Source organism: Schistocerca gregaria, chromosome 5, assembly GCF_023897955.1.
Source record: "Schistocerca gregaria isolate iqSchGreg1 chromosome 5, iqSchGreg1.2, whole genome shotgun sequence".
Taxonomy (NCBI): Eukaryota; Metazoa; Arthropoda; class Insecta; order Orthoptera; family Acrididae; genus Schistocerca; species Schistocerca gregaria.
This window is the reverse complement of record NC_064924.1, coordinates 81439990-81728347: the sequence shown is the minus strand read 5'-3', so window position 1 is coordinate 81728347 and position 288358 is coordinate 81439990. Positions and strand designations below refer to the sequence as shown.

The 288358-nt window shown below is 42.7% G+C and overlaps 1 protein-coding gene across 1 annotated transcript; it reads left to right on the top strand.

The window, feature by feature from the left end:
• Positions 1-76225: 76225 nt before the first annotated feature.
• On the top strand, positions 76226-203959 carry LOC126272560 (UDP-glycosyltransferase UGT5-like). Its single transcript, XM_049975482.1, has 7 exons — positions 76226-76557; positions 121418-121682; positions 138620-138874; positions 150037-150357; positions 165175-165397; positions 172802-173021; positions 200086-203959. The coding sequence occupies exons 2-7, from the start codon at positions 121431-121433 to the stop codon at positions 200372-200374; spliced, it is 1560 nt and encodes a 519-aa protein (XP_049831439.1). The 5' UTR covers positions 76226-76557; positions 121418-121430; the 3' UTR covers positions 200375-203959.
• The last annotated feature ends 84399 nt before the right edge of the window (positions 203960-288358 follow it).

Genomic DNA, 288358 nt, shown 5'->3' with positions numbered 1-288358 from the left:
AAGGAAATGGGAAAGGCCAGGCGAGGAGCAAGTCTGTTAAACGATACCTTTTACAATCGAGTAGCGAAAGGTCTGATAGTGAAGAGGACAGTTTTAGAGTATTATTGTCTAGTGTGCTGTGGCAGTTACTCTAATTCACTTTCTGAGGAAGAATGGTTTCAGTCTCAAGAATGTAAGAACTGGGCCCATTCCAGATGTAGGCAGAATCAATCCTTTTTAACCTACCTAAGACCGAACTGTGATTGTGATATATCTTCTGATCATTAATTAATTATAAGCATGTATTTTTTCTGCCTATAACGGCAATATGATAATTTTCAGCCTAAGACAAGGCCTACATGATTGAAGACTGAATTATCAAGGCTGAGTAGTTACAAGTTATTTGATAAGCTGTTAATTACTAAAGGGTTAATAACTCTTTAACTACTAATTATAGTTACTTATCATATAACAAACAAATGTTTACCTGATGATTCGTACGACATTGCTGATTATTACTTAAATATACAGACATGGTTTAATCATTTATTTTTACTTATTTCACAAATAATAGCTTTAAAAATATGGTAACAACCTACCACAGCTGATTAACAATTTGCCCCAAGTTGGGGTAAGTTGTTATTTAACGACTTTAGACATAAGAACATTATTACTTCAAAAATCTCACAACAAATGATCCAAATAACTGTCTTAACATCAAAGTTACATATACAAGTTAATTTTGATTGCATCGCATGAATACTAAAATCAAGTACCCTTAACGAATTTTGAGGTTAACTAAAAATCGATATATATATATATATATATATATATATATATATATATATATATATATATTTTCAACTATTTCTCAGAAAAGAAAGAAAGAGTGAGAAACAGATTTATTCATAATTCATACTGTTGCAGTACTTTCCACGAATTCCATCCTGTGCTAACATCTACACCTCAGAGTAGCAATTACAACCTACGTTCTCAATTATTTGCTGGATATATTCTAATCTCTGTCTCCCTCTACACTTTTTATCCTCTACAGCTCCGACTAGTACCATGTAAATTATTCCGTGACGTCTCAACATATGTCCTATCATGCTGTCCCTCTTTCTTGTCAGTGTCTTCCGTATACTCCTTCTCTCGCCGATTCTCCGGAGAACCTCTTCATTCCTTACGTTACCAGTCCACCTAATTTTCAGGATTCTTCTGCAGCGTCACATCTCAAATGCTTCGGGTTTCTTCTATTCCGTTTTTCCCACAGTTCATGTATCACTACTGTATAAGGCTGTGCTCCAAATGTACATTCCCAAAGCCAAAATGATCGTCATCTAACAGGTCTTCTATTTTCTTTTCCATTCTTCTGCACATTATTTTCCTCAGAAACGTGGATGCGTGAGCTGTTAAACTGATGAGGGATAATTCTTCCACTTGTCAGCTCTTACAATCATTGATATTGTGTGTATGATGCTTTTTCCGAAAGTCAGATAGTATATCGCCAGACTCATACATTCCACAAAGCAACGTGAGCAGTCGTTTTGTCACCACTTCTCCCCATGATTTTAGAAATGCTGATGGTAAGTTGTCTGTCCCTTCAGCCTTGTTGTTCTTGTGGTCTTCAGCCCTGAGACTGGTTTGATGCAGCTCTCCATGCTACTCTACCCTGTGCAAGCTCCTTCATCTCCCAATACCTACTGCAACCTATATCCTTCTGAATCTGCTTAGAGTATTCATCTTTCGGTCTCCCTCTGCGATTTTTACCCTCCACACTGCCCTCCAATACTAAATTGGTGATCCCTTGATGCCTCAGAACATGTCCTAACAACCGATCCCTTCTTTTAGTCAAGTTGTGCCACAAAATCCTCTTCTTCCCAATTCTATTCAATACCTCCTCATTAGTTATGTGATCTACCCTTCTAATCTTCAGCATTCTTTTGTAGCACCACATTTCGAAAGCTTCTATTCTCTTCTTGTCCAAACTATTTATCGTCCATGTTTCACTTCCATACAAGGCTACACTCCATACAAATAATTTCAGAAACGACTTCCTGACAGTTAAATCTATACTCGATATTAAGGAATTTCTCTTCTTTAGAAACCCTTTCCTTGCTATTGCCAGTTTACATTTTATATCCTCTCTACTTCGACCATCATCAGTTATTTTGCTCCCCAAATAGCGAAACTCCTTTACTACTTTAAGTATCTCATTTCCTAATCTAATTCCCTGAGCATCACCCGACTTAATTCGACTACATTCCATAATCCTCGTTTTGCTTTTGTTGATGTTAATCTTATATCCTATCTACTGTTCAATACCAATAGAATGTGGTCAGAATCCACATCTGCCCCTGGAAATGTCTTACAATATAAAACCTGGTTCCTAAATCTCTGTCTTACCATTATATAATCTATTTGATACCTTCTAGTAATTCCAGGATCCTTCCATGTATACAACCTTCTTTCATGATTCTTGAACCAAGTGTTAGCTATGATTAAGTTGTGCTCTGTGCAAAATTCTACCAGGAAGCTTCCTCTGTCATTTCTTACCCCCAATCCATATTCACCTACTATGTTTCCTTCTCTCCCTTTTCCTACTCTCGAATTCCAGTCACCCATGACTATTAAATATTCGTTTCCCTTCACTATCTGAATAATTGCTTTTATCTCATCATACATTTCATCAATTTCTTCGTCGTCTACAGAGCTAGTTGGCATATGAACTTTTACTACTGTAGTAGGCTTGGGCTTCATGTCTATCTTGGCCACAATAATGCGCTCACTATGCTGCTTGAAGTAGCTCACCCGCACTCCTATTTTTTATTCATGATTAAACCTACTCCTGCAGTACCCCTATTTGATTTTGTGTTTATAACCCTGTATTCACCTGACCAAAAGTCTTGTTCGTCCTGCCACCGAACTTCACTAATTCCCACTATATTCAACTTTAAACTATCCATGTCCCTTTTTAAATTTTCTAGCCTACCTTCCCGATTAAGGGATCTGACATTTCACGCTCCGATCCGTAGAACGCCAGCTTTCTTTCTCCCGATAATCACGTCCTCTTGAGTTGTCCCCGCCCGGAGATCCGAATGGGGGCTACTTTGCCTCCGGAATATTTTACCGAAGAGGACGCCATCATCATTTAACCATACAGTAAATTTCCAAGCCCTCGGGAAAAATTACGGCTGTAGTTTCCCCTTGCTTTCAGCCGTTCGCAGTACAAGCACGCAAGGCCGTTTTGGTTAGTGTTACAAGGCCAGATCAGTCTGAAAAGGCTGCAGCCCCTCTTCAGGAGGGCCTTTCAACACGTACCCCTCCGTTGTGGTTGCAGTTACGGTACGGCTATCTGTATCGCTGAGGCACGCGAGCCTCCCCACCAATGGCAAGGTCCATGGTTCATGGGGGGGGGGGGGGGGGGGGGCGGGGGGGGGGGGCTTATTCGATCTTAAATCTACCAAAGCCCTTTTAAATTCTAGTACTGGATTCCCTATCCCTTCTATGGCGACTCTTCTTTCTCCTTCTGTGACGTCATCAGACAAGTCTTCACCCTCATTGAGGCCTTCAATGTATTATTTTCACCTACCCGCTGTCTCCTCTGTATTTAACAATGGAAGCCCCATTTCACTCTTAATGCTACCACCGTTGCTTTTAGTTTCACCGAAGTCTGTTTTGATTTTTCTATTTAGTGAGACAATTCTTCGACAGTCATTTCTTTTTCTATTTCCTTAAATTTTTCTAGCAGCCATTTCGCCTTAGCTCCCCTGCACTTCTTCCTAATTGTTTCATTACTAAGTAACTCGTGTTTCCGTATCTATGAATTTCCGTGGACATTTTTGTACTTCCTTCTTTCGTCGACTAACTGAAGTTAAATATCTTCAACATTTCGCGGCCCTGTCAGCAACTATATGAATATTAATTTTAATTATGAACAGCCTCAGTTGCACCGTTTACCTAGAATTTACCTAGGTTTCAGTCGGGATAACCCAACCTTCTTCAGAATAACAGTATCTATCGTCAAGATAAAACCACATCTCCTTGTCACTCTGTAAAACTTATCTGGCACTGCCTCGGCCCCACTTCGCGACTTCAGCACTCGTGGCTTCCGCAAAGTGAGGCCGAGGCAGTGCAAGTTTTACAGTCTGACGATAATTTATGGAGATGTGGTTTTAGCTTGACGATAGATACTGTTATTCTGAAGAAGGTTGGGGTATTCCGACTGAAACCTAAGTAAATTCTAGGTAAACGGTGCAACTGAGGCTGTTCATTATTAAAATTAAAATTAAAATTAATTAACTGAAGTATTTCTCCTGATACCTATCGTCTTTCGTCAATGATCTTCTTTATGCCTGAGTTTTTCTTTTCAACTTCCGTGGTTGACCCCTTAAGAGACGTCCATTTCTCTTCAGCTGAACAGCCTGCTATTCCTTATCGCAGTATCTATAGCCTCAGACCTTCAAGGGTATCTTTTGATTTCATTGTTGTTTCGTATTGTACTTCTTTGCAAATTGATTCTTCCTTGCTAATGTCTTAACTTCACCATAATTTCATCACTATTATATTGTGATCTCAGTGTATATCTGTTGCTGGGTTCGCCTTACAACCTAGTATCTGACTTCGGAATCTCTGCCTGACCGAGATTAACCAAGGATGCCTTCTCCTCTTGTGATTATTGAACATATTATTCGCAATTACTAGCTGTAATTTGTTGTAGAAAATTAGTATTTCTTCTCTCACATCCCTTGTAACAATCTCATATTCTCCGGTGACGTTTGTTTTCTACTCCTTCCCCTAGAGCCGCATTCCAGTTCCGCACGACTATTAGATTACCCGTTCAGTATCCTCATATACCTTCTCTTGTGCCGTCGACAGGTATACCTGAACTATCGTTGTCGGTGTTGCTTTTCCGTCGATTCTCATGAGAATAACTCTATCACTGAACTGTTCACAGAATTCACATCCTGCCCTGCTTTCCAGTTCATAATAAATCCTACTCCCCTTGTACCATTTTCTGCTGCTATACTCATCTGACCAGAAATCCTTGTCTTCTTTCATTTCACTTCACTGACCCCCCACTGTACACAGACTGAGCCTTATCATTTCCGTTTTCAGGTTTTCTAGCTTCCCTACCATTTTCAAACTTGTGACATTCCACACCCCGACTCGTAGAGCGTTATCCTTTCGTTGCTTTCCATCTCCTTCTCATGATCACCTTGCCCACGGTAGTCCTCTGCCACAGATCCGAATGGGGGCTAGTCCAAAATCTTTATGCCAATGGAGAGATCATCATGACTGAAGCGTGATTTATTTTCAAAGAATATTCTTAAGAATTTATTTTCTTTACTAGCATGGAAGTAGTGGCCAGGGAGTAACTGATGAAATCATAACCAAATTCCTTTTTAAAAATGGGAATTTTATTCACCTAAATAGTGCCTAAAAGCAATTTTTTAAAAAAAGAAACAGATTTAAAATTATAACCAAAAGCACCCTCTAAATATTAAAGTTACAATTTATTCAGAGGCAGAAAGAAACAAGTTTTGACTGTATGAGCTTTCGGGTAGAGAACCTTGCCGCTCCCTTTTGACACGGCCGTAGTTACGACCGCTCACAACAGCCTCTGAATGACTACACTGGTGCAAATCTGCAACACACCAGATTACCTTAAAGTAAAAGTTTTAACAATTCACACAAGCACAAAAACTGTGCACCCCGTAGGACGGATGGGAATGGTACAAAACACTAAAATTAAAGTATTAACCTTGACACTGAATGTGCAACTTGATTTTAACTTCTAAGAAAAGTCTTATAGTGAAAGGGTGGCAACTTTATATACTAAAGTGATCATTTAAATAAAAGCCCACGTAATGCAATCTCATATAAAATTCTACAAGGTAGGCCAAACAATAATTAAGATGCTCTACAGTACACGGAGACATCCACTCGAGATCATGGGCAATAACATAAAAGTTTCCAAAGATCAAAACATATTACACATATTAGGCCGTTACACTCCAAGCAATAAATTCGTTAACACACCAAATCCGACAAACATGACAGAGGCAGCTACTAACGTACGGTAGATTGATAGGGATATTACCGAACAACCCGAACCGCAGGTTGCTCTAACCCGCCCTTACTCCACACCACCCAATTTATAAACAACCATCTTCCCGCGGCTGGGCAAGAAGAGGAGAATGGTGGGACGACCCCAAAGCAAAACGGCTGCTGACCTCACCAAGAAAACAAGTAGAATTCAACAAGAGTAAATCAAACAACATGTACCAATCACTTAACTTCTGATAAACTGATATTTCTCGAGAAGACCTGGCGCAGCACCCCCAAATCGCTCTCCCGAACCGTCCGCTGCCAGTCGCTTCAACGGACGCAGGAATGCGCGCCGATCTCCCGGTTCACGGCGTCGCAGCTCGCACCGGCCACGATGATGTCGAGGGTTGACTCCTGTTGCTCTCGTGTCGAACGCGAAGTCACTACCCCTCGCTATACGCCGCGGGCCACTGACTCACGTGGCGACCTCACATGCTCCGACGCTCAAGACAGACGAGTCATCTTGTGTCTCAGTGCGCGACCGACCCACCGATCGATCCAACCGCCAACGACCATCGCCTGAGCGAATTCGAGCAGATTGATGGCCTAACGCGCAGACTCAGATGCAGGAAATATGCCCCGACCGGGCGACCACTTTCCGAGTTCTCTTACTGGCGGAGTGGAAAGACTCATGTTACCGGCTTTAAAGGTTTATCCGAACGACAGACATACTAGCACTCCGAACGACAGACAGACCCTAACTGTCTAACAAATGCGGACGAGAGACAGACTAGCAAGCTACGGACGAGAGACTGACCCAGACTGACCGACTGGCGAGCTCATAGCGCCCCTTAAATGCACGTGAACAGGCAACCTTTCCCCTTTCCCACCAGAGGGAGACACCAAAGCTGCGATTGCCACAGCGGCGCCAACGCCAGAAACGGAGGGCGACTGCTTCACACTACGCGCTGCGGCGCGCTCTTCAAAACAGTAATTTTTACCACGTCTCAATGACAAATCTTAAACTACAGGCCACCTGTTCTGTGGATACACATTATGTGTCTTTAATGCAATGGGTGGCATTGCCTTCTGCATCCTCTTGCCATCGATCATTGCCCACTCTTCCACGTTTAGGGGCAGTTTCCCATCCCAAGGGTAAGAGAGTGCACCAAACCTTTGTGGCTTATTATGCCAGAAGTGTTCGGCCGTCATTACCGATGATTTTTCTTCGAAATTATAGCGATGACAGGGTTCTAACCCGGGACCGATGATATTTTAATTACTAATCAAAGACTCAACCCCCCTTTCTTTCTACGGCACGCCACTTCGGTGATTTGTGTGGCGCTAACCTGACCCAATTATCCAGCTAGTGAAGGGGGACTTTGAGGAAGAATCCCAACTGTGAGTGGTTTATGGCGAGTATTCACATCGTTGAGATGTCAAAGCAAGGTTAAAAGGGTGACCGAAAGACTGGTGAACCGCGTGCCCTTGGTTTCCAGGCACGCCCTTTACTGCTCCTTTTATAATAAAGGAAACGCTTGTATTGGCAGGAAAGGACAGTAAGCTTCAGGCTGGGCGGCGATAAGGCGGTCAGGATTCGAATACCAAGGCCTGGCCACGATGTTTCCCCCTCCACCCTCATCCCCGACGCCTTTCGCTGTGCTGGTCCTACACACAGGACTGACCTTTTTTCCAATTTTTTTCTTTTTCTTATACTTTTTTTCTTTTTTGAATCCTTACAGCTTGCAACGCAAAAAAAGACCAGAGTTCGTTCCACAGGGCTTCCGCCACTTAAAAAAAAAGTCGTTACCTGCAGTAAATTTTTGTTATATTTTCTTTCTGTTAATTTAAAAAGAAAGACAAGGCAAACAGGGCCATAAAAATGAAATAAGCTGCGTAGCAATACTCTTGAAAAGTGACCATGAGCAGAATACCACAAGGACTGCTTGACAACCTACACCTTCACGACGAGATACAAGGTACAACATACTGGAGAATATATACTTATATGAATATGACCTGCAGCCGTCTAGAACGAAATTAGAATTACATATTAATACCTTCAGCTGCTGACGGGAACTGATATACATCAACGGCGAAAGGTGAAAATCTTTACCCCGACCGGGCCTCGAACCTGGGACCCCTGGCTACACGACAGACGTTCTATCCATCTAAGCCACCGAGGCCACAAAGGATACTGTCACTGCGGGGACTATCTCACGCATGCCTTCCGCGAAACCTACATTCTCTTCTTATATGTCCACACACTACATTCGTAGTGTCCCTACCCAACACACTCATTACTCGTGGAAGACGTTCTTACCAAGTCACGTAAGAGTTCGGGTAATATGTGTGCATTCGGACAGAAGAGGAAGGTCGTGGCCGCTGTTGCCAGAACTATGTACTTACCTGGATATTATGTCTGTTCTTTCGGACATGTGGGTCTCGCGGGATGCGTGAGCGAGATAGTCCCTGCAGTCGCGGTATCGTGTGTGCCCTCGGTGGCTCAGATGAATAGAGCGTCTGCCATGTAAACAGGAGTTCCTCAGTTCGAGTATCTGACGGGGCACTCATTTTAACCTGTACCTGTTGATATATATCAACACCCGTCAGCAGCTGGAGAATAAGTCGCGATACCTTGGCAGGCACAAATACTTCCAATACATAGCGGCCATATAGTGGTGAAAGGCAAATGGGTCACTATCGCCCCCTCCGTCTACAATGTAAGTGACATTTCACTTACCTATCGGAAACGTAGGCGGAGTCTGGGTGCAACAGGATATCAGCTGGAAAGGCAGTCACATCAGATCGAGTTAGAAATGCTAATAGTTTTTTAAGCCAGTGTCAGTTCTGTTCGTGTCCTTGACAGGTAAATCTGTAACGTGTTGTAGCGTGTCGATGGTGGGACACGAACTACACCGATCCGCTAGGCAAGGGCCAGTACGAAATAGGCGCTCACCGGTGGGCAACAGAGTGTCTGCCGCGTGATAGCACGAGGATGCAACCGCCGTTGGTTAAAGAGGAAAGCTACGATGAAACACGACCGTCTTCCGAGAAGTTTGCGCTGATGTCCGTTCAAACGCGGCCGTACAGTCAGTCGCTCTCCACCTCATTAACAAAACTGTGGTAGTTAGATGCTGCCCCTGCAGAATATCAGCTCCCAAATAACTGACAGCAATTTAAAATACATGCATTTGTTTTAACTGGAAGATTACTTGGCCAACTCCGATAGGCGGATCAAGACTGCCCCTCCGCAAACAGTAAAATAATCGAGGTGTGAATGTGTGGATTGCATGAGAGACAGTAAACACGGTGCAGCGAGCAAACAACACGGATGCTTCCCTTTGAATATCGGAAAGTGCCAAGCCCAGAGAGAACACGAACACGCCACCACCTCGTATCGTAGTCTGAAAATGTGATACTTCCATAAAAAAAACGACTGGACACCTTAGCGATGTAATACGCTTTGTACAAAACATAGCTATCCAGAATTCGAAGTTCCTGGAGCTCGTTAAGGGAACGCCGTTCAAGTTCCAGGATTGCTCCTTGTATCTTCTCCGTAACAGAGTTTCAATTAAGTGTAGCCACTCAGAGAGGAGAACGGCCATTTATGACACACAAAGATTTATGTCTACCGACCAACGTCACCCATGAAATGACAACTTTATCACAACGCTGTAATTTCATTAATCTACATTTGCATTTGTTGATGCGGGTACCATTACGAGGCAAAAGACATCAATCGTAAACAATGGAATCGCAGAGGGAGAACGGAGTAACGCAGTGACATCATCCTCTTATGAGCACATTGAGATTGTCTCTCCCCACGAGTGTCCATCCCTGTAACTGAGTGACGATTCTTCGAAGAAGGGACTAAAGTGAGACAAACTGTGACATGGAAAGAGAACTTTCCTGTGAGAAGGTAACAGGGGGTGTCAGATGGCCAGTGACAGCCACCGATGCTAGGATAACCGTAAATAAATGATACGAGATCCTGCAAACGTCAATTGTGAACCCAACTGCTTCCAGTACCTGCAACAGGAAGCCTTGACTGTCACAGTCGAACGCTTTCTCAAAATTCAAAAATCCCAGGCTGCCAGGGACAGACGTAAGAGCGGCTACCGATATGACATCACGAAATTCATCTACCGGGGTCAGAACAGTCTGATCAGAAATACAGCTTTGAGGGTCATCAACAACTTTCCCCAGCAACGTAGACAGCCGTCTATTTGTCGCATTCACCACATTCTTATAATTAAAATTTAATAAGGTAATCGGGCGAAATTTATCAGTTGCTGCGTCACCAGACCTTATAGGAATTGACACAATTTTGACAACTTTAAAAGAGTCAGGTACAGACACACATTTTTAAAATGTTGTCCAAAAGGAAAGTAAAAGTAGTGCCCAACAAAGGCCAGAAACGCACATGAAACTCTTTAGACAGTCCATCCAACCCTGGTAACTTGCAAGAAGGCGGTCTAACAATAAGGTCATAGATATCGTCACGTTGAAATGATTCTAAGAACGCAGCATTATGAGCAGGTGTATCGATAGCCCTAATAAATAAATCGGATAACGTGTCAACAGGAACGGGTACGTCATACAGGCCAACATAGTACTGGCGCAGAGCATGCAATATGCCGTTTTGTACCATTACAACTTTACCGTCATCTGTCTTGACAAACGTGATACACGAACGTCGACGATGTGCCTGATGTCGAATTACATGACGTAAAGATGTCAATTCATCTGCTGCAATGGAGCGTGGTTTGGATCGCATCATTACCCCTTCCGTTTGAAGCTGCATCAACCGTTACTATTGCGCCTTTACACGCCTGATCTCTGCATTCCGTAGTGGAACCTGATGCGCATTTCATAAAGATCACATAAGACAGAATAGTACAATTCTTGCCTCCTCCGAAACTCTCGCACCCTATCAGCTCAGATCGTATAAACGTTTGTCTTAGCCTCAGCTCTGCCAGCTGATCCCCCCATTCCAAAATAGAGGCGTATCAAAAAGTGGTTCAAATGGTTCTCAACACTATGGGACTCAACATCTTAGGTCATAAGTCCCCTAGAACTTAGAACTAACCTAAGCCCGAGGCAGGATTCGAACCTGCGACTGTAGCAGTTCCGCGGTTCCGGGCTGCAGCGCCAGAACCGCACGGCCACCGCGGCCGGCAGAGGCGTATCGCGCAGTTGAACAGAGACTACGATATCACACTTCCCGCCTCACGTCATCGAGAGAAATATCCTCGAAGTGAGCCATATTCAGCATCCAGGGTGATAGAAACAATTTCACCTACTGTCGCGTGTCATTTAAAGTAACAGTCACCACACAGTGGTCAGTGAAGCTGAGGGTCTGACATCGACAGTCAAAATCATGTCACACATCCTATCAGATAAATAGTATCTGCCAAGCCTAGTGCGAGAAGTAGCAGTGAAATAGATATACACTATGCGATCGTAAGTATCGGGACATCTGGCTGAAAATGACTCACAAGTTCGTGGCACCCTCCATCGGTAATGCTGGAATTCAATATGGTGTTGGCCCACCCTTAGCCTTGATGACAGCTTCCACTCTCGCAATCATACGTTCAATCAGGTGCTCGAATGTTTCTTAGGGAAAGCCAGACCATTATTCACGGAGTGCTGCACTGAGGTATCGATGTCGGTCGGTGAGGCCTGGCACGAAGTCAGCGTTCCAAAACATCACAGACGTTTTCCATAGGATTCAGGTCAGGACCCTATTGCAGGTCTGCCCATTATGGGGATGTTATTGTCGTGCAACCACTCCGACACTGGGCGTGCATTATGAACTCGTGCTCGGTCGTGTTGAAAGATCAGTCGCCGTCCCCGAATTGATCTCGAACAGTGGGTAGCAAGAAGGCGCTTAAGACATCAATGTAGATTAGATTAGATTAGATTAATACTTGTTCCATAGATCATGAATACGACACTTCGTAATGATGTGGAACGTGTCAGGTTAATAAAAGATGTCTGTACAAGAAATTACATTACACAAAATATTGCATGACACTAATGATTAAGTTTTTTTTTTTTTTTTTTTTTTTTTTTTTTTTTTTACTTACTTTATATCTAAAAATTCAGCCAATGAGTAGAAGGAGTTGTCATCTAGAAATTCTTTTAATTTATTTTTAAATGTTAGTTGGCTATCTGTCAGGCTTTTGATGCTGTTTGGTAGGTGCCCAAAGACTTTTGTGGCAGCATAATTTACCCCTTTCTGTGCCAAAGTCAGATTTAACCCTGCATAGTGAAGATCATCCTTTCTCCTGGTGTTATAGGTATGCACACTGCTATTACTTTTGAAATGGGTTGGATTATTATCAACAAATTTCATAAGGGAATATATATACTGTGAGGTTACTGTGAGGATCCCTAGATCCTTAAATAGATGTCTGCAGGATGACCGTGGGTGGGCTCCAGCAATTATTCTGATTACACGTTTTTGTGCAATGAATACTTTTCTACTCAACGATGAATTACCCCAGAATATGATGCCATACGAAAGCAGTGAATGAAAGTAGGCATAGTAAGCTAATTTACTGAGATTCTTATCACCAAAATTTGCAATAACCCTAATAGCATACGTAGCTGAACTCAGACGTTTCAGCAGACCATCAATGTGTTGCTTCCAGTTTAACCTCTCATCAATGGACACACCTAAAAATTTTGAAAATTCTACCTTAGCTACAGACTTCTGTTCAAATTCTATATTTATTACTGGAGTTGTGCCATTTACTGTACGGAACTGTATATACTGTGTTTTATCAAAATTTAAAGAGAGTCCGTTTGCTCAGAACCACTTAATAATTTTGTGAAAAACATCATTTACAATTACATCACTTAGTTCTTGGTTTTTGGATGTTATTACTATACTTGTATCATCAGCAAAAAGAACTAACTTTGCATCTTCATCAATGTGGAATGGTAAGTCATTAATGTATATCAAGAACAGTAAAGGACCTAAGACCGAACCCTGTGGGACCCCGTGCTTGATAGCACCCCAGTTTGAGGAATCAGCTGTTTTAACATTACACGAACCACTTATTTCAACTTTCTGCATTCTTCCAGTTAAGTATGAATTAAACCATTTGTGCACTGCCCCACTCAAACCATAATGATTTAGCTTATCTAAAAGAATTCCATGATTTACACAATCAAAGGCCTTTGAGAGATCACAAAAAATACCAATGGGTGATGTCCGGTTATTCAGAGCATTTAATATTTGATCAGTGAAAGCATATATAGCATTTTCTGTTGAAAAGCCTTTCTGAAAACCAAACTGACATTTTGTTAGTACTTTATTTTTACAAATATGGGAGGCTACTCTTGAATACATTACTTTCTCAAAAATTTTTGATAGAGCTGTCAGAAGAGAGATTGGGCGGTAGTTGTTGACATCCGACATATCCCCCTTTTTATGCAATGGTTTTACAATGGCATATTTCAGTCTATCAGGGAAAACACCCTGCTCCAAAGAGCTATTACATACGTGGCTGAGAATTCTACTTATCTGTGGGGAACAAGCTTTAAGTACTTTGCTGGAAATGCCATCAATTCCGTAAGAGCTTTTACTTTTCAGTGAGTTTATTATTTTACTGATTTCAGAGGGAGAGGTTGGTGGAATTACAGCTGTTTCAAACTGTGCAGGTATGGCCTCTTCTATTAATAGCCTTGCCTCTTCTAGTGAAGATCTAGATCCTATTTTCTCCACAACATTTAAAAAATGATTATTCAAAATATTTTCAATTTCTGATTGTTTGTTAGTGCACTTGTCATTCAATTTTATTGCACTAAAGTCTTCCTGTGCTCTTGGTTGCCCTGTTTCCCTTTCAATAATATTCCAAATTGCTTTAATTTTATTATCAGAGTTACTGATCTCAGACATGATACACATGCTTCTGGACTTTTTAATAACTTTTCTTAGTACCGCACAATAGTTTTTATAATATTGAACAATTTCGGGGTCAGTACTCCATCTTGCTGTTAGATACAGTTCTCTTTTGCGGTTGCAAGATATTCTTATTCCTTTAGTTAGCCAAGGTTTTTTATATGTTTTCTTGGAATTATGTTTAACTATTTTCTTGGGAAAACAATTTTCAAATACCCTTAAAAATGTATTGTGAAATAAGTTATATTTCAAGTTTGCATCGGGTTCCTTATACACTTCATCCCAGTCTAGCTGCTGTAGGCTTTCCCTAAAGTTTGCAGTATTTATATTGTTAATTGAACGCACTGCTTTGAAAGTCTGATTTATTATACTGCATGGAGCTATGTCATGTACTGTAACAAGCTGTGCACTATGATCTGTAGGCCTGTGCTGAGATAGTACCACGCAAAACGGCAAGGGATGCAAGCCCCCTCCATGGAAAACACGACCACACCATACCAACGGTTCCGAATTTTACTGTTGGCACTATACACGCTGGCAGACGACGTTTACCGGGCATTCAGCATACCCACACCCTCCCATCGGATCGCCGCATTGTGTACGGTGATTCGTCAATCCACACAAAGTTTTCCCACTGTTAAATCGTCCTATTTTTACATTCCTTGCGTTGTGTTCAAATGGTTCAAATGGCTCTGAGCACTATGTGAGTTAACATCTATGGTCATCAGTCCCCTAGAACTTAGAACTACTTATACCTAACTAACCTAAGCACATCACACAACACCCAGTAATCACGAGGCAGAGAACCCGGGTACGTTCTGTTATGTCATGTGTTATGGCATGCTATGTTATGTGTTGCTGGTCTGGATCTCTTGCGTGTTGATCGCTTCTGAGTCATGTTCACTTGTGTGTTAGTTCCTACCTCGGTTTTGAAATCTGTGATTGTGCTTGAGTCCTCCCATGTGGTTTGTTTGTTCTTGTGTGCGCCTCCTTCCTAACGGGTTTTCTCAATAGTTTTCTTCGTGTAGTGTTCGACTCATTATCGACTATGCCATTTATTGTGTTTCATTCATTGGGACTTCGTATTTTTCTAGGAATTTCAATGTCGTTCTGTCCGCCCCTGGTAACTGAGTGGTTAGCGCGACAGAATGTCATACCTAACGGACCGGGTTCGATTCCCGGCTGGGACGGAGATTTTCTCCGCTCCGGACTTGGGTGTTGTGTTGTCCTTATCATCATTATTTCATCCACATCCACACTCAAATCGCCGAAGTGGTGTCAACTAGAAAGACTTGCACCAGGCGAACGGTCTACCCGACGGGAGGCCCAAGCCATAGGCATTTCCGTTTTCGTTCTCTATTGGTTTCACATGTGATAGCGTGTTGCATTGTAGCCTGACATGTTGTGGTATCCCAGTTTCTCCGAAAACGCATACGTCATCGTTAGTTAGTCGCATGCAGTTTAAATGTACCAGATGCGGCTCGTGGCCTGTCAGGAATTGGACCTTCACTCAATTTGGGTCGACACGCTTCAGTTGCAATCTTTCACGTACGCCAGGGAAGAAAAAGTGTACTTGGCGACCCTCGTTGTATGCCTCCCACTCTCTCTGCCATGTCTGGATCCGCTATTGCTTCATATGTGTTTTGTTTATAATATTGGTACCTGTAACCTCGGTTACTATCGAGACTGTCCTTCTCAAGTCAGTAAAGTGCAGCTCTATAAAGTATTGTTATGTCTGTGGGACAAGTCCCCATCACAGTGCAAAGTGCGTCTAGTGACGTGATGTTGAAGGCTCCGCTCATTTTCAGCAATACACTACGTTGACCTCGTCTTGCAATTGTCCTATTAGTCTATATCTTCAGTCTGTGAGCAAAATCACCTGCAGCAAAGAACACGATGGATTCAGATATCGCAATGTTGTAGGTCCTTATCGTCTTAACAGGTAATACGTACTGCGTTGTTTTGAGTCTTGCTAGTTTGTACAGAGTTTTGGAGGCTTTTACACTTATCAGTTTGAGATGTTGGTTGAAAGTCAGTTTTTCGTCCAGATACAGTCCTAGATAGCGTATGGCCTGCGTGCTCTGTAAGCTGATATTGTGTAATTTTAGAATTGGTTTCATCTGCAGTATCCCTCTGAGCAGTAAATATACAGATTTGACGAGTGCTATTTTTATTTTCTCAACACCAACATTGTCATTTTCTGAAGCATTTGCGTCCATCTTGTCTCTAGTGCTGTTCTCGAGCTGGCTAACACCACTACGAGCAGGTCATCTGCGTACGCCACCACAGCTCTTACTCTGTCATCACCGTCCAGGGTGTTCAGCAAGGGTCCGATTGCGATATCCCAAAATATAGGCCCATAGATCGAGCCTTGTGGACAGCCTTTTGTAATTCTCTTGTCAATCTTCCGTGTACTAACCCTCCACTCCACCACTCTGTCTCTGCAGAAGTCGAGGAGGCTATTTTACAGGGAAGCTGATAGCCTGGGGAAGAGGGACGGCCACCACACTTTGTCAAAAGCCCCAGCTATGTCGATTAGTATGGCAGCCGCGTATTTGTCGCTGACGAAATTTGTTACTGTTGACGGCGTCTTCTATTTACGTACCTTCCCTGAAACCGTATTGATGGAGTGTAAGGCCGAAGAGGTGTCTGTGCGATAGTATGCGGTTATACAGGAGCTCTTCCTGTACATTGCCTAGAGTGTTTAAGAGGCGTTTTGGGGTTTGTTGGCTCTTTGTCTTTTGATATCCTGATTATTACTACATTAGCAGTTTTCCAGAGGTTTTGAATTCTGTCTGTTGGTAATGGTTCGTTGAACATGTTCATAACAAAAGGTGTGATTTGTGTTTGTTTTAGTGTTTCTGAAAGGTTTTTTTTTTCTGAGACGGCTGTTTTCGGTTTTCGGTTTTCAAGCCTGCTGATTACCATCACGATCTCTTCGCGTGAGAACGGTGTGCTTACACTGTCACTGCTGTATATTTCCACCAACCTGCCTCTTAGGTTAGTGTGTTGTCGCTCGTCTTGTGTGGGGTCGTCATCTGGGAGGAGCCTGTTCAGGAGATATTCTGCTGTGATTCTCCATACTTTGTACATTGTGCCATCAACCTATTTTAGTGTCGACAGGACTGTCGGTATCAAAACTCCTTCTGTTTTTATCTTGAGTGGTTGTCCCCAAATGTCGTTTTGTAATTGAGCTGTGACGAAATTGGTCCAGTAGTCTTGACTTGTCTTTAGTTGTTTTTGTTATTTCTGTTTAGCGTCACGATACAGATCGAGTCTTATCTGTCTTTCAGAAGATGTTTTTGCTTGTTGGTAGTACTTTCTTTTGCCCATTGAATCCTTCCTACATCTTGTCCTGTTGACCACGGTTGTTTCTGTCCCCAACCCAGTTTCTGCCCGTGGTAAAACCGCTCCCTGTGTTCTTTGTAGTCAGAACATGCGTTTCGTAATATAGACTGCACTGAAAAGTGCACAGCGATGATGTCTCAACAACGCCTCGGACTTTTTACCAGTTGTCCCTTCCTATGAGTAGATGCTGCTGTTCATGGTCGATATTTGTCTGTGGTTATGACGATCGCGGTGTGGTCACCGTGTGGCTCTATCTAATATCCTCTAAATGTTAACTGGTGAAAGAGGTTTTGAGTTCGCTAGAGAAAGGTGTTACTTGCACCACCGGCGTCTCCGCGGTAGGTGCCTGTCGCTCCCAAATCAGTATGGAGAAGTTGTATTCATTTACCACGTCAGACATTAGTTGTACTCTGTCGTCAGATATATTTGAGTTCCACAAGGGGTGTTTTGCGTTGATATCGGTTACTAGGACAAGCTTTTTTCTTTATGAGTGTCGTGAAATGCGCTTTATTTACTCTAAGTAAGGGTCTATATCTAACGAATATTGAGCGTATATGGACGACATGAGCCATACATCCTGTCCGTCTCTTATTTCTGATGTGGCGATGTGTTCAGAGCAAAACTGGGTGATCTGTCTTACTATGAGATTTTCTTTAACTACTGTTATCGAGGCTTTCGCATCCAGTGTGCCTGCTATTGTGATATAACGTAAGTCAAGCCTCGAAATCTTTCCGCCTCGATGAAAAGGTTCTTGAATGCAGGCGATGTCTAATTTTGTTTCAAACAAGTTGCATGCTTACTATGATACTAGCCTGGTAATTTTGTTGTATTACTTCGGGAGGGGTATCTAGTAAAGCTAAAACGTTTGGGTATGGTTTCTCTAAAATTCAGAAACACAAGGCCATGTGCTTTCAAGAAGTCCTCATATACTTTTCCTACGTTTCGACCCTCACTCCTTTGCGCACATGCCTCCCCTGAAAGCTTACATTGTTCTTTGGGGTTCTTTGGGAGAGTTTCAGCTCTTAGGATCATCTTGTCAGTTTGCTCTGCAGTTGGCAAGAATATTTTATCCCCATTTTCGTGCTTAGTTCGTACTACATACTGAAGAGCTGTTTGAAATATATCCACGTTCTCTAGTCCTCTAACCGCAGGTTATCTTATATGTTGTCACAGTTTGTGTGATTAACGGTATTCGTCTTGGCGACCTCGGCTGTGTCTGGTTGGTATTCTTGAGTCCGTTTCTTGCTGCGATTTGGAATGATTTTGCAGTTTAGCATGTTTTCCCTGCTTTATGGTTTCTGGTAGCGTGGAGTTTGATGTATTTTCGTTGAGCGCTTCCCTCGATAGTAACTTTTTGTTTTTGATCTCGACTGGGGACTTTTTCATGAAAGCTGACTGTTTTATGTGCGTCTGGTGCGGCGCCGGTGCAGGAAATGTCTTTTTGCTAGCTACTTTACTACTTCGTTTTTATAGTGACTGCATGTGCTAACCCTGTAGACAAAACGAAATGGTGTAATACAGGGTCTAAATTCTGTTTATCATACTCTACTTGTTGTGATAGACAAAACGAACAGCTATAATACAGGGTTTACATTCGGTTCTATCATACTCTACTTGTTGTGATGATAGTGCGCAACTATCTTTCTTTGTATTTGGCTGTGGTGTTGCATTTCTGGTGAAGTCTGTGACATCTTAATCCTCAACATGTTCAAAGGTGTCGTTACATTTCTCTGTATTATATCGTAGTATTTCGTCTTCCAGTTCGTGAAGTTGTAAAAGAAGACCAGTCTGGAAGATGGCCCAACGAACCATGTCACGTTTTAGGTGCTTGGCCACTTCAATATTCAGTTGCACCCTGCATGCCCATATCGTCTGTATAATCGGTAATGCTGAAATACCTATTGTCTCCGAGAAGTGAGGCATTACATTAGTATTAGTATCTACATTTGAGGGTTGTAATATCCTCATGTGTTGCTGCCAGGCAACGGTTCGCCGCCAGCCTCTCATCCTAGTCGACTGCGACTTGTACCTTTGACTGTTTGTGTTATTATTTACGTCTGTTTCTGCGTGTGGTATGAGACTGGGTTTATGACAGTTATGGTAGCACTCCTTGTTAACGAACGTTGCCGAGTACATTGTACTCGGTGTCCTCTATTTGTCTTTCGTAGAGCTGCTTATAAGTGGGATAGTCTGCCCCCCCCCCCCCCCCCTGCCTTATCGCATGTTCTATTTCTGTGTTTGCATGATATACAACCTAGAGGATTTTCCTCCCTGCACTCAGACCGCTTGTGTCACGGTTTTGCAAATCTCCCGCATACTGGATCTCTGTCACAATGCTTCGATGGGTGACCGAAGCCTCAACAGTTAAAACATTTTTGTACAGCAACAAAGTCGTTGATACACAAAAATTCAAACCGAATAAAAACCCTTTCTTTTCGAAGCAGCAGTACTCGTACTCTTGGTGATTCTTCTAAAATATTGTTTACTGTGTTTTTGCATTTTGATTCTGTTTTAAATTTTATTGTAACCTCGTTATCGAATCGTCTTTAGCAATTTGTTCACTCAGTTTTATTTCGTGTAGTCCTTCTAAGAATTCCTGCTCAGTTAAATATGTTGAGCCATGGTGCACTGCCAGCAGGTGTCTAAGCTTCTTGGGTTCTTCACACCTAATGTCCTTAAGCTGTGCCGTTTTTTCTATTATCTTTTTCTTGTCTACTTGTGATTCAGTTTCAATTGTTACAGTGTTTGCTGCCGATGTGACTGATTTTATTTTTAATTTGTCTTGCTTGCGATTATTTGTTTTAGTGATGGTTTCTCCGATGGTTTCGGCATCTTGGTTATTTTTTGATTTAAAGAAAAGCGTACTGGACTGTTTAGCTTTTGTAGTGGTACTAGTACCTGCAATCATCCATAGATCTCTTTCTACAAGGATATAGGACATGTCAAAGTATTTACAAGTGTAGACCAATTTAAAATAAGCTAATTCCTATACTCATACATTTACGGACTTCTAGTTAAAGACAGTCATTAAATTTACTGCTGGTATACAATACGTTTTTTACAAATAAATTATTAAGTAATGTAATGCCACACTGTTCACTCATATCCCACCATTAGTCACTGTACACACTATACACACATTGTTTCATAACACTTGACTCACTACACACACACACACACACACACACACACACACACACACACACAGACACTGAGATCTCTGGGCCATTTTCTGTACCACAACTTCTCATTTGCTATCCTGAAAAACTGAGTCAGCATCCCTCTATAATCAATGAGATGTTGTGCTTAGAAAGAGGAAGAGTAATTAGTGCTGTGCTGTGCATAGCTTGGTGTAAGTTTTTCTAGAAAAGGAAAAATACTGAAAAAACATAGTGTGAAGGTGTTATGTGGAATGTTGGATGTTTTATAATCATTATTATTATTTATTTGTTTGACTTTTTTCACCAAACCCCTACTCTGATTTATCTAAGTAATCCTTCAAGGTATAAAATGTATTGCATAACAGGTGCTTTTCAGCTGACTTTTTAAATAAGTGTATTTTTGCAATTTCTTTAATCTCTTTTGTTAATTTATTGTACTTTTTTATTCCTTGGTAGAAAATGCTATTTTGAGTTTTTTTTATTTTGTAAATATAAGTTGAGCCTAGCTCTTGTTCCATGGTCGTGAACAGAGCTATTTGTGCTATAATTACCAATGTTATTTTTGATGTGTGCAACTGACTGGTAAATGTATTCACACAGAGCAGTTAAAATCCCCAGTGTTTTAAACAGATCTTTACAATGAGCTCGACTGCTATTTTTGGTTATTATTCTTACGGCTCTTTTCTGGAGTTGGAAAATTGTGTTCACATTTTGTGCATTTGTCCCCCAAACAAGAATGCCATAGCTAAGAACTGAGTGTACATATGAGTAGTGTATAACTAAAAGACACTGCACGTTACACACCGATGATAGGAGTCTAAGGGCATAACATGCTGATGACATTTTGTTTGCAAGTACCTTTATGTGTGTACACCACTTCAACTGAGAATCAATATTCATTCCTAGAAATTCTCCATTTGTTACACAGTCTGTAGAGGTGCCATCTACATTTAATTTAACACTGTTATTTTCCCTCTTCAAACTGAAATTCCTGTCATTAGTTTTCTTTATGTTCAATGTCATTTTATTTAGTATTGAGATATCGTAAACGTCCTTGAGAGTTTTGATTTGCTTTCTCTGCAAGGAGTTCTCTTATTTTTTCAGTGACTATAATGTTGCTGTCATTAGCGAAGAGAGTAACACTATTGAGAAAGTCATTGAAGTACATCAGGAATAATATTGGTCCTAATGTGCTACCTTGTGGACCCCTATATTAATGTATTTTGGTTCTAATAAAATTTTACTAAATATTTAGATCTATTTTAAGTTTGTGTTACTCTTTGTACCATATCTGTTAGGTATGATCGAAACCAGTCATTAGCTACTCCTCTTATGCTTCTAATTTATTTAATAGAATCTTGTGGTCGACTGTATCAAAGGCCTTAGAAACATCCAAAAATATGCCTGTGACACACTCATCTTTGTCAAGAGCATCAGGTAAAAATTTTGTGAATTCTACTGTGGCTGAGTCCGTATTTTTGACACTTCGGAAACCAAACTTTGATTCGCTTAAAAGATTGTATTTATTCAGGTAATTCATTAATCTGTCTTTCATAATTGGTTGTATTATTTTTGAGAATGTTGACAGCAGGGACATGGGCCAGTAATTTTCTATGTCTTCTGCATTACCTTTCTTATGCAAAGGTACAACTCTTGCCTGTTTCTACAGCTCTGGAAAGGTCCCTGACGTGAAGGATTCATTTATTATATTTGTTAAGGGGCCTTGTATAATCTCTATGCATTGTTTCAGCACACCCATTGGTACTTCATCTAAGCTTTCTGACTGTTTATTTTTTAGTTTTTGAACAATTTCATTGAATTCATTCTCTGTGGTTGGAAGTAACATCAATGAATTTTGTGCAACATTATTTACAGGTGTCATGTTTGTTTTGGGGAATTTTTGCTGTGACTTCTCTGCAATGCTTGAAAAATGCTCGTTTACATAGTTTGCTAAGTGTTGTGGATCATTTGTTAACTTATCCCCTTCCCTTAGTAGTATGTTATTCTGCGTTTGTTTGTCTTTCCCCGTTTCCTTTTTCATAACATCCCAGAGTTCTTTGCTTTTATTCCCTGCATTATATATTATGTTTGACTTATTTGCAGCAAGCAGCACCTTTTTGTACCTATGATAGAAATTTAACAATTGTGGATCATTGCGACTCTTTTTCATGGAACTGAGGTATTGAAGTGTTTGGGCGGACTTCTTAATACCTCCTATTATCCATCCGTTTTTGTGAGATGTTGATACAGACATGCATACTTTTGGAAATGCCTTTTCAAAGTTCAGTTTAAAAGATGTGGAGAACTTAAAGAAATTCATATTCACATTGGTTTCCTTATACACTACAACCCAGCTTTGCTTTGCTATTCCTTTTGAAAAATCTTTCATTTTTAGTTCTGATAGATATCGTTTGTAGGATTTTAGTTTATGAAATGATGATTTTTACTGTTGTTATTTGACAGAGATGGTCTGATAGTGCGAGATCTTTTACAGCTACACATTTTTCCCTGTCCATATTTGTGGCCACATGGTCATTTACTGATGTAGTCATTGCAGTAACCCTTCTTGCACTATTTACCAATACGTACATGCCAAATCTTGGAAGGATATTTATGAGGACGCAGCTGGATTCATTTATGATATTAGTATTGATGTTAATGTCCCGACATAGAAATATGTTGACGTTTGTACCTGAGACCTTATCAATAACCTCTGTTAATTTATTGATGCAAATGTCTACAATACCACTGGGAGATCTATACACACACAAAATGAGTAATATAATTATGAAAAATTCTCCTCGATTTCATAAACTACCTGGTGTTTCCATAGGTTTCGGCGTGGGTAGCCACGCCTTCTTCAGAACAAATATAAAACAGCTTGCCTAAATAGGCATAGTCAAAGGCTAAAATCAACACCTACAGCGGCAAGACCCCATAAAATATTTTTACAAATGCACGGTACATACGTAACAGGACAAGAATATTACTCATGTCAACCCTGTGTGTGCTGCCACGCCCAGCCAACGTACAAAAGGTTGAGATAAGTAATATTATTGACTTGGTACATATGTACCGTGTATTTGTAACCAACGTACAAAAGGTTGAGATAAGTAATATTATTGACTTGGTACATATGTACCGTGTAATTGTAAAAGTATTTTATGGGGTCTTGTCGCTGTAGGCGTTGATTTTAGCCTTTGACTATGCCTATTTTGGCAAGCTATTTTATATTTGTTCTGAAGAAGGTGTGGTTACCCACGCTGAAACCTAGGTAAACACCAGGTAGTTTATGCAGTCGAGGCGGATTTTTCATAATTATTTCGATACTTACGATTGCTGACGCTCTGCAGTGCTGAACGAATTCACAAAATGAATAATTTATTGGTGATATCAAGCCCTGTTAATTCAATAGCTGATATTTCAAAGTGTTTGATAGTTGAATGTGTTGTTGTACGTTGCTTTTAGGTTTTCCGATCGGGCCGGCAGCCGCGTCCGCTGCAAATGGAAGTGAGATTGGGTTATTTTCTGTCTATAGTCTCTGATTTTCGGTTTTGAGTTCCGCTGTTTGCTGCTCCAGGGACTGAAGGCGTTCCTGGGCATCTGGTGCATTTGCAACCGCTAGTTCTTTTCTGAGTGCGGCGTTTTCAATTCTGAACGCTTCATTTTGTCTATAATGCCTTGCGTGACGTAGAGCGATTGCCCATATTTTATCTATAACCTGCGATGTAATTGCAGTTTTAATTCATTCTGGAATTCCGCCAAGATCTCATCTACAGCGTTAATCATTGTGGTTTCCAATTTCTTTTATTTGCGAATGAACTCTTCGTTGGATACCACTCGTCTTGTTGCCCCCGTACTCCTAGTCGTCGGAGTTGCGTCACTGTTTCGATCTCATCCGACTGACGTGTAGCTCACATTGATTCCGGGAGCACGTTCGGCGTTTTCTAAAGTAGCAGCGGCTGCCGCCAGCGTGGACCAGGTTGTATGCTTTAGTATCCGCGTAGAACTTCACTTAGTCAATAGCCCGATGCACACGTCCCAATGCTTCACAAAGTGAGGCAAAGGCAGCGCGCATCGGACTAAATTTGCTGTACGGCAGCCAGTTCCCAAAGTCTCCAACCGTTGCCCGTGTAATTCGTCTCTAAACCGAGTGCAACCACTTCCGATAAGCGCTGTACGCTCTGTGATCCGTTCCACAGTTTTCCGGTCTGTTACCAGCGCGAGGCAATAGCAGCCACACGCCGGTTGAAAATACCTGCAGCCAACTGAATCGGCCGCTGCAACCTGGGACACCTGGCGCAACGAACAGCTGCGGCTCGCGCAGTCAATCCCACTGCAAACCCACTGCACGCTCCGCCGTCAGGACAATGGCCTCCCGCTCCGCCGATGAGACTTGCCATACCGTGCACAACAGTATATTCACTGGCACGGAATAACTTCTCACGGCAAAACTGCAGTCCCCTAACTAGTATTTATTCCGTAAAGCGACAGATTACACCCTAAACTATACGCGCAGGAACTGCACACCGACAACTTCTTCCCACCACACACGCAAAAATAAGCGGGAAGCTTCCCGGACACGTCCGCACGCCACGCCAGGCTACGGAGGAATGCAACATTGTCAATTGGGGACGTAGGGGGTTCTTGAACATGAAGCAAAATAGGTGACAAACGAGGAGCCGCAGAGGTCAGCGCCGTAGGGTCGGATCCTTGCAGTTCAGATCAACACACGAAATAAGGGTCAGGCATTACAACATCTCGGTCCGCATGTAGGATTTCATGGCCACCAATTGCCTGCACTGAAGTAGCAGGTGTTGGACTTTCAGATGTCACCTGAATGGGAGACAAGGGAACAAGTAATTCAGGGGCTTCTCAGTTAGCTGCTGAAGAACCATTGGAACATCGGAAGGCTCAACGACTTCCCCATCCTTGGGTGATTTCGGAGGAGTTACCTCAGTCGCGGGAGGAATACTAGGAGAAACACTGTGATTGCAGTATTGACCCCATCAGGAATGCACGACTCACCACTACAAGATACACCAACCGACACAGTTACTTCGCCGGCAGTGGTGGTCGAGCGGTTCTAGGCGCCACAGTCTGGTACCGCGAGACCGCTACGGTCGCAAGTTCGAATCCTGCCTCGGGTATGGATGTGTGTGATGTCCTTAGGTTAGTTAGATTTAAGCATTTGTAAGTTCTAGGGGACTGATCACCTTAGAAGTTAAGTGCCATAGTCCTCAGAGCCATTTGAACCATTTTTGAAAGTTACTTCAGGGGAAGGTGGGTGGGGAGTAGTATCAGACGCCTCACCATCCTGCATATGACGTCTCTTATGCTGCACTGCGGACACTGCCGGCTTCGCACCAATATTTTCAGGACGGTGCAGCGAGGGTAAAGTCGAGAGCAGTAAGCTGCGCGTCTCTGTTGTTCCATCGCACCTGGGGAAGACGTGGTGCCAGCCTCTTGAGCAGCACAAACGAGATCAGCTAACGTAAGTTTTCTACGCTGTTCAGATGAGGACTTCAATACAAATAGCCGCTGCAGGAAGTTAGATCTAAGATGCCTGCTTTCATCACAGAGAGAGCATGTCCACACTTGCCCACTATAAGTGATATGAATGCCGTAACCACAGACCTGTAGATGGAGAGGAATCTCACGTTAGGCTACCATCTCCGTTCAACATATTCCGCTGTAACATTGCAACCGATGTTGAGTGGACCAGCTTTCGTGTCTTATACCTCACAGATCGCCGTAAGGGAGCAACAGCTCCTTAAGCAAACTGTCGTGAAGTCACGGCGGGAGACTGAACACTCTGACATTGATACAATCTTGTTCCGCGTTATCCAGAAGCACCATACTTATGGAACCATCATGATACTTAAAAGGAACTTGAGAACCATAACGCAGAAGTAACCCACACTATGTCATCAAAAGTATCCAGACCACCGACAGTTGAAGAGGGTCGTAATGTGTAATAGACATAGTTCTAAGTAGTTCTAAGCTCTAGGGGACTGATGACCTCAGACGTTAAGTCCCATAGTGCTCAGAGCCATTTGAACCACTTTGAACTACCGACAATGCATGTGCGAACATTATGGAAGGCAAACTACTCGCTGTTGAGAGGAATGTCGTTACACGTATTGCTAAATGCATTGCGGTTGACGGACATCATTTTGAGCATTTATTAATGTGATATTTACAGGTGCAAAAATGGATCAAATGTCTCTGAGCACTATGGGACATCTGTGGTTATCAGTCCCGTAGAACTTAGAACTACTTAAACCTAACCAACCTAAGGACATCAGACACATCCATGCCCGAGGCAGGATCCGAACCGGCAACCGTAACGGCCGCGCGGTTCCAGACTGTAGAACCGCTTGGCCACCCCTGCCGCCGCACCATCTGGTTTCCCCATTCAAGCTAGTCAAGTTTCGTTCTTTGTAGTTTTTTCGTTTGACGCTTATTTCGCGAGATATTTGGCCCGGTCACGATAAATGGACCACGCTGTATAAAGTATGAACCTGATCAGATGTTACATGAATTGTATGTACTAGCCAATCATGCATCTCCGAAGATCCTGGTTGTACGGAAAGCGTGCATTTATCGTAACTAAAGCTGACTGAACATATTCTTGGCATACTCTTGGAACCCATGGTGGTCATCGTCAGCTAACTTCGGCGCTGCTAACCGACACACACAACAACTGACGCTACGGACCAAACAATGACGCGACACGCACGAAGAGCCAAACAAGTTTAAGTAAGAGCTGTCCTGACGCGTGGTGACACTGTGGTGGCGCGGTAAACTAACAACTTTCCCTCTCGGCGCACGAGGCGGAACTCACATCACTGTTCTTTTTCCGCGCATTTACTGTGTTTCAGGACGTGCCCATGTCGCCATGTCAATAGTGTAATGTAAATTATGCCGATACAAGCGTGAGCACAGCGCACACCCAGTTCCCGATCGGAGGAAATCTCCGATCCGGTCGGGAATCGAACGCAGTCCCCTGCGGTTTGCAGCCCGTCGCGCTGGCCGGACAGCTACCTACGCAGGCCTTCCTAGGCCACGTGTGCTGCCAAGGATGATACTATTTCTCGCGAGGTAGTTTATCGCACTGGAAAATGATAATGATTTATTACGATACATCAGAAGACTCCTTAAAGGTATCGTTTAACTTCCACCTAAGCTAATGCGAGGTTAATATGTTTATGAGTTAAGTAGAATTTTGCAGGACTCATATTCCATCCGAGATCTTTATGTCAGCTTAGATTCCAATATTAGGCATTAAGCTGTAATACGCCTCTACGAGTGACGTAAGATTTTGAGTTTTCGAAAGTCGGTTTCTGCTTGCACAGAAACAGTACCAAGTCTTACTGTTAGAGAAGTTAAGTAGAAAATACTTTTCGTCGTATAGGTTCGTGTCGTACATTCTTCCACTCATTCGATTTTGAATAATAATTAGGATCAAAACACGCTTGGAACTTTTTGAGACTAGTTTTGCCTTAAGAATAAATAACATATGCTTCAATATAAACACTGTACTTTTAACCATTTCTGGTGTGCCGGACGGTGAGTGTAACTAAGCATCAGCGCAGCAGCAAGTCCAATAGAAAGCACCGTGATGTTAGAACAGTGGCTCACTCTGTCTTTTCTACCCAAAAGTAAAGCGTACTCGGATTAACACGCTACCACAGTACAAGCGTGGTAAGAACACATTAACGAATTGTGCACAAAGGTTGTGGTCATTATGAGTTGAGCGATAGTCTAATACTGTGGCGCTAAAACAATTGAGGGGCAAGAGGGGCGTGGCACAGGGAACAGGGGCCGCTGTCAGTGAAGCCGCCACAGTCGCAGGTAGGGCGTGACGTCACACGGTGGCTGGTTTCAGGTAACAACTGCTTCACAAATAGGAGTTACGCGTCCTCAAGACTAGAATTACGTTGTGGACAAACGTATACATCGCAAATCTAGAAAGCTTTCCACCATAACTTCGATCAATCTGAATACGCCATTTTACAATTCGTAAAGAGAAGCTACTGATTAATTTCTTGCAGAAAATTCCATCATCATCGAGCATTTTTCGTTCAGTGCTAGCTGTAGGCTTCTTACAGGCCTGTCCGAACATTCCGATCTTCGGTTTTTCGAATCTAAGTTAGTTTCGGTAGCTTCTTCATGTGTTCAATCCACTTTTGTAATCTTGTAGGTATTTCCTCATAAGGAGGAATTCAACACATTATATCATTGCTCCATCTTCTATACCAAGCTCAACTCAGTTTCAGTTTCGAAACTGTCGCTGCCACATTTTCAATACTGGTCCTTCTTTTTCTTTTTGTTATGCCCAACATATGCCTTTCCACTGCTCGTTGGACAATCCTCAACTTTTGAGCTGTTTGACGCTTTACACCCATGTTTGACTCTGGATGTTAGTACTGGCAGTCTACACAAATTATGCATATATTTTTTTATTTTATGGAACGTTGGCCATTTGTTTCTGAAAACGCCCTCCAATCTCCCAGATGCCTTAAAGAAATTTTTATCCTCCTGCTTACTTCTTCAAGTATCCATCAATTTGACGTTTTTGTCCGAAGTATACAGATTCGTGAACTGTTTCTATGACCATGTCATTAATCTTTGGGATTTTCCTATTGGTATTCCTATTTTACATTATTTTGGTCTTACGGTAATTACTAGTTAGTCCTGTCGTCGTACTTCCTGTGTTCACTTTGTGTCGGAGATTGTTTTCCATTGGAAATTAGTATAGCGTCTTTCGAGCTGTGGAGAGTGTTTTAATACTGATTTAATGTACTTTTAATGCATACGTTATTGATACTTTGTTATGTGCACAAATTCTAAAATTAAAATGTTACCTGCAAATACCGTATGTGGTTCTGTTGCGTTTTATCTTGAGTTAATACAAATTATATGTAGTATTAATGGAATAGAAAATGCTATGGTCCTGTAGGGTAAAAATTGTCTTTTTAATTTTAAAAAAAAAGTGAGAACAGACAGCGAGGGAGTCGCATTTGTGGGAGTTTTCGCAGGCGTTCATTACGGAAGGAATAAATTTCTTCGAGCTTGACTCGGACAGTGAGGAGCGGAGTGAAGCAAGAGAGAAAGGGTGACTTGAAGAAGCGATTCGACTGACGCAGTTCTTAGAACATCAGCATGAGAGGGACGAAGAATTTGCTGCAAACTGATTATGGCATAAAAATATTGTTGGACAGGTATTTGCAATTTAGTGTGTGTGTATATAGAATATGAAAACCCTGAAGAAGCGGAACAAAGACTGAAGATCGGGAAAAGATGGAAGAGCGAGCAGATTGAACTAGAATTTCTGAACGCAGAAGATTTATCAAGAGAACAAACATTTGTGGACACAAATGATGTATCAAGAGAAAAGGGACGTAATCGAGACATTTGAAGGGTAAAATACCCTCCTGGAAATGGAAAAAAGAACACATTGACACCGGTGTGTCAGACCCACCATACTTGCTCCGGACACTGCGAGAGGGCTGTACAAGCATTGATCACACGCACGGCACAACGGACACACCAGGAACCGCGGTGTTGGCCGTTGAATGGCGCTAGCTGCGCAGCATTTGTGCACCGCCGCCGTCAGTGTCAGCCAGTTTGCCGTGGCATACGGAGCTCCATCGCAGTCTTTAACACTGGTAGCATGCCGCGACAGCGTGGACGTGAACCGTATGTGCAGTTGACGGACTTTGAGCGAGGGCGTATAGTGGGCATGTGGGAGGCCGGGTGGACGTACCGCCGAATTGCTCAACACGTGGGGCGTGAGGTCTCCACAGTACATCGATGTTGTCGCCAGTGGTTGGCGGAAGGTGCACGTGCCCGTCGACCTGGGACCGGACCGCAGCGACGCACGGATGCACGCCAAGACCGTAGGATCCTACGCAGTGCCGTAGGGGACCGCACCGCCACTTCCCAGCAAATTAGGGACACTGTTGCTCCTGGGGTATCGGCGAGGACCATTCGCAACCGTCTCCATGAAGCTGGGCTACGGTCCCGCACACCATTAGGCCGTCTTCCGCTCACGCCCCAACATCGTGCAGCCCGCCTCCAGCGGTGTCGTGACAGGCGTGAATGGAGGGACGAATGGAGACGTGTCGTCTTCAGCGATGAGAGTCGCTTCTGCCTTGGTGCCAATGATGGTCGTATGCGTGTTTGGCGCCGTGCAGGTGAGCGCCACAATCAGGACTGCATACGACCGAGGCACACAGGGCCAACATGGTGTGGGGAGCGATCTCCTACACTGGCCGTACACCTCTGGTGATCGTCGAGGGGACACTGAATAGTGCACGGTACATCCAAACCGTCATCGAACCCATCGTTCTACCATTCCGAGACCGGCAAGGAAACTTGCTGTTCCAATAGGACAATGCACGTCCGCATGTATCCCGTGCCACACAACGTGCTCTAGAAGGTGTAAGTCAACTACCCTGGCCAGCAAGATCTCCGGATCTGTCCCCCATTGAGCATGTTTGGGACTGGATGAAGCGTCGTCTCACGCGGTCTGCACGTCCAGCACGAACGCTTGTCCAACTGAGGTGCCAGGTGGAAATGGCATGGCAAGCCGTTCCACGGGACTACATCCAGCATCTCTACGATCGTCTCCATGGGAGAATAGCAGCCTGCATTGCTGCGAAAGGTGGATATATACTGTACTAGTGCCGACATTGTGCATGCTCTGTTGCCTGTGTCTATGTGCCTGTGGTTCTGGCAGTGTGATCATGTGATGTATCTGACCCCAGGAATGTGTCAATAAAGTTTCCCCTTCCTGGGACAATGAATTCACGGTGTTCTTATTTCAATTTCCAGGAGTGTATTTGACTGAGGGAAGAAAAAAGACGGTACACTATGGAGAATAAATGCAGGGTGTAAATAGATACAAATAATTAAGTGAATGTTTGTGCTAATGAGATGGTGGTGGTGGTTAGTGTTTTACGTCCCGTCGACAACGAGGTCATTACAGACGGAGCAGAAGCTCGGGTTAGGGAAGGAAATCGGCCGTGCCCTTTCAAAGGAACCATCCCGGCATTTGCCTGAAACGATTCAGTGAAATCACGGAAAACCTAAATCAGGATGGCCGGAGACGGGATTGAACCGTCGTCCTCCCGAATGCGAGTCCAGTGTGCTAATGAGAGGCAACTTGGATTGGTTCAGTTGTTGTAAGAGTCATTTACTGTCAGGGCGTAGAACTGATTGGGTTTGAGGGAGAAACCATTGAAATAAACAGATGGCATGCGACTTATATAAGCTATTGATGGGTATTTATTATTGCTATTAATAAGTACATGTGTTTACAGGATAACAAAGTTGTTGCACCACTACCGTGCTTTGCCTTAGCGGAAGAGAACTTTGACCGACGGAGCAGACAGATGTCGCAACAGGATGGTGTAAGATCCCTGAGTGGTAGGTGTGGATGCGAAAGGAGCCGCATTCATACCACCCACATGGTGGAAGGACTGGGCCATCGGCCTGGTCCTCCTACGGAAAAAGAGCTGCTGGTTCAGAACTAGCGACAGACCGAGCGCACATGAAGAGCATGGACACAAATATTGAAACACCGCGAGAAACATGTGCTTGAACATAAATGCACATGTCAGGCGAGCCTGCAGGTTTCGCTGTTGTAAGCGACCACGAACGGCGACTGTGTAATGTCCTCAATACCTTCCAAGTGCATGCCATGGTCAGAACTGTTCTTTGCAGTTGTGAGCGCGTTATGTCGGAGTGAAGTGAATTACAACATGGGGAAATTGTTGGTGCTGGTATATTTGGTGTTTCCGTAGCCAAGGGAGCTGAAGTATTTGAAACACAAGAGGCACCGCGTCGAAGACTTGTGCCACATAGAGAAAATGCCGAGAAACATTATCCGCTACGTCACAACGTGTACGAAAGTGTCTGTTGAGTGACTGTTACACACGGCCATTGAGGAGGATTTCAACGAACAATAGCAGGACGACAGCTGAAAAAGTCAGTACAAAACTGAATGACGCATTCGTGAACCCTGTCAACACGAAAACAACACTACGCGGAGCTCCACAAGTTGGGAATTGCAGGGCGAGATACAACTCCAAAACCACTCCTCAAATTACGAATGATTACGAATGCTTGTAAGAGGAAAACTGGTGCCGAGAGTATAGAACTGGAACTGTGGAGCAACGTGTAAGTAGGCTATTTAGGTTTCTATGTTGGCAACGCCACGTAGCGCTCTGTATGAAAATCACTAACTGTGCTGTGTGCAGTGTGTGGCTGGTTGGCATTGTTGAAGTATTCTCTATTGTAGTGTTGGGCAGTTGGATGTGAACAGCGCATAGCGTTGCGCAGTTGGAGGTGAGCCACCAGCAGTGGTGGATGTGGGGAGAGAGATGGCAGAATCTTAAGAGCGGACGATCTGCACGTGTGTCCATTAGAAAGAGTAAATTTGTAATAACGAATATCGGTAAATACATTGTTTGTTCTCTATCAAAATCTTTCATTTGCTAACTATGCCTATCAGTAGTTAGTGACTTCAGTAGTTAGAATCTTTTATTTAGCTGGCAGTATTGGCGCTCGCTGTATTGGACTTGTCTGAGTAAGTAAGATTTTTGTGAGGTAAGTGATTCATGAAAGGTATAGGTTATTGTTAATCAGGGCCATTCTTTTGTAGGGATTATTAAAAGTCAGATTGCGTTGCGCTAAATATATTGTGTGTCACTTTAAGCACAGTCATTTATCATTTTTCTAAGGGGACTTTTCAAGTGTTGTTTCACACTGTTCCCGACTTCTGGCCGAGTTTATGTCCGACAAGTGTTACATGGCGGATTTCGGCTATGATTTGGACAGCCATATCGCGGTATTCCATGGGCCCCACGAGCACTCTGCAATGTCGTATCACTGACACGAACTGCGTGATCATTTTGGCTGTTTATGTCATCCTATGGTACAATGTTTGTCCTCCAATGGTGATGCTGCGTTCCAAGCCCACAGGACTCTTGTTCACCTGGCTCGCATAATTCAGGACTGGTTTTGCGAGCACGAGGACGAATTTTCCCATCTCCCCTGTCCACCATACTCAGCAGATCGCTGTATTATTAAACCTTTGTTGTCCACATTCGAGAGGAGGATGGGTGATCGCTATCCAACTGCATCATCGTTACCTGAATATGCCTATCTTTTGCAGGAAGAATTGTATACGTTTCCATTTAAAAATATAAAGGACCTTTGTTTATCCACTACGGAACACCTCGAATGTGTTTTAAATGCCAGCACTCTTGATACACTGCATTATTCGTGTTTCCATATTTTTGTCTAACCCCTTGCAACGTAGCAAGTTATTCCACGTTATCACAGGTGCAGTAAAGTATGGAGACGTGAACGCCTCCGGTCCACAAGCTGCAGGAGATCCGTTCGTTGTTTTTTTCTTTTTTTTTCTGGCGCACCTGTTATCAGATGGTGCCTTTGGCGGTGACCAACCCTGCCAGCAGAACGTTACGAAATACATACTCCCCATGAATCTAAAGAACCTAATTAGTTATTCTCTGATTTTGTTCAAACTTAACAAATTGCATTTTGCTATTGTTAAAATTGTACTGTCCAAATTTAATTTCCTTGTTTATCGCAGTTTCTAAGGCTGAAAATTTTGTCTATAAATCACAAAAAACCATTCTGGTATTTCGAAATTGATCTAGTAATGACAATAGACGAACTGTCAACATAATATAGGGCCATTATTCAAAATTCAGTCGTTAAAATCGATTAAATAGAGTATTCCATTTTATAACACTTAATTTTTATTTGACGGAGTATTGAGAACTTTTAAAATTAATATTCAGATATATTTTGTTATGTGAGTGCGTGGTAGCGATTGACACAGTGAATGACGGCCATATCAGACTTAGAAATGTTTTATTTTGTCAAGATTTGTATGAAATCCAAACCGTGGGGAAAATTCCTGCGGAGAACCACAGGATGGGTTTTGTGACCAAGCAGTTCTAGGCGCTTCAGTCTGGAACTGCGCGACCGCTACGGTCGCAGGTTCGAATCCTGCCTCAGGCATGGATGTGTATGATGTCCTTAGGTTAGTTAGGTTTAAGTAGTTCTAACTTCTAGGGGACTGATGACTTTAGCAGGAGAGTCCCATAGTGCTCAGAGCAATTTGAACCATTTTTTTTGAACAACCACAAATCATGTGACATACGAGGATTGCCCAGAAAGTAAAGCCCCGCATTTTTTCTCTCTCACCGAAAACAATGCTACGAATGCGAAACGTTACGCCTGTATTATTTTAAGTCTCCTGAGTGAGCGTACCAAGTTTCCGTCACTTCCGATAGATAGCGTAGCTGCAGCACAGCTCCAAAATGGTGTCTGTGGGTGATGTACGTTACAAGCAATGTGCCTTCATTGAATTTCTCACTGCAGAGAAACTGTGGGAGGTTTTCACAACCGCTTTTGCAAAGTCTATGGAGCATCTTCCGTCGGCAGGAGTACAGTTAGTCGCTGGGAACGGAGGTCGAGGTCATCAAAAGGCGGTCCGACGCTGTTCCACAATTTTCAGCGGTCGTGGAGGTCATCCACGGCTTTTACACCTGACATGTTGCAGTGAGCTGATGCTGTGATTTCACCTGTTTGGGTCATTAAAGGTGGCCATTCGTGGAAGACATTTTGAGGACGATGAGGTGATTCACGTAGTGAAGCACTGGCTCCGCCACCAGGACAAGAGTGGTACCGACAGGGCATACCCGACCTTGTCTCGAGCTGGAGGAAGGCTATAGAATGGGATGGAGATTATGTGAAAAAATAGGATATGTAGATAAAGCACCATTCTTTCATGTGCGTGATTCTCATTGTGAACAATAAAGAATTGTTGAAGAAAAAAAATGCGGTTCATTGTTTTCTGGGCAATCCTCGTATGTCTTAGAGAGCATGTTGTTGTAAAAGACAGCCAGAAAAGAAATTAGGAACAGAATGGGTTTGTTATATTTTTTGTCATTATTTCAGACTTTATTCGGTTTATAATTAAATCTAATCCAAGAAATTGATGTTTTGCTTATGTAAAATTACTAAGTTGTGATTGGGTAAGAGAGGATTTTGTCGTGAGAATCATCTAGAAAGAATATTTAGATTGGTCATTCAGATCAACAATCAGAACTGAGAACTTCCGGCGTTGAGAGTTGGGTGCTACCTATATGAGGACACAGCCTAGGGGAGTCGCTTCCGAACCACTATACAGAACACATCTTGTTAGATCGCTCTTCGGAAATAGTACGTAAACGATGAATTAGAGACGTAAATTCTGGTCGGTTAAAGCTAACAGAAAGCCACTTGATTGGGGAATCATTTTAGTGAACGTTTGGTAACTTTATGTGCCCTGTGGAAGATAATCACCCTTGAAATATTCTGGTCGAACTTTGAAAATCAGTGTGGCATGTTTCGCATTCGTGATGTAATAGTGTGGCGAGCACTTATATAAAGGAGGACCACTCAGTCGACCAAATGCTTATCTCGCGTAAAGTTGTGGTTCAATGGCTGCTTAGAGCGTAAAAATTCTGGCTGCTTTCGTGTGACTATGCGTAGCACATCTTTATAACTGTAAACTTGCAGGTACAATATTTGTGTAGACTTAAATACGAACTCGCTTTTTATTAGCGGCAATAAATAGTTAAGTGAAATTTACAAATGTTGCTACAGAAAGATGGAATCCGAACGCCCGATATTGATCGTGAACTTTCAGCAACTTATTTTATAACTACAGTTTTGCGGGCTCTAGGTATTAGGTGGTAATTGCTTTAACACTGCTTTGCACCCACCGTTTCTTAGACCATTACACCAGCGTGTAATTAGACATCAGCTGGTATCCCCATCCTTCCCCCTGCAATCTGTTGCTCTCCCCACCCTCCTCACGCATATTAGCAGCAATTTTAGCACCTAAGTAAACTATAGACTAAAAGACTTTTCTTGGAACACTTTTATTTTTAGTATTATGAAAAAATATGTAGTGTGTGTGTGTGTGTGTGTGTGTGTGTGTGTGTGTGTGAAGTATTCGTGGTACATCGCAAGTACCACCCACGACTCCTTCTCAGATTACAAAGCTAACTATCTACAGTGAAGGTAGGCGCCTGTCACGAAACATATTTCCCTTGTATTTCTTCTCTCCATTGCGGCATTTGCTTGACCTGCACACTGCACCCAACTCAAAACCAACCAAGTTAAAATGTGTGCACTTTACGTTCGTAAATCGCCTGATTGCTGCAATCCTTACTTCTGAACTGGCAGGGATTGGAACACTTCAGGTTGTAAATGCTTTGTGTATGATCACAGCCACTAACAGTAACAATAATAATAATAATAATAATAATGATAATAACCAAACTGTGCAGTAGCCCTTATACTAAAATGTAGACTTTCACGGCGGGAAATGTCATGTCCATTACAATTATCCGGCCTGTTAAGCCGTGGTCGATTGGTGAATTCTTCTTGAAATCCCAACGTTTCGTCCCCGTCTGCGGGAGACATCTTCAAGGGGGTCTGTAGCTCGATGGAAGGTCCAACACACCCAGAAGCGAGCCAGTGCGTGTGTTGGACCTTCCATCGAGCTACAGATCCCCTTGAAGATGTCTCCCGCAGACGGGGACGAAACGTTGGGATTTGACAAAGAATTCACCAACCGACCACGGCATAACATCCCGGATAATTATAATGGATAGGAGTAGCCCTTATTTAGTACTGATGAGTCGTGCTGTGAGTTAATTCATTTATGTGTTTCGAAGTGAGTAATGAAGCAATTTCTGGACTATTGCAGGTACTGTCTAGAAGTTGGAGAAGACGTTTTCTTGACATATTTAGCATTTGTTATGTATGTGTCTCACTTTTATCATCAGCGATGTACGGGACAAAGCACAACATGTATGTGTAGTGGTGGACTACGTGAGGAAACTGTAACCTCCACCGCATTAATGTTACTAATCGAGAAAAACTAATTTAAATAATGAGGATTAGTGTCTTATAAAACTGTGTGAATAGTAATGAGATTCTGAATATAATTTAGTTTCGTAACTAAAACAGAATCGAATCGCTTAACTTTTACCCCTCAGAAAATTTCATTATACCCCTATGTCAGAGGCAGCAAAGGACTTGGAAAAGCAGTTGCACGGAATGGATAGAGTCTTGAAAGGAGGGTATAAGATAAACATCAACAAAAGCAAATCGAGGATAATGGAATGTAGTCGAATTAAGTCGGGTGATGCTGAGGGAGTTAGATTAGGAAACGAGACACTTAAAGTAGTAAAGGAGTTTGCTATTTGGTGAGCAAGATAATTGATGATAGTCGAAGTAGAGAGGATATAAAATGTAGACTGGCAATGGCAAGGAAAGCGTTTGTGAAGAAGAGAAATTTGTTAACATCGAGTATAGATTTAAGTGTCAGGAAGTCGTTTGTGAAAGTATTTGTATGGAGTGTGGCCATGTATGGAAGTGAAACATGGACGATAAATAGTTTGGACGAGAACAGAATAGAAGCTTTCGAAATGTGGTGCTACGGTAGAATGCTGAAGATTAGATGGGTTGATCACATAACTAATGAGGAGGTATTGAATAGAATTGGGGAGAAGAGGAGTTTGTGGTACAACTTGACTAGAAGAAGGGATCGGTTGGTAGGGCATATTCTGAGGCATCATGGGATCACCAGTTTAGTATTGGAGGGGAGCACGGAGGGTAAAAATCGTAGAGATGAATACACTAAGCAGATTCAGAAAGATGTAGACTGCAATAGGTACTGGGACATGAAGAAGCTTGCACAGGACAGAGTAGCATAAAACCAGTCTCAGGACTGAAGACCACAACAGCAACACCTCTCAATGGGTTGGGAACCACAGACCTAGGCAGTACGTGCCACGACAGAGTGAAGGGTCAATGAGCACACAAGAAGCCTATCGAGGCAGGTGGGCTGAGATGTGTGACTGTGAAAACAGCACGAAGAAACTCCCACCGGTTGTTCCAGTCCTCCCTCGGGCATGGCTGTATGTGTTGTTCTTAGCACAGGTTAGTTTAAGTTAGTTTAAGTAGTGTGTAAGTCTAGGGACCGATGACCTCTGCAGTTTGGTCCCTTAAGAACTCACACACATTTGAAAATTTTGAAAGCCGAAACACAACCCGCTGGCCCCTGTAAAGATCGTCCATTGAGGAGAGGTAGTACCAGTCTGCACCAGAAGCCAGCTCCAAGCAAAATACTATGCCAGACGTCGTTAAGAAATGGGTCATCGAGCTGCCATCGCTAGCTGAAGGTCTGCTGTGCGTGCTAAGTCCGAATGCTGCTGACTTGTTACACTAATGGCCATTAAAATTGCTACACCACGAAGATGACGTGCTGCAGACGCGAAATTTAACCGATAGGAAGAAGATGCTGTGATATGCAAATGATTAGCCTTTCAGAGCATTCATACAATGTTGGCGCCGGTGGCGACACCTAGAACGGGCTGACATGAGGAAAGTCCCCAACCGATTTCTCATGCACAAACAGCAGTTGACCTGCGTTGCCTGGTGAAATGTTGTTGTCATGCCACGTGTAAGGGGGAGAAATGCGCACATCACGTTTACGACTTTGATAAAGGTCGGATTGTAGCTTATCACGATTGTGGTTTATCGTATCGCGACATTGCTGCTCGCGTTGGTCGAGTTTCACTGACTGTTAGCAAAATATGGAATCGGTGGGTTCAGGAGAGTGATACGGAACGCCGTGCTTGATCCCAACGGCCTCATATCACAGTCGAGATGGCATTCATTTTATCCGCATGGCTGTAACGGATCGTGCAGCCACGTCCCAATCCCTGAGTCAACAGATGGAGACGTTTGCAAGACAACAACCATCTGCAAGAACAGTTCGAAGACGTTTGCAACAGCATGGACTATCAGCTCGGAGACCATGGGTGCGGTTACCCTTGACGCTGCATCAAAGACAGGAGAGCCTGCGATGGTGTACTCAACGACGAACCTTGGTGCACGAGTGGCAAGTCGTCATTTTTTCGGATGAATCCAGGTTCTGTTTACATCATGATGGTCCCATCCGTGTTCGGCGACATCGTGCTGAATGCACATTGGAAGCGTGTATTCGTCATCGCCATACTGGCGTATCACCCGGCGTGATGGTATTGGCTGCCATTCGCTACACGTCTCGGTCACCTGTAGTTCGCATTGACGACACTTTTAACAGTGGACGTTACATTTCAGATGTGTTGCGACCCGTGGCTCTACCCTTCATTCGATCCCTGTGAAACCCTATATTTCAGCAGGATAATGCAAGACCGCATGTTGCAGGTCTTGTACGGGCCTTTCTGAAAACAGAAAATCTTCGCCTGCAGCTCTGACCAGCAATGGTGGCCGAGCATCTGGCTCGCCACAATACGACAGTCACTACTCCTGATGAACTGTGGTATAGTGATGAAGCTGCATGGGGGAGCTGTACCTGTACACGCCATCCAAGCTCTGTTTGACTCAACGCCCAGGCGTATCAAGGCCGTCATTACGGCCAGGTGTGGTTGTTCTGGGTAGGCCAGAGGTGGTTTCTCAGGGTACTGATTTCTCAGGATCTATGCACCCAAATTGCGTGAAAATGTAATCACATGTCAGTTCTAGTATAATATATTCGTCCAATGAAAACCCGTTTATCATCTGCATTTCTTCTTGGTATAGCAATTTTAATGGCCAGTAGTGTACTTTCACCTGTTGGGTTAACTTCCATCCACTGAAGGCCTCCTGCAATGTTGGGTCTGCAGTTTGTGCCGGGGTCATATCACACAGTAGCTTGCACGTCAGTACTGGTAGCCGCGGCGGCCTCGTCCAGCCACCCCACGCCTCCCTAGCTCAGGGCTGAGTCAGCATCACACACTCATTAAAGTAAGCTCGCGCTAGTCAGGGAAGTCGTGTTCCGGGTAAGGCAGAGGAGGATAGTATTCATAGATTACCTATTGTCAGCTACAAGTCGGGTTTCTGGGTGGATGGGAAGTTGCTGCAGATGACCAGCTTCCGCCTGACTGGGGATGAAATGACGTATGTATCACAAAGATTTAACAAATGGACTTACATTCTAGGGTCTGGTGCAGCGTCATAAGAAACACAACAGCTGCAGATTCTTTCGTGAACATTTAAATGGGGTATTGCACAACCGTTATGAGTCAGTAGAAAATTTTGTCGATTGAATAAGAAAGATTGACACCAATACCTATGAGCCGACCGGTCAGTACGAAGTGAGCATAATTATACTGCAGTCACGGAAACATGGGGCATCAGATTCGTTCCTAATAGGGCTGCTGCCTGTTACGTGGACAAGTGTGCTCGGAGAATCCCTGGTACCTTTTGTTATCGATATGGACGTCCACATCACATTAGAGAGAATGTCGCCAAACACAGTGTAAAAATTATGGAGTAGTTGGACGCCGAGAGTTGGACCGATGGAGTAAGAAGCAAAAGGGGCAGAGACAGAGTACTGGTGATTCGTCATCAAACATCAACGGATGGAATGCACCGGATGGCGTTTCCACTTAGTTTCGAAGCTACGAAAAAGTGCTGCTTAACTTGTGTAGTAGACGATAGAGAGCATGGTTGATTGTTAGACACAAGCGTTCACCTATCTATATTATTGGTTACGTGGATTTGAAGGTAGTGATTTGGGGTCGGTTGGTTCAGCAGTATTAAGTTTTCAGGTTCGAGCAAAACAGTTCGGAGAGAGCACGGAAGTTTTGCCTCATGTAAGTGTGATACTAGGGTTGGGTTTAGTGTATAAAACAATTGAACTTCGTCCATCCATGGTGGAACTCAATGGGACTTTGTTGCAACTGTGGGAACATTTTGCCAACCAAGCACTGTCGCAAGGTTAGCTTCTCGTGAAGGACAAACCGGATAAACTGTGTAAGATGTCATTAAGACTCCATTCGCATGCTAAAATGCCGCAAGGCACAGGGTAGTTACTCTGTGTCAACATGGCAATGGAACTACCTGTACATGTAATGTGAATGGTAGAAAAATTGAAAAATTGTAGGAATATGACGAATTAGTTGCAGCACAATTTTTTGTTTCCAGGAGTTTTCTACGCATACAGGAAATGTATAGTGAATGAGTGGTTCTGATCAGTGTGGATAATTTTGGCGCCAATGAAATGAATTTGTCAAAAGGATTGTTAGTAGCCAATTTAGAAGTTCTAAATTGGAAATTTGTGTTAAGTTCCTATGGGACCGAATTGCTGAGGTCATCGGTCACTGTGCCTACACTCTACTTAATCTATCTTAGACTATTACGCTAAGGACGATGCAGGCACCCATGCCCGAGGGAGTACTCGAACCTCCGTCGGGGGACCTGCGCCCTAGATCATGCGCCTACCCCGCGCTTCTAGATCAGTATGATCTAGATAGGTCTAATTTGGACATAAGCCGTAAGCAAACCGCCAGAACGACTAGATTACGTGTAAGTATGGAACATTTGGAAGTAGTTGAGAAAGTAGCATTGGAGTTGCTCTTCTTAGAAGCTGAGGACCTATTTATTCCTTGTGGTCCATTCCTGGCAACCCTACCACCACAACACAGGATTCTAACTGGAGTTAAAACACAAATGTATCCTACCCGTATAGAGTGCCGCATCATTTGAACCAGTAATGAAATAATTCATTATCTAGCATTTTAAGTATGGCATTATTGAGGGAATTACTAGACCATGAGCAGCACTGATCACAATAGCACCAAACAAATTATCAGATTATATGAAGAAATATAGGTTCTGTTGTGACTTTTCGTACTTGAACATCAGGACAGCTACAGGTGCATATCCAATATGAAATATTGTAGAAATCCTGGATATCTTGGAAGAGTGTAAATAATTTCCGACAATAGACCTGAAGTGGTGCTGTAGCACTGACGGAAGATTGTCTTTAAAGTTCCTTTCGGTCACTACCGGTGTCGGTGAATGCTGTTTGGTTTAAAAATTGTACCAGATACATTTCAACGGTTGCTGGAATAAGTTTTAAAGGATTTAAAGCTGAGGTATTGCTTGGTGTAAATGTATGATACTATTGTGTTTGCAAAAGATGTCGAGAAACACTGGTGCCAGTTACAAGAAGTTTGAATGAGGCTGCATTCAGCACACTTGAGTCTAAGTGTTGAAAAATGCCGGCCGGTGTGGTCGAGCGATTCGAGGCGCTTCAGTCTGGAACCGTGCGACCGCTACGGTCGCAGGTTCTTATCCTGCCTCGGGCATGGATGTGTCTGATGTCCTTAGTTTAGTTAGGTTTAAGTAGTTCTAAGTTCTAGGGACTGATGACCTCAGATGTTAATCCCATAGTGCTCAGAACCATTTGAACCATTTTTGTGGCAAAATACCATTCTGCATTAAGGAAAGTGAAATATTTAAGACCCCTGATTAGCCAGGATGGTGCGAGAAAAGAGCTCAAATCTGTACGCACAGTGCAAAGTTTCCAAAAATCACAGACAATTAATGAATTACACTCATTCTTGGGATAAAGTAATTATTATAGGAAGTTAATAATGGAATCTGCAGATATGACAAACAGGACATGTATGGTAAGGCGACCTCTCGTACCAAGCGGAAAATCCGTTTCTGGTCCCGGGCCGGTCGCAGTGGCCGTGCGGTTCTAGGCGCTAGAATCTGGAACCGAGCGACCGTCACGGTCGCGGGTTCAACTTCTGCCTCGGGCATGTATGTGTGTGATGTCCTTAGGTTAGTTAGGTTTAATTAGTTCTAAGTTCTAGGCGACTGATGACCTCAGAAGTTAACTCGCATAGTGCTCAGAGCCATTTTTTTTCTAGTCCAGGGTCGGCACAAATTTTCATTAACATCATTCCATTCTACAGCTGATGGTAGCCATTATTCGCAATTGCGAGTTCAACTGATGTGTTTAGTAATGGCTGTAGTCGCCGAAGTGCATCCTCATCAGAATAACACAGCCACTGCAATATCGTATTTATCTACCGATACCGGGCAAACGACTTTGAAGCACAACGTCTGATCCGTACGGAATACACATAAGGGATGTGCGAGTACAGATCGTAGACGTATGGTTGACGACATGTGGAAGTTTAGGTCTGGCTGTGAGTCGTGCACGGATAGCCGAATGTTTCGCCAGCACAGTAGTTCGGCGTGTTCGGTCAGAGGGTTAGCTGCCCACTGTAATAAAAAAAACTGAGTGAATGGATCAACGATGAACTTCAATGGTGTCACTGGACATCCGCCTCGAACATACCCAACGAACAATTGTTGTTGTTGTCTTCAGTCCTGAGACTGGTTTGATGCAGCTCTCCATGCTACTCTATCCTGTGCAAGCTTCTTCATCTCCCAGTACCTACTGCAACCTACATCCCTCTGAATCGGCTTAGTGTATTCATCTCTTGATCTCCCTCTACGATTTTTACCCTCCACACTGCCCTCCAATGCTAAATTTGTGATCCCTTGATGCCTCAAAACATGTCCTCAAACAAAATAAGATTTTTAAAAAAATGATAAAGCGCCCGCTCGCGATAAGCGGGAAATCCGGGTTCGAGTCCTGGTCTGGGACAAATTTTGATTGTCTTCATTCCATTCTACAGCTGATGGTAGCCATTATTCGCAATTGCGAATTCACCTGATGTGTTTAGCTGAGTGGTGCCTCACGGCTGCAGTAACTCCTGAGGGCTGGCAAACGGGGTGTCGAATGCGTAGCCTGTCCTCAGGCGCAAGCGTCGGCCACGAGCTACCACTCAGCTAAATGGTTGTCGAAGGCCCCGACAGTACATTTGAAACGTGCTCAACAAAGGTGCATCGGTACATCGAGGATGACGCCGAATTGGGTGGTCTTAGAGGGAGCCTACTGTTCTATTCACACACATATCAATGTTACACCCCTCCTGATCTCGCCACAGGAGGATGTGAACCAGGAAGGTTAAAACAGCGTAAGAAACCTTTGCTGCTTCGTATCACATTCAAATTTCGTCTAATGGTTTGGACTGTTCCTAGCTGTTTCACCCTGTTTGCAAGAGTAAAAATTGCCGTCGCAGTATACTTCAAAGGCGCCAGACGACGCTCAGTGGGTTGAATCGTCCGGGCCGTGTTGGCAGTGTAAGGCATTGTCATGTACTTAGTAACTGTTCTCACTACAATGCAAACCGTCGTTTCCGACCGTGAAGCGTGTGAGAATCGCCCCAAGGGAACCGCTGGTTTCACTGACGCGTTTAATGCTACCTCTTGAGGTCTTTACGTGTCCATTTTGAGCGGCGGTGTGACTCAAATGTTTTTCCTCTGCCACCCGTAAGAAAACGTGAGATTTTAACGCTGGTTGTTGCGGTTCTGGCCTCCATCGCAGAAACCGAAAGAAGGGGTGAAATGTGTGTAAGAGGGGTGAAATTTGGTACCAGTGTGACACCTCTAACACACCTTACACCTCACACGAACTTTTGGGCTCCGGCCTTTATTCAGCACGTGTCGACACCTTGCTGTCCGAGACGTCGCAGGGCGCCACGTTCAGAGGAAGGCTGCAGCCACTACTGCGCCTAATTTCACACGCATGCTTCGCAGTGGGAGACGATTTTTTTGTGCTTTTCCTCTTACGGCTGTCTTGTGTATTTATGGAAAATTGTTGACTTAATTTATGAAGAAAAATAGTGAATAGTTGGTTCAAATGGCTCTGAGCACTATGGGACTTAACATCTGTGGTCATCAGTCCCCTAGAACCTAGAACTACTTAAACCTAACTAACCTAAGGACATCACACACATCCATGCCCGAGACAGGATTCGAACCTGCGACCGTAGCAGTCACCCGGTTCCGGACTGAGCGCCTTAACCGCGAGACCACCGCGGCCGGCGTGAATAGTTGTATCAAACCAATCTTCACACAGTAGACTTCTTTTTTTAAAAAAAATTCTTTATTTCCAGAAAGAATGTAAATTATACATCTAGCCTACTGCCTTATGTGATTAGTGGGCCAAAATATTTATACAAAGATATTAGTTGCAGCTAATTCAAAGTCCTATTTAGTAACTAGTTAGTAGGTAAGCTATTAGGAGTGAGCAATGGGCAAAAATTAATGTTAGTCTACTACAATCATGTAATCTTAAGACTACTCACTAAGTCCTACAGCGTTACAAATGTGTCAGCTGAATAGTATAAACCTACTATAGAGCCTTGCTCATTGAGCTAAACCCAATGAGCGTGCCCCTGACACTGGGCAGGCCAAGATGTTAATCGCTGCAGGTTTCTAAGAATAATATTTAAAAACTAAGTCCTACAACTAACTTATCCTAAGGTCAAGTCCGGTGCGATTTCTAGTTCAGTTAGGCTGCACCCCACTCCCCCCAAAATCCTGTGGCGCAGCGGATTCAGACTGAAGAAGTCGGCGGTTTGGGAGTAGGGTATCGAACTCTATTTGTTTTTTGGTTTGTCTCCTATTTGTGCTAGTATAGTTCTCTCAAGTAGTCCTTTAAGACTTTCTGAGATACCGCGTTAGCCAGTTTATTGATGGTAGACCTTAAGAAAAACATTTACTGAAGTACTATCGGAGTTTCGCTGCTATCAGTACTACGAGGGTTGTCCAGAAAGTAAGTTTCGATCGGTCGCGAAATGGAAACCACAGTGAAAACCAGAAACGTTTTATTTGCAACAGTTAGGTACACCTTCCACCTACTTCTCTACATAGTCGCAGCTCCAACTTCAAGTTTTGTCATAGTGTTGTATCAACTTTCCAATATTCTGGTCATAGAAAGCAGCCGCCTGTGTCTTCGGCCAGTTATCTGCACTGGTCTGCAGCTCGTTGTCCGTGGAAAATTTTTGTCTTCATAGCCAGCGGTTGTTGTGAGCAGAGATGAGACTCAGGGGGAGCCAATTAAAAACTGTATTGTGGATGATCAAACACTTATCATCGGAAACGCTGCAGTAGCGTCGTCATTGCTTCTGCAGTGAGCGGCCGAGAACTGGCATGAAGAAGGAACTGCTCGCCCATTGTGTTATGTGGGCTGCAATAAACAGGCGAAATCTCTAACCAGGCCCTCATACTTTGCGGCAGACGCCATTCCCTATGCATTTTTACGCGCTCACTGTTCACTCAAAACTGAAAAGAGCGACGCGACACGATCGACGTGCATACTAGAGACACTGCGCAATACATCGTTGCAAAGCGTTACCGAATTTTCCCAGTAGTTTCCATTTCGCGAGCGATCGGAACTAACTTTCTGGACAACCCCCGTATAAAAATATTTCATACGCTACCCGTAGAAATGTTGGAACACGTGATGCAATACTGAGCCTACGACTCATCTTAGAAGAAAGATACAGGAAAGGCCAACCTACGGTTCTAGCATTTGTAGACTTAGAGAAAGCTTTTTACAATGTTGACTGGAATACTCTCTTTCCAATTCTGAAGGTGGCTGGGGTAAAATACAAGGAGCGAAAGGCTATGTACAATTTGTACAGAAACCAGATGGCAGTTATAAGAGTCGAGAGACATGAAAGGGAAGTAGTGGTTGGGAAGGGAGTGAGACAGGGTTGCAGCGTCTACCCGATGCTATTCAATCTGTATATTGAGCAAGCAGTAAAGGAAACAAAAGAAAAGTTCGGAGTGGGCATTAAAATCCATGAAGAAGAAATAAAAACTTTGAGGTTCGCTGATGACATTGTAATTATGTCAGACACGGCAAAGGACTTGGAAGAGCAGTTGAACGTAATGGACAGTGTCTTGAAAGGAGGGTATAAGATAAATGTCAACAAAAGCAAAACGAGGATAATGGAATGTAGTCGAATTAAGTCGGGTGATGCTGAGGAAATTAGATTAGGAAATGAGACACTTAAAGTAATAAAGGAGTTTTGCTAACTGGGGAGCAAAATAAGTGATGATTGTCGAAGCAGAGAGGATATAAATTGTAGACTGGCAATGGCAAAGAAAGAGTTTCTGAAGAAGAGAAATTTCTTAAGATCGAGTATTGATTTAAGCGTCAGGAAGTCGTTTCTGAAAGTATTTGTATGGAGTGTAGCTATGTGTGGAAGTCAAACATGGACGATAAATAGTTTGGACATAAGAGAATAGAAGCTTTAGAAATGTGGTGCTACAGAAGAACGCTGAAGATTAGATGGGTAGGTCACATAACTAACAAGGAGGTATTTAATAGAATTGGGGAGAAGAGGAGTTTGTGGTACAACTTGACTAGAAGAAGGGATCGGTTGGTAGGGCATATTCTGAGGCATCATAGGATCACCAATTTAGTATTGGAGGGGAGCGTGGAGGGTAAAAATCGGAGAGGGAGACCAAGAGATGAATACACTAAGCAGATTCAGAAGGATGTAGACTGCAGTAGGTACTGGGACATGAAGAAGCTTTCACAGGATAGAGTAGCATAAAACCAGTCTCAGGACTGAAGACCACAACAACAACAACAACCCATTCCATAGGAAAATAGGTGCTATGAAAAACATTGCTTATCTGTTCACTGGAAAGACTAGTAGAAGCTGATATTGGGGAAGATCAATTTCCATTCTGGAGAAAAGAAGGAATGCAGGAGGCAATATGGACCCTACATCTTATCTTGGAAGACAGATTATACACCGGGAAATCAACGTTTATAGCACCGGTAAATTTACATAAAGTTTTTGACACTGTTGACACTGTTTGACAGTCTTCCGCATTCAGAAACTAGCCGCCTTAAAGTATAAGATTATTCGTAAGTACGTCCAGGATTTCAGAATATGACTGTGCAAAATGTACAAAGCATTAACAAAATTTTTAGTTAATGTAAATATTGTAATGTTTTTCTATGAAATCATTTCTTTCATCTTAGTATGTTCGGTACAAATAGTATCTGAGGAAATCTTACATCACGTTTATCTGTGTTTGCAACATAAAGTTGTCACCTGCAGACGGCCTGAGAAGCCGAAATCCAGTCCGTGACCAAATAAATATAATTTCGCAGAACAGTAGACAGTGTTTTCCTTTTTAATATGATTAGGAAGTCTTTTCTGAACGTATTTGTAGGAAATGTGGCCTCGGACGGTAGTGAAACGTGGAAGATAAGCAATTTAGACAAAAAGATAACAGAAGCTTTCAAAATGTCGTGCTTCAGAAAGAAGCTCGAGGTTAAATAGGTAGATCGAACAGTTAATGCGTAGGTACAGGATCGAGCTGAGAAGAAAGTAAATTTATGGCACAGATTGAATAAGAGAAGAAATCGGTTGACAGGACACATCATGAAGCTTCAACGAACAGGCAGTTACCTAGTTTGGTGGTAGCAGGAAGTATGAAGGTTAAAACTGTAGAGGGAGATGTAGGCAAGTATTCAGTAAGCAGCTTCAAATGGACGTAGCCCGCGGTAGTTATTCAAAGATGAAAAGAGGCTTGCACAGTATAAACTAGCTTGGAGAATTGCATATGGACAACTCTGGACTGAAGACCACAACATCAGCAACATCCGTGTAATCACTATCGGCTGTAACTGCCGTATTTTGAAAATGTACGACTTCATAAAGAGGAATCTTCTAAACGAAATCCTTTCAAGAAAGAAAGAATGAAAGATTAGGTTTAACGTCCTGACAACATCGAGGTCGTTAGAGACGGAACACAAGCTCTGATGATGCCCCTTCACAGGAACCATCCCGGCATTTAGGGAAATCACAGAAAACCTAAACTGGATGGCGGGACGCGGCTTTGAACCGTCGTCGTTCCGAGCACGAGTACAGTGTGCTAAACACTGCTGCTTTCCTTTCAAACAGGAGGGCAATGACTCGTTTGCAAAATCGAAGTAGGAAGTAACGTCACTGATTTTAGTCGCCAGTTTTCGCTGATACTGTACATCATTGCCACTTCATTTGTCTCAGCCACCGTGACCCCATATTCATTTTATCACAGAGCTCAATTCAATCCGGGATGTCCATGGGGCAGTGTATGCCACGGTTGTAAACCGTCTCCGTTCCATCTGTGGTGCTATTGTATTCTGTTCCCACGTACTCCATGGCCGGAACTCTACTTGCAGTGTTCGGAAACCAAAGCTGCAAACTTTAGTAAGAATCATAGTTTCGGATAGGTCTGGAGTAGCGGTCGGGTAGCATAAGAGGAAATAAACTTTTCTTTGAAAGTAAATCACAGGAAAGACACGTTATGTAAACTATTTTAACAGAAGAGTAATCACAAAATATTTCATGAAGTACTGGAGCTAGAGTCGTGGGCAAGAAGCAGTGTCTTAAGTTAAAGACTATTTATGTGTTGCCCTTTTATAGGAACCATCCCTGCATTTAGGGAAATCACTGAAAACCTAAACTGGATGGCCGGAGGTGGGTTTGAACCGTTAAATTAGTATAGTCACAGAGAGCAAAACTTGTGCTGCCTGAGGCGAAAAAAAATCATCCATGTCGAGAGAACATCACTCTACTGTTCCAAATAGTAAGTATCTGCGAAGAAAGTGAAACGTCCCCTTACAAAAATGTGCTTAAACTGACACACAATATTTTTAGCGCAACGCAATCTGACTTTCAATAATCCCTACAAAAGAATGGCCCCGACTAACATTAACATAAACCTATACGTTTCACAAATCGGCAGTTGGAGGTGAGCCGCCAGCAGTGGTGGACGTGGGGAGAGAGATGGCGGAGTTTTGTAATTTGTAAGACTGGTGTCATGAACTGCTATATATATTATGACTAGTGAGGTAAATACATTGTTTGTTCTATATTAAAATCTTTCATTTGCTAACTATGCCTATCAGTAGTTAGTGCCTTCAGTAGTTTGAATCTTTTATTTAGCTGGCAGTAGTGGCGCTCGCTGTATTGCAGTAGCTTGTGTAACGAGGATTTTTGTGAGGTAAGTGATTTGTGAAACGTATAGGTTTATGTTAATATTAGTCGGGGCCATTCTTTTGTAGGGATTATTGAAAGTCAGATTGCGTTGCGCTAAAAATATTGTGTGTCAGTTTAAGCACAGTTTTGTATAATTTTTGTAAGGGGACGTTTCAAAAGTTATGGTTGCTGTTTTCTGGGAAACGCAGGATGGTTGATTTCCACACTCATAAAGAGACCGTCAATTCTGAGCTACGCTGGAAATGTCGAAAGCGGCGATTGCGAGGAAATGACCGGGATTGGTTGCTGAAAGGTGTCCTGTTGCTGTACGACAGCGCCCGACCATATACAGCAAGGCTACCCGTGGTTTTGTCGGACGTTTCCGCTGGACTGTATCGGAACGCTCTCAGTACAGTAGGTATGTGGCACCGGAAGAAGAGCCTCTCCGTCCGTCACTGAGAAGCAACGCTGACGTTCAGTGCTAGCTGGACTCCTAGACATGGACTCTGTCTGTTTTGTACCGGTTTCAGACGATTCCTTTACCTGTGGAACAAAAGCCGTGAAATAATTGCCTCTTTCAAACTCGAGGTTTTAAAGGTTCGGCTACGTGTGTGGTTTTGGTTTAAAGGTGTTATTAAATTTCCACAATCCTAATCACCTGCCTAGCGGGTTTAGCGGACGTTTCACTGTGTATGGTCCACGGTGGACCACAGTTTCCTCGGCTTTGGATAGCGCCATTTGGCCAAGAATGGTATGCTTTTAACCATGATGGCATGCGAATAGCTTACAAACTTAGCCGTTTCGAAATTGCTTCCACCCGTGGCCCAAACGCCGATCATAACGCCATCTCGGACGAGACATAAATCGCTCCGCTTGCGCACTATGACAACAGCTGCACTGTTTACCGCGTCCCCCCGACACGCTTTATGTACGCTGCCGGCTGCGATTGGTTATTGGACACTGACGTCGAACATTGGCAGTGGTCGCATTAATATAACTGGAGCATGTAGCTGCGTAATGTTTTACAGAATTTCCATTTTATACGTTAGATACTACTATTAAACACGGAAAAACGTCTTTGTCATAAAGTCCCTTTTTAAAACGACTAATTCTTTACAAGCAGTGTATGTTTTCTTCCCGAGTCAACTCAGTATTAAGGGAAAGAGCGGATATGTGCGCCCTTAACAGGGGTGTTTTCGGCGTTGAATACACGGTGCCTGGTTTATAATCGTATGGCGCAATGCAAACTCGTGCATTTCCAGAAGAGCATTAGCGTCATTTGCGTTAACGGTTACGTTTAGTTCGTTGAAATATTTTCATTTGAATTTGAATTTAATTACAACATGCCAGTGTGTAATGAAGTTAATATCAAGGTGAGCTTTAAAACCTCAGTAATTCTGTGCTTCCGAGAGAACTATCTGCGCTTTCACTGATGGAGTTCATTTCACTTAGCTCTATTGGTACCTACGTGCTGTACGTCATAGGCGATAAATTAATCGCCATCTAAACAGGTATTCATTACTTTCATATTTTTTTGCGCGTAAACCTAAAATCGTATGTACAAAGACGAATATGACGTCGTGTCTAGGTAATGGTCGTGTTTCGATCATTTTTTTGAGAAGTATAGTCGTTACAGAATATCATTGCTTTGAAACTATAAACAACTGAAAGGACAGAGATTAAGATTTAACGCCCCGTAGTAGATGAGGTTATAGAGACGGAGACGGCAGATCTCTGCCCCGTCCTTTCCATCTACACCTACACCCACAGGCATATACGTTCTGTGAATGGTGGAGGGCACGCTACTCTGCTGGTGGTACACATCCTTGTCTGTATGCCTCCCTACCAGTCCTAATTTCTCTTACCTGGTCTTCTCACTCATTACGATTACAATTCATGAAGAACATCAGTGATTCTTTTTTTTTCTAGAAAATTTGATACAAATATGATGCAGCGCTTAGAAAATACTCCCCAAGACCAAATTACAATGTTATACATGTGTGTGGCGTACAAAATGATTCGGGAAAGTACAAAAAAAACGAACCACTGATTGTTTAATAGTGGGATGGAGACTTGTTTCAGAAACATGTTGGAGAATGCTGGCCGATGTGGCCCAGCGGTTCTAGACGCTTCAGTCTGAAACCGCGCGACTGCTACGGTCGCAGATTCCAATCCTGCCTCGGGCATGGATGTGTGTGATGTCCTTAGGTTAGTTAGAACTACTTAAACCTAACTAACCTAGGGACTGATGACCTCAGATGTTGAGTCCCATAGTGATCAGAGCCACTTCAACCATTTGTTGGAGAATGTTAGTGTACGGCTGACCATAAAAGATGAAAACTAACTTCACTATGTTGGAGTCTTCTCGAGTTACCAACGGAGTTAACGCATTTTTCTGTGGCAACGTTTCGACGAGTTTCCTATTCGTCATCTTCAGGCTAAGTTCACAACTTTAAATGCCAACATAAAGTCTATTGAGATACATAAATAGCTGCAACCCATCACTTTTACCAGCTCTTCCATTAAGGGTTTCATGGGTATAGAACTACATCATCTTGTGGACCTATCTAATTTAAGAGAATATAGCGAACCAAAAAGTACATTAGGACACATCTGCATTGAACAAAGAACCATGTTGGGAACACAATCATTGGTATATTTCTTGTATCGTCCCAGGGGTAGCTGATAAGGATGGGTGGCGCTCGAACACAAATGAGCGACGAGACGAACAACACTTAGTAATCAACAGCGTGATACTACTTAACATTATTAGATGTAGCATCCAGACTTACGGCAGGCCACAAACAAGCCAAGTGTTGAATAAAGCAAGTTAAATCCAATCCGTTCAGGCGGAGGAGACGCTAGTCCAAGTAACGACTACTGACTAGCAATCCACGTTAACCGCGAGTGGGCGAACCGAAGAACCAACTCTGCCCGCGATCTGGCCGGTCCAGCTCTTCGCTCCGACGGGGCGCTGCAGTCCCTGCCTGCAGAGGCTCTCCCCTCCGGAGGCCTCGAATTGGCGGCGGCTCACATGCCTTAAGCTGCCGGCCCAGGGACTGACCTGGCCGATTGTGGCGCTGGTAGCGAAGAACTCCACGATATTTGTACACGCTATACACTGATCAGCTTGAACATCATGACAACAAGCCTGTATGTCCACCTTTAGCACGGATAACAGCGCCGATGCTTCGTGGCATGGAAGCACGGAGGCTTTGGTAGGCCGCTGGAGGGAGTTGGCACCACATATGCACACACGAGTCACCTAATTCCCGTGGAGGGCAACTATAAGCTCAGACACCAAGTTCAATCAAATCCCAGATGTTGAAAGTTCTCTGTTGGATTCCTTTCATGTTAATTTCTTAAATCTGTTATCATTTATGGCATACATTCCACTTCTAAATTTACTGTGGTGTTTCTAACTCTATCTGGGAGGAGATTGAGCAGTGGAACGTGTTACTTTCACACATAAACAAGAACAATCTGTCATACTAGGACATTTTAAAACACAGTTTATATGTAATTCATGGCACAGAGTCTAATATGGAACCTACATCCACTATCTTTTATATAGAGTATATGATAAGACACTGCCATCCCCCTTCCCTTCTGTGCGAAAGGATGAATTAGCTAATGTATTTCTTCTAGTTGCATGTTTGATGGTAGCAGACAAGCCTGTCGCCTAGAGAACAGTAGGGCCAACGTCGGAACAGGTAGGTAGGCTTTCTAAAAGCAAAGACGTTTCTATTCTAGTTATGGTCCTGTCCGTCCCTTGTCATGTTGGTATAGGAAGCTGCCTCTACGGTCACTTCCGTTTGTATCTGTGAGGCACCCTCGGTAGGGGCCCACGCCAGTCTGAAATGGTAAGATCTCTGGCTAAGCACATCTCTGCTAACTCTGTAGGACAATGGATTTGTTAAGTTCAGCCTAACTGATAAAGGCCTGTAATTCAGCGGATTACTCCTACTTCCATTTTTGCATATATAATTGCTAAATATGGAGCTATTTTATCACTTCTACAATAATATGAGATAAGACATTGTTTTACACTACATCTGTATCACCACCTCCTCCAAACCCCGCTTGACCAAAGATAACTGTCCCTTAGTTGTTAAACTCACAGTCAAAGGCTATATTTACGTAAAACATTACACGTAAAGAAATTACTGACATACATGATTTTACATTCTGTTATAATACCCCCCCCCCCCCTCCCACACACACACAAGTCCATGCATGACATGCATGGGATTGTGTATCACTACGGAATAAAATATATCTAATACACACATCATGATAAAATTTCCAGTTCCGAAAGTTAGTAATAAAATTTGTTTCCCAAGTCATCTTAGTTACATATAGATACTTTCCATGATATACAATTTGAAGGTTACATTGGCTGTATTGAGTAATAAGTGTAATGAGCTTATAACTAACAATAAAATATGGCACCTTATATTTAATTGATCACGGTAGCTGCAGAGGCACATTAAGATGGGTAAGTAATTATATAGAATATGTATAAACTCAAGTTTACTTCAATACTGACTTAATGCATCTTAGTGAAACTCACTCTTCTGACAGCAGGAAACATTGTCAGTGGTTTCTTTAGAATGTGTTAAGTGAACTGTGAAATGGAGGCAACTCTCACAATCTTTTAATATTAGTGCTTCAATAAAATACCTCATGGCATGGCTTGTGCCCAAAACAACCATTAAATCTAAAGAAATAATTATTCTAAAATAAACAGGTTCTTTTAACCACATACATAAAATATACATAGTTCAAAATATTATAATACTTATACACAATGTTAAATGGTTGTCTCTTAGGGAAAATTCATGCATACGTTGTGAATGTAATCACATGGTGAATCCAGTGCAAATTCAGTTATGTGTGATCAGCACTGTATTTTCAGAGTCAGATTGGTTTACATATTTATGATTGTTCCTTTATAATGAGGTAGCTGAGACGTTCCATATATGATTGTGACTATCATTGCAGTATCCTCACATTGTACATCTATGTCAGCTTCATAGGTTAAATTATGACAGACGCTACACTTAAATTATGTAAGATTGTTCGTATTTATACCTCAACTTTACATCATCATTAAACAGTGTTTCATTTTTATTTACTCTCCTGTGCTCAAATAGCATATTGCCATGAATAGAAATTATTTCAAATTGTGTAACAGGGTATGGGATAAATTCCTAACAGCTCTTCATTCACTTTAACATTAAATTATCTAAACTATTACAAAATACTCTCCCACAATATAAACTTCAAAATTAGTATCACATAACCTTCAATACATCACAAGGGTTTCAAAAGTAACACACCAACATCTGTCTCCATAATGCTCTAAATCTCAATACATTCTTAATTTGCATAATTAAATTTCATGACTACCCACTATATTGTTAACACACTATAACATACCTGGTCTTTCAAAGCACACTCTCATAATCTGACAAGTATCTCCAGTTTGCTTTATCCATTAAATAATGTTTCATCTGACATAGCTTACAAATGACAAGGTTTTGTATTCTTACACATAATCATTACTCCTATCTCATTACTTCAAAAGTGTCCACATCATTAACTTTGGTTTCTGTTAAGAGACATTACTATGACACTGTAGAATGGTTCGTAGTCTGACACACTGGCCTCATACCAAATTTAATGAATGGGTATATTAGAGAACAAAGAGAAATTAGTACAGACATGATTCACATTAACACAAAATATACTTCATACTTTTAGCTGACATAGTCCCACACTTTGACATGAAGTTTTCCTTGAATGATAAAACAATAAAGTGATATAGTTGGGCCAGTCAACTAGTTCTTTTCGAGCAGCATTTTACTTATTAATGACTATTTTATGGGTCATGTTTGTAGAGTTTTAACTCTGTAACATTGTGCAGTCCAAATAACTTCTTGGATTTTGGGTAGATTAGCCTATAGGCGTTAGGGTGCTGGTTTTCCTTGATGTCAAAGGGGCCTATACAGATGTAAAAAAAATTCTTTATTTCAGAACTCATCAATTTAGAATTTTCCTGTGTTTTTACTAAAACCAGATCTCCTGTCCTGAACTGTACTCCTTTACTTCTTGCATCATGTCTTCGTTTTCTTACCTCTCCTTTTCTTTTCATAGTGTTCCTAACAGCTGTCTCTCTTTCCTGGGGTGTCATAGTTTGACAAGGTGGGAAATCAACATTTTCAGAAATCAGATTTGCAGGTCGTCTATTAAACATTACTTCATAATGTGAAAAACCAGTGGATGAATGCTGTAGGCTGTTCATTATATCCTCAATCCAATTAACATGATTTTTACTACAGTACGTTCTGCAGAGCCTTCCAATTTCCCTCATGTACCTTTATGCTGGGTTACTTGATGGGTGACAAACCGAAATCAAAATATGTTTTATTCCTGTATCTTCAATAAACATTTTCTATAATTTAGATGTAAACTGTGACCCATTATCAGACATGAAGGCCTGGGGTATACCAACATTTGTGAAATAATGATTTGTCAGCTTGATGATAATTTGTTTACTGGTTGCTCTCTTTAATGTATACAATTTTATAAATGTAGAGGAAACGTCAACTATAACAAAGATGTAACTGTACCCTCCCCTTGATCTTGGTAGTGGTCCATATAGATCAATAGCTGTCAGTTCAAGGTTTTTATTTCGTAAAATGTTTTGCATCAATCCTTTAGAAGTCTGGTTACTCACTTTTACCCCCTGACAATAATCACAGGCTCCAAGTTTTTTCTTCACTCTCCTACTGATATTATAGAAGTATACATTTTCCTGTATCTTCTGTATACATTTTGTTGCTCCACAGTGTCCGAAGCTTTCATGTATGTAACTGATAAACGTGTCAATACATTGCTGAGGCCAGCATAGTTTCCAATTGTCTAAGTCAGGTCTAGGTCTCCTAAACAAAATCCCTTTTTGTACTTTATTATACTGAGCTACCTTTTCTTCTCCCTTTTTCCCTATATAACTTTTAACCAACTTCCAATTTTCATCATGGTTTTGGTTTCTACGAATATCATTACAGATTTTCAGTGTTTCAGCTTCGTCTTTTACACCATTTAAGTACATAAGTTTGAACTCTTTCTCCTCTTTTCCATAAGTATTTTCAACATCTGCACCTACTGGTAGTCTGGAAAGGGCATCTGCAATGACATTATGTTTACCCTGAATAAATTTGATCTCATAGTCAAACTGTTGAAGGAATAAAACCCACCTTGTCATATGGTCATGATAGAGTCTGCACTCCTGGATGTAAGATTGAGCTTTATGGTCAGAGAAAACAGTTACCTTGTGCCCTGACAGATAACTTTTAAACTTATTAAATGAGCAGTGGATGGCAAGTAGTTCCTTTTCTGTGACCATATATGATTTTTCATACTTTTGTAAAACCCAGCTAGCAAAAGCAATAGAATGGTGTTCTAATTTTTCTTCTACTTCTATGTTTTGAAACAAGTGTGCCCCTAAACCTGTCTCACTCTATCTGTCATTATACAGAATGGTAACGACATAACAGGTCTATACAACATCTGACTTTGGAACAGTTGTTGTTTTATTTCCACGAATGCATCCTGACATTCTTGTGTCCAATCCCAAACAGTATTCTTTTTTAATAATTTACATAAGCAGTTTGTATTTAAAGCTTAGGTTCTAAGAAATTTTCTATAGAATCCAGTGAGACCAAAAAAGGACTTGAATTGTTTTTTGTTCTTGGGAGTAGGGGAGTTTACAATGGCTTCAAGTTTATCCTTATCAGGTAAGATTCCCTTTTCTGAAATATTATGCCTCAAAAATTTCAGTTCATTAACTCCAAAACAACATTTTTCCAATTTTACAGTCATTCCCCCTTCCCTCAATTTTGAACAGACTTGTCTCAGAAGGTTTAGATGATCTTGCCAGGTTTTTCCAGTCACAAAAATGTCATCTACATATAGTATTGATTTTGAAGACAATTCATCACCTAATACAAAATCCAGTGCTCTGATAAATTCAGCCACCGATACATTCAATCAAAAAGGGACAACACAATATTGGTAACTTTTTCCACCATACAAAAAGGCAGTATACTTCCTAGAATCAGGTTCAAGTGGTATTTGGTGAAAACCAGATGTCAAGTCTAGGCTACTCATAAATTTTACATTATCAAATTTGTGCAGAAGTTCATCCATATTGTCAGGATGGTCATTTTCTCTAATCAAGAACTTATTAAGGTGCCTAGAGTCAAGCACAAGTCTAACCCCACCATTTCTCCTAGACATAACTACTTATGGGTTGTTGTAAGCACTTCTACTTCTTTCTATAATCCCCCAAGTTTCCATTTTTTGGATTTCTCTTTCTAAATCTTTTTTCCTGGAGAATGGAATGCCATATGGTTTTAAGAAGAAAGGATGATGATCTCTGAGTTGAAGTCTGCACTGATAGTCTTTTACCTTCCCTGGTCTCTTACTAAATGTATCCTGAAATTCCCATAACACGTCTCTTAACTGATTTTTCTGACTTTCACTTAGATTTACAGCTTCCTTCAATTTGACTTCGACTAATTCTTCGAAATTTTGTTCATTTATAAGGTCAAAGGGTGTGTTATCACTTATGAGTTGATTATCTACCTCACTTACAACAGCTTTGATAAGGTTGCAAGAATTACTACAGGTAAGGATGAACATTTCTGTTTTCAGAATACTATTTTTCTCAGGTTCAGTATTATAACACTCTTATTTTCCCAAGAGAAGCTTACACCCACTTTTAAGACCCAATTCATGCCAAAAATGATATTTTCTTCTAACCTTGGGACCACAAGACAATCCTGCTCAAATTCCACATTTTCAATTTCAAACATTAACAATACTTGACTCTTAACTATCTTACTTTGCCTACCAGCGGCACTTCTGATTTTTACTCCTACAACCAGCATTTCTTACCATCTCTAATTTTATCTCTAAATTTTTCTGATATTGCACATATGGGGCTTCCTGTATCAATAAGACAGTGCCCTTCCCACTGATTGACTCTTATTTTAATGTATGGACAGCCTAATTCCTTTTCATCTGCCTTCCCCTCAGGGACTTCATATAATAAATCTTTTTCAATTTCTTTATAATTTCCAACTACCTCCTCCCTTTCAGTCTTCATCAGGTTTACCTGAGTTTCAGATTGTAAGTTACTAGTGTCAAGTTTACACTTTGGCTGCACACAAAATATCTCCCTACTGTTTATGTACCTTTCACTCAGACTCTTTCTTTTACTCTCCCACCAGTGTGGGCAAAAAACTCTACTAATTATACTTATATGATACCAAAACACTTTGCTTCTACAACTCTCATTATACTGGTTCCACAGGATTTCTAAAAATTGGCTTCCTTTACTTTCAATAATATCACTCAATTCTAATTCTTTCACAATATTTTCACTTTTGTTATCACCACTTTGATTAACCATGAAATCATCAGGACAGACATGTAGCAATTGATTTTCAGCTGTCACTTCATTATTCTTATCATATTCCTTTGATTCGTCGCCACAACTATCATCATGTTTAAACACTTCATTATTTATTTCAATAAAAACATTGCACTCACCTTCTGGTTTGCTTACCATACCTTTCACATCAATAATACTAACATCATCACTACTAAGGTATACTTTACTGCTAGTTAAGCTATTTCTCTCTGTTTCTCACTTTCTACGGTTGATTCTTTTTCAAGTTGATTAGGTTTATCATCAGCTGATTCACTATTACCTTCTTGTGTGAACCACCCCCCCCCCCCAATTCTGAACTAAAACATTTATTACTCTCTTCCTTGTTAGCTTGCTCTCCCCTTTTTGCCCAGCTGTAAAAATCATTTAACATCTCCTCATTCAGAATTGAGTCAGAACTTTGATCTCTCCTATGTTTGTTTTTTGGTGGTCTACTGTTCCACATAGCATCCGAAATCTTTTTATCAAAATTTATATAATTCACCTGGTATTCCCGGTTTTTAACCTGTTTGTTAATGGTACAGTTATTTACACTATTGGGTTTTGTGTGAGCGTTAGTGGTCCAATTATGTTTAAATCTGTCCGCCCCAAAGCTGTGGACCCTCATTGAGGCGGTCCGGAGTATTCCAGATGTCTACCTCTATTGTCACTCCTCCAATCTGTATTCATTCTGTTGTTACCTTCCCATCTGTTGTTCCTAGTTACACCACTGTTTTCCCAGTTACTCCCTCTCGCATTAGCATTGTACTCTCTTGTTCTATCATATTGGTGTTCATTCCGAAAATCTCTATCGTCCCTTCTAGTGTTCTCCCCACGGTAATCAGAATTCCACCTCCCACTCTAATGGTTTTCATTACTAAACTGTTGCACATTTCTCTCCATTGCCCTGTCTAATTTGTCTATATATTTTAGAAACTGGTCTAAACAGTCGTCAGGTCCATGCACTAATTCCCACTGTATTCTTTCAGGTAACCTAGTTTTAAGGGCATCAATTTGCGTCATTTCGTCAAAGGGTTTATATTGATGCACCAATTTCCTAAGTTGATCCCTGCGAAAGTCTTTCACTGAGTGGTTTCTGCCCCTGAAACTAGGTCCATTTAAAAATTCACTTTTTATTCTACCCTGTTCTGTCTCAGACCAAAACTTATTTAAGAAACTCTTCTTAAAATCATCAAACGTTTTCCACTCATCAAAATGTTGGTTTGCCCAAGACAAAGCTTCTCCTGCAAGAAATGTTTTGACAAATTTTATCTTTAGGTTATCAGACATGCCAGGAACAAGGTTGTCAGAGCAGTGTTGTAAAAAGTATACAGGGTGTAAATTATCACAAGGAAAAGTTTTTACAGGTGAATTACTCCACACACTCCCACCATTCATACATAAATTTCTAGACACAAAATTATCTTGCATTTCCGTGAATCTCTTGTCTATTACACTTAAATTATATGTTACAGACTCTTGTATCTTATTTAATTCAGCATCTAAGGAGTTAAATTTTGATTCTGTATCTAGACTTAATTTGTCTACTCTCTCCTCCACAGTTCTTTGAGCTGCAGTTAACCTTTCAATCTCTTTCCCTTGACTTGAGCTAACTGTTGCCAATTTATTTTTTAAGATCACAAACTTATTTTCTATAGCCCCAATTTTGGAGTTCACGCCCTTCAAACTTTCTCCTAATTGAAGTTTTAAATTTGAGATCTTTTCTTTCAGTACATCACCGTTGCTTTTCATTTTTGCTTCCAGCGATTCACTAGTTAAGTTTAATTTCGCTTTTAGCGACTCACAGGATGCATTTATTTTCGACTCTACGAATTCACTATTTGAATTCATTGCCATTGTTAATTCGGACTGCATTTGTCCCATTCTGGCAAAGAGTAAACTTACCCAGTCCTGTTGATCCGGTTTCTTTCCGTTTGTGAGTCATCTGGATCGTCACTTATACCACACACGTTCGAGCCTAACATTTCTCCCACTTCCTTTTTAATTTCTTCTGATAGCGTTATGATGACACCACGTGTTTGGACACAGTTTTGACGAAAAGTTTAAAACAAAGCATAATTGTACTTATCTTTTCACACCACGGCGTCGATCACAGGTCCACCTCTTCGATAAGCCAGCACTTTCTTGGTTCTCACACAACTTTTTCTGGTCCAGGAAACGTGTACAATGTTATTCATGTTTTACGAATTATAAAATTTATAATGTTCCGCAAACGAAGCACAATTAGTCTCATCGTATTTAACTGTAATATCCCGGACGAGCCCCCAAGTTTAACGGACCTCTTCCTAAGATTTCCACAGTCTGTAAGTTGTCCTAATCCTTTGTCCCCATGGTGACGTCAGGCACTACAGGAGATTCAAATTTATAGTTCGAGGTCGTTAACAAGTACGAACAGTTTGGTACTTAGCTCATATCGATGGCTGCGTTGTTGTCTTCGTGAAGTCTAGAGGTGATACCGCTGCGATGTTCCCGCGCGGTTTTCTTTGTGTTTGGATGAGACTAACTGATTTGTAGGGCGACGTGGTATTTTGGTTTTTAGAGAGCAAACGTTACATTAGTTTTGCACATCACTATTTAATTCATTTATTCACATTTAACACTTCTACAATAATATGAAATAAGACATTGTTTTACACCACATCTGAATCACGACCTCCTCCAACCCCCGCTTGACCAAAGATAACCATCCCTTAGTTGTTAAACTCACAGTCAAAGGTTATATTTGCATAAAACATTACAAGTAAAGAAATTACTGACACACATGATTTTACGTTCTGTTATAAGTGGCACTGTCATCAGTGACCTCACTGTTGATATTGCGTGTTGCCACTGGTGTGATTTATGTATGACCAGAATATCTTTGGGTTTTCTGCCAGATTTCGAGACAGAATTTCGTAGTGGAAATTATTAAAAGCGTCTCGCATGGAGTATGCGCTATGTTTCGAACTTTCGTAAAACTTTGCCAATCTTGGAGATTTTGTGTTCTTTTAAATTTGGCATGATTTTTTCGTTGCTTTTGCAGCAACGATCTAACCCATTTTGTGTACCATGGGGGATCAGTACCATAACTTATTAATTTATGTGGTATATATCTCTCAATTGCTGTTGATACTATCTCTTTGAAAACATTCCACAACTCTTCTACAATTATATTATCAGATCGGAAGGAGTGACGACTGTCTCTTAAAAAGGCGTTAAGAGCATTTTTATCAGCTTTTTTAAATAGATATTTCTTTTTGATGGTTGTGGGTGTTATGGTATTCAGCCTAGCAGCAACTGCCTTGTGGTCGCTAATCCCTGTATTCTTCACAACACTCACTATTTGTCCAGGATTATTTGTTGCTAAAAGGTCAAGTATGCTTTCGCCACCATTTACGCTTTGAGTGGGATCATGAACTAATTGTTCAAAATAATTTTCTGAGAAACCATTCAGTACAATTTCGTATGATGTTTTATGCCTGCCGCCGGCTATCTACCCTCCAGCATATCGAGGGTAGATAGAAGTCACCACCGGCTATAATTGTATGAGCGTGGTACTTATTTGAAATGAGACTCAAGTTTTCTTTGAACTGTTGAGCAAGTTGAAGAAGAGAGGGAGAATGTGGGGGTGACACATACGTGCGAGCGTATTATAAATCCTTTCTCACAAAAATAACTCTCATCCATACCTCCTCTGCGTTACCACAGATGACGAGTCACTGATCTCATTTGTGCCAACATTGCAGCACACGCTAGGTGCCTATTTGTTTCCACCACCCTGAGTAGAATGCGAAGTTCTAATAAATGTTCAGCAACCTACAGCCTTCTATAGTTGTCCCGTTCGCAGAAGAAAGCACGTAGGTCGTGAATCCGTTATATCGAGGCTGTAATAAACTCTTAGCAAGGAAGAACTGATTTCCAATTAGTTCTTTCATACGGGACACCACTCGCCTTTTATTAGCAGAACACGACAAACTGCCCTGTTACATTGCACTTTAAACTCACAAATAATTCCAATTCTCAAAAAAATGGTTGAAATGGGACTTAAAATCTATGGTCATCAGTCCCCTGGAACTTAGAACTACTTAAACCTAACTAACCTAAGGACATCACACAACACCCAGCCATAATTCCCATTCTCCAAAAAAATAATTAACTGCGTATTTCCCTGATTACTATTACACTGTCCAAATAACCATACATTGCTAATAGTCTCAACCTGATGCCAACCGTGGCAGACATGTTTGTACTTCGATACTGCCGAACTAGCTATGATCCTAGAGCCGAACCACTTCGCCCGCCATCCAAGTTAGGCGCTATCCTATGATAACCGAAGTGCTTCGTCTGCCTTGTCGTTCAACAGATGTTTATTAGTCCGTAGGTTACTAATACTTCCAAAATAATGGAATGATAGAACGCTACTGAGAGACGCTTTACACTTAAATGCAAATAAATATGCTGTTTGATTTCTCTAATATTAACAGGAGGAGATTATCATTTTGACGCGCAGCAGCCACTCACGGAGAAGTTCCACAAATTAGGCCGTCTTTCTCACGATACCCATACCGAACAAACCATCTCCCTGCTGCGTCGTCCAAACAAGGCACAGCCAGGGCAAAAGCACCACCGGCGCAAAGATGCGAGTTCCACCAGCTCCACGGCCGGCGCTGACGATGAAGATATCGACTTCGCCTCGTCCAACTGCTGGCCGAGTGCAATCCGCCAATGACTGGACGACAACAGACAGAAGCCTACTCGGAAGATAGAAGAGTAGCTTTCGCCCACTCGGTTACAAATCAACGTCCAGGGCTGACTTAAAAAGTGGATGTCATTTAGTGAACTCTTAGAAGTAAACAGACCGTTGTTGTAAATTGCATTTGCTATGCTCTGTGAGGTTTACCTACGATTATTTGCAGTTAGCCATTGAGGGCCTTTTTGTGATATATTTCAAGCAGTGTTGCAGACTTCATTATTTAACAAGTCACAAAGATAAGGAAACCTTTTTCTGTGTGACTTTGTTGCTAACTTGTTGGAGTGCTGTAGAACCTTCGTTCTCCTATTCTGTTTCCTGGCCTTGGGGCATAGAGCTGTGTGATAGTGGCAGGGAGAAATTGTCTTAGCGGCGTACGTTTCACAAAGTTGGCCTATCGTAACAACAGTGGCAACTCGGCCTCCACAGCAGTAGCGACAAGGCCTTTACAAAAGTGGCGATGACTGTTTACGAAACTGGCGCCGAGGATTTACAAAACTGTCATTGGTACCTCAGACCGCGTTCGTCATCTAGCCGCTGCTGCCTTCTGAACAGTTCCAAAAATAGCTTCTTGTACCTGAATATGATAGTTGTAAAGCCACAAGTATTACAAAACGATATCAACTAACGTCAGTTTTCTACAGTAGTGAAAAGAGAACTTCAACGCAAATACCCAACTCGGGCAGTTAGATCTAAGGTGTGCACTTTCACAGAGAAATGATATCCCCACTTACTACAAGTGCTATGAATGTGTAACCACAGACCTGTAGAACGGGAAGAAATATTAGTTTGAATACCACCTCCACTGTTCAGATTCCGCTGTAACACTGCATCCGATGTTGATGGACCAGCATTTGCATACTTATCGCATCATCATAACGGAGCAACAGTTTCTTATGTGAACTGTCAACCACCAGCTGGAGACTGAATAGTCGGACATGGATATAGGTCCAGTTAGCAAGAAGCACCGTACTTATGGAACCATTAAGATACTTACAGGGAAATTGGGATGTATGACGCAAAAGCAAACCTCTCTACTTACAGTGGACTCAAAAACTTTACGAAAAGGACATAGTCATCACAATCAATATAGGCAGTATGAACCTGATCAGATATTACATGAATTGTATAAACGAGCCAATCATGAATATCCAAAGATCCGAGCTGCACGGAACGCATGGATTTATTGAAACTGAGTCTGCCTGTATCTTTTCTTGGCACATTATGAGCGGACTACGCCGCTGCTAACGGACACACACAACAGATAACGCTACGAACTAAACAACGATGGACACACACGAAGACGCAAACAGAACTGATGAAGAGTTGTCCAGGTACGCGCGACGGTGCACTGAGGCGATAAACTAACAATCTCCATGGTCGGCGCTCGGGTGTTCGAGGAGTACTGTGGTGAGTGTCTTCAAAACGTGGCGAAACGAAGCTGAAACCACGTCCAGACGACTTGGGGTTGGGCGGCCACTCCTCATTACAGATGTCGGGCGTCGTAGGCTGGGTGGACTGGTGAAACAGGAGTGGGGGCAGAGTACAAGTGTGCCTAAACCAACGGAGCACTGAACACTTCTAACGATGAGCCCTGCAGCTGACGACCCATTAATGTCTCTATGTTAACATCACGGTGTTGGCACCTACGACTGAAATGGTCACGTGACCATCGGCAGTGGACGTTGGTGCAGTGTCAGAGCGTTGCATGGTCAGATGAATAGCGGTAAGTTCTCCTTCTTGTTGATGGGAGGATGCGAATCTGTCGTCTTGCAGGGAAACGTTTCCTTGACACCTGTACTGTGGGACGGGGACAAGCTGGTGACGGATCCATTATGCCCTGGGGAACATTGAAGTGGGCATCCCTGGGTCGAAAGGAGCTCGTGCAATACACGGCCAGCGAGTATCGTACACAACTTCATGACTATCTTGTTTCCCAACAAGAGTGGCATTTTTCAGCAAGATAATGCGCCTTGTCACAAGGCCAGGAGTGTGATGGAGTGGTTCGAGGAAGACAGCTGCTGGTCCCTCAGCTCACTAGATGTGAACCCGGTGGAACACGTGTGGGATGTGCCTGAACGTGGCGTCAGAACTCATCGCTGCCTTTCCCAGAATTTAGTGGTGACTCGTGTGTGCAGGTGTGGTGCCAGCTCCCTCCAGGGACCTATTAAGTCCTCGTTAGTGCCATGCCAAGTTGTGTCGCCGCTGTTATCCGTCAAAAAGGTGGACATATCGGCTATTAGGTAGGTGGTCAAAGTGTTCTGGCTGATCAGTGTATAGGTTTCGATGAGTGAATCTACGGGTATTAAAATATTTAACGTGTGTCGCCGAATCGTTTGATTCAGTTGACTTAAAGGCTCGACGTTTTGATACCCTGAAGATGCTGTAGACACTAGTGTCTGACATAAATTTCAGCTTGATACGTACACCGTTTCCTGAGGGAAAAGGATCTTAACAGTAGGATAGAGAGAGACAGACATGAAGACAAAGTGATCCTATGAGGGTTTCGTTTTTACCGATTGAGTTGTGGAACGCTAAAACACTGAACATAAGGCATAAAGTGCTGTACCACATAGGACGAAAAGGAAATTAAATGAATTCTGCATTTCGTAGTATGTATACATTGTCAATTTATTTACACTATTGGTCATTAAAATTGCTACACCAAGAAGAAATGCAGATGATAAACTGGTATTCATTAGACAAATGTGTTATACTAGAACCGACATGTGATTACATTTTCTCGCAATTTGGGTCCACAGATCCTGAGAAATCAGCACTCAGAACAACCACCACTGGCCGTAATACATTTCGTAGAATGTATATATTGTCAATTTATTTACACTATTGGTCATTAAAATTGCTACACCAAGAAGAAATGCAGATGATAAACTGGTATTCATTAGACAAATGTGTTATACTAGAACCGACATGTGATTACATTTTCTCGCAATTTGGGTCCATAGATCCTGAGAAATCAGCACTCAGAACAACCACCACTGGCCGTAATACATTTCGTAGTATGTATATATTGTCAATTTATTTACACTATTGGTCATTAATATTGCTATACCAAGAAGAAATGCAGATGATAAACTGGTATTCATTAGACAAATGTGTTATACTAGAACCGACATGTGATTACATTTTCTCGCAATTTGGGTCCACAGATCCTGAGAAATCAGCACTCAGAACAACCACCACTGGCCGTAATACATTTCGTAGTATGTATATATTGTCAATTTATTTACACTATTGGTCATTAAAATTGCTACACCAAGAAGAAATGCAGATGATAAACTGGTATTCATTAGACAAATGTGTTATACTAGAACCGACATGTGATTACATTTTCTCGCAATTTGGGTCCACAGATCCTGAGAAATCAGCACTCAGAACAACCACCACTGGCCGTAATACATTTCGTAGTATGTATATATTGTCAATTTATTTACACTATTGGTCATTAAAATTGCTACACCAAGAAGAAATGCAGATGATAAACTGGTATTCATTAGACAAATGTGTTATACTAGAACCGACATGTGATTACATTTTCTCGCAATTTGGGTCCACAGATCCTGAGAAATCAGCACTCAGAACAACCACCACTGGCCGTAATACATTTCGTAGTATGTATATATTGTCAATTTATTTACACTATTGGTCATTAAAATTGCTACACCAAGAAGAAATGCAGATGATAAACTGGTATTCATTAGACAAATGTGTTATACTAGAACCGACATGTGATTACATTTTCTCGCAATTTGGGTCCATAGATCCTGAGAAATCAGCACTCAGAACAACCACCACTGGCCGTAATACATTTCGTAGTATGTATATATTGTCAATTTATTTACACTATTGGTCATTAAAATTGCTACACCAAGAAGAAATGCAGATGATAAACTGGTATTCATTAGACAAATGTGTTATACTAGAACCGACATGTGATTACATTTTCTCGCAATTTGGGTCCATAGATCCTGAGAAATCAGCACTCAGAACAACCACCACTGGCCGTAATACATTTCGTAGTATGTATATATTGTCAATTTATTTACACTATTGGTCATTAAAATTGCTACACCAAGAAGAAATGCAGATGATAAACTGGTATTCATTAGACAAATGTGTTATACTAGAACCGACATGTGATTACATTTTCTCGCAATTTGGGTCCATAGATCCTGAGAAATCAGCACTCAGAACAACCACCACTGGCCGTAATACATTTCGTAGTATGTATATATTGTCAATTTATTTACACTATTGGTCATTAAAATTGCTACACCAAGAAGAAATGCAGATGATAAACTGGTATTCATTAGACAAATGTGTTATACTAGAACCGACATGTGATTACATTTTCTCGCAATTTGGGTCCACAGATCCTGAGAAATCAGCACTCGGAACAACCACAACTGGCCGTAATTCATATCGTAGTATGTATATATTGTCAATTTATTTACACTATTGGTCATTAAAATTGCTACACCAAGAAGAAATGCAGATGATAAACTGGTATTCATTAGACAAATGTGTTATACTAGAACCGACATGTGATTACATTTTCTCGCAATTTGGGTCCACAGATCCTGAGAAATCAGCACTCAGAACAACCACCACTGGCCGTAATACATTTCGTAGTATGTATATATTGTCAATTTATTTACACTATTGGTCATTAAAATTGCTACACCAAGAAGAAATGCAGATGATAAACTGGTATTCATTAGACAAATGTGTTATACTAGAACCGACATGTGATTACATTTTCTCGCAATTTGGGTCCACAGATCCTGAGAAATCAGCACTCAGAACAACCACCACTGGCCGTAATACATTTCGTAGTATGTATATATTGTCAATTTATTTACACTATTGGTCATTAAAATTGCTACACCAAGAAGAAATGCAGATGATAAACTGGTATTCATTAGACAAATTTGTTATACTAGAGCCGACATGTGATTACATTTTCTCGCAATTTGGGTCCACAGATCCTGAGAAATCAGCACTCAGAACAACCACCACTGGCCGTAATACATTTCGTAGTATGTATATATTGTCAATTTATTTACACTATTGGTCATTAAAATTGCTACACCAAGAAGAAATGCAGATGATAAACTGGTATTCATTAGACAAATGTGTTATACTAGAACCGACATGTGATTACATTTTCTCGCAATTTGGGTCCACAGATCCTGAGAAATCAGCACTCAGAACAACCACCACTGGCCGTAATACATTTCGTAGTATGTATATATTGTCAATTTATTTACACTATTGGTCATTAAAATTGCTACACCAAGAAGAAATGCAGATGATAAACTGGTATTCATTAGACAAATGTGTTATACTAGAACCGACATGTGATTACATTTTCTCGCAATTTGGGTCCATAGATCCTGAGAAATCAGCACTCAGAACAACCACCACTGGCCGTAATACATTTCGTAGTATGTATATATTGTCAATTTATTTACACTATTGGTCATTGAAATTGCTACACCAAGAAGAAATGCAGATGATAAACTGGTATTCATTAGACAAATGTGTTATACTAGAACCGACATGTGATTACATTTTCTCGCAATTTGGGTCCATAGATCCTGAGAAATCAGCACTCAGAACAACCACCACTGGCCGTAATACATTTCGTAGTATGTATATATTGTCAATTTATTTACACTATTGGTCATTAAAATTGCTACACCAAGAAGAAATGCAGATGATAAACTGGTATTCATTAGACAAATGTGTTATACTAGAACCGACATGTGATTACATTTTCTCGCAATTTGGGTCCACAGATCCTGAGAAATCAGCACTCAGAACAACCACCACTGGCCGTAATACATTTCGTAGTATGTATATATTGTCAATTTATTTACACTATTGGTCATTAAAATTGCTACACCAAGAAGAAATGCAGATGATAAACTGGTATTCATTAGACAAATGTGTTATACTAGAACCGACATGTGATTACATTTTCTCGCAATTTGGGTCCACAGATCCTGAGAAATCAGCACTCAGAACAACCACCACTGGCCGTAATACATTTCGTAGTATGTATATATTGTCAATTTATTTACACTATTGGTCATTAAAATTGCTACACCAAGAAGAAATGCAGATGATAAACTATTATTCATTAGACAAATGTGTTATACTAGAACCGACATGTGATTACATTTTCTCGCAATTTGGGTATACAGATCCTGAGAAATCAGCACTCAGAACAACCACCACTGGCCGTAATACATTTCGTAGTATGTATATATTGTCAATTTATTTACACTATTGGTCATTAAAATTGCTACACCAAGAAGAAATGCAGATGATAAACTGGTATTCATTAGACAAATGTGTTATACTAGAACCGACATGTGATTACATTTTCTCGCAATTTGGGTCCATAGATCCTGAGAAATCAGCACTCAGAACAACCACCACTGGCCGTAATACATTTCGTAATATGTACATATTGTCAATTTATTTACACTATTGGTCATTAAAATTGCTACACCAAGAAGAAATGCATATGATAAACTGGTATTCATTAGACAAATGTGTTATACTAGAACCGACATGTGATTACATTTTCTCGCAATTTGGGTCCATAGATCCTGAGAAATCAGCACTCAGAACAACCACCACTGGCCGTAATACATTTCGTAGTATGTATATATTGTCAATTTATTTACACTATTGGTCATTAAAATTGCTACACCAAGAAGAAATGCAGATAATAAACTGGTATTCATTAGACAAATGTGTTATACTAGAACCGACATGTGATTACATTTTCTCGCAATTTGGGTCCACAGATCCTGAGAAATCAGCACTCAGAACAACCACCACTGGCCGTAATACATTTCGTAGTATGTATATATTGTCAATTTATTTACACTATTGGTCATTAAAATTGCTACACCAAGAAGAAATGCAGATGATAAACTGGTATTCATTAGACAAATGTGTTATACTAGAACCGACATGTGATTACATTTTCTCGCAATTTGGGTCCACAGATCCTGAGAAATCAGCACTCAGAACAACCACCACTGGCCGTAATACATTTCGTAGTATGTATATATTGTCAATTTATTTACACTATTGGTCATTAAAATTGCTACACCAAGAAGAAATGCAGATGATAAACTGGTATTCATTAGACAAATGTGTTATACTAGAACCGACATGTGATTACATTTTCTCGCAATTTGGGTCCACAGATCCTGAGAAATCAGCACTCAGAACAACCACCACTGGCCGTAATACATTTCGTAGTATGTATATATTGTCAATTTATTTACACTATTGGTCATTAAAATTGCTACACCAAGAAGAAATGCAGATGATAAACTGGTATTCATTAGACAAATGTGTTATACTAGAACCGACATGTGATTACATTTTCTCGCAATTTGGGTCCACAGATCCTGAGAAATCAGCACTCAGAACAACCACCACTGGCCGTAATACATTTCGTAGTATGTATATATTGTCAATTTATTTACACTATTGGTCATTAAAATTGCTACACCAAGAAGAAATGCAGATGATAAACTGGTATTCATTAGACAAATGTGTTATACTAGAACCGACATGTGATTACATTTTCTCGCAATTTGGGTCCATAGATCCTGAGAAATCAGCACTCAGAACAACCACCACTGGCCGTAATACATTTCGTAGTATGTATATATTGTCCATTTATTTACACTATTGGTCATTAAAATTGCTACACCAAGAAGAAATGCAGATGATAAACTGGTATTCATTAGACAAATGTGTTATACTAGAACCGACATGTGATTACATTTTCTCGCAATTTGGGTCCACAGATCCTGAGAAATCAGCACTCAGAACAACCACCACTGGCCGTAACAACGGCCTTGATAGGCTTCGGCATTGACTCAAACAAAGCTTGGATGGCGTGTACAGGTACAGCTGCCCATGCAACTTCAACACCGTATCACACTTCATCAAGAGTAGTGACTGGAGTATTGTAACGAGCCAGTTGCTGAGCCACCATTCACCAGACGTTTTCGATTGGTGACACAACAGGAGTATGTGCTGGCCAGGGCAGCAGTCGAACATTTTCCGTATTCAGAAAGGCCCATACATGACGTGCAACATGCAGTCGTGCGTTATCCTGCTGAAATGTAGGGTTTCGCAGCAGGGATAGAATGAAGGGTAGAGCCACGGGTCGTAACACATCTGAAATGTAACGTCCACTGTTTATAGTGCCGTCAATGCGAACAAGAGGTGACCAATTTGTAACCAATGACACCCCATACCATCACGCCGGGTGATACGCCAGTATGGTGATCACGAATACATGCTTCCAACGTGCGTTCACCGCGTTGTCGCCAAACATGGATGCGACCATCATGATGCTGTAAATCTGGATTCATCCGAAAAAATGACGTTTCGCCATTCGTGCACCCAGATTCGTCGTTGAGTACACCATCGCAGGCGCTCCTGACTTTGATGCAGCAACAATGGTTACCGCAGCCATGGTCTCCGAGCTGATAGTCCATGCTGCTGCAAATGTCATCGAACCGTCCATGCAGATGGTTGTTGTCTTTCAAACGTCCCCATCTGCTGACTCAGGGATCGAGACGTGGCTGCACGATCCGTTATACCCATGCGGATAAGATGCCTGTCAACTCGACTGCTAGTCATACGAGGCCGTTGGGATTCAGCACGGCGTTCCGTATTACCCTCCTGAACCCACTGATTCCATATTCTGCTAACAGTCATGGGTCTCGACCAAAGCGAGAAGCAATGTCTCGATACGATAAACCGCAATCGCGATAGGCTACAATCCGACCTTTATCAAAGTCGGAAACACATTTCTCCTCCTTACTCGAGGCATCACAACAACGTTTCACCAGGCAACGCCGGTCAACTGCTGTTTGTGTATGAGAAATCGGTTGGAAACTTTCTTCATGTCAGCACGTTGTAGATGTCGCCATCAGCGCCAACGTTGTGCGAATGCTCTGAAAAGCTAATCATTTGCATATCACAGCATCTTCTTCCTGTCGGTTAAATTTCGCGTCTGTAGCACGTCATCTTCTTGGTGTAGCAATTTTAATGGCCAGGAGTGTATTTGTGTTTGCACGCATGGATGTTAAGAAGATTTTTTAATTTTCAAAACAAGATTCTCCAGTCCGAACAAAACTTATAGCACCCGTCCTCACGGCTTTACATCCGTCAGTACTTCGCCTCCTACCTCCCAAACCTTACAGAGATTCTTCTACAGAACTTGCAAGAATGGCACTCCTGTAAGAAAGGATACTGGGGGGACATGGCTTAGCCACAGTCAGGGGTATGTTTGCAGAATGAAGGTTTCACTTTGCAGCGGAGTGAGCGCTGATTTGAAACTTCCTGGCAGATTAAAATTGTGTGCCGGACCGAGACTCGAAAACTACACAAGCGGCAAGACGCAGTCAATACCTTCGCCGATGGTACTGTTACCGACGACTGTGCCTCTAAAGCGGAGTTATTGAACGCAGTTTTCCCAAATTCCTTCACCAGGGAAGACGAATGGAATATCCCAGATTTTGAAACACGAACTTCTGCTAGCATGAGTTTATTAGATACCCCAGGCGTTGCGAAGCAACTCAAATCGCTTGATACGGGCAAGTCTTCAGGTCCAGATTGTTTACCGATTAGGTTCCTTTCAGATTACGCTGATACAATAGCTCCCTACTTAGCAATCATATACAACCGCTCACTCACCGATAGATCGGTACCTACAGGTTGGAAAATTGCGCAGGTCGCACCAGTGTGTAAGAACCTTAATAAGAGTAATCCATCGAACTAAAGACCTATATCATTGACGTCGGTTTGCAGTAGGGTTTTGGAGCATATACTGTATTCAGACATTGTGAATCACCTCGAAGAGAACGATCTATTGATACGTAATCAGCATGGTTTCAGAAAACATCGTTCTTGTGCAACGCAGCTAGCTATTTATTCGCACGAAGTAATGGCCGCTATCGACAGGGGATCTCAAGTTGATTCCTTATTTCTAGATTTCCCGAAAGCTTTTGACACCGTTCCTCACAAGCGATTTCTAAACAACCTGCTGGCCTATGGGGTATCGTCTCAGTTGTGCGACTGGATTCGTGATTTCCTGTCAGGAAGGTCGCAATTCGTAGTAGTAGACGGCAAATCATCGAGTAAAATTGAAGAGATATCAGATGTTCCCCAGGGAAGCGGCCTGGGACCTCTGCTATTCCTGATCTATATAAATGACCTGGGTGACAATCTGAGTAGTTTTCTTAGGTTGTTCGCAGATGATGCTGTAATTCACCGTCTAGTAAGGTCATCCGAAGACCAGTGTCAGTTGCAAAGCGATTTAGAAAAGACTGCTGTATGGTGTGGCAGGTGGCAGTTGACGCTAAATATCGAAAATTGTGAGGTGACCCACATGAGTTCCAAAAGAAATCCGTTGGAATTTGATTACTCGATAAATAGTACACAGTTCGCAAGGCTGTCAATTCAACTAAGTACCTGGGTGTAAAAATTACGAGCAACTTCAGTTGGAAACACCACATAGATAATATTGTGAGGAAGGCGAGCCAAAGGTTGCGTTTCATTGCCAGGACACTTAGAAGATGCAAGTCCACTAAAGATACAGCTTACACTACACTCGTTCGTCCTCTGTTAGAATATTGTTGCGCGGTGTGGGATCCTTACTAGGTGGGATTGACGGATTGCATCGAAAGGGTGCAAAAAGGGCAGCTCGTTTTGTATTATCACGTAATAGGGGAGAGAGTGTGGCAGATACGCGAGTTGCGATGGAAGTCGTTAAAGCTAAGAATTTTTTTGTCGCGGTAAGATCTATTTACGAAATTTCAGTCACCAACTTTCTCTTCCGAATGCGAAAATATTTTGTTGAGCCCAACCTACATAGGTAAGAATGATCATCAAAATAAAAGAAGAGAAGTCAGAGCTCGAACAGAAAGGTTCAAGTGTTCGTTTTTCCCGCGCGCTGTTCGGGAGTGGAATGGTAGAGAGATAGTATGATTGTGGTTCGATGAACCCTCTGCCGCCGGCCGCGGTGGTCTCGCGGTTCTAGGCGCGCAGTCCGGAACCGTGCGACTGATACGGTCGCAGGTTCGAATTCTGCCTCGGGCATGGATGTGTGTGATGTCCTTAGGTTAGTTAGGTTTAAAAAATTGGCTCTGAGCACTATGGGACTCAACTGCTGTGGTCATCAGTCCCCTAGAAGTTAGAACTACTTAAACCTAACTAACCTAAGGACATCACACACATTCATGCCCGAGGCAGGATTCGAACCTGCGACCGTAGCAGTCGCACGGTTCCGGACTGCGCGCCTAGAACCGCGAGACCACCGCGGCCGGCAGTTAAGTTTAAGTAGTTCTAAGTTCTGGGGGACTGATGACCACAGCAGTTGAGCCCCATAGCGCTCAGAACCATTTGAACCATTTTTGAACCCTCTGCCAAGCACTTAAATGTGAATTGCAGAGTAATCATGTAGATGTAGATCTAGACGTAAACTACGCACACACGTGTTATATCATGGGGAGGATTGTGTTTCGCATCGTTGTTTAACAACAGATTCCATCTGAGTTCTGTACAGCAGTGTAATCCAAACAAAAGATAGAATCGTGGGAAGGGCTCGTTGTGTTACAAGAGCTTGCGTCTGAGTTGTGCCTGGCAAGTGCTGGCGAGTTGTGCAGTGCTCGGGCCGCCGTCAGCGCGGAAGGCGGACCGCTGAACTTGAACGCCTGTCGCTCTGTCACGAAACAAAAGCGCCCAGTCACGCCGTTCTGCCGTGCGTCCACACACGTGGTCCACATGTGCCGGCAGCGTCACGCAGTGACGTCGCGTCAAACGCGCCTTGGCCCCCGCGGCGACCTTGTGCCGATATTAGAAGCGAGGGTCGCGGCCGGCCTGGCTCGTCGTAACTGTTCCGCGCGGCCCGCAGTAGCCGCCGCGGACGGCCGGAGCGCCTGCCTGCTCTGCCTCGCCACACGCACCCGAGTGCGTTCCTCAGCTGCGGGCCACACGTGAGTCAACCGCTCTCCTGCTTCCCTCCTTACTTCGTTGAGCAAACCGTGTAGCTTTCTTTTGTCAGCCGCTACTTCTTCCGTACCTTATCTCGTGTAAATGAAATGTGTTCCCGGTTTCCGATGCAGGAAACTAACAGCTGTATAATAGAATGACAATGAAACTTGTGCCGCACTGGGACACTCTAACTGTACTTGAATTACGTAACCGTTACGGCACCTCACCTCAACCTCTCGATACGAGCAATATTCTACTGTGTTTCTGTAAAATAGTTAACATATTTCTGTGACAACATTCAGATTTGATTTCATTAATGTAGAGGTACTTCGATACATCGATATGGATATGTATATATTGCAATGATATTATTCTTATGTGTATTCTTTCTTTTGTCACTATGATCTTTGACGTACTTGTAACTCTGATTTTTGGGCGCTAGAGAGTCAAGTTTTGGTCGTCATGTTAAAAAGACACAAATTGTAGTCAGTTTACAAAATGTGAACTTTAACAGTGAGGGAGATATTTTCAAGTATGTATTACATTGTGAAGTGATGTTTTGGAACGATTTACGTGATATTGCAACAAAAGTAATAAAAAAGAAGTGTAACTCAAGTTCGGAGTGCTGATTACTTTTTTACATCACCATTGTCCTAAATTGCAAAAGTTTAATCTTCAAGAATTGTCTATGAAACACATCTATAAAACTTTCCAGTATCGCAGAATAACACCTAGGCCTCTTTGCATCCGAGCTTTGAATCATCACTACCTACATTTTCGATGATTGAGCCATGAGTTCACACCGTCTCTAATGACCTCTTTGTCGACGGGACGTTAAACACTAACCACCACCACCATGAGTTCACAATGAGACCAGCGTGGGAAACACGAAAAGATGAGTGCCTAGTTTATCCATTATTTCAATAATTGACTTTATTAACTATGCTCTAATGACACCTGTCACATAATATAACTTTGTTGTTGTCCGAAAATGCAATATTTAGCAGCGTGAGCAACACTACAATCCTAATTAATTTTTGGCATTTGTTGTGGTAGGGTTGTTAGAACACGAACCCGATTTTTCCACTAATCGCGAGCGGTTGCCTTACCATTAGGCTGGACTAACGTCCAGACCCAAACTTCCATGTGTAAGCCCTGTGTCTACAACCTGTACTCATACATCCATTATCAGTTATGTATATTCCCGTAGACGTTTGATGGCATGTAGAAGTATGGGTCTTGCCGTCACTTGTGCACGGATAGCCGAATGGTAAGGTGGCTGCTCGCTGCAACTCGCAAATCCAGGTTCGAGTCCCGCTCCGGCACAAATTGTCATTGTCGTTATTCCAGTATGGTTGTCCTTATTCGCAAACGCGACTACATTTCATGTATTTCATAATGGCTGTAATCGCCGCAGTGCCTGTTCCTTCAGGCATGCATGCATGGATCGTAATTCGGAATAGAGCAGGCGTTGCAATATCGTACTCATTTCCTATGTCTCTTGGGGTTGGCGCTCCTTGTCTGGGCTGCGCCATTCTGAAAAGCATTTCCAACATTTCAGAATACAGTCCCATCGCTATCAGACCGTTCTCTACTGACCTGATCCAAGTATTCGGCGGACCCCCAACGTCTCTTTTCGGTTCTTTTCAGTCAGGTACTGTTTTTGTCATATAGTTCGGTTCACAGTGCACGGCATGCCCACACCGGCGTAGGCGATTCACTTGTAGCTCTCCCCATGTGTTTATAGTCTGATTAAAATTGCTTGAGCCGGCCGGGTTGGCCGAGCAGTCCTAGGCTCTCTATAGTCTGGAACCGCGTTACCGCTACGGTCGCAAGTTGGAATCCTGCCTCGGGCATGGATGTGTGTGATGTCCTTAGATTAATTAGGTTTAAGTAGTTCAAAGTCTAGGGCACTGATGACCTCAGAAGTTAAGTCCCATAGTGCTCAGAGCCATTTCTTCAAAGTTGCTTGACAGTTGCCACTTCACGTGGTGGAGGTGTCTTCCTCCGATCAGAGCGTTCAACGTCACTCCCGAATTGACGGCCCGCATCTCGTGGTCGTGCGGTAGCGTTCTCGCTTCCCACGCCCGGGTTCCCGGATGAGATTCCCGGCGGGGTCAGGGATTTTCTCTGCCTCGTGATGGCTGGGTGTTCTGTGATGTCCTTAGGTTGGTTAGGTTTAAGTAGTTCTTAGTTCTAGGGGACTGATGACCATAGATGTTAAGTCCCGTAGTGCTCAGAGCCATTTGAACCATTTTTTTAACCCGAATTGACGACGTTCCCAAAATGCCACAAAAAATTGTCAGTTCACTTCAAATTCCTCGTCTCCCCTTTTTTCTTGTTGCTTTTGGATCCCGAATCCTGGGTCCGGCCATTTTGTTTCGTATTTCATCACACTCGATAAACACACACAAAGCATTACACAAGGAACAATGATGATGTACATTTCGTACACAGCGCTAGCCAATTCCTTCGCACATTGACGCAATTCGGCTCCACACATTCAAGTATCAGTATCACAGACATCAAATGACGGCATGTAAACTTCATACGACGTAGCATGAAATTGAAATTTTTGAATGCAGCAAATGATCGTGTTGCTCGTTCTATAAACTAATAAACGTAACGTCCTGTCCTGCAAGTCGTGAATCTCGGAGTCTGATAACATTGTATTTTAAAATCTTTATTAAAATCACTATTATTATTTTCAGTTAATTGGTTGCAATGTAATTTTTCATTTTTTTTCCTTTCTCGCACCATTGTCACCATCATATTGACCTTTTCATTTGCTCTTATATTCCTTCCTATCATTCATTTCTCGTCCCAATCTGTCTCTGTCGCCTATAACCTGTAAATGAGTTGCCGCTCGGGCTTAGCTGAACGGTCTTAGGCGCTGCTGCCATGGACTGTGCGGCTGGTCCCGGCGGAGGTACGAGTCCTCCCTCGGGCATGGTTGTGTCTTTGTCCTTAGGATAATTTAGGTTAAGTAGTGTATAAGCTTAGGGACTGATGACCTTAGCAGTTAAGTCCAAGCAGTAAGATCTCACACACATTTAAACATTTTTGTAAATGCGTTCGAAGCACGACTCCTCGATGGTCGTATGGTGTCAGCTCGCGTACAAACAGCGAGATGTTACAGTGCGCTTTCTGCGTTGAAACTTAATTTTTTGTCATGATTTTGCTCGTAAAAATTAGCTTTAATCACCGTGAACAAAACGACTGTGACTTTAGTCCTGCCGCAGATTGCTAACAGGCGTTTCCTCGGATACACCGCACATCGCGAGGTAGTGGTTAGTTAGCTCAGGACACGCGTTCAGATTCAGGGCTGCAAAATGTGTCGTCTACCGCATTTCAGTCACTGGTCGCTCATAATCAGTGCTCGATATAGCATATGGCATTTCTGGCGTACCTCGCGGCGGCCACTTAGATCATTGTTCCGCGTGACACCAAGTAATTTTAATCGCACTATAGCTCCTGAAGCAAGCCTCGGGTGTGGTCGGTTCTTACTTCTTTTATTGTCAGTCGTCCAGACCAGTCTCTGTAACCTGGAGCTACCGTTCATCTCATATGCGCATGACCACCATTCTGAACAGCAGCTCACAGCTGGTCTTCTCGCCCGTTCTTCCTTTAACTTTCCTAGTTACTTCCACATTCAGATGACTCCTCTTAGTCACCCCCAACGTAAAACAATTAATTATTATAAGATTTTTCAGTGTCCTTATCCTTAGAATCTGTAGATGTTATCACCGATCCGAGGCACTCCATCTCATCTGACCGATTGGTTTTATAAAGGTATTTAGATGTTGTTCCCATTTGGAACTGGTGGCAGTTCACACACAGTGGCTCTACTAGTTGTAAAAGTTCTAGCTAGTACCGTGTACCAAGCATTAAGGGGGGGGGGGGGGGGGAGGGTGTATGAGCAGTCGAAATACTTCGAAAATAACCTTATTAAATGCAAAGTTTTCGAGACAGTGTAACTAAATATGGCACAGTTGTTAAGGAACGTTATATGGATACACACATACGTTTTAATGCTTATTGAATTTCTACGTTTTTAATTATAAACAGCTGAAATTTTTTCAACAAGGTGAATACAAATGTTCCTCTTTTTGAAAAATCTCTCACAACAAAATTAATGTATTTTTGTGAAAAGTTCGATGTACCATTATTACAAATATCTGTGGAACAGACTATTGATATCTTCTTTTGCAAGATTTTTGCAGTTCTCCAAACTTCTGTGAAAAAAAAAGTACCAAATCTTACGATTTTTCTCTTATATAAATCTCTTGCTACTGTAGTAAATGAAAATTCCTTCGACAGAACGTTTTACTATAGTATTGATTAATTGCATGCCTGACTATAATGTCAGGGGTTTGTGAGGAAAATATACAAAAAGTTGCCAAAATGTAAGTTAGGGCAAACCTGAATCTAAGGTTTGACGGTATTTGTATTAGGCCTTACTTAATCTGGGTGATCTACTGCAAACCATATGCATTCTCCTCTTCATCTCCAAACAGTCTTTTGTTTGTTTGTCGTCTCTGAGGTGTCACTTCTCTTCGTAACAGGATTTCTTTTACTTACCATCCGCTGCACCCATACAGCACAGCGATATTTCGACGATTTTCTACACCCAGTTTTGTTGCTCTTCATGACAAGCCATCCAGGGCTTACATTGCAGCAAGATAATGCCCGCCTGCGCAAGGCGAGAATTTCTACTGTTTGTCTTCGTGCTTGCCAAACCCTACCTTTGCCAGCAATGTCGCTGCATTTTTCCCCAGTTGAGAACGTCTGGAGCTTTATGGGCAACGCCCTCCGGTCAGCTCCGGATTCTGACGATCTAACACACCAATTAGACATCTCTTGGCACGATATCTATCAGGAGAACATCCAACAACTGTATCAATCTAAGCAAAGCCATATAACTACGTGCATAAGAACCAGAGGTCGACCAATAAGTTTTTGACATGTTCAATTTGAGAAGCTCTTACTCTTGAATAAAACATTCAATTTTTCTGGAACTGTTATAACTCTTTTGTTCAAAAATGGCTCTGAGCACTATGGGACTTAACTGCTGTGGTCATCAGTCCCCTAGAACTTAGAACTACTTAAACCTAACTAACCTAAGGGCATCACACACATCCATGCGCGAGGCAGGATTCGAACCTGCGACCGTAGCAGTCGCGCGGTTCCGGACTGTAGCGCCTAGAACCGCTCGGCCACTCTGGCCGGCCTAACTGTTTTGTCTGTACACGTACTTCAGTATACCGAGTTCAGACCCACTCAGATAATTCCTTCGTGGTAAGTCTTTTTTTTGTCTTTGAGTTTAATCATTATAAAATTAGTAGCCGTGTTTCGGTAATACTGTTCTTCTGTAACTGCTTACCCGATAACGGATCTTGGCGATGCAGCAGCTTTCCTCATCGTCATTCGGTAAAGGTCACTGGATGAAACACAAAACAACATTTGAATTGAGCCATGTTATGATTCACCTTCTTTCTCCACGTACAAGTCTGAGGAGCATTATACCTTTATTGCGTAGACTTTAGAATCCTGTAGCTAGCAATTGCCTCATCGTATGACTCATTTCTTGGTAGCGTTTACAATTTTTTTTCAGTATCCCTTAGCCTTTCTTATTTAGCAAAGTGATCAGTCTAGGAAGTTGAATGTGTGCGTCTTTTTTAATTTTTGTACTCGTTTTGTCTTCACGGTTTTGCAGTGAACGAGAGGAACGTTTAAAGATAGCTTTAGATGGATGGAGTTTCGTGTGAACGCCAAAAGTTCAGACGGCGTCTTATTAGCATGGACTTGTGTTTTACAACTGCTGCACGCGATGCAGAACTTAACTGCAATTAATGGTCCCAAACTGAGTTAATAGAGGTACACAGGTACGTCGCTATAAATATTTCTCCTTATTTCATTTTATTTTTGCTGTGTATGGAAAGCGCACTTTTCAGTGAACTGATAGAGAAACTCCAATGTCAGTTCTTCTGAGTAACGACTTATACACGACTAACAAGAAACGAAAACAAAGATAGATGTAACTGATGACTGGTGCTCTTTCATGGAGTGAGAACTCTATAACAGAACTAGCTTACTATAATATTCATCATTATTTATGACGCCTGTAGTATGCATCACATTGATATGTTAGTTAACATGTCATGGTATTTTTAAAATCGTTTTTATTTTCTTTTATTTCTAGTAACAATTAATTTCTGGTTAACCTATGAACCAACAGTGGATGCAGTTTCTTTTCTTTGTACGAAATGTGGCGTCTGTATGTTTCATTTTGTTCTGTCAACATACTCGTACTAGCCCCAAGTTCTGTGATATCACTGGCTTAACAACTCCGTAACTCTTTTTTAATACTAGGCCGTAAGACAGATCCACACAATTATACACTTATATCGTTGATGTCAATCTGTTTTAGAATTATGGAACATGTTCTGTGGTCACGAATTGTGACGTTCTTGGAAAATGAACATCTCGTCTACAAAAATCAACATGCATTCCGCAAAAAGAGATCTTGCGAAACTCAGCTCGCTCTTTTCCTCCATGAGATCCACAGTGCAGTGGACAACGGCCCTCATGTTGGTGCGCCTGTTCCTTGATTTCAATAATGCATTTGACACCGTCCCGCACTGCCATTTAATGAAAAAATACGAGCTTACGGAGTATCAGAGCAGACCTGTGATTGGATTCAAGATTTTCTTGCAGATGGAACTCAACAAGTCGCTCTTAACGGAACTAAATCGACAGATGTAAATGTAATATCCGGAGTACCAAAGGGAAGTATGACGTTGCTCTTTACAATATATATAAATTATCTAGTAGAAAGCTTCGGATGCCCTTAAAGGCTACTCGCAGATAATGCAATTGTCTATACCAAAGTGGCAACGCCAGAAGATAGTAAGAATTTACTGTATCTTTATAGGCATCGGAAGGACATTAATGAAGTCATTTGTGAGTGAAATCAGTTATCAGCGAGAGCACCGTAGCTTTTCTCACTTGATGGTGGCGGCCAAGTGGACGGCTCAAATATTGTGCTCAGATGACAGTCTGATCCGGCTAGAATCCCGACAAGAATTTGGTCTACTAATACGCCGGGAAAGTCTACATAGTCACTTTGAATACCGCCCGCAGGACAAGGCTGAGTTAACGCTATTTCGGGCGTTTGCTCGGCAAGTTATAAGTCACAAGTCAGTGTGACTGTCGTTAGCGGATTGCATGACTGAGCAATAGTGGGCTGCCTGTTTTGACAGTCAGTTTTCATGTTTTGCATTAGCACACGCAGCTGAGCTGGCGGCACTGCAGGGCGGAAAGAAACAATAACCGTTGTTGCCCAGTGCAGTCTATAATTAGTTTTCTTTTTCATTTACTGTTTTCTTTGGCTGTTTAAGAACCTACTCCTGTTACGATCTCCGTGCGCTAGTTTTCTGATGTTTCGTATGGCCTGGGGAAGTTATTTCCGACGCTTATATTTTGTCTCGAATATTTTGTTTGCGTTATTGTCCTAAGTCTCATTTTGTACTATGGTACCAATGTGAAAACCGGTGATAAGATATAAGAGCAAGGAATTGTGTGGTTCGTATAATCGCGTCAGCATCAGGTGGATAAACAATGCTTCAAGTTGTACACGACAGAGCTGTTAAGTAGTCAGTGCTTGAAATTTTACACGACAGAGCTGTTAGGTAGTCACCGCTATCTTCTAAAGTGTAGCGATAGTTTTGGTCGCAGGGATGGCGTCAATACGTCCTGACATGCCTTCCGGGAGGCATTGGAAGAGCTTGGGAACGTTACCGATTCGTCCCCGTTCAGCAACCGGCTACAACTCAAGGAACCTAGTCGGTGATGCATTACAGGAAGCACATTTCTTTCGGTAGTGTCCCAGTCATTCTCAAAAGGTTTGAATACGACTGATGGAGTGGTTCAGGAACACAGTGGCGCGTTCCAAGTGATCTGCTGGTCCCCCTATTCGCCATATATGAACCTGATCGAACACATGTGGGACGTGATTGAACGTGGCGTCAGAGCTGATTGCTTCCCTCCCCGGAGTTTACGTGAATTAGGTGACTCAGATGTGGTACCAACTCCCTCCAGCGACCTACCAAGGTCTCACTGCTTCCATGCCGCGACGCGTCACCGATGTTACCCGTGCCAAAGTTGGACATACCGGCTATTAGACATCTAGTCATAATGTTCTGGCTGATCAGTGTAGGCAGCGACGTGTATGCCAGGGGTTAGTGTGGCATCCGTGTGATTTCGATGTGTCCGCGATAAATGCGGGAACGTCAACTAGGGCAGCGTCATCACCAAATACGTTCAAAAAGGACCAACGTGTTATTCTTTTTTTGGCTGTCAAGGTACAAACAGCGGTAGAAATTCATCGGAGACTGAAAAATGTGTATTGGGCAGCATGTCTGTTGTGCGCTGTTCGGATTCGACACAAGACGCCAGTAGATAGGTAGGACAGTATCACTGATATGACAGTACGGTTCGCGCATGCGCCTGCGAGGCATTCTGCACGTCTGCTCAAGTCACACTGATGCATTACCTTCGGTTTACAGCGACAACGAGAGCCGCAGGCACAGTTTACCGGTAGGTGGTGCTGCGCGGCGATATCGTCGTTGACCGTGAACCCGCCCACCGACATAGTTCAAATGCTAATAATTTCGGCAGAACACACTAATGTGCGTGTCCTGCGAATGTGAACGTCCAATGTCAACTCGTTCAAAGCTTTCTGTTTTTCCTGGACAAGAGTGCAGATAACCGTAAAAAAGCCATAGCTCTGCTCACTACATTCTCTCTTACAGAAGATTTCTTGGAAAATGTGACTGAGTGGAGACGTATTGTTTCAGAAACGAACGATTCAGTAGGACTATGTTTCACAACCTCGTTCGCCTCTGTAACTACGATGGGCGTTGACCGCTTTGTGAAGGACCCTGCACTCGTTCGCTGTGAAAGGGGACAGTACAACAACATACTTAGTTGTTCTTGCCAGAACAGCATTTTTTGTATAATAACACCATCTTCTTTAATACACAGAAGTCGATACCAATGTAGGAAAGATGGACAGGTTATTTAATTATTCAGATGTGCACTTCCTTAAAATAGATCCCTATATCCAGTTTGGTGATGTTTGTGAATTGAATGAATGGCTGGTCATCTGCTGACCACAGATAGTAAAGGTAGATTCTATACTCATCTTTGAGACAGTCCTCTGGTTACCTTTAGCCGAACCAAAGAGAGGACTTGAGCTCCTGGGATGTGGCTGACCAATACGGTGGCAAGGTCCTCCCCCACTTCTGCGGAAGCGCGGGATGACTGGATGAACGGCCATGTTTCAGCACTCTTTCGTTGGTTCCTGAGGTGTGAAGACGTGTTTTATGTGTGCTCGAGAAAAACAAATTCAAATAAAAATGATATGCATGTAGAATATTTAAGAGTAGATAAAAATAACGATTTCTCTTTTCAGAAACTTTTTGAGGGGGGGTAATGTGAATTGTTCGGAAAAGATAGGCAGATAAAATTCATGGGGGACATAGGATTCTACAGAAGTCACCAACGGTCAAAATGAAACCATGTGTTGTAATTATAAGATGAAATACTTGCGTGTGGTAATATTAAGATGAAATACTTGTGTGTGTAAATCTAAGTTGAAAATATTTAAGAACTACATGTGCAGAACTTGAATTAGGGACAAGCACTTCCACGTGGTAAGTATAGTGTGAGTCTCAACCTATGAGACAATAAAAAGATAGAAGTGCTTGTCCAAGCTTTCAGTTGAGGATCCGTGTGTGAAATAATTAAGGTAACACCATGTGAGTTGCACTGCACAGGGAGATGTGCATAAATCCTCCAGAGTTTGTGGTAGGAAGTTTATTATGTGGGTCAGTGACGTGTGGATCTGGGATGACTATTGATTTATGTGGGAAAGCAGAACAAGTAGATAACCAAATATTTTGTTTCTGAGATGTGTTTTATACTGCCAATGTGATTTATTTTGTATATTTAATCTGTGTGATTTGCATGAGACAGTAGCAATTTTGTTTCAAATGCGGTGGGTCAAACTTGATTTTCCTTAATACAGCCCGATAGTCAGTAAATTCGTTATGTTGATAATGAATGAGCTTATGAGAGTATGGAAGAGGATGAAGTAGCGAAAGATTCCTTACAAATCCAGAAAATGCACAGTAGCAATAAACAGAATCATTACGAGACCATAAACTAGTAAAATGCTTATGTAATGTAATCCCTTGTTTAACTATTGTGTTTAAGTGTAATGCAATAAATTATGCAACATTAGCGTGAAACACATTTATTATAATAAAAGAGGAGATATATGAAACAAATGGTGGTCTTGATTATTGAGTTGTGGGTAGCCACTTTGTTGAGGCATTATCCCATAAGCTCAATTTTTTGCTAGTATGCCCAAGCTTTGATTAAAGTATATGCCACAGAAAGGAAATGTGGTCTTTCGAGGGTGGAGTGAGTCCATCAGAAATGTGCACAAGCTATTAGTCAGATGCGTTATCCATTCCGTTACGTTAAGAAGTAGAGACGAGAATAAATTATAGTTTAACTGTTAGGTACTAGGACTCTAATTTCAAGCATAGTTGCAGTGGGTGTGATAAATCATGAAAATATTTCTGATATACGAATAATAATTGCACTCGCTTGGCAGGCCACTCATCTAGTAGCCCTGACTACTAGATGCCGCAGAATGGGGCAGGAGCCTCCCACCTGCACTGCCAAGAGTTTTTCCTTGGTGGGTGGACTGGAGCGACGTGCATCCAGCCTCTTGATCCCAGCTAAGCAGCTATCTGACCGAGCAGCAGCGGCTCCAGGTCGTCAAAACTGGCAGCGGCCTCGAGACCGGACAGCTGGCCCCATGCACCCCATACCACTGTGTAGGATGACACGGCTTTCGGTAGGTACAAATAGGGTTGGTGGGTAGAGTTCACATACTGGTGGTCACAGTACAGCCTTCCTTCAGGGATGTAACTTTTAGAAGCTTTTTTTTTCGTTTACGTTCTGAAATAAGGAAAAGTGGAGATAAATGTCTTCGGATCTTGTCGAAGTTCATTTCATCAGTGCTAAACTGCGTTGTGCATCTGTATTCGTAAACAAAAGTTTAACGATATTTGTGAATGTAAAGTTAGTGCCATATTATAACCGCGTAACATTGTCAATGTTCAAGGTGGCGGTCTTTAAATCTTTTCTTTGTTTTGTTGATGTGGTCTTCAGCCCTGAGACTGGTCTGATGCAGCTCTCCTTGCTACCCTATCCTATGCAAGCTTCTTCATCTCCCCATCCTTCTGAATCTGCTTAGTGTATTCATCTCTTGGTCTCCCTCTACGATTTTTACGCTCCACGCTGCCGTCCAATGCTAAATTTGTGATACCTTGATGCTTCAGAACATGTCCTACCAACCGGTCCCTTCTACTTGTCAAGTTGTGCCACAAACTCCTCTTCTCCCCAATTCTATTCAATACCTCCTCATTAGTTATGTGATCTACCCATCTAATCTTCAGTATTCTTCTGTAGAAATCTTTTCTTTAGAAAAAACTTTTTACTCGCCAAGATCGCTAGAAAGGGTACATCGATTACTAGTCTCAACCAGTTAAATGGCAATCTTCTGATCTGAAGGTATACGGAAAGCTACAGCTAATAGCCACAACATAAAGAATAGAAAGCTATCCAGCTGTCACCAGTACATAGCCTGCCAAGTAGCAGTTCAGTAAACATACAATACTTTTACAGAAAAAAAGTATACGCAGTATTTATAAATATGAGATGTAAAGCACATTACTCTAATATACTCAATGTCGGTCAGTATGCCTACTTGTGTCTGCTGGATAGCTTCATCCGATACTGTCAACCGACAAAATCGCTTCTTATGTTGTCTAATTATATCAGCGTGATGTATCTGTTACACTACACAATGTAATGCTGCATAACGTACCTAATACGTATATATTGTGTGGTGTCACCGCCAGACACCACACTTGCTAGGTGGTAGCTTTTAAATCGGCCGCGGTCCGGTAGTATACGTCGGACCCGCGCGTCGCCACTATCAGTGGTTGCAGACCGAACGCCGCCACACGGCAGGTCTAGAGAGACTTCCTAGCACTCGCCCTAGTTGTACAGCCGACTTTTCTAGCGATGGTTCACTGTCTTCTACGCTCTCATTTGCGGAGACAATAGTTAGCATAGCCTTCAGCTACGTTATTTGCTACGACCTACCTTGGCGCCATTATCAGTTCTCTTGATAGTGTAAACCATGTATCGTCAAGAGCGACGTTCATCATTAATGGATTAAACTTAAGTATTCCACCAGCTACGTCCGTTTTTCTCAATTCTAATTTCCTTGTCATGTTCCAGACCTCACGCCAGCCTGCGTGAGCTAAAACGCGTGCATTTCGGCCTCCTTTAGCAATACGGTGTTGGCTCTCCAGCCAACCTCAACATATTGTATCCAAATGTTTGAGGTATGCCTTATTCAAAAAGCCTCATGTTCAATTTTTTACCGAAGACTGGATCATTTCCAAAAATTTTATCCGACTTTATCCTACAGTTTGAAACTGTAAATGTGATTTTGAGGAAGCGCTTTGCTTCAGTCAATGCAGGCATTGCTTTCTACTATGTTGTATGCACTCTTAGAGCTATTATCAAGTCTTTAACTTCGTGTATTCTTTGTGTTATGAGTACTGAACTGTAGCCTTCAGTATACTTTCAGATCTGAAGATGGCCATTTAACTGGTCGAAACTAGTAATCGATATATCTTTCCTTGTGATCTTGGCGAATAAAAAGTTTTTCTAAACAAGGCTGCAACTCTGGTACGAGATTAACGACGCGTAGCGTTTCGTTTAGAAGATGAATCACTAATGGCCAGAGTTAAAATAGTAGAGCAACCATCGTGTTGCTAAAAGAACCCAACAATCATTTATGGCACATAGCTATTAGCTGCTCAGCCGTATATGGCACCAGTTAAGTGTAGCGATAGTTTCGTCACTACACACTTGCGCGTCGCTAATTTGATGACAAGGCATTTAGCGTGTCCGACAAGAGTCGCTAGCGTGGAGTTGTCAGCTGTTACGACACAACAAGATTCAATATATTTAAGCTCTCTCCCTTTCCAACTCGTTCTATTTACCCATTAATCTCTTGCACCGCACTGCATTTAAACAAAATTTTTCTTTTGCTTCTATTACAACTAATATACAGGGCGATTTTTTCCACCGTGTACCAACTCTAGGGATTCATCGATAAGAGGATACGGGACAAAAAAAGGTTTGATGAACTTATGTCTGGCAATGCATGGTTTCCATGCTAGATACCATTTATTGAATCATAAATTGTTACGGATACTGCGGTCTAACATGCGCTGTACATGCATCAACAGTTACAGTGTGTCTTGAAAATGGTTTCCATGTGCCATGCGTGTACTCGTCGCAGCCTATTCTGCCTCACACATTCACGTCGGCCAGGCTGCATCCGAACAGTGTCAAGGGCAGCCTGAGTACGCTGCTCCAATGTCTCCAGATCTGGAATAGGCTCCACATACATGATCGCACGGATTGAGTTCCAGTGAACAAAATCAGCCAATGCAACTAGACCCATCGTCTGATCCGTGGACAATGGAAGACACGGCTGAGACGCGTCCGGGCGTTAACGGCGAAGTGGGCTGGAGCACCATCTTGTAGTAGCGAAGTAACCCTTCAAATCATCAATGGCACTTCTTCCAGCAGGGGGAGCAAAGTCACCCGCAAGAAACGGAGGTAGTTGCGGCCCGTTAGGCGACCGGCTCTGAGCACTATGGGACTTAACATCTGAGGTCATCAGTCCCCTAGAACTTAGAACTACTTAAAGCTAACTAACCTAAGGACATCACACACATCCATGCCCGAGGCAGGATTCCAACCTACGACCGTAGCGGTCGCGCGGTTCCAGACTGAAGCGCCTAGAACAGCTGGCTGTTAGGCGACATGGAAGGAAGATTGCTTCCAAAATACAGTCGACAATCATCCCGGCCCAAACATTTCTCTGCACCGTCGCTGATGTTTCGCTGTCGCCATACCGTGAGGATTCTGCATACCGTCCCACAGATGACAGTTATGAAAGAAGAAAATACCACTCCACGTAAAGGTGGCCCCATTTGTGAATAGGATGGATGACACAAATCCCGGAATTGTGGTTGCCTGGTGAAGAAATCAGTGACAAAATTGCTCCCTATGAGGAAAGTGTGTCGCTAGTAAGCTCTGCACACTCTGTGAGTGATAAGGATAGTGACAATTGTGATGGAGAACGTTCCACGCGGTCCTCTGGCTTACCCTGTAATGGCAGGCCAATTGCCTGGTATTGACACTGCGGTCTCCTTCGGCAGTGTTAATGAAATTTTCCTCCAAGTCTGGTGTCCGAATATTTCGCGGACGCCCTTCATGATTTTCTGCTTCCTGAAACGACGCTGACTGAAACCATGTCGGCGAGCTCTCAGTTCGAATACGGAACAGTGTACAACACTGTATCACATCCACTACAACGTGAATCAGCAAGAGAAATGAACCGGACGCAAATTACCAATTACTATGGCAGGAGAGGGCGCTGTGGCATGACGTACGAGGAACAGCACCACCCTCTAGGAAACCAGGCACACTGTGGCTGCATGGTACAGCGCGTATTAGACCGCAGTCTCTTTAACAAAGTGGGATTAAATAAAGGGTCTCTAGCCTGGAAACCATGTAATTTCGGACGTAAGTTGATTCGACCTTTTTTGTTCCGTATTCTCTCATAGATCAATCCTTAAAGTTTGTAAACGGTGGAAAAAGTCACCCTGTACTTGTAATCCTTTAACTCTGTAGATCTGAATGCAGCCTATGAATATTTATTTTGTTATAGGAGCAGCTGATGTTCACACATTTACTGTTCACGTTTTAACGAAGATACTCCCATCATACACTGATGTACCGAATACTATGACCACCTGCTTAGCAATATATCGGTTCACCTTTGGATCACAGTACAGCACCGATTCTGAGTGGCATGGATGCGCCCGTTCCTTGCTAGTTTACCAGACTTTTTTAACGGAACTTCTGTCTTATAGTTCTTTTTGTTGATGATATTAGTATTGTAAACTGCTTTCTTTGGGATTGGAATTATTATATTCTTCTTGAAGTCTGAGGGTATTTCGCCTGTCTCATACATCTTGCTCACCAGATGGTACAGTTTTGTCAGGACTGGCTCTCGCAAGGCAGTCAGTAGTTCCAATGGATTGTTGTCTACTCCGTGGGCCTTGTTTCGACTCAGGTTTTTCAGTGCTCTGTCAAACTCAACACGCAGTATCGTATCTCCCATTTCGTCTTCATCTACTTCCTCTTCCGTTTCCATAATATTGTCCTCAAGTACATCACCCTTGTATAGACCCTATATATACTCCTTCCACCTTTCTGCTTTCCCTTATTTGCTTAGAACTGGGTTTCCATCTGAGCTCTTGATGTTCATACAAGTGGTTCTCTTATCTCCAAAGGTCTCTTTAATTTTCATGTAGGCAGTATCTATCTTACCCCTAGTGAGATTAGCCTCTACATCCTTACATTTGTCGTCTAGCCATCCCTGCTTCGCCATTTCGCACTTCCTGTCGATCTCATTTTTGAGACGTCTGTATTCGTTTTTGCCTGCTTTATTTACTGCATTTTTATATTTTGTCCTTTCATCAATTAAATTCAATATTTCTTCTGTTACCCAAGGATTTCTACTAGCCATCATCTTTTTACCTACTTGATCTTCTGCTGCCTTCACTACTTCATCCCTCAAAGCTACCCATTCTTCTTCTACCGTATTTCTTTCCCCCATTCCTGTCAATTGTTCCCTTATGCTCTCCCTGAAACTCTGTACAACCTCTGGTTCTTTTAGTTTATCCATGTCCCATCTCCTTAAATTTCCGCCTTTTTGCAGTTTCTTCAGTTTTAATCTACAGATCATAACCAATAGATTGTGGTCAGAGTCCACATCTGCCCCTGGGAATGTCTTACAATTTAAAACCTGGTTCCTAAATCTCTGTCTTACCATTATATAATCTATCTGATACCTTTTAGTATCTCCAGGCTTCTTCCATGTATACAGCCTTCTTTTATGATTCTTGAGCCAAGTGTTACCTATGATTAAGTTGTGCTCTGTGCAAAATTCTACCAGACGGCTTCCTCTTTCATTTCTTTGCCCCAGTCCATATTCACCTACTACGTTTCCTTCTCCCCCTTTTCCTACTACCGAATTCCAGTCACCCATGACTATTAAATTTTCATCTCCCTTCACTATCTGAATAATTTCTTTTATCTGATCATACATTTCTTCAATTTCTTCCTCATCTGCAGAGCTAGTTGGCATATAAACTTGTACTACTGTAATAGGTGTGGGCTTCGTATCTATCTTGGCCACAATAATGCGTTCACTATGCTGTTTGTAGTAGCTTACCCGCATTCCTATTTTCCTATTCATTATTAAACCTACTCCTGCAATACCCCTATTTGATTTTGTGTTTATAACCCTGTAGTCACCTGACCAGAAGTCTTGTTCCTCCTGCCACCGAACTTCACTAATTCCCACTATATCTAACTTTAACCTATCCATTTCCCTTTTTAAATGTTCTAACCTACCTGCCCGATTAAGGGATCTGACATTCCACGCTCCGATCCGTAGAACGCCAGTTTTCTTTCTCCTGATAACGACATCCTCTTGAGTAGTCCCCTCCCGGAGATCCGAATGGGGGACTATTTTACCTCCGGAATATTTTACCCAAGAGGACGCCATCATCATTTAATCATACAGTAAAGCTGCATGCCCTCGGGAAAAATTACGGCCGTAGTTTCCCCTTGCTTTCAGCCGTTCGCAGTACCAGCACAGCAAGGCCGTTTCGGATAGTGTTACAAGGCCAGATCAATCATCCAGACTGTTGCCTCTGCAACTACTGAAAAGGCTGCTGGCCTCTCAACAGATACCCCTCCGTTGTGGCTGCACCTACGGTACGGCTATCTGTATCGCTGAGGCACGCAAGCCTCCCCACCAACGGCAAGGTCCATGGTTCATGGGGGGAAGCAGTATACAGACTCTCTATACAAGGGAGCTCAACGTGAAAGCAATTCAGTCTATAGCTCGTGGTCGTGCGGTAGCGTTCTCGATTCCCACGCCCGGGTTCTCTGCTTCGATTCCCGGCGGGGTCAGGGATTTTCGAATAAAGAATAGGGGAAATTCTTGTGCGGCCCTCATCTTCAGTAACTCTGGTAGCTATTTTCGTTGTTAGGATTTCGTCACGTAAATCGTTAAATGGAACCCTACCAGTCTCACTTTCTTGACCGTCTATCTGTATACCCAACCCTCAAAACCCGTTTACATAAAGTACGGGTGGACATAATAAGCGGAAATGTATCGCACCTCCTACGGTATACGGTTCCTTGGTGGTGTAAAAAAGTGAACTATGTCAACGCAATCTAAACGTACGACAGTTTATGTAAAGAAAATTTTCGCGAAAGGTCAAAAAATGGCTCTAAGAACTATGCCACCAAACTGCTTAGGTCATCAGTCCCCTAGATCTAGAACTAGTTCACCCTGCCTAACCTAACACACATCCATGCCCGGGGAAGGATTCGAACTGACGGCGCAAGGAACCGCGCGGTCCGCGATATGATGCCGTTGAGCCCACGGCTAACCTGCGCCGGCAACCTGTTAATATCGTCTGGTGTTACTAAAAAGTTATTTACTTCTGGTGAATGATTTTCTGCGGAGTTCATATTTGATGTTACGGGTGAGGAAGGACGCCTAATTCATTCCCTCTTGTCTTTATTCATGATATTAGATTCGTAATCTGAGCATACGTACTATCCATAACCACACTTTAGATCAAAGTCATAGTCACAGATATGCGAATACAACACATTGGCTCGTAGTCAAGGTATTTCGTTTCCCACGAAGTGGTTGCAAACGTTGCTGTGGCGTCTTCGAAGTGTGAATTTCTCCAGTGCTAGCTATCTCAGCACATCAGCTGAGCGAACTTGCATAGTATGTTGGTAGCATTTCCTCGCCTTGCCCGTTATGCTGTGTAGCAGACTTTAAGGCTGTGCGGATCAGCATAACGAAAAGGCGAGGGGTCTCGCTCGTTTTGTCCACGACTGTACATGTACAGGGTAGCGCACGAAATGTATTACCATTTTCTTTTTGAATATAAACTTTATTGTCAATACAATCTGAAAGGAACATATACTACAATGACGAGCCGTCCATGGAGATTTGTTCTAACTCAGCACATGCTCAATATGTCCACCATTTCGTTTCCTAACTTCCTTCAAACGAACACTGAAGTTAGTGATTACCCTACGGCAGATATCTTCCGTAATTTCACTGCAAGCTTGAAAAATAAGTCTTCTGAGCTCCATTAAATCACGTGGACCTTTGGGAAAATTTTTTCCTTCAGGTGCCCCTAAAGAAAAAAGTCACATGGATTGAGATCTGGACTATTGGGGGGCAATTTTGTCAGTCATTGAAGCGACCTGGAAACCTGAGTGAAACAATTCGCATGTCGAAATGCTCGTGTAAAAACTCCAACACAGTTTTCGCAGGATGTGGCCTTGCTCCTTCTTGCATGAAGCAATGCGTGAAGGGCAAGGCAGTACCACAAAGCTGTGGAATGAAGCTACTGCGATGCATGCTCAAATAACGCTCGCTGTTCACAGTTTCTTCAAAGAAAAAGGGTCCAATAAGTCCGTGATTGGAAATTTCTGCCCACGCTGTAATCCTCGGAGCATAATGTTGTCGTTCACGAAACACTTGTAGGTTTTCAGTGGCTCAAAAGCGTACATTTTGTATGGTAACCACACCGTCTAAATGAAAATGCGCCTCGTCTGAAAACCAAACGTTGTTGAGAGTTTCTTTTCTATCCTCCGCCCACTGAGCAAACAGTAGTCTCTGCTGCTTGTGTTCTTCAGTGACATTCTGTGCACAGGTCATTTTGTATGGGTACATATGGAGGTCACTTTTAAGAACGCGTTGAACTGAGCGGCTGGACATTCCCGGTTGCACTGCTGCCTTTCTACGCGATTTCCCGGGACTTCTCTGTACAGCAACTCGTACCACTTCAATATTCTCCGGCGAACAAACAGGCTTAGGCCGAGGTCGCTTCGCTTCCAATACTGTTCCTTCCTGTAAAAATTTACCGCTCAACCTGTGGATGGTCTTCTTGCAATGGAAAACTGTTGTTGAAATCGCCTCTGAGTCGCAACAAGGCTTTTCGTTTCATGAAAAAGTAACACAATTGTCGATCGTTGCTGTGTCGTCAGTCTTCCATTGTCAGCCATTGCTGCTTACTAGTCTGATAGCCGCAGTAAGGTGAATTACAAAGTCATTTCCTAACTCATTTGTTTTTCCAAGCTCAGCAGGTACTGCTGTAGAGATCCCAGCAGGACATCTAATGTGCGTCGTAAATTGTGAAAGAAACAATTGGTAACACATTTAGTGCGCCATAGGGCGAGATCCATAGGGCTGTAGATAACAGCGCTCGGGTTCATAAAGTGTGCCTTGACTTTAGGCATTTGACACCGAAAAAAAAATACGAACTTACCTACTATCGGACCAGACCAGCGACTGGATTCAACAGTTCCTTGTAGGTAGAACTCAGCCCGTAGCTCTTAACGAAACAAAATCGACAGACGTAATGGTCAGGAAGTGTAATAGGATCGTTACTGTTTACAGTGTATGTTGGTTGGGTGGTTAATTTAGGAGAGAGGACCAAGCAGCGAGGTCATCGATCCCATTGGATTAGGGAAGGATGGTATTATGTCTGCATGCTCGTCAAATATAGGGTGTCTAGGAATCCTTGGTTCGTTAGACAGTCAAATGAAAGAAGTCGTATTAATGAGTTTTATTACAAAACGAAAAGAGACAGTAATTAACTTCTGACAATTATACAGAGGTGTCGCAAGCAATGGGCGACATACAAAATAAATAATCTCTTCAGTATAACAGTTCCCAAGTCTGTGTTACACAGAGTGTGGAAGCGAAGTAGCGAGTTTAGAAGCTTCTATCCAAGTCGCTAGTCCTGAAGCTGCCATTACACTGGGGCGCCGCCAGTCGGTTGCTCCGCTTACGCTCTCTTCAGATAGGGGCCGCCGCTGTCGCATTGTCGTCCTGAGAAGGGGTCCGGTCAGCGTGCGATTGTCCGGCGTTTTCTCACAGCCACCTCTTCTCTATCGTTCACCACTGGCGTGCCGACCCTTCACTTTGCGCCGTAACAGATGGGGAAGGAAGTCGGCCGTGCCCTTTCAAATGAATCATCCTAGCATCTGCCTGGAACTATTTAGGGAAATCACAGGAAACCTAAATCAGGATGGCCGGACGCGGGATTTGAACCGTAATCCTCCCGAAAGCGAATCCAGACAGAGTCTGTAAATGATCTAGTACAAAGCGTTGGAACCTCTTTATGATGGTTCGCAGATGATGTGGTTTTCTATACGAAAGTATCAACGCAAGAAGGAAAGATAGATTTGCGAAGGTTTGATGAACCGCGCAGCCTCTGTCACGCGACACTGAAGGTAAGAAAACGGTAACATACTGCGCATGTACATAGGAATAGAAGTCCACTACTGTACAACTACACTATTGATGACAAAACGCTGGAAATAGTATCTACCACAAAATATCTTAGAGTAACCATCCAGAGGGACCTTAAATGAAATGACCACATGAATCAGAGTGTAGGAACAACAGCTGACAGACTGAGATTAGTAGGAAGAACCTTCAGGAAATGTAACTCATTCGCGAAGGAAGGGTCTTACAAGGCCCTTGTTCGGCCGCTTAGTGTGTACTGTCCATCTTCCCGTGACTCTTACGAGGTAGGACTGATGGAAAAGACAGAGAAGTTCCAAAGAAGGGCGCCTCATTTCGTCACAGAATCGTGTAGTCGGCGCGAAAGCGTTACAGAGATGCTCAACAAAAGCCAACGGCAAAAGCTACTCGAGATGCGGCCTGCAGCACGGATCGGCTTAGTACGGAAATTTCGAGAGAGAGCTTTCCGAGGAGAGTCGGCCAACACTTTGATTTCTCCGACATATTTCTCGCATAATAACTTAGAGCCAATACAGACGTTTGTCGACAATCATTGTTCCCACCCGCCATTCGCGAGTGCAACAGGGTAGAGGTTATACATTAATGGTCGCAGAAGTACAATCCGCCACAAGCCGTTAACTGGTTTGCGAGTATTGATGTAGATGTAGAGCGCTGGAGAATGTCCTGCTAGCAGTCAGGCAGCTATTATGTTTCCAGTATGGCCCTACCGCACTTCGCCGTTGACGACAGAAAACATTTAGACGACGTTTTTCGCCATTGGTGTAGTTGTAGTGGTGGGTCTGGCCAGTAACGTGGCTCACTTCTACCAGACCTCACTCCAGCTGTATTCTTGTTGTGCAGGAGATAATGCGTTTGTTATAGGAGGCACCGATAGACACTCCAGAACAGATGATTACCGGTTTATTTGGAGCTGCAGCCATTGTTTCTGAAACACGAGATTGGTCTGAGAGTGTAAAGGAGCATCAGTCCCTTCAAGGACACCTAGCGACGGAAAGGTGCACCTGTGACATTTGTGTTACTTAACAAAAGTGTTTCTTGCTATCTCCTCTAGTACCTCAGCAAATCCATGTACGTAGTTTTTAACCTCTATACGTGAAACTTCATTTACTCAAAGAAACTCTCACTTGTTATGAACACATACCCACACTAACGCGCACTGCATCAGCCGTAAGTTACCCTGCGAGCTCTTTGCGCATAAGAACTTAGGCTAGTAAGCACACATTACATAAGTTTTACTGTTTGCTTCGCATTCTCATTTTGAATCTCTCCATCCCATCGACTTATTCCGCTTCGCTAGTTTTAACACATAAGCCGCTTCATTCACTCAAGAGTGCTGATAACTTCGGCCTTGCTCTCTAGTTATCTTCAAGGATTGTTACAGCACACGAGCGAAGAGGACGCTTCAATAACATTTTGCTTGTTTTAATGTAGCTACCACTGTTCAAGGTTTTCCGTTCCGTTTGGTTTTAAACCTTGCACAACAACGTAGTGGACTCAAGTGTCACACAAATGGTCTCAAATATTAGATTTATTACAGTTAACTTCTTTCGTTTTGATGACGATGTCTTACAGACAGAAGCGCCGGCCGGTGTGGCCGCGCGGTTGTAGACGCTACAGTCTGGAACCGCGCGACCGCTAAGGTCGCAGGTTCGAATCCTGCCTTGGGCATGGATGTGTGTGATGTCCTTAGGTTAGTTAGGTTTCAGTAGTTCTAAGTTCTAGGGGACCGATAACCTCAGAAGTTAAGTCCCATAGTGCTCAGAGTCATTTGAACCACTTACAGACAGAAGCACTCACCATCTACACAAGCGGCAAAAGAAAGGCTGATATCCCAATATAGTAGTGCCACACTGATGACGCTTTAATCTCATAGGCCTATCACACAATGTATACTTACGATATGGCACGCGTCCGTAACTTAGAGATGAGTGCGTCTGATTGCCATACGGATGACCGGGATTGAGTTCTCAGCACTGCTGGGGATTTTTCCTTGTTAGGATGACTGAAACAGGGTGCACACAACCCGGGGCGGTGAAGTGAGGGACTCCTTTAATGAAAAGTGGTGGCTCCAAGTTGTGGAAATCTGACCCCATAACCCTCAATACCCATTCCAAATAATGCCCGGTTAGACACGACGTGACGTCAGCGCTTAGGTGGTCAAATGCACCTGATCGTGGAGCTTTTTATTTTACTTGTAGTTTTTATATAACCATAATCACGTTGTAAAACACCGAGTGATGCCAGAACAGTGAAACGACGGATAAAATGGTTCAAATGGCCCTATGGGACTTAACTTCTGAGGTCATCAGTCCCCTATAACTTTTTTAAGAAATTCTTTATTCTTCAATATACACTCCTGGAAATTGAAATAAGAACACTGTGAATTCATTGTCCCAGGAAGGGGAAACTTTATTGACACATTCCTGGGGTCAGATACATCACATGATCACACTGACAGAACCACAGGCACATAGACACAGGCAACAGAGCGTGCACAATGTCGGCACTAGTACTGTGTATATCCACCTTTCGCAGCAATGCAGGCTGCTATTCTCCCATGGAGACGATCGTAGAGATGCTGGATGTAGTCCTGTGGAACGGCTTGCCATGCCATTTCCACCTGGTGCCTCAGTTGGACCAGCGTTCGTGCTGGACGTGCAGACAGCGTGAGACGACGCTTCATCCAGTCCCAAACATGCTCAATGAGGGACAGATCCGGAGATCTTGCTGGCCAGGGTAGTTGACTTACACCTTCTAGAGCACGTTGCGTGGCACGGGATACATGCGGACGTGCATTGTCCTATTGGAACAGCAAGTTCCCTTTCCGGTCTCGGAATGGTAGAACGATGGGTTCGATGACGGTTTGGATGTACCGTGCACTACTCAGTGTCCCCTCGACGATCACCAGAGGTGTACGGCCAGTGTAGGAGATCGCTCCCCACACCATGTTGGCCCTGTGTGCCTCGGTCGTATGCAGTCCTGATTGTGGCGCTCACCTGCACGGCCCCAAACACGCATACGACCATCATTGGCACCAAGGCAGAAGCGACTCTCATCGGTGAAGACGACACGTCTCCATTCGTCCCTCCATTCACGCCTGTCGCGACACCACTGGAGGCGGGCTGCACGATGTTGGGGCGTGAGCGGAAGACGGCCTAATGGTGTGCGGGACCGTAGCCCAGCTTCATGGAGACGGTTGCGAATGGTCCTCGCCGATACCCCAGGAGCAACAGTGTCCCTAATTTGCTGGGAAGTGGCGGTGCGGTCCCCTACGGCACTGCGTAGGATCCTACGGTCTTGGAGTGCATCCGTGCGTCGCTGCGGTCCGGTCCCAGGTCGACGGGTACGTGCACCTTCCGCCGACCACTGGCGACAACATCGATGTACTGTGCAGACCTCACGCCCCACGTGTTGAGCAATTCGGCGGTACGTCCACCCGGCCTCTCGCATGCCCACTATACGCCCTCGCTGAAAGTCCGTCAACTGCACATACGGTTCACGTCCACGCTGTCGGGGCATGCTACCAGTGTTAAAGACTGCGATGGAGCTCCGTATGCCACGGCAAACTGGCTGACACTGACGGCGGCGGTGCACAAATGCTGCGCAGCTAGCGCCATTCGACGGCCAATACCGCGGTTCCTGGTGTGTCCGCTGTGCCGTGCGTGTGATCATTGCTTCTACAGCCCTCTCGCAGTGTCCGGAGCAAGTATGGTGGGTCTGACACACCGGTGTCAATGTGTTCTTTTTTCCATTTCCAGGCGTGTATATCATATATAACAAGCCATCACCTTAAACAATTAGTGAGTCCTAGTTAATACAATTCAAGTGTTAATACTACAGCTTACTCTATGTTAGTTATTTTACTCATAGTATGGGCACTACTGTTATGTCTTGATTATGTTGCTTTTATTTCTACCTATGCTAATCTACTTCTACCTGCTGCGTTACAGATGTGCCAGCGTTGTATAAACCTACGAAGTTGGCCCTGTTCACCGAGCTAATCCCGGTGAACGTCTAAACATTCATGGTGGTGTCTGTTTGTCTTATATAGTGTCTCCCTACCACTTTCGCGCAACGACGCTCTGAGCCTGTTTTTTAGGGAATTGACTAGTTTGAATCTGGGACCTGTTGCTGGTAAGGAGACGCCAGACCACACATGACATGTAGAATTCAGAAGAGTTCATTGAGACTAGCGATGATATAACCAAATACTAAATGATCTCAGCGTCAGATCCACTGCACTCCCTCTAAAAGAATCTTAATACTAACTAAATTTAGTGGAAAGGGTTCAAGGCTTTCCTATTTTTAGTTAGCTGGTAAAATAACGTCAAAAAAGCAGTTAAGTTTACCATTGGAAATTTTATTCTACTCACAAAACATCGTTTATTAATTGCACTATTGATAAAAGGAAATGATTTAATACAGGATGGTAAAAACCAACTGAATTCAACAAAACTGTGAACGAATATTCACTGAATGGGTTTCCAAGTTCTACACTCGGTCGAAGAATGACCTATGCCATATTACAGCTATAATCTAGGTTTAATTTAAGTTTCACAAAAGAGAAAACTATCAAAATGGTCTACAGTGACCCTCAATTATCTTTAATTACTTATCTAACTCGTTGTAAATTACAGTGCCTGATCTGGCTTCTCAATAACTATATAGCAGAAACATCATCGCGTTTCATATTTTTACTTGAAGTGGCAAATGTGAACACCATGAGCTTTAATTGACGATCGACACTACTATTATGCAGAAAGGACATGTGACAGATGAGACTTCTGCAGTTCTGAGTGAAGCCTTATGCGCTCAAAAATGCGGCATCGCGTGCGTTCATTACCTTGTCGGTGTTTAGGCAGCGTCAGGGCAGCGGCGGGCAGAGAAACGTTTTACTTTTCTTGGTGGGGCAATGTTTTTAAAGTTTGTAAAACTTGCGGGTGGTAGTGGCCCTTTTTGTGTTATCGTAAGATATATACTGTTTTTCTGGAGGGCTCTAGCTTTTAACAATGGGCTAGGGGGTGGTACTTGACGTAACAGAGACGCGAAACAGTCTCACGCTAAAACGTGCGGGTGGTGTGCCCTAGTGGTTAGCTGGCGACGTGGGTGTCCAGTCCGTCCCTTATCGTAGTGCCTTCTAGCTTAACATGGTTCTGCTCTCGGCTTCTGTTCTCATTTCTCCCCTCGGAACTGCGTCGGTCTCACAGTGGGAAGGTACGACATGCATTTACACATTCTTGTGTTAGTCTGTGGTATTGCATTTGCTCACTCGTTACTTGTATTACTTTGGTTAATTTAATGTCACGATTTATTCGGAGCTATGTGACATACTACTGGATTTGCTTATCATGTCAGGGTTTTCATGGAAGGTGTTGGATTTGCCTGACACCTTACATATCACCACCCTTCGAACTTAATTTTTGCACTGAATTTAGGCAATGATTTAATCGTTATCTAAGCCAGTCAAAAATTTTCTATTTTATCTAAATTTTGTTGCATACTGTTCAGCCACGTTATTCTGTTCTATGCTGGTTTGTATTACTAATTGATATTTTTATAATCTTCGACAGTATAATTAAAAATGACAAGAGAAGAATATTTTTATGCTATTATTAATTTTTAATTATTTTCTTTCTTTATTTAAATGTGAAGTTTGTTTTTTTAAGAAGTTTGTTATCGAAAGTGAGGATCTTTCACATCGAGTTTCTTAGAAATATTGTTTTTATAAATGTAGTAATTAAGTAAAACCTATTCCTAACACATTTTCTAAATATCATGTGCAAGTAAAAATATTTTTGTTTCTAGACACTAATTTGAACATTGTTACGCTAACAAATAAGAATTATTTCCAAGAATTGCTTTGACAAAGAAATATACATACACAAGTATTGAGATATTATCCTAATAAATGGTACAAATGTTAAAAAAAGGGAAAACATCCAACAAGATAATTTTTTATTCTTTGTTTTTATAAGAAGAAAATAAGTAAAATATAATTATTCTTTTATTTTTATGAGGAGAAAATAAGTGGCATATTGTTTCTCTATATACTGTCAATTTCAGAAGTAATGACTTGTTTTCATCGATAGTCTATTTTTTACTTAAGTCCACAGTCAATGACTTATTTTGTAGGTTATTAGTTGTCTGGTGTGCTTAACGTATTTAGTTTTTCAAACGTTTCTTTTGCACAATTCCTACATCACATAATTTGATTTCACACATTCACACAATCTTATGAATGTTTAAGCATGAGGTTGGCGAATGTTTTTGCACGAAGGTGATGGACTTGAGCGAGATGGATGTGGGCAAGTATTTGATGTACAGCCTCGTTCGTCATTCCTTGTTGGCTTTGCAAGTGTGTGTCGCTGTTGTGGAGGTCCCATAATGGAATGGAGCTGTGAGTGCAGAATCTCGTGGTTTCCTGGCTTTGTATGCGTGAATGTCATCGTTATGTGTAGCTGAAAGCGGTCGTTTTTCGTTGTAATACTTCGCAGACGACTAGTTTATAATAGGATAAGGATTGGGGAAGGTATGTCGTCTATTCTTCACCCATCTTCTTTCTTGGTCTCAATCTTGCGAATCTTCAACTTCTGTTCTTCTTGCTTTCTCTCTGCTACTTACTTGCTTCTTGGTTCTTCTCTGGGCAGGATATGGAAATATTTATTGATAACTAGTCGCTTTGAAGTTCTCCTCCTAGTAACAGTTTGATAAATTGTTTGGGCGCATCATTTTTACTTTATGGAAGTTCTTCTTCAGTTTCGTGCATCAGCATGCTGTTTAATAGCAGTAGTGCGACTTTTACGCATATTTTTTGCCAGTGGTGGCTTGCCCAAGCGGTCTTCTCGTCCGGCCGTTTTTTGCTCGCTCTGCTGTGTCGGGGGCACCCCGGGGGTTTACGAGCAGTTACGAGCGGTCCGGTGTCCCTGCACCAGTCGCTTCTGTCGTTCGGCGTTCCAGTCGGGTCTCTGCAGGGGTCTGTCACTGTGCGGCTTGGTGTTTCATCCCACCAGGGTTCCTCCTAGCAGGCAAATGTATTGCCCACTTTCTATACAAGGGCCTTCTGTTGGTTTCGCTGTCCTTTCCCTTCTCTCAACGCTCCTGCTATGTAGGAATTGTATCTTGCTAATTACGTCCTTTTCTTTCTTGATACATCTCGCGCTGCAACTTGTGGGTCATTGCATCTCTTCCTTGCTGGAGTTTTTACAATGGTTCTTACAAAAAGTTTTACTTATAATCACCTGACATATATCTAGTACCTACTTGTTTTGCGCCTTCTTAAAAAGCTTTACAAATTTCGGCGCCCTTTCCATGTTACAATTCTAAGATATTTGGAGTCTTAATGTCTACTCAAGAATCCTCAAATCCGTTTTTTATTTTTTTGTAGTGTCGTGGTGTATGGCATTTTAGTATTTCAAGCTGTTAGACTATCTATGCTTTATCCCTTCACCTTAATTTATGGTACTATTGGTGTTATTATTGAAACTACTTTCTTTTTCCCACCTTCCTCTCTCTTCATTCTTCTTTCTCCTGACGATCTTATCTGCAACATAATCTTGAAATATTGTGCTGATTATTTAGCAGTAATAAAATTAATCTTTTATTTGGCTTCTCAATAACTATATAACAGAAACATCATCGCATTTCAGATTTTTACTTGAAGTGGCAAATGTGAACACCATGAGCTTTAATTGACGATCGACTCTACTATTACGCAAAAAGGAGGTGTGACAGATGAGACTATTGCAGTTCTGAGTGAAGCCTTACGTGCTCAAAAATGCGGCATCGCGTGCGTTCACTACCTTGTCGGTGTTTAGGTAGAGTCAGGGCAGTGGCGGGCAGCACAGCTCCGCTCACCTCGCCATCTCGGAAGCAACTCCCCTAACTTCTCCTTAGTACAATTTACCGAAGTTGGTTAAAAAAGAAAAACTATCTGGCTGTGTTTTCATCTGGCCTATCAGGGTCTCAATGTTAACCTTAAGCTCTGCCTACGAAAATTCTGTCTATCCAATGAGAAACGTTTTGCTTTTCTTGGTGGGGCAATGTTTTTAAAGTTTGTAAAAGTTGCGGGTGGTAGTGGCCCTTTTTGTGTTATCGTAAGATCTATACTGTTTTTCTGGAGGGCTCTAGCTTTTAACATGGGCTAGGGGGTGGTACTTGACGTAACAGAGACGCGAAACAGTCTCACGCTAAAATGTGCAGGTGGTGTGCACTAGTGGTTAGCTGGCGACGTGGGAGTCCAGTCCGTTCCTTATCGTAGGGCTTTCCAGCTTAACACGGTTCTGCTCTCGGCTTCTGTCCTCGTTTCTCCCCTCGGAACTGCGTCGGTCTCACGGTGGGAAGGTACGACATGCATTTAGGCATTCTTGTGTTAGTCTGTGGTATTGCATTTGCTCACTCATTACTTGTATTACTTTGGTTAATTTAATGTCACGATTTATTCGGAGCTATGTGACATACTACTGGATTTGCTTATCATGTCAGGGTTTTCATGGAAGGTGTTGGATTTGCCTGACACCTTACGAACGTGCCCGTGACACTGGGCTGGCCGGAGTTGTTGATCGCTGCAGTACTACGCTAGTGTTGCTATCCTAGCTTATCCTACATCTAACCTAACCTGGTGTGAAAATCGGTGAGTGTCTGGATCGGTAATTGGGCGCACCCTCCGCCTCATCCCAGACATAGCGGATTACAGCCGAGAGGAGATGGACAAGTCCACTGCTCGGCGGAACGGGACAAGTGCACGGAGTCGGTTCGGTTGCAATGAAGTCTTAATCCTTGTTCCTAAGAAATACCTTTATGACTTTAAGTGAGATCTTGTTTGCTAGTTTGTTCAGGATTGAAAAATGGTCCTCGTGCCTGAGCAGGTGGTACGTGTCGTGGTTGAGTAACTGGTGGCATAATTGCGCCGCTACGTCGTCGAAGAGGTCACACTCATACACAACGTGTTCTGGGGTGTCTGGTGTGGCCCCACAGTTACACGCTGGTGTAGCCCGTTTCCCGAACCGGCACAGGTATGCCGGGTAGCGTCCATGACCTGTGAGAAAGTGCATCAGTCCTCGTGAAGGTGCAGTCTCTCCCTGATATTGGGCAGTAGTTCGTATGTTCTGCGACCAGTTTCTTCATTATCCCACTGTTCTTGTCAGAGTTCTTCCACTTTCGTTTGATCTCCATTTTTTTCCCATGTGAATCCCTATTAGATCAGTTATCTTATCCCTGTTTCCCTTTTCAACCCAGTACCACGTCGCTTGCTCTCTGATCTTTATAACGAGCGACAGAGCCCAATTAGTACTGTTAGCGCTCCCTCTAGGGTTGTTCTATATGCAACTACTGGTCTGAGAAGAATGTTTCGCTGTACTCTTCTAACAGCCATGGCAGGCATGACCCTCGTGAGTCTGTGGGCCCAGACTCGCTTGCTCCTGGTTTAGTAGACGTTCGTCACAGGTCGGCAGGACAGCGAAGCGTTCCAAGAAACCAGAAAGACGCGTAGCACATTTTCTTTTACAAGAAGTGACATCAGATTAAAGCACGTAATTGTATAAACGAAAGCATTATGTTGTAGGTTTGTTGAACACGTCCAATGATAGCATATTATGACTGTATTTGAGAACAAAACTACCTCTGTGGGTATCAAGACACATTCCCATCTCCTGACTTTCGAACCATGATACCAGAAGGTAGCAGATAACTGCTCCCAGGTTGACGCCGTGCTTCTTGGTTTTGGGAAGGCATTCGAAGTAGCTCTCTACCGTCACGTAGTGAGCATTATAAGAAAACAGATCATCAGACAAGCTTCGTGACCGCGTTAAGGGGAGGTTTACTATCTTTGGCCCGAAAAAGCATGTTCTTTGAGAATTTTGTTCTCAGGATGTGTTATAGGCATCAATGTCAAATTTAGTCCAAATGTTTATTGATATTTCCTCTACAAACTGGAATCTTTTTCTACCGGAAAATCGAAGAGCAAAGGCGGAAGTGCTATCGGAACGAAACAAAATTTCGATGTAGACGTCCACGCGCGGTGTGTCACAATCCAGCCGGCTTGTCTAAAATCAAAATTGAGTTGACGTTAGCGAATTATATAAGATTCTTTAGGAGTTGTACTTCGCTTAAGTTATTTGGACCATAGGGAAAAAAAGGGCTGCCATTTTTAAAAAAATAGGGTTTCTCAATAGATTTTTCGACTTTGTCGGCCAAGTAAAAATATTTATAGTTGATGGATCGGAATAAAAGTGGTACAAATCGTAGACAACTTAGTTAGCTTTGTCGAAAACATAGAATCATGCCAATCGCTTCAGTATATTCGAAGTTACCATACCGGGCGATAAAAAGAAAGTCATTTCGAGAAAAACGCTCACTGCCAGGAAAGTCGCTATCTCCACAGTCTTCGCACCAGAACGCAAATGCTTGGGGGCTAGCTTCCAAACACACGCGTTCAAACTTTCATTTGAATTTTTTGTGTTTGCTCCCAAGCACCGGTACAATAACTCGTCCTCCGAAAGAAAAAAAAAACTGGTGCGTGAAAAAAGGCGTTTTCAGGCAGGTGCATTTTTTTTTTCACCCGCAAATAAAAAACATTTCCATTCCGTATTCGGAAAAACCGTTGCAGGGGTGGATTCTAAACACTTTTATCGATCCAAAAATGCAATTTAAAAAAGTAGATTTTTTGAACCAAAAGATAGTAAACGTTCCCTTAAGGACTTCCACGTAGACGTAACTCAATCTCTCGTTCTCAATGGGGCGCAGTAGTCATATATAAGAGTAACTTGTGGGACAGACTTATCTGCTTGGGTTTTCGTATCTGCACTCCGAGTTTCCTAATTTTTCAGTTTTTGCTATTTCCAGCCAAAACTGTCCACCACTAGTATCCTTAGTTTTTTTGCTTTTGCCTCGAAATGACTTTTACCCCGTGTACTGCTTCTAAGATTTTGTTTTACTTATACTTCTTAGTTTCCTCTACATTTTTAACGGTTTTCAACAAGTTCTATAAAATCTTTCCGCCCTGATTACACCTTTTCAAGGATCTCTTTAAGATCTTTTTGACCTGGTTATATCCCACTTCCAACGATTTATGTGAAATAGTTTAACGGCGGTAATATTATCCCGAGGCTTACTAACAAACTGTTCAACACAAAGAAGTATCTGACTGACCGTGAGTGGTCTTGAATCTACACATTCCCAACTTTAGTCTCATATTTCACATTGTCTACCTCCTGTAGGGTTCCTACGCCCCTTGCACCAATTTCTGAATTCTCTCGGTAAATTCCTCTCTTATTTTTTTTACCTTTTGTTTCTGACAATTTCTGCTCGCATTAAAAACAACTAGTTGCAGCACAAATTTTCCGATCTTCTGGCACATTCCTTATCCTTGAGTTCTTCAATTTAAAAAAATGAAAAAAGAGAGGAACATTGTGCTCCAACCCGTCGATGACTAGGTCATTACAGCGCAGCACAAGACTGGATTGCGAAAGGATGTGGAGGAAAATCGTCGTACCCTTTCGATGAAAGTGGCCTCGCTTTAACGTTGACCATTCAAGGAAAGGCACGAAAACCCAAATCTGTTGGGTAGCAAAGCCCAGTGAATGTTTCGCACCTGGTATTTGTAGGAAACTTCCTTATGCCTCACAGCATTGTCCACGTAATTATTGCAGAGTAAAAAAATACTGTTAGAAAGTGGTTTTCTTGTCTGCGGTTCGGAATAACGTCAATTGTTTCAGGTATATTGCATATAAGGGGCGATCAAAAAAGTTCCGTTCGAAGGCCGTAAAGTCCAGAATCGGTACGGTGATCAGGCAAAATCGCCGTAGCAGTGACACATCTGCCATAGGCGCCAGGTTGAAGGTGCCCGCATAGTAAGACTGCCCGTCCCGCTGCTTGAAGAAGTCAGTAGCTGCCTGCTGCACATCTTCATCCGCTTCAGAGTTGCGCTTCGTTGCATATCTACTGCAGCGACGCGGTCTAACGGAAACGTCTTTTAATCGCCCTTTGTATTTAAATAGCTCCATATTCAGACCCCATATTAAATTCGCAGGAGATCTTAATTTTAGATGGTGACAAGAACGCAGTTTTAGCATTTACAAATCACAACAGTCGACCAGAGTGTTAAGCTCGTGTGCTCATGATATAATGTCCGACATCCTTGTGACAAAATTTTCCCTATTGGTAAGATTGCTACATACAGTAAATCGTCAGCTACTGACTTGTATTAGAAAGAAATTTGCCATCTTGCATACTAAGTATTTTCTACCAGATCCTCACATTTACTGTAGGTTATAATCATCCGTTACCGGAAATTAGTCAGCTGCGCGAGTAAACTCGCTAGCAGCATGAAGTAGACTGCGTTCGGCGAGAGAGATTCCACGAGTCTTTCCAGGAACGTCACACGCAACTGTAAGCTAATTAGACGCAATACAGATCCTTACCGCAAACAGTGCCAGACATTTTGTATTGGATCAAGATCGGATCAGACGCAATGTCTTAGGGATTCCGAGTGTTAGTAAATAGGAACATATCCCTGCAGCTCTAAAAGCAAGGCTGTTGTCATCTCCGAAAATGGAACTAGCCATACGGTGCCGATCATGAAGCTGTAGAAAAAACAACAACACTGGTCACCAAAAGAGTTGAAATAAATGTTAGCGGTAAAATGAATGAATTATTCCATGTTATGGTCCCAGATACCTTGCCAAGAAATTAAGAGTCCGGTATGACCATCAACCTCCCCACACGGGTTAAACTCTTTGCTTTATTTGTAAAGAGTGAACGATTACCGTTCGTTTCTGATTTTCTCCTCTGCGTTTAGTTGCGTCTGACTGTACTGTGCGTCTTTGCTTCGAACTCCTAGGGCGATTGCCAGACTGTATGCATTTGCTTCCCCATGAGGACATTTGCTTTTTCCACCTACCCTGATATAATGCTTCGGATTTTATAAAAAGCAGTCGGTCCAAAATAGTTATTTGACTGTTAAGTGAAATACAAACTGTTAATCTGTGCACTTCGGAAAGTGCATGGGAGGGCTCAAGCAACCAAGGAAGTTAGCGGATATATGCCTTACAGTAAGACACGATATATCTTTCGTTGACTTTACCAAAATTGCTAAATGATTGCTTGTAATTCATCAGTTGAGCTAACTAATCAGGGTTACTATCAGACGTGAGTTTGGGGCTGAAATGTGTACACTACCAAAAAAAAGATTCTCAATTCAATGTGCAACTTATTGTGGCATGGAAGTTAAGACTCTTTTAAAAACGGAACATAATTTATTGCCTTTTTCTCGCGCCTATCTCTAACGTAGCGGTCTCGTAATTTAAAATATACACACGAACAGGGAAGGAATATTACGTTGTCACTGTTCTTACTACTGCTCTCACATGATTATCATGTCCGTCATCTATTCTAGATCTACTGAAAATGCTATGAATTAAATAGCAACTGAGATTAGTTTCGGGCACTACTTGATTTCGACGGGGACACGCGTTGCAATATCATACTGTGGGACATGGGGCTAAGAAGACAAAAAATATTCTGAAATGAGGCGCATATAAAATATATTACATCCTACTAAATTCTTTACACGAATGTATTGGTCCTTATACGAATTTCAACAACGACCATTTTACAGTGACTATGGAGCCAAAACCACGTTGGAAGTCAAAACGGTACACTGGAACTTACCTTGTACGATCGTTCTTGGGACATAAACAAAACTTCACACGAGACACACGCAAATCCTAGACTGAATTACCTCAAGAACGTCATTTGCTCATTGATACGTGCACCCACCTCTGTCTGGGTAATCGGAAATCAATGAATCTTATATTTTTCTCACCCATGTGGATTGTTCTCGGTTTCGTTACAAGATCGCACTCATTTCTTGTCTGAACCTGATTCAGCGTACAAGTGGTGAAGTCGCCTTGCACAACTGCTCACGTGGCAGTGTCGAGACAATGATCAGCAGACCGTAAATAAAAAATTAGCAAGGAATTTCACACGCCAGTTGACTTAAGTATCTCACATAATGCACATGCAAACTCCCTAATCAGGAAAAGTACTAAAATCTCTGCTACCTTTTGTTGTAGGATGGCCGCCACATGGTTGTGCCGAACACACTGTCCGTACTACAAGGAAAATTCGTTAAATATTTGGCGAACTGATTTACGTTAGCCATTAAAGGCAAGATAATTGATGACCAATTCAGATGAAACTAAAGCAGCTGAAGGCACCTCTGGATTGACTTTGTAATACTGTATTCAATTGTCCTCCATGATCTCGAGAAAATACCAAACTTCTAACCATTGAATTTACCTGTAAAATTATTACAAAAAGTGATCGCTGCATAATTTTACTGAAAAAGAACGGGTTACTAATCTCAACAATAATCTCAACGCTCACTCTGCTCTTCCCTGAGGGAGAGCGGGAGGGGAATCCCACCAATCCTCTACATGTGCGTCTTCGTCAGTTCCCTACAAGTGTTAGATTGGCACCAAAATCCAAGTAAAGCATGCAGCTCTGTCCTAACTCTGTTCTGCAGACGAACCCGCAGTCAAAACGATGTCATTCTGTAATTTGTAGCAATATAATAAGGACAAGTGAAAGGGTGTAGGTGATGAAATAAGTAAATAAATGAACACAGTGACGTTCATCCCCTTTCCAGAGGCTCGCTGTACCATTGTGCACTTACTACAATGAGTAATACATCATATAAAACCACTATGACACAGTAAAATGTGGCACAGTAATCAAGGGAAACGCTAGTTCCGTCTCTTGTGTTATTTATAAAAGCAATATATAATAATGATCTTTACCTCACAAACTGTAATTCACCTTTCTCATTTACAATATTTTAGTGGACTAGAGGGCAGACATTATTAAACCAATAGCAAAAAACAATAATTTGCAGTCAGTGCAGTGACTAAACACCTACAATTCCGTTTTTTTAGGGGTACTTGAAAACACAAAACCAGGAATACTGTTGCGTTCGCAGAGGGCGCTAGGACCTGTTCGACGGTCTTCATAAGTGTTAAGCTTATTATGACGCGCCATAGGTTTTGAAACTGTATTACATTGCTGTGTAGAACTATTGTCAAATGTAAACGTTTATGATATTCAGCCAGCCGGAGTGGCCGAGCGGTTCTAGGCGCTACAGTCTTTAATCGCACGACCGCAACGTTCGCAGGTTCGAACCCTGCCTCGGGCATGGGTGTGTGTGATGTCCTTAGGTTAGTTAGGTTTAAGTAGTTCTAAGTTGTAGGGGACTGATGACCTCAGAAGTTAAGTCCCATAGTGCTCAGAGCCATTTGAACAATTTTTTATGATATTCAAAGCATTAAATCAAGGAAGGTAGCAAAAGTAAATGTCTTCGTTGGGAAGCAAGTGCATAAAGTCTTGGTAATGATCTACCTATGTGAGTTCGACGCAAAGAAATACAGCACAGTCGGGGGAAACTAAACGCAAAGAAGCAAAACAGAAGCCAAAGGCAATCGTTAAATAGTTCCTCTTTGATGGTATAGAATTGGAAATTTGCTAAGTGAGTTTTAAAAGAAAAGGTTATCCACTCGATTTGAATAATTACTCACGACGATCAGTAAGTTATAAAAATCACATTTATTACTTGAAACGAGAAATAGCTGTTGTGGTATTGTCTAAGGATCACTGCAGCACGTCAATATTGGCAACGCACATCGATACCGCAGACACTGCAATGTTTCTCTGCAGTCCGCAACGACTTATGGGAGACGACGCCCCACACCTGGAGCAGTCGGTATCATCGAGTGGGCCTGAAGAGTTATTCAGCTCTCAGAAGGAAATGTGCTTTTGTAAATGTTGAACAGTATACTTCAGTGCTGGTCATTTCGGGAGAGGGGATCAAACAGCAGGATCGTCTGTCCCATCGGATTAGGGAAGAAAGTCGGCCGTGCCCTTACAAAAGAATCATCTAGAGTGATTTAGGGAAATCACACAAAACCTAAATTAGTATGGCTGGACCCGGGTTTGAATCGTTATCCTCCCGAATACGAGTCCAGTGTAGTAACCAGTATAGCACAGTCCACTTCAAGAGAACAATTTGTTAATTAGTTCATCTAGTAATGCTTTAATAAGCAGTGAAAGTTGTAAGGTATCACGAACTCCTGTGGCAAAGGATTCTATCAAGTTAAGTAAATCTTTTTACTCATAAATGTAATAAAGTGTACTATTACTTCATTTATTGAGCCATCTCCACAATCCACCAAAGATCCCACATTCATGGTCGTATTATTGTAGTTTCTTCTGGTCTGACCTAATCACTTAATTTCCAGACGTTCTGAGCTTCTGGGTCCCTCTTAAAAAAATATACACAAAAGGGGAACATTAACTTTTAATATTGAACCTAAATTTATATAGAATAGGTACTTTTCCTCCCTGAATGTGACACAAAAAATTGTCCAGCTCTTGCTAAAAGTTAACGAAATAAACATAAAGAAATTATGCGCTGGTCTGACACCAGCGTACTCACTCATGACCCTCCAAAGAAGAAGAATGTCTTTCAAAATGTCGACTCTATATTCTCCCTTCTACGGACATTATTTAACATTGCTTAATACTTTTTACAGGTGATTACAAATAGCCTTTTGCGTTAATATAGTGCGTAAAATATCGCTCCTTTTGTCTGTTTGGTTACACTGCCTCACATCTGGCTTCACTAGATACGACCAGTTCTTTCGAGTGCTCCTGCAATATGCCACCATCAGGTTCGCTTGTTTCCTCGGGTCATTTAATAAAACCGGCAAACTGCAGGGTGGGGCCTGACCGGAAATGGAGGAAAGAAGGTCCAAGGAGATGCATCACGGTAGATGGCGCCGATGATTGAAAGTTCATCTGACCGAGTGACGTGTGTTGCTTGTGTGTTGCAGGCTGTGCGACTGACGGCAGCGTAGTGTACGCGGCAGAATGGTGCGGTATTCACGTTGGGAACAAGTCGAGATGGTATTTGTGTACCGTCAAGCAAGTGGAAACGGTCGAGAGGCAGCACACCTCTTCCAAAACTCATATACACCAACCACATCTCATAACATTTCAATCCCTTTTTTGATGTTTATGTGATCACAGCTCCTTTCAGACAGACGAACGTGCATGGTCGCCGTACACCAAATTTGTAGATTGCACTAGGGCTGGTCTCAATATCCTATAAAACCCGGTACTCCAAATTTGTTGCACGCACAATCCGCCGCCTCCCTGCAAATCGTCCCTCTGAAAGGACCCATTATCACCCAAACGTTCATAAAGGACATGAAATGTTGTGTGATGTATGTGAAACCGTTTCCTTGTGCTTCGCCGTACACAAACATCATCTCTGCTTGTTCCCACATCAATACCAGACCATTCTGCTGATCACAGTTCACTGCGTCAGTCAGCGAAGCACAAGGAACTTACTGCACATGGTCAGAAGAACTGTGAATCGTCAGCGCCGTCTACTGCGTTTCGAGACAAATGTTCAAAGGGCTTTGCTTCCTCCATTTCCCGTCAGGATCCTTTCCTCCTTCCATTTCCAATCAGGGATCAGTCCCTGCAGTTTGTCGGTTTCATTAATGTTCACCCAACAGAAAATCAGAAAATGAGCAGTAGTGTTTGGACAGCTGTAGGATAGAGCACTTGTTTGCGAAAGGTTACAGATTCGATTCCCGATCCAGGACTAAGTTTTGATCTGCCAGGAAGTTTCAAACGGGCGCACACACCACTCCAAAGAGGAAATTCATGCAGTAAATACAAAAGTGTTTGTATCTGTTGTTATCTGCCTATTCACGATAATTAGAGTGTTGGTGTCTACTGTTAAATGTAATTATCTTCTGTGAAGCACGTGTTCTTGATGGATCGGATTTCCTCGTCACATAACTGTTCTCCGCACAGCTCAGTCTCTTACTCTCTTCTGCTGCCTGCTATCCATCCTATGACCCGCCCTCCTCTCCATAGTTGCAACAAAATGGACTCCTATAACTGTAGGTACACAACAGGTCTCCCCTTCTCCAACCGCAGGTCCTTCAACTGTGAGTGAATGTTCAATTTTTCATTTTAAGATCATCACTTGTCTGCTACAGTTTTCATTTAATTTCTTATCATCTTAGTCTCACTTTTAGTTTTTTTCCGTTTCGAACCCTTTTAGACCCTCTGGCTGTATTTGTGTACTGTTGATATTTGTGTACAGCCTCACGGACGCATCTGTGAATGTTAAATCTTTTCATCATGTACAAGTCCTCCCACCTATTGGGGCATCACTATAAATATATGAACAAGTGAATGTAGCTGTACACAGGAGCTTGTTACCACCAAAATTCACGGAAGTTCTTGGTTGGCTATACTACACTGTGTAACTGAATATTATTATTGTTATTTTTCTTGTTTTATCTTTTATTTATTACAATAGGGAAAATTTTAAAATTATTTTAGTCAATTAAAAGAGCCAAAACGGATACATATATCTGTAAAAAACATGCATCTATAATAATTAAAAATCTCATAAGAGATTAGAACATACAAAAAAATATTCCTTCCTCCAGAAAAAATTCAGGTCTAAAACAAATATTTAAAAATGAAGCCAGGTTAGACTTTAATTTTAATTCTGTTAAAGCAAATCGCCCTTCTATTTATTTTTAAAGAAAATGTAAATGTTTTGCGATTGCATTATGTTGTTCGAACATTTTGAACTATGAACATTTTGGCTGAAGAGCGGTATGTTTGCACCGCTGGCACCTCACCATTCGCTAGTAGGCCTCGTAAGATACTGCGTTCAACAACCCACAGCATAAATGTAGTTTACAGAAATTACGTTATTCCGTTCTCTCATGGCGAACCGAGCATCAGACCAGATTGTATAAAGCATAATCTAGGAGACACATCTGCGCACACTAGTCACATAATTCCTGTTAATTCCGGGGAGGGGGCGATGAGCTCTGGCGTCACGTTCAGTCACATCCCAAATGTGTTCGATCAGGTTCAGGTGTGGGGAGTTGGGGGCCCAGCACATCAATTGGAATTCGCCATTGTGTTCCTCGAACCACTCCATCACACTCCTGGCCTTGTCACATGACACATTATCTTGTTGAAAAATGCCACTGCTGTCGGGAAATATGATCGTCATGAACGGTTGTAAGTGATCTGCAACATTTGTACGATACCCCTTGGTCGTCATGGTACATTGCACCAGCTCCATTGGAACCATGAATGTAAACGTGAATGTTCTCAGAGCATAATGGAGCCGCGGCCAGCTTGTCTCCGTCATGTCGTACAGATGAGAAGGAGCTGTTCCCCTGGAAGACGACGGATTCTTCAGACAATGTAACGCTCTGGCAATAAGCCAACATCCAATGCAAATGGTCACCTACCCATTTCAGTCGCAGTTGCCGATGTTGTTGTGTTAACATTGGCACATGCATGGGTCGTCGGTTGCGATGGTCTTTCGTTAGGAGTGTGTTCAGACACACTTCTACTCTGAGCAACATTAAAGTTTAATGTCAGTTCCGACACAGTTCGCTGTCTGTCCTTTACGAGTCCGACAACTGCGATGAGGGATGCCCACCCAACCCCACGATGACTGGATGTGGTTTCACTTTGGTTTCGCCACACGCCGAAGACACTCACCACAGCACTCCTCGAACACCAGAAAAGTCGTGCAGTTTCTGAAATGCTCACGCCGAGCCACCGGGCCATCACAGTATGCCCTCGGTCAAACTCAGATACATTGCTTGCCTTCCCCATTCTACAAACGGACAGGATGTTCACTGATACTGCCTGCACAGTCCGTGTGTGTGACAACCAGTCACTCCTCGCCAGGTGACGCTGCCATCGCCTGGACGGGTTTATATGGATAGTAGGTTGGTTGTCATAACGTTCTGCCTTATCGGAGTAAATGATCCAGTGGATAGCGCCAGAAGGCTGTTCGCAGACGAACCCCTTCTCTGTAGGAGGGTTACAACGCTAGAAAACTACCGAAATGCGGAGAGCCTGCGGAGTAAGACGCACTCTCCGTCGGATATCGTACGGCGGCTTGAGAATCAGTTTAAACGTAGACCAGCTATTAGGAGCAGATAGAAAAGTACCTTTAAAAAACCAGGCAAGTGCACCTAGGAGTCGCACTCTGAGAGTTCTATGCGCACTTGATTAAGTATGCAGACAGTTTATCTGTAGGTCATGGTGGGTGAGTTTGCGAGTGTGAAAATGATATGTGATAGAAATGACCGTATCTTTTGAATGCTGTGATTTAGAAGTTTCAATTTTTTGCATAGGCAAGGCACTGTAGGCATGTGTATGTATGTATTAAACCGGGGACCTAGAAACGACGGAGAAGCTTCGTCCCCCCGTCGCCCTCAGAGGTTCACAACCTCACAACAGACCACAGCAGTCCAACCACCCCACCGCCGCCCCACACCGAACCCAAGGTTATTGTGGGCTTTCGCCCTCAGGACCGCCCCCCCCCCCCCCGCCCATCCCCCCCGGGAACGTCGCTTACCAGACGAGTGTAGCCCCAACTGTTTGCGTGGTAGAAAAATTATGGTGTACGCGTACATGGAAACGGTATTTGCGCAGCAATCGCCAACAAAGTACTGCAGGCATAACGTTGAACATGGTACCCCCAAATATTCCTCATAAAAATGGTAACAAATATTTTTCATGTGGTATAATTACAAATTAACAATTATCAGATATTTCCCTTGCTTGTACTGTTAATGCTTGCTTCTTGCCAAGTTTCACGATCTTAGATGAATGGGATGTACCCTACAGGTTTTGATGACTGAGTTTGTGAGTGTGAAGGTATGTTAGATAAAGGGCTGTATTTTTTGAGTACATTAGAAGCTTAAAATTTTTTCTCCTTCAAGGGGCCGTAGACCTTACTATATGACATATATTGGACTTGACATCTCTACCCGTTCCTGAGAGGAGGACGTCTTAACAAACGGACCGATAAACGGAGAACAAAACGATGTTATGAGTTTCTATTTTACCAACTGACGTTTTTAAGATCTGAAACATCGCTACGAATCAGCAACTGTGTAAATCTGAAGACGTTAAACGACTCAGCCTACAAATTGCAAAACCAAGGGTTATTAGCCCTAAAAACCTTTGTTTTGCAACTGGTTGACTGGTTTTTTCAACCTCTTCATTGGAATTGTTTGTCCTGTAGTCATTTAACTGGCCTTTTGCTGTGCTATTGCTAATTTCAGTGTAAGATAAACTATTTCTTGCGCCATGACAGATGCCGAAAAAAATTGTTGCTTCGTTTGCTAAGGTTTTCTTTTCAGTCTTCTCTCCTCGTCTGCTTCACATATGTTAGATAGATGTACTTGTACGAATTCATTTCCCAATTACGACACTGAAACGCTTCCAAACTTTACTCGTGTTAATCAGTCCTGAATTTTCCTCGAGGAAATATGACTGTGTGGACATTCTTACGATAGTTAATAGCCATAATCTTAAGCAATTATTTTAATACTTAGATATTCTTATTCATATGTAGATACCGAAACATGTGACTGAAAAGTCCCCCCATTGATTCCAGAAGCGGAGCTGTACCTTCCAAGTGGCTGAGACATTGAGTTCTCTTTGATAAGAAAAATTGCGTAAAATGCAGTTTCTGCTGGAAATATATTTGTGCGAAGAATACGATGAAAAATTGCTGTGATCTACAGGGTGAAGATACAGGAACTGTATACACTGATTAGCCAAAACATTATGACCAATGCCCACCGCGACGCTAGATGCCGTCTGGTGGCACATTACGCGGTAACAAATGTATGTTAGCGGAACAGACACAGACGGGGAATCACCCTAGCGAAGACATGGGCAGCAAGTGGAGAAAAAGATTGAGATGGGCGACTTTGACAAAAGGCAGGTTATTATTGTCTAGGGCGTGTGAATGAGTATCTCGAAAACGATGAAGCTAGATGAATGTTCACGTGCTACTGTCGTAAGCATCTATGGAAAGAGACAAAAGGACTGTGAAGCTACCACCAGGCGCTAAATCGTTGAAAGTCCACAAGTCCTCACAGAACATGGGGTTCGGATGCTCGTCAGCTCTGTTAAGTAGGATATATGGCGACGTGTGCGATCTCTGCCGAAAGAGCACAATGCTGGAACACGCACAAGTGTTTCGGAGCACGCCGTTCATCGTATATTGTTGAACATGGAGCTTCGCAGCGGACCATGCCTAAGTGTTCACATGTTGACCAAACGAAATCGTCAGTTACGATTGCAGTGGGCACAGGACCATCGGAATTTGACCGTCGATCAATGGAAACGTGTCGGCTCTTCGGATGAATCGCATTTAGGCTATAGTAAGTCGATGGTCGTCTCCACAAACGCCGTCACCGAGGTGAACGGCTGCTCGAAACGAGCAGCACGCCACGGACGAGAGTTGGTGGAAGCAGTCTAATGCTGAGGGAGACATTCTGTATGGGACCCTTACCAGTAATCTGAGACACTCTTGACAGCTGCGAACCACTTGAGCCCCTTCGCGCTTGATGACTTCGCAGTATAGTTATCCCTGTCTCGGAGCCAGAAACGTTCTGCAGTTGTTTCAGGAACATTAGAGTGATCACATGTTGATGCCCCGGCGACCAAATTTGCCTGATGTAAATCCTGTGGGACCTATATGGATCGTTATCGGACGCCACTACCTCCTACGGAAATGAGTTGCCCGTTATTTAAGCGATTTACATTACCTGTGCGTAGACATCTAATGCCAGATGTCTCCGCAAACCTACCAACAAAGAGTCGGATTCCTGATATGTTGTATCAGTGACACACTTCATTCCAGTAATCTGTTAAGCAGGTGCTCATAATGTTTTCACTTACAAAACACTCGTTCGACTTATACTTGAGTATTGCTCATCAGCGTGGGATCCGTACCAGATCGGGTTGACGGAGGAGATAGATAAGATCCAAAGAAGAGCGGCGCGTTTCGTCGCAGGTTTATTTGGAAAGCGTGATAGCTTTACGGAGATGTTTACGGAATATCAGACCACCTGTGTGGCTGGATTGAAGATTTTTTAGCAAACAGAACACAGCATGTTGTTATCAATGGAGAGACGTCTACAGACGTTAAAGTAACCTCAGGCGTGCTACAGGGGAGTGTTATGGGACTATTGCATTTCACAATACATATAAATGACCTAGTAGATAGTGTTGGAAGTTCCATGAGGCTTTTCGCGGATGATGCTGTAGTATACAGAGAATTTGCAGCAATAGAAAATTGTAGCGAAATGCAGGAAGATCTGCAGCGGATAGGCAGGGAGTAGCAACTGACCTTTAACATAGACAAATGTAATGTATTGCGAATACATAGAAACAAGGATCCTTTATTGTATGATTATATGATGGCGGAACAAATACTGGCAGCAGTTACTTTTATAAAATATCTGAGAGTATGCGTGCGAAACATTTGAAGTGGAATGATCATATAAAATTTATTGTTGGTAAGGCGGGTACCACATTGAGATTCATTGGGGGAGTCCTTAGAAAATGTATCCATCAACAAAGGAGGTGGCTTACAAAACATTCGCTCAACCTATACTTGAGTATTGCTCATCAGTGTGGGATCCGTACCAGATAGGGGTTGACGGAGGATATAGAGAAGATCCAAAGAAGAGCGGCGCGTTTCGTCACAGGGTTATTTGGTAAGTGTAACAGCGTTACGGAGATGTTTAGCAAACTCAAGTGGCAGACTCTGCAAGAGGGGCGCTCTACATTGCGGTGTAGCTTGCTGTCCAGGTTTCGAGAGGGTGCGTTTCTGGATGAGGTATCGAATGTATTGCTTCCCCCTACTTGTACCTCCCGAGGAGATCACGAATGTAAAATTAGAGAGATTCGAGCGCGTACGGAGGCTTTCCGGCAGTTGTTCTTCCCGCGAACCACACGTGACTGGAATAGGAAAGGAAGATAATGACAGTGTCACGTAAAGTGCCCTCCGCCACACACCGTTGGGTGGCTTGCGGAGTATAAATGTAGATGTAGATGCAGATGTAGATATTCTTATTCATATGTAGATGCCGAAAAGCGTGATTGAAAGGTGGCTCCAGTGATTCCCGAAACGGAATTACCTTTCAAATGTCTGAGACGCCGAGTCATAACGAATATTTCGTAAAATGCAAGCTATTTGTGGAAAAAATCGGAAGGGAATTGGTTGTGATCCGGAGGTTGAATAACTGAAACTGTATGGCTAACCATTCACTGCCGGACGCTGTGTGCACATTTCTTGCAGAGGCGCTGAAGACAGCGCCTGCTCCTGTTCTCAGGTGAGCGGCCGCCATGCGGGCGTGGTTCGTGGCCTTCAGCGTCGCCGCTGGACTGCTGTTGGCAGACGACGGCCAGGCGGCCAACATCCTGGCGCCCATCTGGTTCCCGGGGCTCAGCCACTTCCTCATGTTCCGCCCTCTCTTCGTGGAGCTGGCCGCCAGGGGGCACAACGTCACCGTCATCGGACACCACCCGCCCAAGACTCCCATCAAGAACTACAACTTCATAAGTCTCCAAGGCAGGATGCCGCAGTTGCACAACAACGTAAGTGGACTTCTTTCCGATTACGTCCAGCAAAAATATTTGGAATATGCAGGTTTTAATTGCATCAAATGCACAAAACATCTACATCCGCATCCATATTCCACAATCCATCTCACGCAGCTTGGCGGAGGGTACCCTGTTCAACTCGCAAATACACCGAAGAACCAAAGAAACTGGTACACCTGCCTAATATCGTTTATGGCCTCCGCGAGCGCTGAAGTGCCACAACACGACGTGGCTAGGACTCGACTGACGCCTCCAGTAGTGCTGGAGGGATTTGACGCCGTGAATCCTGCAGGAGTGTCCATAAATCCCTAACAGTACGGGGGGTGGAGATCTCCTCAGAACAGCACGTTGCAAGACATTCCAGATATGCTCAGTAATGTTCATGTCTGGTGACTCTGGTGGCCAGCAATAGTGTTTCAACTCAGAAGTGTGTTCCTGGAGCCCTCTGTAGCAATTCTGGACGTGTGGGGTGTCGCATTGTCCTGCTGGAATTGCCCATGTCCTTTGGAATACAAAATGGGCACGAGTGGATGCAGGTGATGAGACACAATGCTTACGTACGTGTCACCTGTCAGAGTCGTATCTACACGTATGAGGGGTCCCATATCACTCCAGCTGCACACGCCCCACACCATTACAGAGCCTTCGGCAGCTTAAACAGTCCCATGCTGACATGCAGAGTCCGTGGATTGAAGAGGTTGTCTCCATACCCGAAAACGTCCATCCGCTCGCTACAATTTGACACAAGACTCGTCTGACCAGGCAACATGCTTCCAGTCATCAATTGTCTAATGCCGATATTGACGGGCCCAGGTGAGGCGTAAAGCTTTGTGTCATGCAGTCGTCAAGGGTACACGAGTGGGCCATCGACTCCGAAAGCACATAGCGATGAAGTTTCGTTGAGTAGTTCGCATGCAGACACTTGTTGATGGTCCAACATTGAAATCTGCTGCAGTTTGAGGAAGGGTTGCAGCTCTTTCACGTTGAACGGTTCTCTTTAGTCGTCGTTGGTCCCGTTCTTGCTGGTTCTTGTTCCCGCCGCAGCCATGTCTGAGAGTTATTGTTTTACCGGATTCCTGATATTCACAATATACTCGTGAAATGGTTGTATGGGAAAATCCCCACTTTATCGCTACCTCGGAGATGCTGTGCCCCATCACTAGTGCACCGACTATAGCACCACGTTCAAGCTCACTTAAATCTTGATAACCTGCCACTGCAGCAGCAGTAACTGATCTAACAACTGCGCCAGTCACTTGTTGTGTTACACAGGCGTTGCTCTCCGCACTGCTGTATTCTGTCTGTTTACATATCTGTGTATTTCAGTAAGCATGCCTATGTCAGTTTCTTCGGGCTTCAGTGTAGAATGAGGGAAAAATGACTATCTATGTGCCTCCATATGGCCCTAATTTCTCGTATCTTATAATCGTGCTGCTTACTCGCAATGTATGTTGGAGGCAACAGAATCGTTCTGCAGTCACCCTCAAAAGACAGTTCTCCAAATTTTCTCAATAGCGAGATTCAAGTGAGTTTGAACGTGGTTTAATAGTCAGTTCATGAACGATGGGACACAGCATCTCAGAGGTAGTGGTGAAGTGGGAATTTTCCCGTACGTTCATTTCACGAGTGTACCGTGAATATCAGGAATCCGGTAAAACATCAAATCTGCGACATGGCAGTGGCCAGAAAAAGATCCTACAAGAACGGGATCAAAGACGACTAAAGAGACAATCTCATGAATCCATGGACCCTGTGTGTGAGTACTGGACTGTTCAAGCCGATGGAGGCTCTGTAATGGAGTGGGGCGTGTGCAGTTGGAGTGATGTGGGACCCCTCATACATCTAGGCATGACTCTGACAGGTGACACGGACCTAAGCATTCTCTTAGATGAGTGGTAGTTAAGATAGGTAAATAAATTAGTGAAATCAATGTGAAGTGAAGAAGAAATTAGAAAATAAATGAAAAACTTAGTTTATTATAGAAGAATTACATACTGACAAACAGTGGGCAGAGCAGCGGTGGCAACGGCGGACGCTTGAAGTCAGCATGTTCAGGAGAAGCCATCGCCCTCCCACATAAGCGGGCGCTGTCGATTCAGCCGTCAGGGCATCCCCCGACCAGCTCACATGTTTCTTAATTGTCACATGCGATCAAAGACCCTCGCCTACATTCCAAGAGCCAATGACCGAAGTTAAGAAGATTCTTCGAGAAGGTTTTCAACGTGACAGAAGAGGCAATGACCGTGAATTCGTTCACATGCAGTGAACTGAAGTAAATAAATATGCGAGACGCAGTGGGCCCGACAGAGTAGCTTGCAGTTCAGTTTCGGTTCGAGTTCAGTTCCAGTACAGTTCAGTCGGTGCTGAAGACCTTCATGCAGGAAGAGACTACATCGTACACAGAAGCACCAAGTCCGCCGCTGTAATGGAATAGCAAGCGGCAGCCTCGCCGCCAGAAGACATAAGTTAGAAGGTATTTGACTTTTACGTACCCGGGAGACTCGTGAGGACGGGAAGGAGACGGCCTGTCATCAGCAGTCACCTGTGAGCTGGGATGAAGATCTGACAGTCGAAGACTGGCAAGCGGGAGTCCGTTGTTCGAGTCCGGGACACTGGCCTACCCCCGCCGCGCAGCTCCGCTGGCCGACGCACAACACTGTCACACGCGGCAGCATAGAGAGAGAAACACTGGGGCGCCACATCCAAGGTATCACCATCCGATTCACGACTTCCACGACTTCGTTCTCAATAATTAAACGGGCCACCGCACGGTGCGCGTCCCCAGTCAACTGGGCAAAACGGCGACACGAGACACACACCGCCAGGCGTAATCAGACGCCGCCGCTCAGCGAGCAGAGGCTTCGCAATCGACACAGCTGCCGCTGTCCCAGCCAGAACAATCCAATAAGGAAACCATTGTACTAATCTTCAATAAAAGTTATCTTATGTAAAAATGCTGTTTCATTCTACCTCATACCCGAGCCAAGGAAGAACACACCCCGCCTACATGTTGTTAAGAGAGAAAAAGTAATTTATTTAGTGTTTTACACCCTGACATAATGCTTTAGAATCAAATTCTCTTTGCAGTAATGCTCCTCCTGACAACTGATAGCATCAAAAGAGAAAATCCAGTCACATCTTTGATCACCTGCATCCATTCGTGTCCTTTGTGCATTCCAACGGACTTTGGCAATTCCAGCTGGACAATGCGACACCCCACACGTCTAGTGACTCGAGGAACATTCTCCTGACTTTAAACAGTTCCGCTGGCCACCAAACTCCCCAAACATAAACATTACTGAGCATATCTGGGATGCTATTCATCGTGCTGTTCAGAATAGATCTCCACTCTCTCGTACTCTTACATAGTCATGGACAGTCCTGCACGATTCAAGGTTTCAATTCCCTCCAGCACTAGTACAGAGCTTAGTCGAGTCTATGCCACGTCGTCTTGCGGCACTTCAGCGTGCTGGCGTCTGCCCTAAACCATATGACGGAGGTGTAACAGTTTCTTTGGCTCTTAAGTGTACGTTCAAGCAATTTAATTCAGTTATAACTGTATGATATAAGAGATATTTAAGTATTGTTTACATAAGAGGACTGCAAAATTTTAATTTTACATATGTACGGTATAGTTACAGAAAACGAAAGGTAGAGAAAAATATAGCTTACTTTTAGCTGTGGTGAAGCGTCCTTAAATACACTGATGTTGAGAAAAAAAAACAGAACTAGTGATAGGACGGTCATATTCAAGGGACGTGTACAATAGTATGTTCTGCAGAAATGATTAGCATCTGAACCATGTCGGTCCGCGGATGGAAGGTCAACATCGACACTGCGGCGCGACACCACCTACCAGTAGGATGAGCCTGAGGCTCCCGTTGTCGCCACAAACCGAAAATAATGGATCAGTGTGACTTGAGCAGATGTGCAAGACTCCTCGCAGACATATGCGCGAACCGGCCGACAAATCAGTGAGTCTGAAAGAGGGCGAGTTATTGACGTGAGGGAATGTGATTTATTCATTCGGGAAACTGCAGTTGCTGCGGAAGGAAGTGTTCGGCAGTGCAACGTGTGTGTGCAGAGCGCGCACGGAGGCTTTCAGACAGTCGTTCTTCCCGCGAACCATACGCGACTGGAACAGAAAAGGGAGGTAATGACAGTGGCACGTAAAGTGCCCTTCGCCACACACCGTTGGGTGGCTTGCGGAGTATGAATGTAGATGTAGATGTAGATGGTTCGCGGAAGGCCGTAGAACACGACGAGATGGGTCAGATCCCACCACAAAGACCACCTGACCCCCCGCTCCCTACCACCACCCCTCCCCTCCAAGGGTAGGTCAGCACCTCATTCGAGTGGAGTTGCTGCACAGATCTGGCACAACAGTGGAACTGTGTGCACACATCGTACACTATCGGATGTGACAGTCAGTCGCCCTTTTTACCGCATGGGTTACGTGCACCTCTGACAGATTTGCACAAACTTCCTAGACGGCAATGTTTTATGGAACGACGTCAGCGGGGACAGGAATGGCATCACATAGTATTTTCGGAGGAATCCGGGTTCTGTTTGTTTGAAAATAATGGGTGCATTTTGGTTCGCCACAGACAGGGGGTGCGACACCACAGAAACTGCATTCGCACATAAAGCGGTTACTGCATCGATGATTTCAGCCGTAAATAGAAATATTAAAAAAGGTAGGAAGATTTTTCTGTTTAGCAAAAGTGACAAAAAGCAGATTACAGAGTAGCTGACGGCTCAACACAAAAGTTTTGTCTCAAGTACAGATAGTGTTGAGGATCAGTGGACAAAGTTCAAAACCATCGTACAATATGCGTTAGATGAGTATGTGCCAAGCAAGATCGTAAGAGATGGGAAAGAGCCACCGTGGTACAACAACCGAGTTAGAAAACTGCTGCGGAAGCAAAGGGAACTTCACAGCAAACATAAACATAGCCAAAGCCTTGCAGACAAACAAAAATTACGCGAAGCGAAATGTAGTGTGAGGAGGGCTATGCGAGAGGCGTTCAAGGAATACGAAAGTAAAGTCCTATGTACTGACTTGGCAGAAAATCCTAAGAAATTTTGGTCCTATGTCAAAGCGGTAGGTGGATCAAAACAAAATGTCCAGACACTCTGTGACCAAAATGGTACTGAAACAGAGGATAACAGACTAAAGGCCGAAATACTAAATGTCTTCTTCCAAAGCTGTTTCACAGAGGAAGACTGCACTGTGCTTCCTTCTCTAGATTGTCGGACAGTTGACAAAATAGTAGATATCGAAACAGACGACAGAGGGATAGAGAAACAATTAAAATTGCTCAAAAGAGGAAAGGCCGCTGGTCCTGATGGGATACCAGTTCGATTTTACACAGAGTACGCGAAGGAACTTGCCCCCCTTCTTGCAGCGGTGTACCGTAGGTCTCTAGAAGAGCGAAGCGTTCCAAAGGATTGGAAAAGGGTACAGGTCATCCCCGTATTCAAGAAGGGACGTCGAACAGATGTGCAGAACTATGGACCTATATCTCTAACGTCGATCAGTTGTAGAATTTTGGAACACGTATTATGTTCGAGTATAATGTCTTCTCTGGAGACTAGAAATATACTCTGTAGGAAAAAGACGGTCGTGTGAAACCCAGCTCGCGCTATTCGTCGACGAGACTCAGAGGGCCTTAGACACGGGTTCACAGGTAGATGCCATGTTTCTTGACTTCGCAAGGCGTTTGACACAGTTCCCCACAGTCGTTTAATGAACAAAGTAAGAGCATACCGACTATCAGATCAATTGTGTGATTGGGCTGAGGAATTCCCAGATAACAGAACGCAGCATGTCATTCTCAATGGGGAGAAGTCTTCCGAAGTAAGAGTGATTTCAGGTGTGCCGCAGGGGAGTGTCATAGGACCGTTGCTATTCACAATATTCATAAATGACCTGGTGGATGACATCGGAAGTTCACTGAGGCTTTTTGCAGATGATGCTGTGGTGTATCGAGAGGTTGTAACAATGGAAAATTGTACTGAAATTCAGGAGGATCTGCAACGAATTGACGCATGGTGCAGGGAATGGAAACTGAATCTCAATGTAGACAAGTGTAATGTACTGCGAATACTTAGAAGGAAAGATCCCTTATCATTTAGCTACAATATAGCAGGTCAGCAACTGGAAGCAGTTAATTCCATAAATTATCTGGCAGTAGGCATTAGGGGTGATTTAAAATGGAATGGTCACATGAAGTTGATCGTCGGTAAAGCAGATGCCAGACTGAGATTCATTGGAAGAATCCTAAGGAAATGCAATCCGAAAACAAAGGTTCAAATGGCTCTGAGCACTATGGGACTCAACTGCTGTAGTCATTAGTCCTCTAGAACTTAGAACTACTTAAACCTAACTAACCTAAGGACATCACACACATCCATGCCCGAGGCAGGATTCGAACCTTCGACCGTAGTAGTCGCACGGTTCCGGACTGCGCGCCTAGAACCGCGAGACCACGGCGGCCGGCCCCGAAAACAAAGGAAGTAGGTTACAGTACGCTTGTTCGCCTACTGCTTGAATACTGCTCAGCAGCGTGGGATCCGTACCAGATGGGGTTGATAGAGAAGATACAACGGAGAGCAGCGCGCATCGTTACACGATCATTTAGTAATCGCGAAAGCGTTACGGAGATGATAGATAACCCCCAGTGGAAGACTCTGCAAGAGAGATGCTCAGTAGCTCGGTACGGGCTTTTGTTGAAGTTTCGGGAACATACCTTCACCGAAGAGTCAAGCAGTATATTGCTCCCTGCTACGTATATCTCGCGAAGAGACCATGAGGATAAAATCAGTGAGATTAGAGCACACACAGAAGCATACCGACAATACAATACGAGACTGGAAAAGAAGGGAGAACCGATAGAGGTACTCAGGGTACCCTCCGCCACATACCGTCAGGTGGCTTGCGGAGTATGGATGTAGATGTAATGTAGATGTAGATGTACAGCGTCAACTCAGGACCTTATGGTATGGGGTGCTACTGGTTACAACCAAATCACAGCTGGTGCGTGTCCAGGATACTGTGACCAATGTGACCTACGCGACTGACATCCTGCGACTGGCAGCCATACCCTTTCTGCACAACACCCGAGACGCCATTGTTCAACAAGACAATGCACGACCACATGCTACTGTACGAACACGTGCCATCTTGGTGTCACAGAGTGTCAGTCTTTTGCTCTGGTCCGCCAGATCACCAGACTTGTAACCAATTTAAAATGTGTGGGATATGGTGAAACGACGGTTGCAGCGCTGTGACCCAGTGCCAACCACCACGGGTGAACTTTGGAAGCAACTGAATGCAGCATGGACGGATATATCACAGGGTGCCATTCGCACCTTGTACGTGGATGTCATAACGCATGGAACAAATTATTCGGACGTATGGTGGACACTGTGCCTACTAGGCAATAGGATACAACCTGAACCGAGCTGACTGAAATGCTAATCATTTCTGCAGAACATACTAATGTACATATCCTGTGAATATGAATGTCGTATCTGTAGTCGTTCAAGGTGTTCTGTTCCATATGAACATGAGTTTAGTTAGCCGGCCGCGGTGGCCGAGCTGTTCTAGGCGCTTCAGTATGGAACCACGCGGCTGCTACGGTCGCAGGTTTGAATCCTGCCTTGGACGTGGATATGTGTGATGTCCTTAGGTTAGTTTAAGTAGTTCAAAGTCTAGGGAACTGATGACCTCAGATGTCAAGTCCCATATGCGTAGAGCCATTCGAATCATGAGTGTAGTTGTGGAAGTAAAAGTCCAGGGGCTTTAAAAATGACGCACCCAATGTCGCAGCAAAAATGGTAGTCTCATTTACATAAAATCTATAAATTTTGACACATTAAACGTATTGGAAATCCTTAGCAATAAAACGGATTGTATTATGGATCAAATGGCTCTGAGCGCAATGGGACTTAACATCTATGGTCACCAGTCCCCTAGAACTTAGAACTACTTAAACCTAACTAACCTAAGGACATCACACAACACTCAGCCATCACGAGGCAGAGAAAATCCCCGACTCCGCCGGGAATCAAACCCGGGAACCCGGGCGTGGGAAGCGAGAACGTTACCGCACGACCACGAGATGCGGGCGGTTATATTATGGCCTGTTGTGGAATGTAAGTTGGACGCTTTAGCAATGAAGAGCTAGAAGTCTTAGCACACATTTAATTATATTCCAGACAGCGAGCTTTCGCCCTGTGGCGCGAGCGAACGAAACCTGGAACACAGGCGGCTGTAGCGGGCGTTGGCGCATCTGCGACAAAACGTCATCAAAAGATGAGGATCTGTTTACTAACATCTGAATATAATCACAAAACTGCGGTATGCCGTTAAAAGAATGTACATATCAATAAGGGGCGGCTTATGGCCAGCAAACTGGTTTTACGTAGTGTGCACTGTTCGTCAAACGCATTTTAACTTGAATTGAAAGGTGCACATGAATTTCTATTTCTTCATATAATCCATAAAGTATCTCTTATTTATAGTGTTTGCAGAATTACGAGGCTCTTTTCGATAGTGTGCGGCGTTTGGCTGTCTTGCACGAGGTGAGCAGCGAATATGGGTTTACTTGTTTTTCTTGTTTACGTTTTTAAAATTCCTTCCCGTTTATCAATGTCCCATACATCTAGCATCATTAGTTGCTTCAATTTTTAACTCAATGGCAAGACATGAGAACTTAGAAACACTTAATTTTTCTGAATTTTGTCGTAGGTGGTTTTGTACCAAAAAATCTTTTTTCTACCTCGGATCGGTCGCGAAATGGAAACCGTGGTGAAAATCAAAAATGTTTTATTTACAACATTTGGATACACATAATACTTCCCTCTCCTCGCTGTCGCTACTCCGAGTTAGACATTTGTCGTAGGTGGCAGCTACTTTCCAAAATCCTCGACGTAGAAGACAGCCGCCCGTGACTTCCGCCAAATTCTGCACTGGTCTGCATTGTCTTTTCCAAAATATTGTGCTCATAGCCAGCGGTTCACGTGCGTGAAATGACGAAATCAGAGGGTATCTAGTCTCTGCTGCATTTTGGGTTATCTAACGCTGCATGAGGGTCTTTGTTGCACATGGTATGTGTGAGTAGGAACTGTCATGAAGAAAGAAACACATGACAGTTATGTTATGTGGACTCCAGGAAATCAGGCAAAACCTCTTAGCAGTACTTCACACTTGGTGGGAGACACTATTGTCTAGACATCTTTTCTTGCTCACTATGCGATAAGAGTTGAAAAGCGCGACGTGACGTGACAGACGGGCATAGTAAAGACAGTGCGCAACGCTTTTTCTCAAAGCGTGACAGGATTTTCACTGTCGATTTAATTTCTCGATCGATTACGGGCTGAAAAGTGAAGGCAGTCTGCTTCTATTGCCCTACTGACTGTTCCAATATTACACTCCTGTAAATTGAAATAAGAACACCGTGAATTCATTGTCCCAGGAAGGGGAAACTTTATTGACACATTCCTGGGGTCAGATACATCACATGATCACACTGACAGAACCACAGGCACATAGACACAGGCAACAGAGCATGCACAATATCGGCACTAGTACAGTGTATATCCACCTTTCGCAGCAATGCAGGCTGCTATTCTCCCATGGAGACGATCGTAGAGATGCTGGATGTAGTCCTGTGGAACGGCTTGCCATGCCATTTCCACCTGGCGCCTCAGCTGGATCAGCGTTCGTGCTGGACGTGCAGACCGCGTGGGACGACGCTTCATCCAGTCCCAAACATGCTCAATGGGGGACAGATCCGGAGATCTTGCTGGCCAGGGTAGTTGACTTACACCTTCTAGAGCACGTTGGGTGGCATGGGATACATGCGGACGTGCATTGTCCTGTTGGAACAGCAAGTTTCCTTGCCGGTCTAGGAATGGTAGAACGATGGGTTCGATGACGGTTTGGATGTACCGTGCACTATTCAGTGTCCCCTCGACTATCACCAGAGGTGTACGGCCAGTGTAGGAGATCGCTCCCCACACTATGATGCCGGGTGTTGGCCCTGTGTGCCTCGGTCGTATGCAGTCCTGATTGTGGCGCTCACCTGCACGGCGCCAAACACGCATACGACCATCATTGGCACCAAGGCAGAAGCGACTCTCATCGCTGAAGACGACACGACACCACTGGAGGCGGGCTGCACGATGTTGAGGCGTGAGCGGAAGACGGCCTAACGGTGTGCGGGACCGTAGCCCAGCTTCATGGAGACGGTTGCGAATGGTCCTCGCCGATACCCCAGGAGCAACAATGTCCCTAATTTGCTGGGAAGTGGCGGTGCGGTCCAATACGGCACTGCGTAGGATCCTACGGTCTTGGCGTGCATCCGTGCGTCGCTGCGGTCCTGTCCCAGGTCGACGGGCACGTGCACCTTCCGCCGACCACTGGCGACAACATCGATGTACTGTGGAGACCTCACGCCCCACGTGTTGAGCAATTCGGCGGCACGTCCACCCGGCCTCCCGCAAGCCCACTATATGTCCTCGCTCAAAGTCCGTCAACTGCACATACAGTTCACGTCCACGCTGTCGCGGCATGCTACCAGTGTTAAAGACTGCGATGGAGCTCCGTATGCCACGGCAAACTGGCTGACACTGACGGCGGCGGTGCACAAATGCTGCGCAGCTAGCGCCATTCGACGGCCAACACCGCGGTTCCTGGTGTGTCCGCTGTGCCGTGCGTGTGATCATTGCTTGTACAGCCCTCTCGCAGTGTCCGGAGCAAGTATGGTGGGTCTGACACACCGGTGTCAATGTGTTCTTTTTCCCATTTCCAGGAGTGTATTATTGAGGGTTTCCAAGGATACATTTCTGCAAGCGCCAATTGGCTGTTGGTTACACACATATTGACAGGAATAGTGATGGTTTTCTTCTGTAACAATTTACATGAAGCTTCTATCCACTTTTGTGGACAACGGCCTGTTCCCGTCAGATTACCGAAGTTAAGCGCTGTCGGGCCTGGCCGGCACTTGGATGGGTGACCATCCGGGCCGCCATGCGCTGTTGCCATTTTACGGGGTGCACTCAGCCTCGTGATGCCAATTGGGGAGCTACTCGACCGAATAGTAGCGGCTCCGGTCAAGGAAAACCATCATAACGACCGGGAGAGCGGTGTGCTGACCACACGCCCCTCCTATCGGCAGCATTAGTGACAATGACACGGCGGCCGGATGGTCCCGATTGGCCACTTGTAGCCTGAAGACGGAGTGCTTTTCTATCCACTTTTAAATAATATACCAAAACTCTTTTTCAAGTTTTGTGGAACTTTATGCATACTTCGATAACTCGGTGGTAGAAAAACTAATTGTGTAAGGATTAGTAATTTATGTATAAATTAAAAGTGGAGGAGGGAAAGTAGTGGGAAAGGACTACTGATGTTCAAATGGTTCAAATGGCTCTGAGCACTATGGACTCAACATCTGAGCTCATCAGTCCTATAGAACTGGGTAAACCTAACTAAGGATATTACACACATCCATGCCCGAGGCAGGATTCGAACCTGCGACCGTAGCAGCAGCGCGGTTCCAGACTGAAGCTCCTAGAACCGCTCGGTCGCAACGGCCGGCCCTAGTGATGCCAGATAACAACATGACCCACACCGGGATTCGAACCCGGAATGTTCTGTTTAGTAGGCAGTTGTGTTAACCACTGCGCCGCTCGGAAACTAGTTTTTCTCGCCACTGTCCGTTGAAGCGAAATTATTTATTTGTATGAATATGTGGTGTATGTTCTTTTGGACGCGTCTTGCAAAAACAGCCACACTTTATATTCGTCGATTACAGCGCCATATACCATGAATTGAAAAGAATGATTTGAGTAGACTGTAGGCATTGTTAGGTGTAGAATATGAATAGGCAAGAGAAGGGGGATTCCGATATGCTCCAGTCACGCTGGAGGAGAGGTTAGGAGACCGCCACTTGTCCCCTTTACTAATAACTTTTCACCGAGAACATTTTTTCCGTACAATACATCGTTTTCGTGAAATTTAGTTGCCCCCTTCTCCTTCTCCTCATGCTCATTCTATTTCTCGTGCTCCTTCCCTGTCACCTCCTGCTTACTATTACTATTATTGTTGTTGTTGTTGTTATTAGCAGTAGTGATTTTCAAGTTTTCACGTATGAATTCACTTGTCTCTAACTGACTACATACCTCGAAATCTAGGAGCTTCAAGTTTTACATTTCTAAAAGGTTCTTATACAGGGTGTCTGTTAACTGGAGGCAGCTAAATTTCTCGCAAACGACGTATTGTACGGAAAGAATGTTTTCGGTGAAAAGTTAATAGTAATGGGGACAAGTGGCCGTCTCCTAACCTCTCCTCCAGCGTGACTGGAGCATATCGGAATCCCCCTTCTCTTGCCTATTCATATTCTACACCTAACAATACCAACGGTCTACTCAAATCATTGTTTTCAATTCGTGGTGTATGGCGCTGTAATCGACGAATATCAAGTGTCGCTGTTTTTGCAACTAAGACCCGATGCATTTGATGCTACATGTCACTTATGAAGCAAATATAACGTTGTGTTCTAACGGTTGTCATTTATGTTGGAAATTTATTTTAGTGTTGCAAATTTGATTGTACAGCACAATATGGTTAGCAGTTACAATAGCTGGTTAGAAACTACATTCAGCGCGATCCAAAATAATGACATGAATGTAAATAGTTCTCTCTTCCCATAGGAATGCTGGCTTTCGGTGAGACCCCTTGCTTGTCCTATCGGGATGCTTGATTTCGATGAGTCGATTACAGTGCCATCTACTACTACTGGGAAAGAATGGTTTGAGTAAACCGCACTTTTTTTGGCGTAATCTGAATATGCAATGAAAATGGGGGGGGGGCGGTTCCCATTTGAAAATACAATGTTAACCCCACCCACGCAGGAGAAATGGTTAGGAGGTGACCACTTGTAGCACGTGCACAGATGTCCCCTTAACTTTTCACCTATAACCTTTTTTTCGTACGATGCGTCATTTTCGAGATAATTAGTTGTCCCAAGTTAAGACAAACATCTTCTTTGTACTGGGTGATTCAAAAAGAAAAAAAATAGATGCCAACTCTTTATTACAGACAAACTATAAAACATAGAACCACATTGCTAAAAAAAGTGGTTCAAAGGGCTGAGAGCACTATGGGACTTAACTGCTATGGTCATCATCCCCCTAGAACTTAGAACTACTTAAACCTAACTAACCTAAGGACATCACACACACCCACGCCCGAAGCAGGATTCGAAGTTCGACCGTAGCGGTCACGCGGTTCCAGACTGTAGCGCCTAGAACCGCACGGCCACTCCGTCCGGCCACATTGCTCACCTCACTGGACTGAGGAAGGTTCAAAGTTTCGACACAGCTGCGCTGTTTGTAGCAACATGTAGACTACACCAGCTACACCAGAAGAGAAATCATTTTGTGTGATGGAATTCGTGAGATGTCTATCCATTGTGGCTTCCACCGTTGATTCAGCAATACGCCGCCTCTACACAAGCAGATTTATTACTGGCATTGGTTGGTCACTCACGTCTGATGAAAATGTCGAGCGTATCCGAGACGCAGTCACACGGAGCCCTCGGAAGTCCACAAGACGAAACGACGTTTCCACGTGAGGCCCAGTTGCAGTTACTGCAGGAGCTGCAGTCCGACGACCATAATAGAAGGTACTCGTTTTGCATTTCAGTTCTCCAGGATATGGCACAAGACTTTTTTTTTTCCAAACCCACTCCGCTTTTCGGACGAATCAACTTTTCATCTGTCGGGTAGACTACACGGCCATAATATAATAATTTGGGGGTCGCAAAATCCTTAAGTCGTCGTCGATCATGAAAGAGACTCACCGAAACTGAATGTTGTGTGCCGTTTCTGGTTCGCAAGAACTTATGGATTTTTCGTTTTTACGGAGTGACAGGAGTGTCATACTTGAACATGCTAAAAAATTGGGTTTTCGTCAATTTCACCATATTCTAATGATTTCATATTTAAGCATGACGGCACCCCGCCCGACTTTCACCTTGAAGTGCAGCGGTATCTTAAGAACACCACTCCCAAACGTTGAGTTGGAAGAGGTGTGATATCAGGTGTTCCCCAGGGAAGCGTCCTGGGACCTCTACTGTTCCTGATCTATATAAATGACCTGGGTGACAATCTGAGGAGTTCTCTTAGACTGTTCGCAGATGATGCTGTAATTTACCGTCTAGTAAGGTCATCCGAAGACCAGTATCAGTTGCAAAGCGATTTAGAAAAGATTGCTGTATGGTGTGTCAGGTGGCAGTTGACGCTAAATAACGAAAAGTGTGAGATGATCCACATGAGTTCCAAAAGAAATCCGTTGGAATTCGATCACTCGATAAATAGTACAATTCTCAAGGCTGTCAATTCAACTAAGTACCTGGGTGTTAAAATTACGAACAACTTCAGTTGGAAGGACCACATAGATAATATTGTCGGGAAGGCGAGCCAAAGATTGCGTTTAATTGGCAGTACACTTAGAAGATGCAACAAGTCCACTAAAGAGACAGCTTACACTACACTCGTTCATCCTGTGTTAGAATATTGCTGCGCGGTGTGGGATCCTTACCAGGTGGGATTGATGGAGGACATCGAAAGGGTGCAAAAAAGGGCAGCTCGTTTTGTATTATCACGTTATAGGGGAGAGAGTGTGGCAGATATGATACACGAGTTGGGATGGAAGTCATTAAAGCATAGACGTTTTTCGTCGCGGCGAGACCTTTCTACGAAATTTCAGTCACCAACTTTCTCTTCCGAATGCGAAAATATTTTGTTGAGCCCAACCTACATAGGTAGGAATGATCATCAAAATAAAATAAGAGAAATCAGAGCTCGAACAGAAAGGTTTAGGTGTTCGTTTTTCCCGCTCGCTGTTCGGGAGTGGAATAGTAGAGAGATAGTATGATTGTGGTTCGATGAACCCTCTGCCAAGCACTTAAATGTGAATTGCAGAGTAGTCATGTAGATGTAGATGTACAGAGTTATATTGTTCATTGCTTTTGGTCTCCCAGATCGCCAAATCTCACACCTAGCGATTTTTGTCCCACCTGTAGCAGCTGCTCTTCAAGGGCTGAGAGATCGAATTGTCTATGCTGTCGATCCAATAAAGTGGAACATGTTAATTCATGTTGGAGTGAAATCGACTACCATTTCGACAATTCTCGAGCAACGCATGGTTCTCATGTTGAGTGTCTTTGAACCTTCCACTATCGACTCACATGCGCAGTGTGTTTCTTTCATAGTTCGTCTGTGATAAACAATCGAGATCTGTTCTTTCTTTTTGAATGATCATATAGTTTGTAAGTTAAAGTAAAGGTTGGGGGAAATAAAAGTGACCTGGACGTGAATGTAAGCATACAGCCACACCGCGTGATTCGCACACCACAGTACGCCCGCACACCGGTTAAGAGCGTAGTGCAAGCTGTGTCAGTATGAGTGGAGTAGTGCAAAAAGTACGATGGTATTCACAGTGGAGCAGTGCGTTTTCGTCGCGAAAAGCTAAGTGACAACAAAGTCGTGGAAATGGTGAGGTCAGTTGGTTGATGAGAAGTTTAATGGTACCAAAGTGCCAGCAAAGAGTTCCATGCAACGTTTACTCCCAAAATGATGTCAGACAGGATCTGTTTTGAACAAGTCTAAAAACATTCCAAAACGTGGCCGCAAACCCGAAAATGTGGGTGCAGCTCACCAAAAAATGCTCTAGAGTCCTACGAAATCAACGTCACACCTGTCGCTAGAGACCGACATATCATGTCGATCATGCCAACGAATACTCCATCTGGACCTGCATATACATCCCTACTGAGTGTCTGGTGCTCATGCAATATAACCGGCAGATGCTCCCCAGCGTCTCCAATTTTGTGATTGGCTGTTGACTGAGATAACAAGGGTTGGGTTGGGTTGTTTCGGGGAGAAGACCAGACAGCGAGGTCATCAGTCTCATCGGATTAGGGAAGGATGGGGAAGGAAATTGGCCGTGCCCTTTCAAAGTAACCATCCCAGCATTTGCCTAGAGCGATTTAGGTGAATCACGGAAAACCTAAATCAGGATGGCCAGACGAGGGATTGAACCGTCGTCCTCCCGAATGCGACTCCAGAGTGCTAGCCACTGCCCCATGTTGCTCGGTCTGAGGAAACAATCAATGGCTTGGACACGGATATGTTCTTTACGTCTGATGAAGCCTGGTTTCACCTGAATGGTTGTCAATTCGCAGACTCACAGGCAATGGAGAATATGTATGACATCCACCATTCCATCATCAAAAAGTTAGGGCTTGATGTGCAGTATCAGCACTCCTCATTTTTGGTCCCATCTTCTTTCGTCAGACGCTGACCGGTGCGCTACATTGAAACCATTTGTGTCAGCATTAGCGGTGGAGTAAAAGTCCTACAGTTGCTTCTAAAAGGATGGAATTACTGCCCAAACAACTGGCCGGATCTTGGGACACATTTACACAGACATCATACCTGACAGAGTTGTTAGCAGAGGTCAGTCTGATCATGGCTCTGCCTGGCCACCCAGGTCACCTGAACTGCCAGTGCGCGATTACTCTGTGTGAGGGGGCCCTAAGGAGTAAGACGTACCGAGACAACCCTCATAATCTTCAGAGGCAGAACATTTCGGATGAGACTTGAGCAATTCCAGCATCCCAGCATGGATCCTCCTTCAGCAACTTGCTCACCAGGACCCGAAAGTGCCAATAGGTGAATAGTGTTCACTTTCAACATCTGCTATAGTAAGGTTAGTATTTCCTCTGCTTTATTTCTTTTTTCCGTGGATATCTGTTCTTCGGGCCAGTTTCATTTGCGCCACCCTGCAGGAGTTCTTCACGGGGACCTGATAAACAGTAAACTAGGGAGTAAGGTGACACGAAAATGAATTGCAGATGACGATGGAGTTCGTGAAGGCGCTGCAGCCCCCCTTGAAGGGCCTGGTGATGCTCAAGTCGTTCACCAAGGGCATGTGCCTGGACACGCTGGACATGCCCGAGGTGCGGTGGCTGGCGGCGTCGGGCGGCCACTACGACGTCGTCATCTCCGAGTTCTTCCACGTCGATTGCCTGGCGGCGTTCGCTCACAAGTTCGGCGCCCCCCTCGTGGGGATCACCTCCAGCAACGCGCTGCCGACGGTCCACGACAGGGTGCGTACATCTTCCCTTATCTTTCATTGCATTAACTATTTCCCAAAATCTCTTAAACATTTTATCTATACATCTGAATTTTTGTGAAGAAAGTCGTATTTATTAACAACCAAGAGACGCTATTGAAATAAAACTTCATTCGCTACCACTTTATGTCGCACCACTCATCCTCAAGCAACCCGTACATCAGCGCCAGCCAGAAATACTGCACGCGTGCGGTGCTCCTGCACATGTGCAACTTCTGGGTCACAGTGTGCACGCCGCAGCGGTCAGCGATCATGTAGAGCATGTCTCTACCCACAGATGTCGCTTTATCCACTTGCTGGGATAATCTGTACCGGCGCATTCTAGCGCTCTTTCCGCAGCTTGCAAACCAACCATGCGAAGGTATTTCGCGTATTAAGCATTTAAAATACTGTCACAGTCTTTTTCTATGTTAACAGTTTAACCGAATAAGACAAGTAATACAGTTAACAACCGTGGGTTTTTATTAAGGCAGCTTGGCTGACGGCACGTAAATACGAGTAATGTTTTTGATCTAGTATTTAAGAAAGAGAGCACGTAGCGACTTTCAACCCCTCCACCATCCTCCACACCTATAAATCCCTCATCCGCCCTATCCTTTGTTACGCCCATCCAGCCTGGATCTCCGCCCCCCCCCCCCCCTGCGTTTTACAAATCCCTCCAAATCCTTGAACGCCATGCTCTCCGCCTCGCCTATCGTATCTGTCTCCCCTCCCCCACGCGGATCCTGTACGATCTCATTCCATTCCCCCACCTCCTCCTTTTCCTTGAGAGGATACGGATCCTGTACACCTCCAGCAAACTCGATCCTCCTCACCCGCTCGTCTCGCCCATCCTCTACCGCCCCTGCCCGCTGCCGCTTCTGTGTTCCCACGTCCCACCCGGTCTCCATCTCTCCACCCTCCTTACCCTCTCCCAGGGTCGCTTCCGCCAGCTCCCCCTCCCTGATGATGTCCTCCTCCCCTCCATATACCCCTCCTACCAACTTTGATCCTCCTTCCCTCTTCCTGTGTCTGTTCCTTTGGGCACCCTCCCTACCTCCTCCCTTTCTCCCCACTCCTCCCCCGGGCTTCCCCTCCCCTGTCCCTCTACTCCTCCTCCCATCTCCTCAGCCATTGTCGTCTTTGTTCTCCCCTCTCCACCCTCTCCACCCCCCCCCCCCCTCCGCCTTTCTTTCTCTCTTGGCTGGTCCTCGGACTCGCACGCGTTATGTGGAATTTCGCGCGCCGGAGATCATCGCCATCAGTGTCTCGTGTGTGCCGTCGTGTTTAGTGTTCAGTGTTCACCGTCGCACTCCATCGTTCACCTGTGCCATCGCCTTCTTCAGTGTTTCTGCGTCGTGCCAACAGTTTCAAGTGTGGATTATCATCGAGTGTGAACGGCTCCGTGTTTGTCCTTCTGTGTCAACTGTTTTCTTGCCCACCGTTCTGTAACCTATGTGTAATCTTTCTGTATTTTCTCATCGTGTATCCTCTGGCTGAAGAGCAGCATAGAACAGTGCTGACAACCTGCCTGTTGTACAGGTTTTAAAATAACAATAAAGAAAAAAAAATAGCGACTTCCAACGAACCTTGTTCATGATTTCAAATAACATTGAACTAATGCAAGGTTTCCTGTAACTAATTCTTGAGTCCGTAGCTCGTGGTCGTGCGGTAGCGTTCTCGCTTCCCGCGCCCGGGTTCCCGGGTTCAGTTCCCGGCGGGTCAGGGATTTTCTCTGCCTCGTGATGACTGGGTGTTGTGTGATGTCCTTAGGTTAGTTAGGTTTAATTAGTTCTAAGTTCTAGAGGACTGATGACCTCAGATGTTAAGTCCCATAGCGCTCAGAGCCAATCCTCGGTGCCCTCAGTCACACCCACATAATATCTGTCTCACGGACCTCTGAACAGAATGACAACCGCAGACCACTCGGTGATCACCTGTTATTTCAATACCATTATTGCTACATCTTTCATCAACTCCATCTGTAATGTGCATAATAACCGACAATTAGATGAATGTTACGTTTTATCGACTTCAGCTGAGCGTATCCATTTACACATTTGAAAAAACTTAAATGTAAGTATACATTAGAACAATCGGTTTAATGACCAACTTTCCTGATAATAATGTGATATGGAGCAGAATGAGGCACTAATGCACAGTTGGTAAACAATAATTTTTAATTATGAAAGGAATAAATCCAAACACGTTTCTCACTGGTCATGAGAAATGATAATCGAGTTGATGTGTCTCATCCATTTTCTTAAGGACATTTAATTTTACTTGCCGCTCTTCACTCTTGAGTACACTACACTCGTCTTTGTGATATGTACTGTAGTGTCCTTCAATTGAAAACTTACGCTGGCCGCCTATTATTCGGCGGCATAGCAAACACTGTGTTTTCACCAACGGCTGCAAAAAAGAATTGCAGTTCCCAGTCATTTTTAAACGAGTGAGAACATAGGTCCCCCGTCCTTTGCTTTTTCACAGTACCTGCCATTTCTCAGTACTTGCCTGTTAAGGTTACGGTTACCAGGGGTGAACGAGACTGGGTATGTTGCGCTCTTGCTTGTACCACATAAAAAGGGAAGTGGAGCAGCCGCCGTTCATTTAGGACACATGTCTAATAACAGATGTCGCTCTCGCTCGCTGTCGCACACGTGCGCACATGTGCAGCACTTCCGCACGTCTGCACACGGTGCAGAATTTGGCCGGCCCTGCCGTACATCATACGCGTTAACACATGACTACTCTGGTTAGGCAGAATATTATGACCATCGCCCATCGCGACGTTGCATACCGCCTGGTGGTACCGCGGGCACGAGACGAGCAGACACACACAGGGAATCACCCGAGCGAAGATATGGAATTCAAATGGGGAAATCCATTTAGGTAAGCGACTTTGACAAAGGGCAGATTTGTATTACGCACAGCCTGTAAACGAACCTCCCGAAAACGGCGCAGCTGGTCGAATGTTCACATGCTACTATCCTGAGCATCTGGGAAATAGGTAGAAAGACAGTGAAACAACGACTAGGCGCAAAATGGTTGGACGTCCAGGACTCGTCGTTTCCGAGACTTGTCTGCCCTGTAAAGAAGGATGGATGGTGATCTGTGGCATCTCTGCCGAAAGAGCACAATTCAGTGCACACACAATCGTTTCGGAACGCCCCGTTCATCGTAAACTGTTGAACATGGAGCTCCGCAGCATACCACCTCTCTGTTCACATGTCAGTTACGACAGCAATGGGAATGGAACCATCGTAATTCGCCTGTACACCATAGGCAACGTGTCGGTTCTTCGGGTGAATCACATTTTTGCTACAGTTGGTCACTGGTCCTCTCTACGAACGCCGTCACCGTGGTGAACAGCGGCTGGAAACGTACAGTGCGCGACGGACGCAGGCTAGTGGGACCACTGTTATGCTATGGGAGACATGTGCTTCCATAGGACCTGTGGTAGTAACCCAAAACACGTTGTGAGCTGCGAACCATCTGCATCTCTTCATGCTTGATGTCTTCCCCGACGCTGATGTCATCTTTCAGCAGTATAATTGTCCGTGACTCGGAGCCAGAACAGTGATTTGAAGAGCATTATAGTGAACTCGCGTTGATGTCTCGGTGATCAAATTCTCCTGATGTAAATTGTAGGGCATCACTCTGCGTCGCTATCGGGCACCATCACCGAGTACGCAAATCAGCAGCCCGTTATTCACGCGAATTACATGACCTGTACATAAACATCTAATCCTACATACCTCCACAAACCTATCAACAAACTGTCGGAACCCTGCAGAATCAGTGACGTATTTCGTTTCAAAGACTGACAAACAAGCTATTAAACAGGTGGCCGTAATGTTTTGTTCATCACTGTATCCCTACAACGATATGTGGAGAGCCTTCTCATGGAACTGTCATCACATAATTCAACATAGACAAAATAATAACGCGAATCAGTACAGTGCAACTTTACCATTATGTCCATAAAAATAAAATAAAAAACATCCTCAATTGTTTTGCTTTCGTGGCCTATTAAACATTTTCGTCAGTGTTTATAGCTTGGTATCAACTTCATAACGCCAGAAAAAAAAATATATTGCTGAACGAAACCGGTAGTGTAAGGACCTATAAGTTTGTGGCCATACATGTGAAATAAAAGAAATTTATTCTACATTTTCGGGTTACTGTTCCATTCGCGACCGTGTCACACCCCGTTATCATAAATTTTAGTTGTTCATTTGGCACATAAATATCGAAATATCGAAATATATAAATTTTAGTTGTTCACACACACACACACACACACACACACACACACACATACATATATATATATATATATATATATATATATATATATATATATATAAATTTTAGTTGTTCATTTGGCACATAAATATCGAAATATATAAATTTTAGTTGTTCATATATATATATATCGATATTTATGTGCCAAATGAACAACTAAAATTTATGATGACGGGGTGTGACACGGTCGCGAATGGAACAGTAACCCGAAAATGTAGAATAAATTTCTTTTATTTCACATGTATGGCCACAAACTTATAGGTCCTCAGACTACCGGTTTCGTTCAGCAATGACCATCTTCAGATCTGCTTTATAAAGGCATGTCCTAATATACTGGAGCCATAGCGGCATCGTCAAAAGCTAAACACAAAATCAGCGTCATCATAGTCACACACATGTATAAATAATAGTATGCAAAAGAGTCATCTTGTCAGTATGCGGCGGCGCAATTTCTTTCGTCCTTTACCTGCACCTACCTGTTACAGCAGATCACCGGTAGGAAACCCGAGCAGAGATTAACCGTACTGCAACCCGCACCACGCTGCATACAACGTAACTATTCCAAGAATCTGGAAAAGGTCTCAAGTTTGAATGGAAGGTGGAAATACTGGCAAAGCCTCGGTATATTCTGAACCTTGATAATGTACACGTTCGCTACTAAGCCCGTGCTAATCTTAACACAGTCATGCACAAACCCTTTCATTCGCCTTAGCACGTTTATGGTACCTATTTCGCTACCAAGCACGGATTGTTCTTAAATGAAAATGCTCTCCCTACTATTAGGTATGCACTCAAGTCTTTAGTCACCGATCTGCTCTATATTCCAAGCGGAATCACTGTCTTTTCTCACACACAAAATTACTTAAAAATTCCTACTTTCTGAAAAACACACCGGAGTGAATATGCCTTCACTTTAAAACAATTTTGAAATATGTGCCACAACTAAAACCGGCAAATTATAACTTCCTTCGGAGCTCATACAACACACGACTGTACCATTGAAAGGCTGGGATCCGACTCTTTAGACTGCCGCAAGCATTCTATATCTGCAAGAGAAAAGACTCTTGTAGAATACTGATTGGTCAGTTTTCTTTAAGGCCAATAGAAAAACTGTATTCTCCCGCGTTAGACCGCCATTTTCATGATTAACCAATCAACAAATAACACACTTTCGAACTATACTGTTTCCCGAAATAAATATTTAACAATTTGATATTTTGATTATACTTTACATTATTAACTATTATCATTTGCACTCGAATTAGCTTTCCTTTTACCACAAACTTACTTTGCATATAGTGATACAAAATTCCCCGTCATCTGTATTCACAATGTCTTAAAACTTTCTCACGCTAGCGCGTACAGTGTTCATCAGTAAAACAATGATCTACATATTTACTTTAGACCACATTCAAGCATCATTTACACTACTAAAAGCATATAAAAACTGTACAAACATAAATAAAGAAAAAAGCCTTCAAGGAATAAGCAGAACAATTCACAAAAACAGTACTGTCCTCCAACAGATGAAAATGAGAACTACGTACTCGAGTGAGCCCGCTTCAGACCATCTGAGTCATTCTCCCAAATTGGAAATTTGTGGTAACGTTTTATGGTTCCAAACTGCTGAGGCCATGGATCCCTAAGCTTACGCACTACTTAATCTAACTTAAACTAAGTTACCCTAAGGACAACACACACCTATGCCCGAGCGTTCTCCCAATACACAGGCTCTAGACGGGAGCGATGTAAGACGCCACGCCTCAATAGCATTAACGTTCAAAACAAACTGCCAGATAGTGACTGTACGGCAGTTTGTTTCGAACACTAGTGCTGTCGTACAGTGACTGTGTGACAGTTTGTTTTGAACAGTACTGCTGCTGACAATATGACTCTTGCGTATACTACACTACTGGCTATTAAAATTGCTACAACACCAAGAAGAAAAGCAGATGATAAACAGATATTCATTGGACAGATATATTATACTAGAACTGACATGTGATTACATTTTCACGTGATTTGGGTGCATAGATCATGAGAAATCAGTACCCAGAACAACCAACTCTGGCAGTAAAAACGGCCTTGATACGCCTGGGCATTAAGTCAAACAGAGCTTCGATGGCGTGTACAGGTACAGCTGCCCACGCAGCTTCAACACGATACCACAGTTCATCAAGAGTGGTGACTGGCGTATTGTGACGAACCAGTTGCTCGGCCACCATTGACCAGAGGTTTTCAGTTGGTGAGAGATCTGGAGAATGTGTTGGCCAGGGCAGCAGTCGAACATTTTCTGTATCCAGAAAGGCCCGTACAGGACCTGCAACATGCGGTCGTGCATTATCCTGCGGAAATGTAGGGTTTCGTAGGGATCAAATGAAGGGTAGAGCCATGGGTCGTAACACATATGAAATGAACGTCCACTGTTCAAAGTGCCGTCAATGCGAACAAGGGGTGAACGAGACGTGTAGCCAAAGGCACCCCATACCATCACGCCAGGCGTTGCGCCAGTATGGCGATGACGAATACACGCTTCCAATGTGCTTTCAACGCGATGTCACCAAACACGGAAGTTACCATCATGATGCTGTAAACAGAACCTGAATTCATCCGAAAAAATGACGTTTTGCTATTGGTGCATCCAGGTTCGTCGTTGAGTACACCATTGCAGGCGTTCCTGTCTGTGATGCAGCGCCAAGACTAACCGCAGCCATGGTCTCCGAGCTGATAGTCCATGCTGCTGCAAACGTCGTCGAACTGTTCCTGCAGATGGTTGTTGTCCCTATTTGCAAACGTCCCCATCTGTTGACTCAGGGATCGAGATGTGGCTGCAAGATAAGCCATGCGGATAAGATGCCTGTCATCTCGACTGCTAGTGATACGAGGCCGTTGGGATCCAGCACGGCGTTCTGTATTACCCTCCTGAACCCACCGATTTCATATTCTCCTAACAGTCACTGGATCTCGACCAACGCGTGCAGCAATGTCGCGATAGGATAAACCGCAATCGCAATAGTCTATAATCCGACGTTTATCGAAGTCGAAAACGTGATGGTACGCATTTCACCTCCTTACACGAGGCATCGCAACAACGTTTCACCAGGCAACGCCGATCAACTGCTGTTTGTGTATGAGAAATCGGTTGGAACCTTTCCTCATGTCAGTACGTTGTAGGTGTCGCCACCGGCGCCATCCTTGTGTGAATGCTCTGAAAAGCTAATCATTAGCATATCACAGCATCTTCTTCCTGTCGGTTAAATTTCGCGTCTGTAGCACGTTATCTTCGTGGTGAGGCAATTTTAATGCCCAGTAGTGTATTCAAACAGAAATTTTTCTGCGCCCTGACCTTGAGATCCTGTAAGCCTGGAGAACGTTGAAGACGGCGGAGCAGTCCAGACCGTAAACCACAGTTTATGAGCGTAAAGATTAGATTGTTTCCATTATATAACTTGGGAATAAAGTTGTAAGAATCGACCCTGAAAAACTATGAGGAAATAAAGATAATTTTCAAGATCTGTTACAATAAATAGAATGACTGGCCTGGCAGGATATCGGGAAAAATGTGGCACACGCCGCAAAACAGGTAGCGTCTTAACGAACGAACTGACGGAAGAGCAATAGCCTATAAGGTACAATACTCAGACAAAGCAATAGGTAAGCTCTTAGTGTACAAATAAGTACGGAAACAGACTAGAATGACTGGCCTGGCAGGATATCGGGAAAAATGTGGCACACGCCGAAAAACAGGTAGCGTCTTTACGAACGAACTGACGGAAGAGCAATAGCCTATAAGGTACAATACTCAGACAAAGCAATAGGTAAGCTCTTAGTGTACAAATAAGTACGGAAACAGACTACAAAAACGCTCCACAAGCCAAAAGAACCGAAATCACACAATAATTCGAGAGCTTTTTGAGTCATAATTCAAAAGGAACAGCAACAGGTACTTTCATGGGACTTTCGAGCAGCATATACAAGATGGTCCATTGACAGTGATCGTGCCAAATATCTCACGAAATAAGCATCAAATGAAAAAACTACAAAGAACGAAAGTCGTCTAGCTTGAAGGGGGACACCAGATGGCGCTATGGTTGGCCCGCTAGGTGGCGCTCACATAGGTCAGACGGCCAGTGGTGTATTATTTATATATGTTTGACGATGTCACTATGGCTCCAGTATATTTGGAGATGTTTTTATAAAGCAGATCTGAAGATGGCCATTGCTGTCCGAAACCGAGAGTATGAGGACCTACAAGTTTGTGACCACAGAGGTGACATGAGAGAAGTTTATTCTAAAATTTATCTTTCCATATTTACATTTACAGAACGGACACCTTGCAGAGTTAGCTTGAACTGGCTCTAGTTACGTTCTGAAGAGGAATATTTAATCTAAAGAAGCGGCAGTTTTTCTTCCGTTACCGTTGTCATTTATAATTGTTACCCTTAATGCGAGGGGCGTTCAATAAATAATGCAACATTTTTCTTTCTGGAAGCAGGTATGTTTTATTCAGGATTCCAGTACAGCATATTATTCCCCAATCTTTTAGCTACAATAGCCTATTTTGGAACATACTCACCGTTCAACGCGACGGCTTTACGGCACCTTACTATGTGCCGTCATGGTACCACTCTACTGGTCGAATTCGTAGCCGACGTCTTGCTGCATCAGTAACCTCCCCATTATACGCGTACTGCTTCCCGCGGAGTTCGTCCTTCATTGGGTCAAACTGATGGAGGTCGGAAAGTGCGAGATGCGTGCTGTTAGGTGTGTAAGGGAGAACAGTCCAATGAAGTTCTGTTTGCTCCTGGCGGGTGCGCAGACCGGTCTGAGGACATGAGAAGTTCGTTCGCATTCTGTGGCACGAACAGGCCGAAGCGGTTTCTTCAATTTCCCGAGGGTAGAGTTGATCGTTGCACAATGACGGGGGACACCATACAGAATAAGCACTTCAAACTTCCAGAAAACCGTCGCCATAACTTTACCAGCTCAGTGTCCGGTTTTGAACTTTTTCTTAGGAGCAGGGATGGTGCTGCGCCGCTCCACGGATTACCGTTTTCTTCCTGTTCGAAGTGATGAGCGCATGTTTCATCACCTATGATGATGCTCAACAGGAAATTGTCACGATCATCCTCGAAACGCGCACGAAATTCCGCATAGATGATCCCTCGTTGCTCTTTATGGTCTTCTGTTAGGCAGCGAGAAACCCAGCGGGCGTTCATTCCAATTGGAGGAAGTTTGTGGCAACACAACCAACAGAGACGCCCATTTCAGCAGCCAATTGTTTGAGAGGGGTCCGTCATCCACCTCGAATAGAGGCGTGCGCACGATCCAACATTGCAGGAGTCACATCTGCGTGCGGCTGAACTGCACGCACCAGATCGGACAGGTTTGCGGGACCTTGTTGCGATGATAACAGACGACTCACCGTGCTTTTGTTCACTGAGAGGTCTCCGTAGACATTCTGCAAGCTCATGTAAACATTTGCTACGCTGTTGTTTTCCGCCGCAGGAAACTCAGTGACATACCTCTGCTTGGAATGTACCTCCGTTACTGACACCATTTTGAAGCCCACATATAGTGTCACCACCCATTGGAACTTCATGAAACTATAGGGTCTGAAGCAGGAATATTCCACGACGTCCCACAACAAATTCTGCATTTTTCAACTGAAACTATCTGAGAAAGAAAGTGTTACATTACTTACTGAACACAACGTATAGTCCGACGAATGTGGTTAAAGTTTTAAAGTTCTTTGCCATGTGTGATATACCTTTTGCATTTCTTACTTTTATGTTTTCATCCTCTTTAAAAGCAAAGAGAAAAGATGAGGTGGTAGTAGCCCAGCGTAGAGGCTGTGCCTACCGTCAGGTATTTTTGACTTTCAGATGTTAAAAGACAGAGCAGTTTTTGTTCTTGTACGAGTTGTGGGAAGGAAGGGTTTCACTCAGTGAGTGAACGAGTGAGAACCGCCATTTTTTAGCGAGTAATTGCAGACCGCCATTGTGTGTATTTTCTGTGTGCATCGAACAGAAATATAGTAGTGTTTTATTAACAGAATATTTGTGAGAGTTATTATTATTTCAAGTAGTAATGCAATAAGAAGGACGGAAGCCCACCTGTGTACTTCGGAAAATTTACGAAGATCCGAATATACCAACACGCCCACAGTCAAGGAGATGGTGATCGGACATAATATTAATAATTGGTACGCATAAAATACTATGAAGACGATTTATTTATGTAAATATAAACTAAAATGATTCCTTTCCCGTTACAGGCAATGCCTAGCTTATTGTGCTTGTCCTTCATGCCAAAGAATTAATCTTTTTAATTCATCCATTTTAAAAAAGCCACACATTCCAACATTTTATTATCATTCATTCCCTATCCTATTATATTATCATTTTATTATATTATACATGTCAAATGTTTTTTACAAAGATTTTAGGGAGAGGGTCTTAATTTGCTCACTGTGTGACAAGCTCGCCCACATTTTATATAAGTGGTCAGCCAATGACAATTTCCTATGGCATTCTTGCTGCTGCGTTTTCCCTTTCCTTACGTTCTACTTTCTTATATATCATTTTCCTCCTTTTCCTGCTTCCTTTGCGTGTGTGCTTCAGTTTTATTAGGTCTGTCCACATGAGTGCCCATAAACCCCCCCCCCCCCTCACACACACAACGTATAGCGTCGCCATCCATTAGAACTTCGCGAAACTATGGGGTCTGAAGCAGGAATATTTCACGACGTCCCACAACAAATACTGGCCGAAAAAAAGTATTGCATTACTTACTGAACACCACTCGTAATTTGTAACCGCGCAGTACATTTTAGTTTCTCTTTTGCAGGTTGGTAATCCTGAGCATCCTGCCTACACGGAACAATACGACCTCTCTCTGAAGGCGCCGTTCAGCTTCTGGGACAGAGTCTACGGCACAGTGATGCACCAGGCGTTCCGCATCCTGGACTGGTGGGCGACGGACGCAAGCGTCGACAGCAAAGTGCGGGAAGTGTTCGGTGAGGACACACCTCCACTGGAACACGTGTTCCGGAACACGAGTCTGGTGCTGGTGAACAGCCACTGGAGCATGGACCAGCCTCTCCCCACCGTGCCCGCCTTCGTCGAGGTGGGCGGACTGCACTTGGAAGAGCCCAAACCACTGCCAAAAGTGAGTACACTAGTGCCAACTGAAAATGTAACATCAGCATGGCTAGCAAATAAGGAAATTTTATTTATAGTGCGTGTACAGAATCGTAGGAACGATACAGTATTACATTTTATTTGAATTACGGAAATACAGCGTTGGAAATTCAGTACCGGAGCTGCAGCAACAGCTCTAACGCAGCTGCGAATATAGTCGCATTGAAGTTGTGAGGCAATCAGTTCTTGCTCTCTCACCTCTACAACAGAATTCATGAATGGTGGTGCGCCCCTCTCCTGGCAATCCGTGACCGGATGTTTTCAGTGGCTAAGAGATCTAGACAACATGCTTGCTAAGGCAACAGTATAAAACCCCGTGTATCGAGTAGGTAAAGACAGCACGGGTAACATGCGGTGTTGCGTTTTTAATATTTTTTTGTGTGTTTCTAAAATTTAAAAAAAACCTCTCCCACACCGGCCTGATTTAGCTTCACTGATCAGGATAGTAAAATCATGCCTATATTAAGGAAATTTTCATTCACAAAGCAGGCTTATCACATTCACACAGTTCAATACTGTTCTATTCTCATTAAATTGAGCTTAACTTAAATTCCATAAGGCAGTGAAGCAATTTCTAAGTCTCGGTGCGACGAAAATTGTCAGCCGATCTCCTGAAAACATTTGTAATAATTATTAACTTTCGGTGATCACATGTGGAAGACCGGAGTTCTGCTGGTAAGACCGTGTTAGCCTATTTATTTGAAATAATAAACTGGATATCTTGAGCATACAAAACGGCAGGTTCGTCCAGTGTAAATCAGACGTTCCCCACCGACCCCGTGCAACACAGTGTAGTAAGCAGACACTGTCAATAATAATCAGTTAAATAATACGCGAACACACTTACTTTAGTTCATGTATTAAATTCCTTCTCATACAGAATCTCATCAAGATGGCGACTAGCTCAACAATACATACATATACATCCTCCTTCCTTCACGGCTAATCGGCAAAATCTCTTCATTCTTTTCATAAGAGAAAACAGATAGCAGAGAAGCTATTCCATGGAGTAAATGGACGCTCCAAGGAATAATAGGGCTTGAAACTACTTTGCATTGACAATCATCGTATATTGAAGTTTAGGAATCGGTAAGATAAGAAGAGATATTTCGAGATATGTACTGAGTTCTATAATTTATAAAATTTCTGAAAATATCGCGGAGAGAGCGCTGCAAGAGACATTACACGTTATCTTGTTGAAAGATGAGACCTAGAAGGCAGGGCGCAGCCACAGAACTTGGCATCATTGAAATGTAACGGCTGTCGTCTGATTTACCGGCTGTTGGGACCAGAAGACGTAGTGCTACGTATTCATTGGCACTCCATACCATCGTGCCAGCAGCTGGGTCCTTACCCCGACGACGATTGCAGCGTGTCAGTGGTGGTTCTCCTTGGAGTCGCCATATACTAATCCGTCCGTCTCGATACTGTATGAAGAAGCCACACAAGTCTGAAAAACTGACGCGGTGCCATTACTGTACCCAGTCCTGCCGTTGGCGCACCATCGTCTATTCGTCTCCCTCTGCTGCCTAGTCAAGGGAAGTTGCAGCGCTGGTCACCGGACTGACAGTCAGTGGTGTTCCAGACACCATCGCACTTTCTGTATGTTGTTGCTGCTCTTGATAGAAACAGATTCATTTCCGCAGTCAAGGCATGTGACGTGCCTGTGTGAGCCTGCATGGCTGAATGAAGAATATCTGTCCTTTTAAGCGCTAGAGTGTGAGATTCCGAATAACGCGTGCAGCAACATCGAGGAACGTTGAATCGTAATGTCTGTGGGCCATGATTCTGCTGCTGTCAAATTCCAAGTTTTGGGATTAGACTTTTCTCTTTCTTGTAAGCCGCATAACACAATCTACTCATAAACAACCAACATGTAAATGCGATTTCCGAATGAGTAACTTACATCAGGCTGACATAAGTCATGGTACACCGGTAGGCACATATACAGACGAGGGTAGTATCGCCTACACAAGGTATAAAAGGGCAGTGCATTGGTAGATCCGTCATTTGTAATCAGGTGGTTCATGTGAATATTGTCGCCACACGACGGAGATGATACTTGGATATAGACCCATGAGACATATGTTTTCGGAAATCGTAGGGAATTCAATATTCCGAGATCCACAGTGTGAAGAGCGTGTCGAGAATACCATATTTCAGGCATTGCCTCTGACCGCGCATAACGCACTGGCCGAAGGATTTCACTTAACGGCCAAGAGCAGTGGCGTTTGCCTGGAGTTGTCAGCGCTAACAGACATCCAACACTGCGTGAAACAACCGCAGAAATCAATGTGCGACTTACGACGAACGTATCCGTTAGGACAGTGCGGTGAAATATAGCGTTACTGGGCTATGGCAGTAGCCGACTGACGCGAGCGCCTTTGCTAACACCACGACATCGACGGCAGCGCCTCTCCTGGGCTCTTGACCACATCAGTTGGATCCTTGACGCCTGGAAACTTGTGGCCTGGTCATATGGGTCACGGTTTCAGGTGGCAAGAGCGGATGGTAGGGTACAAGTGTGGTGAAGATCCCACGAAGCCATGGCATCAAGTTGTCAACAACGCACTTTGCAAGCAGGTGTTGGCTGCATAATGGTGTGGGCTATGTTTGAATGGTATGTACTGGATTCCCTGGAGTTTCGACTACTTGGGGACCGTTTTCAGCCATTCACGGAAGTCATATTCCCAAACAACGATGCGAATTTTGTGGAAGACAATGCACCCGTCACAGACCACAGTTGATCGCGGTTGTTTTCAAGAACATTCTGGATAGTTCTAACGTATGATTAGGCCACCCAGATCGGTTGACATGGGTCCCATCGAATATTTACGGGACATAATCGAGAGTTTAGTACGTCCACAAAATCCTGTACCGGCAACACTTGCGCAGTTATGGACGGCTGCGTAGGCCGCATGGCTCACCATTTCTGCAGGGGATTTCCAACGACATGTTGAGTCCATGTCACGTCGAATTGCTGCAATACGTCGCGGTAAAGGAGGACCGTCACATATTAGGAGGTATCCCACGACTTTTGTCATCCCAGTAAACTGCGTAATCTGTCCTTAAGTGCATAACATAGATGGCGTTACAACTACCTCCTTTATGCAGTTGAGCTAAAATGCTAGTCATTTGCATATCCAAGTATGTCGTACGCAACACGCCAATTTTATGTTAGTTGCATGCAGCCTTCGTAATGTTGCAGTCTTATTGGCCAACTTCCGTAGAAAATATTTGGGGGCCATCTTTTGGATCCTTTTTGACAGCTCTCATGACAATGCATTGGCTTTTGAACAATTATTATTAATTTGATTTAAAGTAAATACAATATATGTAGCTTAATCTCCATAATCGTAATATAGCGTAATGTAGGGTGCAGCTGGTTGGGTCAACAGGACTAGAATGTACGGGTGGCAGCCGATGCTGTCTGCCTGCATCGCATCTATTCCAGCTCTATTGCCAGAACTTCCGCTGACTGTTATCTTGGCCTAGTACTCTATCGGTTTAGTGTTGAAATCCCGTTAGCTTCCTCCGTGTAAAAATTGGTAAGATACTTACTTTTCTCTAGAGCAGTGACGATATCTTTTCGTCACACAGCTCCGTAAGGTGTCAATAAAAATTACAAGGGTAGCTGCATCGCATTAAACCGATGAGTCTTCAAAATTCAAGCCCTTGATACTATAACAAATCTTACTGTGCATCCTCTGAAGGTGGTCTACGGTTTTGGAAGGAGAAAGGTGTGTTACAGCTGAGTTTCAATGCCCATTATAGACACCTGTTGATGGGGTACAGAGATGCAGTTACGGAGCACTGACTGCTCTGGATATTCCCACAGACAGGTGAGCGTAGAGGTGCTCACGTAGCCGAGAGCAGTGGGATGGGGACCGGCCGAAGAGGGAAACCAGATGGCACCACGATTGACCCGGTAGATGGCGCTGCCCATAGGTCAAACGGATATGAACTGCGATTTTAAAATAGGAACCCTCATTTTTTATTACATATTCGTGTAGTACGTAAAGAAATATGAATGTTTTAGTTGGATCAATTTTTTCGCTTTGTGATAGGTGACGCTGTAATAGTCACAAACATATGGCTCACAATTTTAGACGAACAGTTGGTAAAAGGTAGATTTTTTTAAATTAAAATACAGAACGTAGGTACGTTTGAACATTTTATTTCGGTTGTTCCAATGTGATACTTGTACCTTTGTGAACTTATCATTTTTGAGAACGCATGCTGTTACAGCGTCATTACCTGCAAATACCACATTAATGGCCGGCCGCGGTGGCCTACCGGTTCTAGGCACTCAGTCCGGAACCGCACGACCGCCACGGTCGCAGGTTCGAATACTGCCACGGGCATGGATGTGTGTGATGTCCTTAGGTTAGTTAGGTTTACGTAGTTCTAAGTTCTAGGGGACTTATGACCACAGATGTTAAGTGCCATAGTGCTCAGAGCCATTTTTTGAACCACATTAATGCATTAAATGCTCAAAATGATGTCCGTCAACCGCAATGCATTTGCCAATACCTGTAACGACATTCCTCTCAACAGCGAGTAGTTCGCCTTCCGTAATGTTTGCATGTCCATTGACAATGCGCTGACGCATGTTGTCAGGCGTTGTCGGTGGATCGCGATAGCAAATATCCTTAAACAGTCCCCACAGATAGAAATCAGTTGGACGTCAGATAAGGTGAACGTGCGGGCCATGGTATGGTGCTTCGACGACCAATCCACCTGTCACGAAATATGCTATTCAATACCGATTCAACCGGGCGAGAGCTATGTGCCGGAGATCCATCATGTTGGAAGTACATCGCCATTCTGTCACGCAGTGAAACATCGTGAAGTAATATCGGTAGAACATTACGTAGGAAATCAGCATACATAGCACCATTTAGATTGCCATCGATAAAATGGGGGCCAGTTATCCTTCCTCCCATAATGCTACACCATACACTAACCCGCCATGGTAGCTGACGTTCCACTTGTCGCACACGTTATGGATTTTCCGTTGCCCAGTAGTGCATATTATGCCGTCATTGTTGGTGAATGACGCTTCGTTGCTAAACAGAACGTGTGAAAAAAAACTGTCATCGTCCCGTAATTTCTCTTGTGCCCAGTGGCAGAACTGTATACGACATTCAAAGTCGTCGCCATGCAACTCCTGGTGCATAGAAATATGGTGAGGGTGCAATCGATGTTAATGTAGCATTCTCAACATCGACGTTTTTAAGATTCTCGATTCTCGTTCAGTTTGTCTGCTACTGATGTGCGGATTAGCCGCGACAGCAGCTAAAACACCTACTTGGGCATAATCATTTATTGCAGGTCGTGGTTGACGTTTCACATGCAGCTGAACACTTCCTGTTTCATTAAATAAAACGCAAATATCCGGCGAACGGTACGGACACTTGGATGATGTCGTCCAGGATACCGAGCAGCATAGATAGCACACGCCCGTTGGACATTTTGATCACAATAGCCATACATCAACACGATATCGACCTTTTCCTCAATTGGTAAACGGTCCATTTTAACAAGGGTAATGTATCACGAAGCAGTTACCGTCCGCACTGGTAGAATGTTACGTGATACCACGTACTTATACGTTTGTGACTATTAAAGTGCCATCTATCAGAAAGCGAAAAAAGTGGTCCTACTAAAAGATTCGTATTTCTTTACGTACTACACGAATATGTAACGAAAATGGGGGTTCCTACTAAAAAGAAAAAACGCTGTTGATATCCGTTTGACCTATGGCAGCGCCATCTAGCGGGCCAACCATAGCGTCATCTGGTGTCCCCCTTCAAGCTAGACGAGTTTAATTCTTTGTAGTTTTTTCGTTTGATGCTTATTTCGTGAGATATTTGGCACGATCACTGTCAATGGACCATCTTGTATATGCTGCTCGAAAGTCCCATGAAAGTACCTGTTGCTGTTCCTTTTGAATTATGACTCAAAAAGCTCTCGAATTATTGTGTGATTTCGGTTCTTTTGGCTTGTGGAGCGTTTTTGCAGTCTGTTTCCGTACTTATTTGTACACTAAGAGCTTACCTATTGCTTTGTCTGAGTATTGTACCTTATACGCTGTTGCTCTTCCGTCAGTTCGTTCGTAAAGACGCTACCTGTTTTTCGGCGTGTGCCACATTTTTCCCGATATCCTGCCAGGCCAGTCATTCTATTTATTGTAACAGATCTTGAAAATTATCTTTATTTCCCCATAGTTTTTCAGGCTCGATTCTTACAACTTTATTCCCAAGTTATATAATGGAAACAATCTAATCTTTACGCTCATAAGCTGTGGTTTACGGTCTGGACTGCTCCGCCGTCTTCAACGTTCTCCAGGCTTACAGGTTCTGAAGGTCAGGGCGCAGAAAAATGTCTGTTTGAATACACTACTGGGCATTAAAATTGCTACACCACGAAGATGACGTGCTGCAGATGCGAAATTTAACCGACGGGAAGAAGATGCTGTGATATGCTAATGATTAGCTTTTCAGAGCATTCACACAAGGTTGGCGCCGGTGGCGACACCTACAACGTGCTGACATGAGGAAAGTTTCCAACGGATTTCTCATACACAAACAGCAGTTGACCGGCGTTGCCTGGTGAAACGTTTTTGTGATGCCTCGTGTAAGGAGGAGAAATGCATACCATCACGTTTCCGACTTTCATAAAAATCGGATTGTAACCTATCGCTATTTCGGTTTATCGTATCGTGACATTGCTGCTCGCGTTGGTCGATATCCAATGACTGTTAGCAGCATATGGAATCTGTGAGTTCAGGAGGGTAATAGGGAACACCGTGCTGGATCCCAACCGCCTCGTATCACTAACAGTCGAGATGACAGGCTTGTTAACCGCGTGACTGTAACGAGTCGTGCAGCCACGTCTCGATCCCTGATGGGGACGTTTGCCAGACGGCAACCATCTGCACGAACAGTTCTAGACGTTTGCAGCAGCATGGACTATCAGCTCGGAGACCATGGTTGACGTTACCCATGACGCTGCATCACATACAGGAGCCCTGCGATATTGTACTTAAGGACGTACGTGGATGCACGAATGGCAAACCATCATTTTTTCGGATGAATCCAGGATCTGTTTACAGCATCATGATGGTAGCATCCCTGTTTGGCGACATCGCGGTGAATGCAAATTGGAAGTGTGTATTCGTCATCGCCATACTGGCGTACCACCCGGCGTGATGGTATGGAGTGCCATTGGTTACGTCTCGGTCACTTCTTGTTAGGACTGACGCTACTTTGAACAGTGGACGTTACATTTCAGATGTGTTACGACCCGTGGCTCTACCCTTCATTCGATCCTTGCGAATCCCTACGTTTCAGCAGGATAATGCACGACCGGACGTTGCAGGTCCTGTATGGGCCTTACTGTATACAGAAAATGTGCGACTGCTGCCCTGGCCAGCACATTCTCCAGATCTCTCCCCAATTGCAAACGTCTGGCAATCGTGGCCGAGCAACTGGCTCTTCACAATACGCCAGTCACTACTCTTGGTGAACTGTGGTATCGTGTTGAAGCTGCATGGGTAGCTGTACCTGTACTCGGCATCCAAGCTCTGTTTGACTCAATGGCCAGGCGTATCAAGGTCGTTATTACGGCCAAAGGTGGTTGTTCTGGGTACTGATTTATCAGGACCTATGCACCAAAATTTATTGAAAATGTAATCACATGTCAGTTCTAGTATAATATATTTGTCCAATGAATACCCGTTTATCATCTGCATTTCTTCTTGGTGTTGCATTTTTAATGGCCAGTAGTGAATTAGAAGGTTCCCGAGTGCAGTTCCTTAAAAGTTATACATAATGGTATAAAATCAGGAACAGAGAATACAAGGAGCTGCAAGAAAATTAAAGAAAAGCTTATGATTGGTATAAAGTAAATAATAGCCACTGATATCGATAAACGGCGCACAACATATAAGGAAGAAATTGTACAGCATATATTTAAACTAGCAAACTATATGAGAAATCTGATGTATCACTAAAAGCATGTTACATGAAACAAAATGAAAAAGTCCCAGAAGACCTCCCGAAAGAAATAAGAAAAGCTATAAATGAAATACAGGGGTGCAAAGTGTCATGACGGTCTGACGATTGAGATGATTAAGCTTATAGATGAAGAAATAGAAAAACACATGGTTCCAATTTTTAGTGATTGTATAAAAAAGGTAGTTTGCAGTGCTAGCGCATCGACAGCACGTCGACCAGCGCAGCTCCGCGAAACCGCATTAAGAAGGCGCTGACCCGCGTGCCTAAGGAAAGAGCGGGCAGCGCCACACCTCCAGGAAGACAGAGTTTAGCGACCCCTGTCAATGCTGTCTTAACCAGCCGCCCATCGCTGGTCGGCACATATACGGTCGCAGACTACGAGAGCATCAGCACTGACTAATAGCAAGCCGATACTTAGCCTGCGTTCTGCAAGTAGTGCTTGTATGTATGCAGGAGGCACAGGAAGCTTAAGAATCAAGTTACGTTCCTTCCCTTAATTGAAATAAGGTTTTCTATTAACTATGAAGTGGCAACGGCCTTGCCGCAGTGGGTACACCGGTTCCTGTGAGATCACCGAACTTAAGCGCTGTCGGGCGTGGTCGGCACCTGGATGGGTGACCCTCCACTGAGGATGACACGGCGGTCAGATGGTCCCGGTAGGCCACTCGCGGCCTGAAGACGGAGTTCTTATTAATTATGAAGTGTTTTGTGTAGATGATTTTGGATTCGTGCCACCAGCCATTGTCACTTTCCTCCCTCTCCGTGCCATCGGCCGACGCAACTTTTCTACTTCCTTGTTTGTGTCCCTGCTGACGCCCACACTGGCCGACATAACAGATACCATTCCGAGGAAGTACTGACGATTTGTAGAATTACCGTCCCACCAGTTTACTCCCTCTTGTCTACAGATTTTCACTAAAGTCTTGAAAAATCGCATCAGCGCTATTGCGGATGAAGCACAACCCCTAGAACAAGCTTGAGTCCGCAATGGTTATAGCACAGTTGATCATACACACGCCATGCATGAAGCAACTAGTCCAGCCAATGAATACTAAATGGCACCATACACAGTTTTGCAGCTTTTTGAAAACGCCTTTCGTTGTCTCAGTCACACTCCTGTTACACAGGCACTGACAGAACAAGATGTGGAAACAAAATACAAATGTGTGTGTGTGTCCAAATGTGGGTGAATTCCTAAGGGACCAAACTGCTAAAGTCATCTGTACCTAGACTTAAACACTAAAACTAACTTATGCTAAGAACAACACACACACCTATGCCCGGAGGAGGACTCGAACCTCCGGCGGGAGGGGCCGAAACAAAATACATAAACACATTATGTAACATATATGACACCTCGACGGCTCCTGTCGGCAGAGGAAAATACAGAAAGGAGTTTTCCAGTGAAAGAGGAGTAAAGCGAGGGAACCTTAAGTCCCCGAAACTATTTCTAACAGTTCTTGACAAGGCTATGTGCAAAAATAATTAGAAGGAGCCTCGCGGGATTAGCCGAGCGGTCTTAGGCGCTTCAGTGCTGGACTGTGCGGCTGGTCCCGGCTGAGGTTCGAGTCCCCCCTCGGTTATGGGTGTGTGTGTTTGTTCTTAGGATAATTTAGGTTAAGTAGTGTGTAGGCTTAGGGACTGATGACCTTAGCAGTTAAGTCCCATAACATTTCACACACATTTTTGAATTAGAAAGAAACAGAAATTAGAATGAATGAGAAAAAAGACTCACTAAGTTGAGATTTGCAGATTATATAGCGGTCATAGCCAACAGCATCGAAAACTGAAATCCTCTATAAATGATTTATCAGGCAGCTGCGAAATAGTGACCTTCATATAAATCTGTCCAAAATAAATGCAATGTACAAGTAGGTTAACTGCAATACAAATAATACACAACAACAACCGTCTAAAGAAAGTTGACGAATATGTTTATAGTGGTCAGTTAATTAATATCCAAGAAGATTTAAATGCGGAAATTTTCCCAACACCAACAAGGTTGTAAGGCTTATAGAAGACACGAAGCGGTTTTTGAATCTAATACGCCTAGAAACTTTTTAAGAAACTTTATTTTCGGTGTGTTCTTGCTGTGTAACATATGGCTGCGGAATTGGATTTAAACGAGCTGAGAGAGCTGTGGAAATGTCACTTCCAGGTCTTCATGAGGAAAATCGGAAAATATGTGAAGAGATAAGACTGATAATAGGAGTTTACGATGTTGGGGAAATGGTAAAGGCTCTAAAACGGAAACTAGCAGGATTTATTGCAAGGGAAAATGACGGAAGACAGACAAAAGTGGCAGCAAGTTGGAGGGAAGACCGGCCGACCGCTGTGATAAGGAAAGGAAGAGAGTTGCGGGCTTCATTTGTCCGAGAACAACAGGAGACAGCGTGGAAACAGCGGCTGAAATTGTATTTCTTAGCTTAAGGTTAAAGAGGGTATATATTGTAAAGGCTGAATTAGCTAAACAATAAATAAATAAACAATGACAAAGAATTTGTCGGTAGCTCTGTGCGTCTCGTAAGTCTCTGGAGCGAAGCTGGCTATTGACACAGTTTTTTTTACTTCCATAACACTTAAAAAGGGAAATGTTAATTAACAAATATCGAATCATAATTTTAATGAAGGTTATATATATTTTAATTAACCCTAATAGATGTATGTCAGATATTAAAATGTAATACAGTCATGCTAACCGCCTTTTTTGAATGAGAAAAATTGTGTGCAATAATCATCTCTAGAAATATAACAGTATTTGCTTTGCTAATTTGATGCTTCGCATTTTTGAATCAAATTTTAATTTACTGTGAATACTGGAATTTTCATGCAAATACAATTAAATAAGACGTTATTTTGATTAAAAATTAGGATTCAATATCTGTCATTGTGACATTTGCCTTTGTTAACAAATGTCGAATCAAAAGATGTAAAAAAGCTACCATCCAGATTCGAACCAGTGACTTTATAATTACAGGGCAATTACGTCAGGCGCTGAGCTACCAACGAATTCATTAATAATTTACAAGTGTTTTATGCTACACAGCGCTCGGAAATTTTCTAATCTTCAAAGGAGATTTTTAACTTTTGGTTAGAGTTGTGCCGTGCTGCTGTTGGACATTGATGTCCCGTGAGTGACATTCAAATCCTCCAAGTACTGCGACGTGGTCCAACTGGAATTCGCCAAAATCTTCTCATAGAGAGCGCCTAGCTTGCCTCCCCTTGGTATGTCTTTTAAAATAAGTGGATGTAAGTTTAAGATCAAAGCCACCACACCCGCCAACATGTCTTCTGCCATTTTTATTTGTTATACTGTACGGCCTGTAGTTGCCAACGATATTTGAAAAATGTCGTTCCTTTCCAACTCGTACGTTCAAATCATACATTAACATTTTGACGTTCACAGTCTGGCTTCTTTGTAATTAGCTCCCTACCTGCTCCAAGAATATGACTGCATTTTTATTCTGTGTTCAGTTATCTTCTTTTATGGATGCGTGACACTGAACAACGTGTAACTTTTGTTTGCAATTTCAGTGTGGCAGCAGAGAGTCTGTCTGGAGAGGGTTTGGGATCTGCTACCGGTTTTTGAACATAGAATGCTGTGCCGATCTCCGTAAGGTTCTCTCCGATGCTTCGTCCACGTTTCCCTTTGAACATTTTGCAACTCTCTAAGTGAACGATGTTTGAATCTGTAAATCGCGTCTCGTGTAACGAAAGAATCTGAATGTTCTGCTTTTCTGTGTCACAACAGTTCGTTCTGATGTAGTGTCCAAGATAGTATACCAAGAAGCAACAAGTGTGTCAAGGTATTAACCCTTCTTAGCTCATTCGTTAGACGTGGTTTCATCGACCAGTGTGTTGCTCCAATTTCCACTGCCTGAAAACCTGCAAATGCCTCCCACTACACCTTGCATGCCAGTACAGCCCCCCTCCCCAACCAACAATCCGAGGACCTGTGTGCGCAGCCCAGAGCGATAATGGATCCCCGTTACCTGTTACCGCTTAGGATAGTTCTTTCTGAAAGTGCTTGCATCATGCATTTACTTCATAGTATTTTTTGTGTGGGGGGAGGGGATACACTGACAAGCCAAATTAGAATGACCACTGCACACCGTGACATCGTATACCGCCTGGTGGCATTGTGGGCAATTGATGCGGTAGAAAAAGTATGTAAGCGGAGAAGATATAGGCCACAAATGGGTAGGCCCGTTGAGATAACCGACTTTGACAAAGGACACATTATTATTATGCAGTGTCTCGAAAACGGCGAAGATGGTCGAATGTTGATGTGCTACTGACGTGAACATCTACGGAAATAGGTAGGACGATAGTGAAACTTCAACTAGTTGCTAAATGTTTGGACGTCCACTGCCGGCCGGAGTTGCCGAGCGGTTCTAGGCGCTACAGTCTGGAGCCCCGCTACCGCTACGGTCGCAGGTTTGAATCCTGCCTCGGGCATGGATGTGTGTGGTGTCCTTAGGTTAGTTAAGTTTAAGTAGTTCTAGGGGACTGATGACCTCAGATGTTAAGTCCCATAGTGCTCAGAGTCATTTGAACATTTTTTTTTAAGAAGTAGCCACCTACATTAAATACAGATTATTCCAATCCATTATGGCCTGATGCAGCAACAGCAGTACGAAATTTAAAAAATAGAAAACAGTCTCTGTTGCAAGTGTTCACAATGAATACTAGCCCTAAGATATTCAGCGACAGAAAAATTTATTGTTACTGCTTTATTTTTAGGGCTTTGTGGTTAGTGGCCATTGTGAACCAACGTTAGTTTCTCTCCAGATCGTACACGTAATACCTAAAAGGAAAAAAATTAATCCTTTTCGAAGAGTTAGAGATGACTGAATTTCCCAAGCAGTCGGAAATCTTGAGCCTCGATGAACCGGTGGGCACAGAAAACTAAATTTTCCACCATACCATTATGTCTCCTTATCAGAAGTTAGATAGATTTCCTTCTTCTTTTTCGCGTTATGCCTTTGTCTCCTGCCATAGTGGCTTCATGTTCGGTTTTCCTGTTACCTCAAAATCTTTTGAGCTTTTGTGTGTTTTATTCCTTCCCCCCTTTTCCCTTTACATGTTTAGCATTCCCTATCCATGCCCCTCTTATCCTCACCCCACCATCGCCTCCTTCTCCTCCATATTCATTTAGGTTGACATTTCGGTTCATCTTAGTAGTTGGCAGTTCAGTGAAAGAGTTATTTTCCGTGTCACCACCGGTTTGTTTACTTTTAAATTCTTAAGAATATTTCACTCCATCATTTTTAATTGGCTCTGTTCAGCATATACCTTATTTCAATTTGTCTTTACTATCAGCACCGACTCTGGGCGGTTTTTAAATTTCGTTCTCACGTCAGTCTACTGCGAGACCCATTCGCTCCAGCATATACGTCGCCTAGTATAGTATTTGTTTACCAGTGTGATTCATGGCTGTAACCACTAACCTGTCTTTGCATCCCGTATTGCTTTGGTTTAATGCGTTTCTTTTTAGTTTCCATTCAGCTTCAACGGCTATAACAGCACAGAATAAATCTCTAAACATCAGACTCGTCGTAATTTCACTGTAAAGCTGCACTTTAGACACCATTCACACAAAGGTGCAACTGCTGTCAGAGAAAGGGATGCTCCCCGTCTAGTCGGTTGTCCGTGTCGCTCAACATCTCGCTGTCAACAATGCCATATGACTTTACTCTCAATCAGCAGGTAAGGGAAATTGCTCTGCATTTTTCGTGTTTCTTTCTTTTGATTTTATGCATTGTTTCAGAAGGAAAATCTATCAGTTAAGGAGTTTTATAACGTCCAGAGGAGTATTGTGTGCTGGGCATCGAAGATTAAATTAGATGATACCTAGAAAATATGTTGTTATCTGAACATCAAAGAACTAAAAAGGCGGACCAACGGACTACTTTTCAGCTGACGGAAGGAACATTATGAGGAATAAGATGGAGAGGAAGAAAAGATGATGATGATAATTACTTGTGTCTAAGGCACATGACATCTTGAACAGTGTAACAGTGTACCTCTTTTTAACACTAGACAACTATGCGTAAAGAAAGACAACTAAACGTTGTTTGCAAAGAGGAAGTACACAAAAACCTATCTCTTCTCTAAACGCTTATGCAAGTAATATTATACGTAGTGTCTTTGTGACAGTCAAATTTCCTGTTTTGTTTATTGATATATGTGTGTCTCTCATTGGATGAGTTTCCCAATCCGCCGAGGGAGTTGTTGCAGTGCTGACACACGGCACTAACATTCCGGAGGACGGTGGTTCGTATACCCTTACGACCAACGACACTCGGATTTTGCTAAAGCGCTTAATGCAAACTCTGCAGTGATTCATTCGTAATGCGTATTACCTGTTTCCTTCCCAAGTTTGTTCTGCGTTTCCAGTGACTTGTGCATCGATGAGACATTAAACCCTACGTTTCCTTTCTTTTTTGTATGTTGCTAGGCTTATGTAGTTTTATATTCATAATTAGCATGTCTCTTACAGTTTCAGGTGCGTCAGCTGCCTCCGTTAGGTGGTGTATTTGGCCGCTTGGTTTGTGAATCATCGTATGTGTTATACGAACTTCTATGATTCGAGTGTTATATTAAAGGCATAGTCGTACTAGCATTGAAACACCGGTGATCTACATGTCAGTTCTTTCATTGGACAAAGGAATCTACCTACTTAATATTAAGCTTTTCAAAAGTTAAGGATAATACGAAAACATGAGAGCATATCGTGTAAATTGATTGTTTCTTTTGTGCAGGACATACAGAAGTTCCTAGACGACAGTCCACACGGTGTGATCTACTTCAGCTTGGGGTCGATGGTGCGAGTTGAGACCTTCGACCCGGAGAAGTTCAAAGCGATTATGGACGCCTTCGCGTCCGTACCCCAACGCGTTCTCTGGAAAGCCGACCCGGCCAACCTCCCGGGACTGCCGCCAAACGTCAGAGCACAGAAGTGGATCCCACAGAACGATGTTCTGAGTAAGGGACATCTCACAGCTAATTTAATAAGCCTCTGCCTATAATGAACTAGCTGCGATACCCGACTTCTCTCAGGGAGCTGATGCGGAATTGTGTGGTAGTTGCAAATAAAAGGATAAACTTTAATGTATAAGAGATAAAAAAAATTGAAAAAAATGTTCTAACTGTTTACAATACTTGTTCACAAGCAACATTTTTCATTTTGTTATCCGTAATATATACGTACAAATTTTTCGAATTCCTACTCTTTAGCAGGCTGTGTATAGTTGACCTTGAGAGAAGGAGTCTTTGAAGTTGCTGCCGCAATATTTTAAAGTTTGTCCTTGCGCTTTGTTAATTGTAAAACTGTATGTCAATTTAATTGAAATTACAGTCTTTTAAATTTGAATGGCAGTCCACTAGACATCATTTGTATTCTAGTGATAAATAGTGTGTGTCCTTTATACTTTCCAGTCATCATTTCGGCTTCAGTGATGTCATCTAATAGGTGTTCCATTAAATAGTTTTGGTGAGTAGATATTTCTGACTAGTGTGAGCGGAGATGCAATTTTATGTCGAAGGCAGTGTAATGACAGTCCTGATATTTGCAAAGAGTTTAGAAATTCCGTACGGAAGTTCACACATTCTTCGACGTTTATTATCGTATCGATCGATTTGTACATTGTCTCTTCGACGGGAATTTTCTTTTCAATATTTATGCTGACATCGTCGAAAATATTATTTTTAGTTGCCAAAATTGTCCTTTCAAATAGCCAGTCCGGATTGGTACAGTTGTCAACAATGTTTGGTCAAATTAGGTGGATGAGTTTGTTTTCAGCAATGTCTGTGTTGCAGAAATCACTCTTGACTGCAGTGAGGTCGGTCGTCTGGTCGGTAGGATATGTGCCTTTGCCTATTTGTAAAAGCTGTTGAGCAAAGTGTTCTGCTCTTTCATCATTCGATAGTTCAACTCTGATATTTCTTTTTAGCTGCAATATTTGTATGTGTGGTCAGAGATGTGATTTTCTAAAGCATGCATTGACCTCGCCTCCTGGTATTGACTTGGGGATAGCTGGAAGGGCTTGTCGAAAATATCCTGAAAGTATGAATAGAGCTCTTCCCATTGATTCATAGTTCCCTCGCAAGTCTTGTAATGTTCTGTCCATGGCTTCGAGTGATTTTTCTATGTACCATTGTGCACTCGTTCCAGAAGATAATTTTAGCTTGTTTTCATTCACCCTGTCCAAATTCTCTTGAGATTTTACGTACCAGTAATTGTTCTTTGATATATTCAAGGGCGGAATGGGCAGTTCGTCCTTCCATAATTGTTGCTGCAACGACGGATGATGTCTGTGTAAATGCGATGTCTGTTTAGCACGTATGTCCGCCAGCAATGGATTTGTTAGAAACGTTTACCCACTGCTGCCTGGTGCTACAATAATTCCGTCATTATTGTCGACCCGGTCCATGATAACGTTGTAGATTTCCTTTTGATTGTCAGTGAGGAGTGGTTTGTTGTGAGCAATGTATTGAAGTAGTTCGTTAATGTTGTAGCTTTTTTCCTTAGTAATTTCGAAGTTTGGGTCACTTATTTATTTATGTAGCGTATGGCTAGAGATACAACATCTATTATGATTGAAATTTACACTTGTATGTCTAGATTACGAATGTAGTCTATAGTTTGTGGAGTCGCGAGAGTAAAGTCACTGGCACTGCCATTGTACTTTATTCGTACACCCTTAGTTGAAATGGAGGACAGTGGGACATCAGCTGGTATAAATTCATATTAAAAATGAAGGAATTCCTCCAGCTGTAATTAAGGTGCAGATTTTATTTTGGCAAGTAGTTTCAACATTGTAACAACGTGATCTTCAGGCCCAGAAATTATTGACGTCAACTGCGGGTGGCTGATACTAGAAGTCAGTGGTGAGATATGGACGTCCGTATCTCACTACTGACTTTCAGTATCAGTCGCACGCAGTTGACGTCAAGAAGTGTTGGGCCTGAAGATGACGTTACAGCGTTGAAACTAGTTGCCAAAGTGAAATCGCCACCTTAAATACAGCTGGAGAAATTTCTTCATTTTTAATATAAAATTATACTTTCTTGTCCTGCATTCGGTGACGCTGTGCTGGATCGTCTGCTGCGTAGCACCACAGTAACACTCAGGCGTTGAAATTGCGTTCCACATTCGAAGTGGGAGGCTGCACAATTCCCATGCTTGGTTCGGATTCTGTTTAGTGTGGACCATTGTCTGCGAGGGAGGTTGAAGCCAGGTGATGGCGTCTTCCCCACAGGAGGCATCGTTGGGCAGCATCTTTTTATGGTGCTTGAATACCAAGTTGTACTGAGGTCTCGTTGTTTATTACTGAACATTTGTCTTCTAGGTGAATGAGTGTTCATTGAAGGTGTCGTCGTTGATTTCGATTTGGTAAAGTACGTCATTAACCATATTTTTGTCGAAGGAGTCCCATAGTTGAAACTTCCTGGCAGATTAAAACTGTGTGCCGGACCGTGATTCGAACTCGGCACACAGTTTTAACTTGCGAGGAAGTTTCATACCAGCGCACATTCCGCTCCAGAGTGAAAATCTCATTCTGGAGTCCCATAGTTGTTTTGGATTTGATGGGTTACATGTTGTTAGAATTATGGCGAATTTATTCAGCTGAGGTTTTGATTGGGGCTTCTTGTAGTGTTCATTTGCAGAGGTTGTCGTTTTCCAGTAGGCCTAATCGTTGGCGTGTTTCTCTCTACATCTGACATGGGCAACCGTGAGCAGTCTTGATATGTATGTATCTTGAAACTTCCCGGCAGATTAAAACTGTGTGCCCGACCGAGACTCGAACTCAGGACCTTTGCCTTTCGCGGGCAAGTGCTCTACCATCTGAGCTACCGAAGCACGACTCATGCCCGGTACTCACAGCTTTACTTCTGCCAGTATCTCGTCTCCCACCTTCCAAACTTCACAGAAGCTCTCCAGCGAACCTTGCAGAACTAGCACTCCTGAAATAAAGGATATAGCGGAGACATGGCTTAGCCACAGCCTGGGGGATGTTTCCAGAATGAGATTTTCACTCTGCAGCGGAGTCTGCGCTGATATGAAACTCCCTGGCAGTTTAAAACTGTGTGCCCGACCGAGACTCGAAATCGGGACCTTTGCCTTTCGCGGGCAAGTGCTCTACCATTTGAGCTACCGAAGCACGACTCACCCGCGGTACTCACAGCTTTACTTCTCCCAGTATCTAGGTTCGTAAGAGAGCTTCTGTAAAGTTTGGAAGGTGAGAGACGAGATACTGGCAGATGTAAAGCTGTGAGTAGGGGGCGTGAGTCGTGCTTCGGTAGCTCAGATGGTAAAGCACTTGCCCGCGAAAGGCAAAGGTCCGGAGTTCGAGTCTCGGTCGGGCACAAAGTTTTAATCTGCCAGGAAGTTTCATATCAGCGCACACTCCGCTGCAAAGTGAAAATCTATGTATGTTGTTGGTCCCCGTATTTCGCGTATCAACATCCGGAGACAGAAACATTCGGTGCTTTTCGGATGTACGGTGTATACTCGGTCTAGTGCGCCAGTTTTCATGGTTCCTGGATGATCAACTACTGGAATTCCTTGTACTCGTCATTGAAAGATTTGTCTTGTGTTCCATGTATTATAGGTAGGGACGTCCACATATGTTTTGGCGAATGGATTCGTTTGACACAGTTGGTAAAAACTAGTTCATGTTGTGTTCTGAGGTTGTTCGCTTACTTCTGTGAAGTAAACTCTCTGTCCGTTCTTCAAAAATACTGCTACATGCTGTACACTTGGTTTGCATTCGTGTATGGGAAAACCGAAAATGCGCCACACTGCTTCGTTACTGTTGATGTATCTTCCCATTTTGGTTGATGTATCTTTCCATTTTGGTACTTGAGGATTCTGTCGGCTCCTTCTCTTTTTTTTTTGTCACTGTCTTTGGTTATCTGAAATACTGCCATGTCACTGCCTTTGCTTCTATACTTACAGGCGTATTTATGTGTACTTGGAACATCTTAGAAAGTATGTGTTGATTATCTATTTCCAGTGTGTCGCTGCCTTATGCTCGTATTTTTGTTGTGAAGCCAGTGTTTTTATCTTCGTACATCCATATTTAAATTGGATGAAGGTGGGACACATCTGGTAAAATTTTTATTAAAAATGAAATTCCTCCAGCTGTACTTAAGATTTTTGGGTGATTGTCTTCTGTATTTGGGATAGCCAGCAACTCAGGTTTGTGTGTCGTTCAAGTGAGCTTTTTTTTTTACATTTTCCATCACTCTTTGATCATTAAGTGGTAAGCGTAGAACCCCCTGGAAGTGACTATTTTGCTTATTTCTACGCCTGTTTCAGGCTTCATTCGTTTGACATTAAAATGAGTTCCGTTCTCTCCATGCAGAAATATTAATGAACATTGGATGGCATCATATGAACGATGTGTCTCTGAAATGCGTTATGGTTCTCGTCTTCTTCGTTATACAATTATGTCACGCCTTGAGATTTCATTGTCCACAATTACGATGGCGACTTCGTCTCTCCGAGATGAATTAAATTGACGTACGAGTTCTCCAACGGGTCTCTCAAGGCTCGAATTATAATTTTGTGGTCATAAAAAATCATGTGATCTAGTGCTATCCTGAATGTGTGAATCTGTTGAATGTACTTCTGTGAGACCCTCTGCACATCTTGGACTACTTGTCGTCTCAATCCATTGGTATTTGTGCGTAGTTGATCAGTTCATGTTTCTTCACTTCCGATTAAATATACTTGCAGAAATTCACGGTCTTCTATGAGTAGTGATGGAAATCGTCCCATGTTGTGACAGATTTGTCCTTGGATGGAGAAACATAATCGATTTCATCTGTGCTAACGTTGATCCAAGTGACCCCTACAGAAGTCATTTGGAAGCAGGCGTTATACTCTTTCATACATTGAAGAACATGCTTTGATTCTGGAGTTTCCCCGATCCCGTAATGTAAAAATTCTTGCGAACGTACCTCCAGTGGTGGTAATCGAATTTTTCGATTCATTCAACAGAGTCCTTGTGTTTCTCTACTGAACTTTTTTCGCATTGTAAAATTGGCAGGTGTTATCTACTTTCTGATCGCGCGACTGCTACGGTCGCAGGTTCGAATCCTGCCTCGGGCATGGATGTGTGTGATATCCTTACGTTAGTTAGGTTTAAGTAGTTCTAAGTTCTAGGGGACTGATGACCTCCGATGTTATGTCCCATAGTGCTCAGAGCCATTTGAACCATTTGAACCACATTTGCATCGCTATCTGCTGTAGACGGACGCCCAGCTCTGTCAAATACGACATCCTGAAAGTCCCTCGCCTGCATACTCTTGCTTCACCCCTATACAGGTTCCAATAGGGTTTTCCGAAGCTTGAAACGCCCCCTTAGAAAAATTTATGAAGTACTGTGCTGGTAAACCTCTTACATAATTTTATTTTCAAACAGCTGAGCAGAACTGAACGTACTCAGACATTTCCCATTTTACTTATTCTGATCAACACTAAACTGATACACAATATTTTTAGCACAACGCACAATGACTTTCAATAATCTCTACGAAAGAATGGCCCTGACCAACAATAACCTATGAATCACTTATATCACAATAATCTTCGTTACTTGAACTACTGCAATACAGCGAGAGCCAATACCGCCAGCTAAATAAAAGATTCTAACTACTGAAGGCACTAACTACTGATAGGCATACTTAGCAAATGAAAGATTTTGATAGAGAACAAACAATGTATTTACCTTAATAGTGTTCAAAAGTCATTATATATATATATATATATATATATATATATATATATATATATATATATATATATATATATATATATATATGAGTTCATGATGTCCAGTATTACAAATTTACTGTCTCTGATGGACACACGTCCAGATCATCCGCTCTCAAAACTCCGCCATCTCTCTCCCCACATCCACCACTGATGGCGGCTCACCGCCAACTGCACGACGTTACAACGCTGTTCACGTCCAACTGCCCATCACTACAATAGCCAATATTGCAACAATGCCATCCAGACACAGACTGCACACAGCACTGCCAGTGATTTTCATACAGAGCGCTGCGTGACGTTACCAACATAAAAACCTAAACAGCCTACTTACAAGCTTAACGCAGATGTTCACTCTGTGCTCAGATTGAGCATCCACTGTGTCACTGTAAGTAATGCGCCAAGAACCCAAACAGTATGTTGCTAAGCACAGGCATGCCACCTACTGAGTTTGTGCAGAAGCATGGCCAAGGTCATTTCACGGACGCACACATACCTGGTAACATAAAAGCAACATTTGTTCCCTTTTTAGTATTGCAAACTCAGGAATAAAAGGTACCTGTCCTGGAACTTTTCTGACAAAACGACTATTTAGGGTGCGCTACTGACAAGGGAACCTCCCCATCGCAACCCCCCTCAGATTTAGTTATAAGTTGGCACAGTGGATAGGCCTTGAAAAACTGAACACAGATCAATCGAGAAAACAAGAAGAAGTTTTGTGGAACTATGAAAAAAGTAAACAAAATATACAAACTGGGCAACATAGGCAATATCAAGGACAGTCCGAGCTTAAGAGCGCCGTGGTCCCGTGGTTAGCGTGAACCGCTGTGGACCTAGAGATCCTTGGTGCAAGTCATCCCTCGAGTGAGAATTTTACTTTCTTCATTTTCCCAAAGTTATGATCTGTCCGTTCGTTCACTGACGTCTCTGTTCACTGTAATAATTTTAGCGCCTGTGTTTTGCGATAGCACAGCAAAACCGTGCGAGTGTTATTGAAGTCGCATTGCCCACGGAAAACATCTCATGTATTTAATGCACTCTCGTCCAAAGTAGCAAACAGTCAACTGGCAGTCAGGGAGCCCCGTTAGCAGGAATACTTTCTCTCCCGTGCGCTGTAGTCGACTGACGTCGTGTGTTTCGATGTCTGTTTAGGTGTGGCGTCCCCATACCACGGCGCAGTTACCTCGCATCGGACGGACGGACGGACGGTCAGATAATAGTTGTCTGAAAATAAAAATTTAAACTTTTCAGTAGATGGACGACTTGAACCAAGGACGTCTCGGTCTGCAGCCGCTCACGCTAATCACGAGACCACGGCGCTCTAGAGCTTACATTGTCCTTGATGTTGCCTATGTTGCGCATTGACTACTCAGTTTGTATATTTTGCTTATTTTTTCATAGTTCCACACAACTCCTTCCTGTTTTCTCGATTGATCAGGATTCAGTTGTTTCAAGGCCTATCCACTGTGGCAACTTATAACTAAATCTGAGGGGGGCGCGATGGGGAGTTTCCCTTGTGAGACGGAAGAGACACTTGCACTACTCGCTTCCGCAGCACTTTGCCTGGTACCTTGCGGATGCCTGCAGAAGGTCGCCCTGCCTTGCAGACCACCCCAACGTGCGGCTCTTCATATCGCACGGCGGGCTGCTGGGGACGCAGGAGGCGGTGGCTGCGGGCGTGCCGACTCTGATGCTTCCGCTGTTCTCGGACCAGTTCGTCAACTCGGCCAGGGCGGTCGCCGCCGGCAGCGGCCTCCAGCTGCTCTACGACGACATCGACGACCGCTCGTTCCGGGAGGCGCTCCAGCGGCTGCTCAGCGACTCCAGGTGAGGCCTGCGGAGAGAAGTGTCAACTTAGGATCGCGCGGCGGCTTCAATCTGTTTCCCTTTCCTTCATTTGGGGGTCCATCCGTCTGCAGTAGCGGATAGCGTTGAACCTCAAAACACTCTTCAGACTTCCGCGTTAGAACCGCAGCCACGTAATTGAAGTTTAAAATTTCATACATCTATATCTACAACGAAGTCGACGTTGGGAAGATCAGTTTGGATTCCGTATAAATATTGGAACACGTGATGCAATACTGACCCTACGACTTATCATAGAAGAAAGATTAAGGAAAGGCAACAATACGTTTCTAGCATTTATAGACTTACACAAAGCTTTTGACAATATTGACTGGAATACTCTCTCTCAAATTCTGAAAGTGGCAGGGATAAAATACAGCGAGCGAAAGGCTATTTACAATTTGTATCGAAACCAGATGGCAGTTACAAGATTCGAGGGGCATGAAAGGGAAGCAGTGGTTCGAAAGGGAGTGAGACAGGGTTGTAGCCTCTCCCCGATGCTATTCAATGTGTATATTGAGCAAGCAGTAAAGGAAACAAAAGAAAAGTTCGGAGTAGGTATTAAAATCCACGGAGAAGAAATAAAACCTTTGAGGTTCGCCGATAACATTGTAATTCTGTCAGAGACAGCAAAGGACTTGGAAGGGCAGTTCAACGGAATGCACATTGTAGTGAAAGGAGGGTATAAGATGATCATCAACAAAAGCAACACGAGGATAATGGAATGTAGTCGAATTATGTCGGGTGATGCTGAGGGAATTAGATTATGAAATGAGACACTTAAAGTAGTAAAGGAGCTTTGCTATTTGGGGAGCAAAACAGCTGCTGATGGTCGAAGTAGACAGGATATAAAATGTAGACTGGCAATGGCAAGGAAAGCATTTCTGAAGAAGAGAAATTTGTTAACATCGAGTATCGATTTAAGTGTCAGGAAGTCGTTTCTGAAAGTATTTGTATGAGTGTAGCCATGTATGGAAGTGAAACGTGGACGATAAATAGTTTAGACAAGGAGAGAATAGAAGCTTTCGAAATGTGGTGCTACAGAAGAATGCTGAAGATTAGATGGGTAGATCACATAAGCAATGAGGAGGTATTGAATAGGATTGGGAAGAAGAGGAGTTTGTGGCACAACTTGACAAGAAGAAGGGATCGGTTGGTAGGGTATCTGGGATCTGAGGCATCAAGGGATCACCAATTTAGTACTGGAGGGCAGGGTGGAGGGTAAAAATCGTAGAGCGAGACCAAGAGATGAATACACTAAGCAGATTCAGATGAAGCAGCAGGGAGATGAAGGAGCTTGCACAGGATAGAGTAACATGGAGAGCTGCATCAAACCAGTCCCAGGACTGAAGGCCACAACGACAACAACAACATCTACACCTACTTCAGCATGTGTACTCTGCAGGCTACTTTACTGTGTGTGACGGGGGAGCTTGATTGACCACTTCCCACTTTTCTTTTTCCAAATGTATTCGCAGTTGCGAATATGGACTATCGGCAGACGTATAATGGAATGCTGGCAATGAAAATTTGTGCCGGATCGAGATTCGAATCCGTATTTCCCGCTTATCGGAGAGGTCGCCACACCATTAGGCTATCCGAGCACGAATCGCAGTGAGACTCAAGCTTCCAATGTCGTCAACCACGCGTCTACATCCTGTACATCCATTATGTATTGCGTCATTTTAATTTTATAAAAAGTTGTTTACACACATTAATGCAAAACAGATTATATATAGGTTCAAATCCTCATTGAAATCCCCTGCTCAACCGGCAGGCCAGGGCAGACAGAATAAATTGTGGAAAGAGGCCAAAATAAGGGGCTGTCAGTTACACTCGAACATACAACTTTATTATTGGATCAAACATTACAAGAGCCAAAGAAAAATTTAAACACGCAGCTTTAATCTTTGGGGCTTAATTATCGGCTGAAAGCCACTTTAATTTAAAAACGGCTGAAGGCCAATAACTTAAAACGCAAGCATAATCAGAAATTTAAAAGGCAAGCGTTATATTAAAACAGTTCTTCAGTTAGGCTGAAGTAAACAAGTTAAATTCAAATCGGGTGAAGGCCGCAGACTTAAAAATTCAATTTTTTTAAATGCAAAAGGACTTACGTGAAACAGTACTTTAAATTAGGCTGAAGGCCTTAAGAGTAAAACAATTCGAACCTAAAACACAAAACAGGCTAGAAGCCATACAAGTACCAACAACAAGAAGAAATTTTTAAAAAATAAGGCAGTACACACAAGAGCGCACAACTGTTCGAGGGTTGGCCTGTAATTCAAACACTAACGCTCGCTTAGGTGAGTCACGCAGTCGGGACAACCATTCACGATCCGACGAAAACCCAACCGATCGACAGTCAACGGACCCACCGACACGATAACTTCCACTTCACCATGCCAGGACACAACAGGGAGTTCAACGGAATAACGTAGATGATATTGGCGCCCACAATCAATCATACTTGGAGCTGTCAATCTACACACCGTGCTGGACGGCAGCAACACGATGAGGAAACTACACTGCCTGAAATTTAAGTCAACGGCCAGGGCTGGTAACCGGAACGTTAACTGCCACCAGACAGAAGATTCCGCTGGTGCACTTCAATTCAAATAAGCAAATACAGCGAAACTCCACCGGAGGGTGGCTAAAATTTGCCAACTTGAAAACCACGTTGTTGCTCGCTCGAATATCCCAACAGCCGACAACGAACTCCAAACGACACAATGTGAACAGTCTTGATTTGCTGATATGTTAAATCAAAACTCAACTTTCGCGCCCAGGGTCGGTGAGCCACGGATCTCGTAGCCACACTCTCCGACGCCGCGTAGAGACCGTCAGCGGGCCCCAGTCAAACTACGTTCCACTGGGAATTCCTGACTCCTCCACGCCAACCGACCCACTCCTCAGAGTCCGTACGCCGACAACATTTGAAATAGCTTGTCAATCAAGATCACACAAACTAACGCACAGTTCCACGACCACTTGCACGAAGAACCAGACAATGCTAATGACAGTGACTCTACGCTAACGGGGACGAATCACGAGGCGGCACACACAGCCAACCCATAAGCGATCGCCGACCAAATATACGTCGTCCGGGAAGACGACCGACCGACGACCAACCAAAGTCGACGCCACCCGAACCATGCGCTTCGGCAACCGTCGGGCGAGTGATGGCGGTCCGGACCTCACTGCTGCCGCGCTCCGACTGAACTTGTGCCGCGTGCCAACTCAAACCATGCCAGGTGCGAACTAACTACTGGCACGTTCCAACTCACAGGTCGATACACGACGACCGGAAAGTAATAGCAGTCAGCAAAGACAGTACACCAGGGCTTATATCGATAAGCGCTGCTGGTGCCGCTCACGGTCAGGCAAGGCAGCAACTCAGTAATACCAGTAATTGAAAATTAACATAACGAGGCGGCAGTACGGTAAAAACAAGATGTAAAATAAGAAATGGCACCAACACGAGCCACACACGGCTAACTCATACTCGAAAAATTAGGTACTGTCGTAGACACCAGGACCCACTAGGCTGGAGGTTATGTTTTGCAATTGTGTATTTTTTACATAATCAGCGCTGTTCATTTACGGATAGTGTAGGTTGAGAAGTTCTACCTATCCCGTATTTTCTTTCGTTCAGATGCCAGGCTCTTCAAATGTTACGATGTAACAGTGCCTGTATTATTCCGAATTACGATGCATGTATGTCCGAAAAAACTGACACTGTGGTGAGCACAGCCGTTATGTCTTCAAATGTTCTGCTACTAAATTGCCCTCATATTAATATTTGTGCAAAGTATTTATATACAATTTTCATAGGTTTATAGGTTGTTTCTTCCTGCTTCGAGACTTAGTCTTTGCGCTAACACGATCGAAGATTAGTACTTGACGCTCATCGCATCACGCTTCAAATTTTTATTCAGATAATCCTTAGAGCAGCATTCCATATGAGTGTTGTTGTGTACATAGTTACACGTAGTCAGCGCGTACACAACTTTCCCACTAGAGCGCATCCCGCTAAGCACAACAGCGCAGGCGCAGCGCTCGTCTGTCTCCGCACTACGAGATGACGCTGCCTTAGAGACGGACCAAATCCTGCTTCCGCCGATCCGCGTATTAATATGTAACGCAGCCAATGAGATTGTTGCTAACGTAGAATCTTTTCTCCTCGCGGATCACACTCGCGCAGTGATACATGAACGCACGACGTATTATAATCAGTGTACAGACCTCCGATTACTCAGCCTGCATTTGTCTGCACCAGTCTGTACCAGTCTGCATTAGTCTGTACCAGTCGGTACGAGTTCTATATTTGTCTGTACCAGTCTATAGTCAAGTTTCAGTCTGCGCCATATTACTGTACATAGCCATGAAGATATCAATGTATAGACACTTTTGTCAGGTATCAGAGATATGTGTGAGACTACGATTAACGTACCAACACCAAAGGAACTTCAGATTGTCAATTGTAAATAGCATCCAGAACCAAGTTAAGTAATTTTTATGCTTGTTATTATTTTAATAAATGTGTGTGAAAATTAATCAAGTTCTGTTTAAAGTTGGTCAATCTAAGCGTGCAAGTGGGCATTTCTATCGTCTGACCTAATGGCAGAAGATAAACACGCCACGATAAGACCAGGAACATTTTGCTGCCACTCACCTACTTCGTTAGAGCGACAGGTCAAATAATTTCATGGTGTGTGTACTGAAGGTCTTACAGTACGCTCACCACAACTGTAAGCATCTATAAACTTAAGCGAGCTTTCTTTGTAGTCAACGGACATTATTGCACAGAAACCGCTTTAAAGCAACACACTACAGTGCACCACGAGACATACGAGGGCGCCAGCTGTCTGACGTCTGCAACACAGCGCAGGCGATTCCCACCAAAGCTCCCCGCAAAGCAATGCGCTTTTACACATGTCCTCCATTTTGAGGAAGTGAGGCGTACACAAATGGGCATGGGTAGTTGCGTTTCCGGAAATGTTGGTACGCGCCAAGTTGAACATGGAAAAAAAAGACATCACGTGAACGCACCTTTGCTGCACTTTTTATATTACTCCTAATTTCAATGAAACTGATATTTTCCAAAACAGTTGCTGTTGTTATGAAAATCTGATGATGTCTCGATGGTGCACCAATGTAGAGTAACTGAACTAAGTCGGTGCTCGAGTGTGATTCAGGCCATGTCTTCTCTCACTAGTGGGATTTATTTATTTATTTTTCATTAGATGAAAGCGTGGCGAGCGCCAATGTGTGATTTCGCATTACGATTTTCGTTGATGATGATAGGAGATAAATAACGTATAGAGTATGACTAGACTATATCCATTGAGCAAGCAAGGAAGGCAACAAAAAATAAATTACAGTTCAGGGAGAAGAAATAAAAACTACTAGGTTCGCCTGTTAGATTGCAGTTATGACACACAGGGCAAACGCCTTAGAATAGGGTTGAAGGGTGTGAACACCGTGTTAGAAACAGGTTATTAGATGAACATCAAGAAAAGGAAATGAAGGTTAGTGGAATAAAATTTGGCGATACTAAGAGAATTAGACTAGGAAACGAGACAGTATGAGTAGTCGATGAGTTTTGCTATTTAGGCAGCAAAATAACTGACAATGGCTGAAGTATATAGGATATAAAATGTTCACTGAAACCAACAAGGAAAGAGAAATTTTTTAGGATATAATTCTAGCTTCCGGGTAACTGCAGCGCATTGATAAAGAAGCATCGACTAATATTGTTCACTAGCAGACCACTGACCAGTGGATCTTCTGACCCAGGCATCGGACTTTGTTCCTTACAGCATGTATTTTATCTCCTAATAAGGAACTGATTTACGAAATGGTCAACAGCGAAGTTACAGACAATGGATGTCGGTATGATCTGCACGAACATACATTCGAAATTAACAAATAAATAAGAGTTAGTGCTGTCACTAGTTTCCATAAATTATCGCTCTCGGAATGCAGCCGCTGGAGAGAAAAAGACTTGCTGTAGAACATGTTGAAAGAACACAAGTTCACACAATAAAACCGTCTTCAGAAGTACGCGTTGAAGATGGATGGTTCTCTTCGTATGGAAGTTTGGTTCTTCCGTGAGCCGTGCTCGGATAGCCTAAAGGCAAGGCGAGCGCTCATGATTAGCGGGAAATTGGGCTTCGAGTCCCGGTCTACATCTACATCTACATTTATACTCCGCAAGCCACCCAACGGCGTGTGGCGGAGGGCACTTTACGTGCCACTGTCATAACCTCCCTTTTCTGTTCCAGTCGCGTACGGTTCGCGGGAAGAACGACTGCTGGAAAGCTTCATTTGCGCTCGAATCTCTCTAATTTTACATTCGTGATCTCCTCGGGAGGTATAAGCAGGGGGAAGCAATATATTCGATACCTCATCCAGAAACGCACCCTCTCGAAATCTGAACAGCAAGCTACACGGCGATGCAGAACGCCTGTCTTGCAGAGTCTGCCACTTGAGTTTGCTAAACATCTCTGTAACGCTATCACGCTTACCAAATAACCCTGTGACGAAACACGGCGCTCTTCTTTGGATCTTCTCTATCTCCTCCGTCAACCCGATCTGGTACGGAACCCACACTCATGAGCAATACTCAAGTATAGGTCGAACGAGTGTTTTGTAAGCCACCTCCTTTGTTGATGGACTACATTTTCTAAGGACTCTCCCAATGAATCTCAACCTGGTACCCGCCGTACCAACAATTAATTTTATATGATCATTCCACTTCAAATCGTTCCGCACGCATACTCCCAGATATTTTACAGAAGTAACTGCTACCAGTGTTTGTTCTGCTATCATATAATCATACAATCAAGGATCTTTCATTCTATGTATTCGCAATACATTACATTTTTCTATGTTGAGTGTCAGTTGCCACTCCCTGCACCAAGTGCCTATCCGCTGCACATCTTCCTGCATTTCGCTGCAGTTTTCTAATGCTGTAACTTTTCTGTATTATACAGCATCATCCGCGAAAAGCCGCATGGAACTTCCGACACTATCTTCTAGGTCATTTACATACATTGTGGAAAGCAATGGTCCCATAACACTCCCCTGTGGCACGACAGAGGTTACTTTAACGTCTGTAGATGTCTCTCCATTGAGAACAACATTCTGTGTTCTTTTTGCTAAATGCTCTTCACCCAGCCACAAAGCTGGTCTGATATTCCGTAGTCTCTTACTTTGTTTATCAGGCGACAGTGCTGAACTGTATCGAACGCTTTCCGGAAGTCAAGGAAAATAGAATCTACCTGGGAGCCTGTATCTAATATTTTCTGGGTCTCATGAACAAATAAAGCGAGTTGGGTCTCACACGATCGCTGTTTCCGGAATCCATGTTGATTCCTATAGAGTAGATTCTGGGGTTCCAGATACGACATTATACGCGAGCAAAAAACATGTTCTAAAATTCTACAACAGGTCGACGTCAGAGATAATTTTGCGTATCTGCTCGACGACCCTTGTTGAAGACTGGGATTACCTGTGCTCTTTTCGAATCATATGGAACCTTCCGTTCATCTAGAGACTTGCGGTACACGACTGTTAGAAGGGGGGCGTACTCTGTGTAGATTCGAACTGGTATCCCGTCAGGTCCAGTGGACTTTCCTCTGTTGAGTGATTCCAGTTGCTTTTCTATTCCTTGGACACTTATTTGGATGTCAGCCATTTTTTCGTTTGTGCGAGGATTTAGAGAAGGAACTGCAGTGCGGTCTTCCTCTGTGAAACAGTTTTGGAGAAAGGTGTTTAGTATTTCAGCTTTACGCGTGTCATCCTCCGTTTCAATGCCGTCATCATCCCGGAGTGTCTGGATATGCTGTTTCGAGCCACTTACTGATTTAACGTAAGACCAGAACTTCCTAGGATTTTCTGTCAAGTCGGTACATAGAATTTTACTTTCGAATTCACTGAACGCTTCACGTAGTGCACTCAGTATAATGCCACTCGATGCTCTGTCCCTACCAACCTTCCTAAACATCTGATTTACCCAGTCTATATCTGGTAAATTGAAATCTCAACCTAATACTATAATATGCTGAAGAAATTTATGTGAAATGTATTCCAGATTTTCTCTCAGTTGTTCTCCCACTAATGCTGGTGAGTCGGGAGGTCGGTAGAAGGAGCCAATTATTAACCTAGCTCAGTTGTTGAATATAAACTCCATCCATAATAATTCAGAGGAACTGTCCACTTCTATTTCACTACAGGATAAACTACTACTACCAGCGACAAACACGGCCACCACCGGTTGCATGCAGTCTATTCTTTCTAAACACCGTCTACGCCTTTGTAAAAATTTCGGCAGAATTTATCTCTGACTTCAGCCAGCTTTCCGTAACTATAACGATTTCAGCTTCAGTGCTTTCTATCAGCGCTTGAAGTTCCGGTACTTTACCAATGCATTTTCGACAGTTTACAATACCAATTGCTGCTTGGTCCCCTGACTCTGCCCCTGCACCCTCTGAGGCTGTTGCCCTTTCTGTACTTTCCCGATGCCATCTAACCTAAGAAAACCGCCCAGCCCACGCCACACAACCCCTGCTACCCGTGTAGCCGCCTGCTGCGTGTAGTGGATTCCTGACCTATCCAGCGGAACCCGAAACTCCACCACCTTATGGCGCAAGTCGAGGAGTCTGCAGCCCACACTGTCGCAGAACCGTCTCAGCCTCTGATTCAGACCCTCCACTCGGCTCTGTACCAAAGGTCCGCAGTCAGTCCTGTAGACAATGCTGCAGATGGTGAGCTCTGCTTTCATCCCACTTCACCAAATCAGATAGCTGCTGGAAGCCAGAGAGGATTTCCAATCCATAGCGACACACATCATTTGTGCCGACATGAGCAACCACCTGCAGATGGGTGCACCCTGTACCCTCCATCACATCCGGAAGGACCCTTTCCACATCTGGAATGACTCTCCCCGGTATACACACGGAGTGCACATTGGTTTCCTTCCCCTCTCTTGTTGCTAAGGGTCCCCATTACGCGTATGACGTTGGAGCTCCCAACTACCAGTAAGCCCACCCTCTGCGACCGCCCGGATCTTGCAGACTGAGGGGCAACCTCTGGAACAGGACCAGCCATGTCCAGCCAAAGATCAGTATCGGCCGGAGACAGAGCCTGGAACCGGTTCGTCAGACAAACTGGAGAGGCTTTCCGTTCAGCCCTCCGGAATGTCTTTCGCCCCCTGCCACACCTCGAGAAGACCTCCCACTCTACCACAGGTGAGGGGTCAGCCTCAATGTGAGCAGTAACCTGGGCAGCCACAGCCGTAGTCCGATCGGGGGATGCGTGGGCCGAGCTGGCCGTCCCCAACAAACCGCCATCCAGACCCCCACAGTGATGCCCATTGGCCACAACCTCAATCCGTGTGACCGAAGCCAACACCGCCTGAAGCTGGAAGCGAAGGGTTGCCAACTCAGCCCGCATCCGAACACAGCAGTTGCAGTCCCTATCCATGCTAAAAACTGTTGTCCAAAGAACGTCTGATCTAATCTACAGAGAGCACAAACAATTCGACACAAAATTTAAACGGTTATTAAAATACAAGATTGCCTATTAAATGCAGTGATGCTGGTACTTGCGCACTGCTGACACAGTGCTCGGCGGCGAAAGGAGACTACGCGAATTTACATTATTCAGGTACTAAAACGAATTGCTACAGCTCTCAAATACTATAATATGCCCGAAATTTATTAATTAAATAATGAAAGTACCCATAAACATGCAAAGAAATTAAGAATTAAACTATGTAACAAATAAGTGAGCTAAGAGTATACGACTTGCTGCTGGCAGCTGCTTATCCAACGGCAGCAGGGAGCACACTGCATAAATTTTCATTGGCGTCGTTCCATTATACAACTGATGGTTTTCAATATTCGCAGTTGCGATTGCATTTCATGTACTTCCGTTTTGCGGCACTGCTGAAGAATGTTGGAAATTAGATGGTGACCACTGAATACGTAAAGATGTGGTACAGAACAAGCATTTGTAATATGAAACGTCCCCTTTGAAAAATTATACAAGACTGTCCTTAAACTGACACACAATAGTTTTTAGCGCAACGCAATCTGACTTTCAATAATCCCTACAAGAGAATGGCCCTGACTAACATTAACCTATATGTTTCACAAATCACTTACCTCACAAAAATCTTCGTTACTCGAACTACTGCAATACAGCGAGCGCCACTACTGCCAGCTAACTAAAAGATTCAAACTACGGAAGTCACTAACTACTGATAGGCACAGTTAGCAAATGAAAGATTTTAATAGAGAACAAACAATGTATTTACCTTGATAGTCATAATATATATATCAGTTCATGACACCAATTCTTACAAATTTCAAAACTCTGCCATCTCTCTCCCCACGTCCACCACTGCTGGCGGCTCACCTCCAACTGCGCAACGCTACGCGCTGTTAGCATCCAGCTGCCGCTGCTCAACACTACAATGGCAGACAACAATGCAAACTAAGCACAGACTGCGCACAGCACAGCCAGTGATTTTTTATACCGAGCGCTAAGCGGCGTTACCAGTAAGAAAACCTAAACAGCCTACTTACATAGCCCCCATGCTCCTCACAACAAATTTTTACAAATTGTTTTGGGCAGTGGCCAATAATGATTTGATAAAATTTTTCATAATTACTATAACAAAGATATCAAATGCACACACTTATTGATACAATGTTGGTCAGAAGCTAAAATTCTCTCACAGTCCATAAAGACAGTCCTGATCGTTCATTATAGTAAAATTGCAGTGTTTTTTTTCAAAGTCTGAGCAATAAAAGAAATTGCACTTGGAAGTAGTGGATTTCTAAGCAGTCTTGAAGAATTAGTGTTGTCCTTCCAACGAAAGACAGTGCTGACTCTTGAAATGCAGACAGGTAATGGGCCACAGCAGAGTCAGTCGACGTTGAAGATTATCGGTAGGTAGGTCGTCACAGAGCAGACCCACTGTAGTCCTGGTAGAGATTACTATTGGTGGGCCACCAGAGGTGCAGACCCACTGCAGTCCTTGTAGAAATAATGGTATTGGTGGGTCATCAAAGGTGTAGACCCACTGTAGTCCTTGTAGATATGGCCAGCAGCCATCTGTTTGACTGTGCAGGCGCACAATCATCATTGAAGAGTCTTGCGGATAATATAGTAAGTCCATAACCACCACTTGTGCACTCACAAAAATTGTTTTTGAAATGTCCTTACAACCAGCAATGCTGTCATCCAGTCCCTTACTGAATTATTAACACACGTGCAAACACTATCAGTCCCTACTTCTCACATATTGTCCATATACTATGAGCAACAGAATTGTGTGCAGTGAAATGTAACTTACAAGTTACTTAATTTGATGAACTGGTGTCAATTACAATTTTATAACATAAGAATACAATAACAAAGGTACAAAATATATCATTAAAGAACATAACAGTACAGATAACTTTCGCAGTAATACAGGCTTTACAAAAGAATCGAAATAACAAATATATCAGTGTTACAAAAATTATGACATAAGTACATACATAAAAAATCAGAATAACTTTTGAAACATCAACTTCACACATGAACATTAGAACAAAACAGAATAAATAGTGTGTAAACATCTTTACGAAGTAAATAACATGCTATTAACGCAAATTATATTTGAGAATAACAGTATTCCTCATCATAGTGAATGTAGCTTAGTATTAGAAGAGAAAAAATTCTATGAAACAGCACACAGAGACAGGAAGAAAACAAATACACAAGGGTACACAAACACATAGTGGGATAACACAAGGAAAGGACAGGGTTTGTTTTACTGTACAACAATGAAAATCTGCAGTTACAAAGGAAATTCTCTCTATGATTACGCGCTAGCAATAAACAAAGGCTACACTAACTACACAAACTACAAGAAAAAAAATCAGAAGTTTCCATTGAGGTATCCTCGGCTAAGGGTCGACATATGAAACGTCCCCTTTGAAAAATTATACAAGACTGTGCTTAAACTGACACACAATAGTTTTTAGCGCAACGCAATCTGACTTTCAATAATCCCTACAAGAGAATGGCCCTGACTAACACTAACCTATATGTTTCACAAATCACTTACCTCACAAAAATCTTCGTTACTCGAACTACTGCAATACAGCGAGCGCCACTACTACCAACTAACTAAAAGATTCAAACTACGGAAATCACTAACTACTGATAGGCACAGTTAGCAAATAAAAGATTTTAATAGAGAACAAACAATGTATTTACCTTTATAGTCATAATATATATAGCAGTTCATGACACCAATTCTTACAAATTTCAAAACTCCGCCATCTCTCTCCCCATGTCCACCACTGCTGGCGGCTCACCTCCAACTGCGCAACGCTACGCGCTGTTAGCATCCAGCTGCCGCTGCCCAACACTACAATGGCAGACAACAATGCAAACTAGCCACAGACTGCCCACAGCACAGCCAGTGATTTTTCATACCGAGCGCTAAGCGGCGTTACCAATAAGAAAACCTAAACAGTTTACTTACAACACACTTTGACAAAAAGAAGGGATAGGCTGATAGGACAGATTTTCAGCCGTCAAGAAACGGTCAGTTTGAAAATGAAAGTAAGTGTGTGAGGGTAAGAATTATAGACGGAGTCGCAGCTTGAATGCAGTAATCAGGTTGAAGTGAATGTAGGATGCGCCAGTCATGCAGAGATGAAGAGGTTTGCACAGGACTGACTAGCATCGAGATATTCATGAACAGCACAACAGCAACATCAACAACAACAACAACATGAAGGGGCATATGGTGCGCACGCTGTACTCCCGGCCGCTGTCGGGTAAGTAGGCTCTGACTAGGACCTCGGTTGCAGCTGCGAGGCTGACTGTACCCCACCAGAGAACAGTGTTTGCCGGCGTCGGGTACTGAACAAGGGAGCGTGGGATGGCAGTCAGACGCGTCGACCGCCGAGCTACGGCCCGTATCTATGAGGGAGGGGGGGGGGGGGGAGAGTGGCAAGCCGTACGGCACAATTTCATGGGGCGCCAAATTCATATTCTTCGAGAAGAAATATTGTTCCACAAAGCACCTAGCATTCAGCGCAATTGGTTCAAATGGTTCAAATGGCTCTGAGCACTATTGGACTTAACATCTGTAGTCATCAGTCCTCTAGAACTTAGAACTACTTAAACCTAACTATCCTAAGGACATCACACACATCCATGCCCGAGGCAGGATTCGAACCTGCGACCGTAGCAGTCGCGCGGTTCCGGACTGCGCGCCTAGAACCGCGAGACCACCGCGGCCGGCACCGCAATTGGTCTATTGATTGTTCAACTGATGTTGAAACGCATCCCTGTTGGTTTTTGAGCATTTTTGAACACATTGTAAGTTGATTCCTGGACGAATCATTGGTTTCTATTGTCTCACAGAAGAAGGTGTAATTTGCTGAATGTTGTTGTTGTTGTTGTGGTCTTCAGTCCTGAGACTGGTTTGATGCAGCTCTCCATGCTACTCTATCCTGTGCAAGCTTCTTCATCTCCCAGTACCTACTGCAACCTACATCCTTCTGAATCTGCTTAGTGTACTCATCTCTCGGTCTCCCTCTACGATTTTTACCCTCCACACTGCCCTCCAACGCTAAATTTGTGATCCCTTGATGCCTCAAAACATGTCCTACCAACCGATCCCTTCTTCTAGTCAAGTTGTGCCACAAACTTCTCTTCTCCCCAATCCTATTCAATACCTCCTCATTAGTTACGTGATCTATCCACCTTATCTTCAGTATTCTTCTGTAGCACCACATTTCGAAAGCTTCTATTCTCTTCTTGTCCAAACTAGTTATCGTCCATGTTTCACTTCCATACATGGCTACACTCCAAACAAATATTTTCAGAAATGACTTCCTGACACTTAAATCTATATTCGATGTTAACAAATTTCTCTTCCTCAGAAACGCTTTCCTTGCCATTGCCAGTCTACATTTTATATCCTCTCTACTTCGACCATCATCAGTTATTTTACTTCCTAAATAGCAAAACTCCTTTACTACTTTAAGTGTCTCATTTCCTAATCTAATTCCCTCAGCATCACCCGATTTAATTGGACTACATTCCATTATCCTCGTTTTGCTTTTGTTGATGTTCATCTTATATCCTCCTTTCAAGACGCTGTCCATTCCGTTCAACTGCTCTTCCAAGTCCTTTGCCGTCTCTGACAGAATTACAATGTCATCGGCGAACCTCAAAGTTTTTACTTCGTCTCCATGAATTTTAATACCTACTCCAAATTTTTCTTTTGTTTCCTTTACTGCTTGCTCAATATACAGATTGAATAACATCGGGGAGAGGCTACAACCCTGTCTCACTCCTTTCCCAACCACTGCTTCCCTTTCATGCCCCTCGACTCTTATGACTGCCATCTGGTTTCTGTACAAATTGTAAATAGCCTTTCGCTCCCTGTATTTTACCCCTTACCTTTAGAATTTGAAAGAGAGTATTCCAGTCAACATTGTCAAAAGCTTTCTCTAAGTCTACAAATGCTAGAAACGTAGGTTTGCTTTTTCTTAATCTTTCTTCTAAGATAAGTCGTAAGGTCAGTATTGCCTCACGTGTTCCAACATTTCGACGGAATCCAAACTGATCCTCCCCGAGGTCCGCATCTATCAGTTTTTCCATTCGTCTGTAAAGAATTCGCGTTAGTATTTTGCAGCTGTGACTTATTAAACTGATAGTTCGGTAATTTTCACATCTGTCAGCACCTGCTTTCTTTGGGATTGGAATTATTATATTCTTCTTGAAGTCTGAGGGTATTTCGCCTGTCTCATACATCTTGCTCACCAGCTGGTAGAGTTTTGTCATGACTGGCTCTCCCAAGGCCGTCAGTAGTTCTAATGGAATGTTGTCTACTCCGGGGGCCTTGTTCCGACTCAGGTCTTTCAGTGCTCTGTCAAACTCTTCACGCAATATCGTATCACCCATTTTGTCTTCATCTACATCCTCTTCCATTCCCATAATATTGTCCTCAAGTACATCACCCTTGTATAAACCTTCTATATACTCCTTCCACCTTTCTGCCTTCCCTTCTTTGCTTAGAACTGGGTTGCCATCTGAGCTCTTGATATTCATACACGTGGTTCTCTTCTCTCCAAAGGTCTCTTTAATTTTCCTGTAGGCAGTATCTATCTTACCCCTAGTGAGATAAGCCTCTACATCCTTACATTTATCCTCTAGCCATCCCTGTTTAGCCATTTTGCACTTCCTCTCGATCTCATTTTTGAGACGTTTGTATTCCTTTTTGCCTGCTTCATTTACTGCATTTTTATATTTTCTCCTTTCATCAATTAAATTCAATATTTCTTCTGTTACCCAAGGATTTCTAGCAGCCCTCGTCTTTTTACCTACTTTATCCTCTGCTGCCTTCACTACTTCATCCCTCAAAGCTACCCATTCTTCTTCTACTGTATTTCTTTCCCCTATTCCTGTCAATTGTTCCCTTATGCTCTCCCTGAAACTCTGTACAACCTCTGGTTCTTTCAGTTTATCCAGGTCCCATCTCCTTAATTTCCCACATTCTTGCAGTTTCTTCAGTTTTAATCTACAGGTCATAACCAATAGATTGTGGTCAGAGTCCACATCTGCCCCTGGAAATGTCTTACAACTTAAAACCTGGTTCCTAAATCTCTGTCTTACCATTATATAATCTATCTGATACCTTTTAGTATCTCCAGGGTTCTTCCACGTATACAAGCTTCTTTCATGATTCTTAAACCAAGTGTTACCTATGACTAAGTTGTGCTCTGTACAAAATTCTACTAGGCGGCTTCCTCTTTCATTCCTTAGCCCCAATCCATATTCACCTACTATGTTTCCTTCTCTCCCTTTTCCTACACTCGAATTCCAGTCACCCATTACTATTAAATTTTCGTCTCCCTTCACTATCTGAATAATTTCTTTTATTTCATCGTACATTTCTTCAATTTCTTCGTCATCTGCAGAGCTAGTTGGCATATAAACTTGTACTACTGTAGTAGGTGTGGGCTTCGTATCTATCTTGGCCACAATAATGCGTTCACTATGCTGTTTGTAGTAGCTTACCCGCATTCCTATTTTCCTATTCATTATTAAACCTACTCCTGCATTACCCCTATTTGATTTTGTGTTTATAACCCTGTAATCACCTGACCAGAAGTCTTGTTCCTCCTGCCACCGAACTTCACTAATTCCCACTATATCTAACTTTAACCTATCCATTTCCCTTTTTAAATTTTCTAACCTACCTGCCCGATTAAGGGATCTGACATTCCACGCTCCGATCCGTAGAACGCCAGTTTTCTTTCTCCTGATAACGACATCCTCCTGAGTAGTCCCCGCCCGGAGATCCGAATGGGGGACTATTTTACCTCCGGAATATTTTACCCAAGAGGATGCCATCATCATTTAATCATACAGTAAAGCTGCATGTCCTCGGGAAAAATTACGGCTGTAGTTTCCCCTTGCTTTCAGCCGTTCGCAGTACCAGCACAGCAACGCCGTTTTGGTTAATGTTGCAAGGCCAGATCAGTCAATCATCCAGACTGTTGCCCCTGCAACTACTGAAAAGGCTGCTGCCCCTCTTCAGGAACCACACGTTTGTCTGGCTTCTCAACAGATACCCCTCCGTTGTGGTTGCACCTACGGTACGGCCATCTGTATCGCTGAGGCACGCAAGCCTCCCCACCAACGGCAAGGTCCATGGTTCATGGGGGGGATTTGCTGAATGACGAACACTAACTTCACTTAACGAAGGTTTATTCAGCACTTGCACATACAAGAGCGCGGAGCGAACTCCCCCCGTCCAGAACAAACACGGTATATAAACAGTTACAGAACATTACAGTACAATGATTCTTGACATTTGTGTTCAAAAAGGTTCAAATGTGTGTGAAATCTTATGGGACTTAACTGCTAAGGTCATCAGTCCCTGAGCTTTCACACTACTTAACCTGCATTATCCTAAGGACAAACACACACTCGAACCTCCGCCGGGACCAGCCGCACAGTACATGACTGCAGCGTCGGAGACCGCTCGGCTAATCCCGCTCGGCTTGACATTTGTGGACAATTCTAGAATGTACTCGAAATGAATACAGAAATTAAAATTTTACAGTTCAGCTGAGTTTCGAATTCACGACCTTCCATGCAACACTCTAGGATCTCATTCACTACACCACGGTAACTGCGCTACTCAGCTTCTTCTGCGATATTGCTCCCTCCTTAAGAGAACTGCGTCTCACTGTTACGTCGTCCTAGTCCGGGAAACGAGTCATCGGTCCTGCAAACTGCGACTCCCGAAGACTGATATTCCCCCTGGGGGAGATTTTCTTAGAACTACCTTTGCCGCTATGCTCTTCGTCACCTTTCCGCTGGAGATTCGAATTTACCCTGGGTTGCAGGATCCTTGTAGGGCTTCATTCGAAGGACGTGGACCGTATCTCTGATCTTTCGTCGTCTTGCGTCGGGGTCGAAATCTTCATAAGTAACATCAGACAACTGTCTTACAACCTTATAAGGTCCACAGTAGCCCCTGAGGAGCTTCTCAGTGAGACCAACCTTCCGAACAGGATTGAATATCACAGACGAGATCACCACCCTGGTAGAGAACAGTGCGGTGGCTCGCGTCATACCTTCGGTGATCGTTTTCTTGAGCCTGCGGAGTTGGGCTAACTGCCGAGTTTCCTCAGCTCTCGTTAAAACCTGGCCGATGTAATCGTCGTCCACGTCATCAGCATGTAACGGAAACACAGCGCCCATCGTCGTTGTCGCCTCACGCCCATGCACCAGGGAAAATGGCGTACATCCATCCTGTGGTGTCTTGTTTGGCGGTGGGCTACCTCGAATGCTTCCGATGTTAACACGGCTTTTGTAATGGCAAAGCATGTTACATAGTCAGTGCAAACAATAAACCATCTATTGCCAATCTAGCAGACGTTGGAGATCGTCCGAGGAGGTCATCCCCAACACGTTGGAAAGGCGTTTCGGCTGGTGGAATTGGTATGAGTTGACCAGGTGGTTTCTGAGGAACTGCCTTTCTCCTCTGACACTCTCGACAGTGCGACACATAGTGACGGACACTCCTAAATAAACCTGGCCAGAAAAATCTTTTGCGGATCCTAACGTATGTCTTAATAAATTCTAAGTGTCCGGCCTCACGTGTGTCATGGAATTTCTGTAGAACATCTAAGCGCATGTGTTTAGGAATCACCTCTTTCCAAACGGATCAAAGTTTTTCTTGCAAAGTAATCCATTAACTACCTTAAATTGTGCTTTCAAATCCTCCGACTGTTTTAAGGCAAGCATAATTTGAGATATCTTGGCGTCCTTCTTCTGCGCCGGCCGCGGTGGTCTCGCGGTTCTAGGCGCGCAGTCCGGAACCGTGCGACTGCTACGGTCGCAGGTTCGAATCCTGCCGCGGCAATGGATGTGTGTGATGTCCTTAGGTTAGTTAGGTTTAAGTAGTTCCAAGTTCTAGGGGACTAATGACCACAGCAGTGCTCAGAGTCATTTGAACCATTTGAACCTTCTGCTTAGCAGAGAGATCCTGGAGTGCAACGAGACAGTCACTATCTTGATGGTCTTGCGCAGGGTTTCTTGAGAGACAGTCGGCATCTTGGTGTTTTCTTCCACTTTTGTACACCATGGTAATGTCATACTCTCGAAGACGTAGTGCCCACCTGTCATCCTGTTGGATCCTTAAGAGCTGGCAACCAACAAAGTGAGTGACGGTCTGTAAAAACTGTGAATGGCCTTACATAGAGATACTGTAGAAATTTGCACATAATCCAGAGGGACATAAACATGTCGGCAAAACAGGCACATCTACATCTACATGGATACTGTGAAAATGACATTTAAGTGTCTCGCAGATGTTTCATGGAACTGCCTTCACAATTCTCTGTTATTCCAATCTCGTATAGCGAGCGGAAAGAACGAACACCTACATCTTTCTGTACGATCTCTGATTTCCCTTATTTTATCATGATGATCGTTTCTCCCTACGTAGGTCGGTGTCAACAAAATATTTTCCCACTCGGAGGAGAAAGCTGATAATTGGAATTTCGTGAGAAGATTGCTCCGCAACGAAAAACTCCTCTATCATTTCAGTGACATTCTCTCGCCTATTTGGCGATAATACAAAACCTGCTGCCCTTCTTTGAACTTTTTCACTGTACGCCGTCAATCCTATCTGGTAAGGATTTCACACCGCGCAGCAGTATTCTACAAGGGGACGGGCAAGCTTAGTGTAGGCAGTCTCCTTAGTAGGTCTGTGACATTTCTTCAGTTTCCTGCCAATAAAACGCAGACTTTGGTTAGCCTTTCCCACAACATTTTCTATGTGTTACTTCCAATTTAAGTTGTTCGTAACTGTAATACACAGGTATTTAGTTGAATTTAAAGTCTTTAGATTTGACTGATTTATCGAGTAATCGAAGTTTAACGGATTCCTTTTAGTACTCATGTGGATGACCTCACACTTTTCGTTACTTAAGGTCAATTGCAAATTTTCGCACCATACAGATATCTTTTATAAATCGTTGTGCAATTTGTTTTGATCTTCTGATGACTTTACTAGTCGATAAAAGACAGTGTCATCTCAAAACAATCTAAGACAGCTGCTTAGATTGTGTCCCAAATCGTTAATATAGGTAAGAAAGAGCAAAGGGCCTATAACACTACATTGGGGAATGCTAGAAATCACTTCTGTCTTACTGGAAGACATTCCGTCAGTTACTACGAACTGTGACCTCTCTGACGGGAAATCACGAATTCAGTCACATAACTGAGACTATATTCCATAAGCACGCAATTTCACTGCGAGCGGCTTCTGTGGTACAGTGTTAAAAGCCTTCTGGAAATACAGAAGTATGGAAACAACTTGAAATCCCTTGTCAATAGCACTCAGCACTTCATGCGAGTAAAGAGGAAGTTGTGTTTCACAAGAACGATGTTTTCTAAACCCGTGTTGACTGTGTTCTTCGAGGTAATTCATAATGTTTGGACACACTATATGTTCTGAAATCCTGCTGCATATCGACGTTAACGATATGGTCCTGTAATTTAGTGGATTACTCCTACTACCTTTCTTCAATATTGGTGTGACCTGCGCAACTTTCCAGGCTTTGGGTACGGATCTTCCGTTCAGCGAACGGTTGTATATGATTGTTTAGTATGGAGCTAATGCATCAGAATACTCCGAAAGGAACCTAATTGGTATACAGTCTGCGCCAGAACACTAGCTTTTATTAAGTTATTTAAGTTGCTTCACTACTCCGAGGATACCTATTTCTGCGTTACTTATGTTGGCAGCTTTTCTCGATTAGAATTCTGGGATATTTATACTGCTTCTTTTGTAAATGAATTTCGGAAGGCTGTGTTTAGTAACTGTGCTTTGGCAGCACTGTCTTCAATACTATCTCCATTGCTATCGCTGAGAGAAGGCATTGATTGTGTCTTGCCGCTAACATACTTCACATACGACTAGAATCTCTTTCGATTTTCTGTTAGGCTTCGAGACATAGTTTCGTTGTGGAAACTGTTACAAGCATTGAAGTCCACTCTAAATTTCAAGCTTCTGTAAAAGATCGCCAATCTTGGAGTATTTTTTTTTTTTTTTAAACAGTGTTCTGATTCGTTTTGTGTACCAAGGAGGTTCAGATCCGTCGTTTGTTAATTTACTTAGTACAAATCTCTCAGCTGCTGCCGATACTATTTCTTTGAATTCATGCCACATCTGGTCTACACTGATATTAATTTGAAAGGAGCCTAGATTGCCTCTCAAAAGTGTCAAGCGAATTTATATTTTATTTTTTGAGTATCTATATTTTTCGTCTATTTTTGGAGGATTTGGGGGTTACAGTATTAAATCTCGCTACGATCACTGTTCACTAATCCCTGTATCCGTTTTGATGCTCGTTATTAACTCAGAATTATTTGTTGCTAACAGGGCAAGTGTATTTTCACAACCGTTTACTATTCGCGTGAGCTCATGAACTACCTGCTCGAAATAATTTTCAGAGAATGCGTTTAGCACAATTTCGGATGATGTTCTATGCGTACCTCCGGAACTAAAGGTCTTTTTGCCAACATCTCGAGGGTAAATTAAAGTCACCACCAAATATAATTGTGTTTGAAACCAAACTCAATTTTCTTTGAACCTTTCAGCAATGGTATCGTCTGAATTGGGAGGTCGGTAAAAGCATACAATTATTATTTTATTCCGTTTGCCAACAATGACCTCTGCCCATACTAACTAACAGGAAGTATGTACTTCATTTCGCGACAATTTAAACTACTTCTGACAGCAACAAACACGCCACCGCCAACAGTGTTTAGCCTATCTTTTCGGAACACCGTTAGGTTCTTCGCAAACATTTCGGCTGAACTTATATCCGGCTTTAGCCAGCTTTCAGTGCCTATAAAGATTTGAGCATCAGTGCTTTCTATTAGCACTTGGAGCTCTGGTACTTTCCCAACACAGCTACAACAATTTACATTTGTTATATCGATGGTTCCTGTATCTACGTTTTTCCTGTGTTTGGTCTGCACCCTTTGTGACTGAAGCCCTTTTTGTGTTTTCCCGAGACCCTCTAAACTTAAAAATCGCTCAATCCACGCCACTCAGCCCCTGCTACCTGTGTAGCCGCCTCCTGCGTATACTGGACTTCTGACCTATTGAGCGAAACCCGAAACCCATCCACCCTATGACGTTAAGTCAAGGAATCTGCAGCCTACACGGTCGCAAAACCGTCTGAACGTCTTATTCAGACTCTCATCTCGGCTCTGTATCAGGGGTCCGCAATCGGTCCTGTCGGCTATGGTGCAAATGGTCAGCTCTGCTTTCATCTCGCAAGCAAGACTGACAGCCTTTACCACTTCTGTTAGCCGCTCGAAACCAGAGAGAATCTCTTCTGATCCAAAGTGACACACATCATTGGTACCGGTTTGAGACACCACCTGCTGCTCTTCATGGCATCCGGAAGGACCCGTCCCATGTCTGGAATGACTCCACCCCTCCACCCAGTAGGCACGTGGAGTGCACACTGGCTTTCTTCCCATTCTTGGCAGCCATTTGCCTAAGCGGCCCCGTAACGAGCCTAACGATGAAGATCCCAACTGTCAATAATCCCACCGTCTGCAATTGCCCGGATCTTGCAGGCTGAGGGGTTTCCTTTGAAACAGGGCAGGTGTCGTCATCTGATTCAGTGACAGTGTTAGCCACACACTAACCGGGGAGGCCTTACGTGTGCTCCCTGGGAAGTATTGCACCGTCTGATACGCCCTGGGGCGACCTCTCACTCGACCACAGGTGAGGGGCCAACCTCAGTGCGAGCAGTAACTGGGTTGGCCACCGCTGAGGACCGATGGGAGGACTCTGACGGGCTTGACGTCCGTTGGACCCCCATGGCCGGCCCACAACAGTGGTGCCCATCTACTAAAGTCTCAAGCTGTTTATTTGAAGCCATCACAGCCTGAAGGTGAGACTGAAGTGTCACCAACTCTGCTCGCATCCGCACAAAACAATCACAGTCCCTATGCATACTAAAGAATGTGGGAAACTAAACTACCCAGATAATCAAACTATCGGCACTGTGTCTAGTCAATTAGTTTAATACGCAGAGTTTCAAAAACCTAGCTACCGAAGCACTCAGCTGAGACTATACAATTCGCCCTGATTAGGGAGTTGTAATATATCACAAAATCGATTTATTTTCCGATGCAAAAGAAAACGCGAGAACTGTGGTTATTAGATATTAAATTAAGATGCATAAACTCAAGAAAGTAAACTATTAAAGCACACAGATGATATTACAAAATTCGATCCTGGTTAGGAACTCGTAAAAGTCACAAAATCGGTTACTTCCCTGTTGCTGCGTGTGCCTAGGCCTGCTGTTGCTGCCTGACAGGTTGAGTGAAAGAATCCTACACGAGGACTCACTAAGACAGTCCAAGGACAGGTTGTCTTAATCTCCGCAAGCCTCAGATGTAAAAACACGACCAGTTATACTGTACGCGTCTTATACAATCCTCTACCGATTCACTGATTAAATTGAGATATTTCTGGAATCTTAGTAAAACTGAGGGGTTCTTACAAAAGTTACAAGATAAGGAGAGTGTGTAAGTCGAACAGAGGCGAGTGGGGAATCATTCTAATGACGGCACGGAGAGCAAGGGGGCATAACCAATGTGATGTAAGACTGATAGATGTGGCCCAGCGCCTTGGTACAAGCATGTCGCAGATGGCGAAGCTGGTCTGCTGTTCGTGTACTACTGTCGTGAGCTTCTGTGGAATGTGGCTGCAGGACGGACTAATCACGAGTAGGTGACAAAGCGCTGAATGTCCACACGTTAACACCAAACGTGGATGTCAGAGGCTTGAAGTAAAGAATGGTATGCTGCGATCAATGAGAAGTACCGCGTCCCATTACAATGGCGGTGCAGGAAAATGTGTTTCTGAGAACGCCGTTCAGAGCACATTGTTGGACATGGGGTTCCACAGCAGGCGAACCTCAAGTATTCCCATGATGAGTAGGCGACATCGGCAATTACCATTTCAGTGGGCACACGACCATCAACACTTTGCTGTGGATCAACGGAAGCGTGTCGCCTGCTGGAATGAATCGCGTTTTTGTTACACGAGGTAGATATTGGTGTCTGGGTATGTTACGATGCCGGCAAACGGCTGCTCAAAACATGCGCTACGCCTCGGCCGTTCACCCGAGTTGGCAGTATTGTGCTATGGGGGACCTTCACTTGGGCTTCCATGGGAAATGCGGCGCAAATCGAAGGAACGCCGTTCAAATATCTGGCCGTAACATTGCAAAGCGATATGAAATGGGCGGACCGGTGTGGCCGAGCGGTTCTAGGCGCTTCAGTCTGGAACCCCGCGACCGCTACGGTCGCAGGTTCGAATCCTTCCTCGGGCATGGATGTGTGTGATGTCCTTAGGTTAGTTAGGTTTAAGTAGTTCTGAGTTCTAGGAGTCCCATAGATGTTGAGTCCCATAATGCTCAAAGCCCTTTGAACCATTTGATATGAAATGGAACGTGCATGTGAGGATTGTGACAGGACAGGCGCATGGTCAATATAGGTTTACTGGGTGAAGTTTAGAGAAGTGTGGTTCTTGACTACTGCTCGAGTGTCTGGGATCAGTAATAGGTCGGACTAAAGGAGGCGGGCTGCTAGATTTGTTACTAATGGGTTCGAACAGCATACAAGTGTAGTGGAGATGCTTTGGGATCTGAAATAGGCATCCCTGGAGGGAAGGCGACGTTCTTTTCGAAGAACACTATTGAGAAAATTTAGAGAACCAGCATTTGAGGCTGACTGTAGAACAATCCAACTCTCGCCAACATAGATTTTGCGTAAAGACGACGAAGATAGGTAACAGAAGAGATCATACGGAGCTATATAGACAGTCGTTTCTCTCTCTCTGTGTCTACGTATGGAGCGGGAAAGCAAGCGTCTAATAGTGGTACAGGGTACTTTCAGCGATGCACCGAACTGTGGCTTGCCGAATATGTATGTATGAATATATGAACCATGACAAACATTATTGTGGACCAGGTGTGTCCCTTCACGATTGATATATTTCCCGATGGCAGCTGCCTCTTGCAACTGCATAACTGTTCATGTCGCAAGGCTACAATCATCATACAGTGGTTTGACTTTTTCTTGTGGCAGTTTACTAATACACAGCGCCACCGTTTCAGATCCGGTCCAACTGTCTCGGTGGAAAAGTGAGAGGAGACTCAAAGCAACGGCTGAGTGACTGCCGAGCATAGCAACTTGAAGGTGTGGCGGAGGACCGACCTTTAAGTTCCGTGCCATCCTCAGACGGTGGAAATACAGAGGAGGGGTGCAGTAATGCGCCAACTGTACGGTGAAGGAAAAAAGTGGGTGGACGAGAACAGGCCACTGCTAGTGACTCTACGAAAACGGACAGAAGAACGTGGTCGTACTGAGTGGTTTGACGAGAGTGATAATGAAGAAGTCTCGTTGATGTTTTGCCCACCAAATTCGCCCAATGATCTCAATACAGCCTGGATGTATAAGTCTGGTCTCTGAATACAGAACTGCAGCGTGTCTGCAAATACACGTGCTTAGCATCGTCCGCCATATTATAGTTTGGCAAACAAATTTCCATCGGTCTGCATGTGACAAAGAATTGCAGACTGATTTCTTGTTTTGAACTTTATGTCAACATATGAAGTAATAGGCTTATGAGGGAGAGGAAAAGTATTTTCTTTTCTATTCTAGTGACATTTCCTAGCAACCATGTTGTAGTTTGGCAAGAAACGAAATATGAGCATCTATGGCTGGCACAACAGAATGGGTGAATTTCAACATCCAGGCAACATAGATATCACTGAATCTGTCTGTCTACATCTGATGGAACACGTCTGAAACTCTGTCAGCTGACAGCTCCGCGGACGCGAAACAACCGGCCTGCTAAGTATAGGAACTGCGTTATCTGTGCGTGGGCAGCCGGTGGCACATACCTCCGGAAACCGACCGAGGAGTTTTCAAATTTATTACACGCAAATCGCTCCAGCATTGCGCCCCTGAGGTCCGCCTCCACGGACCTCGCCTGCTACCAGTACCTGCTCATGAATATCACTGCCTTCGTGCTTGCAGCGTCGTGCTGAACTGTACAACAGATGTCGTATAAGTGCTGTATCGCATAAGCAGATCTGTGTGCGACTTGTCCGCCACGATAACTCGACGGCTTATATACACTACTGGCCATTAAAATTGCAACACCGAGAATAAATGCAGATGATTAACTGGTATTCATTGAGCAAAGATATTATACTAGAACTGACATGTGATTACATTTTCACGCAATTTGGGTGCATAGATCCTGAGAAACCAGTACCCAGAACAACCATCTCTGGCCGTAATAACGGCCTTGATACGCCTGGGCATTGAGTCAAACAGAGCTTGGATGCCGTTTACAGGTACAGCTGACCATGCAGCTTCCACAGGATACCACAATTCATCAAGAGTAGTGACTGGCGTATGCTGACGAGCCAGTTGCTCGGCCACCATTTACCAGACGTTTTCAGTTGGTGAGAGATCTGGAGAATGTGTTGGCCAGGGAAGCAGTCGGACATTTTCTGTATCCAGAAAGGCCCGTACAGGACCTGCAACATGCCGTCGTGCGTTATCCTGCTGAAATGTAGGGTTTCGCTGGGATCGAATGAAGGGTAGAGCCGCGGGTCGTAACACATCTGGAATGTAACGCCCACTGTTCAAAGTGGCGTCAGTCCTAACAAGAAGTGACCGAGACGTAACCAATGGCACTCCATACCATCACGCCGAGTGATACGCAAGTATGGCGATGACGAATACACGCTTCCAATGTGCGTTTACCGCGATGTCGCCAAACACGGATGGGCCCATTATGATGCTGTAAACAGAACCTGGATTCATCCGAAAAAATTACGTTTTGCCATTCGTGCACCCAGGTTCGTCGTTGAGTACACCATCGCAGGCCCTCCTGTCTGTGATGCAGCGTCAAGGGTAACCGCAGCCATGGTCTCCGAGATGAAAGTCCATGCTGCTGGAAACGTCGTTGAAGTGTTCATGCATATGGTTGTTGTCTCGCAAACGTGCCCATCTGTTGACTCCGGGATCGAGACGTGGCTGCACGATTCGTTGCAGCCATGCGGATAAGATGCCTGTCATCTCTACCGCTAGTGATACGAGGCCGTTGGGATCCAGCAGGGCGTTCCGTATTACCCTCCTGAACCCACCGATTCCGTATTCTGCTAACAGTAATTGGATCTCGACCAACGCGAGCAGCAGTGTCGCGATACGATAATATTCACGTCCGTCCCTTGATTGTTGATACTTTTCGTTTCCTATTTCCTGAATGTGAAAAGTATCATCATTGAGAGCTACCTGTAATTTCGTGATATTCCAACTTATGCGAAACAAGTATAACGAAGAAGATACGGCTGTTTCCTGTGTGGGGTTCAGTTCGTTGTTTCTGTTGCAGGTTCCGCGAACGCGCCAAGCACCGGTCGCAGCTGTTCCGGGACCGCCCCCGGCCGCCGCTGGAGGAGGCGGTGTACTGGGTGGAGTATGTCATCAGGCACCGGGGGGCGCCGCATCTCAGGTCCGCCGCGGTGGACCTCGCCTGGTACCAGTACCTGCTCATAGATGTCGCCGCCTTCGTGCTGGCTGCGTTGTGCTGCGTCATATCAGCACTCTACCTCTTCTCGAAACTAGTGCTGCGGGTCTTATTTCGAGGGCAGGAGAAAAACGTCAAATTAAAACCGACATAACAAGTACCTCGAGAACTTCACAGGTTAGCGCCTTTGCGGAACAACTTCGGTTTCGTTTTGTAAAAGTCCTGGTCCCGGCACAGTGAATAACCGTAGTTCCTGTTGCGAAAATTCTATACACTTATCTATAGTAGAGGAACAATTGCGTGAACGCAGTCGATTCTGAAGAATGCTGTTGGTGTGATTGAGCATGTGTCTAAAGAATGCTTTGCATTCCATCGTGTGATGTTTCGGAAGTACACATAAACAGATTTCACTAGTCATTCAGCGTATCATCTCGTTTTAAATGCGTGGGAAACATATTTTTCCCAGTTGAGAATTCCTCTGTTTGATACTGGGACGTTTGACAGAAGAAAAAACCGCGACTTTGCAATAGGCCTCATAGAGAATCGCTCTGTTCCTTTCAACAGGGAATTCAAAGTAAAAAAGTAATAAATAATCCAAATACAATGATCGCTATCCATCGCATCGGCTGCGATCGGTAGCGACATAGGCACACTGTACATACAGAGCGAGTCATGGATTTCAGTCTGTAGACACATACGTCAGATGTATATGTATATATATTTTATCTGAGACATAATGTCTGATTGTTAAACTGGATATACCGGGTGATCAAAAAGTCAGCATAAATTTGAAAACTGAATAAATCACGGAATAATGTAGATATAGAGGTACAAATTGACACACATACTGGGAATGACATGAGGTTTTATTAGAAAAAAAAATACAAAAGTTCAAAAAAGTGTCCGACAGATGGCGCTTCATCTGATCAGAATAGCAATAATTAGCACAACGAAGTATGACAAAGTAAAGGTGATGTTCTTCACAGGAAATGCTCAATATGTCCACCATAATTCCTCAACCATAGCTGTGAACAGCACTATAAAGCATGTCCGGAGTTATGGTGACACATTGACGTCGGATGTTGTTTTTCAGCATCCTTAGAGATGTCGGTCGATCGCGATACACTTGCGACTTCAGGTAACCCCAAAGCCAATAATCGCACGGACTGAGGTCTGGGGACCTGGGAGGCCAAGCATGACGGAAGTGGCGGCTGAGCACACAATCATCACCAAACGACGCGCGCAAGAGACCTCTCACGCATCTAGCAATACTTTTTTTGTTCTAATAAAACCCCACGTCATTCTAAGCTTGTGTGTCAATTTTTACCTCTCTATCTACATTATTCCGTGGTTTATTAAGTTTTCAAATTTATACTGACTTTTTCATCACCCAGTAGTTCCCATACCTCGGTTGTGATCAAGGTTTCCGCACAGGTTTCGTAGGATTGTAACACAAACGATGGAACATAAAATCCCACCCTTCTAAATGTTTCTGGTTCCGAGTCCGTCCATTGCTCCACTACCATCTCGGCTGAGAAGACTCTAAGTCTACAATGTACTCAGTATCGAACCGAACTCTGTGTACTTAGGGATAGAAAATGAAGAGTGACAAGAAAAAGGCAACAAAAGTAAGAAATATGTTTCTTTTTAGTGCAGAAATCTTCCACATAGGTAATTATTTCAAATAGTGCCATAGTTTTTCGATTTACAGTTAATGAATTTTTACATTCCCTAAAAACGAAGACCATTGTTCCTTGCGTGGGAGTATAGATCTGAGTACAATATAGAGTCTCTCTCTTTTCTCCATGGTCTCCCTCAAGCATTAGACCAATTGGTCCTTCTCGACTTCTGATTCACTCATCTTCTGTTGAGTCACCAAATTTCATTCTTCCTCTAGAAATATATTGCAGCAGTTGTTTTGCACCACTTTCATCCCTCATTCTTTCTATATGTTCTTTCCATTCCTTAATCCTTTCATTTAAATTGTAAATTCCTACACTTCTCCAGATGATCTAGTTTTTTCATTCGCCTCGTCTTGTTACTGCCTGGACTGTTCTCAAAAATCTCATGTCGGCTGCTTGGAGTCGGATAATGTGTGCTAGAGTCATAGTTCACTTTTCTCTCTCATACATTCCATAGTGAACTGCAATAACTTTATAAAATTGTAGCATGGTGTCCTTTCGTACTTTTGATAGCACCATACATCACATTAAATCTCTAAATATTTTTTTCATTATCCACTTTTCATTATGTCACAGCCCAAGAATCTGAAGTTGTTAACTTGTTCAATAATCTTTTAACATCAGTTTGCATCATAAACGCTGTGAGCCTTGGAATGCCGTAGACTTCGTTTTATCTCTCGATATGCTTCAATTACGTTTCATTACTGTTTTAAACAGTACACAGAGTGCTCTCTGTAATAATATACTGAACGAAATTGTAGCACTGCTGTAATATTTGCATACACAGCAAATTAAAAGTATTTAACAACAAAAGTACATTACTTCAATGCATGTTTGAATCAGAGTTGAATGACGCACAAGGCTTGTACAATACAAATTTGTAGAGTCATTTATGCTTAAAGATTTATTCTCAAGATAAATATTGTGATTCTGCATAAGGAGTGGCTAAGTCGTGTGAAAACGAAAAAGGTAACAAGTAATCAAATAAGACGAAAAATATTCATTTCCAGAAGTGGTGGCAAGATATTGATCACAGTTGCTGTTCAGCCCTGGTGAGGAACGAATAGCAATGGAAAGCTCAGTAATGCGTGTACTGTTGTGTTGAGTGAGTAGATGTACACTCAAAAAGTCTTACGATAATTACTCTACACAGTCTTCCTGCTTATTATACAGTGTTAATAGAAGATAGCAGTTGCTTTGAGACTTAACACCACGTGTTATTCTGATGTGAGACCCATTCTCAGATGTAGCTGCACAGTACCTGTCTACCTGCAACACCTGAATGAAACTCGTATCTTATTACATTGTGGATGTCAAAAACACTGTGGTCGCTCTCGCCCACCTGAAGCTGTAACGAAAGTCGCGCTGGCAGAAGTTCATGTTAGCACATGAGCATCACACTATACAATGAGCTAAGAATTAATAAGATGAACCACGCTGAAGAAATATATGGTAGCATAAGTGAAATTTTTCTGTACATTTCCACTTCTTGAAACCACTGAAAGCTGATCCAGCAATTTGCTGTAATAATAATATGAAACTTTTAACAAAAGTGAATGTGGTCAAAGAAGGTACAAAATGCTCCAACTTGGGTACATGGGTACAAGTACTCACCTATTTGACGCTCTCATCTTGGAAATGGCATTAAAATTATGTAGTGAAATGCTGAACGCCAACCATAAGGTGATAATTGTAGTATCGACTTTATAACTCTTCTTATGCGAGTAGTTAAACATTAGTCTCAGGGCATTACAGATATTTTTAATTTCAGGGCTTTGTTATCCACTTCAGATAAGATTCCATATATGTGGAATACTGGATTTCAGAAAAATATAGACCGTTCTAAAACAAGTACTTTGTATGTCAAATATGAAATGCAAAGTCTACAGCTCCAGCAAACAATACTGAACACATGATACAATATTCCTTAATGTTGTATACTTTCCTCACCATAAAAATAATTTTCTCTGGTTGTTTTTCAGAGCTGATCACATACGAACTTACAATTTATGGTTGTATAATTCTTGCAAAGAAATTAAAAGCTATAATAATTACAACTTCCTGGTTTATTGAAATTATCTGCTTGATTTTATCTCAGAACTGAATCCTACCTCTCAAAGAGAATGCTGAGCTATGTTTCATTGGATTTACTAGTATATTATCATATAATACAACTGTTGATACATTGTTAAACCATTATCTACACATCCTTGAGATCATTGTTTTTTTTAAAAAAATAAGAAGTTAAAAATGGAAAATGCAGTATACATTTGTCTGTCAGAAAAGGCAATATTTAGTTAAAACAATATTAATAAATTATTTTCATTATGTGTATGAGAGTAAATATCAATGAACTTTCACATATGAATAATTTTTATGTTTCAATCAAACATGTTTTAGTTATTTGCATAGGCATCATAAGTAAACTATAAAATAGAAATAATTCTTTAACTGCACACATTTTTATAACATCACTTATCTTCTGTATTTGCTATTCTTTTTGTGTACCCCTGCTCTTGTGTAGATATTGGATGATCAAAGTATGAATTTCCAATTAAGTGTAGTTTGACAGTGGGTATAGGAAAACAACAGGTAACATGATAGTGTGGTAATGATAAATAACAACTGTGTAGCTGTAAATAGTTAAATAGCCTAAATATGCACAGGGAAATACCATATAACTCATATGAAACAGTACAAAATCAAACATTTATCATTTATTTCATTGACTACAGATGATACTTAATATTAGTAGCTACGACATGTTTGGTTAAAAACAAAATATTCTGTTGCAGAAGATTAATAATATTTACTATTATGCACATGGTGAACATAACTGAAACACCAAATGTGAAATAATGGCTGCAGGTATTAACAGTGTCAACAAATTAATTAATAAATTTACTTCATTTCTGTCAAACAAAAGATTTATTTGTGCTGTGTTGATGTATCATTTAACTGATCTATCTCATTTGTTTTAAACAGAAAAAGTCAAGTTTACTGCAAGGATGATTAGAAGTGATATTAAGGTTGAAATATGTATAATTCGTTCAAATTTGTTGTAGATAAGCCTGATTTATCCAAATTCTAGTTGACTAAACGTAATATATGCTAGAATTAAGACATGAAATACGGTATGCAGTTTCCTTCTCATCTTTAGAGCACCTGAAACGATGAAAGTAGTACTCTTCTCTCCACTGAATACACATTGAAAAACGATTCCATTTTAATTCTTCATTGTAATATATTGGAAAATCCGCCTCAGTTGCGAAAATTTTCTGGTCTTTACCTAGGTTTCGGCTAGAATAATCTAGCGTTTTTCAGAGGCATAAAATTACTATAACATGCCAGAGTAAAGCACAGTCAACATTAAAAATTAAAACGTATAGTACCATGGTACCATATCGAATTAAAGTTACGTCACTGAAGTCCAGGCCCAGCATCACTTCACCACGTCAACCGACCGCAAATGGGTCGTGCCAGTCGCACTATCCTCTGGGTCCTCAGTGGCTCAGGTGGATACAGCGTCTGCCATGTAAGCAGGAGATCCCGGGTTCGAGTCCGAGTCCGAGTCGGGGCCCACATTTTAAACTGTCCCCATTGACTTACATCAACGCCTGTATGCAGGTAGTGGTGTTCATCTCAGTGTAATTTCATTCTAACAAACTGTGTGGTCACCGATAGTATCTGTTCTTTCGGACATGTCCGAAAAAACAGATATCATCTTCACATATATTTGTGATTGTTATAAAGTACCAGTATAATAACTCATGGTTGCAAAATAGAAACACGAATTCTCTACAGGAGAATGGAAAAACTGGTAGAATCCGACTTCAGAGATTAATTTGGATTCTGAAGAAATGTGAGCACATGCTAAACAAATACTGACCCTACGAATTACCCTAGAAGAGAAGTTAAGGATAGGCAAACCATCTAGAGCATTCCTAAACGTAAAGAAATTTTTTCACAATGTTGACTGGAATTTTTTAAAAATTCTGAAAGTGGCAGTGATAAAATTCAGAGAGCGAAAGGCCATTTACAACTTGTGCAGAAACCAGACAGCAATTGTAAGAGTGGAGGAGCATGAAAACAAAAACAGTCGTTGAGAAGGGAGTCAGACAGTGTTGTAGCTTATCGTTGGTGTCATTCAATCTCTATAATGAGCAAGCAGTAAAGGAAACAAAAAAAAAATGGAGAAGAAATTAATGTTCAGGTAGAAGAAATAAAAACATTGACATCTGCCGATACATCGTAATTCTGTCAGCAAACGGCTTGGAAGAGCAGCTGAACAGAAAGGACAGTGTCTTCAGACGTGGGTATATGATGAACATCAACAAAAGTAAAACGAGGATAATAGAATGTAACTCAGTTAAATCAGGTGATGCTAAGTTTATTAGATTAGGAAACAAGAAACGAAGTAATAGATGACTTTTGCTATTCAAGCAACAAAATAGCTGATGATGGCTTTAGCAGAAAGGATATAAAGTGTGGCCTTGCAATGACACAAAAATTATTTGGTTAACATCGAATATTTATTTGAGTGTTAGGACGTCTTTTCTGAAAGTATTTGTATGGAGTGTAGCGAAGTGTGGAAGTGAAACATTGACGATAAGAAGTTTAGACAAGAAGAGAATAAAATTTTTCTAACTGGTGCTACAGAAGAATACTGAAGACAGCTACTTCAGGTAACTAATGGAGCGGTACTGAATAGGACTGGAGAGAAAAGAAATTTGGGACACAACTCGACTAAAAGAAGGGATCGGTTGATAGGACAGATTCTGAGAAATCAAGGTGTTGTGAACATAGTTCCGCGCAGTCAGCGCGTACCCAACTTTCCCACTAGAGTGTGCCCCACCAAGCACAACAGCGCAGGCGCAGCCCTCGCCCGTCTCCACACTACGAGGTGGTGCTGCCTTAGAGACGGACCAAAGTCCGCTCCCGCTGATCCGCATATTAATATGTAACGCAGCCAATCAGATTGCTGCTAACTTAGAACCTTTTCTCCTCATGGATCATACTTGCGCAGTGATACCTGAATGCGTGAGGAATTATAATGAGTGTACAGACCTCCGATTAGTCAGTCTGCATCAGTATGCACCAGTCTACATTAGTCTGTACCAGTCTATAGTCAAGTTTCAGTCTGCGCCTAATAAGATTATCATATTCCTGTACATAGCCATGTTTCAATCAAACATGTTTTAGTTATTTGCATAGGCATCATAAGTAAACTATAAAATAGAAATAATTCTTTAACTGCACACATTTTTATAACATCACTTATCTTCTGTATTTGCTATTCTTTTTGTGTACCCCTGCTCTTGTGTAGATATTGGATGATCAAAGTATGAATTTCCAATTAAGTGTAGTTTGACAGTGGGTATAGGAAAACAACAGGTAACATGATAGTGTGGTAATGATAAATAACAACTGTGTAGCTGTAAATAGTTAAATAGCCTAAATATGCACAGGGAAATACCATATAACTCATATGAAACAGTACAAAATCAAACATTTATCATTTATTTCATTGACTACAGATGATACTTAATATTAGTAGCTACGACATGTTTGGTTAAAAACAAAATATTCTGTTGCAGAAGATTAATAATATTTACTATTATGCACATGGTGAACATAACTGAAACACCAAATGTGAAATAATGGCTGCAGGTATTAACAGTGTCAACAAATTAATTAATAAATTTACTTCATTTCTGTCAAACAAAAGATTTATTTGTGCTGTGTTGATGTATCATTTAACTGATCTATCTCATTTGTTTTAAACAGAAAAAGTCAAGTTTACTGCAAGGATGATTAGAAGTGATATTAAGGTTGAAATATGTATAATTCGTTCAAATTTGTTGTAGATAAGCCTGATTTATCCAAATTCTAGTTGACTAAACGTAATATATGCTAGAATTAAGACATGAAATACGGTATGCAGTTTCCTTCTCATCTTTAGAGCACCTGAAACGATGAAAGTAGTACTCTTCTCTCCACTGAATACACATTGAAAAACGATTCCATTTTAATTCTTCATTGTAATATATTGGAAAATCCGCCTCAGTTGCGAAAATTTTCTGGTCTTTACCTAGGTTTCGGCTAGAATAATCTAGCGTTTTTCAGAGGCATAAAATTACTATAACATGCCAGAGTAAAGCACAGTCAACATTAAAAATTAAAACGTATAGTACCATGGTACCATATCGAATTAAAGTTACGTCACTGAAGTCCAGGCCCAGCATCACTTCACCACGTCAACCGACCGCAAATGGGTCGTGCCAGTCGCACTATCCTCTGGGTCCTCAGTGGCTCAGGTGGATACAGCGTCTGCCATGTAAGCAGGAGATCCCGGGTTCGAGTCCGAGTCCGAGTCGGGGCCCACATTTTAAACTGTCCCCATTGACTTACATCAACGCCTGTATGCAGGTAGTGGTGTTCATCTCAGTGTAATTTCATTCTAACAAACTGTGTGGTCACCGATAGTATCTGTTCTTTCGGACATGTCCGAAAAAACAGATATCATCTTCACATATATTTGTGATTGTTATAAAGTACCAGTATAATAACTCATGGTTGCAAAATAGAAACACGAATTCTCTACAGGAGAATGGAAAAACTGGTAGAATCCGACTTCAGAGATTAATTTGGATTCTGAAGAAATGTGAGCACATGCTAAACAAATACTGACCCTACGAATTACCCTAGAAGAGAAGTTAAGGATAGGCAAACCATCTAGAGCATTCCTAAACGTAAAGAAATTTTTTCACAATGTTGACTGGAATTTTTTAAAAATTCTGAAAGTGGCAGTGATAAAATTCAGAGAGCGAAAGGCCATTTACAACTTGTGCAGAAACCAGACAGCAATTGTAAGAGTGGAGGAGCATGAAAACAAAAACAGTCGTTGAGAAGGGAGTCAGACAGTGTTGTAGCTTATCGTTGGTGTCATTCAATCTCTATAATGAGCAAGCAGTAAAGGAAACAAAAAAAAAATGGAGAAGAAATTAATGTTCAGGTAGAAGAAATAAAAACATTGACATCTGCCGATACATCGTAATTCTGTCAGCAAACGGCTTGGAAGAGCAGCTGAACAGAAAGGACAGTGTCTTCAGACGTGGGTATATGATGAACATCAACAAAAGTAAAACGAGGATAATAGAATGTAACTCAGTTAAATCAGGTGATGCTAAGTTTATTAGATTAGGAAACAAGAAACGAAGTAATAGATGACTTTTGCTATTCAAGCAACAAAATAGCTGATGATGGCTTTAGCAGAAAGGATATAAAGTGTGGCCTTGCAATGACACAAAAATTATTTGGTTAACATCGAATATTTATTTGAGTGTTAGGACGTCTTTTCTGAAAGTATTTGTATGGAGTGTAGCGAAGTGTGGAAGTGAAACATTGACGATAAGAAGTTTAGACAAGAAGAGAATAAAATTTTTCTAACTGGTGCTACAGAAGAATACTGAAGACAGCTACTTCAGGTAACTAATGGAGCGGTACTGAATAGGACTGGAGAGAAAAGAAATTTGGGACACAACTCGACTAAAAGAAGGGATCGGTTGATAGGACAGATTCTGAGAAATCAAGGTGTTGTGAACATAGTTCCGCGCAGTCAGCGCGTACCCAACTTTCCCACTAGAGTGTGCCCCACCAAGCACAACAGCGCAGGCGCAGCCCTCGCCCGTCTCCACACTACGAGGTGGTGCTGCCTTAGAGACGGACCAAAGTCCGCTCCCGCTGATCCGCATATTAATATGTAACGCAGCCAATCAGATTGCTGCTAACTTAGAACCTTTTCTCCTCATGGATCATACTTGCGCAGTGATACCTGAATGCGTGAGGAATTATAATGAGTGTACAGACCTCCGATTAGTCAGTCTGCATCAGTATGCACCAGTCTACATTAGTCTGTACCAGTCTATAGTCAAGTTTCAGTCTGCGCCTAATAAGATTATCATATTCCTGTACATAGCCATAAAGATAGATGAATAGACACTTTGTCAAGTATCAGAGATAGGCGAGAATAAGATTAACGTACCAAGACCAAAGGAACTTCAGAATGTCAATTGTAAACAGCATCCAGAATCAAGTTACGTAATGTCTATGCTTTTTATTATTTTAATAAATGTGTGTGAAAAATAATCAGGTTCTGTTTAAAGTTGCTCACCGTCAATCTGCTACTCTAAGCTTGCAAGTGGCATTTCTATCATCTGACCTAACGGCAGAAGATAAACACGCCACGATAAGACCACAAGACATATTGCTGACACTCACCTACTTCGTTAGTGTGACAAGTCAAATAATCTGATGGTGTGTGTAGCGAGGGTCTTACAGTATGCACACCACACAAGGAATCACCAGTTTATTATTGGAGGGAAGTAAAGGGGTTAAAAATCGTAGAGGGAGACTAAGAGGTGAATACAGTAAGCAGGCTGTGAAAGATTAGGTTGCAGTAGTTATTCGGAGATGAAGAGGCTTGGTCGGGATTCAGCAGCATGGAGAGCTGCATCAAACTAGTTTAAGATTGAAGACCACAATAACAACAACATTTCAAATGGAAATCATTTCAGCTTCAAAATTACACACTTCATATAATGTTATACTGCTGATTTTAATCTTACAATTCCAGGCACGGATTGGGTAGGTTTCCGTCAAGACATCAAGCCAAATCGCTCTGATGTTCGTGGACACCTAGAAATCTGTCCCAACTTGTGACTCTCACTGAGTAAAATTCGTGCTCATGTAATGTACAGTTAAATGTTGATAGACTCTTGTCGAGGGCCGCAGTACCGAGTGCTCGGCTGTGTGGCTCACTCTATGCAGACATAACTGACAATCACTGCCCACCGATTCACTTATGCCGGTACCTCCGTGCTGCTTCAGGCAAGGTGTCCTGCTTCCCTTGCTGGTCCATCACTTACAGAAGAAAGAATGTTTCTGGAAATAGACACCTACGCTGTAGTTCAACAGCTTCTCCAGAATTCCCTTTTTCCAAGCAATGCTTGTCGAGCAAACTATGCTGGAGAGCTTGAATGAAGCAGCTGGAAGGTACTGGCAAAAGTCAGCATGTGACGGGCGAACTTCGAATACTGGCTGGAGAGATCTGGAGGCGGTCGTGTCAGGCGCAGCTTAGTTCAGTCGGTGTATGTAGTGTGTGATCACCAGAGAACCAGTAAGCGAGCTTGTGAGCACCGCTGTGGAAAAACCTGTGATAAGGCTACACTGAGATTCTCGTTCCCACATCGAAGTCACAGGTGCAGACTGATTCTAGGTTATGGGAAAGAGTGACTTGTTACAGGTTCAAATATAACTTCGAAAAGACCTCGATACATCCACTGATCAGCCAGAACATTACCACCATTTACCTAACAACCTATATGTCTACCTTTGGCAAGGACAACAGTGGCGACGCACAATGGCCTAGAAGCAATGGGGCCTTCGTAGGTCCGTGGAGAGAGCTGGCACCACATCTGCATACAAGCGTCACCTAATTTATGAAAATTCCGGGGAGGGAGCGATGCTCTCGGACTTCACATTCAATCACGTCCGATATGTGTTCGATTGGGTTCAGATCTGAAGAGATGGAGGGCCAGCATATCAATTGGAACTCACCACCGTGTTCTTCTAACCACTCCATCACACTCCTCGCCTTGTGGCATGGCGCATTATCTTGTTGAAAAACGACACTGCCATCAGGAGACATGATCGTCGTGAAAGGGTATATGTGGACTGCAGCCTTGGCCTTCACGGTTCCATGCAAGAGTTCCACTGTAAGCATGCATACCCACGTGAATGTTCCCCAGAGCTTACCTCTGTCCTGCATGGAGCTGTTGGCCTGGAAGACGACAGATCCGCGCCGTTCCATGATGAAGAGGGTATCATGATTCGTCAGGCTATGTAACGCTCTGCCAGTGCGTCAACGTCTAGTGACGATGGTCACGTGCACATTTCAGTTGCAGCTGCCACTGTCGTGGTGTTAACATTGGCACACCTATGGGTCGTCGGCTGTGGAGGCTCATCGTTAGGAGTGTTCGGTGCACTGCGTGCTCAGAATACTTGCACTCTGCCCAGTTTTTTCCGCCACAGTACACCGGCTCTCCTATTTTTACCATTTAGTCCAGCCTACGACATGCAACATCTGTAACCGTGGCCGCCCAACCCCACGATGTCTGGACGTGGTTTCAGCACTGCTTCGTGATGTGTTGAAGATCCTCACCATAGCACTCCTCGAACACCCAAGTCGTGTAAGTTTCCAAATGCTCGTGCCGAGCCTCTGGGCCATCACAGTATGCACACTGAAACTGAGATAGGTCATATGCCTTCCCCACTCTACACGCAGACAGCACGCTCACTGATGCCACATGCACCGTAAGTGTGTCTGAGAAGTACTCACTTCTCGCCAGCTGACGCTGCTACCGTCTGACGAGCTTATATCGGTAGTAGGTCGGTGGTCATAATGTTCTTACTGACCGGAGTATAAAACTGATGGAAACCAAATGTGGGTGAAGTATATATATTTATTGAGTCATCAGTCTTCCGACTGCTTTGATGTGCCCTGCCACTAATTCTTCTCCTCTGCCAACCTCTTCATCTCGGGGTAGCACTTGCAGCATAAGTCCTCAATTATTTGTTGGATGTATTTCGATCTATGTCTTCCTCTATAGCTCCCTCTAGTACCATGGAAGTCAGTCACTGGTGTCTTAACAGATGTTCTAACATCCTGTCACTTCTTCTTGTCAGTGTTTCTCACATACTCTTTTTCTCTCCGGTTCTGTGCAGAACCTCCTCATTCTTTACCTTATCAGGCCACCTAATTTTCAACATTCGTCTGTAGCATCACATCTCAATGGTTTTCGCACAGTCCATATTCCACTACCATACAATGCTGTGCTCCAAACGTACATCATCAGAAACTTCTTCCTTAAATTAAGGCCAATGTTTGATATTAGTAGACTACTCTTGTCCAGGACTCCCCGTTTTGTCAGTACTAATCTGCATTTGGTGCCCTTCTTGCTCCGTACGTCATTGGTTATTTTGCTGCCTAGGTAGAAGAATTCCTTAACTTAATCTACTTCGTGAACAACTAGTCTAATGTTAAGTTCGTCGCTGTTCTCATTCATAATTCTTCTCGTTACTTTCGTCTTTCTTCGATTTACTCTCAATCCATATTCTGTACTCTTTAGACTGTTTACTCAATTCAGCAGATCATGTAATTCTTCTTCACTTTCACTCAGGACGACAATGTCATCAGCGAATCGGATCTTTGATTTTCCTTTCACTTTGAATTTTGTTTCCACTCTTGGACCTTCCTTTTATTTCTATCATGACTTCTTCCATGTACAGATTGAACAGTAGGGGCCAAAGACTAAATCCCTGCGTTACTCCCTTTGTAATCTGAGCAACTGGTCGTCCGCTCTTATAATTCCTCTTTGGCTCTTGTACGTATTGTATATTACTCGTCTATCCCCACAGTTTACCCCTATTTTTCTCAGAATTTTGAACATATTGCACCATTTTACATTCTCGAACCCTTTTTACAGTCAACAAATCCTATGAACATGTCTTGATTTTTCTTTAGGCTTGCTTCCATTATCAACCGCAACGTCAGAATTGCCGCTCTTGTGCCTTTACCTTTGCTAAAGCCAAACTGATCGTCATCTGATACATCTTCAATTTTCTTTTCCATTCTTCTAAATATTATTCTTGTAAGAAACTTGGTCGCATGAGCTGTTAAACTGATTGTGCGATAATTTTGCTACTTGTCAGATCTTGCGAACTTCGGAGTTGTGTGGATGATGTAGTGAACAGTCGTTTTGTTGGCACTTCCCCCAATGACCTTAGAGATTCTGATGGAACGTTATCTGCCCCTTCTGCCTTTTTTGATCGTAATTCCTCCAAAGTCTTTTTAAATTCTGATTCTAATAGTGTATACCCTACCTCTTCTACATCTACACCTGTTTCTATCACATCAGACAGATCTTCGCCCTCATAGAGGTATTCAGTGTACTCTTTCCATCTATCCGCTCTCCCCTCTGCATTTGGAATCTCCGTTGCACTCTTAATGTTACCAGCCTTGCTTTTAATTTCACCGTAGGTTATTTATACTTTCATATATGCTGAGTCAGTCCTTTCCAAATCTTTTTCGAGTACTTCACGTTTTTCATGTAGCCGTTACGTCCCAGCTTCTCTGCACTTCTTGTTTATTTCATTCCTCTGCGACTTGTATTTCTGTATTTCTGAATTTCCCTTAGCGTTTTTGTACTTCCTTCTTTCATATATAAACTGAAATACTAATAGTGATAAGGGAAAGAGAAAAGACTACATTTGTTTGTGGGATTAGCCATGAGAACAGGTGACACATAAGACATAATATTCGAAGTAGTACAAAGGTTTTGTAAGTACAGTAATAGAAATGATTACATAGTCTACAGTCAGCAAGGTATCTTACGGCAAGTGGCGGAGGGTAGGTTGTGTACCATTTTAACTTCCTTCCGTTCCTGGGCAAGTGGCGACTAGTTTACTGGAAGAAACATTGTTGGTAGACCTCCCATGTGAGTTCGAAGATCTCTTATTTTATTTTCATAGTCTTTCCGGGAGATACACGGAGGAGGAAGCAGTAGTTTGGATGATTCGTGTCTGTGACGCTTTCGTGTTTACTAAAAGAACCTGCAACGAAACGTGGCTGCTCTTCCTTGCATCTTCTCTACTTTATTTATGAATCTTGTCTGGAATGGATCCGATACTGACGATCAGTATTCAGATGTTGGCAGAAGAGGCTTACGAGACTACCTCCTTCGTGTCTGGGCTAGATTTCCTGAGGATTCCTTCAACGAAGGCCAGTTTGGCATCTGCTTTACATGCGATGGGTTTTATGTCGTTGTTGTTCTTTCAGTCACTCCGTACGCCTTTCCTATATATTTTAGTGATGTGGCTACTTCCAGTGAGTAGTCTTCACCCGTGTAATCAAACAACAATGGGTCTTACAGCCCATTTATTCACAATTATTTCTTTATCCTGAGACTCAACTGGCAATCGCCGTCTTCGCTCATTTCCATAAAGTTTTCTAGCGCAGTAAGGTCTCGATATATAACAGCATTCTCTGCGGAAACTATCGCAGAACATTCAGGGTTATTCACTAACTCATCTATGTATGTTGTCAAAAGTAGTGGACTGATATCGGTCACTTTGGGTACGCCTCAAGTTACTTTTACGTCTGGAGATTTTTCTCCATTAAGAGTGAGTGGTGTACTGTTTGCTAGGAACTCTCCGATCTAGTCGGACAGCTAGGCGGATGTCGGTACGCATGCGACAACAACACTGTTTAACATTGTCAGCTTAATATTTTTGATTTGTCGCGCGTGGCGTACTGAGTTCATTGGCCCAGTTATTGAAACGCCTCTCTGCGGGATATGCTGCATTTTTGTCTTATCTTCCACTAAATAATTAACGGACGTTCGTCATAACATATTCGGCATTCAATAAATCTAGAGGATACCATGACTCACTTGACAACATCTTGCTACACTGCAGCACTTCCAGTACAAGTTCTATTAATTTTGATCACATAATTTCTACGTAAGAATTAAGATTTAAATGGACAGAACCGTGAAAAATGCATAAGTAGATGACATCGCAGCCCTGTCAGATTCGGAAGCTGAGATTATAGAGATAGAGCCCAAAACGAAATGGAAGTCGTCCTGAAAACCAACGCTGAGAAGACGGAAGTGACAACGATGTCCAGGAAGACGTGAATGGAGACCCACTACAAGTTTAAGATTTGCAGTTCGCTGAAGCGGAAATCTCTGAGTAGTACCTGGGCACCTGGTTTAATAAAGACAATAATTTAAGGTTGAAAATTAAACAAGAGATTATTAACGCGCCTGAAGATACTGCAGCATGGAACAGATAATGACATAATGCACAATCTCAACAAAAGCCCCACCGCTATGGAAATATATTAGATCTAATGGCAACAAATAAACCGGACCTCTTTGAGGATGTCCGCACAGAAACTGGTATCAGTGACCATGAGACAATTGTGACAACAATGATTAACAAATACAGAGGACAGCTAAAACAAGTGTATATATAGAACTATGGGTCAAATTTAAAAGAATAGTTGACCGCACACTGGACAGATATGTACACAATAGATCAGCCCATGATGGGAGCAATCCCCCTCGTACACAGTCACTTCTAAAGAAACACTGACTGTTGTGTAATAGACGTAAAACAAAGCATAGGGCTATAGATAGCGAGGTGCTGAATGGAAAGCTTTTCGCTGTCCAGAGAGGAATGTGTGAAGCCTTTAAGATCTGCTGTAGCAGAATATTGTAAATGATTTACCAGAAAGCTCAAATAAATTCTGACTGTATGTAAAGTCTGTTAGTGCACCAGAGTTAATGACCAGTGACTCGAGAATGGGATAGGAACAGAAACTGATGGTAGCAAAGTAAAAGGTGAAAGAAGTTTTAAGAAGTTCCTTTACAAATGAAAAGCAAGAAGAACTGCCCCAATTTAATTCTCGTGCCACTGAAAAGATGAGCGAAATATGTGTTAGTGTTAGTGGTGTTTAGAAACATATGCGATGGATAAAGCTGAACCGAGCTCCGAGCCCCAAAGGAATCCCTGTCAGACTCTGTAGTGAATTTGCGGATGAGTTAGCTACTGTATCAACTAAACTCTACAGTAGATCCATCGAAAACAAAAGTGCGACCATTAGTTGGAAGAAAGCACAGGTCACACCTGTTTACAAGAGGGGTTGGAGAAGTGATCGACAAAACGACCGTCCAATATCCGTGACATCGATGAACATATCGTAAACATAATGAGATATCTCGAACAGTATGACCTACATGCTAACCAACACGGATTCCGAAAACATCGATCATGTGAAACCCAACTCCCATTTTTCTCACATGACATGATGATAGCTGAAGACAGATACATGAATATAGACCAGTAGGTAAATGCAGTATTTCTTGGAGTTGGAAAAGTTTCTCTGTTTCACATCTACGCTTATTACCAAAAGTATCCAGCTAAATGTGTGACTTCATTGATGACGTTTTGGTAGAGAGGTGCAACGGTTAAAGTTTTTAATTCGAGCACGCAGGGTTACGCATGCCTTGTGTTGTACAGGTACCGGATGTCAGCGTCACTTGGATAAATGAGGGTTAAGTAAATATTCCTTTTATTGTGTTATCTTGTTCCCTAATCATTGATGCTCCCGTCCAAACCTACGACGACAGCTGGCGCAACCCTCTGTAGCTCACCTCACTTTAGCGCTGTGTACGAAGCCGCACACAACACTCACTTCTTCTCCCCGTTCTTTACACCGTATCTTGACGGAGTCGTCATTTTAATTTTTAGATTTGGCGACGTTAGTGGTAGAGGATAGTCTGATGTCCTTCATGCCACCAGCCCTTTCCGTCAGAAAGGAATTTGTGCACCTCAGCTGCCTGCGTCTACTGCGGTGGTCGTGAAAATGCGGGCCGTGGGCCACAAACGGCCCCAACCAATAATTTGTGCGGTCCGTGGTTCTCAGTCATATTTTATAATAATACGTATCTCGTAACTAACACCCGAATACGAGCACGTCAGCTACCTTTAAGGAGGGGTGAGAGGTCAAACGGGCCGACTTGGAACAGGAGAGGCACCACAGGACATTTTAATTTCCACCGTGTATACTTTTTCAAATAAATTCAGAAAACGTAGTGAGCATGACCAGGAAGGATTCAGGATTCTTACTCTTAGCAGTGGAAGTTCAACAACATAAAAAATAATTATTTTACATATGGAATTTCATCATTATTTCACTTACTATTCGCTGCCTTTGTTAGTATAGGTACACATCCCTTCATCAAATAAGACAGATTCTTCAATGAATTTTGCACAGCATTGTAACTATACATAAAGGGATATAAAATTCAAAAATTTATTTAATGTATGAAAAAATGAATGGGCTTTAATATTTTAAACTTCATGTTCAGAAAAACTCAAATTTTATAATTCATTATCAACGCCGCGGAGTGAAAATCTCATTCTGGAAACATCCCCTAGTCTGTGGCTAAGCCATGTCTCTGCAGTATCCTTTCTTCCATGAGTGCTAGTTCTACAAGGTTCGCAGGAGAGATTCTGTGAAGTTTGAAAAGTAGGAGACGAGGTACTAGCGGAATTAAAGTTGTGAGGACTGAGCCTGAGTCGTGCTTGGGTAGCTCAGTGGGTAGAGCACTTGATCGCGAAAGGCAAAGGTCCCGAGTTCGACTCTGGGTCCGGCGTACAGTTTTAATCTGCCAGGAAGTTTCAGTATCTCATTCTTTCCCACAGCTTTTAACAGACTTGAAAAATGCTAGACTTTCACACACCTGTAAGTAAGGTTTGTATGCTGTGCAAAATTCACGAACAACCTCTCTTATTTATGAAGAAATGTCCACTTATAGCAACAAATGCAATCAATAGAAAGGGAAAAAATGATGAGATTTTCCACTTAAAAAAATTATTTTGTGATGATTTTGAACTTCCACTGCTATGAGTGTGAATCCTCAATCCTTCCTTCCTGGTCATGCTGACAAAGTCTTATGGATTTATTTGCAAAAGTATAAACAGTGAAAATTAAAATGTTATGTGGTGCCTTTTCTGCTCCAAATCGGTCCGTTTGACGTCCTGCCACCCTTTCACATTCTTAAGAGTGTAATTTTCCTGATCACTAACAAACAAAAATACTTAAGAGCGACAGTTATGTTTTAAGAGATGTCTAATTTTAAATGACGTTGGTCAGTTCGGCCGTGAGCTAATTAAAACTGGTCCCTCACCTCTCGGCCAGAGGGGTAGGCAGCGACGCAACAGCGGAGTTAGAGGATGTGAGAGGGGGAATGATAATATACTGTTTGTCATCCAGTGTCGACAACTCAAGGGCATGCGCGACAAATCCGATCAGCTGCTGCGGCGTAAATTTTGACATGTAAGTAATGTGGATTTTTGAATGAGCGTTACAATCATCTTCAAATGTGGTACTTATTTGTAGCAAGAAATGTGGTATTATATTAAGACTGTTGTAATGAAACGCAGTAAGTAGAACAAAAATGACTATCAAAACATTTAACAAACATTTCGATTGCGTAATGCGTTCAGGTACAAGTACAATTACTGTTATTAATCAGTTAATAAACCACTGACACAGGCAACACAAAAAGAGTTCGTGAGGCAGTTACAGAGCTGAGGGCGGCAGCAATTCGAAACAGAGGACAGTTGACGTGAAGGTTCTGGGTGGTGCCGACTTTTTACGATCTGCACCTGGGGGCCGGCGGCTTTCCTATCACGCCCTTACTATAGCTAGACCATTGGGGGCTCGTAAAATACGGAATCACGGAGATGACCAGTTAATAATAAGATCGGCATATGGGTTTCGAGGATGATGAGCATATACACTCCTGGAAATGGTAAAAAGTACACATTGACACCGGTGTGTCAGACCCACCATACTTGCTCCGGACACTGCGAGAGGGCTGTACAAGCAATGATCACACGCACGGCACAGCGGACACACCGGGAACCGCGGTGTTGGCCGTCGAATGGCGCTAGCTGCGCAGCATTTGTGCACCGCCGCTGTCAGTGTCAGCCAGTTTGCCGTGGCATACGGAGCTCCATCGCAGTCTTTAACACTGGTAGCATGCCGCGACAGCGTGGACGTGAACCGTATGTGCAGTTGACGGACTTTGAGCGAGGGCGTATAGTGGGCATGCGGGAGGCCGGGTGGACGTACCGCCGAATTGCTCAACACGTGGGGCGTGAGGTCTCCACAGTGCATCGATGTTGTCGCCAGTGGTCGGCGGAAGGTGCACGTGCCCGTCGACCTGGGACGGGACCGCAGCGACGCACGGATGCACGCCAAGACCGTAGGATCCTACGCAGTGCCGTAGGGGACCGCACCGCCACTTCCCAGCAAATTAGGGACACTGTTGCTCCTGGGGTATCGGCGAGGACCATTCGCAACCGTCTCCATGAAGCTGGGCTACGGTCCCGCACACCGTTAGGCCGTCTTCCGCTCACGCCCCAACATCGTGCAGCCCGCCTCCAGTGGTGTCGCGACAGGCGTGAATGGAGGGACGAATGGAGACGTGTCGTCTTCAGCGATGAGAGTCGCTTCTGCCGTGGTGCCAATGATGGTCGTATGCGTGTTTGGCGCCGTGCAGGTGAGCGCCACAATCAGGAATGCATACGACCGAGGCACACAGGGCCAACACCCGGCATCATGGCGTGGGGAGCGATCTCCTACACTGGCCGTACACCTCTGGTGATCGTCGAGGGGACACTGAATAGTGCACGGTACATCCAAACCGTCATCGAACCCATCGTTCTACCATTCCTAGACCGGCAAGGGAACTTGCTGTTCCAACAGGACAACGCACGTCCGCATGTATCCCGTGCCACCCAACGTGCTCTAGAAGGTGTAAGTCAACTACCCTGGCCAGCAAGATCTCCGGATCTGTCCCCCATTGAGCATGTTTGGGACTGGATGAAGCGTCGTCTCTCGCGGTCTGCACGTCCAGCACGAACGCTGGTCCAACTGAGGCGCCAGGTGGAAATGGCATGGCAAGTCGTTCCACAGGACTACATCCAGCATCTCTACGATATAGTGTTATCGGATGGTAAAGTGTATAAATGTTATTCTAAATATTTGCGAATCTTGTAATTTACGTGTGAAATGGGTAATAGACTGTTATTCACCTACTCCGATGTGGAAAACTGCCTAAAAGCCGCATCCACGATGGCCCTCCTCTGCTGGCCAGATTCGATACGGGGCCAGCGTCGCTCTTGGTATCACGCTACTATCTGGATGGGAATATCAAATTATTGCAGTTTTTAAATTTCTGTTGGCTTATTATTTACACGCACACACTGGAATTTTTCATGGTTAGAGTATCTGCATCTACAAGAAGAGAGACATTTGCTGCAATACAGTTCTAGTTGAGATGTGACTTTGAGTTGATCATCAACGTGGCATTAAATATCAGTCTTGAATATATATCTCCATTTTTTTTAAGTTTCTCAGATAAATGAAAAGACTTTAATCCAGTTTATTCCTTGACATACATTTATCTGTGTGGTCAGAATGGTAACTACCACATATCTCAAGTACAATAACATTATGAATAAGTATTGTAAGCATCAAAATAGCAAATTATTGTAAACACCCTCTCAGGATAGAAAACTTCATTAGGGAATAGTTAACGTCAGTCACGTTTTAGTCAATCTTTTATATCATTGGAACACAAATCTTAGGTGGAACATCATCTTAGCATTCGACAAATTCACTGGTATCACTACGACTACAAAACCGTTGTCATTCCTGATGTTAACAATATTTTCATGAACAATCTGCAAGTTCATGAAAATTCAAAGATCAGGTATCCGCCACAAAGTAGCTCTAGTATCACAATGATGTACATACAGAGTAAAGTACTGAAAGAAAAATGATCATGTTAAATGTATTTTGGTTCCTGATTCCACTGTTACACCATGCACCTGTAAAGTTAATACACCCCTAATTAGCTACCTGAAGTAATAATCCATAAAACATCCACATGCATCACCACTACTGCGATAACATCATATTCTGCTCCTCATTGGCTTCCTGAAAAACTTATTCTTGAAAACGTATCTTCACATAGATACACATTATAATAAAATACATATTATTCCTTCATTACTGCTCAGCATAAGTACCATTTACACTACTGAATAATATCAACATATTACTTCATCACAAAAGTACAGCTACATCATAATCACACCATTTCTTACCATTTGGTTTCAGTAAATTTTTTTACATACATTTCATAGTATACACTATCTGTGCCAATCTTTATGCTGTGTCCAGCTTCTCAAAATACACATATTCAGTTGACATTGTAAATTAATATCTCTGTGACACGAATAGTCAGTAGCTAAGGATTGTTAATTTAAAGTATTTTCAAAATAGCATTAATACAGTAGACCTCTGAAACATCATTCCCAAACTACCAAAAAATCATAGCAAATTACATATGTACCAGTTAGGAAAACAATTTTTTTACTGGAAAGTCAACTAGTTCCGAAACTTACTTCACTGTACTTGGGGAGAGAGTCCGAGGATGATGAGCATATATTTGACGAGCAGAGGTATAGTGTTATCGGATGGTAAAGTGTATAAATGTTATTCATTTACAATTATTACCGAAATGAGACAATAGAAGAAGTGGAGTGCACCATGAAATAAGAGATGAAATAGGGCCATTTCGAGGAGGCATCAGTCGCTAGCTGATGTATCCATCGTGTGGCCAAGTGGTTCTAGACGCTACAGTCTGGAACCGGGCGACTGATACTGTCGTAGTTTCGAATCCTGCCTTGGGCATGGATGTGTGTGACGTTGTTAGGTTAGTTAGGTTTAAGTAGTTTTAAGTTCACGGGGACTGATGACCTCAGAAGTTAAGTCCCATAGTGCTCAGAGCCATTTTTTTGATGTATCCATCATAGAGATATTGATCCTTTACCTACACTGAATTTCATTTTTTTCCTTTTTCCCTGTGTATCAATGGAATAATATAAGGTGTACCAAAGAACTTCGTGTGCTCCTTGACTTTAAATTCACACAGAAATTTTATATGGTACCAGTTTGTTCACAAAGACTCCACAATGTGACTGAATGATATCCAATGACTCTTGTCTATCTACTTCAGAAGCTTTCTGTACATACTGTCTACTTTATCATGTATAATTTCAGAGATATCAAAAGACTGTTCCATTTCACCAAAGGTAATTGATTTACGACTGATAGGTTCAGTGGGAAGTTGTGATTTTGACTAAAATAAAAATTTCAAACAGTTGATGTCTTCTTCCTCCTTTGAAAGCCAGTCCCCGAACTGCAAACAGACTATCTTCAGATTTCGCCTTAGCATCGTTAAAGTTTAGAATAGCCTTGTATTCAGTCAAGAAATTAACACCTAGTATTCTTTGCGTAGAACGAAGGGGCACAATTAAGATATTGGTAGAAAACTGATGACCTTGGCAAATGTAATCTGTTTCTTAACTTCTATAGTTTTACCAGTAATAACACCCTTAATTTTGGTTCGTTGGAATGGAAATGATGGACAGTTGATCCCTGACATTTACTGAAAACTACGTAAATCGTAACTGAATAGGGTAAGCCGAGTCTAATACCGCTGATAAAAATCTTTTCCAACAGAAATTGACGCTGTAAGATGGCTTAATGTCTGCCTTCTCTTCCAACAAGGTATACGTAATATCATGAACCTGGACCAAACTTATTCGTCTCTCCTCTGAATACATGTCGCAAAATGCTTCTCCAATGAAACTGTCACCAAAATCCACTACCACATAAGTAGTTATGTTCCCTACTACTCGTGGATGTACATCTGTCTGAAATTCACTGTCATCATCTGACCCAGGCAAGTAATAGTTATCCAGTCAGAAACACTGATTTCCTCAACAGCGTCTATTATGGTCGGTTTCAACCAACATCTTTTCCTCATTTTGGTTACTAATAGCCTCATACTATTCATTTTGTTCACTAACCGGTTCACAACCTATGATTTCTGTGGTATGAATGGAGGTATTCGCTGTATCGACAAATTAGTCATTAGATGCATGTGCCTTATTTATTACGGGGCTGAACTCGTCACGAACATCGTGCCTAATCTGTTTCTTCTCATCCTTGAAGCACTTAGTCTCTTTCTAAACACATTCGTTAATCACTTCTGTCACATTCTTCAAATTTCTATCACTATCTTCAAATTTTCTATGCTGTTCTTCCTTGTATTCTGATAACACCGTCACAAGTTTTCTGTCATATTCTTTATTGTGGTCTGATTATACCTTTAGAATACTTTGCAAAATATCATTGTTCCCATCTTTGGCATTACTATGCGAAGGGGTGGAGTCAACAGTAGTGGGGGCAGAACCTGAATCTTTAACTACGTAGTCTGACTGTTGTGACAAATTACATCCTACAAACTCAGTTTCTGAAGCAGAATTACCAACTGCACTTTTTTGCTCCAAGTCTAATAATGACAAATTATCCTGACCAATTCTGTCAGGCATTGTCCTAACTGTCTCAGTTAAATCAATATTGTGACAGGATCCCTATTTAATTATGCCTTCTCTGTCTACAGAATTACCAGAAGTTACATCAGCTGCAGCTCTGGCATTTGACCTCTCTCTGGTAGCCTTAGATATTTCAATGCAGTTACAGTAACACAGGAAACAAGAAAGAAATCTCTTACACACAGAAGATCTGCACTGTCTAGATAACTACTAAAATCAGTTCCTATTAATATTAATGAAAACAGAAAGTATTTAAATTATCATTGACAAAATTCACTGCATAAGTCCAAATCCAAGCTTCTTATAATATCAGTGTCGCAATGGGATACCTACACTTCAGTAAAGAACACAAAGTAGTGTGTACCATAAAAAGTCACTGTCTGTCTAACAATATAACACTTCAAGACTCAATAAAGAAGAACAATTCTAACAGGAGAGTTGTCATTAGGAATAGCAAATATCACTTGCAAAAATCACTTATGCTAAGCACAAATGCATAAAATGAGACACTCTCACTTGTAATACAGTCTGTAAAACACTTACGCGAAACCGGTGTTCAAAATTGTAGAAAATACACAAAATTTCTAATCCTTCACTAGCAAACTGAAGCTGTTGTCCGGAAAATTTGTATATATTGTTCAATGGCCATTAATACGCAAAACAAACAGTGTTACGCTAATGGCATAGAGAGTACAACAACATCAATTGTTGCGTCACAAATCTTGAAAGTAACTGGTAAGTGAAAGAATATAATTGAAATTTTAATTTGTGCTTTCAGAACAGATCTTTATCTGACTGCAAAAATCAGCAGATTGCCATGTAAATACGTATCCTGGCAGAAAAGTTGGCCAGCAGAAAATTTGTTGTTACATTTCTAAAATTCATGTTTGTAAGTGTCTAGTTGGTGTCTAAGAAATGTGTAAAACGTATTTTGATATATGGGAAATCCAGACTAAACGTTACATCAAACAATTCTGCGAGAAAGCAACCTGTTTTCAATTAAACTTGCATATGCTATCTGACTGCAAAACAAATTATTTAATTAAAATATTGGTCCTGAAAATAGCTAATCTTTATCTTAGGGCTGTAAACAATCACAGTACTACAGCTGTTATTGTAATTACAGAGCAAATAACATAAAAATTAACGCATCTGTCTTTCTGATAAAACCGCTTGAAAATTCACAAGATATGAACTTACTGAAATCTGTTACTGGTATTAAGCGTCAGAACCGATACTGATATTTTACCGAAAGCACTCTTACATTCACTGTGCTTTACAGCGAACATGAGCTTTGATGGCATTTAAATGTATTGGCACACATGTGCGCAGGGAACGCTTGTCTGCTCTGCAACGTATCACTATTTGGATAACGATGAGACTGTCAAAAATCAAATTACATTTACTGTGCTTGTGATGTGTAATGCAAGACAGTATCTAAGCAAATTTCATAAAAATCCATCTCCGTACACAAATCGCTATATGAAGTGCGGGTATACAAAACACAGTCATGAAAGTAAAGAATGAAAAATAAGAAATTGAACTTTACGATTGATAATTGAGAACAAAGACTCCAAGTATAGCTCTGCTTCAATAAGGAATATCAATAATACACCTTTTCATAAATTTCTTACACCTAGACAAGTAAGCAAAAATATTTCTTAATAACTCTATTGTGTACAACTGCTTTCCTAGACGCTTATTTGAGCTATCAGAGAAATCCATGTGCTTCACTTTAAAATTTCTGCAGCAAACTTTAACCATACACAATGTTCTAACAATAAGACACTACAGAGTTACAGATAAATACGTAAATAATTGGATTATGTTAACAACTGGATTTGTCAGTCTTACGCTCATACAGTCTCTTTTCCTCTCCTCGTAAAATGTTAGAACAAAATCCCTTTTTGTATAATATTGTCTCCGCTATACGGCAGGTCAGCTTTCATCCTTCTCAAACAAAGTACATCGGCAGACTGACCAACACACACTACTCACACGGACGATTATATCGATACAACAGAGATCGAGCACATTTATCAAATTCACAACTTCATTCACGTTAACTGACAATCTTAATGATAAATGAGACAGCTAACTTTCAACCTACTACGTTATGCACATCCAATTTCGCTCTACGTAGACTACAGTGCTTTAGAGGGAAGCAATGGATGGTTGCATAACTTTAAATAGTGCTACAGAACTGCATGAAGTAAGATAGCCAAATTTCAAACGAAGCGTCAACGTGACGATGCAGAGAAAACTGTGAAATCGGCCCGAATATTTGAGATGAGATATACAAACTTATCGAATCGTTCAGTAAGAAATTTGTTTTCAACTCCGAGCAATCGCGATTTGAATAGCAACCGCATATGAAAGAAACCCTGGAAATAAGATATAGGAAGAGAGTTGCTTAAAGATCAACTGACATCAATGTCTTAACCCATTCGTATGCAAATACGCCGACTGTTAATCTGGATATTAAATTGGCTGAAAAGTTATTGATTGTGCTGCGAGAAGTTAGTGCTCTGCCCCTACAATTCATTCTCGTGTGTGTGAACTCGCAAGAGCAGTAGCGAGAATTTACGTCACAGCAAGCAAGAGTGGGAAAATGGGCGTAAGAAAATCTGCAAGTATGGTGTGAACACTATTTTCGGAAATATAAAAGATTTGTTCAGTTTGTTAATCAGTAAAATAGATACCCAGTTGGCAACAATGAATGCAAAATGGATGCTCAGGCAGCAAAAATAGATGACCAGAATAAAGCAATTACAACTGTTAACAGTAATATTGGAATTGTTAACACCTAGGTAGATAAAATTGGAGCAGAAGTAGTTGCATTGAGTAGCGAAATCGGTAATCTGAAGCGTGACGAGGAGTAAGCCCAAACAAAGATAGGATACATAAATAGTCATTTCGAAACTGAGGTAAGGAGGACCGAGCAGAAACTGGTAGGAACTGTTGGTCCCACAATAGAGAGCAAAGTAGATGAAAAAGTGCAAGTAACTCAAAAATCGGATGTAGGGAAAATAACGAGTTCACATACATTTATGTATCTGACACAGGTGCCAAAGTAAATAAACAATCGGTTGTGCAGGAAGTGGAAACGTTATCAATTACCACTTGCCAAGTAGCTGAAATATTAGCGAAGAAGGAGCGTTTGGATCCCCTCAAAAATCAGAGTGGACTGCACGCTACCGACTTCATTAAAAATTGTGAAAGGATATTGCCGGAATCATGTACAGATAAGAGAAAAATAAATGCAGTAATCAATGTGTCAAAAGTTCAAAAATGCATTCTTGGAAGAGTATTGGTCAGAGCAGAAACAAGAATGTGTATGAACGATGTCGTAGTGTCGAGGCCCTATGATGTAAACACGTGCAGCTCCATGAAACAATTTTTGAAAATTGGATCCCCAAATTGGAATATTTTCACGATAGGAAACTGAATCAGTGATTGTCAGGGAGTTGTTGAAGAAGCTTCCAGATGACTCCAAGAGATACATCAGTGGTAGTTCGAGAACAATTGCTGCGTTTTTAGAGAAAGTGGAAGACGAATACAGTTGGCGGAATAGCCGCGAAAATGTTAAAAGCCAAGGTAGTGGTAACAATTACCACCATAGTCACAACCAGAACAAAATGACCATGGCAATAATGGTAATAACAATCCACAGCACTATAACAATAATGGTTGTAGTAACAATAACAACAACTGTATAAATCATAGAGGCCAGTATCAAGTAAATATGGTACGTGGTCCTTGGAGGAATGACAGCAGACAGGAGCAGATTGGTACATCACGGCAGTCTGGTAGCAGCAGGTGTGTCGAAAGTAGTCAGGGAAGCAACTAGCTGCTCCCGTTAGGGGCCCACCGGAAGGATAACTCAGCGATGGGAGATGTGCGGGAGAGTAAAGAGAGCAACGCACCCAGAGTAGTGATAACTGAGCTGGGAACGGCAGTCAACGCAGCTGTCACTGCTCGTAAAAGTAATAATGATATTAGTGTACTGGTGGGGGAGAAGGAAGCTGCTTCTGGTGAAGCAGCAAGTGTCAGTAGAGTGTGAGTCGCCAGTGGAAGTAAGAGAGCCGATCTTGAATAATGTTTGCGTTATCGAGCAGGGAAATGTGGAACGTGAAGAGGTGTGGTGAGGTCAGTTCGGTCTGAAGTACAACAAACTGAAAAGCTATAGAATATTGTATGGGTGGTGTGCTAATGGGGAGAGTGGACAGAAATTGACGTTTGTCAGCCCACAAGGAATTACGTTTTTGAAACGGAAAGCTCTGTACCTCAACGTCAGGCTTGACCAAATAAAGTTCTTGAAGCAATACAAGTCCTATTGAAAACCAAGGCGGATGTTACGAGGAGGGGCAAGATGAATTTGGCGATAATGACCAGATACAAATAATTGAAAGCCACATGGATTACAATATCTATGAGGTCAAACCTAACGTTTTATAGTCAGACGATAGTGATGAGTGTTGCTTGAGCTCGGAAGATAAGATAGAAAAGAGAACAGGGCACAATTCTCCAAAAATCTTGGAAGATGACAGTCATCTCTCCGAAGAATACCTACCTGACATGACAATTAGCGGACTATTGGTTAAACAAAGTTCATTAATCGATGAAACAGAAAATAAGATTACGGTGCTGAGACCAAAACAAGTTCAACTACTGCAGGACAGACAAATAGAGATCAAAAACGTTCAAACACAAAGAATTAGAATACCGCTGGATAAACTGCTGTTGGTATCGAAACCGGTTGGATTTTTCTGGGACAGCGTGGATACAGATGAGGATTTGTTGTGGGAAGACCAAACCATTGATAATGACAGGTATATAGACAGATTGTTGTGCCCATTAATACGCATGGCCTACAAGTGCAAATTTTAATTGATACAGGGGCAGAGCTAAGTGCTTTGTCGGGAAAAACTTTTTATTACTGAAAGATAAACCAATAGTAGCAATAATTCCAGTAATTGGAGTCAAAATATTTGGTGCTACCGGAAGGAATAGCAAAGTGATAAGAAGCCAATGTTTGTATATTTTGAAATTGAAGGAGAACCATTCGAACTGGAATTTGTTGTTGTGCCAGATCTGTGCACCGACATTACTGTGGGTTTAGATTGGTTGTTTAAATATTGCGCAATTATTAACGGCAATAATAAGACCATGAAGGGCATTTCCAAAGACAAGACTGAAGTAAATGTGAGTTTTGATGAAACGAGTGACTATGTGAGTAGTGAATAGAAGCCATTCATCTTGTTACTTGTCCTAACGTGATTGGTTTAGGCAGAAAAATGGAATAATACTTTATCTTCTATATGAAGGTCTACAATCGTTTGGAAGACGTATAAGCGAGCATTGTAGACAGCTAAAAGCCCCACCTGAACGAAAAATAAGAAACAAGAAGATATTTTCAAATAAATCAGAGCTTTTTACAGGGTATCAGTGCAAGTTAAATGCAATACTCCATTAACCATTCTTTGTAAGACCATATGCAGTACCGCTATCCAAGAAGAACGCTGTCCAACAAGAGATAGATCTAATGTTAGAATGGAATGTTATAGAGAGGAGCACCACCATTTACAACACTCCCTTAATAATAGCAGGGAACAGACATGGTAGTGTCAGGATTGTGACAGACGCACGCACATTGAGGTCTTTCAGCGCGAGATGAATAGACCGAAAAGTATATAAGAGATACTGCAATGATTTCACAATGTTCAGTGTTTGACTAGCCTGGACCTCACAGCTGGGTACTGGCAAATAGCCTTAGAAGAAGAGAGTAGGAAATGTACGGCGTTTCTATATGCAGGCAGATGTTACCAGTACAAGGTAGTGCCATTCGGCCTGGATATGTTAGGCGCTGCCCTGGGCCCGAAAGAGACAGTGTGCATGGACGATTTGCTGCTGGCAAATTAGTCATGTCGAGAACATTGAAAATTGTTGGATGAAGTTTTCAGTGCGTTACGCAAAGGTGGAATGATGCTGAAATTGAAGAAGTGCGAGTTTGTGAAGAAAGAACTGAATTTTCTTGGTCACATTGTGACAACAGAGGGTATCACTAAAGATCCACAGAAAGTGGAGGCAAGAAAGAACTGTCCTCCACCGAAGACTAGGAAAAAGTTTCCTAAGGCTCTCAGGATTCTATCGCAAGTTCGTGCAAGGGCATGCGTTCAACAATCCAAACCTGAACAACTTGTTGCGAAAAAATACACCATTATTGTGGACTGACGAGTGTCAGGCGGCATTTGGAAGACTGTATCATCCGGACCTGGCGTTGACCTTTTCATATGGAAATGGACTCATCTAATTATGGCTCAGGAGTAGAATTGTTTCAAGATGTAGGAGAAGGAGGAAATAAAGAACACAGAACAGTTGCGTTCACAAGCCTGAACAACTTGTTGCGAAAAAATACACCATTATTGTGGACTGACGAGTGTCAGGAGGCATTTGGAAGACTGTATCATCCGGACCTGCCGTTGACCTTTTCATATGGAAATGGACTCATCTAATTATGGCTCAGGAGTAGAATTGTTTCAAGATGTAGGAGAAGGAGGAAATAAAGAACACAGAACAGTTGCGTTCACAAGCCGAATGTTGGTGAAATGTGAGCGAAACTGTACGATTTCTGAGAAAGAATGTATCGCTATCATATTCAGAAAATTTTGGGACTGAAAGATGATAATCCACACGCATCACAAGGAGCTCACTTATCTAAAGGATTGTCGTTTACTGTATGAAAGATTGACATGATGGTCTCTTTTCTTGCAGCAGTTTTACTATGACATTTGTTGTGCGAGAGGATCAGACAACGGTATACTGAATGTGCTGTCACGTTTGCCTGAAACTGATCATCGGATTGTGGAGCACGAGTCTGAAGGCGTACGGAAACTGTACTGCTTTCAAGATGTAGAAAGTCGTAAATGAGACTATTTGTAAAAACAAGCGTCTTCATCAAAACTAGGACGATTGTCTAATAATTGTTAAGAACAAGTGGAATCTGGTTTGCAGGATAGAGCGTATCAGGTTATGGTTGTGGAAAGGGGCCGAAATCAGTTATTGTCAGTTGCACAAAACACACAAACTTTTATTTTCCTAAAAACACTTAATCACACATTCCCTTAACAGGATTCAAAACAATACGGCTGAAAGACCGAACGCAAGTTATTACAATTGCTTTAAGGAATACATGCAGCTCGAGGCCTTACTTAAAAAAAAAGGAAATCTTACATAAATACTCTGCTGAAGGCCACACACTGAGCACAGAAGAAGTGAGGCTTAAGGCCTGTATAATAAGAATTTCAAATAGAGAAGAAAATTTAAAAAGGTTTTAAACAAGTGAATTTTCAAGTTTTAATTGAAGATAACTGAAGGCCTTATCTTAAAAGAATTTGACATAAAAGCTTGGCTGAAGGCCACATACTAAACATAGAACAACTCACGGCTTAAGGCCTAGATAACAAGGATTAGTAATAGGGCAAAATTCCCCTTTTCAGTTTAAAGAAAATTTAGTTCAGACAAGAATCTTCAAAGTTTTAACTTAAGACAGCTGAAGGCCTTATTTTAAAATTAAAGCAAACTAAATTAATAGGTGGCTGAAGGCCTAGCACCGTACCTGACACAAAAATCACAATCTAAAAACAACAGAACAATGGTGCACAGAAGTGTTCCAAGGGTTGGCCTGAGGAGGTAACTCTTACATAATTTTAGGTGAGACAGGCAGCCAAGTATAATACTAAATAATCAGATGGCAACCCGACCCAGGGACGGCTGAAGGACCGACCTACAACCTAATCAATTCCTTCCCCCTGACCAACACCACGAAAATGGAAAAATCAGCGAGGACGAGGATACCAGCAGCACTACGTCTTGAAAATTGGCGTCTAAATATAGTCAAGACACAATAACCACTGAAAAATATGAACAACACCAAAGGCTGTCCAACTACACACCCTGCCAGAGAGCATCAGCACGATGAGGAAAAACACACTGCCAGAAAACTACGCTAAAGACCATGGCAAGTAACCGCTGGTGCGCTTCACTCTTAAGTATCAACCAAATCAATAGTTAAACACCATACAGGAAGATGGCTGCAAAATTTCCCCAACACACCATATGTTGCTGCTTGCAGGGATAGCCCAGAAAGCAACAACTGGCAATGAAAGAAGAGATGTCACAGCAGTTGAGGTGTCATAACAGGTTAACTGATCACTCAACTCCAGTGTCCAGATTCGGTGGGCGAAGAACTTCATTGTTCTCGCAGCTAGCGCCTCACAAATCCGACTATGCGTGCACGCTGCCAGTGGCCCCAGCCTGACCTCACGCCACGGAGATTTCCTCGCTGCTCTGTCCCAACCGACCGACTGCCACACACACACCACACACAGACATACAGCGGTCACACCAAAGATGGTACAACAGTACTAGTATCGATAAGTGCTGCTGCTGCCACTGACAGAGGCAAGTAAGGAACTATTTATGGCACGAACTCAGGGAGAAATAAGACGCCACTCTATTGTGAGAAATGCTAAAGAAAAAGGCATCAATGCGAGGTGGCCAGCGGTCAACAAGTGTGACGAAAAGAGCGGAGAAGGGGAGAAACCGAGGAAGTATTACAAATTGTATAACCATATCTTGTACATACGTGGAGCTGAAAATAGCAATAACAGGCAAGTTTGTTGGTCAGGCAAGTACGTCACAGAGATGACTACTATCATGGTCATTGCAGACCAAACAAGTGTGCTGAGAAGCTAGCGGAAGTTATAAATTTTAATAATATGCGAAAAAGAGTTGCTGAAAGAATAAAGACATGTGATAAGTGCCAAAGGGTGAAGGTAACAAATTGCACGAACCATGGCCCTGTGCAGAACATAACACCTAACGATGTGCTGGATTTGGTTTGTACGGACCTCTTTGGTCCACTGCCTAAGACTTTAGGAAATTTCGCATACATTTTAGTGGTGCTACAAACATTTCCTAAGTTCATCAAGTTATATCCGGTAAGAAAGGTAACAGCTAGAGCGGTTTACAACAGATTTGTTAATGATTACTGTTGTGTACATAGTTCTGTGTAGTCAGCGCGTACACAACTTTCCCACTAGAGCGCTCCCGGCTAAGCACAACAGCGTAGGCACAGCGCTCGTCTGTCTCCGCACTACGAGATGGCGCTGCCTTAGAGACGGATCAAATTCTGCTTCCGCCGATCTGCGTATTAATATGTAACGCACCCAATGAGATTGCTGCTAATGTAGAACCTTTTCTCCTCGCAGATCACACTCACGCAGTGATACCTGAACGCGCGAGATATTATAACGAGTGTACAGACCTCTGATTATTCAGTCTGCATTTATCTGCACCAGACTGTACCAGTCTGCATTAGTCTGTACCAGTCTATAGTCAAGTTTCAGTCTGCGCCTAATCAGATTACCATATTCCTGTACATAGCCATCAAGATAAATCTATAGACACTTTGTCAAGTATCAGAGATATGTGAGAGTAAGATTAACGTACCAAGACCAAAGGAACTTCAGATTGTCAATTGTAAACAGCATCCAGAATCAAGTTACATAATGTCTATGCTTTTTATTATTTTAATAAATATGTGTGAAAATTAATCAAATTCTGTCTAAAGTTGATCACCGTCAATCTGATACTCTAAACGTGCAAGTGGCATTCCTATCATCTGACCTAACGGCAGAAGATAAACACGCCACGATAAGACCATGAGACATATTGCTGACACTCGCCTACTTTGTTAGAGCGACAAGTCAAATAATCTGATGGTGTGTGTACCGAAGGTCTTACAGTACGCAACACCAAAATTACTTTGGGCACTTCGGCAAACCAAAAGCGGTTTTGTCCGATGACGGAGCGCAATTTACTACCAAATTACGGAATGAAGGATTGAAAAGTAATGGAGTTGAAGTAATACACATTTCAGCATATATCCCGAGCGGGAATCCAGAGGCACGGACCATGCGTGAATTAGGTCGGCTTTGCCGAAACGTATTGTCACCACAATCACAGATCGTGGGGAAATTACGTCAGTGAATTCGATAAAATAACGAACGCCTTGACGTATGAATCCACGGGCTACAGCCCGGTGGAAATATTATTAGACCATAAGTCCAAAAGTTTAGTGGAAGAAATGATTGATTTCCCTCCAAGAGTTGGTATTAACCTTGAAATAAAGAAAGAACATCTTCGAAAAATGATGAAAAAGAAAGCTGAAGCACGAAAATGGCGTCGTGACGCTAAAGCGCGGTTTGCCAAATTTGCTATTGGCGTTAAAGCACACGACACGTCAAGCCAGATCGACCATGAAATTTCAAACTTTAATTTACAATGGACCATTTGAGATTATCAGTGTACCTCATACTGAAGCTTACTGTTTAGTTTGTCCTAAATCAGGCAAGCGGTTAGGTGTGCGTAATATTGTCGATTTAAAATTGTACCAGTCAAGGACTAATTAGTCCGAAATGAGAAAAGAGAAACCAAGCCATTATGTGCTATTCTAGTATTAGTGAAGTTTGTGAACTTTTTACACGTATGTGTTGTTGTTGTTGTTGTTGTTGTTGTCTTCAGTCCTGAGACTGGTTTGATGCAGCTCACCATGCTACTCTATCCTGTGCAAGCTGCTTCATCTCCCAGTACCTACTGCAACCTACATCCTTCTGAATCTGCTTACTGTACTCATCTCTCGGTCTCCCTCTACGATTTTTACCCTCCACGCTGCCCTCCAATGCTAAATTTGTGATCCCTTGATGCCTCAAAACATGTCCTACTAACCGATCCCTTCTTCTAGTCAAGTTGTGCCACAAACTTCTCTTCTCCCCAATCCTATTCAATACCTCCTCATTAGTTACGTGCTCTATCCACCTTATCTTCAGTATTCTTCTGTAGCACCACATTTCGAAAGCTTCTATTCTCTTCTTGTCCAAACTAGTTATCGTCCATGTTTCACTTCCATACATGGCTACACTCCAAACAAATACTTTCAGAAACGACTTCCTGATACATAAATCTATATTCGATGTTAACAAATTTCTCTTCTTCAGAAACGCTTGCCTTGCCATTGCCAGTCTACATTTTATATCCTCTCTAATTCGACCATCATCAGTTATTTTACTTCCTAAATAGCAAAACTCCTTTACTACTTTAAGTGTCTCATTTCCTAATCTAATTCCCTCAGCATCACCCGATTTAATTTGACTACATTCCACTATCCTCGTTTTGCTTTTGTTAATGTTCATCTTATATCCTCCTTTCAAGACACTGTCCATTCCGTTCAACTGCTCTTCCAAGTCCTTTGCCGTCTCTGACAGAATTACAATGTCATCGGCGAACCTCAAAGTTTTTACTTCGTCTCCATGAATTTTAATACCTACTCCAAATTTTTCTTTTGTTTCCTTTACTGCTTGCTCAATATACAGATTGAATAACATCGGGGAGAGGCTACAACCCTGTCTCACTCCTTTCCCAACCACTGCTTCCCTTTCATGCCCCTCGACTCTTATGACTGCCATCTGGTTTCTGTACAAATTATAAATAGCCTTTCGCTCCCTGTATTTTACCCCTGCCACCTTTAGAATTTGAAAAAGAGTATTCCAGTCAACATTGTCAAAAGCTTTCTCTAAGTCTACAAATGCTAGAAACGTAGGTTTGCCTTTTCTTAATATTTCTTCTAAGACAAGTCGTAAGGTCAGTATTGCCTCACGTGTTCCAACATTTCTATGGAATCCAAACTGATCCTCCCCGAGGTCTGCATCTACCAGTTTTTCCATTCGTCTGTAAAGAATTCGCGTTAGTATTTTGCAGACGTGGCTTATTAAACTGATAGTTCGGTAATTTTCACATCTGTGAGCACCTGCTTTCTTTGGGATTGGAATTATTATATTCTTCTTGAAGTCTGAGGGTATTTCGCCTGTCTCATAAATCTTGCTCACCAGCTGGTAGAGTTTTGTCAGGACTGGTTGTCCCAAGGCCCTCAGTAGTTCTAATGGAATGTTGTCTACTCCGGGGGCCTTGTTTCGACTCAGGTCTTTCAGCGCTCTGTCAAACTCTTCACGCAGTATCGTATCTCCCATTTCGTCTTCATCTACATCCTCTTCCATTTCCATAATATTGTCCTCAAGTACATCGCCCTTGTATAAACCTTCTATATACTCCTTCCACCTTTCTGCCTTCCCTTCTTTGCTTAGAACTGGTTTGCCATCTGAGCTCTTGATATTCATACACGTGGTTCTCTTCTCTCCAAAGGTCTCTTTAATTTTCCTGTAGGCAGTATCTATCTTACCCCTAGTGAGATAAGCTTCTACATCCTTACATTTTTCCTCTAGCCATCCCTGTTTAGCCATTTTGCACTTCCTGTCGATCTCATTTTTGAGACGTTTGTATTCCTTTTTGCCTGCTTCATTTACTGCATTTTTATATTTTCTCCCTTCATCAATTAAATTCAATATTTGTTCTGTTACCCAAGGATTTCTAGCGGCCCTCGTCTTTGTACCTACTTTATCCTCTGCTGCCTCCACTACTACATCCCTCAGAGCTACCCATTCTTCTTCTACTGTATTTTTTTCCCCTATTCCTGTCAATTGTTCCCTTATGCTCTCCCTGAAACTGTGTACAACCTCTGGTTCTTTCAGTTTATCCAGGTCCCATCTCCTTAATTTCCCACATTTTTGCAGTTTCTTCAGTTTTAATCTACAGGTCATAACCAATAGATTGTGGTCAGAGTCCACATCTGCCCCTGGAAATGTCTTACAACTTAAAACCTGGTTCCTAAATCTCTATCTTACCATTATATAATCTATCTGATACCTTTTAGTATCTCCAGGGTTCTTCCACGTATACAACCTTCTTTCATGATTTTTAAACCAAGTGTTAGCTATGATTAAGTTGTGCTCTGTGCAAAATTCTACTAGGCGGCTTCCTCTTTCATTTCTTAGCCCCAATCCATATTCACCTACTATGTTTCCTTCTCTCCCTTTTCCTACACTCGAATTCCAGTCACCCATTACTATTAAATTTTCGTCTCCCTTCACTATCTGAATAATTTCTTTTATTTCATCGTACATTTCTTCAATTTCTTCATCATCTGCAGAGCTAGTTGACATATAAACTTGTACTACTGTAGTAGGAGTGGGCTTCGTATCTATCTTGGCCACAATAATGCGTTCACTATGCTGTTTGTAGTAGCTTACCCGCATTCCTATTTTCCTATTCATTATTATACCTACTCCTGCATTACCCCTATTTGATTTTGTGTTTATAACCCTGTAGTCACCTGACCAGAAGTCTTGTTCCTCCTGCCACCGAACTTCACTAATTCCCACTATATCTAACTTTAACCTATCCATTTCCCTTTTTAAATTTTCTAACCTACCTGCCCGATTAAGGGATCTGACATTCCACGCTCCGATCCGTAGAACGCCAGTTTTCTTTCTCCTGATAACGACATCCTCCTGAGTAGTCCCCGCCCGGAGATCCGAATGGGGGACTATTTTACCTCCGGAATATTTTACCCAAGAGGATGCCATCATCATTTAATCATACAGTAAAGCTGCATGTCCTCGGGAAAAATTACGGCTGTAGTTTCCCCTTGCTTTCAGCCGTTCGCAGTACCAGCACAGCAAGGCCGTTTTGGTTAATGTTGCAAGGCCAGATCAGTCAATCATCCAGACTGTTGCCTCTGCAACTACTGAAAAGGCTGCTGCCCCTCTTCAGGAACCACACGTTTGTCTGGCCTCTCAACAGATACCCCTCCGTTGTGGTTGCACCTACGGTACGGCCATCTGTATCGCTGAGGCACGCAAGCCTCCCCACCAACGGCAAGGTCCATGGTTCATGGGGGGGCAATGTATGAATTATATTAAATTTTTATTGTAATCTGTATGATGTGAGTTATTACCGATGCACTTAGACGAACTGTAAGTTTCAGGTCTGTGTACACATGTGTTCAAAAATGGTTCAAATGGCTCTGAGCACTATGGGACTTAACTTCTGAGATCATCAGTCCCCTAGAACTTAGAACTACTCAAACCTAACTAACCTGAGGAGATACCCGTGGTCTAGGGGAAGCGTCTTTGATTCATAATCAAAACGTCTTCGGTCCCGAGTTCGATCCCCGAAACTGCCTAAGTTTTGATAAATAATCAGCATTGGCGGCGGAAGACTTCCGGCATAAGAACTCAGCCTCATTCTGAGAACGGCCTTGTCGAAGAGGGCGGAGGAGCGAATAGAGGTTCAGGGCACTCTCTTGTCCTAGGGGTGGGAAATTGCCCCTAAAGGGGGAAGAATCAGCAATGATCAACTACATGAGGAAGCAGAAGGCAATGGAAACCACTGCATTAAAGACACGTAACGTGTATCCACAGGACATGTTGCCTGTAGTTGAAGAAGTGTCATGATGATCTCTCCATTGGCAAAAGATTCCGGAATAGTCCCCCATTCAGATCTCCGGGAGGGGACTGCCAAGGGGGAGGTTACCATGAGAAAAAGATTGAATAATCAACGAAAGGATAATGTTCTACGAGTCGGGGCGTGGAATGTTAGAAACTTGAACGTGATAGGGAAACTAGAAAATCTGAAAAGGGAAATGCAAAGTCTTAATCTACACTCCTGGAAATGGTAAAAAGTACACATTGACACCGGTGTGTCAGACCCACCATACTTGCTCCGGACACTGCTAGAGGGCTGTACAAGCAATGATCACACGCACGGCACAGCGGACACACCAGGAACCGCGGTGTTGGCCGTCGAATGGCGCTAGCTGCGCAGCATTTGTGCACCGCCGCCGTCAGTGTCAGCCAGTTTGCCGTGGCATACGGAGCTCCATCGCAGTCTTTAACACTGGTAGCATGCCGCGACAGCGTGGACGTGAACCGTATGTGCAGTTGACGGACTTTGAGCGAGGGCGCATAGTGGGCATGCGGGCGGCCGGGTGGACGTACCGCCGAATTGCTCAACACGTGGGGCGTGAGGTCTCCACAGTATATCGATGTTGTCGCCAGTGGTCGGCGGAAGGTGCACGTGCCCGTCGACCTGGGACCGGACCGCAGCGACGCACGGATGCACGCCAAGACCGTAGGGTCCTACGCAGTGCCGTAGGGGACCGCACCGCCACTTCCCAGTAAATTAGGGACACTGTTGCTCCTGGGGTATCGGCGAGGACCATTCGCAACCGTCTCTATGAAGCTGGGCTACGGTCCCGCACACCGTTAGGCCGTCTTCCGCTCACGCCCCAACATCGTGCAGCCCGCCTCCAGTGGTGTCGCGACAGGCGTGAATGGAGGGACCAATGGAGACGTGTCGTCTTCAGCGATGAGAGTCGCTTCTGCATTGGTGTCAATGATGGTGGTATGCGTGTTTGGCGCCGTGCAGGTGAGCGCCACAATCAGGACTGCATACGACCGAGGCACACAGGGCCAACACCCGGCATCATGGTGTGGGGAGCGATCTCCTACACTGGCCGTACACCTCTGGTGATCGTCGAGGGGACACTGAATAGTGCACGGTACATCCAAACCGTCATCGAACCCATCGTTCTACCATTCCTAGACCGGCAAGGGAACTTGCTGTTCCAACACGACAATGCACGTCCGCATGTATCCCGTGCCACCCAACGTGCTCTAGAAGGTGTAAGTCAACTACCCTGGCCAGCAAGATCTCCGGATCTGTCCCCCATTGAGCATGTTTGGGACTGGATGAAGCGTCGTCTCACGCGGTCTGCACGTCCAGCACGAACGCCGGTCCAACTGAGGCGCCAGGTGGAAATGGCATGGCAAGCCGTTCCACAGGACTACATCCAGCATCTCTACGATCGTCTCCATGGGAGAATAGCAGCCTGCATTGCTGCGAAAGGTGGATATACACTGTACTAGTGCCGACATTGTGCATGCTCTGTTGCCTGTGTCTATGTGCCTGTGGTTCTGTCAGTGTGATCATGTGATGTATCTGACCCCAGGAATGTGTCAATAAAGTTTCCCCTTCCTGGGACAATGAATTCACGGTGTTCTTATTTCAATTTCCAGGAGTGTAGATATAGTAGGGGTCAGTGAAGTGAAGTGGAAGGAAGACAAGGATTTCTGGTCAGATGAGTATCAGGTAATATCAACAGCAGCAGAAAATGGCATAACGGGTGTAGGAGTCATTATGAATAGGAAGGTAGGGCAGAGGGTGTGTTACTGTGAACAGTTCAGTGACCGGGTTGTTCTAATCAGAATCGACAGCAGACCAACACCAACAACGATAGTTCAGGTATACATGCCGACGTCGCAGGCCGAAGATGAACAGATGGAGAAAGTGTATGTGGATATTGAAAGGGTAATGCAGTATGTAAAGGGGGACGAAAATCTAATAGTCATGGGCGACTGGAACGCAGTTGTAGGGGAAGGAGTAGAAGAAAAGGTTTCAGGAGAATATGGGCTTGGGACATGGAATGAAAGTGGAGAAAGACTAATTGAGGTCTGTAACAAGTTTCAGCTCGTAATAGCGAATACCCTGTTCAAGAATCACAAGAGGAGGAGGTATACTTGGAAAAGGCCGGGAGATACGGGAAGATTTCAATTAGATTACATCATGGTCAGACAGAGATTCCGAAATGAGATACTGGATTGTAAGGCGTACCCAGGAGCAGATATAGACTCAGATCACAATATAGTAGTGATGAAGAGTAGGCTGAAGTTCAAGACATTAGTCAGGAAGAATCAATACGCTAAGAAGTGGTCTACGGAAGTTCTAAGGAATGACGAGATACGTTTGAAGTTCTCTAACGCTATAGATACAGCAATAAGGAATAGCGCAGTAGGCAACACAGTTGAAGAGGATAGACGTCTCTAAAAAGGGCCATCACTAAAGTTGGGAAGGAAAACATAGGTACAAAGATGGTAGCTGCGAAGAAACCATGGGTAACAGAAGAAATACTTAGTTGATTGATGAAAGGAGGAAGTACAAACATGTTCAGGGAAAATCAGGAATACAGAAATACAAGTCGGTGAGGAATGAAATAAATAGGAAGTGCAGGGAAGCTAAGACGAAATGGCTGCAGGAAAAATGTGAAGACATCGAAAAAGATATGATTGTCGGAAGGACAGACTCAGCATACAGGAAAGTCAAAACAACCTTTGGTGACATTAAAAGCAACGGTGGTAACATTAAGAGTGCAACGGGAATTCCACTGTTAAATGCAGAGGAGAGAGCAGATAGGTGGAAAGAATACATTGAATGCCTCTATGAGGGTGAAGATTTGTCTGATGTGATAGAAGAAGAAACAGGAGTCGACTTAGAAGAGATAGGGGATCCAGTATTAGAATCGGAATTTAAAAGAGCTTTGGAGGACTTGCGGTCAAATAAGGCAGAAGGGATAGATAACATTCCATCAGAAATTCTAAAATCATTAGGGGAAGTGGCAACAAAACGACTATTCACGTTGGTGTGTAGAATATATGAGTCTGGCGACATACCATCTGACTTTCGGAAAAGCATCATCCATACAATTCCGAAGACGGCAAGAGCTGACAAGTGCGAGAATTATCGCACAATCATCTTAACAGCCCATGCATCGTAGCTGCTTACAAGAATAATATACAGAAGAATGGAAAAGAAAAATCGAGAGACGTTCATAGGATTTGACGACCTGGAAAAAGCGTTCGACAATATAAAATGGTGCAAGGTGTTCAAGATTCTGAAAAAAGAAGGGGTAAGCTATAGGGAGAGACGGGTCATATACAATATGTACAACAACCAAGACGGGATAATAAGAATGGGCGATCAAGAACGAAGTGCTCTGCTCGTATTAAGAAGGGTGTAAGACAAGGCTGTAGCCTTTCGCCCCTACTCTTCAATCTTTACATCCAGGAAGCAATGATGGAAATAAAAGAAAGGTTCAGGAGTGGAATTAAAATACAAGGTGAAAGGATATCAATGATACGATTCGCTGATGACATTGCTATCCTGAGTGAAAGTGAAGAAGAGTTAAATGATCTGCTGAACGGAATGAACAGTCTAATGAGTACACAGTATGGTTTGAGAGTAAATCGGAGAAAGACGAAGGTAAGAGAAGTAGTAGAAATGAGAACAGCAAGAAACTTAACATCAGGATTGATGGTCACGAAGTCAATGAAGTTAAGGAAGTCTGCTACCTAGGCAGTAAAATAACCAATGACGGACGGAGCAAGGAGGACATCAAAAGCAGACTCACTATGGCAAAAAAGGCATTTCTCGGCGAGAGAAGTCTACTAATATCAAATACTGGCCTTAATTTGAGGAAGAAATTTCTGAGGATGTACGTCTGGAGTACAGCATTGTATGGTGGTGAAACATGGACTGTGGGAAAACGGGAACAGAAGAGAATCGAAGCATTTGAGATGTGGTGCTATAGACGAATGTTGAAAATTAGGTAGACTGATAAGGTAAGGGATGAGGAGGTTCTACGCAGAATCGGAGAGGAAAGGAATATGTGGAAAACACTGATAAGGAGAAGGGACAGGATGATAGGACACCTGCTAAGATATTAGGGAATGACTTCCATGGTACTAGAGGGAGCAGTAGAGGGCAAAAACTGTAGAGGAAGACAGAGATTGGAATACGTCAAGCAAATAATTGAGGACGTAGGTTGCATGTGCTACTCTGAGATGAAGAGGTTAGCACAGGAAAGAAATTCCTGGCGGGCTGCATCAAACCAGTCAGTAGACTGACGACCAAAAAAAAAAAAAAAAAAAAAAAAAAACTGAGGACATCACACTCATCCATGCCCGAGGCAGGATTCGAACCTCTGACAGTAGCGGTCGCACAGTTCCAGGCCACTACCGCCGGCTACACGTGTGTTATAACGGACAGTGTTGAGTTATCCACTGTGATGGAATAAAAAGAGAACTCACTGAGATTACTCGGGATCGAGTAACAACAATTTCAGGCAGTTGGACGTTCTGGAATGCTACTCTACACTCAAACACGGAGATCGAGCGTGTCGCTTTGGCGCACGCAACAATGGTCCGCTTGAACTGAGTCGTTGACGACTGTTGTAGCGCTGCGGCGTTCTTTGTGAATGTGCGTGTGCAACGCGAATTGTTTTTGTTTCAGCGCCAGCCATTAAAAGTTTTCATGTAAATGTTTATGTTTGGTACTGACGTTATTTAAAACACACTTACTCGTGCAATGCGAGAGGACACTTGAAATAATTTTATGTTCATTATCCACATTTTTGTAATGAATTGTTGTAATTATTATTTCTTATCCTGTTCTATTTTTTTTACTCTTCTTAATGTACCTTTAAATGATGCTTGAATTTTTCTATGCCAATATTGAGTATGCTTTTCATAATATCTGTAGTAATTTTAAACTTACTGATTTCTTGAAGGAAGTGTTTGTTTTTAAGATGTGTTGTCATACTATAATGTTATGAGTAATAATGACACAGGGTTGTCACTTAAATAAGATGCCCCCTACATAACTGCAATAATTATTTGAATTGTTAACCTAGCGATTATTGGATTTTATGCAGACAAAATTGTTTAACTGAATGCATCTGCATTTCCGTTTGTTTGTATTTTAGGACATTCCCTGAATTTGTTTCCCCCGAAAAAAAAGTCATGAAATGTGGGGCATGTGTAACACAGAAAATGCAGGATGCATGGCACCTGCTACCGACGTATAATTTTTTTTCCGATTTGTATGTAAATATTTGTAATTTAAATGCTTTCTTTTAATAAGTATTGACATTGCTTCATTATATGTATCAATTTAGGTAGAAGTCTGTTGACATTTCCTTGTACTTTCCTATGAAACTTATAAGCTCTGGGAAAAAGCCAAAGGAATTGTTATTTCTATCGACTAGCAACGATAACAGCATTGCTTGATTAACGGCTAACCCAGCAGCACAACTGAATGTTATTTGATTGAAAAAATTTATTTAAATAATGATCGGTTAAACTCTTGGCGATTGTGTCCTCGTTTTCCCATGACGTTTTAATTTTAACCACTGCTTCTGTGCACTTGTAGATCATTGGAAAATGGACTATACTCGTTTAGTTTGATTAATATTACAGTAGCGTAATCGGTTAATAATACGGCAGTGTAACGTTTCTAGACGCATACTCGCGCACAATTACGCTGAGTCCACTGAAATGAGAGTGTTTGTGATAGTCTGCACTTTCTGTGTTAACAAACGATAATCGGTTGCAATCTATATAGGACTTAATATGAAATAGTTCCACTAATTGCGGGGATTATAATATCAGAGACAGTTTAGTTTACAGGCTATAGTGTCCATCGAACAGTTTGTTGCAATGTGTTTATTAGGTAGAAGAATTTACGTCAGCGTTATTGCATGATATGTTATTGAACATTTGCGTTTCATTAAAATAAACGTAGATACCCGTAAAAGTTATTGGTTTCTGTTAATAGACACAGTTCGACTATATTTCTAGATACCTTCCCCTGACCAGCCAGGTTGTCGACTCATCTTACATATACCGGGTGCTATATTCAACGTATTCTGTATACATATCACTCCATTGTCGGAATTCGGGACATGGTGTAAATGGATGCGTGAGCTGTATGCGACGCGTTTAGAGTGTGCGACTGTACAGTCACCGGAATTTTTTTTTTTTTTTTTTTTTTTTTTTTTTTTGAGTTCGGTACTGTAGTTACTTGCCCCATTCTGCGACAACCAGTGCTCAACACAGTTCAGTGCCATGGGCAGGGGTGTGAGGGTGGCGAATATACGTATGTAGCTGATATTTGCCCACCGAGTACTCAATTTAAAATGTTTTTTCGTTCAAATACAAGTCAGTTACCTTCCTATGAAAATATATTTCATGGTGTTATCAACAGTTCTGTGTTGTGTAGTGTTTATTCAAGAGAACAGATAATACTGAAAATACGTCAGGATGTGTTTTGATCCAATCTACGCTGTAGGGAACTATCTTTCTGATAACTTTTCTTATCGCATATGACATCATTTATTTTGCAGGAGGGAGTGACTTTACAGGGTTCCAAAATTAGTTGTCATTCTCTGTTGCGTGAGAAACGAACAGTCGCGCTGCTTCAGCCTTTTAGTTCAGCTGCGTCGTCTGAATCGTGTGGGTTATCCCGAAGATAACACGCCGTAGGTCAAGTAAACAGCGGTGACTCTGTCTCAGAAGCGCTTCGCCGCCGTCATGATGACAGCGCTTGTTCTGACTGAAGTATCTGTGGCAGCGATCGCTGAGTCCACAGACGGCGATTTAATGAATCTGTTCTCCTCAGGGACGCCGGGAGCCACCACTGGGCTCAGGTCGGGATGCGGCACTGGGTGCTATCCCCAAATATAGTACTCCAATTTTACTGTTTTTTAAAAAAGGTTTGACATGATTTAGACATAAATAGGTGTGTGATCGCTGGCCGCAGCTTAGCTGGAGGCGTGTGAGGAGGAAAGAGGTGGCTGCCTTGGCGTGGAGACAGTTCTGCTCGGCTGGGGTTGTTTGCGTCTGGACGTCGAGTGGGGCCCGATGGGAAAACCGGACCGTGATTTTACAGTTAATAGTGTGGACAGCGGCTTGGTGTGCCGTTTTACTTGATTCGCGAGGGGAGCAAAATCTCACTGTTCTAGTTTGTCGAGCCTGAGTTTGAAATACCTTCTATGTGCGGCGGGATGTCATTTCGTCCTCCTGTATCTCCGTCGCTGGGATTGTCGCTTATTGTCCCATGGATGTGTATCGATGGGCTACGCTGCTCTCTGTATTCTACTAGACGCTGGTGATGGAAGTGCGTTGTTCAGCGGCACGTTAGTCTGGGTGCTTTATGTTTGATCTTCAGGTGCATAGTTTTCGAGTGACACTCCTTAGAGTTTGCCTTGCACAGTTAGCTTGGAGTTTGTTTTGTCTTGTGGTGCTTCCGCTTTCTGTTAACAAAGGTTAAGCTTGATTCGGCACTCCGTACGGCGCTTGGCACCTCAGCAGGCGGGTCGGAGCCACCTTCGCGACTAAACGGAAGCCTCTGGACTGAGAGGTCTTGTGTTTTGCATATTGGTCATAAATTGTTGTTTTGTTATTAAGTTGGCTGAGGTTTCTTATGGATTTCCCGGCATTTGGTCTGTTGTCCGGTCCGGGATAGGTCTCGTTATTTTAAAAGTCGGTCTTTGTTTTGGCTTAGTACGTTTTTGGTTTACTGCCTGGTGGTTCTGGTAGTACACCGGGTCGGAGTGGTTGTGTTGCTTTTTATATGGGTCTGTGTGCTCGGAGCCGTGGAGTACCATTTGTGTGAACTGCTTCACTGGGGAGTACTGATTGGGCCATTCTTGGTCCTCTGCTGTATGAAATGGTTTTATTATTATTTTAAAGCAATATTATCACTTAAATGATTTAATTCTTGTTGCGTTAATTGCAGCTTGGGTACTGAGAAATTTAGTAGTGTAATTATGGAAGGTTTAATAGTGGCAAATGCCCCTTTACCTGTTTCGTAATCTGTTAATAAGCTCATAGTCATATGATGTGATTTTCTTCAATTATTGTTTTTTTTTAATTTGCTGATCACTGGTGTTCTGTTGCAAGTATTAAAATGTTTCAGGTAGCTATTACTTGGGTGGAACGCGCGGAACCGCAACGGAGAGAGTAGCTGCACGCCTTACGTGTCCGTTGTTGGCGCGGTCTGGTGTCCGTTGCTTGTTTTGGTGCACCTGAGTTAAGTATTGTGTTGCCTCCTCCCTTGCGGCCCCGAGGTGTTCTTCTCATAAACATTTCATTCAAGGCATTTTAGTTAATTTTATGCCAGTAATATTTTAATTTCTTACATTGGTTAAATTGTGCGGCCATCATTATGCACAATGTTTGTCATAGCGGAGTTGATGTGCCATGTAATTTCTTAAACTCCAATGTGTGTGCCCTTCGTGATACATAATAGATTTGAGTATGGCAATTATAATGTCTCATATATCATGATGTGCGTGAGTAATGGTGCGATAAATGGATGATTGTTATTTCTGTTTTGGCGCCCTTCGTGCCTCCTTTCTTGTCCCTATTGGTACGCTGTCCTTGTACTTGTGTTGGTAACCCACATCAATAGGGATACATCGGGAATCATTAAGAGGAATGTGGAAGACATACAGTTTATAATTAACCGCGTCTTACTATATTACCCGCCTCTCAACAGTTATTTATAAGGAAATGTTAGTTCCGAAACTCTCAGTCCACACGTATGAGTTATTACAAAAGTTACCTCTTGGACATACTGAGGCGCGAGCCAGTTGTGAGCCAGCAAATATCGCGACATTGGAAAGTAACTGCTGACAGAATACATGTCGATCACAGCTCATTCGTTCACTTACGGTATAAAAAGAATACGTGACCGAGAAGCGAATTACAAAAAGTGCTAGAAAAGGACGTAAATAATTTCACAACTGTTTGCGACATGCCTAGCGTGCAAAGATTCATAATTGTCGTAGGAAATCTATTGTAATACGTCTCTCTAAAAAAATTTCAGAGACTTCTTGTTGTCTGCGGGTGTGTTGAGATTTCTGGCTCTTAATACATGTAACAACAACAGCAGCGTGGAGGTGTAGGTGTGAAAAACCTGCGGTGCCCAGATGAATACCTGCCTGTTTTTAACGTTTGTCCTTCATTCTTATTTATTGTGATCGAGAATGCAACTTTCAAGGATAACTGCAGGTGTCTAAACAGGAAAGGTTAGTTTTTTTGGGATGGTAGGAATTTCTGGTATGAATACCGTCTCTCCCTTGTCTCCGCCGCCGATTAATGTGGCCTGCACAATATGTCTTCTCGGCTCCGTGATGAGTACGCTGGTGACACAGGACAATTTTGGTGCATCCAGGTTACGCATCAGTTACGTTCTTAACGGAGTGGTGATGTCATCCTATAGGAATATTTATGGTGTTCTGGATTTATGTACTTACTTATTTCATTTGTCAAAACATATAAAACTAATCTCTAAACTAAACTTAATGTGATAATTTGATAATTAACTTTCATGGATGACTTTTTAGTCACGTTACCCCTCTCACGAAACAGTGTTAATTTTTAAGAATAAAAGGTAAGCTGTGTGTTACGTCAGGGTATAGGCTATCTCCATTCCAAAATTCATCCAAATCCGTCCAGCGTCTTCAGCGCGAAGGAATAACTAACATACTAACTCGACGAAGAAAGAAAGTAAGCAATTTCTAGAGTGCTGCAGTACAAATTTTATAATATTTGTACGTTCAACAGCTTCATCTCCCCTCATGTGTATGCCTTGATATTCTCGTATATGACAATCGTATACTGTCTCACTGAAACGTTACCATAGCCTACATTTAAAGGATGTCGTTGTGAGTTTCGAAGCGTCTCAGAAGCTACAAGGTACACCAGACTCTTAGCGGCTAAAATGCAACGGGCTTGTATGTAAGCATGGATTAAATACTCTGAGGATTGTTAAGGTATTACCGATCACGTTAAATCGTGTTATGTAGAACATATTAAACAATAAAAGAATTTTCACAGATAGGCTAGAGTCCAAAAATCTAAGAGAAAATAGCTTCTTCTAAGAGTAATTATTGTTCCATATTTCGCATTATATTTTTCAAATCAATAAATATCTTGTACTTTACACTTTTAAAAGTAACCTCCTTGTTAATTCTGAATGTAAGCTAATTTCAATGCAAATTACTTGCAAACCGGTCCAAGCGTTTCAGCGCGAAGGAAAAGCAAACATACACACAATTTTTCGCATTTATAATATACATGGGGTTAAACAATAAACAAATGTTAATAAATGCTATGTACACTACGGTACTATACGTCGTACGAGATAATGCCGGCGGAATTCCAGCGAACTAACAGTTGTTTATGCTGCAGTAGTTTGTATCAGAACACAAAGTAGTATACAGAAGTGTATCATCGCACCGATACGGTGTTAATACTACAAGATCGGTTGCATGTTGGATGCACCATTCTTCTATACTAGAAAGGCTGTACACATTCGAGGAAATTGTACGGACTGTAACGTGTCACTGCATTCTATAGTTCAAATGGCTCTGAGCACTATGGGACTTAACGTCTGAGGTCGTCAGTCCCCTAGAACTTAGAACTACTTAAACCTAACTAACCTAAGGACATCACACACTTCCATGCCCGAGGCAGTATTCGAACCTGCGACCGTAGCAGTCGTGTGGTTCGGGACTGAAGCGCCTAGAACCGCTCGGCCACCGCGGCCGGCTCACAGAATTCCATCCAGAAAGGAGACACACCCAAAGAAATCGCGCGAAATGTTCCGACACACTGCAGGAGGTTTATATACAGGTGTATCACAGTAATAACTATTCCTAATCATCTGATTTTATAGATGCCTTAAGCATAAACGTTATTTATCAGAAACACAGTGTCTCCAAATGCTTAATTTATATACAAAAGACAGTGCTCATTACTCTGACTTAAAATACATTTGTTTCAGCTGTTCTTCTAAACCTTGGAAACAATGAACTACTGAAGTGAGTTTAGTATCATGTCAGAGCACTTCGCCTTTGAAAATTATTTACTTACCTTCGTGTGTTAAAATTCATAACATTATTTTAAAGATAGTTTTCCTATTTACAGAACTGACACTGAATGTTAAATTTTCTGCCTCCAGTGTGTTACTTTCTTCCGTTCACATTTGAAGCATTCACATTTTTTTTTAAATTTCACTCACTATTAGAACATTTGGGGTAGCTACAAACTTAAATAACATCTATGAATATATTTGCAATTTTGATTATATTTAATTATAATAAATTGATAGAAAGAAAACAGTTTTTAGCACGCTCGCGTGATGTGCCATCGATAAGATCGCGCTCTAAATGTCATATTCATTTTGCAAAGAAGTACTTCCAGCACTTTCATTACAATGTGCAGCGTTTCCTTCACCTCAATGTAATTTAAAACAACGCATTTCCAGACACTGTGATACTAAGAAAAACGTTTAATTTCATGGCCTCTGTTGTTTCAGAAAACTTGAAGTAGTATTATGATACGGCTTGTACAACGTTCTATTAAAATCAGAATAATTACGAATATAGTAAAACAAAACAAAAAATAGTCCTAAATCAACTCCACGCATGCGCGTGAGCCCTGTGGCACTTGTTTGAACGAACATCATCATATATTCAATTTCCCACTGCAGCACTGAAATAGCTAACAAAGCAATCGGATGAATCATGAATAAGTGTGCAAAGGTTAAAACTATCCAGAAACAACACCAGCATCATGACGGTTTCATGGAATAGTAGACTGAAAAAATTGTAATAAATATTTGTTGGATTAGCAGTGGTGCCGACGTTATCAGGAGCTCAAGACCGTCACATAAAGGAAATTGGATCATAGCTCGACCAAGACCCACACAGCAAGATTGAAAACTAATACGACTAATGAACTTAAAAATTTGATTTCACATGTTACTAAAGGATGCTTCATTGTAAAATGTATGTTCGCTCCGTTTAATTTTATTTTGTAAATGAGCTTAATTTACTTTCACTTTACTTTAAAGCAAAAGGGCAAGTGATATTACGCTGGTTTCTATGTTGGCGAATGTTTGGAGTTAGTAACGATGAGATAAGGAGTGTTCTGTCCCCACTATTTCAGTAAACATATATCAGGGCACTCAACATGTAAGTCACAGTGAGTATTGTAATGAGTAGAGTATTAAAACGTATTTACTTATAACACTGTCAATGGCACTAAGTTTTCAATTTTTGAATCACTTTATCAGAGTGTAGTTGCTTTGACAGATTTGATTTAATTTCCAAGGTCCCCGAATCTGTAAGACGTTGTTGATGTATAACTGATCTGAGACAGTTTTACACATGACGTTAGTAGTGAACAACCTTCCTCCTCCAGCTACAGTCACTGGTTGATGGTAAAAGATGCACAGAGCTACACATACATTAGGAAATAACAATGAAATTTTAAGCTCAAGTATCTTATTCAAGAAGTATAATGATTCTAAAGTAATGTCTTCAAAGTATGAAGCATGAATAGTTTTCTTCTGTTTCTCCCTCTAAATCTGTTGTGACCTCATTATGGTAACTTGTTGTTTCTGCGACTTAAACGTCAGTGACCTTTTTAGTGTCTCCACAAAAAACTAAGTGCCATCTAACATCTTCACTGATTTATATCGGGTTTTCAAGTTAGATGCTAGATTTTCAATAACGTCGTAAAACATTCGTCTTGGATAAATTTGCTGAATCCAAATCTGCCATTGCATTCCTGGTTTCATCATGAATGATTTCCGCTTCTTAGTGCGCAACTCTGTGAATTTGGGACCGCTGCTAACTGCACTAGCAACAACTTCAGATTGACGTTTCGTGAAAATATTTTAAGTAATTTAATAAGCTCTCGATGTTTCTTACCTCAGCATTAATGGTAGTATTTCGAGTTTGTAATTATTTGCCTCTGTCCTGAATTGGTACCAACAGCTGATGCCAAATTGGTGCCGTGATCAAAAATCTCACATAATCGAAGTCATCCATTACGGAAGGATGTGTTTCAGGTGACAAATTTATCATACCCAGGTGAGACGGAACTGGTCTTACAGCGTGAACTCGAGTGCTCCAACGGGTATCAGACATGGAGAATAAAGAGTTCCCTATTGCAGAACTCCTCCTGGACAGGTAGCAAAGCTCCTGAATCATTCTGAAAAAAAGTATGTGCTTCATGACAACTGTCAGGTGCACGTAGTCCACATAAGGTTGTGACAGGCACAGGGAGAAAATTTTGCAAGATGTTTCTAGTGAAGAAAATGTGTCTGACTTTCTTTATAAGCCCTACTCATACTACCTCTGTTATCCTAAACCAGTTGGCGACATTCACTGATAGGAAATGAGTGTCTCTCAAGTGTCGATCGAATTAAATGTGCAATAGCAGCTCCTGTTTTTTGACTGAAATTTGCACACTTCATAAACTGTTAATGTATTTAATTTTTATTAGTTTTGCTACTGAGATAAATGTAAAGCAGGATCAGTGATGAAGTCATTCTAATATCACCAGATTGATAATGCACTTGTATACTGTTTCCAGCTTTCTGTCCATGTATGACTTTGCTAATGAGTTTCCCTAGAATTGGATCATAGTGACTGAAGATCTCTAATATTCCGAGGAAATTTGGATTATTTTGATCTCCCATTTTCTGATATAAACCTCTGAAGGCCAAGTGTCTTTCACTAAGAAATAATGCCACATCAAGTAATCGTATTAGGATCTGTTTTCAACCCAATTTCCATCTTCAATCTGTTTCTGGATGCCTTGGAATATAGTACCGAAGAGCTTTAATGGAATCTCATTTAAAGTAACGTTCTTTAGAAGGTCGCTAGACTTACTTAATATGAATTTCCTTATTCTGAACGAACCGTTTAAACGAACTGTCTTAGCCTAACTAGATAAAATACGCTACGTAAAAAATAGTGTTAGTTGACTTTCTCTCCTGAGTGACCAATCAGAGGGCATACATTCACTGTTCGGAAATTTACACTGAACTAGAGAGGTAGGAAATAGAGGGAACTGGCATCTGCTAGGAAGAGTTTGGATAGTTTTACTGCGTCTTCTATTAATTTATCTATAGAATTTAAAGTGTTTAAAACTATAACACCAGAATCTTTAAGGGCACTAGTAGATTTTTCATCTGGCCGAAAAAGAAAACAGCTGAACTGCTAGATCTGTCTTTCATGAATGACATAAATGTTAAGAAAGTGTACTATGAAATAAAGATAATTATCTTGTAACAAACACCTTCGACAAGATTTTTAATTTGGTTCATCCGAGTAATAATCATAGCTGATCATGATCACTGGAGTCTGTTCAGTGTCACATTCTTCCTGTTCCAGTGGGTCACGACTCACTGAAAGCTGTTCGATTCGATTCCTGGCCAATGGACGGTATGGCAAGTCTCGACTCGTCACAGTTATTCAGTCACATTTAACGTCCTTGCTTTTTGTGTTTAGTCTCTAAGCCTTCTCGTCCAAGAAAACAGCTAGTAGGTTCCTGCTAGCCTTTTAAACGGATGATACATGTAAACCTTGTGAACACTTAGTACGTCCTAGTACAATTTTATTCCCTTGAGAGAGTTTCCAGCAGAAATCTGTTGTGTACTGTATATGGACCCACGGATATGGAAAGCAAATGTCGTAATGAATAATGCACCCCTCTTCCTTACAAGATTCAGCTCGCAATATCCCACAATTGTAGATCACATACCAAACTCGTTGCTATAAATTACATGAACATATTAACTTGGCTAACTTTCAAGAGAAGTAGGCTATAAGCTTGCGATACTATTGCTCACATATCGGTGAAATTATGCAGCACATTGATTCATAACCACTGATGACAGTGACCACCCAAAGCACTATCTGCTCACAACATCTGATTCTGTAAACGTGCACATTTAAAACAGTTTGTAAGGCAGCAGAACAGCACAGAAAAAAGAAATATTCGCTAATTGTTTTCTGCACATGGACAATTAATCTGCCACTGATTTAGAGGAAAGAGTAGAAATATGGAATAGCACTTTGTTTTTCGTTCATAAATTTCTCAATTTTTTCATATTAATCAAACAAAATATCTGTAGCAGATACTTGGGCGATGCATTTTAGCGCTTCTTTCGTTTTGGAATACATACAACGTTTGCAACATTTCTAAATTAGGCTTAACACAAAGCCGGACATTTTTGTTTTTCAGAATATGAGGTTAAGTATGGAACACTCCATTCGTTTCAATATCGTTAAGGTTGATATAAATAATGAACAATCTAATAACTCAGGATCAAAGACAACACTCGAATTTAGGAGCACTAAGGAAACTGCGTCTCTCCCCTGGTGCCTGGACTTTTCTTCTTATGTACAAAAGGCAAGACTTCCCACGGTATAATTTCAGGTGTGGCGGAAGTTGGTGTTGTCTTGATTTCGACATTAGCCTATCCATTTGCATATTGTTCATTGCTTCTATAACTGGGTAAACTCTCAACTATCCCTTCACTGTGCGCAATCAAATATGCATCTGAGAAAATTTGAGAATTTAATGGGTATGTTCCTTCCACCTTAAACCCATTCACTATCTCCCCTGTCTGCCTCCTGAGATAGGTTTTTCCAAACATTTCTCTGATGTCCATGTTTGTCACTGGACGTGCATTTTGCCTCATGCAGAAGCGCATTTGCTCAGAGTAATAGGCTTTCCAATGGCTTGTGAAAACTCTATCCAGCGCTTGCGTCTTGTGGTAGGCAAGAGGAGGCAGGCACAAGACGCTGACATGGTTTTCGCATGCGAATTTTATAACATCCAGATTTCTGGAGTAACTAAAATGACCGTCCGGAACCAGAAGCACGAGTCATTTTGGTATGGATTCACCTTACGTCAGAAGTATTGAGACCAATCAGCGAAGAGCTGGCTCTGAATCCATCCAGAGAGATGGCATGCAGGAATGAATCCAGGTGGAGCACCTCACATTAGCTGACTGCTGAAGTCCTTACGGGGGAATATCGCCATGGGCGGGACAAAATTTCCTGTAGCACTCATGCAGTGATCCACGTTCTGCAGAAGAGAAGGCCGTTACTGGCGCAAACCTTTCTCGCAATAACGTGGGGGACCTCACTAAGCACAGTGCTCAGATCAGTTTAGTCGACGTTGTGTATCCTATCCGGTGGATAGCTGTTTTTCTGTATTTACTGCGAAAGCAGCCAGAAAAATATTTCCACATTTGGTCTTGTAAAGTCTACAGATCTACTGAATGAGGGTGCTGCCGGTTTTCGAGTCGAAATATCTTTTTATGCCACTTCAAGAAAAAGTCTATCCACCGTTTTCCAGCTTGTGTACCCAAAAATAGGTTTTGGATAGTGCTGCCTTTGGCAAATTGAAATGCCATCTCTTATACTTTCGGGTAATTCCAAAATATTTACTATTTATTGTATCCTTATCTTCATTTACTGTTCGTGAAAGTTCGGTCTTTGTTGCTAAATTAGCTGGTAAATCACATTTGTCAAAATTTTACCACCTTCAAGAAGCCCATCTTCTCTTATCTAATATTTTTAACCGCTGTCTGTATAGCAGATTCATCACACAGCTTTCGAGCTCGTGGAGTCACATCTAAAGCAGTATCAACGAATAGAACAAGTCATGAAAGTATGGTACAAATATTGAATACTAGGGTACAAATAAGGAATACTAATCGTCGAAAATATATTAGTAATTTTCGTAAGTAGGCTGTTTAGGTTCTTATATTGGTAGCTCCACCTCCACGTAACGCTCTGTATGAAAATCGCTGGCTGTGCTGTGTGCAGTCTGTGGCTGAGTGGCATTGTTGGAATTTGCTATTGTAGTGTTGGGCAGTTGGCTGTTAACAGCGCGTAGCATTGCGCAGTTAGAGGTGAGCTGCCAGCAGTGGTGGATGTGGGGAGAAAGATGGTGGAGTTTTGAGAGCAGATGATCTGCACGTGTGTCCATCAGAGACAGTAAATTTGTAAGACTGGATGTCGCGGACTGATATTTATAGATATATTATGACTTTTGAACACTATTACGGATACTTTTCACAGTATCTACGAATAGAACAAGTCATGAAAGTATGATACAAATATGGATTACTAGGGTACAAATAAGGAATATTAGTAATTTTCATATTGTAACAAGAATGAAATTGAAAATAACCAACCTGCAACCATTATTCTGCCTAATGAATCGTTAAAATAGCTTCATTCATTCGCAATGACTGAAAATTGCAGTATGGATGAATCCCAAGGCAGTCTGCAGTTGCTGAACGTAGTTTTAATGTAGCTTACCAGAGAACAGTACTTGTAATGCGGGAAACCATAATATTTCACATTACTACTCCTCTTTCGTATCTGTACCTCTTCCTCTACATGCCATAAAAGGCCTGCCAGCACAACGACAAAATTCTGAATGAGATGCAGGTGACAATGTACTTGTCAATAGCATGCGGAGATATTGACCTGACCACTTGAAGTGTTGTTACATTATCTGTTTATGACTTTATAAACACAAATACTTTCTCCATATGAAATTAATTCATTGACAGTAGCGTTAATACACTTAACGCCAGTGGGGCTAACCATACGTTTATGTGCTGGAGACGTTCCAGCCACTCTCCACCAATTAAATTAGGGATCCTTTTTCTTGAAATAAGATAATTTTCAGCAACTATAAAGGTTGGCAGTTTATCAACAGCGAAATAGATAGAAGAAAATTAGCAACAATCTGTAAAAACATTACATGTTATCAAAACTAATGAGTGAATCTTCCGAAATTGTCAGACTATGAGTATAATCAAAATACGCAAACAAACATGATATAAATGAGGACGTAGTTACTGACAGGAATAACTCAGAACTTCTGTAGTTAACATATGCATCACTGTTGCTCATGGTGATCGCTCCACGAAATGCCAACTACAAGTGGGAAGTCGAAACGTTCGAGCAATACAGAGAGAGCAAAAGCGTTAAATAGCGCTCAGTAGCGATACATGTGGACAAACAACGGATCACACTGAATATGAGTTCGAATAACGGAACTGAAATGCAGTTGTAGGGGAAGGAGTAGAAGAAAAGGTAGCAGGAGAATATAGGCGTATGACAAGGAATGCGAGAAGAGAAAGGCTAATTGAGTTCTGTAACAAATTTCAGCTAGTAATACCGAATATTCTGTTCAAGAACCACAAGTTGAATAGTTATGCTTGGAAAAGGCCGGATGATACGGGAAGATTTCAGTTAGATTATATCATGATCAGACAGAGATTCCGAAATCGGATACTGCATTGTAAAGCGCATCCAGGAGCAGATATAGACTCAGATCAGGAGGTAGTAGTGATGTAGAGTAGGCTGAAGTTTAAGAGATTAGTCGGGAAGAATCAATATGAAAAAAGTGGGACACAAGTACTAAGGAATGATGAGATAAGGTTGAAGTTTTCTAAAGCTTCAGATAAATCAATAAGGAATGGATAACTAGGCAATATTTTTGAAGAGGAGTGAACATGTCAAAAAGGGCAATCACAAAAGTTGGAAAGAAAAACATAGGTACGAAGAAGGTAACTGTGAAGAAACCAAGGGCAACAGAAGAAATACTTCAACTGGTCTGTGAAAGAAGGAAGTACAAAAATGTTCAGGGAAATTCAGGAATGCAGAAACACGAGTAGCTGTGGAATGAAATAAATCGGAAGTGTATGGAAGCTAAGACAAAATGGTTGTAGAAAAAATGTAAAAAAATTGAAGAAGTAATGATAGTTGGAAGGACTGACACAGGATACAGGAAAGACAAAACAACCTTCGGTGAAATTAAAATCAAGGGTGGTAACATTAAGAGTGCAACGGGAATTCCACTGATAAACGCAGAGGATAGAGGTAGGGTACCGAGTAAATCTGGTTCAAATGGCTCTGAGCACTATGGGATTTAACATCTGAGGTCATCAGTCCCCTAGTACTTAGAACTACTTAAACCTAAGTAACCTCAGGGCATCACACTTCCATGCCCGTGGCAGGATTCGAACCTGCGACTATAGCGGTCGCGCGGTTCCAGACTGAAGCTCCTAGAACCGCTCGGCCACACCGGTCGGCGGTATCGAGTAATAGACTCAGAATTTAAAAGAGGTTTGGAGCACTTAAGATCAAATAAGGCAAAAGGGATAAATAATATTCCATCAGAATCATTTGGGGGAGATGGTTCAACACGACTATTCACGTCGGTGTGTAGAATGTAACAGTCTGGCGATATCCTATCTAGCTTTCGGAAAAATGTCATTCGAACTATTCCAGAGACTGGAAGAGCTGACAAGTGCGAGAATTATCGCACAATTAGCTTAAAAGCTCATGCGTCTAACTTGTTGTCGAGAGTAATATACAAAACAATGGAAAAGAAACTTGAAGATGAGTTAGATAACGATCAGTTTGGCTATAGGTAAGGTAAAGGAACGAGAGAGACAATTATAACGTTGCGGTTGATAATGGAAGCAAGACTAAAGGAAAATCAAGACACGTTCATGGGATTTGTTGTCTGGAAGAAGCTTTCCTCAATGTAAAATGGTGAGAGATTTTCAAAATTCTTAGAAAAATAGGGGTAAGCTGTGGGGAAAGACAGGTAATATACACTACATACAAGAGTCAAAAGGGATTAATAAGAGTAGCGACCAAGAACGTAGTGCTCAGATTAAAAAGGGTGTAAGAAAAGGAAGTAATCTTTCGCCCATACTTTTCAATCTGTACATCGAAGAAGCAATGACGGAAATAAAAAAAGGTTCAAGGAGTGGAATTAAAATTCAAGATGAAAGGATACCAATGATACGACTCGCTGATGACATTGCTATCCTGAGTGAAAGTGAAGAAGAATTACATGATTTTCTAAATACACTCCTGGAAATGGAAAAAAGAACACATTGACACCGGTGTGTCAGACCCACCATACTTGCTCTGGACACTGCGAGAGGGCTGTACAAGCAATGATCACACGCACGGCACAGCGGACACACCAGGAACCGCGGTGTTGGCCGTCGAATGGCGCTAGCTGCGCAGCATTTGTGCACCGCCGCCGTCAGTGTCAGCCAGTTTGCCGTGGCATACGGAGCTCCATCGCAGTCTTTAACACTGGTAGCATGCCGCGACAGCGTGGACGTGAACCGTATGTGCAGTTGACGGACTTTGAGCGAGGGCGTATAGTGGGCATGCGGGAGGCCGGGTGGACGTACCGCCGAATTGCTCAACACGTGGGGCGTGACGTCTCCACAGTACATCGATGTTGTCGCCAGTGGTCGGCGGACGGTGCACGTGCCCGTCGACCTGGGACCGGACCGCAGCGACGCACGGATGCACGCCAAGACCGTAGGATCCTACGCAGTGCCGTAGGGGACCGCACCGCCACTTCCCAGCAAATTAGGGACACTGTTGCTCCTGGGGTATCGGCGAGGACCATTCGCAACCGTCTCCATGAAGCTGGGCTACGGTCCCGCACACCGTTAGGCCGTCTTCCGCTCACGCCCCAACATCGTGCAGCCCGCCTCCAGTGGTGTCGCGACAGGCGTGAATGGAGGGACGAATGGAGACGTGTCGTCTTCAGCGATGAGAGTCGCTTCTGCCTTGGTGCCAATGATGGTCGTATGCGTGTTTGACGCCGTGCAGGTGAGCGCCACAATCAGGACTGCATACGACCTAGGCACACAGGGCCAACACCCGGCATCATGGTGTGGGGAGCGATCTCCTACACTGGCTGTACACCTCTGGTGATCGTCGAGGGGACACTGAATAGTGCACGGTACATCCAAACCGTCATCGAACCCATCGTTCTACCATTCCTAGACTGGCAAGGGAACTTGCTGTTCCAACAGGACAATGCACGTCCGCATGTATCCCGTGCCACCCAACGTGCTCTAGAAGGTGTAAGTCAACTACCCTGGCCAACAAGATCTCCGGATCTGTCCCCCATTGAGCATGTTTGGGTCTGGATGAAGCGTCGTCTCACGCGGTCTGCACGTCCAGCACGAACGCTGGTCCAACTGAGGCGCCAGGTGGAAATGGCATGGCAAGCCGTTCCACAGGACTACATCCAGCATCTCTACGATCGTCTCCATGGGAGAATAGCAGCCTGTATTGCTGCGAAAGGTGGATATACACTGTACTACGAGGGTCGGTCAAAAAGTAATGCCTCCCATTTTTTTCTACTTAAAAAAATTAAGTTAAGTGAAAAATTTGAATTTGGCGCCATTCCTCAAACCTTCTTCTGCAATCCACTGCAGTAGTAACTTTCTGTGTCAACAGGTGGCAGCACAGTAGAAGTTTGTAAGATGGCCGACATCGATGTTCGTTTGAGACAGCGTTGTGTGATTGAATTCTTGAATGCAGAAGGTGAAACGCCCATACGCATTCATGAAAGACTGAAGAAGGTGTATGGTGTTGTGACAGTGGATGTCAGCACTGTTAGACGATGGGTTCGTCGTTGTAAGGAAGCTGAAGGGCAAACACCGTTGACTGACGAAAAGCGGAGCGGCAGGCCAGTGAGTGCAGTGACTCCACACAACATTCAGCAAGTTGATGACATCATTCGTGGTGACCGTCGGGTGACTGCAGATGAAGTGTGTCGCATTATTTCTCTTAGTAAAGGCAGTGTGATCACGATTATTAAACAATTGGGGTACTCAAAAGTTTGTGCACGGTGGGTTCCAAGAATGTTAACCGATCAGAATAAAGAGGCAAGGAAAACAATAGCCTCCCAACACTTGCAGCGCTTCCGTTTGGAGGGAGATGAGTTTCTGAAAAAAATTGTGACCGGGGACGAAACATGGGTGCATTTTTTTGAACCCGAATCAAAGAGGCAGTCAATGGAGTGGCGTCACACAAGCTCGCCGAGGAAGAAAAAATTCAAAACTGTGCGATCGGCAGGGAAAGTTATGGCAACAGTTTTCTGGGATACAGAGGGTGTGATTCTGGTTGATTTTTTGGAGCAGGGATGCACAATAAATTCTGTTCAATACGTCACAACCCTCAAAAAACTTAAAGCACGTCTTCAGCGAGTTCGCCCAACAAAATCAATGGCAGATGTTCTTCTTTTGCATGACAATGCAAGACCACACACCAGTCGTCACACCTCTGACGAGATTGTCAAAATTGGATGGGAAGTTTTGCCTCATCCCCCATACAGCCCTGACCTGGCACCATCAGACTTCCATCTGTTCGGGCCACTAAAAGAAGCTCATCGTGGGATTCATTTTGAAGATGAGGAGGCCGTCAAAACATCTGTGCGTCAATGGCTTAGGAAGCAGAGCTGTGATTTTTACCGTGCTGGGATACATGCCCTTGTTCAAAGATGGACCAAAACTGTAGAGATGGGCGGAGATTACATTGAAAAATGACAAAATGATCCTCAATGTTGTGGTTTTCAACCTATGTAATTGCATTTAAATTTCCTGACAATTAAACATAGAAAAAAAAATAGGAGGCATTACTTTTTGACTGACCCTCGTAGTGCCGACATTGTGCATGCTCTGTTGCCTGTGTCTATGTGCCTGTGGTTCTCTCAGTGTGATCATGTGACGTATGTGACCCCAGGAATGTGTCAATAAAGTTTCCCCTTCCTGGGACAATGAATTCACGGTGTTCTTATTTCAATTTCCAGGAGTGTAGAATGAACAGTCTAATGAATACAGTATATGGACTGAGAGCAAATCGAAGAAATACGAAAGTAACGAGAATAGGCAGGAATGAGAACAGCGACAAAGTTAACATCATGAGTGATGTTCACGATGTAGATGAAATTAAAGAATTCTGTTACCAGGCAGCAAAATAATCAATGACGTACAGAGGAAGGACATCAAAAGCAGACTGGCATTCGCGACCAAGAGATGTCTACTAGTATCAAACATAGGCCTTAATTTGAAGAATAAATTACTGAGAACGTACGTATGGAGCACAGCATTGTACGGTGATGGAACTTGGACTGTGGGAAAACTGGAACAGAAGAGAATTGAAGCATTTGAGATGTGGTGCTACAGATGAATTTTGAATGTTAGGTGGAGTGATAGGGTAAGGAATTTTAAGGTTCTGCGCAGAATCGGACAGGAAAGGAATATGTGGAAAACACTGAGAAGGAGAAGGGATTGCATGGTAGGACATCTGTTAAGACATCAGAAAATGGGTTCCATGATGTTCTAGGGACCTGTATAGGGCAAAATAGAGGAAGATAGAGATTGGAATGTATCCAGCAAATAGTTGAGGACACAGATCGCTGAGATGAAGGGTTTGGCACAGGAGAGGAATCCATGGCGTGCAGCATCAAACAACTGACTGACGTCCAAAATAAAAAAAAAAAAAAATATCGCACAGGTGACACGACGGCCACGAAGCAGCTGATGTGCAGTGGAAACAGTTCACTAATGTTCGTAATTGGTCATGGTATCTTTACACCAAGGAGATCTGCATCTGGCAGGTGCATTCATGTCTATCACACAAACATTGTCTCTCTTCTCGTTATTTTGTACCATCGACGAAAAAAACTAGAAACCATAAAAACTCCGCTAAAGTCACCCAGTAGATAACTCAATAACATATTACTAAAACTTCCTTTTCCGAAAACAAATACCGTCTGCGTGTCGACGTGGAACAGGCGACCAGTGACCGAAAACACTCTCCTTTTGCCTCCAGCATTAGCCAGTAGTAATACAGTATCCTGAGGAGAGATGAAAACCTCTGTCTGCGTCTTTGGAGATATTGGTTCACACAGACAAAGAAGGAGTGGTCTCTTGAGATAGACAGAGACAGGAAGCAAGTCTGCAATTTCCCGATCAATAAAATACCGACATGTGATTCTTCGTTTGGAGTTGTGAGATCAAAAGAGGACAAAATACTGTTCGTGGTTGGTAGTATTTAGTCATGTGATCTGTAATTAGGAGCCGGCCGCTGGTGGCCGAGCGGTTCTGGCGCTAGTCTGGAACCGCGCGACCGCTACGGTCGCAGGTTCGAATCCTGCCTCGGGCATCGATGCGTGTGTTGTCCTTAGGCTAGTTAGGTTTAAGTAGTTTTAAGTTCTAGGGGACTTATGACCTCAGCAGTTGAGTCCCATAGTGCTCAGAGCCATTTGAACCATTTGTAATTAGGATATTGGGCGGTTTTAACTTTCGTGGATACGCCCTGTCGATAGACACACATTCAGGAGACTCCAAATGGGCATTTCATTCCAATCATGATCTGTATACCACTTACACAGGTAAATATCTGTGCTATATGACTGCTGTACAAAATAGTCTGCCTCTGAAATCCTCGTAATTAGCCTGTCTGCAGAAAGTGGCGAACAGCACTCCCCCACCAGCAGTAGGAATTTGGTGAATAAATTCAGTAAGAATCAATCAGAATGTTCAATTCACAGGAAGTTCCATGACATCAGAGATTCACCGGACATCCTCTATGGAGTGCAGAGGAATCTCTACAGACAGTTTCGAGCAAGGCAGGGTCAGAGAAAGGTATGTACATAAAGTTGCTTCACATCACAGAGTCATATGATGTTTCTTTGTTCCAGTGTTCAGAGACAAGTCCAAGTACACCAACCTCCTCTGGTTTGAATAGGTGGGATGCTGTCCCTCACACGCCATTGTGGCTTTAGAACATCTCCAGACCCGCTTTGCAGGGCATCGAAAATTCACATAAAATTCCAGCCATTTTTCTCGTCTGTAGGACAGTGCTTCGAATTCTGCTTGTGTTATTCCCTTTCATAATCCTTTTTGGGTTTCGAAATATGATCATTTCGATATGTAATTGTCCTGATTTCCCCAGCTGTGCATAGACATTAGTGTGCTTCTAAAAGTGAGTAAAATTAAACAAAAAAGTGCCTTCATATCCGTTGCTCAAGCAGAAAATATAAATATGCCTTGTATCCGATAAACTGGTTAAATTAACAATATACCATACATTGTATTGTCTGTGAGAAATTCTTTATACAATATTCCATACACTGCAATCTATTTCCCGTCAAATGGTAGGTCGATCGAGTCTTTTTCCCGCCAGTTTTCAGGTAGAGGCGGGATGGGCGATTGTACAGAGGTAGAGGGGATTTAATTAATTATTCAATCAAACTGAGAGTTAGAGGGGATTTAATTAATTATTCAATCAAAATGATTGGGTGGGAGGAGGCTATTCGAATAAATCAGGCCTGGAAGTATACTTGTATGAGCAAGGGAATTTCCCAGAGGCATGGGGGAGGAGAAGGGGAAAGAGGAGGATGAGGGATGGGGGCAGTTTCTTAGGATAGATTATCCCCAGAGTGTCACAATCCACTCAGCATAACAATGAGTTAAGGACCCGTCAATCAAAAGAGCACGATAGGTTTGCCCCTGAATGTATGCTTGGCACTGATGTAGGCCACCTGCAGTAACGAACTGTGCTCGTGCTCATGTTGCCCCACTACTGACAAGCACGGTCTCCTCCTTGAAACCTGATCTCAGTCCCACTCATGGCCTTGGTCCGCATGGAAATGCTCATCTCTGATCGACTGAACCCATCAGCTCTCGATTTTGATATATACCGTCCTGCGTTTTCTGTTTTGAACCAATCATCCTACTGAGTTACTTTAGACAAATTTATTCGATAATATGTTTCAGATAAATGAAGCAAATTAATCCACTTTTTATAAGTCGCTGAGGAGAGTTTTGCACCTGGAAAAGCTCCTCAACTCATCGCAGGACATTACAGGAGCATATTAGAAGGCGGCAAGGTCACTAAAGGCCATCTTTGGTTCATTGTCTTCAAATGTTGTGGTATTCGTAGAAAGACTGTCACTAATTTTGCACATTGTAGATGATCCATAATTCCGCAGATGAACACTTTGCATTTCATTTTGACAGTCATTTGACCACAAGCTTTATCCATCTCAATTTGCACAATATCCAGTGCGTCATATAATTCAGTAACAGCAGCTTCCAGTCTTGTGATGGCTTTTGATACAACTGAAATGTTGGCGTTGACATTTGCCAAGTTTCCAGACAGGTATCTGTAAAGTCCTCTTTCAGAGTTTCAATAGTATTTGCGTAGTCACTATCAAGCTCACAAAAGATTGTCTTTATTTTGGTGTAATTGGTGCCGAATTTCTCAGCAGCAATAAACCAAGAGCCTCCCCATCGTGTAAGAACGGACTGACGGGGTGGGACCGCCAAGAGGGAGAGTGAAGGTTCATGTTCCTTTCATTTCTGCACCCATATCGGAGCTTTCACATAGATTTTCGTATCACAAGAGATTAATTTGTCCACATCAAGATAATTTTATCGCACCTATTCTGTAAGACTGTGTAGCGAATTTGCAAGGCAACTGACGTACACCATAATGTGGCGGAGAGTTTGAAGCCACTTAGTTGCTTTTGCCATGTATGAAGCATCATCTGTTAGCAACAGCAGAGCATTGTCTCTCGTCACACCGTGCAGCTACAGTAGCTTCGCAGTTATCAAACAATGTCCACCCACATTGGTGGTTTCATCCAAGGACACCCAGACCTTTAGGTCAACTACACTAATTTGTATATAGTTGGGCATCTCCTCGTATCAGACGGTTAAATAATTGTTTCTCAATGAAGATTCAACTGGAACTAGATGTGTTGTGTACTTGTACAAGAACAGTCTGCAGTGTGGATTCTTCAGCTTATCCAGTGAAATGTTGAAAGACCACAGCGTCCTTGAAGAATGACTGCACCGTCAAAGACGGAACTGTCGGCTCGAATGACAGTGTTTGTATGCTGATTTTTCAGCAAAGCTCTTTCAAACGGCTGCTTCGTTTTGCGGTATTATAGTAAGGGAAGTTCGAACGCCCTATCTTGACAACGTTAAATTTTATCCCGGTATTTCAAAAAACACTGAAGCAATTGACATAAAGCTTTTACAGGACATTACATGTAATATTCTCAGTCTACTGAATTGCAATCATTGCATTTCAGCCACTGCTTTTCGAAGTAAAAACTTTTAAAATTTTGTGTAGTTTTTTGTGCATTCTCCAGAATAATTTATCTATATCTAACATTATGTTTTTCTTTTAGTTCACTAGACTGAGGATATAAATACTACTACTCCATGAAAATCTGAAACTCTACTCTAAGTGGCTTCTGAGATTTAGGGAAAATGCAACAGAAAATATAAAACGTCCGGAAGGCCGTCTATAGTTTCAAAAGAATGAATCGTAATATACCTTTTTTTTTATACTTACTCACTCAGCAGTACAATGCGCCATACTGTGTATCACCCAGATTATCTTTCTCCAAGGTTCTTATTATTTTCTTCTTTCTGGACCCCTTACTGACCAATTGCGCTGCATACTCTGCTTTATCGATGCGAAGCTTGCCCATCTGTTCAACCTCTCTGATGCAGTCTGCTCCAGGGTTAATCCCCATACACTATAGCACTTTCAATCTCCCAGCAGTGGCATCATTAAAAGCAATAACAGCATCACCCCCCCGCCCCCCCGCCCGGCCCAACAAATTTAGTGTCATAATTCCACTAAGAACATTTTGTGATAAGAAAGCTCATATGAGGTTATTGAAACACTCATTCGGTTCCGCTGGATGGGTCAGGAGTCCACTAAACGCAGCAAGCGGCTACACGGGTAGCAGGGGTTGTGTGGCGTGGACTGGGCGGTTTTTAGTTTAGATGGCCTCGGGAAAGTACAGAAAGGGCAACAGCCTCAAAGGGTGCGGGGCAAAGTCAGGACATGCGGGGACCATGCAGCAATCGGTATTGTAATTGTAAAATGTCGAAGCTGCATTGGTAAAGTACCGGAACTTCAAACGCTTGTAGAAAGCACCGAAGCTGATATCGTTATAGGTACAGAAAGCTGGCTGAAGCCAGAGATAAATTCTGCCGAAATTTTTACAGAGGCGCAGACGGTGTTTAGAAAGGATACATTGCATGAAACCGGGGTGGCGTGTTCGTCGCTGTTAGTAGTAGTTTATCCTGTAGTGAAGTAGAAGTGGATAGTTCCTCTGAAGTATTATGGGTGGAGGTTACATTCAACAACCGAGCTAGGTTAACAATTTGCTCCTTTTACCGACCTCCCGACTCAGCAGCATAAGTGGCAGAAAAACTGAGAGAAAATTTGGAATACATTTTACATAAATTTTCTGAGCATGTTATAGTCTTTGGTGGAGATTTCAATTTACCAGATATAGACTGGGACACTCAGATGTTTACGACAGGTCGTAGAGACAGAGCATCGAGTGACATTATACTGAGTGCACTATCCGAAAATTACCTCGAGCAATTAAACAGAGAACCGACTCGTGGAGATAACATCTTTGGCCTACTGATAACAAACAGACCAGAACTTTTCGACTCTGTAAGTGCAGAACAGGGAATCAGTGATCATAAAGCCGTTGCAGCATCCCTGAATATGGAAGTTAATAGCAATATAAAAAAGGGGAGGAAGGTTTATCTGTTTAGCAAGGGTAATAGAAGGCAGATTTCAGACTACCTAAAAGATCAAAACGAAAATTTCTGTTCCGACACTGAAAATGTTGAGTGTTTATGGAAAAAGTTCAAGGCAATCGTAAAATGCGTTTTAGACAGTTACGTGCCTAGTAAAACTGTGAGGGACGGGAAAAACCCACCGTGGTTCAACAACAAAGTTAGGAAACTACTGCGAAAGCAAAGAGAGCTTCACTCCAAGTTTAAACGCAGCCAAAACCTCTCAGACAAACAGAAGCAAAACGATGTAAAAGTTAGCGTAAGGAGGGCTATGCGTGAAGCGTTCAGTGAATTCGAAAGTAAAATTCTATGTACCGACTTGACAGAAAATTCTAGGAAGTTCTGGTCTTACGTTAAATCAGTAAGTGGCTCGAAACAGCATATCCAGACACTCCGGGATAATGATGGCACCTTTTTCCAAAGCTGTTTTACAGAGGAAGACCGCACTGCAGTTCCTTCTATAAATCCTCGCACAAACGAAAAAATCGAAATAAGTGTCCAAGGAATAGAAAAGCAACTGGAATCACTCAACAGAGGAAAGTCCACTGGATCTGACGGGATACCAATTCGATTCTACACGGAGTACGCCCCCCTTCTAGCAGTCGTGTACCGCAAGTCTCTATAGGAACGGAAGGTTCCAAATGATTGGAAAAGAGCACTGGTACTCCCAGTCTTCAAGAAGGGTCGTCGAGCAGATGCGCAAAACTATAGACCTATATCTCTGACGTCGATCTGTTGTAGAATTTTAGAACATGTTTTTTGTTCTCGTATCATGTCGTTTTTGGAAACCCAGAATATACTCTGTAAGAATCAACATGGATTCCGGAACCAGCGATCGTGTGAGACCCAACTCGCTTTATTTGTTCATGAGACCCAGAAAATATTAGATACAGGCTCCCAGGTACATGCTATTTTCCTTGACCTCCGGAAGGCGTACGATACAGTTCCGCACTGTCGCCTGATAAAGTAAGAGCCTACGGAATACCAGACCAGCTGTGTGGCTGGATTGAAGATTTTTTACCAAACAGAACACTGCATGTTGTTATCAATGGAGAGACGTCTACAGACGTTAAAGTAACCTTTGGCGTGCCACAGGAGAGTGTTATGGGACCATTGCTTTTCACAATATATGTAAATATAGTAGATAGTGTCGGAAGATTCATGCGGCTTTTCACGGATGATGTTGTAGTATACAGAGAAGTTGCAGCATTAGAAAATTGTTGCGAAATGCAGGAAGATCTCCAGCGGATAACCACTTGTTGTAGGGTGTGGCAACTGACCCTTAACATAAACAAATGTAATGTATTGCGAATACATAGAAAGAAGGATCCTTTATTGTATGTTTATATGGCAGCAGAACAAACACTGGTAGCAATTACTTCTGTAAAATATCTGGGAATATGCGTGCGGAACGATTTGAAGTGGATTGACCATATAAAATTAATTGTTGGTAAGGCGGGTACCAGGTTGAGATTCATTGGGAGAGTCCTTAGAAAATGTAGTCCATCAACAAAGGAGGTGGCTTACAAAACACTCTTTCGATATATAGTTGAGTATTGCTCATCAGTGTGGGATCCGTACCAGATCGGGTTGACGGAGGAGATAGAGAAGATCCAAAGAAGAGCGGCTCGTTTCGTCACAGGGTTATTTGGTAACCGTGATAGCGTTACGGAGATGTTTAACAAACTCAAGTGGCAGACTCTGCGAGAGAGGCGCTCTGCATCATGGTGTAGCTTGCTCGCCAGGTTTCGAGAGGGTGTGTTTCTGGACGAGGTATCGAATATATTGATACCCCCTACTTATACCTCCCGAGGAGATCACGAATGTAAAATTAGAGAGATTAGAGCGCGCACGGAGGCTTTCAGACAGTCGTTCTTCCCGCGGACAATACGCGACTGGAACAGGAAAGGGAGGTAATGACAGTGGCATCTAAAGTGCCCTCCGCCACACACCGTTGGGTGGCTTGCGGAGTATAAATGTAGATGTAGATGTAGATTCTGAGTCTGGCCATGTATACACTTCCTCAGTAATTCAGGATTTTCCAGGTCTCTGTAAACAGGTTTCATCATATCTATGACTGCTGCTGCGATGGAATGTTTATGGCTGTATGAATTGTTTGAAGACTGAGCATTGCGATAATTGCACCATGAATTTGGTCAGGGTGTGCATTATTGGTGTACTGGGCTTTTATTAGTTGACAGTCTGTGGAAGAAGCCCATATTGCCTGCTTCATTGTAAACAAATCATCAGTATTATTTCTAACGTATTATGCTGACTAGAAGATCCTCTTTTAAATTCTGAAGGTGGTAGCAGTTAAATACAGGGAGCGAAAGGTTGTTTACAATGTGTACAGAAACCAGATGGCAGTTATAAGAGTCGAGGAGCATGAAAGGGGAGCAGTGGTTGAGAAGGGAGTGAGACAGGGATATAGCTTATCCCCCGATGTTATTCGGTCTGTATATTGAGCAAGCAGTGAAGGAGACAAAAGAAAAGTTTGGAGTAGGAATTAAAATCCTTGGAGAAGAAATAAAAATTTTGAGATTTGAGGATGACATTGTAATTCTGCCAGAGGTGGCAAAGGACCTGGAAGAGCAGTTGAACGAAATGGACAGTGTCTTGAAGGGAGGATATAAGATGAACATCAACAAAAGCAAAACGAGGATAATTTAATGTAGTCGAATTAAATCAGGTGATGCTGAGAGAATTAGATTAGGAAATGAGACACATAAAGTAGTAGATGAGTTTTGCTATTTGGGAAGCATGATAACTGACGATAGTCGAAGTACGGAGGATATAAAATGTAGACTGGCAATGGAAAGAAAAGCGTTTCTGAAGGAGAGAAATTTTTTAACATCGAGTATAGATTTAAGTGTCAGAAAGTCTTTTCTGAAAGTATCTGTTTGGAGCGTAGTGAAACATGGACGATGGCTAGTTTAGAAGAGAAGAGAATAGAAGCTTTCGAAATGTGGTGCTTCAGAAGAATGCTGAAGATTGGATGGATAGGTCATATAACTAATGAGGAGGTACAGAATGGAACTGAGGAGAAGAGGAATTTGTTTCACAACTTGATTTGAAGCAGGGATCGTTTGGTAGGACATGTTCTGAGGCATCAAGGGATCACCAATTTAGTATTGGAGGTCAGCGTGGAGGGCAAAAATTGTAGAGGGAGACCAAGAGATGACTACACTACGCAGATTCAGAAGGATGTAGGCTGCAGTAGGTACTTGGAGATGGAGAAGCTTGCTGAGGATATAGTAGCATGGAGAGATGCATCAAATCAGTCTCTGGACTGAAGGTAACAAAAACAACAACATGTCTAACTGCCATCCCGTAGTTCATCAATAATTTTGTCTGTCAGCCTGCCTCTTATGGTTTTACCATCATAAACGTAGTCTCAGCTTCCTTAGCGTGGTTCCCATCCTCTTCAGGACATGATCAACAGTATTGTGATAATCTTACTAGCACAAGGCTGAGAGGCTGCTATACTGATATATGCTTTTTGAGTCCTCATCATCTAGGAACGAAGTGTAACAGACACTCCTTTCATTCACAGATGCACTAAAAATCTCAATAGCTCAAGAGGAATCCATAACAAGACTTGTTCCTTCATAATTTGTATCACATATATGTTTTCCTCATTCTCTGATTTACATTGATAACAATGTTTTGTTACAATCTGGAAGTGTATTACCTTTCCAATATCCATACTGTCACCGTGGCAAAAGAATTCTTAGAACTGTAGCCGCGATTCTTCAAAGTGCCACAAAAGCTACTGGTATGTCAGTCATACCATTATTTATTTTACAGCTTCGTTTGCAGCACCTTTCATTGACTCACATACAACAGATTCCACGGTAGTTGCACTAAGTCATGTGCACTTGTCGATTTTACAAGGTGCACGTGGCACATTCATCACAGCTCACGTAATTCCTGCTGCAGTGTGTCCTTTGTCAGTAGCTCCTAATCCATAAACCTCCTAACATTTACTTGGAAAATTTACTTTACCCTCCTCACCACAAACCAAAAATGAGTGAGCATATTTCCAATTAGCACAATCAATGATAACTTTCCTGGCTAGTCCACTTGTGACCTCACAGTCTACAAGCAAATCAAATGGCCGTCCACGTATAACACACACATTCACCCAATACCTCGTTTGGCTGTTTAAATCTATCAGAATACATCGTAAACCACCTTTTCATCACTTTCTTTTTCAGAAAACTGTCTTTCACAACCTTTTAATTTAATCCTCGAAGCACTAATGTGTGTTTGTCTAGATACTGACTAGTTGGGCTGTGTTTTGTTGTGTGTAACTTTACACGTGACAATGTTTCCATTTCTCGAAAATCTTATTAGCATGAAACCCACGTTTCTTAAAAACGCTTCGTTTTTACGTCATACATTACTTGTTGAGGGATATACCTGTTTAATCTCCATTTCTCCTGGAAAAAACGTTAGCAGTGCCACATATAACATGTGTTTATTTTATGAAATTGTACAATACTGTTTTCGTCAGTGCTATCAACACCAACAACGTAATTTCGCCTTTATAACACTGCCGTCCATAGCCATCTATATAAAAAGTTACCTATTTCATTAGATCTTGAAGCAATGATGTAAAATTTCAAGAAGCAGTGTTTACCGTAACATATCTAGGAGTAAACTTAAATTGGAAGACCACATAAAACAAATAGTGGAAAAAGCACACGCCAGACTGAAATATATTCGAAAAATCTTAGGGAGGTGTAAATCATTCACGAAGTGGCGCATAAGTCGCTTGTTCGGCCGATTCTTCAGCATTGTTTACCAGTATCCTTGCAATTTAGGACTAACAGAAGAGAGAGAGAGAGAGAGAGAGAGAGAGAGAGAGAGAGAGAGAGACAATGAACAGCAGCACGTTTCGTCACACAATCGTTTACTCGGAGCGAGATCGTCCCCGAGGTGCTCAACAAAGTCAATTGGCAGACTTTACAAGAGAGGCATTTGCATCACGCAGAGGTTTACTATTGAAATTTAGAGAGAGCACCTCCTAGCTAGAATCGGACGGCGTATTACTTCCTCCCTCATAGACCTCGTATAAAGACAACGACCAGAATATTTGAGGAATTAGAGCCAGTACAGAAATTACCCACAAGCATTCTTCCAACGTCCCACTCGCGTCTGGAACATGATGGGGGTGGGGATGGGGGTGAGTGAGGACGATCAATTAGTCGTACCAGAAGTGCTCTCCACCACGCACCATAGGCTGCACGGGGAGTGTGATGTAGATATAGACGAGTAAAACCTCGCAACTTCATGCTGTTGGAGCACTTTACTTTTGTCACGTTGAACCAGACTGAGTGTGTATTCATACTGAGTAGTGTGACCAAGTGTACGATGTTCGTTAGGTTGGAAGCCGCCCTTGGCTGCGATAGCATTTCGTCGAACCCGCACAACAACGTGTTGCGTAAAAGAAACAACTACTGTTACGCTGCTTGTCTACTATAGTGCTGATGAATAAAGCTTTTTAGTAATTGTTGTACTTATTTGTGACAATATCACACGTAACATGGTCATCTAAGCAACAGTTACATTTTTTTGTGTTATGAAAGATACGACGAGTAGATTCATTTTTGGCAGAAGTTGGTCGAAGTATGACCTATTAGTTGATATAACTTTATACGCACAATAAAAACAGATTTTTCTACACTACAATACCCGCATTCGTCCGTAAATTGTTGTAAAAATTGCCTTGAAGATTAGGAAAAAAAGTATGAATTGTCACTAAAATCAGGCCCCGACTCATCACGTGTGACGCTGGCTACCTTCTGACTCTATAAGGGCGTTGTACCTTGGTACGCTACAATAACTCTTGTACGCCTGAACACAGTAGAGCTAAAGCACACGGCTCAGTGGGATACATCAGCTATGGAGATCCAGAAAGCACATGATGGCTGCGGGTTGAACGGAAATAGACGCGGACAACGCAGGAGAACTGTACCTGCAGGCATTTTTAGAGGGAGGCACATTATGTTCAAGATTGGTAAACGCCCTAGACTAGATCAGTAAGTAAGTATTTGACTTTTATGGATACATAGAATGATAAACTTTTCATCGCGATTAATAATAACATTGCTTTGCTGTAGGTGACAAATCACTCTTGTGTATATTCAAAATATTCACCAATATGATAGTGCAAGCAGTAGGAATGGACATCATAGACTGTAGTACGCTTGAAGCTGACGCAGGAGAGGGGCGGGCTTTTACTCCACTATCGACAAAGCGATCAAGCCCGCAAGTGAGTCATCCGCTCTTTGCATGATCCAGTGCACCAATTAGATTTACTAAGTGACTTTCTTTTGTGTTTCAGTGGTCGTTTGTAACAATTTTTCGATTGCATGTTTGCAACAAGTGCCCCAAAGTATGATCTAGAACCTAGCATTTGCAATGTAAGTCGTGAATTGGCCCAACATTAAATAAATTGTATCCTCTGTTTTCCAATTTACAATGAAAAGTTTTCGAGTCTTTGAAATAATACGGTGAAGTCAAATTCGCATTGTGTATGTAGGAAAACATCAAAGCTTTATACAATTTGTGCGAATGGTCAGATCACATCTCCTTGATGAGCATACGAAAAAGGTACCGGGCCGGCCGTCGTGGCCGATCGGTTCTAGGCGCTACAGTCTGGCACCACGCTACCGGTACGGTCGGAGGTTCTTAATCCTGCCTCGGGCATGGATTTGTGTGATGTCCTTAGGTTAGATAGGTTTAAGTGCTGCTAAGTGTAGGGCCTCTCCCCATGAACCATGGACCTTGCCGTTGGTGGGGAGGCTTGCGTGCCTCAGCGATACAGATAGCCGTACCGTAGGTGCAAGCACAACGGAGGGGTATCTGTTGAGAGGCCAGACAAACATGTGGTTCCTGAAGAGGGGCACCAGCCTTTTCAGTAGTTGCAGGGGCAACAGTCTGGATGATTGACTGATCTGGCCTTGCAACATTAACCAAAACGGCCTTGCTGTGCTGGTACTGCGAACGGCTGAAAGCAAGGGGAAACTACAGCTGTAATTTTTCCCGAGGACATGCAGCTTTACTGTATGATTAAATGATGATGGCATCCTCTTGGGTAAAATATTCCGGAGGTAAAATAGTCCCCCATTCGGATCTCCGGGCGGGGACTACTCAGGAGGATGTCGTTATCAGGAGAAAGAAAACTGGCGTTCTACGGATCGGAGCGTGGAATGTCAGATCCCTTAATCGGGCAGGTAGGTTAGAAAATTTAAAAAGGGAAATGGATAGGTTAAAGTTAGATATAGTGGGAATTAGTGAAGTTCGGTGGCAGGAGGAACAAGACTTCTGGTCAGGTGACTACAGGGTTATAAACACAAAATCAAATAGGGGTAATGCAGGAGTAGGTATAATAATGAATAGGAAAATAGGAATGCGGGTAAGCTACTACAAACAGCATAGTGAACGCATTATTGTGGCCAAGATAGACACAAAGCCCATGCCTCCTACAATAGTACAAGTTTATACGCCAACTAGCTCTGCAGATGATGAAGAAATTGATGAAATGTATGATGAGATAAAATAAATTATTCAGGTAGTGAAGGGAGACGAAAATTTAATAGTCATGGGTGACTGGAATTCGTCAGTAGGAAAAGGGAGAGAAGGAAACATAGTGGGTGAATATGGATTGGGGCTAAGAAATGAAAGAGAAAGCCTTCTGATAGAATTTTGCACAGAGCATAACTTAATCATAGCTAACACTTGGTTCAAGAATCATAAAAGAAGGTTGTATACATGGAAGAATCCTGGATATACTAAAAGGTATCAGATTATATAATGGTAAGACAGAGATTTAGGAATCAGGTTTTAAATTGTAGGGCATTTCCAGGGGCACATGTGGGCTCTGACCACTATCTATTGGTCATGACCTGTAGATTAAAACTGAAGAAACTGCAAAAAGGTGGCAATTTAAGGACATGGGATCTGGACAAACTGAAAGAAACAGAGGCTGTACAAAGTTTCAAGGAGAGCATAAGGGAACAATTGAGAGGAATGGGGGAAAGAAACACAGTAGTAGAAGAATGGATAGCTCTAAGGGGTGTAGTGAAGGCAGCGGAGGATAAAGTAGATAAAAAGACGAGGGCTACTAGAAATCCTTGGGTAACAGAAGAAATATTGAATTTAATTGATGAAAGGAGAAATTATAAAAATGCAGTAAATGAAGCAGGCAAAAAGGAATACAAACGTCTCAAAAATGAGATCGACAGGAAGTGCAAAATGGCTAAGCAGGGATGGCTAGAGGACAAATGTAAGGATATAGAAGCTTATCTCACTAGGGGTAAGATAGGTACTGCTTACAGGAAAATTAAAGAGGCCTTTGGAGAGAAGAGAACCACTTGTATGAATATCAAGAGCTCAGATGGCAACCCATTTCTAAGCATAGAAGGAAAAGCAGAAAGGTGGAAGGAGTATATAGAGGGTTTATACATGGGCGATGTATTGAGGACAATATTATTCAAAGGGAGCAGGATGTAGATGAAGACGAAATGGGAGATAAGATACTGCGTGAAGAGTTTGACAGAGCACTGAAAGACCTGAGTAGAAACAAGGCCCCGGGAGTAGACAACATTCCGTTAGAACTACTGACGCCCTTGTGAGAGCCAGTCATGATAAAACTCTACCATCTGGTGAGCAAGATGTATGAGTCAGGCGAAATACCCTCAGACTTCAAGAAGAATATAATAATTCAAATCCCAAAGAAAGCAGGTGCTGACAGATGTGAAAATTACCGAACTAACAGTTTAATAAGTCACAGCTGCAAAATACTAACGCGAAATCTTTACAGACAAATGGAAATACTGGTAGATGCGGACCTCGGGGAAGATCAGTTTGGATTCCGTAGAAATGTTGGAACACGTGAGGCAATACCGACCTTACGAGTTATCTTAGAAGAAAGATTAAGAAAAGGGAAACCTACGTTTCTAGCATTAGTAAAGTACAGGGAGCGAAAGGCTATTTACAATTTGTACAGAAACCGGATGGCAGTCATAAGAGTCGAGGGGCATGAAAGGGAAGCAGTGGTTGGGGAAGGAGTGAGACAGGGTTGTAACCTCTCCCCGATGTTATGCAATCTGTATATTGATCAAGCAGTAAAGGTACCAAAAGAAAAATTTGGAGTAGGTATTAAAATTCATGGAGAAGAAGTAAAAATTTGAGGTTCGCCGATGGCATTGTAATTCTGTCAGAGACAGCAAAGGACCTGGAAGAGCAGTTGAACGGAATGGACAGTGTTTGGAAAGGAGGGTATAAGATGAACATCAACAAAAGCAAAACGAGGATAATAGAATGTAGTCAAATTAAATCGGGTGATGCTGAGGGAATTAGATTAGGAAATGAGACACTTAAAGTAGTAAAGGAGTTTTGCTATTTAGGAAGTAAAATAACTGATGATGGTCGAAGTAGAGAGGATATAAAATGTAGACTGGCAATGGCAAGGAAAGCGTTTCTTAAGAAGAGAAATTTGTTAACATCGAGTATAGATTTATGTATCAGGAAGTTATTTCTGAAAGTATTTGTATGTAGTGTAGCCATGTATGGAAGTGAAACATGGACGGTAACTAGTTTGGATAAGAAGAGAATAGAAGCTTTCGAAATGTGGTGTTACAGAAGAATGCTGAAGATAAGGTGGATAGATCATGTCACTAAATAGGAGGTATTGAATAGGACTGGGGAGAAGAGAAGTTTGTGGCACAACTCGATTAGAAGAAGGGATCGGTTGGTAGGACGTGTTTAGAGGCATCAAGGGATCACAAATTTATCATAGGAGGGCAGCGTGGAGGGTAAAAATCGTAGAGGGAGACCAAGAGATGAATACACTAAGCAGATTGAGAAGGATGTCGGTTGCAGTAGGTACTGGGAGATGAAGAAGCTTGCACAGGACATAGCATGGAGAGCTACATCAAACCAGTCTCAGGACTGAAGACCACAACAACAACAACAAGTGTAGTGGACTGATGACCTCAGAAGTTAAGTCCCAACGTGTTCAGAGCCATTTGAACCATTGAACGGTTCCGATCACACACCGTTGATTGGTACACGAACGCGGTTTGAACTCCTGCATATAATATCCTTCCTCTGAAAAAGTATTGTCATGTTGTAATTAACTGTACAAACTGTGTTGTGTAGCGTGTAATCCAGGGACTTTGTGGAACTGAAATTACTTCTGGATAATGTTTGATCCAGCCTACACTGTAGGAACCGATCTTTCTCATAACTTTTCTTATCGCATATGAAATCATTTATTTTGTGCGAGGGAGTGACTTTACAGAGCTCCGAAACTTGCTGATATTCTCTGTTGGGTAAGAAACGAACAGTCACGCTGATCCAGCCTTTTAGCTCAGCTGCGTAGTCTGAATCGTGTGGGTTATCCCGAAGATAACACGCCGTAGGTCAAGTAAACAGCGGCGACTCTGTCTCAAAATTGCTTCGCCGCCGTCATGATGACAGCGCTTGTTCAGACTGCAGTATCTGTGGCAGCGATCGCTGACTCAGCAGACGGCAATTTAACGAATCTGTTCTCCTGAGGGAACCAGCACTGGACCCAGGTCGGGATGCGGGACTGGGTCCCATCCCCAATTTTATTATTAAAAAAAAAGGTTTGACACTGAAAGACATGAGTCGAAACAAGGCCCCGGGAGTAGGCAACATTCCATTAGAACTACTGACAGCCTTGGGAGAGCCAGTCCTGACAAAACTACCATCTGGTGAGCAAGATGGATGAGACAGGCGATATTCCCTCTGATTTCAAGAATATAGTCTACATCTACATCTACATTTATACTCCGCAAGCCACCCAACGGTGTCAGGTGGAGGGCACTTTACATGCCACTGTCATTACCTCCCTTTCCTGTTCCAGTCCCGTATGGTTCGCGGAAAGAACGACTGTCTGAAAGCGTCCGTGCCCGCTCTAATCTCTCTAATTTTACATTCGTGATCTCCTCGGGAGGTATAAGTAGGGGGAAGCAATATATTCGATGCCTCACATAGAAACGCACCCTCTCGAAACCTGGCGCGCAACCTACATCGCGATGCAGAGCGCCTCTCTTGCAGAGTCTGCCACTTGAGTTTGTTAAACATCTCCGTAACGCTATCACGGTTACCAAATAACCCTGTGACGAAACGCGCCGCTCTTCTTTGGATTTTCTCTATCTCCTCCGTCAACCCGATCTGGTACGGATCCCACACTGATGAGCAATACTCAAATATAGGTCGAACGAGTGTTTTGTAAGCCACCTCCTTTGTTGATGGGCTACATTTCTAAGGACTCTCCCAATGAATCTCAACCCGGTACCCGCCTTAGTAATTCCAATCCCAAGAAAGCCGGTGTTGACAGATGTGAAAATTACCGAACTATCAATTTAATAAGTCACAGCTGCAAAATACTAACGCGAATTCTTTACAGACGAATAGAAAAACTGGTAGAAGCTGACCTCGGGGAAGGTCTGTTTGGATTCCGTAGAAATGTTGAAACACGTGAGGCAATACTGACTTTACGACATATCTTAGAAGAAAGGGAAGGCAAACCTACGTTTCTAGCATTTGTAGACTTAGAGAAAGCTTTTGACAATGTTGACTGGAATACTCTCTTCCAAATTCTGAAGGTGGCAGGTGTAAAGTACACGGAGCGAAAGGCTATTTACAATTTGTACAAAAACCAGATGGCAGTCATAAGAGTCGAGGGGCATGAAAGGGAAGCAGTGGTTGGGAAGGGAGTGAGATAGGGTTGTAGCCTCTTCTCCATGCTATTCAATCTGTATACTGAGCAAGAAGTAAAGGAAACAAAAGGAAAGTTCGGAGTAGGTAGTTAAATCCATGGAGAAGAAATAAAAACATTCTGGATTGCCGATGACATCGTAATTCTGTCAGAGACAGCAAAGGACATGGAAGAGCAGTTGAACGGAATGGACAGTGTCTTGAAAGGAGGGTATAAGATGAACATCAACAAAAGCAAAACGAGGATAATGGAATGTAGTCGAATTAAGTCGGGTGATGCTGAGGGAATTAGATTAGGAAATGAGAGACCTAAAGTAGTATATGAGTTTTGCTATTTGAGGATCAAAATAACTGATGGTGGTGGAATTAGAGAGTATATAAAATGTAGACTGGCAATGGCAAGGAAAGCGTTCAGAAGAAGAGAAATTTGTTAACATCGAGTATTGATTTAAGTGTCAGGAAGTCGTTCCTGAAAGTATTTGTATGGAGTGTAGCAATGTATGGAAGTGAAACATGGACGATAAATAGTTTGGACAAGAAGAGAATAGAAGCTTTCGAAATGTGGTGCTACAGGAGAATGCTGAAGATTAGATCGGTAGATCACATAACTAATGAGGAGGTATTGAATAGAATTGGGGAGAAGAGGAGTTTGTGGCACAACTTGAGTAGAAGAAGGGATCGGTTGGCAGGACATGTTCTGAGGCATCAACTGATCACCAGTTTAGAATTGGAGGGCAGCGTGGAGGGTAAAAATCGTAGAGGGAGACGAAGAGATGATTACCCTAAGCACATTCAGAAGGATGTAGGTTGCAGTAGGTACTTGGAGATGAAGAAGCTTGCCCAGGATAGAGTAGCATGGAGAGCTGCATCAAACCAGTCTCAGGAATGAAGACCACAACAATAAACATGATGTAAACGTAAATAGGGACACATCGAAAATCATAAAGACGAATGTGGAAGAATTACAATTTCTAATTGGCCGCGCCCTACGATATTACCCGCGGTTAAAAAGTTATTTGTAAAGAGATGTTAGTACTGAATCTTACAGTGCGCACTTGTGTATCATTACAAAAGTTACTTCTAGGACATACTGAGGCGCGAACCACTTGCGGCCCAGCAAATCGCTCGGCATCGGGAAGTAACCGCCAAATGTTGAGACCATGGAAAAGCTGACAGAGTACATGTCGATCACAGCTCATTCTTTTACACGAGGAAAAAAAAAATTACGTGACCGAGTAGCGAAGTACAAAATGTGCCAAGGAAGGTAGTACGTAATTTCACGACTGGCTGCGACATGCCTAGCACAGAAAGGTTCATAACTGACGTGGGGTGTATGGAGAGCCAGCCATCTACTGCAATAAGTCTCTGTAAAAGAAAACTTTAAAAGCTTGTTCTCTGGGTGTGTGTTGAGATTTCTGGCTCTTGATACATGCGACAGCAACGTAGAACTGTAGGTGTGAAAAACGTGGTGTGCCCAGATGAATACCTGCCACTTTTACCCTTTCTCCTTCAGTCTTATTCATAGTGACCGAGAAGTACACTTTCAAGGGGAACTGCAGGCGTTTAAACAGGAAAGGCACGTCTGTTGGGATAATAGGATTTCGTGGCGTTAGTAGCGTCTGTCCTTCGTCTCCGCCGATGATGGTGATGGCCTGCACGATATACTTTCTCAGCTCCGTGATGCGTAATTTGGTGTCACTGCACAATGTTGGTGCATTCATGTTACGCACCAGTTACGTTCGTAACGGAGTGATGATTTCATCCTACACGAATATTTTTGCTGTTCGAGATTGATATATGTACTTGATATACGTACTTGATATACGTACTTATATCGTTCGTAAAAAAGTTAAAAACTAATTGCAACACTAAACTTATGCATTACTGTGTTAGCAAACTTTCATGTATGTCTTTTTAGTCGCGTTACCCATCCCACGGAATGTGTTAAATGAGAGAATAGGCTGCCTCCATTCCGAAATCCATCCAAATCCGTCCAGCCGTTTCGGAAAGAAAATAAGCCATTTCCAGTGCGATGCAGTGAAAATTTTACAACATTTGTTCGTTCAACAGTTTCATCTGCCCTCATACGTATACCTGTTACCAGTGAATATGCTCGCGTATCATAATTATATACAGCTTCACTGAAAGTTACCATGTTTTACATTAAAAGGAGGCCGTCGCTGTGAGTCTTGAAGCATCTCAGAATCTATAGGGTACATCCGCCGCTCAGTGGCTCAAATGCAACGGGCTTGTACGGAAGCATCGATAAAGCATCGATAAAACACTTCGAGCTTGATACAAGCACTGTATTTATTACGTTAAATCGTATTGTGTGGGACATATTAAACAGCAAGGGCATTTTCACAGATACAATACAAAAGTCAAGAATAACTAGCTTTTTCTGAGAGTAATTTTTTTGCCACATTTTTAACTTTACTTTCGGTATAAAAATTGAGAGCATTATTTTAAAGGTAGTTTTCCTACATACAGAGCTGGCACTGAACGTTACATTTTTTGCCTCCAGTGCATAATTCTTCTTCCGAGTACATTTTCTGTATTCATAACATCTATAAATACACACATCCAAAAAAGTTTCGCATCACTCAGGTTCTAAAAACTCCTGAAGATAGGGTTGTATCACAGACACAGTCTCTTTCACTATTCAGAGATGTCACTAAACCCTCCCAAATACGTAAACAACCATGCATGAGCTGCGCCTATTAGAGGGAGGTGGTCCGAAAGCCTATCAATTCCAGTCATTCCACCAGGAAGGAGGTACACGGCTCGTGTTGTCTGTAGTTCAGCCATGCCTAGACGGTCAATACCGCGGTTCGATCGCGTCCGCATTGTTACTTTGTGCTAGGAAGGGCTCTCAACAAGGGAAGTGTCCAGGCGTCTCGAGGTGAAGCAAAGCGATGTTGTTCGGACATGGAGGACATACAAAGAGACAAGAATTGTTGATGACATGCCTTGCTCAGGCCGCCCAATGGCTACTACTGCAGTGGGTGACCGGTACCTACGAATTATGGCTCGGAGGAACCCTGACAGCTACGCCACCACCTTGAATAATGCTTTTCGTGCAGCCACAGGATGTCGTGTTACGACTCGAACTCTGCGCAATAGGCTGCATCATACGCAACTTCACTTCCGACGTCCATAGCGAGATCCATCTTTGCCGAGGCATCGTCTTCATGGACGACAATTGGCGCACCCATCGTGCACATCTTGTAAATGACTTCCTTCAGCCGGCAGCTGCGGCCGAGCGGTTATAAAAAAATGGTTCAAATGGCTGTGAGCACTATGGGACAACATCTGTGGTCATCAGTCCCCTAGAACTTAGAACTACTTCAACCTAACTAACCTAAGGACAGCACACAACACCCAGCCATCACGAGGCACAGAAAATCCTGACCCCGCCGGGAATCGAACCCGGGCGTGGGAAGCGAAAACGCTACTGCACGACCCCGAGATGCGGGCGAGCGGTTCTAGGCGCTACAGTCCGGAACAGCACTGCTTCTACGGTTGCAGGTTCGAATCCCGCCTCGGGCATGGATGTTCACCCTGTGATATCCTTAGGTTAGTTAGGTTTAAGTAGTTCTAGTCTAGGGGCTTATGACGTTAAGTCCCTTAGTGCTTAGAGCCATTTGACCCATTTTTGAACTTCCTTCAGAATAACGACGTCGGTCGAATAGAGTGGCCAACATTTTCTGCAGACATGAACCCTATCTAAGATGCCTGGGATGGATTGAAAAGGGCTGTTTATGGGCGACGTGACCCACCAACCACACCAAAGGTCTACGCCGAATCGCCTTTGAGGAGTGAGGGAATCTGAACCAACAGCGCTTTGATGAACTTGCGGATAGTATGCCACGACGAATACAGGCATGCATCAACGGAAGAGGACGTAGTACTAGGTATTAGAGGTATCTGTTGTGTACAACAATCTGGACCACCACCTCTGAAGGTCTCGCTATATGGTAGTACAATATAGGATGTGTCTTTTTCATGAGCAATAAGAAGGGCGGAAATGATGTTTATGTTGATGTCTGTACAGGTTCCGAAACTCTCGGAACCGAGGTGATGCAAAACTATATATATATATATATATATATATATATATATATATATATATATATATATATATATATATATATATATGGAAACCGATAATATATTTTTACTGTGTAATTCTATGATGTGTTTTATCCCAGTTTTAGTGGCCTACTGTGATTTTAGCCGTCAGTACTCTCATTACGCGAATTTTTCTATCATGGTACCTATATATATGTTTCGATGTACAGGGACCTGCAGATGACCTAAACTGACAGCATGTTTTGAGGAATGTCGTTTGAATTACAGTACAGCAGTTGGTTTCAATGTTCATAATTCGACAACTAGCTAGTGTTGTCAGCCTTCTGGCCGTGACTTGGGTGCCGAGGCGTATGCCCCGACAACAGGCCGTGTTGCTGCTCGCCGGCCAACTCCAGGAACCAACGACTCCTGGACAAAAACAATTCTGGATGGTGTGCCTTACATAGACCGCCGCTGCTCTCAAAGTGTTGCCCTGCTTTTGCTGGCTATTGTCCCAAAAAAAAGTTCAAATGTAAATCTTATGGGACTTAACTGCTAAGGTCATCAGTCCCTAAACTTACACACTACTTAACCTAAATTACCTTACACACCCATGCCCGAGGGAGGTCTCGAACCTCCGCTATGGTCCCGGTGACTGACTCCAAGCTGCGGCGACTTCGCCGTCACACACCTGGCTCGTTACGGCTGCCACTCACGGCTGTTGGCTGCCGGGTAGTGCGCTGCGATAGTCCCCTTTGAGTTTCCGCACGTTCTCTGCCACCGTGGAAAGACATCACCAGTTCTGGCTGCTGAGGGGGAAGTCTTTACTTGTGCCGTTAAGTCACGGTACAGTTCCCAGAACGAGGTTTCAAAACACCGATTGCTAATACTGCACAGTTATACTGTGTATACACTAGATGGCGCTGACGAATAAACGTTCCTCTGATAACGTGCAGTGTCGGCAGGCCACAGACCACCAATATGCAGACTGATGATGCCAGCTCTGGTAAAGTTTGCCTCGTCGGTGAAAAGGGCTGACCGACAGAAACCTCGTAACTGTGATTTTCTGGTGCAAAAACCGTCGACAAAATTCTTCCTGTAGAGGGAAATCCTCTACTGACGATCGTTGCACTCGTTTCAGGTGATAGGGATAGTAGCGGTTGTCATGCACTATACATAATCATGCTTTGGCCTACACCATGTTGGCGGGCCACTTGCACGGATCCTGTACAAGGGTTCGTTTCAATAGTCTAAGTACCCTGTCCTCCAAATCTCGTGCACTTACAGTCCTCCGCCTCCCTGCACTTTCATCTCTCTGAAAGGACACATAGTAGTACAAACGGCCAAAAAGGGCTTGAAGTGTTGTTGTGATATGGTTGGTGCCTATGGGAATAAACTTTTTGGCACAGCCGTGCTACCTCTCGATCATTTCCAGTTGCTTGGCCGTACACAAATACCAGCCCGGCAACTTTCTTGCATGAATACCGGACCACTCTGCCGTTTACAGTACGCTGTGTCAGTTAAATAGCCTGTAACGCACAAGAAATGGTACATGGCACGTGATCTACCGCGGCAGCGATACATTTCCGAACATACGTATGTTCATAGTACATTCTTCCCTCCATTTACAGTCAGGAATCGGGCTCTGAGCACTACGGGACGTAACTGCTAAGGCCATCAGTCCCCTAGAACTTAGAACTACTTAAACCTAACTAACCTAAGGACGTCACACACATCCATGCCCGAGGCAGGATTCGAACCTGCGACCGTAGCGGTCGCGCGGTTCCAGACTGAAGCGACTAGAACCGCTCTTCCACAACGGCCGGCTGCAGTTTGTCGGTTTTATTAATATTCACCATGTATATACGTTGTTTGTGATAACTTGAGACAACTAAATATCTCGAAAACGACGTGTCATACGAAAAACACCTTCTAGATGAAAACTTAATATTAGTAAAGGTAACATCTGTCTGTGATACAGCTGGCCACGTCCTAAACACTCCTCCTGCGGGGCCAACTTTCCGTTTTCAAATGGGAATTTTTATTACGCATTCTGACTATACTCCAAGAAATACGCACGGTTTACTCAAATCATTGTTTTCCATTCATAATACATATTATATTCTTTTGAACCGTGTTGTAGATATTATATGTACTGTACAACAACGTTTGCGACACTAGAGTAACGTCTGAATATCAGTATCGACTGATAGAACTCAAATCGTAAATGAAATGTAGTATCAAATGCGTCGGTTGTCAGTTGTAAAAGCAGGCACTTTTGATATTTGTCGATTACAGCTCCTTCTGCCACGAATACGAAACAATGCTTAGAATAAACCTTACCTATTTTGGGGGTAGAATCGAAACATTAAATAAAAATTGATAGGTTCCCATTTCAAAATACAAAATTAGCCCTCCCCTCTCCCCCCGCAGGAGGGCTGGCTGGAGCTTGCCAGTTGTAGCACACGTAGATATACCCTTTACTAATATTAACTTTTCACTTAGAACATTTTTATCGTACGATGCCTATTTTTCGAAATGTTTAGTTGTCTCAAAAAAAGTACCCTGTATATAGAAGAAACGAGACGCAAACTCTAGAGGTTCCATAACTTACTTCTTCTTCTTGTTCTTCTGTTTTTCGAGATGATTATCCTCCCATTCAACATTCTTCTACCCATGTTAATCCATTACAGGTTTTAGAACTAATACAGACCTCGTATAGGGGTTCAAAGTTTCATGTTATCTGCTGCAACGAGCTTCGTTTTGATGTTTCCAATTGACTGAGATATTTCTTTGACTGAATGACGTTCTGCTGTGTTCGACAAAATAAAGCTCCCATTATATTACAGAATTACATATCCACCTATTTCCGTCTTTCACTTTAGGAGTTCTCTAAGTTGTCCGATGTATTATCTGATATGTGTCTGTTTCATTTGTTATCAGGTTATGTCTCAGGCGAAAAACTGTGAATGAGACACGGGGTAAGTACGTTAACTATCGAGTTTGACTCAAGTGAAATTTGTACTCTTCTGTACTGTGAAGACTTGCAGTCGTACAGTACTCTCTCTCTCTTTAGCGTTATACTGTATAAACTTCGCGGGTGGGGAAAAGGGATGGGAGGAGGGTGATTGTGGACTCTTTCAATTAGCTGTTTCCCAGCCTGTGGGTTTAAAACTAAGACAGTTTTCTTATGACTCATTAATTCTAAAAGAATCATTTCCGTTAACCCTGCTTCTTAATACAAAAGTGAATGACCTAGAAATTTCGTATACGGAAATTCGTGGGTGACTAGATGTTGTTTTTGCCACAGTTTGTACAAAAATATCTACAAACAACGTTGTTTGCAATTCTGTAACCGGAGTCCACCGTGTCATATATTTCTATTCCGGTGCCAGGTATTGGGTAGGAAATTGGTAATTTTCATCTGCTATATTTAACCCTTGTACATAAGTAGCTAAGTCGGCACGATGTTTCTTGATTGCTTGGGTTTATTCGAAAACTTACAAAGCAGTAAACGGGAAATACTTAGATGCTAAAAAAACTGACAACACTACTAAACATTATTTTTTTGCCAAGATTTATAAGAGCTTTTAGAACCACCTTGTATTGCTGAATGTGAATATTACCTCAGTTTTGCTAAATTGGCTTCAGTTTTGTAGCAATTTAACATAGATTGATGAATATAAAATTACAGCAGTGTGGTGACTGAGAAGGCGCACCATGATCACGTCACATGATTACTGTCTCAGATAACACAAAAACGACATACAAAGTACTGTAATTAATTAATTATGTTGCATTCTTCACAACAGTCAAATCACCATGCCTACATACAATGAGACTATAGCAATTACCCCTTCATGAAATTATCTCCTGTATTGGTCTCCGAGACAATCGCGTTGGAGGCACCGACAGCAATCGAGCATCATTGTGTGAGTGTGTCCCATATGCCTTGATGTCTGTCTTCCATTATCTGCTGTCTCGCCTTGCTCCTCATTGTAATCACCTAAGTTATCCGACAATCTTGATAAGTGGGTGTGGACGAAATGCACTTCGGTACTCATATTAACTCCCAACTTTTTAATTACAATTTCTTTGTAATTGCCCAGCTTATGATTACCTAATAAGTTTTTCAGAACTAACATATAACTAAGCAAGACCGACAGTTCCGAACCATTAGTAAAATTTGTCACGACCGAATCATTCGTGAGTTTGCAAATCTGCGACTCATCAAATATACACGCTTTCAGGTTTCAGCGTCCAAAGCAGGAAAACTCTACATATGTATTTGAAGCAATTGTCTTCTTTATCTAGAGCCCTAACAAATTGCTGCATCAGTCCTAGCTTCATACGCAGTGGAGGGAGAATTATTATCTCTCTCTTAACCAGTGGCTCATGAATGACATTCGCTGCACTTAAAGCAAGGCTTTCCCTTAAACGCCATGTTACTTTGCTCCAGTGATCTTGTTTTGTTCCGCTGTTCCACAAGCATATAAAACAAGGGTACGTTGTGGAGCCACACTGCTGCCCAAGCAAGATGTTTACCATCTTCAGATCACAACAAACGGAGCACTGATATACATAATAGCGTAATTTCAACAATATGATTATGATAGTTTCATATTCCTCCTTCAGTTTTGTTTGGCAAATTGGTGTGGATGAATAGATGTCACCGTTGTGAAGCAAGACACAGTTCAGTCTTCTGGTGGAGCTGTCTATAAAAAGACGCCAGTCTTTTGGTCGATATTACTGTAACCCCATCTAAATGAATAGACCGAGAATGTTACTGCAGTATACAAGTTGTTCGTCTCGGCTGAAGTATTGCAGCACACCTGCTTCCCTTGTACAGTATACTGAAATTTTCGCTTATGGATTAAGACAGTTGTTTTTCTTTAATCTGGATGCCAGAAGCTCTACTCCATTCTTTGACAAATTAAGATCTCGTACCAGATCATTTAGCCACTATGGAGTGAAACAATTTAGGTGTAGAAATTTCTCCGCCATATTCACTTCCACTGCTGAAGCTGCTTTTGCACTCCATATCCTGTATTTCCTCAGTTTCTGACGTTACAAGTCCATGCAGTTTAGTAAACACAGGTGATGGAGCTTGTTCACTGTGTGCCAAAAGTCTCCTGGTTGATTCTAAATTTTTGATACCGCCATTTGCATTTTTTGAATCGATTGAAACCTTTAAAATCTACAATACAAAAGTAACAGTCATCGTTGTGGGTTTTTGGCTCTCGCCAGACCGTGTCTTTGTCCATTTTTCCACTGTCCAAGACACTCTACATAATTTTTACAAACCGTATGGGGATCCCTATCTTGGTCTCCAAGTTGTCTCCCAACATTGCAAGATGTGCCTTCTTTCTAAAGTCTGTACCATTCGTCTTTGTTTGTGTAGGCAGTATTCACGGCAAATACAACAGGACACATTGAGATTGTTTATGCATTCTCTTCGTGAAGGAGCCATATTTTCCTGAAACAGATAAAATATAACTACAAAATAAATTTTAAAGCGTTTAGTTCACTGAAGCGCCAGAGGCACTGGTATAGACATGAATATTCAAATACAGAGATATGTAAACAGGCAGATTACGGCACTG

What these genes read in the sequence shown, in the direction of transcription:
- LOC126272560 (XM_049975482.1), top strand. Translation starts at nt 121,431, where the DNA reads ATGCGGGCGTGGTTCGTGGCCTTCAGCGTCGCCGCTGGACTGCTGTTG. An exon ending in TGCCGCAGTTGCACAACAAC is followed by an intron (nt 121,683 to 138,619) that starts GTAAGTGGACTT and finishes AATGAATTGCAG; the next exon opens with ATGACGATGGAGTTCGTGAA. An exon ending in TGCCGACGGTCCACGACAGG is followed by an intron (nt 138,875 to 150,036) that starts GTGCGTACATCT and finishes TCTCTTTTGCAG; the next exon opens with GTTGGTAATCCTGAGCATCC.